The 251144-nt window shown below is 34.8% G+C and overlaps 3 protein-coding genes across 6 annotated transcripts; 1 reads left to right on the forward strand and 2 right to left on the reverse strand.

Moving 5' to 3' along the window:
• Positions 1 to 29386: 29386 nt before the first annotated feature.
• LOC136027888 (ubiquitin carboxyl-terminal hydrolase 30 homolog) lies at positions 29387 to 94884 on the reverse strand. The gene is made up of 7 exons (XM_065705314.1): positions 94701 to 94884; positions 66620 to 66787; positions 61916 to 62757; positions 52644 to 52856; positions 47687 to 47827; positions 36330 to 36460; positions 29387 to 29623 (listed from the first exon to the last, which is right to left on the reverse strand). Exons 1-7 carry the CDS (start codon positions 94843 to 94845, stop codon positions 29524 to 29526), a joined length of 1740 nt encoding a protein of 579 aa, XP_065561386.1. The 5' UTR covers positions 94846 to 94884; the 3' UTR covers positions 29387 to 29523.
• A 13162-nt stretch (positions 94885 to 108046) lies between these two features.
• LOC136027889 (queuosine 5'-phosphate N-glycosylase/hydrolase-like) lies at positions 108047 to 157302 on the reverse strand. The gene is made up of 6 exons (XM_065705315.1): positions 157121 to 157302; positions 145532 to 145759; positions 126261 to 126537; positions 122315 to 122429; positions 111886 to 111956; positions 108047 to 108306 (listed from the first exon to the last, which is right to left on the reverse strand). Exons 1-6 carry the CDS (start codon positions 157292 to 157294, stop codon positions 108098 to 108100), a joined length of 1074 nt encoding a protein of 357 aa, XP_065561387.1. The 5' UTR covers positions 157295 to 157302; the 3' UTR covers positions 108047 to 108097.
• Positions 157303 to 168657: 11355 nt separating this feature from the next.
• On the forward strand, positions 168658 to 220859 carry LOC136027890 (uncharacterized). 4 transcript variants are annotated; one of them, XM_065705316.1, is made up of 5 exons: positions 168658 to 168880; positions 186454 to 186611; positions 205028 to 205216; positions 211062 to 211226; positions 220392 to 220859. In XM_065705316.1, exons 2-5 carry the CDS (start codon positions 186544 to 186546, stop codon positions 220675 to 220677), a joined length of 708 nt encoding a protein of 235 aa, XP_065561388.1. In that variant the 5' UTR covers positions 168658 to 168880; positions 186454 to 186543; the 3' UTR covers positions 220678 to 220859. The 4 variants fall into 4 exon arrangements, with proteins under 4 accessions (XP_065561388.1, XP_065561389.1, XP_065561391.1 ...); XM_065705317.1 differs by lacking the exon at positions 205028 to 205216 and adding an exon at positions 205246 to 205426 and having other exon boundaries at positions 168668 to 168880; XM_065705319.1 differs by lacking the exons at positions 168658 to 168880; positions 186454 to 186611; positions 205028 to 205216 and adding exons at positions 189428 to 189520; positions 205246 to 205426.
• The last annotated feature ends 30285 nt before the right edge of the window (positions 220860 to 251144 follow it).

Consider the following 251144-nt stretch of genomic DNA (forward strand, 5'->3'; position numbering starts at 1 on the left):
CTCAGACGTGGTTTTATATTTTCGGTTCCCGTGGGTTAGCGTTCATTCTTTATTAGTTTGCAGCCGCAGCTTAGATACCCATATACAGTTATGAAAACTCCTATCTTGCCCATGAGAAGGTTTTGGTACAGAGCTCTGAACTTGGCGCCTCCTCCAAGCCCGCGCTCCGACGCGTATATCGTACTACAACACCATAGGCGGGACCACAATCTTGTTTTGCTGCATTCACAGCTTAGATACCAATACCTGTTTCCTGTCTCCAGCCGTTAGAGTCGCTACCGCGCACCATGTCCAAAAAATAAATCGAGTTTTCATAACTGTATTGGTATCTAAGCTGTGTTCTCATCTGAGTAAAAAGTCGTCCCAGGTTCTGAAGAATTCGAGACAAGCTTATGGACCTAGCTTATGGAATGGCTTTATGGACAAGCTTATGGAATGGCTTAGGGACCCAAAACCCAGAGCTTAGATACCCATATACAGTTATGAAAACTCCTATCTTGCCCATGAGAAGCTTTTGGTACAGAGCTATGAACTTGGTGCCTCCTCCAAGCCCGCGCTCCGACGCGTATATCATACTACAACACCATAGGAGGGAACGCAATTTTGTTTTTTTGCATACGCAGCTTAGGTACCAATATTGGTTATCTAAGCTGTGCTGTCAGTTTCCTGTCTCCAGCCGCTAGCATCGCTACCGCGCACTGTGTTCCAAAAATAAATCGAGTTTTCATAACTGTATTGGTATTTAAGCTGTGGTTGCAGCGGATCCCGCAACCATGATTTTATTAACCGAAGCACGCTTGAGAGTATTCACAAAAATACCATAATGAAAACGATAGGCTTTGAAGTTCCATAAAGGGAGAAATAATGGAACGAAAAGGAAATATGTACTTGATTACTTTATTATGAATATTATCAAGGCCAAATCACTTGTAAGAGAGGAAACTGGCGCTGAACCACCAGCGTTATCTACCATTTCGTAACACTTGGACATTTTTCAAGTTCTGTGATCATTTTTCTACCAGAAACTGAGATTAAACAATTATCACTGAACTAATTTTACCAACTACACAAATTAAATTAATTATTCTCATTATTACACTGAAAAAAAAATGTCGAGTGTCACCAAACGCTATATGCCGTTGAGGATTTTTCCTTCGCTACAATGAATGGTAGAATTGATAAAAATAATCGTTTTTATTACTTCCTTAATCAAACAGTTCGTGGTAACGAACTGTAGTAAGGAGCGACCCGGCTCAATAGTAACCAAAACTCTAAAAAATGGAATTTTGATACCAATAGCTACATCAAAAGAATTGCATTTTAATGCTGGTTTTAAATATATAAGTTTCATCAAGTTTAGTCTTACCCATCAAAAGTTACGAGCCTAAGAAAATTTGCGTTATTTTAGAAAATAGGGGGAAACACCCCCTAAAAGTCATAGAATCTTAACAAAAATCACACCATCAGATTCAGCGTATCAGAGAACCCTACTGTAGAAGTTTCGAGCTCCTATCTACAAAAATGTGGAATTGTGCATTTTTTGCCAGAAGGCAGATCACGGATGCGTGTTTATTTGTTTTTTTGTTTTTTTGGTTTTTTTTTCCCAGGGGTGATCGTATCGACCCAGTTGTCCTAGAATGTTGCAAGAGGGCTCATTCTAACGGAAATGAAAAGTTTTAGTGCCCTTTTTAAGTGACCAAAAAAACTGGAGGGCACCTAGGCCCCATCCCAAGCTAATTATTTTTCCAAAGTCAACGGATCAAAATTCTGAGATAGCCATTTTATTCAGCGTAGTCGAAAAACTTTATAACTATGTCTTTGGGGACGACTTACTCCCCCACAGTCCCCGTGGGAGGGGCAACAAGTTACAAACTTTGACCTGTGCTTACATATAGTAATGGTTATTGGGAAGTATACAAGCGTTTTCAGGAGGATTTTTTTGGTTGGGGGGAGGGGATGAGAAGAGGGGGATACGCTGGGGGAACTTTCCATCGAGAATTTGTCATGGGAGAAGAAAATTTCCATGAAGGGAGAGCAGGATTTACTAGCATTATTTAAAAAAAAACAATTTAAAAATAAATGTGAAAAAGCTTTTTCAGCTGGAAGTAATGAACAGCAATAAAACTTAAAACAAACAGAAATTATTACCCATATGAGGGGCTCACCTCCTTCTAATACCTCGCTCTTTACGCTAAAGTATTTTTAGTAATTTCAACTATTTATTCTACGGCTTTTGTGATTCAGGGGTCATTCTTAATGAATTGGGATAAAATTTAAGCTTTAGTGTAAAGAGCGAGGTACTGACGATGGGGCAAATCCCCTCATATATGTAATAAAAACATGAGAATACAAAAGTTCTTTACGTAAGCTAATTTACAAGTTACGTAAATCTTTTACCAATAAAAAGATTCGTAAAAAATTAAAAGTTCTAGTTGCCTTTTTAATTAACCAAAAAATCGGAGGGCAACTAGGCTTCGTCCCCCGCTCTTTTTTTCTCAAAATCATTCGATCAAAATTATGAGAAAGCCATTTAGCCAAAAAAAAAAAAATATGCAAATTTCGTTTTGATTATTCCTCTGCGGAGAGCCAAAATCAAAACATGCATTGATTCAAAAACGTTCAGAAATTAAATAAAAAAAAAACAAGTTTTTTTAGCTGAAAGTAAGGAGCGACATTAAAACTTAAAACGCACAGAAATTACTTCGTATATGAAAGAGGCTGCTTCCTCATCAACGCCCCGCTCTTTACGCTAAAGTTTTTTACTGTTTTAAAAAGCAGAGTTGAGAGAAAGAGTCAAACTTTAGCGTAAAGAGCGGGGCGTTGATGAGGAAGCAGCCTCTTTCATATACGAAGTAATTTCTGTGCGTTTTAAGTTTTAATGTCGCTCCTTACTTTCAGTTAAAAAAACTTGTTTTTTTTATTTAATTTGTTCAAAGACGGGGACTGTAATTTCTCTGTAGAATGTTTTTAACCATGCCTATTCCAATGGTACACTTTTCAATTTTATCTGAAACCATTTTCGAGGTGTCTGGGGCTTTTTTTTAATGTCCATAAATTTCTTTTCGCAATAAACTTTTTCTTTCAAGACGAACCGAAATAATAGCTGCCATTCCTGAATCAGTGTCAGATGGCAATTGTGGCAATACGCTCGGTTTTCTTTTTCAAAACGTGTTTTTTAGCTTTTGGTTACTATGGGCTGTGGTTCGCTCTTTACTAGATTGCAGCTACCGCTGCAACCATGATGTTGATGAAAAATGATTCAAAGACACCTTCGACGTTTCAAGACAGACCTTTTCAAGAAATTAGCCTATCAAGAAAGATAATATGGGAGATTGTTTAACACATAAAAGGGAATACCACCCATGGGCATCCTTTGTAGGATCAGTCGCTCGAATCTGTAACCCGGGATATCTAGAACCCTTTCATTTTGGGAACTTCAAATATTTAGAACCTCATTACATCCACGATTTAGAATATCAAACAAGCACATAACATTAGGTTGCCTGACAAAAATAACCTATTTCAGAGGGTCAATTGAGAAACAGAGACACTGAATATGTAGCTAAAGCTTTGAAAAATAAACATCTCGTTTGACAACCTCCCTTAAACTGGGAAGGTATTTACTCGCACCTGTGGGGGGGGGGATTCACACGGCAAAAAGAATTGTAGATAAACACTTGCAACACCTTGCAGGTTAATTTCTGAATCAAAAAGTCGTACTTCTTGGAATAAAATATCCCTAGAAGCAAGTAGACTGGGATCTATTTCACCGGTGACATATTTTATATCTTATAACAAACAATATGAATCAACGCCTGAAAAGTGTTCATTGACCTGTCTTGTTTATATTTATATACAAAAAATAATTTCAAATAAAATGATGTTACAAACGGGTTTTTTGTCATTATGGCCTCTTTTGGTGCGGCCAATGCGATAAAGGGCTGTGGAGCATACCTTCCTCCACTCCTGGCGCTATGTTGCTGAATGCTCCGCTACTGCTGAATGGCACTACGATGCTCGATCCAGTTACTAGCACTGCTGGTTTGTGTCTTTCCTTCCGGCAGTAATTTAGCCCTATTTGAATGATATATTTTAATGAGCGTATCCAAGGAGGGCTGCTGAGCTATAGCCCACTAAAGTCTGCAAAGAAAATTATCACTGAAACAATTATATATAAGGAAGGGCCATGAATTTATCCACCTCACCTAAAAATCAAGGGTCTCTACTCCTCCCTCCCTTGGATACTATCCTAGCTACCCAACATTTTTCTCGCATCACGAACATCTAAAATAGCATCTATCTAGGAGAGGTCCACCAATCTAACCAATCTAAATGTCATCAAACACCAAACATGTCTGTCAGTCGATTCACCATAATTATTTGATAGCCTCGAGCTTAGCAAAGTAAATATTTGCCCGCCTGTGGCCACTTACTTATTTGACTCTGAAAAACAATTCCCTGGACACATCATTGGACTTAGAGGGGGAAAAATTTGATTAATACGAAGGTACAAATTTTACTGCTCTGTCATTGTAGGGAACAGTCAATGACAGGTGACAAAAATAGCTTAAAGAAGAGGAAAGTACGAGGGTTCGTACTCGAATCTTTGGCATCAACCTATGAATTTTATAAAAGAACCAAAGACATCAAAATAAAAAGATCACCCCCTTCCCTCTTGAGCAGTGTTAGGTCTATTCATATCTGAAACCCACGAGTTTCGCAGATTTGTCCTTTAATTGTTTCGAAATATGAACCATTAGAGAAATTCGACAGTGTTGTCACTTGAATATAAAAAAGAACAAAAAAAATGAAACTAAATACTGATGTTTGTCCATAACAAATTAAGGGACGAATAATATTGACTCCCAAATGAAACTATGCCTTTAAAGGGAGTTCTGACGTTTTGAAGTTGTTTGGTGGCATATATTTTCGGTGTATTTTTTTCGTGATTTTTCACTTACATTTAATTTTTGAACTGTTACCAAAAACTACGCAACTGCATGCATAGATTTTCTTTCAGTAAAATTTTTCTTTAGGGAGGAGCAGGTCATTTTCTTTTGCCTTTGTAGGAATAGTTAATCGCAGGTGACGAAAAAAATTTTTAAAAACGAGAACAGAACTATATAATGTGATTTAGGAGGGGGGAAAGAAGAAGAGTCAATTTTTATTTTTTGTTATAGGGAACAGTTAATGATGGAACAAGAAATCTTAGAGGACAACACATAATAATAAAGAATAATAAAAAATAATGAAAATAATAATAATAATAAATCATAATAATAAAGAATAATAAAAAATAATGAAAATAATAACATAATAAAGCAAAACATAATAAAGAATAAAGTAATGGGACCAAAGGCTTATTCAAGAAGATTGAAAATTATTTTAATTAATAAAAGAATTGGATTAGGGTGAAGATTAGTGTAATGGATAAACAGATACACAGTGATAAATGTATAGTTAAATAGACGTGAAGAAAAGAATAAAACACTTTTTAACAATATAGAAGATGAGAGAAACAGTGTTAAGGGAAAAATAAAACGTAATATAGTATAATATAAAATAATATAATATAGTATAATATAAACTAAAAAGTGTAATATAATATAAAATAATTTATTATGCTATATAATATAAAGCAATGTATAATTGTATAACTGTTATTAAAAATAAAATATTCTTCTGCTTTGTTTATCCTAATCGAAAATAAATTTTAAATCCATCGAGCTTGCGTGTTGTAACTTATTCCTTTCAGGGGGTGGGGGATACAATAATAGTCAATTATGTAGAAAACATACATAATTGTTAGAGATATTTGGCAAATTGTTTAGACCCCAGGGACTGGAGATCTCCCATTGCGTGTACGTCTAATATTGTAGCCAAAAATATCCAAAAGTAATGTTTAGATGAAAGAATTAAAAAAAAATATTTTTTTTCAAATTTAGTTTTCTTCTTTTGTGGAGAAAGGGATTTTTTTTTTATTGTTTTTTAATTTGTACGATTCCCTGAATTGAATTAACAATTGGCTTTCTTTAACCTGCAGCCCCTTTTAGGCTGCAGACAGGACTATTACTCCTTGAAATTTTCTGCAAGACCTTGCTATACTGTTCAATACAAATTTTCTGCAACAGGTTTAAAACTTTATTTGTTGCCAATAATTACTTTTTTTTTTAAACTGCAGGCCTTGCAGGAGCTTTGTAACAGGTAGCGTTGCAAACTTGATAAAATTGTAAATAAAACTCGATTTAGTTTTTCTAATCTTTCAATTTTAAGGGTCAAGCACCCCTCGGCTATACCTATTTCTGGGTACAATCGTAATCAGCGGGCTTGATATGACTAGAAACTGCTTATAAATTGGGTGATACTGGCGTGTCATGACGACCTAAAAATAAACATCGTTTTATCTACTGGCGCCTGGACTAGAAAACAAAATATTCGTCAACATTCGCCAATATTCGTCAACGCTATTGTTCCCGGGTATAATCGTAATCAGCGGGCTTGATACGACCAGAAACTGTCTACAAATTGCGTGATACAGGTGCGTCATGACGACCTAAAAATAAACATCTTTTTATCTACTGGCGCCTGGCCTAGAAAACGAAACATTCGTCAATATTCACCAACACTGCTGTTCCCGGGTATAATCGTAATCAGCGGGTTCGGTATGAACAGAAACTGATTTCAAATTACGTGAAATAAGTGTGCCATGACGACCTGAAAATAAGCGTCTTTTTGTCTACTGGCACATGGACTATTTTGTTAATTACAAAAGGCATTAGATATTGAAACGTCCTTTTAAATAGTTTCTTAACAGGTCTTTAGTTGTTCCAGTTCCCTGCTAGACATGAAAAAAACAAGAATAAGAAAGAGAATAAGGTTAAAAACAAGAATAAGGTTTTCCTTGATATTCAAGCTCAGGGCTGTGGCTTCCCTTAATATGGTTTTCAACAATGGTAATTTCAACGGTGTAGTTTTCATTTCGATCCAACACCATTCTGGAGGGTTTTCAGGATTTTATAATTCACATAAATTCGTTTTTGCAACAAACTTACACAAATCGGATTAATTGAAACCAGAGTTACCGTTTTTGAATCGATCAACTGAATTTTGAATGAACCATTTTTGAGCATTAAACGACAATTTTTTCTCACTTCACAGTTTTTTTTTTCAAAACAAGTTTTTAAAGTTTGGTTACTGAATGAATGAATGAATGCATTTTGTAACCCATCAATAACACAAAGGCATGGCGATGGAGTATCAAAGAGAAAAAAACGGAAGACATTCAAAATGGTAAATACGTTCTGAGACCATATTGGCTATGCATAACGTATGAAAACTATGAAAAGAAATAATAAATGAAAAGAGAAAAAACAAATAGGTGAAAAACGAGGATTTTAACAGCCAGTAGCAAAATATGAAAAACAAGCAAATATTTCGACAAGGACCTCCGCCAAGTCGTCCTCAGTGCTCAAAAAAAGGAAAGAGGAAAAAAAGAAACAAAGAAGAAACAACAGCAAAATCTAACCTTTTTAAGTGAACTGCACGAGAGGAAAAAAGACACTGAATTAAACAACAAAAACCAACTTGAAATCAATGAAAGAGAAATTACCAATTAGATTGAATAAGTATCCTTTGCCTTGCAACAGATTTCGCCTGTCTACAATTTAAGTTTTCATTAGATATGCGGACAGGTTGTCTTAAATTAGACTGGGCGAAAATATTCATAGAGGCCTTTAATACTAAATTATTATAAACTGGGCTTAAGGAAAAATCTCCCGTGTCTCTATTTATAGCCAAATTTCTATTTAAATGTTTTTTTTTTATCTCAATTGCCTCTTTAAAAGATTGCGGTAGGCCATTTACGGTAGATATTAAAGTTGCCTCTTCAAAAAGAACTGAATGGTCAGGATTTTCGTATATATGCTGCGCCAGAGCTGAATCAACGTTGTAATTTTTATTCTCCATTCTCAGGGACTTATCTATTGAAATTTTGTGTTCTTGCAATCGTTCCCCTAGTTGTTGATGGATCCTTCCAATGTAAAATATTCCACACGAACAGGGGACTCTATTGTAGACACCACTACCTACTATAGGGTCCGTTTTATCCTTTCCCGAGTTTAAAAAATGTTCAACTTTTTGTTCAGTTTTTAAAGAAACAGAGAGATTATGTTTTTTTTAAATTTTTCCAAGTGTGTCGCTGAGTTTCGAGACGTATGGTAATATAGTGGAAGTTTTTTTCTCAATTGCCAGTGTAACTGAATCAAGGGGGACTGGCTCCCTGTTTTCCTGTTTTATCTCTTTTAATCGTCTATCTATTATAATTTCAATGAGGTTGATTGAGTAGCCATTGCAGAATAGAATATCTTTAACATAATCTAACTCAGATTTTATATGATTACGTGAAAATATTTTTAGAGCCCTGTCGACTAAAGAAATTACTACCCCTCTTTTTACACAAGGAGGGTGATTTGACGAGAAATGTAGATACCGATCATTGTGGGTCGGCTATCTATATATAGAAGAATAAAGGCTAGGAATATTTTTTATAATTAAAACATCCAAGAAAGGGAGCTTTCCTAAATTTTCCAGTTCTATTGTAAATTGAAGATTGGAATCAAAAGAATTCAAATGTGCCAAAAAATCTTTTAGAGAGTCCTGACCATGTTCCCAAATAGCAAGAATATCATCAACAAAACGAAACCAGAGGAGTTTTAAGGGGAAACTATTCAAAGCAGACTGTTCTATGAAATCCATGTAAAAATTTGCCAAAAAGGAGACCGGATCAAAATAAAAAAAAAATGGTCGAGAACTCCGTAATTTTGTTTCAGTACAGTGTTAAAGGACCATATCGGAACAATAAGAAGAAACTCCACATAGCCAGAAAATAGCTTTTTAATCTGCTTCTTATTACTTTCATTGAGAATAACTGTGGACGGAGCTAAGTACAATGTACTGCGTACTAAGTAATACACTGGCCGAAGTTAACCTTACTAGGATGCAGCTATCACTGCAAAAATTATGGGTATTATCGCACAATTAAAACAAACGGGTGCTAGTCAGGGTTGTGACCCGGCAAAAAAAAATATTACTAGATTCTTGATCGGAACATCACTAGAAATCACTAGATTAATAATAGTAATCTTTATCATTGTAATTAATGACTGTTTTGTTTCTCTACCATGTTCAGACACACTTACATGAAGGGGGTAAAATTACCCTCTAGATGTGAAAAAATGCCTTTAGATTGGCGTTTTGTTTTTTTCTAAGCGAAAATTACCCATGAAATTTTGAAAAATGCCTATTTGTATCTTTAGACAGAGAATAGAACAAAACTCTTGATTCCTTCCTGTATTTTCTGGAATTGTTTCCATTGGCTTATACCCCGATCGACGAAAATCGGTTTTCGGTGATGTATCAAAATATTTCCTTTAGTTTTTTAATTTTTTTTCTTTTCGATTCAACACTTCAGTTTTTTCCCAAAAAATATAGAAACTATTTTCTTTTGACTCTAGTTGAGCTGGTATAATTACTGGGGACAACACCGACAATTTTGAAAATGATCTTTTTGTATTGGAAAAAATTTGTCCCGCCCTTCACGAATTTTGACAAGTATCGTTTTTATTGCTTCCTTAATAAAAAAAAGAGGTACTAGTCAATTATACGGATTACTCCTAAGAAGAAAAGTTATGTTAATCCCGATGAAATATGTGAAAATATGATGAAAATATGATTCTTTAGTTTGTATAATAATATAATTTGGACTATATATTTGCGTATTAGGAGGGTGTGGGGATAAAGTAACCTAAAATAACCCCCACCCCTAATATGAAAATATATAGCCCAAGTTATACAAATCCAATGCATTCTATCACCCGTTATTTGTCTTTGTGGCTATGAAACTGGTTTTCATAGATCATACATTATTTTTATAATCTTTAGCAAATTATCCTTTGCATACTGTCATCCCCAGAACTGTCCTCACGGCCTGCGTGGGTCATGTTAAATCTAAAGGTATAGTTTTGGAACCTTTCAACTAAGCTAAGCAAAATGGTTTCTCAGACTTGGGATCGAAAAATTTTTGGGGAAAAAGAGAGGTGGGAAGGGGGCTAGTAACCGTCCGATCATTTAAGTCAAATAAAAGGTCCACAAGAAATTTTTATTTTCCGTTCAAATGAGCCCTCTCCCGATGTTCTTGGGCCGCTGGTTCGGTACGATCTGCCACAGAAAAAAATAAACAAATTAACACGCATCTGTGATTTTGTTCTGGCAAATAATACAAAATTCAACATTTTTGCAGATAGGGGCTTAAACTTCTACAGCAGGGTCCTCTGATATGCCGAATCTAATGGTTTGATTTTAATTAAAATTCTTTGACTGTTATTGGGTGTTGCCTCCAAAATTTCTCAGTTTCTCAGCTTTTTATGGGTAAAACTAAGCTTAGTGAATCTTATATATACAGAATCAAAATAATGATATATCGATTGATATCAAGATTCTGTTTCTAGAGTTTCGGTTACTATTGTCGCTCCATTCTTACAGTTCGTTACCACAAGCCATTTCATATATTAGCACATAAATCCAAAACTTAAAGAATGGGACGTTAACTGCGCTTGTTAGGTGTTTCAATTACAAATAAGAGAATTTGAAGAATTTTTGGAGTTTTAATTAGATATTTAATTAGATGAAAAGATTAAAACCATTAATCAATTCCCAGAGCAGATCACCCCCCCCTTAATCCCAACCGACTTCAATCATCAAACTACAATCGATTTATTCTTTTTTGTTATATTACAATTCCTATTATAGAAAGCACTATTTTCTTTTCAATGATTTCTTTTTCTATCTAGAAAATTATATTTGATCTTTACCTACCTTACTATTCTTCAATGACTCCATTTCTGTTCTAGTTGCAGATATAGAGGGTGAATTTATATCCACCATTCACTCAACTTTCAAAGGTATTAAGAGAAACAAAAATCTAATTTAGAACTGATAAAACTTGTTTTTTTTTTATTTAATTTCTGAACGTTTTTAAATAATGCATGTTTTGATTTTGGCTCTCCGCAGATGAATAATTAAAACGAAATTTGCATATTTTTTTTTTTTGGATAAATGGCTTTCTCATAGTTTTGATCGAATGATTTTGGGAAAAAAGAAGCGGTGGAGGAGACCTAGTCACACCCCCCTCCCCCCAATTCTTTGTTACTTAAAAAGGCAGCTAGAACATTTAATTTTTTAGAAACGTTTACGAATTAGATTACATAACGAACTTTTGTATTCGTATGTTTTTATTACGTATATAAGGGGGTTTACCCCCTCAGCAGTACCTCGCTCTTTACAACAAAGCTTAAGTTTTGTCCCAATTCCTTAAGAATGACACCTGAATCACAAATGCCGTAGAATAAATAGCTGAAATTACTAAAAATACTTTAGCGTAAAGAGTGAGGTATTAAGGAGGGGAGGAATCCCCTCATATGCGTAGTAATTTTTGTTCGTTTTAATGCTACTCCTTACTTTCAGATAAAAAAAACTTTTTCATATTAATTTTTTATTGTTAATTTTTTTAAATAATCCTAGAAAATCCTGCGCTCCCTTCGTGGAAATTTTCTTCCCCCATGACAAATTAGTCCATGGAAAGTTCCCCCAAAATATCCCCTCCCTTATCAACAACTCCCCCCCAACCAAAAAAACCCTCTGAAAACGTCTGTACACTTCCCAATAACCATTACTATATGTAAGCACAGGTCAAAGTTCGTAACTTGTAGCCCCTCCCACGGGGACTGTGGGGGAGTAAGCCGTCCTCAAAAACATAGTTATAAGGTTTTTCGACTATGTTGAATAAAATGGCTATCTCAGAATTTTTATCCGATGACTTTGGGAAAATGATTAGCATGGGAGGGGGCCTAGGGGCTCTCCATTTTTTGGTCACTTAAAAAGGGCACTAGAACTTTTTAATTCCCTTAGAATGAGCCCTCTTGCAACATTCTAGGACCGCTGGGTCGATACGATCACCCCTGGGAAAAAAGCAAAAAAACAAAAAACAAACAAACAAATAAACACGCATCCGTGATCTGCCTTCTGGCAAAAAATACGAAATTCCACATTTTTTGTAGATAGGAGCTTGAAACTTCTAAAGTATGGTTCTCTGATACGCTGAATCTGATGGTGTGATTTTCGTTAAGACTTTAAACGAAATAAATTAAAGTAAAAAGAATTAAAGTCATTCTATAACTTTTAGGGGGTGTTTTCCCCTATTTTCTAAAATAAGATAAACTTTCTCAGGCCTGTAACTTTTGATGGGTACGATTAAACTTGATTAAACTTATATATTTAAAATCAGCATTAAAATGCGATTCTTTAGATGTAGCTATTGCTAACAAAATTCTACTTTTTAGAGATTTGGTTATTATTGAGCCGGGTCGCTCCTCACTACAGTTCGTTACCACGAACTGTTTGAAATAGGTTCACCTATTATCTCGATGATACATTCCGAGGTCTATATTTGATATGGCCATATGGTAGGAAATCGGAAGCTTCACTTGCTGTATATTTGCATAAATGCTAATCCGGAACATATTAGGAACTGTAGTGATTTTTATTAATTAGCTTTTTGTATGACTTATTCGATTCAATCGTGAACCTACGTGCTATATTTGAAAAATAACTAGAATTAGGAAAAAATCACTAGTTTTGGAACAAAAATTATTAGAAATCACTAGCTGGAAGAAAATCACTAGGCAACATAAAAAATCACTAGCAATAATGATAAATCATTGGGGGTTGTAACTCTGGTGCCAGGTGAGTCGAAAAGGGCTTGGTCTAGCTGCAACATCAAAATGGCTCTGATGACACAAATGGCTCTGAAAACACAGGCAGTTCCAATTTAATCTTGTTCCTGTTAGATATTATATAAACATAAAGTGATTACCGTTATTTAGTGATGTAGACAAGCCGCCACACCGACAAAGACAAAATTTAAGGTACTAAGGACACTGAAAATTAAATTGGAGTGTTTGAATTAGTCAAGCAAAAAGTTTCACAGCGTGTAGATCTCAAAAATTAGGAAAAACTTAAGAATTCAGGTTCAGACAGTTTGTGGTAACGAACTGTAAATAAGGAATGTAATTAAAAGTAATTGAAAAAATATTTATTGCAAAAAGGATCGTATTTTTTACTTGTTTATTTATTATTTGAATTGTCATTATTTTTCCTGTTCAAGGCCATACCCAGGGGGGTTAGGGGTTTTGACCCCCCCCCCCAAAAAAAAAAATTGTCCGACCGGTATAAACGTGACAAAAATGAATCTATACAAATTTGATGTGTTTTTTAAATTTTTCTTGTAACTCCCCCCCCCCCAAGATATTAGATTAGGGTGAAGGAGTAACGTGCGTAGCTGTGTCTTACTCAGGTGGCTAGGATCTGTGGTGAGTTGTTAGTAGTAGTAGAAACAGATTCACCTGTCATCAAAAGCTTCGCAAGGTCTTGCTTCCCTTAGGTAGTTATCCTCGGGAATCAGCAGATTTGTAATAGATAAATTATTTCGGACGAAAATCACTGTAAAAATTTACAAAAGTATGATTAATTATTTTTTTTTCATTGTTTAAAATTATAAATGTATAGATTGACAAATCAAAATGTATATTTCTATCACTATCTTAGCTCTATGACTTATACATTTTGAATTGAAATGGAATAGTTGTGGTCATCAAGTCATGGCTAATTGTAGAAAAGCCAAGACAGATGCTCCAATTGAGTGAGAAGTATTTGTTTCCACAGTTAAATGTAGCAAAACTGAAGTTAATGTATTACTGCCCTAAAAACTTCATGATTTAGAAGCAACAAAAAATATTGTTAGAAAAAAGCAGTCTTCAGGCATGACAGGATCTAAAATTAACTGTTTTTATTCTGATGCTATTAGCACTTGAAACGTATCGAGACCTTTGAAGAACAAAAAATACTGCCCTTGTTTTAAATTGTAGGGAAACAGCAATTTAGAAGACACTGCTTTTGGTCAAACAGGCCCTAATCCCTTTATCCGTGTTCTTTGAGTAATCATGAACCTTACATTATCAGGACATTGCTTTGCATAGACAAAGGAAGGGAGTACAAATTTGTGAATTGGTCACCACTCTTCTTCTTTGATGGGAGGATCTAACCCCTTCTCACCACTAACGATAAGCAAATTGTGGCCATCAAACAAGTGGGGATTCAATAAAAAAATCAAGACGATCAGAAAGGAGAAGATTAATAAAAAAGAAAAAAAGAAAAAAGAAAAAGAATAAAAAAAATAAAAAAGAAAAAGAATAAAAAAATAAAAAATAAAAAATTGTGAAAAAATATTCGCTTGGTGATGCATCCAGTTGTCAAGGGCGGATCAAAGCACCCAAGCAAGAGGGGGTGAGATTCCCTCATTTAAACGTCTCTTAGATCACATTATACACCTCGGGAAAATGTATTATACATTAATCCATTATCATTTATACTTATCTACGGGTACAATCAAGAAGTTAAATGGAATACATCAGGTTTAAATGCGTAACTAAGAACAGCTATATCTGTATTCGCCACTTCTTCAAAATAGACCATCGCTGGACAATTATGTTTCAATGGCATCGGCGAGGTCTGGCCCTATTAAGCACTTTAAATTTGCAGAGCTTCTGATATATGAGCATTTACATATGAGCATATATATGAGCAAATATATATTAAATATATATTATATATAAATATATTATATATATTATAAATATATTATATATATTATATTATATATAAATATATATATATATATATATATATATATATATATTAAAAAAAGAAATTACCAATGCGACAGCACAAAGACAAACACACACCACAAAAAAATAAAATAAAATGAAAACAAATTTAGAAATTTGTTTATATATATACACTAGCTATTAGAACACCACCCCAACACCTAGTTGGAGGGGGGGACGCTTCGCGCCCCTCCCCCAAGCCCCCCGCGCGCGTAAGTCGTTACGCGCCATTGTAGTTGTGTCCCTGTGTCCCACATGTGAACATACACATATGTATATATATATATATATATATATATATATATATATATATATATATATATATATATATATATATATATATATATATATATATATATATATATATATATATATATATATATATATATATATATATATATATAGGAGAGGTTGTAGGTTCGAACCTTGGCTAGGTAAAAACTACAAAAAAAAACTAAAAAGAAAAAACTAAAAACTAAAAAAAAAACTACAAAACTAAAAAAATGTAAACACTACAAAAAAACTAAAAAGAAAAAAAAAACTAAAAACTAATAAAAAATAAAAAAAAAAAAGAAAAAAAAAATTTGTGTCCCGGTGTCCCAGTCTGTAATTTCTCTTTGAGTGTCCCGGTCGTCATTTATATTCCCTGTGTCCCGGTGTCCCGGTCTGTATTTACATTCGTTTTTGAATTGGTCTTTTTTTAAGTTTTTAGTTTTTTATCTTTTTTTTATTTTTTTTTAGCTATAGCCTACCTCATGATTCTAATGATTGCCCTTGAGCTTTGTTGATGGTGATTGCCAATTGAACATTCACTGTGTCCCCGTCGTCATTTATATATCCCCCTGTTCCTCCCGGCGTCCCCGTTGTAGTTGTGTCCCTGTGTCCCGGTCGTCATTTATATTCCCTGTGTCCCGGTTGTCATTTGTGTCCCGGTGTCCCGGTCTGTATATACATTCGTTTTTGAATTGGTATATGATGAAATAAATTTTTTTCAGTTTTTTTCCTTTTTTTAGTTTTTGTTTCTTTTTCAGTTTTTAGTTTTTTTTATGATTATTAGTTTTTTTTTCTTTTTTGTTTTTTGCTGTTTTTACCCTTTTTTCTTTTTTTTTTCTTTTTTAGTTTTTAGTTTTTTACCTTATTTCTGTTTTTTTTTTAGTTTTTTAGCTTTTTTTAGTTTTTTTTAGTAGTTTTTACCTGTTTTTAGTTTTTTTTCTTTTTTAGTTTTTTTTCTTCTTTTGTATTAATGCTAAAGCCAAGGTTCGAACCTGGAACCTCTCGGACCTAGAACCTGGAACATAACGCTTTACCAATTTTTTGGCTGTTTTAGTTTTTTTAGCATTTTCTTTTTAGTTTTTTTTTTGTAGTTTTTATCTTTTTTAGTTTTTTCTTCTTTTATATTAATGCTAAAGCCAAGGTTCGAACCTGGAATCTCTCGGACCTAGAACCTGGAACATAACGCTTAACCAACTGAGCTACTGTATTTGTATCGGATTAACGACGCTTCTTGACTACTAAGGTCCCTGCGTCGGCCCTGTTGTGCATTCCTGCAGCATGGTTCGATCTCTGGGTCCCGTATTACCACGCTAAGGTCAAACCTACTGCGCCAACACAGGTAGTTATATAACTGAGCTACTTCGGCTTGAATACATTCGTTTTTGAATTGGTATGAGATGAAATAATTCAGACGTCATATGCGGACAGTGACGTCACTCGACAGACATACAGACAACTTATTTATATATGTATAGACAGACGTCATATGCGGACAGTGTCGTCACTCGACAGACACACAGACACACAGACAACTTATTTTTATATATATAGAAGATATACAAACATATATAACAATATATGAGTATATATGAGATAAATCATAGACGATAAATAATTTCTTAGACCACACTGATTTTTCATTCGCAAAATGTATGAGCAAAAAAACGGGCAAAATTTCAATAAACAGTAAAAAAAATGTAAATAATAAAAATCCGAATATTTAGACTCCACTTCTAAGAGGGAGCCTTTATCAGCGGAAAAAAATTGAAACTGAATTAAATCAGAGGCAACACATAAGATAAAGATAAAAAAATAAATCAATAAAACCCACATCTTAATAAATTCCAAAATACAGTTTTTACTTTAAAATGACTGATCTAAGGTTATTAAGATGTGAGTTTTATTTATTTGCTTGATTTTTTTTTTTTATTTTGTTGCTAGTATTTTTCGTTATATGTTCCGTTTAATTTAGTTTAACTTTAAGTTTGTTTTCCATTGATAAACGCTCCCAGACGAGGAGTCGAAAAATATAGATTTTCATTCTTTAAAGTCTATTGTCATTTCATTTTTTTTGCTCCGCTGCTTTATTTCAACTATACCCTTTTTTCCTCCGTGAACTTTTGACCATAGACAATCAATTCAAAAAAACGATCAATGATAAGAAAGATCAAAAAAGGAGTAAAAATTGGTTCTGTTGATCTTATCATCAGTCTATTTGAATGAAGGGAGTTAGCCCCTTATGTCTAACAGTGATAGGTTTCATTTTGGCCTTCAAACTCGATAGTTTAAGAGAGGACTCGATAGTAGGGATTCGGTCAGCAGATCATGATAAATCACAAACGAGGGGATTCATATGATCCTTTAAAATCCTATTAGGAACCCAAAAGAAGATAAAAATACATAGTCGTGTTTAGTTCAAAATGTTGGAACTCAAATGCAATTTCTCAGCCCTCCTCAAAAATAACAAAAAAAATCAGAGTAAAACCCAGCATACAACAGCAATGAAAAAACGTTTAATACCGAGATCAGTGACTTTAATTGGTTTTTTTCTTATGCGGTTCAGTGGAAGATTACAAATCATAAGCGTCTAAAAAAAAAGAAAAAAAAATCGCAAAAATCGAGAACTCCGTTCTTAATCAGAAAGACCTCTCATGTGGACAAAAAGGATGAGAAATCAATAAAAAGCAAAAGGAAAAAAATGTAAGCAAAAGGGAAAATATAAACAAAAGAAAAAAAGAAAACATGTGGCAGCCAACAGCTTAAAAAGGTATGGCTTTTCTTTGGAGGTACTCTTTTCCTAGAAATTCTGAAAATTGTTAGTTTAAATTTTTAGTTTTGCTAAATGTAATTAATTCGTTGACTTAGGGCCTAGATTTAATTTAATTAATTATCTAATTTAAGCCTATTTGTCACCAACGGATTTACAAGATTTTTTAGATGTCGATGATATCAAAACTTATTTATAAATGTTACGTGGCTCCATTACCGACCAATTACAATTACTCTTAAGTTAGAAACAATTACTAATCATCTTTATTTAATTGATTTAAAACTTAGTGTGTCAACACTAGGAATGTGTTACTGCTCTAAAAACTCCATAGCTTTGAAGCGACCAAATTTTTAACTGAAAATCTTAGTTTACTGATATTAGCAGACTTGAGATTTGTTCGGGTTTTTTTCGTGCCCTGGGTGCTTTAAGAACCCTAAGGTTTATGAGATAAATTATTTATAATGGGTGTTCACAATGACTATGCCAAGCTTTGTCTAGCATTCGTATAAAAGAAACTACCATAAAAAAAAAATGGCAATATATTTCTATTTACACACACCCTATTTATTGCCAAAACTTAATCAAAATATGCGAAAATTCAGTTACTCACACACTAAGGACAGCTAAGGTTTCAAATAGTTGCAGAAAAGTTTGTGTTGAATAGGGTTTATGCAGGGTCGTATCCAAGTTTTTTTTTCGGGGGGGGGGGGGTGGTACAAAAAATTGAAAATGCAATAAATATTTGTTTATATTCATTTTTGATATAATTTTTCCGAGGGAAATAAAGAAAAGAGACATAGCGTTGAAGCCTATGGATTTCTATCTCCTAGTTCTCCCATTTTTATAGTTCTATATTATAATTGTTATTTCAATTACAATTATATTATAATTCGATTCAATTATATTATGATTTTCAGTTCTGAATGTTTTTTTTTTCCTTCGAAATCTTTAAAGGCCAAAATTGAACTTAACTCGATAGCCCAAAGGTAATATTTTTCCATAAATCCTAAAACCTAATTGCGATGACTTTACTCTGTTGTTAATTATGCTAATTTACTTCAAATATTTATTCCTGATAAAAATTATCTATTGTAGACATTTATTTTTGTAAATAAGTTACACTAATTAAACATGTTCAAATTAATAAAATTATTTGGCCAATCAATTAATTAATCAGAATTAGTCAATTAATTAAATAGCTCAATTAATTCAAGCATTCAAATCAAATTAACACATTGAATCTAATTGCATTTATCAAAAATCAAATAGTTCGTGGTAAAAAACTATAAGTAAGGAGCGACTTTGCCGAATAGTAACCAAAACTCTAATATATCAAAAGAATTGGCTTGTTGTGCTGATTCCAAAATATAAGAATCTTTAAGTTTAAAGTGTTGCCCATTAAAAGCTACGAGTTTGAGAAAATTTGCCTGATTTTCGATAAAGGGGGAAAGACACACCAAAAACTCAAGGAATCTTAATACAATTACACGAGCAGATTCAGCATATCAGAGAACCTTATTGTAGAGATTTCAAGTTCCTATGTAGAAAAATGTTGAATTTGTATTTTTTGCCTTAAGAAAGATCACGGATCGGTGTTTATTTTTTTTCTCCCACTGCTGATCATATCGCACCAATGATCCTAGTAGATCAGGAGAAGGCTTATTCCAAAAGTTCTAGTGCCTTTTTTACGCCACCAAATGACTAGAGCGCAATGTACCCCCTCCCATGCCCTTTTTCCTCAAAAGACATCCGGTCTAAATTTTGAGCTGGTCATTGGATTCAATTCGATGCCTTTGGGGATGACATAACCTCCATTGTCCCTGAGGGACGGGCTATAAGTTATACAATTGGCCATTTGTGTACATATAGTGTTTGATACTTGAAAATATATGGATATTTTTTTGGGAGGGAATTTTCTGCGGGGAAGCAGATTTTCCACGATAAAAATTTTTCATGAGAAGAGAAGTTTCCTAGGGGAGTTTTCTAAGGTAAATCATTACAAGGGGGGGGGGGTAAAAAAGACTGTTCAAAACAAGGATCATTAAATCAGAAGTATTCATAAAGAACTTCAAGATTTTAGCGTAAAGAGCAAGGGTTGAGGAAGGGGCAGACCCCCTTTCATATGCGGAATAGTTTCTGTTCGTTTTAAGGTTTAATGTCGCTCCTTTCTTTCAGCTGCCAAAACCTGTTTTTAAATTTCATTTTTAAGAGGGAACAATCAGAGCATACAGATCTTGGAAAATGTACTACTATACTATATACTACTATACTATGTATATAAAATATACATATGTACTACTATACTATACTACTACTATACTACTTATATATATTATACTTATATAGACCTATATATGTTATACTTATATATGTACTAATATATTATACTTATATATATACTTACTTACTTATATATATATATATATATATATACATATATATATATATATATATATATATATATATATATATATATATATATATATATATATATATATATATATATATATATATATATATATATATATAATATGTTATACTTATATATGTACTACTATACTACTATACTATGTACTACTATACTATGTATATAAAATGTACTACTACTATGTAACTATAGTTACATATCAGAAACGACCTGATCCTAGAAATGTGTCAGACCACTTTGAGTCAAGCTAAAATTGGCTTTTTGTAAATCTAAGATGCCTCAATTTCAGACTATATACGATTTAGTAAGAGGTGGGCCACAAGTACTGCTAAACCTAAAATTCGCTTAATGCGTTAAAAGGGCTGAATATGAAAACTATGCCATTTCGGAAAATATATACTACTTTTATTTATTTTGCAGTATAAAGTGGGATAAATAACCAATATTGGACATGACTAAATCTTGAACATGGGTAGAACCGCAATGAGGCTTTAACCTTGAAGACATTAACACTAAATAACACTAAAACCGGTGTTATTGCTTTTCCTTTTCCTTTTCTTTTTCCTAGCTTTTTATAAGTGCTTACTTAAAGAAAGCATTTCCCGAAAAGGGTTTACACCCAAAGACGGATTCATTTTTATTTGCTATTTTTCCGAAACGGACCTTTTCCACAGTTCTCTTCCCTAAAAAAAAAATAATTTGACTTAAAAGCCTGCAAAGTCACTACGAATAGCAAATACTGTAAACTGCTCACAGTGGAGGTTTAAAGAGTTAACGCTCAAAGTCAAGGAGACTGTGAAAAACTGTCTTTCACTAAAACTCATCTTCACTTACTATTTACTGTCATGCTGACCTATTTGCCGGGGTCATTTTAGGCCATACCAAGAAAAGGGAAACTGGGAAGGCAGCAGTGGCCTACACATCAGCTCTTCGCCCCAGTTTTCAAGAAAACAACCAGTGTAGACGTGGCCTAAGGAACGATAAGACAAAATTAGCGTTCTCATGGTAGTCAGCACTTCAATAGACAGTGACGGTGAAAATGCTAGGAACAGGTATATTTCCTAACACTTTAATTACAAAAAGGTATCTTACCAGCTACCAACTACTGTCATTTAAAAGCAAATCTTTGACTTTGACAGTTTGACAGACAATCTTTGAAAATGACAGACTAACTTGCAATTTTCTATAATTCGATAAGTATACGATCGTAAAGTTCAGTTGTGACGTTCCAGTAACAAAAATTATCGCTGTCAAGCTAAACTGAACAACCTTTGCCTCGACGCAAGCATATTTTAAACCCCTGGTTCCCACTGCTGCGATTTCGTGTAAAACCCTGCGACATGCGACAAATGACACAAAACCATCTGTTTTGCTGCAATGTCGGATGCGTTGAATAATTTCTACTCATACAACAAATCGCATGCGTTGTTCTGATTGAAAAAAAAAATTATAACCAAAGTCATGGAGCTGATTGAAAAGCTAATTTAGGATTTAGAGTTTGTCGCAGCAACGCAAAAGTCTGCGTTTCTTTGCGAACCCCCATCTGATTCTGTCGTACGTCTGTTCCACCAGAAAATATAGTGTCGGGATTGACGCAGCAGTGGGAACCAGGAAAAGTGTGCTCATAGGAATGTTAGAAAATTTACAAGTTTTATAGAACATTGTCGCCATCTATTTTTAGCTATTTTTAAGTAGATAGTTACTACTAGCCCTCAAAACTGCGGAAAAATTGGCATTTCCACATAAAAACTTTGTATTTTCAGCGCATATAGCAGAACGCCAACAAGGCAGTTGTGACTAAAAGGTAGTATACCCGCATGAACATAGATTACATTTTGTTGTTGTTAGGTTATAGGGTACAAATAATCCACACTGAACTGAAAAATGCTCAATTATAGACTATCCAACAAACTAAATGCCCAATAACTTTCTCCGAAAGAGAGCAAATCCGTATCGCGACAATTGTGTCCATAATACATTATTTGCATAGAAAAACTTTTTAAGATAAAACTTTTTTTCACATAGTTACTTACTTGACCAAAAATATAGAATGGACTGTGACTGGTCAACTGGAAGTAACCCACTTCTTAAAAATAGTTAATGTTCTTACAAAACTTGCATATATTACTTTGTTAGGTACATTAGTATACGTGAAAACAATAAAAACACTTCTTTTAACAACTAATTTGGAATTTAAATCAAGTTAATTTTTAATTAGGGTAATAAGGATATCGATAAAAAATAAATGTGTCAGGTAGATAATTTTTAAAAATTTATTTTTATTTTTTAGCTAATTTTTTCAATCAAGTCTGCAAGTCAAAACGCAAAGTGTAAATGTGATACAAATGTGATCTATCTTGAATGGACTTCTGCCATCTTTGACAGGCACTGACTGGGCTTTTTTATTTCAATGTCTGATACGTGTACCCCTTTGAATTGCTTTCCTGACGCCATTGGCTCTTTTATGAGACCATTTACATAACCTGGCTGCTCTCTAGCGGGTTCAGCTGCCTTTAATGGAGGGGTTATCAATTCTGACTCCACTTAATGGTCGAAACTGGAGTCAACGCTTGACGGAAAAAACGAAGGAGAAGATTTTTCAACACGTGGCTGAAACAGTGGTATAGAATATGTATATATGAATATGTATAAGAATAGTGGTATAAGAATATGATTGCCTATCTTGAAATGGTCAAAACAGTGTCGTATATTGAAGAGCGCCGAAGATATTTGCGATGCCGGTAGCGTATGTTGAAAGGCAAAATTATTTATTGATGACTCAACAGACCAGTTTATGTATATTAAACGATTTTAGGTCTACAACTAAGAAATAATCGCAATAATATTTATAATTATAAGTTTCATTTAGTTTTCTTGATCTTTTTGTAAAGATAGATGTTTTCAACAGCCCGAGTGAACTGTCTCTAGTAGGGCCGACCAATTTATCGGATCGAAATGAGGGCCAGTGTAATTATCGAATATCGCAGAAAATTTCAGTTTTCGGCTGATATATATATATATATATATATATATATATATATATATATATATATATGTATGTATATATATAAATATATGTATATATATATATATGTATATATATATATATATATATATATATATATATATATATATATATATATATATATATATATATATCATGAAAAGAGAAATCACCAATGCTACAGCACAAAAAAAAAAAAAAAAAAAAAAAAAAAAAAAAAAAAAAAAAAAAAAAAAAAAAAAAAAAAAAAAGAGACAGAAGGAGAAAAGGAAGACTGTTTTCCTAAATTAGTGATTAATATAGACCAGCACTTGAATGAGGCCTTAACCCTACTCATCCATACAATCACATAGGTCAAACAGCATAGCCACACACAATCAACCATAAAGAATAATCCATGGACAGGCAGTCATGTCGTCAATAAGTATAAGTCGTCATTTACCGAACAATAGAAAAAATAATATAGACAAATAATTCAGAGGCAACACCCAACATAAGGGCTCATCAGGAGAATACACTGGCCTATATAGGGTTTCGCCACTCTAAATTCTCTACCCAGCACAGTGTTGTGGCTACCACAGAATATCCATGGCATCCCCGCGTCAGGTATCACCCCCAAAATACATGCCTATGAAAAAAAAAACAGCAAATGTAAAACAACCAAGTAAAACCAAAACAAGCTTATCCTGTTAATATATCCCTCCCTTTAGCAACAATAGGTAAACTAAATATTATAAATTTTACCAAATCACAAATATTAACACATTGCAAAAAACCTGAATGAACTAAACAATTATAGAATTCATCTTTACCATGTGGCTATTTTTTAAAAAATTCCGCTCAATTAGAAACACAATTCAAAATAAATGGCGCTGTGACAACATTTCTCGAACCTCCGAAATTAGTTAAAAATTTCTTTAAGTATTTCTAGATAATTCTTTTGATATTTATTTAAAAGTTCGTTATAATGAAAACTAAATTTTTTAAAATTGCCAAGTTAATTTATTTGCAGAAAAACCTCTTGATATCAATTTTTGGCTTAAGATTTTACATCTATTTTTAAAATCAATATAATTACTACAAATCCTTGCCTAACGAAGTAACTGTGAGAAAAACGCTGAATATGTGATATTTGAGTGTATATTACTTTCAGGGAATGGGAAACTAATCACTTCAAAATCAAAATCATCCGTTTTATTATACATTTTAAAACTTAATTTATTATTATCACAAATATTAATATTTAAATCTAAGAAATGATCTTCATGACCAGCGCCATGACTAGGCTCAAGAATAAGCTCTGATGGATATATATTTTTAGAAATATCAATGAAATCCTTACAATTTAAGACCAAAATATCATCTAAATATCTTTTATTATTTGACAAAGCATGTTTTAAATTAATTGGATTATTCTTATCCATCATATATTTATATTCTAGTTGACTTAAAAACAAGTCAGCTATAAATGGGCTGGCATTCCCCCCCATGGGAATTCCCATAATTTGCTTGTACAAATCACCCCCAAATCTTATATAAGTATTGTATAAAACAAATTCCAATAACTCAAAAATCATATCCAAGCTGTAACATCTCAAGTTAACTGTAGTATTAAAGCAGTTTGTCCATATGGCTTTTTTATTATAACTGTCTAGTCTTTGGAGGGAGGGGGAGCAAAAGTTAATTCTAACCATGGGGGACAGAGCAGCAGAGGTGAGTCAAATGAAGTTAAGTATATTTGGTTTCAAAACTTGTCAATACAGACCTGGTGTAGCAATATTTGAAATATGTGGTGTCTTCAAGAACGTACATCTTTTACTAAAACAATTGAAAAGAATACAATAAACCATTCATTTCTCTTTAAGGAATGATCACTTGCGTGGGTAAAAGGTCCAAAATACCCCTGCGTGTCAATACCCTGGAAAATCTACCTATTTACCTTGGTAATTTAGCTTATGTGTCCGCATTTGTCGGCATACTTATACGACTTTGTCGACACAGTCTTTAAATCCCTCCTTCAAACTTTAAACTCTAGCTGCACCCCGTACTCAGTGTGCCCTGGATTAATTCTTTATTAAGAGACCATATCATATGATATAAAGTAAAGTTCTCACATCAATATGCGAGTGATTAAAATTCAAAGTCCCTCCTTCAAACTTAAATCCCTCTTTCAAACTTAAAGCTCTGGCTGGACCCCTGTATTCAGTGTGCCTTGCATTAATTCATTATTAAGAGACCATATCATATGACATTACACAAAAAACTAGTTTTTCTAACTGAAAGTCAAGAGCGACATTAAAACTTAAAACGAACAGAAATTACTCCGTATATGCAATGGGTTGTCCCCTCCGCAATCCCTCGCTCTTTACGCTAAAGTTGGATTCTTTGCCACAATTCTACTTTTTAAAACGATTAAAAGTTTTAGCGTGAAGCGCGAGGGATTGCGGAGGGGACAACCCATTTCATATACGGAGTAATTTCTGTTCGTTTTAAGTTTTAATGTCGCTCCTTACTTTCAGTTAGAAAAACAAGTTTTTTTATGTAATTTCTGAGTTTTTGAATTAATGCATGTTTGATTTTGGCTCTCCACACATAAATTATTAAAATGAAATTTGCATATTAATTCCTCTTTTGGCTAAATCGCTTTCTCTTAGTTCTGATCAGACGATTTTGAGAAATAAGGGATGGCGATGGAGGCCTAGTTGCCATGCAATTTTTCGGTTACTCAAAAAGGCAATTATAATTCTTTTATTAGTAAAAAATACACGTAACTTAAGAATTAACTTACGTAACAAAATTTTATATTCTTAAATTTTTATTATGTATATGAGGGGGTTTGTACCCTCGTTAATACCTCGCTCTTTACACTAACTCGTAAGTTTTGTGCCGATTCTTTAAGAATGACCCCTGAATCAGAAAGGCCGTAGAATAAATAGTTGAAATTACTAAAAAAAACTATAGCATAAAGAGCGAGGTATTTATCTCCTCCCGAATACCTCGCTCTTTATGCTAAAGTATTTTTAGAACCCCTCATATGCGTAATAATCTCTGTTCGTTTTAAGTTTCAATGCTACTCCTTGCTTTCAATGGAAAAAACTTTTCTATGTTTATTTTTTCATTGTTGTTTTTTTAAAAGTAATTTTAGAAAATCCTGCGCCCTTTTCATTGAATTTCTGTTCCCCCATGACATATTTATCCAGGGAAAGATCCTCCCACATAGCCCCCTCTCCTCAACCCCACCCCCAAAACCAAAAAAATCCCCTGAAAACGACTGTACACTTCCCAATAACCAATATTATATGTAAACACTGGTCGAAGTTTGTAAATTGCAGCCCCTCCCCCAGGGACTGTGGGGGAGTAAGTCATTCCCAAAGACATAGTTATTATGGTTTTTGTCTATGCGGAACAAAATGGCTATCTCAAAATTTTGATCTGTTGACTTTGGAGAAAAAATGAGCATGAGAGGGGGCCTAGGTGCCCTCCAATTTTTTTGATGACTTAAAAGGGCACTAGAACTTTTTATTTCCGTTAGAATGAGCCCTCTTGCAACATTCTAGGATCACTTGGTCGACACGATGACCCCTGGGGAAAAGAAAAAAAAACAAACAAACAAATAAACACACACCCGTGATTTGTCTTCTGGCAAAAAATGCAAAATTCCACATTTTTGTAGATAGGAGCTTGAAACTTTTACAGTAGAGTTCTCTGATACGCTGAATCTGATGGTGTCATTTTCGTTAAGATCCTACGACTTTTAGGGGGTGTTTCCCCCTATTTTCCTAAATAAGGCAAATTTTCTCAGGCTCGTAACTTTTGATGGGTAAGACTAAACTTGATGAAACTTATATATTTAAAATCAGCATTAAAATGCGATTCTTTTGATGTAGCTATTGATATCAAAATTCAATTTTTTAGAGTTTTGGTTACTATTGAGCCGGATCGCTCCTTACTACAGTTCGTTACCACGAACTGTTTGATAAAGTAAAGTTCTCACATTAATGTGCGAACGATTAAAATTCAAAGTCTCACTATTGAAACTTGGGTTTTGAATTATCAATTTCAATAAATATTTTACACTCATTTCAATCAGATTTTCAGGTATTTGTGTTTATGTAACTAGACTCACTTTTTTGATTTTTTTTCCCTATTTGCAACTTCCGTAAATATCCGCCATTTTTTTGTGTGTGCTCAGAAGCTGCTGATCAGAAAAGGTAAGAAAAAATCAACCAATTCTTAAAATTGGCATAATTTTCTGCATCCTCATCACTGAATTATTGATTCTGTTCTTTGATGTTTAACAGACCAGAGACAAATATATGAGTATGAATATGGGCGGAGATTGTAAACTTTAAGCTTTTTTTTATTTTCGAAGGATAATTTGTCGACAAAATATATCGGTGTCGTGTGGTACATTACCGATATTTCGGTACCGGTATCGGACCCAAAAACCCATATCGATCGGCCCCTAGTTATACCTCATTTTATGTACATTTTGAAGCGTAAACAAAGGAAATTCTGAAAATTTATAATATTCATAGAACAGTACTGCCCTCTAATTTTAATCGTTTCAAAGTAGATTTAACTACCAATCAGATCCCAAAACTGCTAAAATTCAATTTTTCACGCGCCCTATCAAATATTAAGCGGACTCTTGAGCTATTTATAATGACGGTCGTGTATTTTGGAGGAAAGTATTGTATCGTTTATTGAAAATGGCTCATTCGTGTTTATTAAACAATTCTAGGCATAAAACTGAGCTATATCGAAATTTCGATCGACAGTCTTCAGAAGGCAATGGGTACCAGTTAGAAAAGAAGGGTAAGGTAGGGTTACCCCTCGATCACTTTTGACACGTATAAAGGGCACTAAAACTTTTAATTCCTAATTGAATGACCCCCCCCCCTCCCCCTTCAAGTTTCTATAGATAAGCCTTTCATATGAAATACAGCTCTGGAAAAAAGAAATATCAAAATACAAGTATTTAACTTTATAACGCATTACATATCTTGTAAACTTTTATTTAAATATATTAAATTCTTATTTAAAATAATTCTTTTAAACCGTCCTGGCAATAAAAAAAAAGAGCAATCCAAAATTAACTTTATTTAACTTTATAAGGCAGTAAATATATCTTAATATATTTTAAATCTATTTGATATAATAAAGTCTAGTTTCGCTCGACCGATTTTTTCTGTTTCTACAGAAAATTCTTTTTGTGTTTCTGATTTTTTGGTTTCTGTTTCTACAGATACAGACAGTAATTAATTTCTATTTCAAACACATTGTTACATACTTCGCTTAACAATCAGCCATACTCCATTGCATATACCCTCCAAATATACAAATTACGCATTAGCATATTTGTCATATTCTTTTTTAGTTTCAATTCATGGGGTGTAAATGGCTAATTTCAAATCGAATTGAAAAATACTGGTGTGAATGAATAATCTTTTCTTGAATATCCTGAATTTTCCTGATTATCCTTTTCCTGAATATCCTGAATTTTCTTGAATATCCTTCCCTAAATATCCTGAACTTTTCTGATTATCCTTTTCCTGAATATCAAGAAGATTATCCTTTCCTGAATATCCTTTACAGAATCAAAACGTGTACGATATTTTTCGCCTGAGAGACATCCGACGATTTGAGCATTAAATATTGCTAAACTTAATTAAATGAATTTAATTTTAAATTAAATTTAAAAACAAACCAAATAAATAACTAAATTAAATTATTCCTTAATTAACATTAATATTACTTCTTTGTTCAACGGGGTGAGAATAACACCACCTCCATCGTAACTTTAATTAGCAAGGCAGTTTCCAAACGCTTCTTCAATTAAATTACAAGAGAAAATTAATCTTCAGGTTTTTTAGCAAAATTCGATTTGAGCAAAATGAAACAAATCTTTATTCTTGGCCGAGTGTTTCTTAATTATGTCTGACTAATGGCCACCAACAGTCAATTCTCCCTCCCCCCACCGGACGAAAACCCTGACAATCAAATTAAATTGTAATGTAAGTAATTAGCATATAAAAATGAAACAACACAAAGATTAATCTCGTGAATATAATGAGTAACGAGTAATTATGAGCAACGAGACATGTGAAAATTTAGACATGTGTATACATATATGCAATTGTTGGTCGTTTAATAAGATAGAGAAATACATACACTTTTCAAAGCATCTACAACCTGATTCGAAAAAATAGCTTAAACTAAATTTTATACGTAAGATGAGTAATAAAATAATAGCTATAAAAGGTATATTTTACGATGCTAATCGTTCATAGAATAATATATACGCAGATGTTGAATGAAGATCACTTGTTAATGCCTTTTTAACTGTAGTATCCGAAGTTAAATACCACCTAAAAGAAAAAAAAACCTCAAAAGTACAAGAAAAAGGAAAGCGAAAATCAAACAAAAGATTGGAAAAATAACAAGAATGAATAGAAAAAATGGAAAACGATCAAAAATTCTAATTGAATGTCACCCGAATGAGCCTACAATTAATGACTTACCCAGCTTCTAGTCATTACCCCGCCCATTGGCCAGCGCCCATTGGCATAGTTTGGTGAAGAAATGGTTATTATATCGGAGATATAACGAGAATTATTGTAAATATTGACAAGACGCATAGAAGCTCCGATATCTAAGGTTTTTTTTTATCGATATTTAACTTTAACGATAATTTTTGTTTCTAAAAAATTTAACATTTTTTCGTCGACATTTTAGTATTTTTAGTGTCCGACGTTAAATACCACCTAGAAGAAAAAAAAAACATAGAATTCGAAATTACGAGAAGAAAAGAAAATGAAAATGAAACAAAAGATTGGAAAAGTAAAAAGAATGAGAACATAGGAATTAATATGAAAATTTACTGAATTTTTTCTAAATATACGTCTAAGAGGTGTCAAAGTCTACATTCATTTAAAAAATGTTAGAATTTTATTCAAGCAATAACTAGATTTATAATTAATTAATTTGATTAATTAGTTTGAAGTTGGAGATACCAACTGAAGGGTTCTTGTAATTATTCTTAAATTCAGAAACATTTTATGAAAAAAATATATTAATTAATTTAATTAGTTCTTTAATCGATTTTGATAATTAATTTTCTCAGTTAATCTCTTCAACACTGCCAAAAATTATTATATTTTTGAAACAAATAAAAGAAAAGTCTTACAAAACCGCTGTTTCAGGAGGGGGGAGACATAAAATGGCTCAAGGTGGCAAATATATTTTGAAGTCTTTGGTACGATTGTACTTTAATAATTCTTTAACACAACCGTAATTCTTCAACAAAAATTTTTGGAACAAACTCACCACAAGAGCTTTGAAGGACACTAGAATTAAAAGTCAAAACGAGGATGAACCAAAAACTGAATTTAAGGCGAACATTCCAAACATAACAAAACATATTGGATATACCGATTATTCAAATTACTCATAAAGAAAGAAAGGGTTTATTAATAAAATAACAAAACCTTAAGCAACCATAGAATCTCAAACCGTATGAGAACCGTATCGTAAACAGCAAGCCGTACGAAAAATGTGGTTTAATTCCGCTTTTGAGGGTTAGTGTTAACATTAGAATTAAAAGTCAAAACGAGGATGAACCAAAAATTGAAATCAAGTTGAATTCAACTGGACATACCGAATATTCAAATTACTCATAAAGAAAGGAAGGGTTTATTCATAAAAATAACAAAACCTTAAGCAACTATAGAACCTAAAACTGCATGAGAACCGTATGTAAACAGCAAGCTGTACGAAAAATGTGGTTCAATTCCTCTATCTAAAGTTATAGTGAGAGAAAGGGTGAGGTGCTTAGGACACGTTCTACGCATGAATGATGGCAGATTGCCAAAGAGTGTCCTTGTTCGCCAACCATCTGGGGCAAAATAAAAGCCGGTCCTCCCCGAAAGGGGTGGGAGGATGTCATAAGGAGATATTTAAGAGAAACGTACGTAGCCGTGTTGGCATCAGGTGGCTCGGTGCTGCAGTGAGCTAAAAGTGCTGCAGTGAGCTACTTTTGCAGTAGCAAAAGTAGCATAGAAAATATTTCCCGGATATCACCAAAAAAACTCTCTTTGAGCTTAAATTTTTTATATATTTGAACTAGAGTAAGAGAAATTTAAAAATGATGATTGATGCAAGGAAACTATAATTGTCACAGATTCAAATACACGAACTCTGTGGTTAGCAAAGTCCTGGTATGTACCAGATATCTGAACTACCTTTAGATCTAGAGTCAGTTGGTTTCTAATCATCATAAGCGAGGATAGGTTTCCTTTTCTTTTTAATACATGAATCTTGAAAGCAAGCGAGTTTTTTTCATTACAAATGTTGCAATTAATCAATCAATTAATTTATTCAAAAGAAACAAAGAAAAAATTAAATAGCTTTAGACCCCTCACAAAGGCTCGTCGGCCTGTGACGGTGGGAGACTAAATATAGCATTGAATAGTAGCACTAAAATGAAACAGAAGGAAAAGAAGAAAAATATTAAACAACAACAACAAAAACTACTGTGCCAATCAAAATAAATGAATTAAACAAACTGAAAAGGAGAGATAGAGAGGAAAAAAGAAGGAAGAAGCGAACTAACTGTCTAGGCATAAAATGTGGTTGGTTGGCTCTTTTTCTAATTGTCCGTAAGAATGGCATAGCCGAATTTTAACTGGTAGGAAACTCCATATGGAGACACTAGATTGAAATATGAACTTATGGTTCCGGTTTTATGAATGGAAATATCTGAGGGAATTTTCTGAGGGAATAAAAAACACAAGATTTATTTTGTAGTTCAGAATTTAAAAGATGTAATTGTTTGAAGAAGTTAGGGAGGAGCCCATGAAAAGACTAAGAATGAAACAAGAGGAAAGAAAGAATAAATTCACTCTGAGCTGGTCTGTCACCTCATACACAAATTTTTTCTGCTTGGTTGTATAGTTTGAAAACAGGGAAGGTAAAAGACGAGAATATTATTAGCGATACTGTTGGGCAGTAGTACAATATAAGGTTGAATGAGCGAGTGAAAAAGGATCTTTATTATTTAACCAGGGAAACAATGATGAAGCTCCCGAAGAATTCCATGGTTACTGGAGAGCTTAAGTTTCACATGAGTACAGTGATGCTTGAAAGAAAGGCACTCTCCAATAAAATACCCAGGAATCGAACATGTCTATCAGGGGGACGAGTCATATCACCATGAGTGGTAGAAATAGTTTTAACCAAGGGACAACGAGCACCTTATCTGAAAAAAAACAAAAAACAAGTAGACTAGATTTAGCTAGACTTAAAGCAAGGCGATTTGCATCGAAGCAAGCAAAGGTTCTTTCTAGAGAAGAATGAACTTTCTTGATAAGAGAAGAATCATTAATTTCAGAAGACCCAAGAGTACTATCATCTTTAAATGCAAATAGCACTTGGTCTTGAGCTGCCTCACTAGGTGAAATAAAATTGTGATCATAAATACTACAGCAACTGTGTTTGGTTTGTTCAGATACAGCAATAAAAAGATCATTGATGAATTTGAGAAATAAAACAGGTCCTATAATAGAACCTTGAGGGACACCGAAATCAACACGGAATTGAGCTTGAAGCTTAGGGTCAATACTGATAGACTTTTCAGATAAATAAGTTTCAAACCAATGATAAATGACGAAACATATCCCTATGTGTTTCTTTCTGGAGAGTAAAATAGTATGAGATATGCTGTCAAACGCTTTTCTGACATCAGGGAAAATTGCAGCTGGAATTCTACCCTCATTAAGTGCCTTGTGAATGAACTTCAGCAAGGCCATGCAAACATGTTCTGTTGAGTGTTTAGCGCGAAAACCAAACTGATTGTAATGGAAAAATTGTTTTTTTTTTATCAAGAAACGACAAAAGTCAAGAGTACATACATTTTCCAAAAAATTTACTAAAGGCTGATAACAGAAAAATTGGTCAATAATTAGAAGGATCATCTCTAGAACCACCATTATGGAGAACAACTAATCTGGCAGATTTTAGGGCACTAAGAAAAGCTCCATTCAAAAATGAGAAGTTAATAAGAATGGTGAGAGGAGACAGAATAGAAGGTAATATAAATTATAAAGCCTTGGAAGGAATTGAGTCAGGTCCACAAGAGGAAGATCCTATTAGCCCAGAGACGATTATCTGGACTTCAAACTGCGAAACAGGATCCAAAGCCATCGATTTTTGACAAGAAAGATCAAGGTACTTTTTAAAGTCACAGGTAGAAGAAGAACTAACCAAAATATCTTCAGAAATTGATTTCCCTATAGATGCAAAATAAGAGCAAAATTTATCCATTATTAACTTATTATTAGTTAATACTACTCCCTTAGAAATTAGTTTGTTTGGCAAGTTGTTTCTTTTGGAATGGGGATATAGAACTGTGTTTATAAGTTGCCAGGTTTTTCTCATATTCTTGTCGCATTTAGAGAACATATGAGAGTAATAAATTTTCTTGGCTTTACGAAGTAAGGAATTCAATAAATTTCTATATTATTCTCAAGATATTGATTTTTTATACTAGTCTATACTAGACTATACTTTTGATAACTTTCTATACTTTTCAAGATGATGATGAGATTTAGAGGACTTGCATGCCCAGTCTTTCTTTTCGCACTCTTATGAAGAGCTGCAGTCATCCAAGGGGCACGAGGAACTGAACGCTTGGAGCTTTTAGCAGCTGAGGTTACACAACAACTATAAACAAAGGCCTCTTTGACCAGCTCATAGAAATGATTGAAAAGACTGTCAACAGACCGACTTAAATCGGTGAGAAATTCCTAGGAGGTATCGGACTGGTAAATTACAAAGAGTGGGAGGAACTGAAGATAGACCAGATATTGAATAATTTGTAATACATGGCGAGTGGTCAGAGATGTCAGATATGATAACAATGTTTGAATTAGGCATTAAAATAGAACAATACTGTCGATTAATACAGCAGATGTGTCAGTAAATCTAGAAGGAATAGTGACACAAGGAAATATGTTAAATGATAAAGCAGAGGATAAAAAGTCATAAGAAGTTGCAAATGAAGTTTTTAACAGGTCAGTATTGAAGTCTCCTAAATGAATAATTTCATAATTACTTCTGCATATTTCAGACATACCCTTGTCAAAAATTCCTAGAAAAGAAGGTATCGACCCACTTGGTGGGCGGTATATCTCTCCAATGATAATTTTCTTGTTGTCAATCAAAATTTCAATGAAAATAGACTTAAAAACTCCATCCAAATGCTTACACAGATCATTACGCAAAGTATAATCCAGGTAATCAGCAATATAAAATGCTTAGCCACCTTTTTTTTTTCTCTCCGATCTATTTACAAACTCCAAGCTATACCCGGAAATATCTAAAAGAATATCTAAAACACCATCGGGCTATGATCTATACATACAAGTTATAAATATTATTGAAGAACAAGATGGGCAAATTTCACAACTTACAGCCCTTTACCTAGGAGCTGCGGGGGTTCATGTCCCCACCAAAAACATAGTTATTGGACCTTTCGTCTATGCTGAACAAAATGCCTGTCTCAACATTGTTTATCTCAAAATTGCCTTTGTGGAGAAATGTTTAACAGAGTCCAATAATATAAAGAGAAGAATTAGCTACGAGAAACTTTAGATTATTTGGGGAATAACAGATTCCTTGAATGTTTAAATGAAGAGCTGAGAAATTAATAGCAGAATTTATATTTTTGGTTTTGTCATATCTACAGACACAGTTTGTAGTAGAATTACTAGTCAGAGATGAGATATTAGGTTGGGTTCCACATGAGTCATCAATTAAATTTGAAACATTTAAAGGAGTCTTCTCAAGCAATATAAATTGAACAGCAATAGAATTATCATAACTAGAGTGATCACCATCAACAGCTGTCATTAATAAGAAGTGGATGTAATAAAAATCTGGATATAATTAAAAAGGAATGTACAGAAAAGGGAAGAATGAACAGATAATTAATAGAAAAATGATTTGTGCAATGATCAGAGTAAAATCATGGTATAAAAGAAAAGCAAAAAATCAATAACAAATTAAAAAACAGTGAGGTAGCACATAGCTATTAACCCTAAAAATTTGGAAGAAAAACACAAATTTTGGAAAAAAACTGTAAAGATGAAAAGAAAGAGAGAGAATTTAGTAGCCTATAGTTAAACAGTTAAAACATATACCGTTAATATGTTTCATTAAAAGGTGGTGCATTTTATACCCATTTTTATTCGAAATCAATCTTAAAGTTTCATGATTTTTGTAGAGAGGGGGAGGCTGGTAAAGGGACTCAAAAGTATATGTTCTGGGTAAAGGCAAAAATATCTTTTGCGGTCCTCAGTATTCATTAATGTTTTTCTTCTTCATTTCCCTTAAGCTTGTTGTAGGACAAAATCTTTGGCTATGAGGGCTAAGAGGTAAGGTAAAGGGCTAAGTTGTAAGCATTGGTTACACAAAACAATGAACATCAAATAATTAGTCAATATTAATAGTAAATACTTTGAAATTGCAGATTTACACTTATTTACAAAGCAATAACAAACGCGTGTTAAATTGTGCTTAACATGTTAACTTAAATTATCTAGATTTGAAAACAAGGTTCTAACCAGTCTTATTCACATATGAAAATACTGGCTTAAAACCAATCAGATACAATTAATACCTTGATGTAAATAATTGCTTAGACCACACTGCTTTTCCATTTATTTGTTTCTTATTTATTTTATTGTTTATACTTATTTGTTGTGTTTTATTTGTCGTGGTATTTTATTTATAATGTCTTAAAAGAAAGTCTTATATTGTTGGTTTTTAATTTGTTTTTTTCCGCTGAGAAAGGCTCCCGGACGTGGGGCCGAAATATTTTGAGTATTTTTATTTTTGTTAGCTAAAGTGTAGTTTATACGTTTTTTTTGTTCGCTGCTTTATAGAAATTAAACCCATTTTTTCTTCAATCAATTTTTCGTAATACCTTGATTTTATAACAAATTAAATTGAACGAACAAAATGAATACAACAAAGAGAGGAGAGCCATAGTAGAGAGAAATAATAAGAAAAACACACCTCGGCTTAGCATTATTATTTGTATCAATCCTGTAAGTGAAAAAGTGACCAGAAAAGGCGTCTCCAGAATGGACAACAACAGATACTAGTCTATAAAAGTTTCTCATTAAGTGTAGACTCTGACTGGAAGCCTGCAAAATAGAAAATAATAGAAAACAAAATAAAAGGAAAGAATAAGAAAGAGAAAATAATTGACGTCTCTTAGATCGTCTAGGTCCCTGCTAAGTTACTATGTTAATGTTTTATAACATAAATGATGATTTATTTTTGCCCTCTTTTGATACATTACAAAAAATGCACTAGAGAAGAATAAACTAGGAAAAAAAATAATTAACGATGGCACAGTAAAGTGACCAACACACCTAACGAAGGAAGACAAACAAGTAAAAACTTAAGTCAATACTAAGACACAGGACCTATCAGTCAACCCAACCGTATATAATTAAGTGAAATTAAGTATAATTAAGTATAATAAAATTATAAATAAGTAATAATCAAATATATCTAAGTACATTAGATAATTAAGTATATCTAAACATTAAATATATCTATACAGATAAAGTATCCTAAAAAGCAACAGCTAAAATAATAAACCCTCTGGAGAGGTATAGTAAGATCAACAAACGAAATGGCATCATTTTAGTACAATTCTGAAAAAGGGCTTATGCCAGCTTTGCCTCTCACTCAGACTATCTGTCTTAGCTATTTCTTCAATAAGTCATTGCTTAATGGCAGCTTGATTTTAATCAATTTCACTTTATATTCCGTTTACTCTCTAGAATTACTTTGAATTCATGTATTTCACTTTGATTTGTTTTTTACTTTAAACTACCCAAAATAGTGAAAATTAAATATGATCGTTGGAATTGGTGAAGTTGAATATCCAGAACGAAATAGTAAGACAGAGGTCAAAAACAGACACGTGTTTTAAGCCTGAATTTATCCCTTTTCACTGTTGTCCCTTATCCAATATTTGTAATGCCAGACACGTGGAATGTTTACAAGAGGTAAATTTCGAGCACAAGAAATATTGAGTCTGATCCTGGCTCGGCTTTCCTATCTTTTGCCCTTTCTGTTTTAACCTTAACTTCTACCCTTTATTAGTTTTAGTTTTTAAATTTAGTGATTACCCGGCCCCCCTTTTCGGCTTTCACACATTTCGATAATTCATTGCTTCAAATTTGAAGAAATTCAAGTTTTATAACAATTTTAGAGTTCTAAGATTTTTATTTCTTAGAACCAGGTAGCTAAACCATTGGTAACATATTCTCGGAGTCCCAAGAATTTTATTTTTTAGATTTTAACAACTAAAACCTTTAAAATTTAAGGTGCAATATATATTTTAATGTCTGAGTTCTAAGTCTTATGTTTTTCAGATTTCGCTAACTAAATGCTTGATATTTCAAGAAAGTTGATTTTTTTTTTTACTTTCAGAGCTCTCCGACTATTTTTTTTTTGGATTTCAGCAGCTCAGCCCATTATATTTCAAGAAATGAAGGTGTCTTGTCAATTTCAGAATTTAAAGACTTCAAACTTTCAAATTTCAAAAAAAACCTTTGTTTTCAGTTATTCACCTTTTTTCACATTTACGGGATTCTAGGACTTATATTTTCGTAATACTTTTTTTGTTTCACATTTTGATAACTAAACCCTTTATTTTTCATATTTTTAGTCCTAAAATTTCTATTCTTAAGATTTCGAAAGGCAAACCCTTCACATTTCCAGAAACACAATATTTTTTCGCAATTTTAGAGTTCTAAAACGTAAGCTTCAGATTTCACGTTTGAACGACATACGTCCAACGTGTCAGTAGTGTGATTTTGTGAGCAACCTGTGATGTTAAATACTTGGAAATGTTACTGGTCTCAATAAAAAAATTACTTCTATTTTCTTTCTGTGGCACCCCACCTGCTCTGGCAAGGACCCTGACGTATATGTTTTGTTCCAACAAATATAAACACGGAAAAAAGGAAAGGATATTAATCAAACAGTGAATCAAACAAAAGATTCTAAGGACCTTAAGGAATCAGACCATCTAAAAATCAAGCGCAAAAAAAGAAGAAAACACTGAAAAATTGTATTTTTACAAGTTTAGGTGGATAGTCATGGTGCACAAGGGCGTCCATACTGGAAGGCGGCACTTAATATTTCAAGGAAATCGACCTTTTCACAATTTTATTGTTCTAAAACTTCTGTTTTTCAGATATCGAGACTAAGTACTAGGCACAATCCCACCCGAAAAAAATCCTCCGCACTGATAATTTGCCCTTCAAAAATATCCCTTCCAATAAAATTCTCCCCACGGGCGAAATTGAGCAGCCAAAAAAAAAGTATGACGAATAAAAATAATAGAAAAAAGAAGAAATTTTGGAATATTCTCCATATGTTCCGAAAGATAGGCAGAACATATGATGCAGAATATACTATACGGTACTATTTATTTTTACATTTTCGCTTATTTTATTATTTTTTCGTGATTCTGGGGGCTGAGCTAATATAGCAAGATAAGATAAAGGTTAAAGAAAATGATTTGAAAAAGTGAAATTAGTAGCAGCAGCAAGAACACCAGAAGTGTCACTGGCCAAAATGCCAGGGAGGGGGAAGAGGAGGGGAAAAGGAGGCATAGCCCGAAAAGACATAGACCAAAAATATTCCCAGGAATCAAGAGGTATTAGATATCAATGTTTAACTACCCTTCGCCAGGACTCATTCTAAATTTACCTGAAGGCTCAATGAGAGTTCGGGTGTTTGGGCATTAAATATACTCTTTAAGGCACCTACCCTTCCCGCCTCCTAGAAAACGACCCACAGTCTACATGACATCTGATACACAGTTCTTCATTGTTAAATACAAATTTATGAAATAGAAAGCAAATGGATTTAGTTAAACAAGTTTTAAACAATAAATGTTTAAATAAATGTCAGAAACGTTTTCAGCAATAAGAAGGGAGGTATCACCCCGCAACACCCTTATTTAGGCTTAATACAAACGAAGATATATGAGAGACGAAAGGCAACGAAAGGCATATTGACATCTTTTTTTAGGTATCAAATACCCTTCCAGGCGCCTAAAAAATATAACTTTAATTAAAAAAAAATATATATTTGGAATCAACATTAAAAGCCAATTCTTTTGATGTATTAATTATTATCAAAAATTCCCTTTTTTAAGGTTACGGTTACTATTGGTCCGAGTCGCTCCTTACTTACAGTTTGTTATCACAACCCGTTAGTTAGCTCCCGAACACTGTTTGACACCACATATTCTATATACATTGACGAATTACTGAAGTTTATGAATATGATTTTTGAAATTGGGGAATTATCTAACAAAATCAGGAAAACTTCAATTAAACCCCTTTATAAGAAAGGTGACAAATAATGAGTCCGCTAATTATAGAGGCTTTAGCTTGGTTTCCGAAAGAAGCATATTACTTAGCATTATGCTACTTTTTAGACTTATAGATACTGTATATGAATGAATGAATGACTGTATTTAAAGCCATTTTTCAGGCCGTATACATACATATATAACAACAAACAAACTAAATTATGTAACAATCGACTTTCGAATAACAAGACCCTTCCGGAAAAAATTTGCCACTGCTACTATATTTATTTTCGACGTCGACTTCAAAGTTGCAAGAAGGGGCTCACGACTATCCACTCAAAGAAAGCTCCCTCTTAGCTCATTTAGCCCCTGACACCTGAAAAGAAAATGGTCTAGCCCATCAAGATCACCGCAAATTGGACAAGTATACCGCATTTCCGGGTGACACCTATTTTTCCAAATACTGTGAAGAGGGAGACAGTTTGCTCGCACCTGCATCCAAGACCTCAGGGATTCTTTTGGAATCCCTAATTTAAAATATAACTCTTCCCCATAATTTTCTTTCACCTTATAGTAAGAACTTAAGCTTTCCGAACTTAAACTATATAAAGTTTTAAGAGAAGTACAATGTGTTCTTGTGAAACACGCTTCATTGTGTTTTGAAAAACACAAAGAGAATTTGCCGACCACATTTTCACTCTTATATTAATAATTGAGATGTGCCTGAGTAATCAAACCCTTTTAGTACTATTCTATAGATTTTGAGCTAGTGTTTGATTCAGATGTTTGATACCAGATGAAAACATTAAATTGATTAATGCTGTGTACGAGAGTAACCTCAAACCCCTTTTACAAAAGGAAGTAACATAACCATTCAAACCCCTTAATAGCAGTAATTTTGATGGACTTGGTCTTAAGAGCAGGGCCAAAAAAAGGAAGAACAAAGAATCAATTGGGGAAGTAAAACTTAGATTATGATGATGGTTTAGGTATCCTTGATGCTAATATCAGCAAAATGAATGAGATTTTGGAGGTTTTCGTAGTTCAGAGTGTAAGAATAGGCTTGAAAAATAATGTTAAGCAGACTAAATCGCTAAGACTATGGGCAAGGGAAGGCAAATAGGTAATGTTCTGTAACGGGAAGACCAAAAATTTGGAAGAAAAGGAAGATAAGTCTGCGAAACAAGATTAGAATATTAGTAGCTACAGTGATGACGGTGGTCAAGCATGGTTCTGAACGATGGACGCTCCGAAAAACGGAAGAGGAGTAGCTAGATGTTTTCCACAGAATTACATACGGATTGTTCCGGGTACCCGGCTCAGTGACCGTATCTTAAATAGCAAGTCCCGCTTTCTAGGGCTATAATGAGAGGCAGGTTGAGATAGCCAGGACACGTTCTGCAGATGGAGTATGACATGTCGCCAAAGAACGTCCTTGTTGGTCAATCATCTAGGGCCAAACAAAGAGCAGGTCATCGCCGAATGGGGTCAGAAAATGTCGTAAGGAAAGACTTAAGGGAAATAGAAACTTCCTGGGGAAGTATTTAGAGGGTGGCTTTGGATAGAATGGGATGGAGATGCGTGCGGAGCTACATTGGCCTCGGGAAGTTTGGTGCTGCAGTGTCATCTTAGTAGCATTTACGTCAATTTTTCCCAAGGGATATTTTAAAGACAATATATTTCTCTTTTGTTAATCCATATTTTCTTTATTTTGTTCCTGTTCGGGCATCAACTTTTCCTTCAATGTTTAAACCTCTTCAAATTCTACAAAATGAAGCCCTTAGATTAATTTTTAATATTAATAATAGATCCTCAGTTAGCCATCTTTATTGATCTTCTGGTTTCTTCTCTGTTCATCAACATCATTTTATTGCCTTTTCTAATATTTGTCACAATTATGTTTTTGGAGAACTTTCACTAAATTCCCCAAGATTATTCCCGACAAATTCACAATTCCACAATTACCCAGCATCTCATAGTTCTGATTTCTCTTTTGAAATTAGGCGAACGGTGCAAGCGTCATACTCGCCCCCTCCCCCAAAGTTTAGAATTTAATCCCAATGGCTGTAAGAAATTGTAATGATAGAAAAAACGAGTTTCTGAACTTATTAAGATATTATGTTCCTCATCTCCCGTAATATATTCCGTTGTGAGCGTTGAAGTTTGATTTCTGTAAGAAGTGCATATTAGTTTAAGCTGAAGTGATGACGGTTTTTTTTTTGGTGATATACCATGTGCTTAAGTATGCCATTAGGCATTTGCCCTAATTTGTTTATATGGTTTAATTCTTGTTGCAAATAAGCATGTATCTATCTATCTAAAAAAAAGTATGTTGGAATACAGGTTGAATATTCCAGAATTCTTTCTTTCCTTCATTCTTTTTCTTTACCATAATTTCCCTTTGACTGCTCAATTATGCATTTGGAGAGACTTCCAAAGGGGTGAATTGTCGGGGGATCGGGAATATTCCCGACAGAATTTTTCGCAATGGGAAGTTCTCTGAGGGAATACGCCGGACCGCAGGGACCAAAATCCTTGACATTTTAAGGAATTCAGTTTTTTTTAAATAGTTTTAGAGATATAAGACTTTTAAATTTCAGATTTTGATATTTATCAAAATCAAACCCCTTGCATTTAACTTGTTTCATTGTAGGATATATCAGAGTTTTTTGTTTTTTTTACAAAACTTGATAGCTAAATCATTTCTATTTCAAGAAATCCAATTCTCTTTCATAATTTCACATTTAAAAGACATTTAATCTTCAGATTTAGATAACTAATCGCTTCACATTTCAAAGAACATAATATTTTTTGACGATTTCAGAGCTCTAAGACTTTCATTTTTCAGATTTTGGCAACTAGATATTTCACACTTCAACAAATTTCATTTTTCATATTTTCAGTGTTATATAGACTTTGATTTTTTCAGATTTCGACATCACAACCCTTTATATTCAAAAAAATTCCAGTTATTTTTTACAGTTTCAGAATTCTAAGACTGAATCTTCAAATTTTGATAAGTAATCTCTTCAAATCTCAAAAAGTTTCACTTTTTCACAGTATAAGAATTCTAAGCCATTTACAATTTAGATTTAAAAAAAATAATAATAAAAATACAATAAAACAAAACAAAATAAAAAATAAATAAACTCTTCCCATTTCAATGCACTCATATTTTTTATTAATATTTCTAATTCGGAAAATAGAAGTCTTACAACTTTGAAATTATAAAAAAAAGTTGCTTTCTCGAAATGTGAAGGATTTGGTTACCAAAATTGGAAAAATTCAAGCCTTAGAACCCAGACCCCATTAATTCAAGTTTTTATTACAGTTTCAGAATTCAAAGACTGAATCTTCAAATTTTGATAAGTAAGCTCTTCAAATCTCAAGAAGTTTCGCTTTTTCATAGTATAAGAGTTCTAAGCCCTTTACAATTCAGATTAAAAAAAAAAATAATAATAAAAAATAAAAAAATAAATAAACTCTTCCCATTTCAATGAACTCATCTTTTTTTATTAATATTTCTAATTCTGAAAATAGAAGTCTTACAACTTTGAAATTATAAGAAAAAGTTGCTTTCTCGAAATGTGAAGGATTTGGTTACCAAAATTGGAAAAATTCAAGCCTTAGAACACAGACCCCATTAATTCCAGTTTTTTTACAGTTTCAAAATTCGAAGACCGAATCTTCAAATTTTGATAAGTAAGCTCTTCAAATCTCAAGAAGCTTCACTTTTTCATAGTATAAGAGTTCTAAGCCCTTTACAATTTAGATTTTAAAAAAACATATTCATTATCTAAATTAATAAGCCTTACTGCCACATGAACTAAACAAAAACTTTTCCAAGACAGTGAAGCACAGAAGATATTGTTTATATTGAACATACTGAATTATATTGCTCACATATTGTCGAACATATTGTTCAGAAGAAATTCCAACAAATTGTACATTCAAGTAGCAAAATGTAGTTTATGTCTTACTATCTCTTTAGCTTCACAGTCTTACGAATCGGGAGAATTTTCCTGCTTTTTTCGATAAATATATATTCACTGATCTTGAAAATGTGATTTAAAAATGAAATGCTAGGATCTAATTGTTATTTATGAAAAAATTTCGTGTAATTCTGCAAATCTGAGTAAGAAAATAGGCTTTGTTAAAAAAAAATGGTCCTTGTCAAAAGTTAAAACTATTGAAACAAAATGAAATTTGATAATTGAGAAAAAATTTTTGAAAAAAATACTTTCTTTCAATGCATCGCTGTGTTTCAAAACTGTAATATTTGTACCCGGGGGCGTACCCTGGAGTTTGATTAGAGGGGGGGGGGGCACTAGACCACGAAGAATTACGTGCAGATATTGCAAATGAGTTAATTGATTTTACTCTCATCGTAGTTTTACAGCCTGGCGCTTACAGAGAACAATGTTTGTGTGGCAGCGTCTAATTTTAACTTGCCAAATAGCTCAGAATGTTTCTTCACTTGATTTAAGCCAATAATTGGATTATTCAATTTATTTAAGTCTCGATTGGGGCAATGGTGTTATTTTCCAGTCGTCACCAACCGTCACTTATTTGGGATTACCTTAAGCTGCTTCGAAAAGAGATTTTAAACCAGTCCTGGTTCAGCAGGTACACATGAAACTACGTAGGCATTTGGTCTTTTAATTCGTTTTCGGGGTCTTTGCCGTCGGGACGTCCTTGGTCATATGTATAGCGCTGTTGCTCTGCCTCACGTACTGTTCCCGTCCCTCCTCTTCCGTAATTTTAGACCTTCTGATCTTTCGCCCATTAAAGTTTCTTATTTTAAATTTTGCAAATTTTTACATGGTTTCCCCCTTTCTTTTAGTAACACTGAGATTGCTTTAAAGCTTAAAGTGAAGGATCCCGTAGTTTGTATAAAGAAAAAATATAAAACATTTGAAGACAAGGCGAAAATTATCCTTTTAGACCACAATTTATTTCAGTTTTTTAGTAACAGTTCTGGCTCTTGATGATTTACAGGTTAAATTATTTAGCAGGTATTTTTGTATCTTTTTTTCTCTTTTTAGGTGTTTGATCAATATTTGATATTTTTTTTTTATTGTAAGCGTTATCATTTGTCTTTTCTTTATATTTATATTGTAGCGTACTCCTCATTTTTTGAGGGAAATAATGAAAATAAATAAATAATTCAGTCAAGAATACAATATAATTGTTGATAGAATGTGCCGTCATTTTGCTAATGTGGGGATGGGTTTGGTTCAAAGTATAATTATTTCTGAGCATGAAGGTAGTTTAAAAAATATTTGTTGAATGCAAGTGATGTTTCAGCATATTTGAAGCCAATTAATGTTTCTGAGCTCTCTGAAACATTGAACTTATGAAAATTGGAGCTCTGATTTTGAAACAGTTAAAACTTTAAAGTATATTTTAACCTGTTATTTTCGGTCATTTAGTGTATTTATTTAATGAATGTGTTAGGACTGGGGTGTTTCTATGTTGTTTTGAAATTGCAAAAGTTATTCCTCTATATAAAGGCGGGGATAAAAATGTACTAGGAAATTATAGGCCTATTCCTTCATTACCAGTAGTATCCAGATTGTTTGAGAAATTAATAGTTAAAAGAACGATTGAATATTTGGAGAGTTAGTCATTTTTTAATCCAAATCAATTTGGTTTTCGGAGGGGCTTATCTACTGAGCATGCAGTTTTATTTTTGACAACTTTTGTGAGTGATGCCTTCGATAATTATATGAAAGTCGCTTCTGTTTATTGTAAAAGCCTTCGACTGCGTTGACCATTTTATACTCATTGCCAAATTAGAAAACTGCGGTTTTAGAGGACCATTTCTTGAATTACTGTCCTCATTTTCAAAAGAAAGAATTCAATATGTACAACTAGGGGATAATGTTTCTTCAGTCAGTAAGGATAAATTTGGAGTACCTAAAGGATCTGTTCTTGGTCCCCTGTTATTCCTAGTTTTTATAAATGATTTATGCAGAACTTTTAATATGATTTCGTATGATCTTGAAATTGGATGTGACGGAGAAAAAGTAATTGTTCCCAGCTTTGCGGATGACACTCATATAACTGTGGCTGCACAAACAGGAATTCAGCTGTTGAGTCGTATTAGTTCTTGTCTTGAGTTTGTACAAAAGTGGATGAAGCTTAATAAGTTAAATCTGAATTATAGTAAATCTTGCTTTTTATTGTATGGTAGGAGCTCAAATTATTACCCTTGGATAGACAGACTTAATTTTGCTGATAGGAGTATTTTAAGAATAAATTGTACTAAATATCTAGGAGTTTTAATTGATAAATGTCTTAGTTTTAGAGAACATATAGATTATATTAGTCTTAAACTCGCTAGGAATCTAGGCATTTAAAAAAAGTTGAAGTCCATTTTCCCAAGAGATATTTTAAGAAAATTGTATTATTCCTTAGTTAATCCTTATCTGCTATATTGTTTTACTGTTTGGGATAGTATATTTCCTTCTCATCTACATCATATTCGAGTTTTGCAGAATAAAGCGCTTCGAGTGTTATGGGGTGTTGGTTTTAATGACTCGGTACAAAAGAGGTATAAGGATTGCAAAATTTGGCCTTTAGCAGGACTTATTACTTTTTATCGAAGCCTGTTTTTATATAAATATTTTTAAAATTGTTTACCAGTATATTTTTAAGAGTATGTTTGAATTAGGAAGTGATATTCATACGCATTTTACGAGACAGTCCAATATAATTTATTGTCTGCTTGCCATTACCCGTAGATCTCAATTTTCTATTCGGCATCTAGGACCCCATGCATGGAATTGTTCACCTACGACTTTGAGAAAAATGGATAATTTTTCGTGAATTTCGGCAGAAATTGAAGCTATTTTGCCTTAATATTTCTGGTTTTGATAGTTGAGTGGACCTCAAGTGGAGTCAAGATGTTGTTTTTTTTTTTTAGGCGATACTGGTCAAGTTGTTTTAGTTTCCTTTTGTTTTGTTATTTTTGAAGTGTAATCCCGTATCGAAATATATATATATATATATATATATATATATATATATATATATATATATATAAGTAGGTTATACTAAGTTATACTATTGGTAATCAGAATTGTTGTGTCATGTACAGTAAAGAACAAATTCTAGCCCATAGGAACCAAAATTTAAAAACATGTTTGGAAGAAAAATTGCCACTGAGAAATCATGGTCATCCAAAGCTGATCCGAGAATGGTAACTTTTATTCCCATTAATCTTAACGACAAAAGTATATGTCGTAGGAAAATTTATGGGAATTTCGAAAAATATCCTAAAAGCCCACAAAAATAGTGACTAATCGAAACGAAAATTGCACTATTATGGATAACCGCATTTAAGAGAATTACACTCCCCCAAAGAAAGAAAATAACTTTTTTCGCATAGAAGCAGTGGTGTCTTTTTTCCCCTCCACTGCTAATAGGGCACTCAAACATTACTGAGATATGCTAGATTAGAGATGTACATCGGCAGAGTCGGTCCACGGACTCTCGTCCACGGCTAAAGGATATGATAAACATATGATTCATTTATTGTTTGTTTTCGACACACTTCTATTCCTATTACACCGTTAATATCTGACCTGATTAGTAATTAGTTGTATAACGCTATGGCTTTGCCTCATGTACGGTTACTAGCATCATTTTGGGACCTTCTGATAGCCACGGATAAGAAAAAGATTAGAAAGCCGTTTTTTAAAATTTGCTAAATTCCTTCTTCAGCTGCCGGTTGGTTTCGAAATCGTTTCCTAATAAAAAATAATAACTGATTTTTGACCTGTGTTTAGTTTGATTCTTAGCGTTGACGACCTGGCCTCTAGCTTGTGCAGTGAAAATATGGATCACCTTTGGATGGGTAACCTTTTTTGATTTGCTTCTAGGCGGTGTTATGTATTTTTATATATTTACTTATATTTCTTGTTTTTCTGTCTTTTTGTACTCCATCGTTTTCACTCTTTTTGTGATGATGGGTAATAAAGTATTTCATTTATGAAAGAATACAATAGACTTATCCAAGTACCTTTTTTCCCATTTCCTTTGTGAGAGTATAGTCTCCTAGGTCAATAATTTCAGGAAATCCAATAAAATCTGTTCTCTTCGCCAGTGTTCCAAAATCTGTCCAAAAGTTTCTCTGAATATGCAGGCACAAGCATCTTGGCAGCTAAAATAGTATAAATTTTTTATTATATTTATCGAGGCAAAGAGTCCTACTTTGTAGGCTACTTGGTGTTCACGTGACATCAATGTTTCTTTACTTTTGATTGATTTTTCATTACATATGGCTTTTACCCATAGCTCCGAGATTATTTGGAAAAAAATATATTATTTTTCAACAATTATGCAAAAAATAACGTAATCTTAATCTCTAGAAATTGGCCAAAAATAAAGACTTCAATTCTTCAACTTGACCCTTCTCAAATACTTTATTTTATTACCAAGTGATAAGAAAAAGTCCTCCTTGCCAATATTATCTAGATAGGTTCTACATTACTAAGTTTTGCCTTACATATAAAATCCCTCCTCCATGCTTCCCTCCTCTTGCATACGGATGCGAGGTCACTTTTATTTCACAACGTCATTTCTGGAATTCTTGGGTCTCTAAAATGGCACTTGCTTGTTTGGCTACCACCCTTCTTTCTAGCCCTAATCTTTTCCCGTAATTTCACATCCTTTTTTTCTGCAAAGATTTTTAAAAAATATCTGACAAGGCTAGCCCAAGAACCTTTTCTCCTATCACTCAAGCAGCCTCAGCAAGCTGCCTTTAATAGCCAATCTTCTTGCTGAGATGCTAGTTTCTCCCATTACCTAATCATGCTGACTATACTATTTACTCAAATCAGTCCCAGATCGTTGCTTCAAAATAACTACTATTACAACCAATACCTCATTGAAGTTCCAGAGCGCCTTAGGCCAAGACAACTACGCACACTCCTAATCCATCTCAATCTATTCAATGTCTCTCTCTTTACACCTTGCCAAGAAATTCCCATTTCCCTTAAATCTTTCCTTACGACATCCTCCCTCCCTATTTGGGGACAACCTGTTTTTCGCTTGGCCCTAGACAGTTGGCCAAAAGGTACAATCTTTGGCCATCTGTCACCCTTAATCAGCAGAATCAGTTAGAGCCATTTCACCTTTCTCTTAATATAGCCCTAGTCGGTGGGACTGGACCATAAATTTCGTACAGCTTTCTCTACAGATACGGTCAGTCAGTCAGGTACCCAAAAAACCGCTAGGCAATTTTTCTGGAATACCTTTAGAATATCCTATTTCGTCGTTTGGAGTGCCCACGCTTCAAAACTGTGCTTAACCACTGTCATCACAGTAACTTCCAATATTCTAATCTTGATTCGCATAATTATCTTTCTATTATTCCAAACAAATTCCAACTGCGAAAAAACACACTGGGCCTTGGCTTTTAACATCTTCACCGCATCTTCACATCAATACCTCTCGTTACTCAACATCACCACTCTACCTTGATTTATACCTAGTCTTGGTGACTAGCCATTAACATTAATTAGCCATTAACTTTAGCCACCTTAACATTAATTTTCAAACCCGTTCTTTCACCCTGAACTCACAAAACCTCTAAAAATTCATTCATTTAGCTAATATAATCATCTAGGATACTTAAATCATCAGCGTTTTCTAAGTCTAGGAGAGCTTTACTTCCAAAATTGATTCTGTCCTGCCATTGCCTTTGCTGTGCTCCCTGGGGTAAAGTCAATCGAATGATCCATTTAAACGGGTATACTGCATTCATTTAATATGAAACCAGCTACTAATCGCATTTTCTACCTTAAAGACAGCAATGTTATCCTTGTATATATCACTAATCACTTTAATGTGTTTATATGGTATACCATACAAGAAAAGGACCTTCTTGCAAGTCCTTCTATCAGCTGAATCAAACGCTTGCTCATAATCTATAATACTGACGATTAAAGGGGTTTGATGAATCAGGCAAGTCTCAATCATTACTCTAAGAGTGAAAATTTGGTTGACACATCCTGTAACCTCGCTAAATCCACACTGTTTATCTCTTAAAACTTTATCTATAGCCTCTTTAAGTCTAAAAAGTATGATCATACCATGTAATTTGCTTCCTACAGAAACCAGGCTAATACCTATACAATTACCATACTCACTCTTATTACTTCCCTATGGAGGGTTAATTAGAGTTTTCCTAAAATCGTTTGGTACTTCCCTTTTTTCAAAAATCATATTAATAATCTTCAGAAATATATCTCTAACTTCACAGCCAACTTAACAGAAAATTCACTTACCACACTATTAGCAACTAGGGCCTTATCATTTTTTAACTTTTTTTATCCTGGGATCACTAATTCTTCCTTGCAAAATAAATCTTCCTTCACATCCATAGTGTCACAGACTTTTTCATTCAAATAGAAATGTTCAATGCTAAAATCAAAGTCTGAAGGATGGAGGTCCCTTCCCAAATTTTCTAGGCGCTCCTTATTCAAATTGTCAATTTTTTTTCTGTTATTGGGTCTCTGCGTCGAAGATTTCCTGCACATGTTTCTGGTTCAAAATTCCTGGTACATTTAATTGCAATTTTAGCCTCAGACCTATCATCAAAAACTTAGTCTTGAAATGGCAATTTCCGGGAAAATCCAACACGATATGTTTTAATGTTCATTTATTACTTTCTTTTTAATTTAGGACAGTACCAAAGCGATCTTTAAGATTTTGAAATTAATCTGGGTGAAAAGCAAATTTGGAGGAGTCCAGGTCCCTTCCTCATATTTTCTGGGCACTTCTTCAAATTATCAATTTTTTTATTTACTATTATTTATTATTATTTATTTATTATTTATTTATTATTTTATATTATTTATTTATTATTTATTATTTACTTTTATCAATTTTTTTTATTTTGTTACTAGGTCTCTACATCAAATATTCCTTGCCTAAATGGGAGAGGGAGGGCTATTAAATTGATGGATGGGAGAGATTAAAGAGGGAGATGTTATCGTAAACCGAGGACTAACAGGATCAATATAAAATACCAGGATGTATAGGAGTTCTACCGACGATGTTAAAAGTAAAGATCACCATCTAGTAACGTTTAGGGTTAATTTAAAGCTGAAATTCTGGAAGGGTAGCTACCTCTCCGGAACTATGATGTTAGTAGACTCCAGAATGAGAATTTTAGAGAAAATTCCCAGGAACAGTTGAAAATAAACTGGAAAGTTTAAAATTTGACAATTTGAAAGATGAATGGAATAATTTTATTAAAATAAAGTTGCTGATTTAATTTTATTAAAATAAAGTTGCTTTTGCTAAAGGATCTCTACATCAAATATTCCTTGCCTAGATGGGAGAGGGAAGGATATTAAAGGGCCATGAACCCATTTACTCAAAATCAGATTTTTTGTATGACTTAGATTCCAACAAATTCTGAATCATCACCAATTTTTAAGCAAATATGAAACTTGGCATGTTTTGACTTTGATTTCTACGATGTAAAATTAGGCTCAAATTGGATGTAACAAAGTTCAGCTACACTTCAGCGTCTTCATTGTCTAATATTCGGACTAATCTTCAGTACCAGGGGGTGGGGGGACAACGACTACCTTCTTGATCTAATTTACATATAACACACAAAGTTTATTGAATTATTTTCAGTACTTGTGTATTATTTGGAACACATTCAATAAGTGAAGTTAGGTTCTTTCGTGAAGCAAACTACAATGTCAGGTTAGGTTACGTTATAAAGTTATGTTGTGTCCATTGACGCACTGTTTTGTTGTGGGCAACAACCCCTTATCCTAGAAAAATATAATTGTTTCTTTTTCAGTCTTTGACAAATCCCAAGTCTGCATTGCAAAACCATGTTCAGACACTATCTTCTATCACTATGCGTAGCAAACTAAATTGATTTTTGTCTTTGTGGCTATGAAACCGGATTTTCTCAGAAAAATTCTTGAGTGTGTTCTGAATTGAACTGAATCAATTGAATAATGAACAAGTACCAAATATTTAATTAAAATGTACCTGCATCGTCTGTTTCACGAAAGAACCTAACTTCACTTATTGATTGCGTTCTGAATAATACAAAAGTACCTTATTTTCTATATTTATAGCCTATACAATCCTTTAAACATTTAAAATTTGGCAAAGAAGGGTGATTAGTCAAGATGGCGGCTGTCCCATCCCGAAGATATGACCACTAACTTCAAATTTTATTTTCATTAATTTAGAAAAGAGCTTCTACAAAAAAGTATTTCACAAAAAAAAGGGAGCAATAAGCAAAAAATGAATAAGAAGAAAAATAACATACTAAGTCGAACGTAAGAATAACAAAACCCGTAAAAATGACAAAATCATTTTTGTAAAAATGATAAAAGGGCCACCCCCCTCACCCTCCAAAGGCTGATACTGAAACTATTTATGATTTTCATTAGGTTCCCATCCCATTCTAGAGTTTTTCCCCTTTTTCTAAAGTTACACAAAGTTCTTATGCATATAGACTTTGGTGGATAAGTTTAAATTTATCAATTTGATATAATGTAATCAGCAATAAACATAGATATTTTTGAAATATATATCATACTTGACAGTTTGACATTTATATTTTGACAGGCTCTTTTGACATATGTATGTTATTTAATCCTCTCTTTTAGAGTTTCATTTTCTATTGCCAAGATTTAACTATTACTTGTCGTTCACTACCCGGAACGGCTTGAAACAAATGTCGATTGAGGGGATGGCAAGTAGCCATGGCATATAATTCATATAATCTAGAAATATCTGACAAAAAGTAAAATTTTGATAAATAAGAATAAAAATACTGTTCTGTTTCCAAACATAGCCAAAAAACTTGGCCTATTGCCAGGCAGCAGGAAACTACTGCTTCAGATTCAGCAAAAAAACCGCTTACTTTCTTATCAAAGGTGAAATACTCATTTGCAATATTAAATTAAAAAGACGATAAGAAAATCATCATTTACCTTTGCAATGTATTGACGTTTTATGGACTGATGACCAATCAGGTTAGTAAATGGCTTTCCTTTGCAGCCTTCACATTCTGCACCAGCGACCGACTCTGGTTCAAAATAGGATTTTATCAGGTCTTGAATGTTAAATCCCATTGCGGTGTAAAACATGCCTTGTGGAGGAAGTGGTAGTGAAAGACTTTCAAAGGCATCGTATCGAAACGGGGTCTGAAAATGATAAAACCACACTAATAGTTTCACCGTTAACCGTAAAACACCGTAACGTTTAAAATATGCTGTCATGGAAAAAGCCTTCACATTCTGCACCAGCGACCGACTCTGGTTTGAAATAGTATTTTATTAGGTCTTGAATGTTAAATCTCATTGCGGTGTAAAACATGCCTTGTGGTAAGTAAGTAAGTAAGACGGCACGGGACCCTTAAGGTCCAAACCGGCGGTGCTGATCTGTTTCGTGGCCCTTCAGCCAGGAAGTGCAATGGGGGGTTTGGGGATAACCATCCTGTGCTTTCACACACCCTTCCTGCTTTCCACACCCTCAGCAGCCCAATGCCTTGTGGAGGGAGTGGTAGTGAAAGATTTTCAAAGGTATCGTATCGAAACAGGGTCTGAAAATGATAAAACCACACTAATATTCTCACGGTTAACCGTAAAGCACCGTAAAGTTTAAGTTATGCTGTCATGGAAAAAGCCTTCACATTCTGCACCAGCGACCGACTCTGGTTTGAAATAGTATTTTATTAGGTCTTGAATGTTAAATCCCATTGCGGTGTAAAAACATGCCTTGTGGAGGGAGTGGTAGTGAAGGAATTTCTAAGGCATTGTATCGAAACGGGGTCTGAAAATGATAAAACCGCACTAATATTTTCACCGTTAACCGTAAAGCACCGTAACATTTAAATTATACTCTCATGGAAAAAAATTGCATCAAATGGTGCTTTTTTTCGAGAGAGGCGAAAGCTGGTATTTCAAATAGCTCACTGAAAGAGCTCGTTTCATTTAATATTCTAGTATCAAATCAATCCTAAATTACTATCAAAGAGCTTCATTTTAGTTCTGCCTGAGTTCATGTTTCCCTTTCAATTCTTTTGTAGAACCCTTGAAAGTGTGAACAAAAATGAAAATAATCAAAAACATGGTAATGACTGGTAATCTTTTATTTGTTTGTGAGTCACCCAACTCGACGTCAAGGATATCTACTATGTCTTCTGCTGAGGGTATCAAGGTCGCTAAGGATATCAAGGATCTCAAGGATATCATCTCTGCTAAGGATATCAAGGATGTCTTCTGGTGAGAGTGGTACTCAGCAGTCGAAGACAAAATTACATAAATGGTCTTATAATTATAAATGTAGACAAACGGCTTAACTCTTCAGTGGCCATGAAGTAGCCAGGTAGGAAAATCCCGAACGATTATTTTCCCGATTATTATCGGGAAACAATTATCGGGACAACAATATTATCGGGAAACGAACAATTATATATCCCGAATAATTTATTGCTTAAACCTTCATTTTGAGGCATTAGAAAACCAAAAGTTTGAAGCTTAGTTGGGACGGGGTGTCACGTCATACCATTTCTTAGTCCTTGGGAAAATTTTGAAGTTAAACAAAGACACGTCTATGTGTGTGTGTATCTGTCTGTGTGTGTGTGGGGTCCTTGTACAATTCGGTATATGTACACATTTTTCAGTACAAAAAAACGTTTTCGGTACGTTTTGGTGAGGCCAGTTTCTTAAAATAAATCCCCTTCTAATCAAAAGCTCTCTCTTGTTCAGCAATGAATGCATTTTTGCTGTCCAAAAAGGCAAAATTCAAAGTCAATAGTTCTCCACCACCTACTTTTATGTCTGCTTAGTTAGAAAACTGATTCAAAGGATAAGAAAAACTAGGAATTTCAAATCCTAAAAAAGTAGTTCTATTAATATACAGGTGGTCCAAATGCAAAGAATTTAAGTCAATAACAAGGGTTGGAACCTTCTTGAATATAACGTTGGATTTAACTAATTATTTGTAAAATATTTCTGCGAATTAACCCCCCCCCCCAATGACAAAAGGGTCTCAATATGTACTTTTACTTTTAGTGCCTATTCTTTATATTCGTGAAGCCACCTTAGACCCTAATAGGTGTCATATAAGATACCAAGCTCTCCAAACGTTATCCGGGTTCCATCCCAAAAAATATGGCCACCCACCCCAAGTTTCACCTTTCTCTCACTTCTAACTGGTCCCAAAAATTAAAGAAAAACTGCTCGATTTAGTTGAAAATAACAAAAAAAAAATCCCAAAAAGAAATTTTTACGAAACAAGAGCTAAGAGCTCATATGGCACTTGTGACGAGGCAAGAAGAGCTAAGAGCCAAGAGCTCATATGGTATGAGCTCTAACAAAATTCTAAGAATCAATAGATTGATTTAAAAAGAAAATCAGAGGCTTAATGCCGGTCAGGATTTAAAATAAGAGCTCTGAGTCACGATGTCCTTCTAAATATCAAAATTCATTAAGACCTGATCACCCACTCGTCAGTTATAAATACCTCATTTTTTCTAATTTTTCCTCTCCCTTTAGCCCCCCAGAAGGTCAAATCTGGGAAAACGACTTTATCAAGTCAATTTGTGCAGGTCCCTGACACGCCTATCAATTTTCATCGTCCTAAACGTCCAGAAGCACCAAACTCGCCAAATCACTGAACGCCTCCCCCCAACTCCCCCTAAGAGAACGAATCCAGTACGGTTACGTCAATCACGTATCAAGGATATTTGCTTATTCTATCCACCAAGCTTCATCCCGATTCTTCCACTCCCAGTGTTTTCCAAGATTTCCCCCTACAACTTCCCCCAAGGTCAAAAGATCTGATCGAGATTTGAAATAAGAGCTCTGAAACATGAATTCCTTCTAAATATCAAATTCCATTAAGATCCGATCACCTATTCTTAAGTTAAAAATACCTCAATTTTCACGTTTTCCAAGAATTACGGTTTCCCCCTCCAACTCCCCCAATGTCACAGGACCTGGTCGGAATTTAAAATTATAGCTTTAAAGCACAAGATCCTTCTAAATATCAAATTTCATTAAGATCTGGTCACCCTTTCGTAAGTTACAAATACCTCATTTTTTAAATTACCCCCCCCCCCCCCACTCAACTCCACCAAAGAGAGCAGATCCGGTCCGGTTATGTCAGTCACGTATCTTAGACAGGTTTTTATTCTTCCCATCCAGTTTCATCCTGATCTCTCCGCTTTAAGTATTTTATAAGATTTCCGGTCCCCCCCAACTGCCCCCCCCCCAATGACGCTGGATCCGGTTGAGTTTTAAAATAAGAGATCTGAGTTAAGAGGTCCTTCCAAATATGAATTTTCATGAAGATTTGATCACTCCTTCGTAAGTTAAAAATACGTCATTTTTCCTAATTTTTCAGAATTACAACCCCCCCCCCCCATTAGAGCGGATCCGTCCCAATTATGTAAATCACATATCCAAGACTTCTGCTCATTTTTCTCACCAATTTTCATCCCGATCCCTCCAATCTAAGCGCTTTTCATGATTTTAGCCCCCCCCCCCAACTCCCCCCAATGTCACCAGATCCGGTAGGGATTTAAAATAAGAGCTTTGAGACACAACATCCTTCTAAATATCAAATTTCATTTAGATCTAATCACCCGTTCGTAAGTTAAAAATACTTCGTTTTTTCTAATTTTCAGAATTAACCCCCCCCCAAACTACCCCTAAGAGAGCGGATCCATTCCGGTTATGTCAATCATATATCTAGGACTTGTGCTTATTTTGCTCACCATGTTTCATCCCGATCCCTCCACTCTAAGTGTTTTCCAAGATTTTAGGTTTCCCCCTCCCAAATCCCCCCCCAGAGTCATCAGATCCGGTCGAGATTTAAAATAACAGCTCTGAGACACGATATCCTTCCAAACATTAAATTTCGTTAAGATCTGATCAACCGTTCGTAAGTTAAAAATACTTCATTTTTTCAGAATTAACGGGCCCCCCACTCCCACCCAGATGGTCAAATCGGGAAAACGACTATTTTTAATTTAATCTGGCCCGGTCCCTGATACGCCTGCCAAATAATAACGTCAAACTTGAAAAAAAAACAGAAACTACTACCAACAGGAATAGGGCTAACATCATCTGAGCATTCTAAAGACCTGCAAGTTTTTGTTTGTCCTAAAAGCCACAAAAAAAGAAAGTCCCCATAATAACCGAAATTATGAAAATGTCAAATGAATTTAGACTGATAGTTTATAAATATTGACATTCATTCCACCAAAAAAAGTAAGAATTTCCCTATAATAACAAAGATTATTGAACGAATTTAGATTGATAGCTTATAAATATTGAACGAACTTGGATTGGTAGTATATATATTGATATTCATCTAGTCTAGACTTTGGCGTCAAGAAGGCAATACCATCTGGTGGGCTGTTGAGTAGGGTAGTTCAAAGAAGGTAGATGACGCTGAAACCAAGCGAAATGATTTAGCCTTATTTAATGTAGCTTTTTTTGTATTGGATCGTCATAATTGATGAACATAATGAAGCTAGGACGAACTTTTCGATTACTTGCACTATTTCACTGAAAATCAGCGGAAAGAATGCACAAAAAAATAAACTTGGGAGTGGCACAGCTTCAACAACACTGCACCGCCATCTACCAATTTCCCACTTCCTTAGAAAAGAGTGCTATTTCAGCATTGTTTGTTCATAAATGCTATTTGAATAGGACAAGTTCATCTTATCTTAGTCAATAGTTTTTACAAATCAAATTGTAATACAGAGATGTGTATAACTTGTTTATGAATTTTGTTTTGCAAACTTAGCATTATATGTTTAATTTTATATTCTGATTTAGACTTTGCATCACAGTTGATGTATTTACTGGTCTTTTTTCTTCTCTTTTTTCTTTTGTCTTAGTAGTTGATTTATTTTAGCAAAATTCTGTGTTTTTAGTTTGATTGCTAAATGATTTAATTCACTCACTAATACTTTTATTAAACACTTTAGTGATTAGATACAAATGACTGAAATGCCAATTGATCACACTTGTTTCTCTATTTTATATTTTATATTAATTCCAATCAACTTTATTAAATTTTTATATTTTATATAAATTATTATATTTATTAAATTTATTATATTAAATCAACTTTTTGATTAATTCCAATATAGGGGTAAGTTCAAGCATATGAATTTTTCGCAAACCTTACTGATGCTCAGAGATCATTTAGAAAATAATTTAACACAACTTGGCCTTGAAAATGATTCTTATTAATTTATGAATTATATATTTTTATGAAATTTATGTACATATATTTATGTCATTACTAATTTATTTTATTGCTCCTAAGGTTAGCCAATCTTCCTCCGACCTGAAACTGGCTATATTAACACAAACCGGCCATGTCTGTTGCATTTAAACTTTGACAACTTCCATCAGATTTAGCCTTCTGGGTTCATCAGACTTCAGATTTAGCCTTTGGCTTCTAAGCAAAATAAATTATCATGCTGATGACTATGACCTGAAAGGTATATCAGCGACCAACGATCAGCGATCAAGCGAGCCAAACGATCAGTTATCTGTTTTCAAACGGATATTCTATTGTATTTCTTCATATTCCTAGCCATAAAGAAATCAAATGTAATGAAATGGCAAAGAATTTTTGCAAATAAGGATGCAGATATCCCTCCCCCAAGAAATGTAAGGCCGTTGAATTTTAGAGAGGTTATTAGAACCCAAACAAAGTTTACTTACCAGCGTTTTGTGCATTCTCCTTTCAAGTCTAAGGACTTTAACAGGCTCTATTATAAGCTAAAAGCTAGAAATATTTTATTTCACCTTGATATTTTTAGGTTAGAAATCCACCATACCCCACTATGCAGAAATTGCTATCAGACTTTGGAAAATGCACAACATGTTCTCTTTGAATTCAACACGTTGGATCAAGATTCGAGGAGACTGAGAAATTATTGTTATCAACTGAAGATCCCCAAATAATTTGATGCTCTTATTAATTGCTCTATTTCACATGGTTCGGAAGCCACAATTTATAGGTTGATGAAAACAATCCTAAAAAGTCACCATTATTACCAGAAGCACGCGAATTCATGTTTCATGATTCTCGGTTGATATCTTCATTTCAACAAAATTACGACTCACTTGCAGCGGCATACAAGCAGATCGGACTTTCCTTAAATGAATCTAAAACATAACTTCTTTCATTTAGCCTCTCCGTTAAAATTGGCGACACTCTGATTAAGCCCTGTCAGTCCCTTACCTATCATGGCATCCCTATTTCATCTACATTGAAGGACACAAGCTCAGCACTGACAAACCAATTCTATTCCCGTCTACGAGCGTCTTACGGATTACTTGTTGCCAATAAGTGTCGTTTCAACCGTCCTCTCCTTGCCCGGCTATACAACGCTTTTACTACCCCCCATCTGCATGCTCTGGCTCCCTTTTGGAAAATATTCACAGCTACCGAAAAGAAAGCCATTGGTACCGCATTCTAAAGATATGCCAAGTTTCTCCTGCGTCTCCCTCTGTGGCACAGCAATGGCGACATCTCCATGAAATACAAGGTCACCAACCCCTCCATGGCCATAGAGAAAAGAACCTCCAAATTCAGTGCCAATGTTTTAAGAGCCAACCACCCCTGGACTAGTATTATTTTATAATGTTTGTAGTTGGTGTACTTAAATGTTTTTCTTTTTAATGCTCCGTCTTTCCCGTTTTTGACAGGTAAAAATTAATAATAATAATTGTAATAAACTAGCAGATATTTTTTGGAATATAACTAGAGTAATCTATTAATCAGTGAATGTTTTCCTGGAATTCCAAAGAGGTGAATGGACCTCCTACTGGATCCACAGACCTCGTAAAGTTATGAAGAACAAGATTTAGAATAATCTTAATATCTAAGAATAATCTTAAATAAACTAAATATAGCATATATATATATATATATATATATATATATATATATATATATATATATATATATATATATATATATATATATATATATGTGTATATATATATATGTATATATATATATATATATATATATATATATATATATATATATATATATATATATATAACGCCATTTATTTTGAATTGTGTTTCTAATAGAGCGGATTTTTTAAAAAAATAGCCTCATGGTAAAGATGAATTCTATAATCGTTTAGTTCATTCAGGCTTTTTGCAAAGTGTTAATATTTGTGATTTGGTAAAATTTATCACATTTAGTTTACCTATTGTTGCTAAAAAGAGGAATATATTAACAGGATAAGTTTGTTTTGGTGTTACTTGGTTGTTTTACATTTGCTGTTTTTTTTTTTATAGGCATGTATTTTGGGGGTGATACCTGACATGGGGATGCCATGGATATTCTGTGGTAGGCACAACACTTGACTGGGTAGAGAATTTAAAGTGCCGAAACCCTATAGGCAAGTGTATTCTCCTGATGAGCCCTTGTGTTGGGTTGTTGCCTCTGAATTATTTGTCTTCATTGTTTCTATTGTTTGGTAATGAATGAATGAATGAATGAACTTTATTACCCGTAAATAAGTATCAATACTTATTGACGACATGACTGCCTACCCATGGATTATTCTTTATGGTTGATTGTGTATGGCTATGCTGTTTGACCTATGTGGTTGTATGGATGAGTGGGGTTAAGGTCTCATTCAAGTGCTGGTCTATATTAACCACTAATTTAGGAAAACAGTTTTCCTTCTCCTTCTATCTCCTTTCTTTTTTCTTTTTTTTGTGCTGTTACATTGATGATTTCTCTTTTCATTATATATATATATATATATATATATATATATATATATATATATATATATATATATATATATTCGCTATTTTTATTTACTTATTTCACTCAATCATAAAATAATTTGGCACAAAGGATACAATTAATCAAGCTCCTATCCAAAAAAGCCTACCTCAGAGCCACCATATTTAAGACTCATTTATCACACTATCAGCACCTGTAGCCAGGGTAATGTTCCCAACTAATATAGAAATTACCCCAGCTAATGTAGACATGAAGGATAAATAGTAGCAACTGGAAGGCCCATAACCCCTAACAGAAGAAGAAGAATAGAGGTTTGATTTATAGTATCAGCTAGTTTTAAGTTTCAACTTCATTTGTTACTTTTGTCTGAGATAGTTTTTTTTATATATTTAATTGAACAAACAAATATCGCAAATTCTGGTTTCTAGCTTGAAAATTATATGCTAAAGACATACATTTCAAGGTTTCTAAAAGACACCTATCATCTGATGGTGAGATTTTCATTAAGATCCTTTGAATTTTAAGGGGTCTTACCCCGTTTTTTCAAAAACTTAATGAAACTTATATATTTGGAATCAGCATAATAAGTAAATTCTTTTGATATGGCTATAGATGTCAAAATTCCGTTTTTTAGTGTTTTGGTTACTACTGAGCCGGGTTACTCTTTACTTACAGTTGGTTACCACGAACAGTTTGAAAATACTTCAATAGATAGAAAAAGTCTAAATAAAAAATGCTTAAGACATATCTTTCAAGATTTCTAAAAGAAGGGTGTGCTCTTTTTTCTCTGTTATAACTTACTTTTTAATTAATTTTTTTTATTTTTAATTAAATTTCTTTTTTTTTATTATTTAATTAAATGTTTTGTTTTTATTTTTGCTAACATCTTTGTTGACATTAAAACATGTTTTTTCTCGCTTAATTTTTTGTAAATGGAAAAGCAGTGTGGTCTAAGAAAGTATTTACGTATAAGCCAAAGGATATAGGACGAGCGATGCAGTATTGGTCCTAATGGTCCTAAGCGGTTGAAAAATCCCTTTCCATTTCGGAAGTGTAGTTTATTTTGGGAAAATACATTCATTTTGAAAAACAAATATACTAAAGGAGACCTTGTTTTCGAAGCATTTTCACGCGAAAGTCAAATTTTACTACAAAACTTGGGATTGAAGGGGAAGTAGCAGGCTTCATATTTAGGGTAATCCCGGGTATGTTATTAAATAGTAATTATTGAGTTGCAATAATAATAAATTATAATTAATAATAATAAAATAGGTTAGTAAAACAGATACTAAATAGCAAAAACCAGATTTTTCAAATGAGAGTTAAGAGCGATATTTATGCTTAAAATTAATAAGTAATTATTCTTTATATGACGGGGACTTCTCCCTGCTTAACTTAGTAGATGAATTTTGTTTGAGTTTCATTGAAAAATGTTAATCAAACCAGGACTTACTTTGAATCCACATTGCAGACAAGTCCTCTGACTAACAACAGCTCCTTTAAAAGGTGATTGCAACAAGCTAACACGCTTCAGCATATTCAAATCCTTATTTTCACCTTTTTTATTCACATAGCACTGATCCGATATACACTGAGCAGGTGCTACAGATTCAACAGCTGAACTGTGACGCAAATCAAATTCTTTAGGTTGATGATGAGTCTGTGCTTCATTGTGATGAGTCTGTGGTTCAAGCTGTTCAGCTATGTCTGAAGAACATTGGGACGTTAAAGAATCGTCAATAACTCCATTATATCGAACATCATCATTTTCCATCTCGCAAGCATCTACATAGGCTTCTTCTTGCATGTCTCTTATAGGCTGATCATCACTACAGCTTTTATCTAAGGAACTGTAAAGAACTGCAGAGCCTGTAATGTCTCTATCATATTGATCATCATCATTTACCATTTCATTACCAACCCCATGAACTTTTTCTAATTTCTGACCGTCCTGTGCAAGGTTCCCATATGTAACAGCTTTATCTGAGAAACATTGAGCTTCTTTAACAGCTTCAACATGAAGATCATCATTTACAATTACATTACCATCCAGCTTATCTTTGTCTAATGAAAACTGATCAACACGATCATCTATGTTCAATTTGATTTCTTCATTTGATTTTTTTATAGAATCCATCATTTCTTCCTCAACTGAGGAAACAATGATATGAAATAACTCATGACAATCTTGTTCTTCAGAGGAGCGAATTACCCAACCATGACGACGTAAGGCATGGAGGATAGGAGACGGATCCACGAACTCTTCCAAAGAATCTGCATCTGAACAGTTAACTCCTAAAAAAAGGTGGGGTGCAGTTGGCGAGTAAAAATTGGGGTGCATGAGCTGGATATAATAGAGAGACATATAGTCCATATTTTTAGGGAGAGAATCAAGGGGTCATCGGTATAGAAGAGGAGAGGGTAAGATGCTAAAAAAGGTGGACTTTTACACACTAGAAATAGACACAATGTAAATATAAAGTCTTATTCAAAATGTTATTCAATCAGTTATCCTAAAATAAACGTCCATAGTTTAAGGAAATAAGTCCCATGTCTATTTCATAGATCCGTTCGTTCTTTTAGTAGTTTTAGTTTGTTTAAAGTTTTGATTATTTCCTGTAATTTTTTATTTTTTTATTGATAATGATTTATTTTTGTTTAAGCTTAAAATATTATTTGATTTTGTTTTTGCTTGTCTTTAGTTTGGAGTAGCTTGAAAAACTTTGAAAAACCATTTTTATGGAAAAAGATTTTCTATTAGTAAATTCTACTTGCTGTGTACTGTTTTATCATTTTACTGTTAATTTCTTTCTTTTTGGTTTTTATTTTATTTTGTTTTGTTGTTTGTCTTTTTTCTCTTTCGTTTTTGTTTGCTTAAAAATAGTTCAAAACAAAATATAGCATAATTAGTAATGATAAGACCCTTATATGAGTACGGATACGACCCTTAAAAAAGATATTTAAAAGAAAGTGTCAAGATAGAGTACCGTATTCTATGCTTGAAAATAGCACATCTTTACGCTCAAATGAGCATATTTATAACTTTTAAAAGCCAGCTCTGGAATTAGTCAAATATTCTAAAACATTTTTCAAAAATTGTTAATATATTCAAAGAAGAAATAATTCATTAATTTCCAGCAAAATAACATGTACTAGGTATATACAATAAAAAAAGAAAAAAAAGAGACACCAGATCCAGTTGTAAACTGGGGAACCTTTTAAGGATAAATAGTCTTTTCTTTTTTTGAAGTTTTTACTGCAACTCCGATTGAACTATTCTTTTTTTTATTCAAATTTTAGATGGACAAAGAAGGACTAAATTTAAACACTAAGAAAAAGACTGTCAGATAATGAAAAAAAAAAACATACTAATTTAACCTTTTGGATTAGCTAAAACGAGGTGATATTTGGTAATACTGGATATATCGATATTTGGATATATCGATATACCCCAAGAAACATCAAGGTCAACTATCGGAACGTAGGAATTGGTTCTAGAAAGCAGGCATTATTGGGAGCAACATTCGATATCCTTACAGATATATCAATTTATTAGGGGAAATTTCAATGTCGAATAACGAAATTTAGGAACTTATGCTGGATACCTCTTGCCAAAAAAAGTTAGAAATAAAATGAGGCATTCACCAATAGCGTATTGGCTGCTGTCCAGTTTCGAGATCTCAGTTTTAAAGGTGTTTTTTTTTTTTTCTCTTCTTCATACAAAAGAGATTGAACTGTTGGCTTTTCTCTAATTTCTAAGTGAAAAAAAAAAAAAAAAAACACTACCAAAACAAAAAAAACAAGCTTATTTGATTTCCAAGAATTGAGATTGAATCGATATTGATATTGACAAGAATTGATATGAAGCCGAGTGATATTCGATACAGTTTTAAATACATCAATGTAGTGATGTCAAATATTAAAATATAGAAACTGATGCTGAAAAGCTTCACCTCAGAAAAGATAGGAAGAAAATAGGCCATTCAGCTAAACCGCTGTAGTTACTGACAAATTTTTGCTACGCTCAGAAATTACCATCAATAGTAGAAAAAAGAAGCTAAAGTCTGGTGATGCCCTTCAAAAGGTGTTGTCCCTTATAACACTCATTAGTCATTAAGACCACCTAGAGCGAATAACAACGTCACTTGCACTCCTCTTTTAGGTTGATCATCTACTCTCAGACACTAAATTTCATTCAGCTTTTGGGAAGGGCAGAATCGAGTCATCTATTCTGACCAATTTTTTCCTTATTTTCTTATGATCGTCTACATCATGGACATTATAGTAGAGAACCGTTTGAGGGCTTCCATAAGGGATTATTGGAGAACAAACTCTAGTTCTAGCAGCCTGGAAGCATTTTCAAGATACCAGAAACAAGAAACTAGAAAAGGAATTGAAGATTAAAGCTGCAGCACAGAGCAACGACACATCAGCCGAATCTTCAAGTTTCGCATGTATGAACATGAAAATCATACCAAGGAGTCACAGAGAGAAGAGGCATTCCCCGATAGAGAAGAGGAAACAAACTCCAACAAAGTTCTTGTTGCCGAAATGTACAGATTTCTATTGTCCCACAATGCTTCTCATAAGGGGGCTGGGAAAATCTTTTGGATGAAAGTTCTTCATTCTTCCATCATATATCTGAACAGATATGCTTAAAATTTCCCAGAGAAGTAAGGGGATACTTTCTGAGAAGAAGAAGCAAAATCATAACAATAAGTCACACAGAGAAGAGGCATTCACCGATAGAGAAGAGGAAACAAACTCCAACAAAGCTCTTGTTGCCGAAATGTACAGATTTCTATTGTCCCGCAATGATTCTCATAAGGGGACTGGGAAAATCCTTTGGACGAAAGTTCCCCATTCTCCCATCATGCATCTGAACAGATATGCTCAAAATTTCCCGGAGAAGTAAGGGGATACTTCCTGGGGAGAAGAAGCAAAATCTTACCAATGAGTCACAGAGAGAAGAGGCATTCACCGATGGAGAAGAGGAAACAAACTCATATAAAGTTCTTTTTGACGAAATGCACAGACTTATAATGTCCCGCAAAACTCTTCATTAGGGGGCTGGGAAAATCCTTTGGACAAAAGTTCCCATCTGAACAGATATGCTCAAAATTTCCCGGAGAAGTAAGGGGATACTTCCTGGGGAGAAGAAGCAAAATCTTACCAATGAGTCACAGAGAGAAGAGGCATTCACCGATGGAGAAGAGGAAACAAACTCCTATAAAGTTCTTTTTGACGAAATGCACAGATTTATAATGTCCCGCAAAACTTCTCATTAGGGGGCTGGGAAAATCCTTTGGACAAACGTTCCCATCTGAACAGATATGCTCACAATTTCCCGGAGAAGTAAGGGGATACTTTCTGGTGAGAAAAAGCTTATTTCTGTAGTGAAAAGGTAAAAAAAAATATATCCAAGTACGACGCCTATATCAAAAGAAGACAAAATCTTTTACTCCTGGGAAATAAGTTTCGCTTCTCGTCAAAAAATTAAATGAGCTATTCAACCATAATGTTTTGCTGCTGACAAATTATACCAGGCTCACAAAACTATTACCAAAAAGACTTTATGCTTTATTTGGACGTGCTTGGTTAGTTGCTTTTATATTATCCAAATGCTTAACAAAAGATCGTACAAAGAGCCTATATAACAGCTTTGCATATTTTACTCAAATGCTTAACAATTGCTCAAATGCTTAACAAAAGATTGTACAAAAAATAGCCTATATAACAGCTTTGCATATTCTACTCAAATGCTTAACAATTGCTCAAATGCTTAACAAAAGATTGTACAAATAGCCTATATTGACAATTAAATTATTGGCAAATTCTTGGCTATATTACTATATGCTATATTGGCTATATATTCAAATTATTGGCTATATTGGCAATTAAATTACTCAGTTAATAAACTGTGGAGATAATTCGAGAAAACAAGTTTACTGCCAGGTTTGACTCCTCCTTCACCCCTTCTCCAACCTCTTCTGTAAACTTATTTGAATTTAGGCAAAATCTTAATTCCAAATATCATATTAAATTAGCCAATATGTAGTGTCATGTTTAATGCTACATGGCTTGAACTCCATTGAAGCCAGAATATTGACTGGCTAACTGAAGAATTTGAATAGCCAAACATTTTTATAAGACTTACTTGTGATTACTTTCAGAAGTTGATGTGACAAATCAATATCAGGATATTTGTTATTGACATCTTCTAGCCAAGTACAGACTTCTTTGGAGGCAGCCAGACATTGAACCAGTGAATTTAAAAAACAGGAGTTTCCAACATTTTGTAGGCCAAGGATGTGAACTTTCTTTACTGAAAAATAGTTAAATGATGAAATCATATATCATCCGCGTTTTAAGGATGAAGAAGAGTACCTTTATTGGGCATTCTTCTGTAAAGTTTAACATTTTACATTCTATGCACTTAAATAATTGCTGACAACAGTGTTTTACATCTGATTCTACTCACAACTAAACTTGCAACCATCCTCCAAAATACCAAGGGCAGTGACGATGAAACGTGATTGATGAATTGATTCAGAGGAGTATAGTACAACCATTTTTTTCTTAATTTGTAAAAATCAGAAATTCATTTTTTAATGGCAAGCGACTGCATATGCATTTATGTAGTGTCTGGCAGCAGCGGATGCAAAATCAAACAACAAATAAAACTCGGTTGAAAAATCAGCAGAAAATAAGTTAAAACATATGGTAAAAAATAACTTAATAGCATTGTTAAAAACATCAATATATTGTCTGTGTTTGAATTTTTACAACTTAATAGCATTATAAAATTTAACTAATTACTTTACTTAATGGTTTTCACTATTAAACATGGCAACACTGAACAAATGTAGTACTGTCCTAATTACTCCACAGTTAAAACCAAAAAAAAAAAAAAAAGAAAAATCTTAGTAAATCGCGTTTTTCCAGTACAAACAGACTCAAGATGGATCCAAGTTTTTTTTTTGATGTTTTATTTTATTTGAGAAATAAAAAAGCTATATCTCGAATGTAAAAAGTTCCATTGCAACTGAACCACCGTGTAGCTGAATCCCCGTGCAACTGTAAACCTCGTGTAACTCGACCCTCGTGCAACTGAACCCACTTTAACTGAACCCTCGTGCAATTCAACCCCATTTAACTTAACCCCCCTATAACTGATCCCCTGTGCAACTGAACCACCGTGTAAACCCTATTGCAACTCAACCACCATATTCAGTTTATCGGCATTCTTCAAATATGAGACAATATCATTGGGTAAAATACAAGTTAGAATCTTTACAGGTTCAACCTTATTGGACTTGTTTGTCTTTAAGAGTCATGAAAGTTGTTTTGTTGTCACAAAAAGAAAAAAAGTCAAGACGTCACGGAGCCTTAAAGCCAGATTTATTTCTCCTTTTTTATGTCTGTTAATGAGGGTTCTCTTCGCCCTGTCACTTTCTTCGGGTCTAGGCGTCCACCACCCAACCCCGCAGAAAATACCCCCCCCCTCCATGGAGCCCCCCCCCCAAAAAAAAAAAAATATCCCCTCGCGCAAAATATGGTTTTCAGAATTTGAGGATTTATTTGAGTGTAATTTTTAACTTTAGGTGATAAGTGCTAAGGAAAGCGGAAAAGAGGAATTTACACACAATAAGTATAGTGCGCAAGTCTCCCCCCCCCCCTGTGTAAATTTTTTTCCCATTGAAATCCCCCCTCACCCCTGTAGAAAACTCCCACGCAAAAATAGTCCGTATGTTCCCCAGTAACAAATACTATCTGTATTAATACTCTATCTATCTATATTTACCTAGCTAATATAAATACTTCTAATTACTTAATGTAATTACTATATTTATCTACTTAATCTAATTTACTTACTAATACTTTCATTACTATAAATACTTAATCTATCCATAATAATAATCTATTTATCACCCACTTTACAAAATAGAGGTTAAGAGGAGTAAATACAAAAGAAAAACAGCAAAAGAAAACAAGAAAAAATGGTAATCGCATACAGAAAAAGACGGATAAGCGGATGAAGACATCCTAGCCTATAAGGCGCTTCATTAGCTAGCTTGGCACATAATTTTTTGAAAACACCTGTAATATCTGTCGCAAAATACTTTTTAATCAGTTTCGTATTCCGGTAAGAACGAGGAAGATAAAAAAGAAATTTGCAGTACCGGTAATAATTTATACGAAAGCGTTTTAGATCACCGGTTAACAGGAGCGGCCGAATACCAGTACAGAAGAGTACATAATGATCACAAAATTTGAGTAAAGCCGAGTTAGCACTCTTTTCCTATAGTGTCCACGATTTGCCACAATCTTAGTGTAACCGAGGCTCAGCTTATCACTAATATCTTTGACAGCACGAGACCGGAGAGCATTCATAGAATTGCAAACTGTTATGCCAAGCCAACGAAACGATTTAACACGAGGAATACTAAAACCACCGCAGTATAGTGATTCTGAACAATTATTGCCGTTGAAATCAAGAAACTCGCACTTGTCAATATTTAGGTACAGGCCGATATCGCGGAAAGCAACTGACTTCACTCAACGGGCAAGACCAGACTCAGTTTGACAAATCAGAAGGTCATCCACACAAGCCAGATATGAGGTATCAGATGGTCCTAGTAGACACGCAGTCGATATTTTTGATAATACATCTTCAATACAAGCATTAAAAATATACGGAGAAAGAACTCCCCCTTGTCTTACTCCGCAACGAACAGGGATATGACCAAAATAAGAATTATCTAATGACTTAAGGCAAAGAATAGGAGTACCAAAAACGAAGCATGTGAATTACCGACGGATTTACTCCTCGCTGGCATAACGCTGTCCATGCTTGAGTATGAAAACACTGTCAAATGCTTTAGACAAGTCTAGGATTGCGACATGAAGTACGCGACGAGTGCGATGGGTATCTTTTAACAAAGACATTAAAGCACAGTAAGCATGCTGACAGCCTAGCCCAGATTTAAACCTAAATCGGTTATCTTCATTTAGAGCAAGCTTAAAGATATAAGGTAGTAGGAGGCTGAACGTTCAGTAATAAAAATCTGTGCTGAAAATATCTTAACTTTGAGAATTTATATTCAGTCTGATTTCAGTACCAGTGTGAATTCCTAGCTGCTGGGGCAAAGGTACCCACAAACACTTTAAAATCTTCGTGAAAATAAGAAGAGTTTTTTCAACAATAGTTGGTACAAAAGTCCCCTACGTTCAGCCCACTCACATTGAGAGTAAATTTTCAATTGAAGAAAATCAATTTTTGGTCCATTTTGGGGTGTCAAAAACCGATGCGGCCAAAATTAATTGAAAAATCTGTGCTTAATACACTACGTGCACTTTCATTTTGATAGACTAAGCCGTTCCAAAATTATTGCTGATACGCCTGCATAAGCAATCTGTCAGCATACAGTATGGTAAGATCAGAGCCGCATCGAAGATTTAATTTTTTGGGGGAGGAGGGGTACCAAAAATATTTTTTGGGGGAGGGTAGTAGTGACGGCCCTCTGCTTTTGAGTGAGGCCCTATACCTTCGATTTTGTGAAGTCAAAAGAATGTTACGAATGTTTTCTAAAAGACTTATTTTACTTGTACTTGTGACGGGAATCAGGCGTTTCCACCTCGCCCGGTTTTATAAGAGATGCAGGTGTTAATTACTTTAAAAAAAAACTACTGAGGGCCATGACTTTTTTACTTAAGGATTTCTTTGGGTGTTGTGTGATAGGGTTAGGTTGTTACAAAATAGAGGTTTTCACTTAAAAAACCGCGAGGGGTAGGAAAAACCTTCAGGGCTAAATAGTGGGGAAGACACCAGACCCCCCAACAAGCAATTTCACTAGCCGCTAGCAAGCAATTCCAATGGGGGCCTAGCATCCAATTCCGCTGGAGGGCTATAGCCCATGCATCCAATTCGATCGGGGGCCCTAACATCAAATTTCACCAGGCCCCTAACCTAACCAGCGGGGGCTCTAGCATCCAATATCAATGGGGCCATAATGTCCAATTCCATCGTGGTCCCTAGCATCCAATTCCATGGGGGAACCCCTACCAACTCATTTTACTGACAAGACGTTTTTCCAGACGATTTAAGATTTCTTTGGTTATTATGTAATAGGGAAATGTCTACTTATGATAAAGATTACGCAATCAAGCGTGATATGCTACACTTCAGAGGGGTTATCGGGGATCCTCGGTTGTAACTATGGAGGGTACACACGTGCGATTGAGGTCGTGCGATTGAGGAGCAACAGAGGTTGACGTAGCACAATGTACCATCTCCCCTGTCCCAATGACACCTTTTTGGTGCATATTATTGCACCTAAGAGTTTTTAAGGCTTTTCCCCTCAAAATGAACTCATAAACTGAAAACTTACTATTATTTTTCTTTGAACAGCAGAAACTTGCCATTTCATTGCTAGATTGCGATGTTTCGTGACACTTCAAAGCCTGTGAAACTCAATGGCTAACAAACGAAACCCTTTAGCAAGCATTATCACACATATGACATTTTAAGGGTATTTTCATGCAAAAATACTCGTCTAAACAAAAATCGATCGTTAAAATTAATGAAAAAAAATCCCCATAAGCGTTTCTTCTTATGACTCATAGTGATTGCGGTCAGCACGGAAAAATATACAACTCCCAATGACACCCTTCTGGCGCACATTATAACACCTAAGTTTTTTTTCAGGCTTTTAATCTCAAAATAAATTTACAAACTAAAAAATAACCATTGTTTTTATTTGAATAGCGGAAATTGAAATTCCGTTGCTAGATTGCAATGTTCCATGGCAATTCCATACTTGTGAAATTCAATGGCTGACAAACGACGTCCTGTGGCATGTATTACGACGCATGACATTTATTTCGAGCATTTTCATGCAAAAATATTCGTTCAAAATCGATCATTTCAACCTAATGGAAAAGAAAATCCCTCTTTTCTTCTGACAGCTCCTAGCAGTTGAGCTAAGCGTGGTAAAATGTACCAGAATGTACCAAACATATTCGTTGATACACGAATCGATCGTTTAACCTTCATGGGAAAACCTCCATTGGCGTTTCTTCTGATAATTCCTAGCAATTGAAGTCAGCCTGGCACAATGTACCACTTTCGATGACACCTTTTTGGCACATTTAATCACACCTACGGGGTTTTTCAAACTTTTACCCTCAAAATAAATTTATAAACTAAAAAACGACCATTGTTTTTATTCGAGCAGCGGAAACTTGACATTTCATTGCTTGATTCCGATGCTTCATGGAAATTCCAAGCGCGCAACACTCAATGGCTGACAAACGACACCCTCTACAATGCACCATCACACATATGACATCTTTTCGAGCATTTTCATGCAACAATATTCGTTTACACAAGAATCGATCGTTTAAATTTAATGGGAAAACCCCCATTAGAATTTCTTCTTATGAAAATAGCATTTGAGGAAAGCGTGGCACAATGTATCAGCCCCCTCTCCTCTCCATGAAACCCTTCTGGCGCACATTACCACAGCTAAGGGTCTTTTCAAGCTTTTACCCTCAAAATAAACTTATAAACTATAAAATGTCCATTGTTTTATTTGAACTTGTTATGCGCTGATTTTTGTTCAAGGAGCTTATTGACTTTTCTCTTCGTGAAACTTTCACATTGATTTTTCTCCACGTGAAACTGATTTTGTTCATGGAACTTGCTGTGTACTGGTTTTGTTCGAAAAACAGGTTGCATGTTGATTTTTGTCTGCGTGAAAGTTGTACACTGATTTTTCTCCTCCAGAAACTGAATTTGTTCATGGAAAATGGTTACGTGCTTATTTTTGTTCGTGGAACTAGTTTCATGCTAATTTTCCTCTTCGTGACACTTGTACTTTGATTTTTCTCTTCGTGAAACTAATTTTGTTCATGGAACTTGTTGCGTGCTGATATTTTGTTCGTCAAACTTGTTGTATGATGATTTTTGTTTGTAAAACTTTTTTTTCACAAACACAAGATTCACAATTCACAAGATTTTTCTCTTCGTGAAACTTGTACATTGCAATGTCTTCTCAAGAAACCGATTCTGTCCATGGAACTCGTTGCCTGGTAATTCTTGTTCGTGAAACTTGTTGCATGGTGATTTTTCTCTTCATGAAACTTGTATATTACTTTTTCTCTTCGTGAAACTGATTTTATTGATGGAACTTTTTACGGTGCTAATTTTTCTTCATCATTCAACTTGTACATCGATTTTTCTCCTCGCGAAACTGATTTTATTCATGGCACTTCCACGAACAAAAAACCGACCGGAATAAGTTCCACGAACCAAAATCAGCACGCGACGACCAAAATGAACAAAACCATCCATGAACAAAACCAGTTTCAGCGGGAGAAAACTCAAAGTGAAAGTTTCCCGAAGATATAAATCAACATGCAACAAGTTTCACGAGAAGCATCAGCACGCAACAAGTTAAACGAGCAAAAACAGTTTCAGGACAAAAAATCAAAGTAAAAGTTTCACGGAGAGAAAATCAACATGCAGCAAGTTTCACGACAAAAAACCAGCATGCAACAAGTTCCACGAACGAAAAATTAGCACTCAACAATTTTAATGACCAAAATCAGTTTCACGAGGAGAAAAATCAACGTACAAGTTTTACGAAGAGAAAAATCAACATACAGCAAGTGTCACGAGCAAAAATCAGCAAGCAAAAAGTTCCACGAAAAACAGACCGACACGCAACAAGTTCCATAAACAAAAACAGTTTCATGAACGAAAATTAGCAAGCAAAAAGTTCCACGAACAAAAATTAGCACGCAAGAAGTCCCATGAACAAAATCAGTTTCACAGGAAGAAAATTCAATGTACAAGCTTCACGAAGAGAAACATTGGCATGCAACAAGTTTCACAAACAAAAATCAGCACGCAACAAGTTACTCGAACAAACATTAGCACAAAAAAGTTCCATGAATTAAATCAGTTTCACGAGGAGCAAAACCAATGTACAACTTCCACTGAGAGAAAAATCAACATGCATTACGTTTTACGAAGAAAAGTCAGAGAAAAATCAGTTCTACGAACAAAATTCAGCAAGCAACAATTTCATGAACATACTCGGTTTCACGAGGAGAAAAATAAACGAACAAGTTTCACAAAAAGAAAATTCAACATGGAACAAGTTTCGTGAACAAAAAATCAGCACGCAATAAGTTCAACAAACAAAAACCAGCACGCAACAAGTTCCATGAAAATAAATCAACACTCAACAATTTCCACGAAAAAAAAATCGTTTCAGAGCAAGTCCATTAACAAAATCAGTTTCTCGAGAAGAAAAATCAATGCAGAGGTCTTGCAGAGAGAAAAATCAACATGTAACCAGTTTTATGAACAAAAATCAGCATGGAACAAGTACTACGAATAAAAAACCAGCACGCAACAAGTTCCAGAAACAAAATCAGTTTCAAGAGGAGAAAAATCAATCTACAAGTTTCATGAAGAGAAAAATCAACTTGTAACAAGTTCCACGAAAACAAATCAGCACCCAAACAAGTTACCCCCTGTGTATTCCACGACCAAATATCTCCACGAAACAAGTTCCGTGAACGAAAATCCGCACGCAACAAGTTCTATGAACAAAATCAGTTTCACGAGCAGAATAATCCATGTACAAATTTCACGAAGAGAGAATCAATATGCAACAAGTTTCATGAACAAAATTCAGCACGCAACAAGTTCCATGAGAGTTTTTATCCTTCCAATGTAAAATGATAGTGATCTAAAACGTATAATAAACTAGCTATTGGCAATGATCAGCCACAGATTACCACAGAAGCAGCCACATAATTTTTTTTGGAATTGACGGAACTTGGACAGAATTGGCGGAATCGGAATTGCAGAATTGGGGATGGAAGTGGGAAACCGGAACTGACGAAACCGGAGCCAGATTTAGAATCTGTTGAACTAGTGTGGAAACAAGAATAATCTTAGATGAAACCGTTGTAACCAAGGGTCAGAAACGGGGAAATAGGAAATGGATATTACTTTATTAAAAAAAAAAGTATATTTGAAAGAACTATCTTAGAAATGATGATGGGGTGCCAGAGGATCAGTCATAATGCAGCATGATGGCATGAAATAACATGGTGTATCACAGAGGTTTGGCTTACAAAAACACCAACCAATGGATTTAAGACATGATTTAAACAAGAAAACACTTGGAAAATATCTTAGGTATTATAATATGTATCATGGGGTTGCCACGAGCCAGCCAAGTATTGGCATGGTGGCGTGAAAATGCATAGCCTTGGCTCAAAGAAACATAGCATTTCCATTCAAACTCTCAGAAATAAGTTTTATTTTGGTTTAAATTTATCTCTAATCAAAAATCTCCCCTCTGGAATTGGTTGCTAGGGGACCCCGATGGGCCCCCGGTGGATTGTATGTTAGGGGGCTTTGCCGTAAAAAATCACTAGGGGTTGGGTCAGTCAAATATTATCGAGGTAGCGTGACATATGCATAGTCTTAGCTCAATGACACGTGTCATTTCCATTAAAACCTGATTGGATACATGCTAGATTGGGTGAATTGGACGCTATAAAAGGTAAAGAATACGACATTAGACTTTACAGTCCCTACCGTCGGTTCTAATCTCCGTTTCTCGGCCCTTCAGCCAGGAAGTGCAATGGGAGGTTGGGACCAACCACCCATTGGAATTGCTTACTTGGGCTCTATTGGGACTGGACGCTAGGCGCTGGTAGAATAGCTCACTCAAGGTTATTTTCCGGCCCCTCTGGGTTTTTCGGAAAAAACACTCTCTATTATTTAGCAGCCTAACCCTATAAGATATAATCCAAAGAAATTCTGAAGTAAAGAAGTCCTAGCCCTGATAGGTTTTTTAAGTAGTTAACACCAGTATCTCTTAGAAAACACTCCAACGTAAACACGAAACAAAGTAAACAACACAAAACACTATTACGTAACAGACACCTGCATCTCTTAGAAAACATTCCGTATGATATAGCAAACACCAGCGTCTTGAAGAAGTTTAAAAATGTGTGCAGATCGAGATTCGAAGGGATAGGCCCCCTCTCAAAAGCAGAGGGCCGTGACTACTGGGAGCTACACAAAAAAAAACTTCAAAAAAAGCATAAAAACTTGTTTATATTCCTTTTTGTCACGCTTTACGAGTCAAAAAACATTTCGGGGGGTGAGGTCAAACCAGTTAGCCCCTTCCCACTAGACACGGCCTTGTCTCAGACGTTTGTGTTTTGATTTAGTTCAACAGTCCTCTCAACATTCTCTTTAAAGCTTACCTTCGTCTTGCCCTTCGTCTTTTTCAAAAGGAATGGTCAAACATGCTCACCTTTTTCAATAGTATTTAGCCTATGTAAACATTGACGGGTTGTCTAACTTTCGGCCATTGCCCTGAGGGCTGGAGGTCAGGCATTTCCAAAAACGTAAATATTGGCCTTTTCAACCATGGTGAACAAATTGTCTACCTCAAAATAAATTTTGCATTCATTAGGGGAAATGATGGGGGGGGGGCTTGTTACCCTCCAATCACTTTCGACTCTTACAAAGGCATTATAACTTTCAACTTCCAATCGAAGAATAAAACACGATTAATAAACGCGATTAATGAAAAAAACAAAAAAAACACAGTCGACAGGGCAAGGATGTAGGTTATTGCAAGTTGCCAATTGCTATACAATAAATACGGTTTTTTATAGAAGGGATGGTCGTGAAAATTTCGCAAGAGGCTCATTCTACTGGAGATTGTAAGTTCAAGTTCAATTTCGAAGAATCAAAGGTAATCAGAGGACAATCAGCCTATCCCTTTTAAGCGGCATTTTTTGCCCAGATGCATCCACTAAAAAAAAAAATCATTGTGCTCAAAATAGTGTAAAGGTAAAGTAACCATGCCTTTGGGGTTAACAGCCCCGCCAGCAGCTTCCCGGGCAAGGACTGTAACTTAATCTAGTTGCTCAATGACTTTTTATAAAAAAAAAGATTTTAGTATGAACTTTGAAGGGGACTCATTCGATTGGAAATCCAAAGTTTCATAGCACTTTTAAGAGTTAAAAGTGATCGGAGGGCTTCTACCCCCAAACTCTTGTTTCTCTAAATAAATCCGATCTAAATTTGAGATAGCCAGTTTTTTTAAAAAGATTAAATATCTATGCCGCCAGGGTTCACAATTCTCTTGTGAACCCCCTTGTACAATCTTTGTGTTTGGTTCACATTTCTCTTGTGAACCCCCTTGCACAATCCCCCTTGTGCAAGGGCTGTAAGTTTTAACTTACAGCCCTTAGGCCTAAAGGGCCTAATTTTAACATTAGTTAACATTATTTGTTAACTAATGTTAACAAAAACTTGTTAACTAATTTGTTAAATAATGTTAACAAAAACAGCAATGAAAATTGAGGTCAAACTTCAAAATGTCAAGAAGGACACCAAACACAATCAAAAAAGTTTTTTCCTTTATTGGTTGTGAAAAGGAAATACCACCAATATTTTGAATGGCTGATGATATCCGACGTCACATCGTTCGAAAACTGTTTAGGATCATCTTCAACAAAATCAAAAGGTACTATATGCATCCAGTTTACAAGAAGGCTTATCTGCAATTTTCTAGGAACAGCTGAGAGTAAAAACCTGAGGGTAAGAAGTTTAAACTTTCAGGCAAAGTTGAGGGAATTTTGAAAAAAGGCTGGACTGTAACCAGCCCCCTCCTATTTACTTTTTATCTGTAATCTCCTCAAACCCATTTGATCAAAATTCGTATCTACATTCACAAATTCCAAATATTTTCACCACAGATGTATTATCCAACATTCAGAAAGGCCTGAATCATCAAAAACAAGAGAAATAAATCTGCTTTAATATGCTTTGTATCATCTGATTTTCTTTTTTTGGTGAAAACAAAACAGCTTCTTACGAATGATATAAAGGCAGGCCTTTTAAAAACCAACAATTCCAACATGATTGAACTTGAAAGATTCTAACATGTGTTTACCCAATGATACTGCCTCATATTTTTGGAATTCTGAAAAACTGAGTACGATGGTTCAGTTGCACGAGGGGCTGAGTTGCACGATGATTCAATTGCACAGGGGTTCACTTGCGCGAGGGTTCAGTTAAATGGGGTCGAGCTGCACAAGATTTCAGTTGCACAAGGTTACAGTTAAATGGGGTTCAGTTACACGGTGGTTCAGTTACACACACACCGAAAAAATTAGCATATAAAATATCAATCACAAGTGAAAAGAAATTAGCACAAGTGTGAGGCGTTTTGACCCTCCTCAAATCTCTTAAAAGGATAGTTTCATTTATTCTTCACTGGAGACAGAACGAATAGTTAAATTCAGACTTGGTTGAACCACTTGATTTTGTAGTAGCCTAATACTTGAATTGAATGGATTCAAAGGAAGAATGTGATTCTAAAAACAAATCAAATGTTACGCTACTAAAATAGAATTGGCTGTTACCATATTTTACCAATATTTACAATGTGTTATCATATTGTTACCAATATTTTTTCTCTTAAGGTTCTAACGGAATCACATAATTGTTTTCCTTTCCTACAAAAAAAAAGAGTTACTGTTTAAGATATATTTTGTGTGTACACTCATATGAAAAACCGCCATTTAAAATTAGACCCAAAAATGGAATGTGCATGTTTACACAGAGTAAATATAACAATACCTGGCAAAACAAAAGCTCATAAGTGATCTTACAGTTTCTTTATAAAAAAATGATTTTTATTAATCTAGCTTAGTGTTATTTATTGTTTGTATCTTAAAACTGAACCGACGAGACATATTTTTTTGGCCTTTTGCAAAGACGATTTTTGCTCATAGATTAAATAAAGAGAAAATTATAAAGTTCATGGTGCATAGCTGAATAATTTGGGTTAATTTTGGCAAATCAGATAAAGGTTTGCCAGATATGTTCTAAGTTAGAGGTGCATGAACATTGTTTATCCCACATCTATAAGTTCCTCTTTAACCTATACCTAAGTTTTCTAAGTTTTACTTTTACCTAAGTCCAAGTTTACCTTTATTCAACAGAACAAACAAGTTTTTCAACTGAAAACAAGTAGCAACATTAAAACTTAAAACGAACAGAAATTATTGCATATATGAAGCGGGCTCCCCCCTCCTCAAAACCTCGATCTTTAAACTAAAATTGTTTAGTACTTTTAAAAAAACCTTATTGCTCTAATTAAACGACCGTTGTGTTTCAGAAGTTATAAGTTTTAATATTGCTCCTTACTTTCAATTGAAAAAACTTGAAGTTTTCATTTAATTTCTGATTGTTAATAAATAATGCTTGAAAATCTGACCCCACCTCCACGGAGAAATCCCCCTCTCCATGGAAATATCCTCATGACAGTTCAATTTTGGTGAAAATTTGCAATTGCCTTTATTGGGCCTTTCAACTATGATGAACAAAAACGGCTATCTCAAAATTGTGATAAAAAGGGGCGGGGGAGGGGGCTTAGTTTCCCTCTAATCTTTTCGTCACTTAATAAGGGCACTAGAACTTTTAATTTCCGTTCGAATGAGCCATCTCACGAGGTTCTAGGACCAATGAGTCGATACGATCACATCTGGGAAAAAAATCAAACAAACAAATAGACACGCATCTGTGATCTTTCTCCTGGCAAAAAATACAAAATTCTGCCTGGTGTTATTTTAATTATGATTTTATGAATTTTAGGGAGTGTTTCCCCCTTTTTCCAAAAATCAGGCAAATGTCCTCAGACCTTTGATGGGTAGCCGAAGATTAAACTTATTAATAGTTATATATTTGAAATCAGCATAAAAATCCGATTTTTTGATATATCTACTGGTATCAAAATTCTTTTTTTTTTAGAGTTTCAGTTAATATTGAGCCACCACGTTCTCTACCACGAACTATTTGAAACCAGAATACGGTAATAATGCTGCCAAAGTCAAGGTCATCCAAAGTCATCCAAAAAATAATATCTTACCACCATACAAGCTTTAACTTTAACTGTGAGTTCCTTATTACATAAAAGATACAAGCTCTAACTTTAACTGTGAGTTCCTTATTACATAAAAGATACAAGCTCTAACTTTAACTGTGAGTTCCTTATTACATAAAAGATGAGAGAGAAGTCCAAGTCTAGCCTGTATCCCTTCCCTCCAAATGTCACTACTGACATTAACTGCAAAATGTGATACTAGAGCAAGCAATTAACTAAATTCAAAAATAAACTAAAGGTTGAATGTTTTTTCAACTCGGGAAAAGAACTGACCCCATGTTGGGTAGTCGTGTCTACAGAGTCCCTTGTTAATGTGGGAAGTTTTACATTAGCAGGATCTGTCGACAGCTGGGGGATCGACTGCATGAACACAAGGTTTCAATGGATAAACCCCTGAGATGTGAAAATAAAAAAGGCAATTTCAATACTGGTTTGACCATTAACATTTTTGAAGTCTGGATTATTTAGTTCTTTTTGAGGACTTAATTTAATATCTACTGTAAATGGCTAAACACAATCTTTAAGAGGCAATTGAGATTAAAAAATATACAAATAGAGATCTTGTTATAAATAGAGATAATAGAGATATTTTCACAAGCCCAATTTAAAATAACTTAATATTAACAGATTATTCAAACAAATTTTTCTCAGCTCAAAGTAAAACCACCTGTCCAAATCTTAATGAAAATCATGGTTGACAAGCTAAGCCTATTGCTAAGAATTTTTGCACAATCCAATTAGTGAAGGGTCTTTCATATATTCTGGTTTATCTGATTCAATGTATATTAGTCTCTTGTGAAGTTTACTTCAAAAGGTTAGATTTTTTTCTTAGCCAAGGACTAAGACTTGGACTTGGCAGAGGTCCTTGCCGAAATATATGCTTAATTTTGCTTCATATTGTTCCACTGGATGACACTACTCTCGTTTTCCGACTTTTTTATTTATTGTTTTTTGTTGTTTTTTTCATATGTCAATATTTGCATGATACAACAACCACTACCACCACTACTACTACTGCTAATACTACCAAAAAAAATACTGCTTCTGCAGCAAGCACTACCAAGGCAGAGGATATTAAAATAAACATCAGAGGAAACATTTAGGTGAACTAAATCAAACCATACTATGTGCATAGGCATTGCTGATATGGGCATATCAGCTGATATGGGAGCATATCAGCCTGCCATAGCAAGATGAAACTTCTAAGGGTATCATGAGTGGGATATTCAACTGGCCAAAAGGCAACACGTACCTGCTATTACTCCTATTAATACTGCTGCTAATACTGTTCCTGCAACTATAACTCCTGCTATGATTCTAGAACAATTAAGGCTATGCACATGACACTAAAAATTTGACAAAATATTGAGGGGTAATTTGAACTAAATCAAAACACACCATATGTATGTATGTATGTATGTATATATTTATTTCCCATCAAAAGAAACAGATGGAATATAAGATAAAAAAAAGCAAAAAACACACAACAAAAGAATACACAAACACAAGAAAAATAAAGAACAAATGGATATCTAACTACAAAAAACAAAACCTATTGCCTCAAAATAATTGCCCAAGGATGAGTAACAATATTAGAGTTATATCTGGCGATCTGGGCTATTATTGCTTCATTAGGGTTGATAATCCCATACCGACTTGTCACGATACGGTTACTTGTCCATGGTGGAAGCCGTAAAAGGTACTTCGTATATTTATAATATGTAGACCGCAATTCTTTCTTATCTTCCTTTTGGAATATCCTCCAAAAGGGACTTAAATACAGATAATGGGGTAGTGCCATTGCATTATACAGATGGGCCAAAATCCACCGATCAAACTGACGCTTATAAACTGCAACACGGCTATACGCTAAAGAGATCCGTTTCTGCAGATGACTCTGCAAAAGATGACGCGTTTCAAGCATAGACCGACCAATAAGGATCCCCAAATAGACTATGTGTTCGGCAAGCCGAACAGTAGCACCACCCAGCCTAACATCAACAGCAGACCCTTGCTTAGCATTAAACAACAACACATCTGATTTCTTTTCATTAAACTGAAGGCCTATTTTTGAATATTCTACTTGAAACTGGATAAAATCCTCCTCTAAACCGCGAAGGAGGCGGCTCAGATTAAGTACATCGTCTGCATAGCTTATTAACGATAGATCAATCCCTCTCAGAATGCATGTCAGATTTGACTTAGATTGCGGTTTAACGATGCTGTTATCAAATGCGGTAGGTGATGTCAATGCACTCTGCCTTACACCTTTTTTAACGGGAAGCACCGGGTTATTTGTCAGGTTTAGTGTTGTCGGTAGCTTAAGTCTAGCTTTTAAATTTTTATACATATCATACCAAGGGTTTAACATACTTGAGTCACCACCTGCTAGGCCCATATCTAAAATAATCTGCTCATGAATTAGTGAATCAAAGGCCCTTCTGACATCATGCGCAGCGAGAGCTATGCTCTCACCGCTTTTCTCAGCATCTATCAAAGCCAAAACAAGAGTTTTTTTTTTTTTTTTTTTTTTTTTTTTTTTTTTTTTTTTTTTTTTTTTTAGAGGTTAATTCATTTTATTTCTAATTTTACAATCACTATTGAATAGTAGGCAAAATTGTTTGCCTAGATGATGCACTGGTCTTTACTTCACAACTACCAATGTTTTGAACTGCTGAGGCTCAATAATTGTCAAAAATAGTTTCCAAAATTTAGTTTGATCCTTCTTTGACTATTCCTTTCTACAAATAGTTTCACTTAAGATATGCTTTTTATATTATTCAAATGGCTCAAAACCTGCAACCACTGCTGAGCCTGGAAATGTAAAGGGCTTTGCTTCTCTATTCCTGGATTAATTATACAAAACATATCCACTTTGTAGGATGTGTAGCTCTTCAGCAAAATATCTGGAACTAAATTTTCTGTCTCAGAGTCTTCCTCTTTCTATCGCTTCAGTTTCTAAACACCGGGAATTGTGCTTTGTTTATATTACGTCTCTATCTGAAATCTATCTGAAAGCTGAAACTTTTAGAGATTGCTTAAAAGCAAAGATGAATTAACAAAAAGGTAACATGTGCATGCCACTACTAACACTACTACTGCTCCTGCTTTTACTCATGCTACCACTACTAAACTACTGCAACTACTAATTAAATTACAACAACTAGTAAGACTTAGGGTATTAAGATGAAAAGAGTATCAAAAGGGCACATCAGCAATATTTTTGGGACAGCTTACCATATTAAAGTGAAACTTCCCGAAAAACATGAGGAGGATGTTCAATTGACCAAAAGGCAACATGTACTGTTCTTAATATTGCTGCTACTACTGTTACTACTACTACTGATGTAATACTAATACTGCTACTACTTCTGCAATTACCACAGCAACTGTAATATTAGTACTATTAAGGCTAAGTCTATTAGGATGCAAATTTGAGAGAATATTGAGGGCAAACTTCAACTAACTGAAAAGACATTATTTGCATTCAGGTTGTCAAAAGAGCATATTTCAAAAATTATTTGGGATTAAGTTAAAACTTTCAGAGAATGCTTAAAGGAGAGGGTCAACTAACCAAAAGGCATTATGTGCAAGCTTTTACTAGTACTATTACCACTGTTACAATTACTAGTTCAACAGCTACTTTTACTATTACTCCAATTATTACTTCTATTGCAACTACTTGTAAGGCTAAGAGCCTTAAAATGAATAATATGCTACTTCAAGAAGCAGTCTATATGAATAAGCAGTTATCAAAAGAACTTATAAGCAATGTATTAGCAATGGCTAACTGTACTAATTTGAAAACTCCAGGACCCAATAATGGGGATGTTCAACCAACCAAAAGATAATATTTTGATACTACCACTACTATACTACTAATAGTAACACTACCACTGTGACTACTATTACAACTATGTCTAAGCGTATGAAGTTGGAATTTTTAGGGCAGAAGGTGAACAGTGTCACAATTTACCATCTGTATGCACATTGTGCATACAGATAGTAACACTAATAGTAACACTAATGTGCATACAGATAGTAACACTAATAGTAACACTACCACTGTGACTACTATTACAACTATGTCTAAGCGTATGAAGTTGGAATTTTTAGGGCAGAAGGTGAACTGTGTCACAATTCACCATCTGTATGCACATTGTCAAAAGGGTATATGAGAAATATCTTAGAACAATGTTGTGTGTGAAATTGAAACTTACAATTCTTATTATGGGGGATGTTAAACTAACCAAAAGACAATGTTTGCATCCTAATGCTATGGCTTTTACTCATACTACTACAACTGCCACTACTGCTGCTATTATTACTACTGCTAGTGATATTACTGCTACTAAAGCTAAGGCTACTACTATTGATTTTACTGATACTCCTACTTCTGCTATTATTATGACTACTGGTGCTACTACAACCGCTATTAAAACTAAGGGTATTAAGGCAAAAATTTGGGCAATGTTGAAAATGAATTGAACAATGTCAGGAGGAGCATATATTACTAAATCTTTCAGGGTAAATTGTGGTGGACTTTGAACTAGCCAGCAGACACTACATGTATACTTTTATACTAATTCTAAACTTACTGTAACTAGTGATGCTAAGGGTATTAAGGTGAAACTTTTAAGAAATGTTTAGGGAGTTTCAATTTCAAGACTATGTGCATACAGGTTTTCAAAAGGGCATATAAGTGATATCATAGGCAGCACTGAGAAAAAAAAACATTAAATGAATGTGGATTGTCAGTTTAATATACATAGGCTGATATTTATTCTTTAGAGTTTCAGTAATTTTCAATGTATTAAAGTTAAAAAAAAAGTTTTAGTCTTTTAGTTTAGAGCAAAATATGTTCTGGTTTTGAAAAGATGTGGGGCTTGTCTGCACTATTCATTTTAATTTCTGGTCTTTTTGAATTTTACTTGGTTTTTTGTTGTGATTTCTGCTTGTTTTGGGTTTCATTTATTTATTGAAGGTGATTTGTGGTAATTTTATGATTGGTAGATTATTCCACTTTATTTCTGCTTATTTTTGGTTTAATGAAGTTCTTCACTTTTCTTTGAAAAACTTGTTATGTGGAAATAGTTCTTTAAAATTAATCATATAAAAGACATTTTCATATTTTATCAAAAAATATTTTTTTTAATTATACTTTTTTTATATTTTTTTAAATATGTTTTTTTTTAAATATATTTTTTTTAAAGACTTTTTTTTCAGAATGCAAAGAGTGGCAGCTTCAACATGTGAGTTATTCCCCAGAATCATTTTTAGGACAAACCCCACAATATGAGCTTGAAGATGCTATAGGGCAGGTCAAAAAATTTTCTGCATTTACACTCATTTTTGAAATATGTATGTACACAAAAATCAGAAAGCAAAAATAGGAAACATGGCCATTATTTAATTCATTATTCAACGCCCTTCCAAATGTAACAGTAACTGTAATCTTAGTTGTGTCTAGACCCCCTTTCCTTCATATTTGTAGGTACCCAAGGCTATATGCAGTTAATTATTTTGTTACGTTTTGAATTTTGTATTTACTATTTTAACAAAACAGCTATTGTGAAATAATTACTAAAAAAAAAATGGAAACCAACAAAGTCAGAAAACTTCTATGTACAACCATTGTCATTGTAATATTCTCAGTGCTAAAGTATACCACCAGGCATGTGCACTGGTTTGTCATATTTATTTATTTAATTGTTGCAAATAAAAAATTGCAACAATTGCAACTATCTATCTAACTAACCAGGAATTATTCTCGGCATCACAAGAGAGAAGGGAAGAGCTGGAACCCCTTTGCAACAGTAGTGATTGTTATATTTGGAGCCTGAGGATCCCAAACATAGGTCTAGTAATATATTTCTCCATTATTTTGCATCTTGTTATATATCATGTATTCTTTGTTAACAATTTTATGCACTCCTAACCAGGTAACAATATTTCACAAATAAATTTCAATGCAATGATTATAAAAATATTTTATTTGAAATTATTTTAACATGTGGATAACATTAGAACAAATATGATATTACTATTAATAGAAAGGTGCAGCACATTATAAAAGAAAAATTTCATTGCTTTAGTGAATTCTTTTGGATTTTATGTATCAGAGAAACTTTCAAAGCAACATTATACCACTGTCGGAAAAAGGGACTTCTTCAGCCATCGGGTTGCCAATGTATAAAACCAGCTTTTAAAAGACACAGTATCTACTGAATCAGCACACCCATTTAAAAGCAAAATTGACAAAGAGTAGCTACATTAAGAGTTCAACTGGAAGGTGGCTGAATCTTCAATAAGGAAGTAATAAGCAACTAGAAAAGAAAATCATTCCTATAGATGTCATTACAGAGCATAATAAGGATCTACAACCTTAACCTCCTCCCAGTTGTCATTTAAAGTAAGGTAGGACTATTGCTGTGACAATCACGGTGTGAGGTCCATTGCCTGAAAAAATGACCATGATATTTGGAAAGAGCACAAAAAAGGGATGTAATATCATTTTCATTGATTTAGCATGTTTCCTTTGGGCATGGTCATGCACTAAATACTTACCCAAAGTGGTAAAGTTTTAGATGAAGGGTTTCTCGCCACCATTCAAAGCAGCTGAGTTAGGCAAATGAAACTTTTGGGAATGGTTCCAGGACCTAAAATGTACTCCAGGAAGGAGCTTTCAAGTTGCAATCTCTTCCCATTTCTTATTTCTAGGGCTTAGAAGATCACATAGCCCTGATGACAGGTCTATATCAAAAATCTAAAATGTAACAGCCAATTTTTTACCTTGATTTGGGGTTTTCAATATCTTTTTCATTTGCATTAGGATTTGAAAATGCCATTTCCATTATTTCATCTTAATTTAAATCCATATCAAGATGTGTTTTTCCTAAATTTAAGAAATTGATTTCTAAATTCTTTTAAACCTTATAAATTACAATCAAGCAAGGGTATGAGGTTCAAACCACTTTGTTAGGCCCCGTTTGAGTCATATATTTATTTCTTGTCCTTTTACTTTTATAATAAAAAACTGGGAATGTCATAAAAGGTCAATGTTCTTTGGAGTGGGAATAGGCAGAGGTATGTCTGTCTAAATACCCTTGCAGGAGATTACTGGGGATTGGAATTCATTGCTGAGAATTTTATTTATTTTCCTGAACTGATTTCCAAGATGGTCAAAAGCCTCTCATCTAGAAGCCCCCAAATCCCAAAAACACACAAAATGATAGAAGAATGAATATAAACTTAGTGGTTTTCCCATTTGAAAGAAAGTACTTTTAGGTTTTAAAAACTTGCTTGTAAAGAATTTCAAAAACATAAAATTATATCATTCCTAAAAGTGCTTCACTTTCCTCAACTTTAAACCCCTAACCACACTAATGGTCAATAATATATAACCCATATTATACATTCTCCCTAGATTTTCCTGTTGCTTGATATCATTGATGTTTCTTGTTTGCTATGAAACCAATTTCAAAAAAGGAATTTTTAAAAACAACTAAAACAAAAGTATAAAACATTTTCTTATATCCTTCCTTTTAAATATTAATATGAGTTACATATTGCCCAAGTCCGTCATTCTCTCTCTCAAATTATATACAGTCATTACAGGCCATACCTATATTATGGTCACTATTAGCACGTGGGGTTCAACTGCATCTCTCTAGCTGACCTCTTTTATAGCATGTCACTGGGCCCTAACACAGAGAAAAAAAATCCCCATCCTCAACACTGAGCACACAGACCTAACATAGGCCCAAATTTTGCTCAAGTACAAATTAAGGTAATTTTTCCATTTGTTACACTTTCCTTTAAAAAGGCTCAATCGTAAAGAAGCATGCTAACAAAATCAAAACTAGAAAAATGCATAGGCTAGAGATACATAACTTGTCTATATATCTCACCATTAAGGGATGGGATTGGTAAATTTTGATATATTTCCAATATTGAGCTATGAATTGTGTGAAGATACTACTTGATGCTCTTTCTTAATATAATAACGGTTTTACTTGGAAACTCAATTTTAAGCCCTTTATACATCCTTAGAGATGATACCTTTTTTCTTATTTTTGGTTATAGAAAAGGGTTAAAAACTTATTATTTCATTATAACTCATTTTTTTTCAATTTTTATAGTCCAAAAGAATTGCTTCATCATGATCTAATATACTGTGTTTATTCTAAGCCACTAGCCTCACTCAGTATTGGAAAGGTCTTAAAATTTACTAGGATATTAGAGCAAACTGGGTACATATTGAGCAGTTTATACAAATGACCTATAAATAAAGGGAACATAGCATTTATTACCTTTTTTAATTCTCTTTCCAAATATAAAAACAGTTTTAGTGACAAATTCAATTTTAAGCCATTTATGGGCCCTCAAAGATGATATTTTTTTTCTCTTATTTTAGATATGGGTTATATACCTTCTATAAGCATCAATCTTACTAAAATTGGTTTATCCATAAATTGGATTGAAGGTGAAAAAATCAAGAATCAATAAATACATACTTTTGGAGGGATGCATAAGAGACAGAATACTCTCTCATCAAACAGTTTGTGGTAACAAACTGTAGTAAGGAGCAGCCCAGCTCAATAGTAACTAAAACTCTAAAAAATGAAATTTTGATACCAATAGTTACATCAAAAGAATCACATTTTAATGCTGATCTTAAATATATAAGTTTCATCAACTTCAATCTTACCCATCAAAAGTTACAAGCCTGAGAAAATTTGCCCTATTTTAGAAAATAGGGGGAAACACCCCCTAAAAGTCATAGAATCTTAACGAAAATCACATCATCAGATTGAGCGTATCAGACAACCCTATTGTAGAAGTTTCAACCTCCCATCTACAAAAATGTGGAATTTTGTATTTTTTGCCAGAAGGCAGATCATGGATGCGTGTTTATTTGTTTTTTTTTGTTTCTTTTCCTCAGGGGTGATCGTATCGACCCAGTGGTCCTAGAATCTTGCGAGAGGGCTCATTCTAACGTAAATGAAAAGTTCTAGTGCCTTTTTAAGGTGTCCGAAAAATTGGAGGGCACCTAGGCCCCCTCCCAAGCTAATTATTTTCCCAAAGTCAACGGATCAAAATTTTGAGATAGCCATTTTATTCAGTATAGTCGAAAAACCTTATAACCATGTCTTTGGGGACGACTTACTCCCCCAGAGTCCCCGTGGGAGGGGCTACAAGTTGCAAACTTTGACAAGTGCTTACATATAGTAATGCTTATTGGGAAGTTTACAGACGTTTTCAGGGGGATTTTTTGCTTTAGGGAAGGGGTTGACAAGAGGGGGATATGTTGGGAAACTTTCCAGTGAGGAATTTGTCATGGGTGAAGAAAATTTCCATGAAGGGAGCACAAGATTTTCTAACATTATTAAAAAAAACAATGAAAAAATAAATACGAAAAGTTTTTTTTTAAACTGGAAGCAAGGAGCAGCATTAAAACTTAAAACAAACAGAAATTATTATGCATATGAGGGGCTCACCTCCTCCTAATACCTCGCTCTTCACGCTAAAGTATTTTTAGTGATTTCAACTATTTATTCTACAGCTTTTGTGATTCAAGGATCATTCTTAATGAATTGGAACAAAATTTAATCTATAGTGTAAAGAGCGAGGTACTGAAGAGGGGGTGAACCCCTCATATATGTAATAAAAACATGAGATTGCAAAAGTTCGTTACGTAAGCTAATTTATAAGTTCTGTTTATCTTTTACTAATAAAAACATTTGTAAAAAATTAAAAGTTCTAGTTGCCTTTTTAAGTAACCAAAAATCACAGGGCAACTAGGCTTCCTCCACTGTTCCTTTTTTCTCAAAATAGTTCGATCAAAACTATGAGAAAACCATTTAGCCAAAAAAAGATAAACTTGCTAATTTCGTGTTAACTATTCCTCTGCAGAGAGCCAAAATCAAAACATGCATTGATATATATCTTTACATATATCTGTGACGTATATCTTTTACTTATAAAAAGATTCGTAAAAAATTAAAAGTTCTAGGTGCCTTTTTAATTAACCGAAAATCGGAGGGCAACTAGGCTTCCTCCCCTGCTTTTTTTCTCAAAATCATTCGATCAAAATTATGAGAAAGCCATTTAGCAAAAAAAAAATATGCAAATTTTGTTTTAATTATTCCTCTGCGGAGAGCCAAAATCAAACATGCATTGATTCAAAAATGTTCAGAAATTAAATAAAAAAAACAAGTTTTTTCAGCTGAAAGTAAGGAGCAACATTAAAACTTAAAACGAACAGAAATTACTTTGTATATGAAAGGGGTTGCTTCCTCATCAACGTCCCGCTCTTTACGCTAAAGTTTTTTACTGTTTTAAAAAGCAGAGCTGAGAGAAAGAGTCAAACTTTAGCGTTAAGGGCGGGGCGTTGATGAGGAAGCAGCCCCTTTCATGTACAAAGTAATTTCTGTTTGTTTTAAGTTTTAATGTCGCTCCTTACTTTCAGCTAAAAAAAAACTTGCTTTTTTTATTTAATACTCTACAAAAGGACCTCATAAACCTTAATCAGTACGGTTTCCTTCCCTACAGAAGCTGTATTACTCAGCTACTAGAAACTTTAAACAACTGGATAAAAGCCCTCAAAGAAGGTCACAGCATTCTAGCAGTCCTCTTCAACATTGAAAAAGCCTTTTAGAGCATCACCCAACCTTTTAGAAGCCTTTTAGAAAGCCTTTTAGAGCATCATACCAACCTTATCTGGAAGCTTCAAGTTTTCAACCTCCCCAAACATTTCAACCTCCCTCCCATGCACCCAACTGTTTCTCAGAAATAGAGTCAGAGTAGATTATACCCTCTCAAGATATTCTAATGTGACCTGTGGAGTAATTCAGGGGAGCGTCCTTGGACCACTTCCCTTCATTATTTTCATCAACAATGAGAAAAGCACTTGAGTAAAGCACTAGTATTGCAAGCACAACAAAATATATACAGACAATACCAAGGTACGCAGAAAAGTAACAGGCTATACAGACATCTCATTACTGCAGGAAGACACCAACAAGCTAACAAACAAGAGCTAAGAGCTCATATGGCACTTGTGACAAGGCAAGAAGAGCTAAGAGCTCATATGGTATGAGCTCTAACAAAATCCTAAGAATCAATAGATTGATTTAAAAGGAAAATCAGAGGCTTAATGCCGGTCAGGATTTAAAATAAGAGCTCTGAGTCATGATGTCCTTCAAAATATCAAAATTCATTAAGATCCAATCACCCACTAGTAAGTTATAACTACCTAATTTTTTCTAATTTTTCCTATCCCTTTAGCCCCCTAGATGACCGAACCTGGAAAAACAACTTTATCAGCATGTCCAGAAGCACCAAACTTGCCAAATCACTGAACCCCTTCCCCCAACTCCCCCAAAGAGAGCAAATCCAGTATGGTTACATCAATCACACATCAAGGACATTTGCTTATTCTATCCACCAAGCTTCATCCCGATTCCTCCACTCCAAGTTTTACCCAAGATTTCCCCCTCCAACTCCCTCCAATGTCAAAAGATCTGGTCGGGATTTGAAATAAGAGCTCTGAGACACGAATTCCTTCTAAATATCAAATTTCATTAAGATCCAATCAAATATCTCTAAGATAAAAATACCCCAATTTTCATGTTTTCCAAGAATTCCGGTTTCCCCTCCAACTCCCCCCGATGTCACAAGATCTGGTCGGAATTTAAAATTCCGAGCTTTAAAGTACAAGATCCTCCTCAATATCAAATTTCATTAAGAGCTGGTCACCCTTTCATAAGTTACAAATACCTCAATTTTTTAAATTACCCCCCCCCCCAACTCCATCAAAGAGAGCAGGTCTGGTCCGATTATGTCAGTCATGTATCTTAGACAGGTTTTTATTCTTCCCATCCAGTTTCATCCTGATCTCACTGCTTTAAGTATTTTCTAAGGTTTCTGCCCCCCCCCCAATAATGTTGGATCTGGTTGAGATTTAAAATAAGAGATCTGAGTTAAGAGATCCTTCTAAATATGAAGCTTGATGAAGATCCAATCACTCCTTGGTAAGTTAAAAATACATCATTTTTTTCTAATTTATCAGAATGAACCCCCCCCCACCCAATAGAGCGGATCTGTTCCAATTATTCAAATCATGTATCTAGGACTTGTGCTTATTTTTACCACCATGTTTCATCCCCATCTCTCCACTCTAAGTGTTTTCCAAGATTTTAGGTTCCCCCTCCCAACTCCCCCCCCCAATGTCACCAGATCCAGTCAGGATTTAAAATAACAGCTCTGAGACACGATATCCTTCCAAACATATTTCATTGAGGTCTGATCAACTGTTTGTAAGTTAAAAATAAACCAATTTTTCTATCTTTTCCAAATTAACAGACTCCCCCCCCCCCAGATGGTCAAGTTGGAAAAACGACTATTTCTAATTTAATCTGAGTCCCTGATACGCCTGCCAAATTTCATTGTCCTAGCTTACCTGGAAGTGCCTAAAGTAGCAAAACCAGGACCTATAGACAGACCAACAGAATTTGTGATTGCTATATGTCACTTGGTTAATACCAAGTGCCATAAAAACCTCCAACACCTTAGTTTGAATCTGAACCCTATCAAATCAAAAGTCCTTTGGATAGGAAAGAAGAAAGATTTCCCAGAACCAAAGCTTACAATGGTAAACAAAACAGGATCAATAATACTTTTAGACCTTCTAGACTTTGAACAAGATCTTGGCATCATAATTGACTCCCAGCCCAAGTTCCATGGTCAAACTGAGAAAATAGTTCCCAAAGCTACTCAATTAGTTGGTTTAATTAGAAAAAGCTTCAAACATCTTGATAAGCACACTCTACAAAGGACTTGTCAGACCAACCATTGAGTACAGAAATATCATCTGGGGCTCCAACTATAAAATAGACTCTGCTGAACTTGAGAAAGCACAAAGAAAATCAACAAAGCTTCTCCCAGGACTCAAAGATTTGAGCAATGAAGACAGATTACACCAACTACAGCTACCCTCTTTAAAATATAGGCATCAACATGGAGATCAGATACAAATTTACAAGGCAAAGAACAACCAGGAGAAACTTAGCTTTGAAAATTTCTTTCAGCCTACTAAAGTTAAAACTACAAGAGGCCATCCATAAAAGGCTTTCAAACCAGTGACTCAGAACAGAGCAAGGGCAAATTTTTGGAGCATCAGAGCAATTGACAATTGGAACTCCCTCCCTGGAACAGTTGTGAAAGCTAAGACCCTAAATTGCTTTAAAAATAGTCTTGATTGATTATGGAGAGAACATTTATATTCACATGACTGCTATCACAAGACTTTGACTTTGAACTCAAATAAAAAAAAAGAAAAAAAAGAGAAAGCTAACCTTGCATCTAGAGAGTGTCTGATAGGGAAGTTTTCCCTATAGACACTGGATCCTGTAAGTAATACAAAATATATTACATGGGCTATGCATCTGGGTAAGGCCAGAAGGGTTAGGTTAAAATTAAATTTTCAGCAAAAACAATTATTATATTTGGAAAGAGTATAAAAAAGGCATCAAATGGTGTGTTCACTTTGTTTGTTGGTCATTTATGTAAACTGCTTAATATTTAATGGGTAAAATTCTAGTTGAGCTACTTTTTCTATCTTGGAAATAGGTTAGGTTAGGAAAATCAAACTTTCATTAATGAATCCAGGGCTAAAACATACTCTGGGAAGGCATTGCCAAGCTTCTATATCAACCCTCTTCTGATTTCTAAGTCTTAGAAATTTGCCTACTTAACAGGTTGTACCTATTAAAATTCTGACACAACAACATTTTATCTTAACTTTCAGTTAACAGTTTCTGGTTTTAGCCTAGTTCTGACAAATGAAATTCCTGTTATTGGAGTAGAATTTTAAGCCATATCAATGGGTTTTACCTAAGTCGTGGAAATGTATTTTCAGATCTTTGAAACCTTGTTGATTTGGATTCAGTGAAATTGTTAAGCTAAAAAGAGTTTCAATGTACTTTATTTAAGTATAAAATCTGTTTTCAAGATTTCACTTTCATAACACAAAGATTTTTAAAGGTCATAGATACTCAAGATTGGTACAAAAGTCATAAGTATTGGGGTAGAATTCTAGTTGATTGACTTCTTACTATCTAAGAAATGGGTTTGGTTAGGAAGACAAAACTTTCAGAGATGAATCCACAGACTAAAGTATGTCCTGGGAAGGTATTTTGAAGTACCTATCTCTACTCCTTCTCTCTCTAGAGGGCCTTGACCTTTGATGACCTTTAAAAATATGCATGTTATAAAAGTGAAATCTTGCAAAATATATCTTCTGCTTGAATGAAGTACAACAAGATTGCTTTCAGCTTCACAACTTTGCTTAATCCCAATTTATAAGGTTTTAAAGACATGCAAATACATTTCTTAAATTAAAAAAAAAATTTATATGGCTCAGAATTCTACTCAAATAACAGGGATTGCATTTTCATAACTAAAGGCAGAGAAAAAGCAACTGGTAACTGAAAGTTAAGGTAAAATTTTGTTTTGTTAAAATTTTAATAGGTATAGACCTGTCATGTAGGCAAATTTCAGGGCCCTCTAGAGGGAGAAGGAGTGGAGGTTGGTACTTTAAAATACCTTCTCAGGATATACTTTAGCCTCTAGACCCTTCCCTGAAAGTTTCATTTTTCTAACCTAACCCCTTTCTGAGATAGAAAGAATTCACTCAACTAGAATTTTACCAGTATTGGAGATAGGTACTTCAAAATACCTTTCCAGGGCAAACTTTACTCTGTAGACCCCTACCCCAAAGTTTTATTTTCATAGCCTAACCCCTTTCCAAGAGAGTAAAACATAGCCTAAAAGTAATACTTTTAGGAATGATATAAGAATGTATATTACAATTTGTTAAATTTGTTCTCAGAGCTTTTCTCATGGGGAAACTACAAAAAAGAGAAAAAATAGGCCTAAGCTAGAGATAGCCTATATCTGGCATTAACAGGGAGGCAGGGGTGGGGCAATGCCATGAGTGTAAATACAATATTATCGAATCAATTGGGGAATGTTTCTAAATTCACTTAAGAAAGGGTCCCCAGAGAGCAAATGCTAATCTAAGCCAAGTTGAACAACTCTTTTTCTCATTCCTCTTAGGTGAAGTTTTAGATATCCCCACTTCTTTCAGAACACAACCACAGCCACAGTTTAACTTGAAGTGAGTTAAAATACAGTAGGGCATCAAAGCCTAGCCTATAGAAAAATTACATTGCTTACGTTTTTTCTTATGCTTTCCATGATCTTGATATTTGGAGAAACAGCTATAAGCATAATATGCACCACATCCCGCCAATATTGCTGATGCAATATACAAATCATTTCTAGAAAATGAATTTGTCCATTTTTCAAATTCTATCATCATTTTTTTGCACGTTCGACAGTTTTAAATTTTTATGGTGCTGAGTTTGAAATGTATGTCAAACATATTGATTTCAGCCGAATAAAAAAATCCTGCCAAATATTTCGCCCAATTCCGTAAGGTTAAAGAGACAAAACGAATAACCTCTTTTGTGTGTGTCTAGGCAGAGCGATCTTCCAGTTAGCAGCAGCTAAAATTTAATTGATATAAATTTAGGGTGATTTTCAATCCATAATTCGATGTAAAATGGGACATTCTTCAAATAAGTGCACCTAAGCGAAATTTTGATGATTGAAAAATATACACCAACTAATTGTAGAACAGTAATAACAATAATGTTACTCCTAATACCAGTAGTGCTAGTATCGTAATGTTGTTTTAACTAGTTATTTCCCTCCGCCACTAATGTCCATATAAAGTTGTCTAAGCTAGGTAGTTTTCCAAGATGATATTAACCTCAGGCTGTATTGATAAGAATTACAGTAAATTACAAAAGACTATACATGTTTCTTATCTGGGACTGAAAAAGTCGGGTTTCACTTGTCATCGAGTAAGAGTCCACATGCGGCATTGGAACTGAAGTAAATTCTATAGTCTACGTAAGAAAAGACTATTTCAAGTTTTTATACCAAGCTTTTATTTTTCTGAGCAATAATTATGTTTCTGAATTTAAAGCTCTACTTAAGCTAAGAAGCAAGCAGACATTTGTTAAAGTGATGTAGAAGTTAGATGCTACGCATAAGAGATATTTTAAATGTCCTCCAGCAGTTAATGTCTGGAAAACCTTAAAGCTCGCAAATGGATTGAGGTAATACCTGATATTCTAGCGATCATTTGAAATTGAAAGTTTGAGGTTTGAATTTACTATATCACTACCGTTGAAATTTAGCCGGACAATCGAATTAAATTGCGGTAGACTACAAATTAAAAATAAAAGACTGTAATATTTCGGATCTTAGTGAACCACTTAAATTTGCGGACTTATCATTGATAATAGGTTTGGCAAATACAGGCATCGTTTTTTTTTTCATGAAATCTTATGAAAGGTTAATTTGCCTAGGTGCAATAGAAGGTAGATCAATAGCGATCATATTAAAAATATTGTGGAAATAATCAATTTAAATGGAAAAGAAACCAATTACCGACAATCAATTAGTCTGTAATTAAGATAATTCTAAAATTATTTGCAATCTTTGAAATGTTTACCAATCTATCATACTCGTTAAATTTTTGACAGTCCAGGGTCTCTTGTATAAGAATAATTTTCATAACAGAGCCTTTGCAAGGATTAATGCATTGTATTTATTAAGTGATTTTTATTTTTCTCGAGGAAATAAATCATCCACCTCATATTATAACTTTTTTGATACTTTTTGATATTTTGATACATATAAGAACTCTCAGTGTTTTTCTTTTGCACTCACACAGCGAGTACCGCGAACTGGTAACAGTTAATCAACTAAAAGATTTGGTAAAAGAATATCTTCTACCAAGATCTTGGCAGAAGTATTTACCATCTAAGCCCATCTTTCCATTTGCGATCTAAAAGAAGTATCTTTAAACAATCTAAGAAGATTTTTAGAAAGTAGACTTATAAGCAGATATGTAGTTTTCTGAAATTAAAAAAATCTGAATATTAAACCATTAGTTATAAAGGGTAGACTAAGTCTTATTAAACTATGAGGTTTGCTCTCTCTATGGTTCTGAAGTTACCCAAAATCACGTTATTAATTATAGGTAATCTCAATGCTATAAGTTTCTTTTAATACTTTCAGAAAGCGGATTTACAAGCAGATATGTAATTTTCTAGGACTAAAAACATTTATGAATATTAGAAAATTAGTTATTTAGGGTAAACTAAGTCTTATTAGACTATGAGGTTAGCTCTCTCTGTGATTTAAAGTTCCCCGAAATCACATCAGTAATTGTAGGTAATACCCGTTAGCTATCTCTACCGTTAAATTCTGGGTCTCCGCAAGAACCAATTTCAGGTCATCTTCCATTCATAATTTTCATCGGTGATTTCTAATTTGTGTTAATACAGCCTCTGAGAAGTTATTGTAATTTTTTTTGAAAGGATCAAGGCCAACCATCAGTACTGGAAAAACAATTTTTTTCCAAGGGTTTATTGACATTTTTTATGCATAGCTATGAATGTAACATCACATATGGATAAAATAACAGCTATAATGAACTCGATTTATGTACGGGAGGATGCTAAAATAGTTTATGTAACAAGTAACCTTAACAACTAATCCAAACAGGAAGGCCCAAAGGCTAAAATACCTTTGCAGATTTACCCTCCACAGGAACCAATTCAGCGTTTTTCTCTTTATCCCCTACTATTTAGCATGTCATTTCTTGTGACCTCTTAACAACCAATGGTGAGACCTACTTTTTATTTGGTCCGAATGGATGACTAAAAGGACCAATCTTCGGAAACCTGCTATCTCTCATTTGTAGAATATGGTAAAGGCATCTTAAACTTTCTTTCATTTAAGATTTTTAAAGTAAGAGGGAAATATGTATTTTTTATAGTTTTACTGTTTAGTACAGGATCAGTGTAACAAGTAACAGAAGCTTTTCGTAGAGAGTTCCTCTGGAAGAATTTATGCAAATATACCTTGCTCTTTCGAAACACATATTTTTCAGCACCACATTCGATGTTCAATGTTCTTGTTAGTTTTTGCAGACATATCTTCCCATTCTTCCAAACTTTTTTTGACTGCCTAAAAACACCTAAAAAGCATCTTGGGTGTTCTACCTTTTACATCTTCACTAGATCCGCCATTTTCGTTAATAATAATACTGAAGTCGGAGAAGCTATTCACTCGACTAGTTTTTTAATAAGTAGCTCAATACGACTTGATGCGACTAAATCCTCTCAACAACCTGGTTTTGTAACTTGAACTCTCAACACCTAAAAAAAAAAAATCTTTCATTTCATTAATATTTTCATCTAGAATCCTCACATCATCTGCACGATCAAAGCTTAGGAGAGTTTCAGCTTCTCATTTGATACAATCTTCTTCACTAGTCTTTACTTTGTTTCCTAAAAAGCTTATCAAAGTAGTCCATTTAATTGGATATAGGACAAAAAATAGATTTAAACTTCTGATTCCACACCATATCAACTAATAAGCTTACATACTATCTTAAAGGTAGCAGTATTATTTTTGCATATAGTTTAGAAAATTCGAGTTTGTGGGTATGGGGTACTGTAATATGGGGGTTAAAAATAGGGTGGTGTTTCTTAGGGTCAGCCTGACTAATTGTATGGGACGTCTTATTGGTATAGGTGAGAAGCTTAAATAACGATATAGAGAGGTTTGATATAACATAGTTACTTTTGTTGAACTCGGCGCACAACGGTAAAGAAATATGGAAATATGTATACCACTGGAATTATACGTGCCACAGCAAAGAACCGATACAATATTACAGTTACAAAATATGAGACATTAAGGAACTTACAATATTCCAAAGTATTCTTAAGTAAAAAGGACCAGTTGTCAGCCAAGCAGTTCAGATAAAAAAGTTGCAAGATACCATGAAATGTATCCTTTATACTTTAAATCAACCATGTCTTTCCTGGCCACAGAAGAACATAAGCAAGGAAATGGTTATTTCTCAATTTACTTTCAAAGCCTACACATACCAGGATTTGTGGTTGATTTATGGTTAATTTCCAAACTTTTATCTTAGTACAAAGTGGTATTTCAAAACTTCGTATTTGTATTTTACGTCTTAATATATTTGTTCTACTAAAATCAATTTTGATGTAATTGGTCAGCTTACTACAATAGTGTTAGGCAGTTCAGCGTTTGACAAAACATACAAGGACATAGCCTTAAAAAAAAAAAAAAAAAAAAAAAAAAAAAAAAAAAAAAAAAAAAAAAAAAAAAAAAAAAAAAAATCACTAATGTTCTTACAGCTGAATCATATGTCTGATCACAATCTATAAAAATGAAGACTAAAAGAGCTAATGTTCTGGTAATTCTAAATTATTAACCAGAGTGAAAATTTACCGTTGAGGCTTTACCCCCACATAACCCCTTCTAGTCTAACAAGTATTGTCAAGCTGAACAATTTGGTTCTTACAAAATTTATGCTCATACCTCTGTGAAAAAATGGAATTTTGATACCAATAGCTACATCAAAAGAATCGCATTTCAATGCTGATTTTAAATATATAAGTTTCATCAAGTTTTTTTGACAAACGCTAAAGTTTTTTACTGTTTTAAAAAGCAGAGTTGAGAGAAAGAGTCAAACTTTAGCGTAAAGAGCGGGGCGTTGATGAGGAAGCAGCCCCTTTCATATACGAAGTAATTTCTGTTCGTTTTAAGTTATAATGTCGCCCTTACTTCCATCTAAAAAAACTTGTTTTTTTTTCATTTAATCTCTTACAAAAGGTCCTAGCTAGAAATTTCTAAAAATTAGTTCAAAGACTTTTCTTCAAAATAGTTTGAATAATCTTCATCAATTTATCCCTAATATTACTCAAATCTTTTGCCATCATATCAATACCTAATACTTTGTTTTTAACTCATCTTTGCCAAATATACCCTTCAGGCAGAGGAATGAAATAGATTAAATCGAGAAATAAAGCACGACAAAAATCCTTGAAACCAGCTGGTTGACACAAGAACTAAGCTGGTCAATCTCTGTCCATTCTCAGATAGAAGTCAACCAGGGTTGACATACCCTTTTTTCAGGTATAATTTTGTTACATTTCTAAAAAAGGAAGGGACTTTTTTTGTATTTGGGTTTACCAATGCTCTTATTAAATTTCATAATTTTCTACAGTTACTTCCACATGCCTGATATCGAAAAAATAACCGTTTGGTTCTTCATAAAACCGATTGTAAAACATTATTATACTTCTGATACTTATCAAATAAATCTAAAGAAGGTCTTTCAAGAAGGAGTGCCATATTTTTCTTTTTTTATAATTCACTGGATTGAAATGAAACTTATCCATAATTTCACAGGAATATGTTCTTTGATTTATACCGCCTGAGCTCGATCTAATTCAATAATTACAGTCAAACACAAAAGTAAATGCATTACTATATTATAACTAATTAAAATCCAAATAGATTAAAAATGAGAACAGGGCAACAAGCAAATGACTAATTTTTATCAAACATATGGCTGATTGATGAATGGTGCCATCTCAAACATTTTTACAAGAATTAAAAGAAAACCTATCATTTAAATCAATATAATATGTCTTTTTTGCAAAGTTGTTTTCATGCTTTAACACCTTCAGATATTTGCAAAATTTAATTCAGCATAATTACTGAAAATTTCGTGGTAGCATAGTGCTCGGCAATTTGGGGCCCAGGGATTGATCCTTGTTGCCGTTTTAATAGTCTATGCATAAAAGAATCCAAAACTGATCATTCGATGATGCGCCCCGCCGACAATTTCCCCACCGCATCCTGACAAGAGCACTAATGAAAAATTTTTCGCATGGCCTACTAAGTTGCAATAACCTGTTTTTAGAAAGATTAAGTTTAGAAACCAGTTTTACCAAAATAAAACAAAAACTTTATTCCTGAAGCCTAACTATATCATTTTTTATTCTTAGAAACATTTTGCTAGAAACTAATTCCAATATGCTTCTAAGCAATCCCTGATTCGTTTCTTCCTACTTTCAAGAAATGTATTTCAGGACATAATCAGCATTAACTCAAAGGTCATACTTCAGGTACTACTATTAATAAGATATGCAATGAAGAGCATCCCCTTTTGAATTTCTGCAATATAATTACAAAAGCTTTAACCAATCAACTTCCGGCCTTGTCTGTCGATATACAGCATAGACAAAATTCGACGATCTCTATGGAGACGTTCATAGGATACAAAAAAAAGATAATAAAGCAGTTACTGGTGCAAACCCAAAGCTACTACTGTTGATTCATTTATACACCTGATAAACACCCATTTTGAAAGAGTTGCCGTCAATTTTGAAAGGGCCACTCGCTGTCACTGCAGCTATAATGGCAACACTCCACCACTGCTTCTTTTCAGTGTTTCTACCACTATTTTGAACACTAAAGACACCGCTAATATAAGCTGTTAAATAGGACAAATTTTACTGTCCTTTCAGGATACAGATCATATGTACTATTTGTTTTGTCCCATTTTCGTGGCGTCGACAAATAAAACACTCTGTTGCATTCTTTTGCTCTTGCCAACAGCCAAGCTTGCCAACAGGCAGCTTGCCAACAGCCAAGGAACGGCTAACGAATCTTAATATCTATTTTACATATATGTTTGAGAGAAGACAAATAAGTGTTGTACGCTATATGAAGCGTACATATAGCGCTGAAGATATGTTTCACTTGTCGATACTTCACCATATACCTATATACGCCTCTGATTAGGGGCAACCCAAAAAAATCCTTTTCTTGAAGTGTTAAAGAGAAAGTACAATTAATATCTTTAAAGTAAATAGCGTGGTAATTACCAGGACAAGCTTAAAATAACTACTTGAGTCTTAAAGCCTGTACGAAAAAGAAATAAAAAAAACAGAAAGAAGAGTAGATGGAGACTGAACTATAGTAAAAACAAAAAATAGACATTCATCTGACGGTGGTATGTAGCAAATAGGAGATAGAAAGAGTTTCCAGTGAAAAGTTTAATGATGATGTTTCTGATGGAGGAACTCATGAGAGTAAAAGAGTAACATTATTCAATATTACGACAGTGTTAATCAAGATTTGTCCTGGCCAAATCATTAGCATACAAAGCTTATAAGCGAAGGTTCACTTGTTTGAATCTAGGTGGTAGCTATTTTTAAAGACAAGGGCTAGTGGGGTTTCCCTTAATAGAGCCTCGGTTTTAAGTTAGTACCTGGAAGAATCTAGGTAGAAACACTGGAAGTATCAGGTGGTTTTTCTTTAACCAAGCATAGTACTCCCAACCAGGAACGGAGCAAGGTCAGCACCTGCTCAGGCGAATCTTATTGATACGTATTAGACAGTTTGTTGACGTTACTCAGGCTTCCAAAAAGAAGAACAGAAGAAAACCAAAAAAAAAAAAAAAAAATGACGCATTATACGTTTGATAGTAATTGTCAAAACTTGACAAAATTAAGAGGTAAAAGAGAACAGAGTAAATGAAAAAAGAAAAGCCAATAGTAAAATAAACTGAGCATTATTTTTAAAACAGTAAGACTCCAAATTGTAAAAATTTGCTTCTTTATTAATAGCCTACTGTTAAAGCATACACTGCACCAGCACCAAGCACCATAGCTCCAGCACTAAACAAAACCAGTCAAACACCCGAACAATACCCATTGACCAATGAAGGGTTGGCATGGTCGTCAATAATTCTAAAACTGCAACTGTTAATACCTCACTGTAGCAACAAGCCACACGAGGCCAACAGAACTATGCAGACATATCTTCCAGCCCAATTTGTTCAAAGCTCATTCTTTATCCAATTTCAAGAAGTTCAAATTTCCTTTTTAATCTATCTTTTGACTTCTTCCCAACCCGTTTTGGGAGGGCCTGATCTCCGTTGGGCCAAAGATGGATGTCCAAAAATGACATTCTGTCGTTATTCATCTACAAAACACGTTCTAGACATCTCACTTCTCTTTCATTATAGCCCTATAAAGTTGAACTAAAACTACATTTTGAAATAGATCATTGAAATACATGCAAGAAAAATTTGCAAATAGTTGCAATGTAAAACATTTAAAAATCTTCCTCTGTCTCTGAAACAACCAAATTTTCTTTTGAAGCGGGAAGCTTCAAAAGAAGCTTCCCATTTATTTCTGAATTAAAGCGGAATAGTTTTGGGCATCAAGTCATGACTAAGTGTAGAAAAAGCCAAGACAGATAGTCTAATTGAGTGAGAAGCACACTTGGCATTAATTACCCCCTTATTACCCCCTTATAAAAAGGAGTTTAGTTCATTTATTAATATATATTCTTCCATGCCATCATTGCTGGGGCAGTTATTCATAATAACAAGCTTTTATTTTTTCAAAAAGAATAACATTGGTACGAGCTTAAAAGACGTTCGAAGTCTAAGAAGTGCCGACGTGAAGACGTACGAAGTTTAAAAAGTGCCGACGTGGATTCAAATCACGAACTGGTTGTCCTGTGGTGGCGCAGTGGATTTGACCTTAGCTTGGTAATACGGGACCCAGAGATCGAATCACGCTTCAGGAATGCACTGCAGGGCCGACGCAAGGACCTTAGTAGTCAAGAAGCGTCGTTAATGCTTAAATAATAAAAAAATCACGAACTGGTAGTAACGACACTAAAACTGAAACTGAAGTAAAATAATCAGAAACAAAAGACACAAATGCTCACAAGTTTAGACGTATGCAAGTTAGTCGACAAAAGAATCCAATCTTTCTCGACTATAATACTGGGAACCTCAAAACTACCTTTGATCCCTGTTGCATGAACAGCAAAGTGGATTCCGGCGAAAAAGAGAATTATCATTACTCTACGTACAATGCTAGAGGAATCTAATAAATGATGACAGCGCTTGTACATACTCTTTGTGGAGTTAGAGAAATTATTTTATCCAGGGTATCGTCAAACCCTGCGGATATCTTAGAGTTCTACGGCATAACCGAGAAGCAAGTCCGTCTAATAGTTCCCATGTACGAGAGATAGAATGCTGCGTTAGAACCTCTGATGGCGACACACATTTCTTCAAAATAATGACTGGCGTCAAGCAAGGCTGTGTCCTATCACCTTTTGTATTCGTTCTGATTCCAGACAACATCTTCAGACAGATAAAAGGACACATAACACGAATGAAAGCTTCTTCATGACGTCAATTTTGCCGATGATGTCGGGCTCATAGAAGCCCACAAGTACAAGCTTCAGAAATCTCTGAACGAATCCGTAAAAAATCAGAACAGCTTGAACTACACATCAACGCTCTAAAGACGAAAGCAATGTCAATTAGCAGTCCATCCATGAGAACCGAAATAGGAGATGAATAAACAGAATAGGTGACATGTTTTAAATCTATAGGCAGTACAGTGAATTCCAGTTGCGACTCTGAAAAATAACTGCGAAAAAGAAAAATAATTTTGAAAAGACCTTGGTACAAAAAGCCCATTGATAGTAAAAAGATTTCTTGATGCATAATAGTTCCTTTATGTAAAAGAGTTCTCATTTTTGGCTGATTAGTCGACTGAGCGTGCATGTACTTCGCTCCTTAGGTTTATTCAGTGGCCCTTAGATTCCGGGTTAGTTTCTGCTGGATTATTTTTTTTCATGTAAAAAAGGAGTTTTATTTCTCATTGCAAAGAATAATTTTTTCAAAACTTAGTCACATCAGACTTCATGTAAACTCTTAGTCTTAGACTACTTTTTTTGAGTAAGTAGGTCTTTATTGGCGATAACCGTTAGGACTTGAAAGTCTAAATTGGATTTTCAATTGGATCAGCCATGGGCCTGACATTTCTTTTAATTATGCTAATATTTATGTATTAAATATATTCTGTCTAAAATTGCATGGCTGTTTGTGTTTTTCCTCACGTAGTGGTGAAAAGATCCCGACATGACGCTGATTTATTGGCGAGGTACCACCACTGAAAGATGCACCGGGGGTAGAAATTTATCGAAAAATTATTTATAGAAATTTTACAGAAAACTGAAAAAGATAATGTTTCACAAAATAATATGGTATATGATCATATTAATAGAATCGAAGAGAGTGAATGGATATAAGCATCCACAATAAGATTTAAAATTTGATTCTTATAGGACTAATGAGGATTATTCTGACGATTATCAAAGATTTTACGTTTAGGGCACTAACATTAAAGCGTTGATAGTAAAACTATTGTTAACTATAATGACTTTAAAATATTATATCCATTGTTTTGATGTTTCAAAACATGTAATGTTTTGCATCTGGATCAACTGCTCATATAGAAATTAATCTTTTAAGATGATAAGCCTAATAATCCATACAACATTTACTGCGTTATATTTTCAGAAAAAAGCAAACATGGATGTCATTGATCATAAACTACAAGCTAATTTATAAGTTTATAAGTTTTATATAATCTATAATAAAGAGGTTGAGGTATAATTTATATAATTATATATATAAAGTTTAACTATAGTTAAATTAGATTACAAATATAAAGTATAATAATAATAAAAGGGTTATTATAATTTACAATAAGCGAGGTGTTGAAGAGGGGACAACACCTTTATATAATTTATAATTATATATATGATTTATAAGTTTTCCGATTTAGAAAATTTATTTAATAAAATCATCACCTAATAAATGGAGAAACTTTTAAGAGAAATTAAAAAAAAAAACAAAGTACAATTAAACCCTTAAAAAAGAATACTTGAATTTAGAAATTGAATACGAAATTAAAGCAATGAAATTTGTAAAAACTAAATATGGAAATAAACTCGTTATTGCTATTAATTTTAAAGGTGTAATAGTTGCTGTCTTTACACCAAAATGATTTGATTCTGCAGCAGCTGATTTTGAAAAGAAAAAAAAAATTAAATAAAGGTATGATTTTAATGGTTATTGAAAGAAAAGGGAAAGATAATAATAATTATCTAGATATTGATATCGAACTATCCACTAAATAATAAATCATATTAAATTCTTATATTTTACCAATAGTATAAATAAAGTATTGAATATAAGTAAAATATGCATCAAATTCTTATTACACAAGACCTGTTTTGATCTTAAAGCTCATGATGGGAATTGTAAAAATGTAGAAAATTTTTATTTAAAATGGTGTGAATTCAATTGAAAAGGGTATAAATTAGACTGATTTATTGAGTGGTCCAGCTCCTGTGTTTCTTATACTACTGTTACTACTACTAATAACAATACACTATTACTGCTGCTACTGTTCCTACTACTACCACTACTACCATGATGCTAGGACAATTAAGACTAAGCCTATGAAGGTAAAAATTTGACAAAATTTCGAGGGGGACTTTGAACTAAATGGAAACACACTATGGGCATGCAGGTTGTCAAATGGGTGTATCTCAAGAGTGGGTTTGGGTATTCAGCTAGAACTTTCAGAGAGTGCTTAAAGGGGAAGATCAATTGACAAAAAGGTAATATAAGTGTGTCACAACTAACATTGCTACCACTGTTACTTTTCCTAATATTACTACTGCTACTAAATTATTCCAACTACTGCTTCAATTGAAAAACTTTTAAGGCTTAGAGCATTAAGATGAAAAGGGCGTAAAAGGGGGTCAAAAGCACACATCAGCAATATTTTGGAACAGCTTAACGTACAAAGGTGAAACTTCCGGGGCATCATGAATGGGTTCTTCAAATTATCAAAATGCAAGATGTACATGCTAGATGCCATTACCGTTATTAATACCTCTGCTGCTACTGTTAATAATACACCTAAAACAACACTACCAGTGCAAAAACTTCTCCTATTACAACTGCAACTACTGTGATACTAGTACTGTGAAGGCTAAGTCTATGAGGGCAAAATGTTAAATTTGAATTAACAAAAGACACTAGTTGCATTTCGATTGTCAAAGGAGCGTGTCTTAAGAATTGATTTGTATATTAAGTTGGAACATCGAATGTTCAATTGAAAAAATCAAGGGTGATATGTGCATACTGATACTTCAACTATTGCTACTACACAAGCTAAGAGTATTAAGTTGAAGCTTTCAAATAACACTTAGGCAGATGCTGAAATAAATAAAAAACAACTATGATCATGTAGATTGTTAAAAGGGTGACAAGGCTATTTCACAATTTCCACTTGTATTATTAAATTAGTCCTTTCAGGGTAAGTTGTGGCAGATTTTGAACTACCCGGAAGACACTATGTGAATACTTTTAGAACTACTTCTACGGTTACTGTGACTCATGACACTAAGGGCAATAAGTTGAAACTTTTAGGGAACGTTAGGGGGATTTTGAGTTAAACGAAAAAACTATGTACATGCAAGTAATAAAAGGGCATGTAGACAATATTTTAGGCAATGATGCTCTACGATAACTGGTAATATCATTGATATTACACAGGAGCTAATTTGATTGGAAATGAAAAGTTCTAGTGGCCGTTTTAAGAGTGAAAAATATGAATGGAGGGCAATCAGCCTTCCAATCCTTTTCCTTGAAAAATGCAACGTCAACATAAAATGAACAGAAATTAACTAAAAAAAAGAAAAGTAAAGAACTTCATTAAACCTAAAATGAGCCTTAATAAAATCAAATAATCTACCAAGCGTAAACTGCCATAAAGATTCATCAATAGATAAATGAAACAAAACGAACAGAAATCCGAGTCAAACCCAAAATGAACAAAAGTCAACATGACTAGGGCTCACGACCCCTATGTCATCTCAAGGCCAGAATATAATATGCACTTTACTGAAAAAAAAAATCAATTTCAAGGTTTATCACTTTTATAACTTTGATAATTCAAAATTATGAAGATTTTAAGGAATAAATGTGAGCATATGTATATTAAAATGACAATACACATTCATTTGATTTTTTTTTTTAGTAAAGTGCAAATCATATTCTGGAATTGAGAAGGCACAGGGGTTGTTGCGAGTCCTGATTTTGTTAATTTATACCCGTTTGACTCGAGTTTGACCAATGTTAGACCGTTTATGCCGAGTTAAACTTGGTTACATATTGTAATTTCTTTTCGTTTTGGGTTTCAACTATTTACTGATGCGGATCTGTCGTAGTTTTACGGTTGGTAGATTATTTAATCATGCAGATCATGTTAATTTCTGACCGCTCTGAGTTTGACTCGGTCATTTCTTGTAATTTCTGTTCGTTTGTAGTTTCAATTATCTAATGATGCTGATTTTTGGTAGTTTTACACTTGGTAGATTATTTAATCATGCAAATCATGTTAATTTATACCCGTTTTGAGTTTGACTCGAATACTTATTGTAATTACTGTTCGTTTTGGGTTTCAATTATGTATTGATGCTGATCTGTGGTAGTTTTACGCTTGGTAAATTGTTTGATTCTATTTAGGCTCTTTTTTGGTTTGATGTAGTTCTTCATTTTTCCTTGAAAAACTCATTTTATGGAAAATTTTTATAAATTAACTAATAATAATAAGGTTGTCTTGGGAGTCAATGTGTAAAGTGTTTCTGGTAACCTACCCTGTATAGTCCTTAAGACAAAGTTGAGATTACATATATCGACTTAAGTTAAAACAGCTAAGTACTTTAATAAGTTTTGTTTTGATATATTTCAAAAAACTAATTGACTGATGAAATCAATAGTAAATACATCTTGTTCTATGGAACGGAATTTTCTTTAGTTCTTCTGCAAATTTTCTTCTATAATCCCACAGAAAGAAATCAATTGTAGCACTGTTCAATAATATACCTGATCTTCTCAGTTCTTCTTTGACCAGCTCTATGGCGTGAATAGAACAGCCTCGAATCTCGACTTCGTCTTCAGATCCATTTGGTAACTCCTGGCCTGAAATAAATTCAGATACACTTACTGCTTATAATAGTTTCAAGAAAGGATGCACCGAAAAATTACCAGAGAGGGGGGAGGGGGTCAAGCAAACAGAAACATGTTCAGAGGGGTTCAGGTTGATAGCAACTTTTTCCACCATAACAGCGTTATTTTTTCAAAATGAACAGAATTATACATCCTTTCTAATATAGTCTTCTAAAGGGATGGTCTTGGGGTTTAGGCCCCAACATTTCCTCCCCTGTGGGTAATAGTATAACTTTGTATAAGTTGCCTTGACCATTCTTTATTTCTGTGTTTTATATTTTGCTGTGTCTGAAGGTTTCCCCACTATTTTTTATTTTTGTACTTTCATACGAATCACACCGATTAAAGTGGTTTCGCTCTAACAAAGTAGTTTAGATTGCTTAGGCTCAAATTGCATAGGAATTTTGCCCTTGCAAGGGAAAGTTAGCAGGTTCAGATTGTCTAATTAAGCTTATCGTGATAGATTATATAGTTTTCAGAAAGGAAACTTGTTTCTGAATGGTGCAGTGTGTTCAGCTGACCAATCATAAACCGCTTTTTAAGCTCCTCATGTTGTTGAATAACCAAGTGGAGTCACGCATAATTTAGCTCGTAATTTTGGTTCTTAGATAGCAATATGATTGGCACATTACACTTTTCGTATATACATTTGAAAGTACTGGGGAGGCGTTAGATATAGGGGAGACGTAGGATCTGCCCCTAATCATGTATCGCACTCACAGCCGGAGGTGAAGGATTAGGAGACCGGTACCTGCGCTACAAAGACCTACAAATAGTCAGCATGATTTTTTTTTTTTTTTTTTTTTTTTTTTTTTTTTTTTTTTTTTTTTTTTAATTGCTTTAGAATCTAATTCAAAGTCGATATATTCTAAAGAAAACTGATCTGTTTCTGTGGATGATTGAATTATGCAGGCTTATCTTAGTTTAGAAAAGATTTTTGAAGAACCAAAATTTCAGCAGAGGGGCATACTGGGGTCAGGAGGGTGAACCAAGGTCTCTGAGGAGCAGTTGCCCTCCCCCCTGCCTCATAGCAAATTACGCCCCTGCTTGTGACGTATTGCAAAGGCAAGTGTAATGTAAGCTGCTTCTAACTGCAAGAGAGAAAAATATACAGAGAAAGGAGAAAAACAGAGAGAAAAACACTTTTTGTAAAACGCCGAACACTCTCAAGTTCCTGAAAAACCAAACAGAATAGAGAGCTTACCCAATTCTAATGCTCACTATTGCCAGTGTATATCTAATCATAGTAAGTGTTATTTGATACTGCAAGTTTGTAAATATTTCTTACACTTTTCAGGAGGAAAAAGTATAGCATCATTATATCATTACTAGGCCATTTGGGTTAAGATACCTATTAGCTTCAATCATGGTAGGAGCAAATCCGTTGAACTACCACATATAATCCAGAATTAGAAGAAGCTGTTGCCAATGACCAAGTTGAGGTAGCCAAATGCCCAATACATTTTTTTTTAAATTGGGGAACTAAAATATTAAAACCACCGAAGTATGTTGATTACAGAAGTATGCTGTCTGATGTCACATTTAAAAATATCCCATAAGTATTTTGAAATAAAAATTACAATTTTTTTTTAGTCTTTTTATTGGGGGTGGGTAGGAGAGGGGATGGAGGGATTTCTTTCCATGCACTGTGCCATTTAAAAGTGATTAGATTTTCAAACATAATATAATAATATTGAACCAGCAAAATACGGAAAACTTCAAACTGTAATTAGTTTCACGTGATAAAATATGTGAAAACCAATATTTGGTAACTACAATGACTGAATTACAGCAAAATACATTTACAGTTGGCAACAGTTCACAATACTATAAAACATAGCATTGAGCCGCTAATGATCCCGTACAAATGTCCTAGGGAGAATTTCTACAGAAAGAGTGAGTGAAAACTTAAAATTCGTGTATAAAAGCATTGATTTCTCAAGCCTTAAGCAGGGACTCTGTACTCAGCAGGGACTCAGGCACATGAACACGGGACTCTGTAGACACCACTAGCTAGTATAGGGTCCGTTTTATCCTTTCCCGAGTTGAAAAATGTTCAACTTTTTGTTTAGTTTTGAAAGAAACAGAGAGATTGTTTTTTTAAAACTTTTCCAAGTTTGTCGTTGAGTTCCGAGACGTATGGTAATGTAGTGAAAGTTGTTTTCTGCATTGCCAGTGTAACTGAATCAAGGGGGACGGGCTCCCAATTTTCCTGTTTTACCTTTTTTAATTGTCTATCTATTATATTTCAATGAGATTGATTGGGTAGCCATTGCAGAATAAAATATCTTTAACATAATCTAACTCGGATTTTACATGATTACGTGAACATATTTTTAGAACCTGTCGACTAAAGAAATTACTACCCTTTTTTTACACAAGGAGGGGGATTTGACGAGAAATGTAGATACCGATGATTATGGGTCGGTTTTCTACATATAGAAAATTCAAGGCTAGGAATATTTTTTATAATTAAAACATCCAAAAAAGAGAGCTTTCCTGAATCTTCCAGTTCTGTTGTAAATTTAAGATTCGAATCAAAAGAACTCGAAAGTGCCGAAAAATCTTTTTGAGAGTCCTGACCATGTTCCCAAACAGAAAGAATATCATCAACGAAACGAAACCAGAGAGAGTTTTTTATGGGGAAACTATTCAAAGCAGATTGTTCTATGAAATCCATGTAAAAATTTGCCAAAAAAGGAGACAAAACAGTACCCATGGGTAGGCCCTTGACCTGAAGGAAAAATTTTTCTCGAAACATAAAATATAAAGAGAACTTGTTGCAAAGACGTACAAGCGTCATTATTGTGTCAATTTCCAAGGTTTTATAATCTAACCCAGCAGAATTTTCCTCTAATTTTCTTTGTAAGGCCTGTTCACATTTATGGACATCGCATGAAGTGTACATGGAAACTGCATCAAAACTAGATAAGACAGTTTTTTCTGTTATACTATGATTTTTCAGCTTCTCAACAAGATCTATGGAATTTTTTATATAAGATTTCTGTGTTGTTAGAAGAGACTTGAAAATTGTAGCTAAGAATCTTCCTACACCTGTAGCTGGAGAACTATAACATGCTACAATAGGACGTAACGGAGTATCCTTCTTATGAATTTGAAAAGTGGAAAGCAAAGACGATGCTTGGAGGTCGAAAACTAGTGGAGAAAGTTTCAGGATTACTATCTAGCTTTCCTTCAATTTGGAACAGGAACTGGCCCTCGTCATTCGTACCACAAAAATTTTCTATCACAAATGTAGCCTTCCAAGTTCTTCGGTTTGAATGAAAATTACACAAAAATGTGGTTTCAAACTTCCATAACCTGTTTGGATTTATTTTCCAAAAAGGTGGAAAGCGTTTCCAAGTCACGAAAAAACCGGAATGGAAAATTATTCTTGCCAGTCCTTAATTATGGAAATACGTGGAAAGTGATTCCAGATCTGCTTTCCAGTTTCCAAAAACTGCCCTAAAAGTGGCTTCATTGTAAATTGATCGAAGCACAAATACGTAAATCATTTTTAATCAGTGTCCTGATTAAATAGAATCTACTCACCTTCTTCAAGTTTTGATCTAAGTTCCTGGGAATATTCCATGCATCCAAAATACATCAAGACTTGTGGTACCCTAAAAACAACTATCATTAAGATTACTTTTTAATTTGATCAACACAATTAAAATAGTCTGAAAATTCCAAGGACAGTGAAAACAAAGTGTGGTTGCAAGAAACCCTACTCAAACATATACATCTTAGAGAACGCTGAAAATGCTTACTTCAATTTTGAGCATAAAACACCTCCATATTCAGTTATGCTGTTCATGGTAATTGCTGGCGACTAAATTAAGAAAAAGAGAAATTACACTAAACAAATTAGTACAAACTAAGCTAAAAACATATAGCAATCAAAATGAGGTGCTGTCACCTTTTAAAAGCGTAGTTGTCTTTGCCAATCACAAGATTTTTAACGTTAATTTTTACGTATAGAAAGCGTTGTCAAATTTTGTCAGTTATTTTTGGTTATTAATCTTCAGTGCTCAACGTGGCAACACTGTCGAAAATGTGACACTACAGAAAAAAAAACATAATTTCGAAATAACCAAAACGAAAATTTTCAGGAAATCCTGAATTCAGGTATGAGTAAACCCAAGATGGATGGAGGGGATAAGATGTATTTTTATTTGATATGACTGATACTTAAAATCTCTCTAAGCGGTAACTTTGGACTCAATTTCTCATTTATTTTGTGAGACTATAATTACTCTTTTCTTCTTGTTATCTGTATTTCTCGGGTCATGGATGTCCAATTCTTTTCAATGGCATATCCATGTGTTTCATTGAATCAATGCAAGATTTCTAAAATAAAGAGAAGTCGGCAGTGTCAAAGTCATCAATCTTAGGACATTTGAAGGGAATGAAAATTGTTATTGATTAATTCAAAGATGCAGCGTCTAATGTTACTTCATATAAACTGTACATATAGGCAAGGGCGTCGTTTGGGGGGGGAGCAGTTGCCACCAGTGGCGGATCCAGATGGGGGCACTGGGAGGGATGCGCCCCCTAACATGTTGGTGGATTTTTGGATAACATCATGTTGTCATATTAAACATCATATTTTTCGTAAAGGATGAACAGCTTTTCATTTGGTATCAATATTTTTACATCATTTTAATTTCAACAGATTTATTAGAACTTAAACCCTCAGCAGATTTTAGATTAAATTTACCACCATTTCCACAACCTAACTACGGCTTATAATCGTTGATGTTACCTTTAAATTGCTGGCATTTCTTTGTTCGCAACTTTACTGGAGGAAAATATTTTGCCCCCCCTAAAAATATCCTGGATCCGCCCCTGGTTGCCACCCAATAATGTGGAATTTTTGTTTATATATTCCATGTTTCTTGAATATCCAGATATGGACCGCTCCCCCCCCCAATCAAAATGTTGGAGATACGCCCCTGCATAAAGGTACATAAGATAATTTATTCTCATTAATATAAATACTTTTTATTTTGCTTCTTTGGTGTGGGAACATAAGGTAATTAAATATTTAGTGCAACTGATATATTGATGACGTTTGCTAAGTTGAATTCTAAATTGAACAAAAATTTTTGTCTGCAGTTAGGTCCTTTAAATCTTTTTGTGAGGTTGTTTTGACCAGTTGTTTCTTTTTTGTTTCCTTTATCATTAAAACATAAATGACTTTAAAAGTAATTTTAAATAAGAACAAAGTAGCCTATATTTAAAATTTAAAGAAAATATTTTCACCATTAGATTAATCATTGAGACGGCAACTCGTTCGATACGAAGCACCCTGGTGTCTGTATTAATCAATTTATTAATCAAAAATAAAAATTAATCAAAAAATTAAAAAATTTTTATGCTATTAAAAAAAGCATAATCAGTTACTTAGTTTCGACTGAAAAGCATAGCTTGCGTGAGCCAAAAAGCAAAACAAAGAAGAAAGAAAAAATTAAAACCAAACTAACAAGAAGAGCAAGAATAGCAAGAACAGGTGAAAATGAAGACGATAATATAAAAAACGAAAGCAAACAAACACAATTAATAAATCACAGAGACGCTAAATCAAAATAAATTTGAATATTAATATTGGAGGGAAATTTCAATATATTGTAAAGATTTACATTTTAAGGGATAAGCTCTCGAAAAACTGTATTAAATTTAATTTTATTTTATTTAAAAAAATGAAAATAAAGACGGTATAGTAAAAACAAAAGAAAACAGAACCAGTGAATAAATCATACAGACCCTAAATCAAAATAAATTCGAAAATTAGCACGGGAGGACAATTTCAAAATATTGTCTAAATTTTATTTTAAGGGACAAAAAGCTCTCAAGATTTTTTAGAGTTTTGGGAAGGGAATTCCAAAGCATGATAGAAGCAAAATTTGGGTATGGGTGAGCAAAGCTAGCATTCCGGCAGGGTTGGAGAAATTGGTTTGAGGATGAGCTGAGGGGACGTCCAAGATTCACAGAGGAGAAAGGAGTGTAAAAAGGTGAGGAGTTATCGGGTAAAACCCTTCGACGGGCAGTGTATACAAGTGTTAGGTTAGCAAGCTTAATCAGATTTACAATTTCAGTCAACACAGCAGTTGTATATAGATAAGAGGTAGGCTACCTTCGAGGAAGCCTGAAAGCAGCCTTAACAGCTTCATTCTGTGCTTTTTTCAATAGTTTTAGATTAGACATGCTTGTGTTACCACAAACATTGCAACAGTAACTAATATACAATAGAAGAAAAGCATTACATATCATTAGCAGAGTTTCATAGTGAAAAAAGCTATTAGTTTTGTAGGGGATAGCTATTTGGCGAGAGAGAACAGAAGTGAGATAACTGGCGTGTTGTTTGAACGTGAAGCTAGAGTCTAGGCAAACGCCAAGGAATTTCGTCATCTCTGTCTTAATAATTTTTTTGTTATCGGTAAAAAAAAAATTAAGCTCCTGCTGGGTTATCTTGCGATTATTTTGGAAGAGAATGAACGACTTTTTATAGGCACTCACTACCATGGAATTGACGTTGCACCAGTTTTGCACACCTTTTAGCACCTCATTTGTTTTAGTTTCCAATTCAACGTTGCACCAGTGTTGCACACTTTTTAGCACCTCATTTGTTTTAGTTCCCAATGCAGAGGTGGATTCAGCAGCTATAAAAATGTTAGTTTCGTGCAAAGATTAAAAAGCGCAGATTAAATGAGAGGGTCAATATGGCGCACAAGATCATTAATGTGCAGCAAGAACAGAAGTGGATCAAGGACAGAATCTGAGGGAACACCAGATAGGACCGGCGATCGGGTTGAATGTGCATTCCCTGCAGCCACGCACTGTTTCCTTTGTAATAGATATGACACAAACTAATTATGAGGTATCCCAAAGATAATAAAATTATTTAACTTTTTTTTATTAGTATTTGGGCAAAACAATGTCAAAGGATTTTGGAAAGTCCAAGAACAGACCAACGACAAACACACCCTAATGGATGTGCGTTCTAATAAACTCTGTCAAATCAATTAAGGCATAATTAGTCCTCAAACTTCTTTGAAAACCATACTGATGCCTAGAAAAAACATTCATTCACACCGAGAAACTTATAAAGACGATTGTAGTTTAATAATCGTCGTATAAATACGATTGTAGTCAAAATAATTCTCGTTAGTAAAACGTAAAAGGCTTGTCAGTGTATTTCTATATTTACGACGTTTGACTAAATCAGTTGTATCATTAACTTAATGAAGATCTATCTTATTTAATGAATATGTAGTTTTTAGAAAAAAATCCTTTTATTTTAAACATTATGCATTTAAAAAAGGATTACATATAGAAATTTTCTTTAAAATGAGCCCAGAAACAACTCTCTATGATGTTCAATTGCCCCGCTAACAGTGAAGAAGAAAACAACAGATAAAATAGAGAAGACACATTCCCATTCAAAAGTACAGACGACAGTGCTTCCCATTCAAAAAAAGGGATTTTCTTTGATGTTCAAGCCAGGAGCGCTAGTTACTTTAATAGGGTTTTCGGTCATGGCAATTCCAATGGTGTACTATTTATTTCAATCCGATTTGGTTTCAAAATAATTAATTTTGGTTTAATATTTGTCGAAGTTCGTCCTTTACTAGATTGTAGCTACTGCTGCAAACATTTTCACAGGAAAATTTCTTTAAATGTGTACTTTTTTTGGGGTTTATGCATTACTGAATGAATATATGCATCCGTATGTGAGTACATTTGTTCATGTTTATTTATGTCTATGTGTTTCTTCTTCTTTTTCTTTTTCTTCTTTTTCTTTGTCTTTTTTTCTGTTTTATTCCGGTGTTTATACAACTGTACAGTTGTATAAACACCGTTTATACGGTGTTTACACCGTTTATACGTTTATACGGTTTTTTAGTTGTATATACAACTGTACAGGTATACATAAATTATTATTGTCCAAGCCCTTAAATCGTAAGAGCTATGCTCGGTTTTCATGATTATGACTAACCCTGTTTAGGTTCTCACTAAAAACCATTGGCACTAGTCAATCCATCCGAGCCAATACTTCTTAGTTTCTAAAATCTGCATAGTAATTCATCAATTTCGGTACTCATAGAGAAGTAAAGTCAGGAACGGCGCCATCAAATTCCAGAACTATATGACGACTCATAAATAAAATAGATGACAGAATAGTATCTCCCTATAAACAAGGCCACGTAGAACAGCCACGAATAATTTTTAGCAAAAATAAATATTTAATTCTTGCAACTTTATTTTTGCGTTCCTAAGAAGGAGGGAGGAGGTATAGTTTGCATATAAATTAATATATATCCTTGGTTTCCTTTAAATCCCCCCGAGACAGGGGGGGGGCTTTCCCTGACGTCTGATTTCCTTGGAAACAGTTCTAGCAAGTAAGAATCCACTGGCAAACGTGTATACACGAATGTACTACTATGATATCGATTTCTTGTTTTTACGACAACCGAAATCAAACAGTTCGTGGAAACGAACTTTAAGTAAGGAGCAACCCGGCTCAATAGTAACAGGAATTCTAAAAAATGGAGTTTTGATACAAATAGATATATCAAAAGAATTGGCTTATTATATTGATTTAGAATATATAAGTTTCATTAAGTTTAGTCTTACCAGTTAAAGGCTATGAGGCTGAGAATATTTGCCGGATTTTCTAAGAAAAAGGGGAAAACACACCCTAAAAGTATTTGAATCTTGATGAAAAGCACACCATCAGATTCATAGTATCAGAAAACCCTTGTGTAGTGGTGTCAAGCTCCTATCTGCCAAAATGTCGAATTTTGTATTTTGTGCAAGAAGAAAGATCACGTATGCGTGTTTTTTTCTTTTGTTGTTTATTTTTCCAGGGGTGATCGTATCGATCCAATGGTCCTAATATATCGTGAGAGGGCTCAAAAGGCTCATACGAACGGGGATGGAAGGGGAACCTGACCTCCTCCCCACCCCTTTTTTCCCAAAGTCGTCCTATCAATACTTTGAGATAGCCATTTTGCTCATCATAGCTGAGAAGACCAATAACCATGCCTTTGGATATAACAAGACTCCCCCAGAGCCCCAGGGGAAAGGTCTAAATGAAATTTGCCCATTTTTACAAATAGGATTTGTTATTGTGAAGTATGTATATATTTTCGGGTAGGGGGTCGAATATTTAGCAGGAGGATTACCACGGGGGAATTTCCTATGAAGTTTACAGGGTGGGAGCTTGTTAAGGGAAATTATACATTATACTTGCGAGAATTCCTATACAAAATTCTTTTTTAAAAGTCTTGCTTTCTCTTTTCCTTCTCAATTTTGCGCGTGGAGTAATTTTCACTGCGATTGAATTGTCTAGATGATATTTCCATGGGGAGGGGGATTTCTCCGTGGAGGAGGGGCCAGATTTCCTGGCATTACTTAAAAAAGATCAGAAATTAAATTAAAAAAAAATTTTTTCGATTGAAAGCAAGGAGCAATATTAAAATTATTACGTGTATGAAGGGGATTGCCCCCTCCTCAAGAACTTGCTCTTTACGCTAAAGTCTTAATTTTGCCCCAATTCTTTAAGAGCGACTCTTGAAACAAAAGGTTTTTTCGATTAGAACATTAAGAAGCTTTTTTGAAAGTAATAAAAAACTTTAGCATAAAGAGTGAGATGTTGAGCAGGGGGCATCCCCTCCATACACGTAATAATTTCTGTCCGTTTTAAGTTTTAATGCTGCTCCTTACTTTTAGTTGGAAAATCTTAATTTTTTTTAATTTGATTTACAATCGGCATCCACTATTTTGGTTACTTTTAAATGTCTTTGGTACCAAAATTATCAAGCTACAATCTTGGCTTTAGTCTCAAAAAGTCAAAATCCAGACAACAATGAACCAATTTTAATACCTTGGTTATACAGCCTTTTATTTGCAACGAGAGTTTCTTGGTTTTTCCTAGATGTTTTCATTAAATTAATAACAGAAAGAGGCTTTTTAAAGAATGTTGAGATAGTATTTTTTTCAATATAATTGAAAGACCTGGAAACTATGTCTTTGAGGAATGCACCCCCCCCCAGAGCCATCAGGGCAAAAGTTTTGAGTTACGTCTTGGGGGTTTATAAGGTATATATAGAAAAGGTGATCGTAAAAATTTCGCCCATTGGATTCGTAATTAGTAGTTCTAGTATCCTTTTCAAGACTCAGAGTGATCGGAGGGTGGGTACCCCCATCCCCCCCACACTCACACCGCGTGTTTTCCCGAAATGTTTCTGATAGAAATTTTGAGATGGTTATTTGTTGTCGTAGAAGGCATCTCATTCAATTGGAAGTTTTAAGGGCCAGTGCCCTTTTAATGGTTGAAAGTAGTTGGATTGCAACTAACCCCCTCCCACACTAATCATTTCCCCAGACACATCAAATAAAAATTTTGAGATAGCCATTCTGCTCAACGTAATTGAAAGGACCAGAAATTGCGTCTTTGAGGATACCCCCCCCCCAGCGCTCAAGGCAAGGTAAGTTATTCCCTGGGGGCATATACGGAATACATAGAAAGGTTGATCGTAAAAACGCTGGAGGGGGCTCGGTGCACTGGTAATCAGAAGTTTTAGTGCCCTTTTTAAGATTTAGAGCGATACCCCCCCTCCAAACCTCTTATTTTCCCGTAAATTTTCCCGTAATGTAATCTAAAGTAATGGAAATTTTGAGGTGGCCATTTATTGTAGAAACTTTGAAAAGGCTCAATCCATTGAAAATTGAAAGGGCTAGCGCCCTTTTCATTAGTAGAAAGTCATTGGAGGGCTAAAGCCGCCCCTCCCATGCCCACCAAATCCCAAAATACATTTGATAAAAATTTTGAGATAGCTATTTTGTTCAGTGTAGTTGAAAGGTCTGGAAATTATGTCTTCGAAAACCCCCTACCTTCTCAAGACAAGAACATGATTTGCACTTTAGTGAAAAAAAAAAAATGGTTGCGGATAGTCAATTTAGTACACATACTGATATATATTCTTTAAAGTTTTAATAATTTTTAATTTATTAAAGTTAAAAAAGTCAAAACAATTTAAACTTATTTTGTTTATTTAAATCATATAATAAATAAGCAAAAATTAACATGAGTAGGGCTGACAACCCCCATACCTTCTCAAGACCAGAATATAATTTGCACTTTATTGAAAACAAAATACATTTAAAATATTTTCACTTTGTCTTTACTTGCTTAAAATGTTTTTACTAGAAAAAAATCCAGTCAAAATTTTGAGACAGCCGTTTTGTTCAGCATAGTAGAATGGTCCAGCAACCATGTGTTTAGGGATATTAGGCATGTCAACCCCCCCCCCCAATCCTACAATTGGCCCATTATGCTTTAAAACTAAATGTTGGTTCAAAATAAATCAAAAGGCATTGTGTTATATGGTTGCCAATAAAACACCTCAGCAATATATCGAGAACGATTTGGGGTACTGAAATGAAATTTTGGCGATCCTACCATTAATACTTCTGCTCTGACAATTTAAATGAATTAAAAGACTAGGTTTATCCTGGTTGTCAAAGAGCATAGATTGAATCTTTTGGAAATGATAATAAGGTTTATTTTTAAGGTCAACAAAAGAAGCTATAAAATTAAATTAAAAAATATTGTTTATTTCAGAATTAAAAATTGTTGAAAAAGTTCCTTCAACATACAAATATAAACCCATACTATGGATTCTTATAGAAGAAAACTGAAAAGAGATACAATTTTTTTTTCTATGAAAAAGACTATGTCAATAAAGACCAACAGAATCCATATATATATATATATATATATATATATATATATATATATATATATATATATATATATATATATATATATATATATATATATATGTATATATATATATATGTATATATATATATATATATATATATATATATATATATATATATATATATATATATATATATATATATATATATATATATATATATATATATATTGAAACGTACACCCAATAAAAATACTTCCTAACGTGGCCCTTATTGGACATAATGTGCCTTAGGCTTGAGATCCCTTACCTAATTCGATATTTCAACGGAATATATATAAATATTGTAATAACTTTAAATAAGTTTAAAGTATAGTCTATTCACCCCAAGTTTGGAGATGGCACCCTAGGTATTAATCTCGAAGTTCATGGTTTTAAACCTGTTCCATTTTTTCCTTATACTAGTCAAACTGTTAACAGTGGTTTTGAATCGACACGACAATTCTTAGCGGATGATCAGTAGGTAACGATCTAGCTTTATCTATAGTAAAGGTTAGAAAAAAATAGCAAGCTGCCCCCCAATTAAGAGGGAACATGTCTTAAGTAAAGATTTAAAGGAAATCTGGAACTTCAAGGAAGAGGCTAAAGAGCAAAGCTTTGAACAGACTGGGGTGGAGGGAAAGTGTGCCCAGCTGTATAGACGTTGGGTGGTTGGTGCTGCAATGAGTTGTTACTAGTTGTGGTACTACTTCACTAGTTTACTAGTAGTTTATTAGGTAGGTACTTACTAGGTTTACTAGGTAGGTGCTAGTAGTTTACTAGTAGTCTACTAGTTTACTAGGTAGTTTACTAGTTTACTAGGTTACTAGTTGTGGTATAGTATGGTATGTGGTATGGTATGCAGAATGTCTTAGTTCATCTGGTAAGTTTTCTTTTACTTCTTCAGACTACGGCCACTTTCTCAACAAACTAGTTTAACAAAAGAAGGTGAAATCACACTTCAGACCTTTAGAAGAGGAAGAAAAGGCAAGGTGTGTTTCTTGTGAGGCTGTTAAAGTGTATTTCCGGGCAGAAACCAGGTTGTTTTTATAAGTATTCCGTTCTCTTAGGGGGAAATGTAGCGTAAAACAACAATTTTATTACTAATATCCCCATTTATCGAGAGACCATTAATTACTAATATCCCATTTATCGAGGTATGCTCTTTAAGTCCATAGCCTTTAGTAAGCAATCATATTTGCTCTCTCGTGAATGATTTCATGATTTTTTTCAATGCTGCACCTAGAACATAAAAAAAGGATAAAAAGAATTACGACATTGGGCTTTACAGACCCTACTGGCAGTACTAATCTCCACACTTTGACCCTTCAGCCAGTAAATGCAATGAGGTGCTGTGGGCAGAGGCACCATTTGGGGGGGGGGGGGTCAGGGGTGGGCAATTGCCCACACCAGATTTTCCAGGTGGGGCCAAGCTTCCACCACAAAGGGCACTTTGCCAGCCATAATAATTCATTATGTCCAACATAATCCATTCTGTCCAATTAATTTGAAATTACTGCATGCCTATTAACCAAAGAGCATAATTACTTGACAACCCTTGGGGTAATTATGCTATTTGCTATTAATTATTGTAAACTTTGAAAGTAGGTAAGATACATACTAAAATTCTTGAGTTCTGTCAAATGCCCATTTCCTAAATGATTACGCGACACGAAGTGAGTCAGGGGGGCCAAGATGGAGTTTATGCCCACCCCAAGGTTTGGTCCAAATGGCGCCTCTGGCTGGGAGCCAGACATCCTGTGTTTTCACACCCCTGGTTTTGCTTAATTTAACCGTCACTAATGTTATCCTGTATAGGCTTCAGGGCAAGTGTAACAGTGGTAAATGTCACTAATGACTAATGTCACATTAGTGACTAATGTCACTAATGTCACTAATGTAAGTGTAACAGTGGTAAAGTGCTGATTAGACTTAACGAATATTTGATGGTCAGGTAGTTACTTCAGTATTTGGTGGTACTTACTTAAGTACTTGGTGGTAAGGTACTGAGAAACTGGTACAGTACATGTAATATTCCAGTGAAAATCAGGGCATGCGTTTACTAGTTTTTCCTCTCATCATTTATCTAATAGCTAGGTAATTTAAATTTTCGTTGAATTTTGGAATTCTTTTATGTAAACAGTATAATATAATATTGTAAACGTTAAACGGTGGATATAATGTTGGTGTAAGGCAAAAACATGCACAATTACCTATAATCGGCAAACATGGTAATCTCATCAATATCCTTGAAATAGCCAAGTCCTTTTCCATGAAATAGGCCCCAAATATCAGCAGTTAGTATTTGAACTCTCTTCCATATACAAACTAGTAAAACACAAATAAATATTAGGAAATGGAGAAAAAACGTGTCAAAGACAAGAAATTGCACTGCTCCAGCAGTTGAAAACTCATAAGTTGAAAACTAAATAATTTCTCCAAGGGGTAATTTGTTCTAGGGAAAATCCCCTGGCAAATTTCAACTCCACTAAAAATTACCCCCGGACCATTTCCCTAAAACGTCTCCACAGGTAAAGTGGAGTCGCCAACGAGAAAGTAAGACAAATTAAACGAATTTCGTATATGAACTCTGCCTATTCCCCCGTGTAAGATTTCCCCTGAAAAACTCACCCCTGGAAACTTCCCCCCATAAGAAAAATTCTACTCCTAGAAAATCCATCTTCAAAAATCTCTCCCCCTCCAAAAAATGTCTGTATACTTCCGATTAACAACAAGAGCCAAGAGCTCATATGGCTCTTGTGACGAGGTCGGAAGAGCCAAGAGATTTTTCCCACCAAGTCTCATTGCGATCTCTCCACTCTAAGCGTTTCCCAAGACTTCCAGGTCCCCCCTCCAATTCCCCCAGTGTCACCGCATCCGGTCATGATTTGAAATAAAAGCTCTGAGACACGGGATCCTTCTAAGTGTCAAATTTCATTAAGATCCGATAATCCTTTCGTAAGTTATAAATACCACATTTTTTTCTAATTTTGCCGAATTAACCGTCCTTCCACTCCCCCTCCCAGATGGTCAAATCGCAGAAGCAACTATTTCTAATTTACTCTGGTTGGGTCCCCAATACACCTGCCAGGTTTCAACGATCGCTATATTGATCAAGTATCTGGTTTCGGATCTTCTTCATGTAAAAATTTGGGTGGTCCGAGATTTGAACCTGAGGTGTCTTGCACCCCAAGTGAGAATCAAACCATTAGACCACAAGCCATACTTAAAATGAATAATCAATTCTGTTAACGGTAAATAAAATTCTTCTCAACTATCTTGTTCGCTCACCCCCCCCCAAGATAGTCGAGTTGGGGAAGAAACTATTCTTAATTTAATCGAGTCTAGTTTCTAATACGCCTGCCAACTTTCATCGTCCTAGCTTATCTGGAAGTGCCCAAACTAGCAAGTTTCCCCCAAAGAGAGCAGATCAGGTCCGGGAATGTCAATACCGTATCTAGTACATGTGCTTATTCTTCCCACCAACTTTCATCCCGATCTCTACACTCTAAGCATTTTTCACGATGTCCAGTTTCCCCCTCCAATTCCCACCAATGTTACCAGATCCCAAACTAGGAAGTCTCTCCCGCTCCCCAAAAAGAGCAGAACCGGTCCAGGAATGTCAATAACGTATCTAGGACATGTCCTTATTCATCCCACCAAGTTTCATCCGTATCCCTACACTCTAAGAATTTTCCGAGATTTCCAGTTTCCTCCTCCATCTCTCCCCAATATCACCATATCCGATCGAAATTCGAAATGAGAGCTCTGAGGAACGAGATACTTCTAAATATCAAATTTCGTTAAGATCTGATCATCCGTTCGTAAGTTAAAAATGCCTCATATTTTCTAATTTTTCGGAAGTACCCCCCACTCCCCCAAAGAGACCCAATCCAGTCTGGTTATGCCAATCACGTATCTAGGACTTGTGCTTATTCTTCCCACCAAGTATCATCACGATCTCTCCACTATAGGCGTTTTCCGAGATTTCCGGTTTCCCCCACCAACTCCCCCAACGTCACCGGATCCGTTCGGGATTCAAAATAAAACTTCTGAGACACGATATCATTCTAACAATCAAATTTCATTAAGATCTGATCATCCATTCATGAGTTAAAAATACCTCTTTTTTCTAGTTTTTCCGAATTAACCGTAATACCAAGTGCCTATAAAAACTATATATAAGCAATGGGCAAATGTCATAGCTTGCAGCCCCCCCAGATGGGCTATGAGAGGTTATGTCATCTCGAAAGGTATAGTTATTGGACTTCTCAACTATGGCAAATAAAACGGACCTCTTAAATTTTGATCGGACGACTTTAGAGAAAAAGGGCATTGATATCTAATATGTTGATTCTGATGGTGCCATTTTCAATAAAAATCATTGAAATTTGGTGTAATGCCTATGCAGACCTTGCAGCTCTTGATGGGTAGAACTAAACTTAATGAATTTTTTGTATCAGGAATCAGCATAAAAGCCAATCTTTTAATGCATCTATTTTCATCAAAATTCTGTTTTTTGGAGTTTCGGTTACTATTGAGTCGAGTCGCTCCTTATCTACAGTACGTTACCACGAACTGTTTTATTTGTTACTATGAACAGTTTGATAGTTGGCAAATTTATCTTAGCCCCGTTTACGTACCTTTCATTCATCATGATTTTTCGTATTTATTACACCATTAAACTAAAGGCCGAAAAATGCCCATTGTTTAGCAAACTAATTAAGATGTTCATAGAAAACTTGAAAAGACATTAGGTCACAGAAAGCTTTTCTATGCATAAATCTGCAAACGAAATTTTCTTTTTGCTTACAATCGATAATTTTCGTCTAGTTACCTTTTTATTGTTAATTGAAGTTTTTACCTTTTTCTTTTTATTTCCTTTTGTAGACTTCATTTGACCTCTTTTATTCCTTGTTCTACTAAAGACTGATAACCAAAGGGAGGCTTTGGTCAATATACTTACATTTTTTCCTCGTTCATTGGCTTTCAACTTTCTCGATTTTTTAGTGAAGGAAAGGGATTAGAAAAAATCTGTTGTGCCAGAAACGCGTCAGATTTTAACTTGTTTTGCAGAATTTAGAGCAAGATTGATTTTCCATTCAAATTTATTCTGCCGTATTTATACTGCTCATTTAATTTTACTGTGCACTCTTCATTTTGTTTTGTTTCCTTTCGTGGGCTTTAAACTACTTGAATATTTTTTTTTAACTAAAGACGGCTGCGCAGAAATTTCGGCCAGAGTATATCCATTTTTGATTGTATTCACTAGCTCTAAATTTTCCCGTAGTTTTTGCCCTCTCGGAAAATACAGCAAGTTTATTATAATACCAACTTTTTTAATTCCTAGCAATATCCAGAGTTAGATTTACTGCAGCATAATGCTTCACTCCTCTTAAACTGGCTGCTTCAAAACTCCTCTTAATCTGGCTGCTTCACTCCTCTTAAACTGGCTGCTTCAAAACTCCTCTTAAGCTGGCTGCTTCACTCCTCTTAAACTGGCTGCTTCAAAACTCCTCTTAAGCTGGCTGCTTCAAACCTCCTCTTAAACTGGCTGCTTCACTTCTCTTAAACTGGCTGCTTCACTTCTCTTAAACTGGCTGCTTCAAAACTCCTCTTAATCTGGCTGCTTCACTCCTCTTAAACTGGCTGCTTCAAAATTCCTCTTAAACTAGCTGCTTCACTTCTCTTAAACTGGCTGCTTCAAAACTCCTCTTAATCTGGCTGCTTCAATCCTCTTAAACTGGCTGCTTCACTCCTCTTAAACTGGCTGCTTCAAACCTCCTCTTAAACTGGCTGCTTCACTTCTCTTAAACTGGCTGCTTCAAAACTCCTCTTAATCTGGCTGCTTCACTCCTCTTAAACTGGCTGCTTCAGTGTCACTTTTTGAACGTTGCAAGGGACACAATCAGAATTATATTTCAGATGATGAATGTTCTACTATGAGAAATGTATTTATCTACATAATACTTCCACAAATCAAATATTTACGCGGATATTTGTAAATTTTCAGATGGGGTCTTAAGTCCATACTACCTGGTCAAGACTTGACAACTATATTCTCTTCTTGATCACCACTGAACGTTGTATCGAAGGAATATTTGACCTCTTATTGGTGCGTCGATGAATGTTTGACAAAAACTACATCTTAATCCTTACCTCTTTGCTCTTTGTATAAGGCTTCGTCTTCAAAAGTGAGAAAGTGACTGATGACAAGGTCACACAACTTCAGAGCTGAATTATCTGCTTCTTTGAGGATATTACTGAACTTCCCACCAAATTTTTCCATCAGCGTTTTACCAGCTGAGACCAGACTCGAGTACCTTTCTTCAAACAAAGGAATTGGTGGACAATGGTCATCAGCTTCAAGTATTCTCATCAAGACTTTACGATCTATTTGGGAGTAATAATATGCTGAAGTAATTGGAATTCCACTCTGAAAATAAATAATTCAATTTGAGTTCTATGAAACATTAATTTTTAAAAATAGAGTTATTTTTCGCCGGAAGTGGAGTCATCACACATCTCTTGGGGAAGGAGAGTAGAGAGGAGAGGGATTATGAAACTCAGGCTTAAGATTTTCGACCATGAGGATTATGACACCGAAAAGTGCCGTTATTGGTACAATATGGCGCTTTATGACGGCATTATGAAAATAAATTTATAAAAACATGAAGACATAAAAATTAGCTTTTAAATGAGACCTTTTGAATATATTGATCAAAATAATCATGGAAGATGTGGCACCCAAAAGTGCCGCTTTAGGTGCAACATGGCACTTTATGACTGCGTTATGGAAACGAATTTATAAAAACATGAAGACATAAATATAAGCATTTAAATGAGACCTTTAAAATGTATCAACCATGAAGATTGTAGAAGACATGGTAGAATAAATTGCCATTTTTGATGCAACAGGGCACTTTATGATGGCGTTATGAAAGACAATTTCTAAAAATATTAAGAGACAAAAATTAGCTTTTAAAAGAGACCTTTAAAATATATCAACCAAGAAGATTATAGAAGATACAGCACCAAAAAGTGCCGTTTTGGGTGTAATATGGGACTTAATGACAGGGTTATCAACAAATTCATAAAAACATGAAAACATAAAAATTAGCATAAAAATTTGACGTTATGAAAACAAATTTATAAGGAATTGAAGACATAAGAATTAGTTTTTAAAAAAGACCTTTTAAATCTACCAACCATGAAGATATGGCACCGAAATGTGCCTTTTTGGTGCAAAATAGCACTTTATGATGACCTTATGAAAACAAACTTATTCAAATATCAATATATAAAATTTAGATTTTAAATGAGACCTTTTAAATATATCGACCATGAAGATTATGGAATATATGGGACCAAAAAGTGCCGTTTTTGGTGCAACATGGCACTTTATGATGGCGTTATGGAAACAAACTTATAAAAACATGAAGACATAAAAATTAGCTTTTAAATGAGATCTTTTGAATATATTGATCACAATGATTATGAAAGATGTGGCACCCAAAAGTGCCGTTTTAGGTGCAACATGGCATTTTATGACTGCGTAATGAAAACGAATTTATAAAAACATGAAGACATAAAAGTAATTGTTTAAATGATAACTTTAAAATATATCAACCATGAAGATTATAGAAGATACGGCACCAAAAAGTGCCGTTTTTGGTGCAATATGGGACTTAATGACAGGGTTATCGACAAATTTAAAAAACATGAAGACATAAAAATTAGCATAAGAATTTGGCGTTCTGAAAACAAATTTATAAGGAATTGAAGACATAAAAATTAGCTTTTAAAAGAGACCTTTTAAATGTATCAACCATGAAGATTAAGGAAGATATGGCACGGAAATGTGCCGTTTTGTTGACAAATGGCACTTTATGATGACCTTATAAAAACAAACTTATAAAAATTTGAATATATAAAAATTAGATTTTAAATGAGACCTTTTACATATATCGACCATGAAGATTATGGAATATATGGCACCAAAAGTGCCGTTTTTGGTGCAACATGGCACTTTATGACGGCATTATAAAAAGAAAACAAAAAACAAGCAGGCATAAAAATTAGCTTTTGAACGGGACATTCAATGAACCAGGAATTAAAACGAATAATCGAGTCAAAGTTAAAATGAACAGAAATTACCAAAAATAATACCGAGGCTACCAGTCCGTAAAGCGTCTTTTCTCTCCCTCAACATTCCCTGAAAGTCTGTGCTATTTTGATAACCCAAAAATATAATCTTCTTTGATCTACCTAGTTACTTACCCCTGAATGAACTCCAATTCTTACAAGGGACTTATAGTCTTATAGGGACTCCAATCCAACTTGTCTCCCCCATAACCGCAAAAAAAGAACTTCCTACAAGTTTCAACTTGATTCCCCAAACCCATCGAGGGAAATGCTATGCATACTATTTTCAAGTGTGGCAAAGTATCCTCCAAAATCAAAATTCAACATCCATTAGATATCCCAAACATACTTAAAGTTTCAACTCTACCCTCCCCCCACGCTGTTCCTGAGATATTGCAGATACATTATTTTGACAAGCTGGACACGCATAGTGTCTTTCGACTTACCTTGATACTTAACCATGAATAGATTTTAAGTTCTATCAGGCTTGCAGTGCAAAAACGCTTAGGCATGTCAGAGACAAAAAATTTTAGTAATCTAAACCTCCCCCCCCCCGAACGATACTTGGTTTATTCCCAAAAAACCTTTCCCAATTTACCCCATTAAAATTTCCCCATGGAAAATTCCTCAGATAATTTCCCACACAGAACATTCCACCCACATTCAAGATTTGGCAGCCAAAAAGAAACTACGGCAAATAAAAAATAACCAAGGAAAGAAGGAATTTGGAATGTTCTACATATATTCCAAAGTATAGAGAGAATATATGGTGTAGAATATACTCTCATATTTATTTTAGTATTTTCATTTTCATTTATTTTTGTTTTTCTGTTTTGTTTTTTTTTGGGGGGGAGGGGGATTGAGGTATCATAACATGTTAAATAGTTTGAAAATATGAAATTAGTATCAAGAAGAGTTACCTCATGCTTTAAGTGGACACAAATAACAGGCTAGAACTAAGAAGCACGAGTAATGGCCCATGGACGTGGTCTAGTGGAAACCATAGGTGTCACTAGCCAAAATGTATAAAAGGAGAAGGGTATATATTGTACCGACTGGCTGGTATATTTAACGGCTGATTTGAGTGAAATTGTTATTAAAATTACTTTTTAAGACAAAAATGAATATAGATCCGTGATCTTCTCTCTTGGAAATTTTTTTTTTAATTTAAAATTTTTTTAGATAAGGGCTTGAAAGCTCCACAATTAGATTCCCTCATATTCTCAATCTAATTGTGTGATTTTTGTTACGATCACTTGTCTTTTTGGCACCGTTTCCCCATTTTTCGAAAAAATGTGAAGCAAATTTTCACAGGCTCCTTGTGTTGGATGTGAAACATTAAACTTCATGAACTTTATATATTCAGAATCGGCATAAAAACTAGCATAAAACTTCCTTGGCTTCTTTTGAACCTTCATAGTTAAGTCCTATAATATGCCAAATCTAATTGTGTGACTGTCGTTAGGATCACTTGCCATTTTGGGGGGTGATTTCCCCATTTTTCGAAAATCAGGCAAATTTTCTAACACTTGTGGTATTTGATGTGTAGCATTAAATTTCATGAACTTCATATATTTGGAATCAGCATAAAAAACAACTCTTTTTTTTTATTAAATGTGACTAAATTTCCCTTTTTATTATTTTGGTTACTATTGGCCCGAATTGTTCCTTTCTTACAATTTGTTATCTAACATTATTTTTTTTCTCTTAATGTCTTTTTGGCGGCTCAGTTTTATGTGTGGAGAGAATTATCCGGGCCGATTTTTTTGGAGTTTGGGGGAATTTTCTAGTGGTATTTTTACAGAGCAGGCAATTCTCCGAGGGAGACGTTTTCTGAGAGAAATTTTCCATGAGGGGGGGGGGGGTTCTTGGGTAAATTTCCTGAGGAGAATACGTCGGCCCCCATTAGAAGCCACAGAACACTAGTAAAGGTTGGTTATGACACGCGGGAGCTACCAAAGGCAGAGGATTGTTTGCTTAATATTTTCCAGTGGAATTGTCCAGGAGTAGTCATAGGTCCAAGTTTGTGTGACTCCATATGAAACAACAAGTTGTGCGAAAAATACGGTTTAAACCAACTTTCAAGGGTTTTGTTATATATATATATATATATATATATATATATATATATATATATATATATATATATATGTATATATATATACATATATATATATATATATATATATATATATATATATATATATATATATATATATATATATATGTATATATATATATATATATATATATATATATATATATATATATATATATATATATATATATATATATATATATATATATATATATATTATAGATGTATGTGTGCGTGTGTTTGTGTGTGTGTGTGTGTGTGTGTGTGTGTGTGTGTGTGTGTGTGTGTGTGTGTGTGTGTGTGTGTGTGTGTGTGTGTGTGTGTGTGTGTGTGTGTGTGTGTGTGTGTGTGTGTGTGTGTGTGTGTGTGTGAGTGTGTGTGTGTGTGTGTGTGTGTGTGTGTGTGTGTGTGTGTGTGTGTGTGTGTGTGTGTGTGTGTGTGTGTGTGTGTGTGTGTGTTGTGTGTGTGTGTGTGTGTGTGTGTGTGTGTGTGTGTGTGTGTGTGTGTGTGTGTGTGTGTGTGTGTGTGTGTGTGTGTGTGTGTGTGTGTGTGTGTGTGTGTGTGTGTGTGTGTGTGTGTGTGTGTGTGTGTGTGTGTGTGTGTGTGTGTGTGTGTGTGTGTGTGTGTGTGTGTGTGTGTGTGTGTGTGTGTGTGTGTGTGTGTGTGTGTGTGTGTGTGTGTGTGTGTGTGTGTGTGTGTGTGTGTGTGTGTGTGTGTGTGTGTGTGTGTGTGTGTGTGTGTGTGTGTGTGTGTGTGTGTGTGTGTGTGTGTGTGTGTGTGTGTGTGTGTGTGTGTGTGTGTGTGTGTGTGTGTGTGTGTGTGTGTGTGTGTGTGTGTGTGTGTGTGTGTGTGTGTGTGTGTGTGTGTGTGTGTGTGTGTGTGTGTGTGTGTGTGTGTGTGTGTGTGTGTGTGTGTGTGTGTGTGTGTGTGTGTGTGTGTGTGTGTGTGTGTGTGTGTGTGTGTGTGTGTGTGTGGTGTGTTGTGTGTGTGTGTGTGTGTGTGTGTGTGTGTGTGTGTGTGTGTGTGTGTGTGTGTGTGTGTGTGTGTGTGTGTGTGTGTGTGTGTGTGTGTGTGTGTGTGTGTGTGTGTGTGTGTGTGTGTGTGTGTGTGTGTGTGTGTGTGTGTGTGTGTGTGTGTGTGTGTGTGTGTGTGTGTGTGTGTGTGTGTGTGTGTGTGTGTGTGTGTGTGTGTGTGTGTGTGTGTGTGTGTGTGTGTGTGTGTGTGTGTGTGTGTGTGTGTGTGTGTGTGTGTGTGTGTGTGTGTGTGTGTGTGTGTGTGTGTGTGTGTGTGTGTGTGTGTGTGTGTGTGTGTGTGTGTGTGTGTGTGTGTGTGTGTGTGTGTGTGTGTGTGTGTGTGTGTGTGTGTGTGTGTGTGTGTGTGTGTGTGTGTGTGTGTGTGTGTGTGTGTGTGTGTGTGTGTGTGTGTGTGTGTGTGTGTGTGTGTGTGTGTGTGTGTGTGTGTGTGTGTGTGTGTGTGTGTGTGTGTGTGTGTGTGTGTGTGTGTGTGTGTGTGTGTGTGTGTGTGTGTGTGTGTGTGTGTGTGTGTGTGTGTGTGTGTGTGTGTGTGTGTGTGTGTGTGTGTGTGTGTGTGTGTGTGTGTGTGTGTGTGTGTGTGTGTGTGTGTGTGTGTGTGTGTGTGTGTGTGTGTGTGTGTGTGTGTGTGTGTGTGTGTGTGTGTGTGTGTGTGTGTGTGTGTGTGTGTGTGTGTGTGTGTGTGTGTGTGTGTGTGTGTGTGTGTGTGTGTGTGTGTGTGTGTGTGTGTGTGTGTGTGTGTGTGTGTGTGTGTGTGTGTGTGTGTGTGTGTGTGTGTGTGTGTGTGTGTGTGTGTGTGTGTGTGTGTGTGTGTGTGTGTGTGTGTGTGTGTGTGTGTGTGTGTGTGTGTGTGTGTGTGTGTGTGTGTGTGTGTGTGTGTGTGTGTGTGTGTGTGTGTGTGTGTGTGTGTGTGTGTGTGTGTGTGTGTGTGTGTGTGTGTGTGTGTGTGTGTGTGTGTGTGTGTGTGTGTGTGTGTGTGTGTGTGTGTGTGTGTGTGTGTGTGTGTGTGTGTGTGTGTGTGTGTGTGTGTGTGTGTGTGTGTGTGTGTGTGTGTGTGTGTGTGTGTGTGTGTGTGTGTGTGTGTGTGTGTGTGTGTGTGTGTGTGTGTGTGTGTGTGTGTGTGTGTGTGTGTGTGTGTGTGTGTGTGTGTGTGTGTGTGTGTGTGTGTGTGTGTGTGTGTGTGTGTGTGTGTGTGTGTGTGTGTGTGTGTGTGTGTGTGTGTGTGTGTGTGTGTGTGTGTGTGTGTGTGTGTGTGTGTGTGTGTGTGTGTGTGTGTGTGTGTGTGTGTGTGTGTGTGTGTGTGTGTGTGTGTGTGTGTGTGTGTGTGTGTGTGTGTGTGTGTGTGTGTGTGTGTGTGTGTGTGTGTGTGTGTGTGTGTGTGTGTGTGTGTGTGTGTGTGTGTGTGTGTGTGTGTGTGTGTGTGTGTGTGTGTGTGTGTGTGTGTGTGTGTGTGTGTGTGTGTGTGTGTGTGTGTGTGTGTGTGTGTGTGTGTGTGTGTGTGTGTGTGTGTGTGTGTGTGTGTGTGTGTGTGTGTGTGTGTGTGTGTGTGTGTGTGTGTGTGTGTGTGTGTGTGTGTGTGTGTGTGTGTGTGTGTGTGTGTGTGTGTGTGTGTGTGTGTGTGTGTGTGTGTGTGTGTGTGTGTGTGTGTGTGTGTGTGTGTGTGTGTGTGTGTGTGTGTGTGTGTGTGTGTGTGTGTGTGTGTGTGTGTGTGTGTGTGTGTGTGTGTGTGTGTGTGTGTGTGTGTGTGTGTGTGTGTGTGTGTGTGTGTGTGTGTGTGTGTGTGTGTGTGTGTGTGTGTGTGTGTGTGTGTGTGTGTGTGTGTGTGTGTGTGTGTGTGTGTGTGTGTGTGTGTGTGTGTGTGTGTGTGTGTGTGTGTGTGTGTGTGTGTGTGTGTGTGTGTGTGTGTGTGTGTGTGTGTGTGTGTGTGTGTGTGTGTGTGTGTGTGTGTGTGTGTGTGTGGTGTGTGTGTGTGTGTGTGTGTGTGTGTGTGTGTGTGTGTGTGTGTGTGTGTGTGTGTGTGTGTGTGTGTGTGTGTGTGTGTGTGTGTGTGTGTGTGTGTGTGTGTGTGTGTGTGTGTGTGTGTGTGTGTGTGTGTGTGTGTGTGTGTGTGTGTGTGTGTGTGTGTGTGTGTGTGTGTGTGTGTGTGTGTGTGTGTGTGTGTGTGTGTGTGTGTGTGTGTGTGTGTGTGTGTGTGTGTGTGTGTGTGTGTGTGTGTGTGTGTGTGTGTGTGTGTGTGTGTGTGTGTGTGTGTGTGTGTGTGTGTGTGTGTGTGTGTGTGTGTGTGTGTGTGTGTGTGTGTGTGTGTGTGTGTGTGTGTGTGTGTGTGTGTGTGTGTGTGTGTGTGTGTGTGTGTGTGTGTGTGTGTGTGTGTGTGTGTGTGTGTGTGTGTGTGTGTGTGTGTGTGTGTGTGTGTGTGTGTGTGTGTGTGTGTGTGTGTGTGTGTGTGTGTGTGTGTGTGTGTGTGTGTGTGTGTGTGTGTGTGTGTGTGTGTGTGTGTGTGTGTGTGTGTGTGTGTGTGTGTGTGTGTGTGTGTGTGTGTGTGTGTGTGTGTGTGTGTGTGTGTGTGTGTGTGTGTGTGTGTGTGTGTGTGTGTGTGTGTGTGTGTGTGTGTGTGTGTGTGTGTGTGTGTGTGTGTGTGTGTGTGTGTGTGTGTGTGTGTGTGTGTGTGTGTGTGTGTGTGTGTGTGTGTGTGTGTGTGTGTGTGTGTGTGTGTGTGTGTGTGTGTGTGTGTGTGTGTGTGTGTGTGTGTGTGTGTGTGTGTGTGTGTGTGTGTGTGTGTGTGTGTGTGTGTGTGTGTGTGTGTGTGTGTGTGTGTGTGTGTGTGTGTGTGTGTGTGTGTGTGTGTGTGTGTGTGTGTGTGTGTGTGTGTGTGTGTGTGTGTGTGTGTGTGTGTGTGTGTGTGTGTGTGTGTGTGTGTGTGTGTGTGTGTGTGTGTGTGTGTGTGTGTGTGTGTGTGTGTGTGTGTGTGTGTGTGTGTGTGTGTGTGTGTGTGTGTGTGTGTGTGTGTGTGTGTGTGTGTGTGTGTGTGTGTGTGTGTGTGTGTGTGTGTGTGTGTGTGTGTGTGTGTGTGTGTGTGTGTGTGGTGTGTGTGTGTGTGTGTGTGTGTGTGTGTGTGTGTGTGTGTGTGTGTGTGTGTGTGTGTGTGTGTGTGTGTGTGTGTGTGTGTGTGTGTGTGTGTGTGTGTGTGTGTGTGTGTGTGTGTGTGTGTGTGTGTGTGTGTGTGTGTGTGTGTGTGTGTGTGTGTGTGTGTGTGTGTGTGTGTGTGTGTGTGTGTGTGTGTGTGTGTGTGTGTGTGTGTGTGTGTGTGTGTGTGTGTGTGTGTGTGTGTGTGTGTGTGTGTGTGTGTGTGTGTGTGTGTGTGTGTGTGGTGTGTGTGTGTGTGTGTTGTGTGTGTGTGTGTGTGTGTGTGTGTGTGTGTGTGTGTGTGTGTGTGTGTGTGTGTGTGTGTGTGTGTGTGTGTGGTGTGTGTGTGTGTGTGTGTGTGTGTGTGTGTGTGTGTGTGTGTGTGTGTGTGTGTGTGTGTGTGTGTGTGTGTGTGTGTGTGTGTGTGTGTGTGTGTGTGTGTGTGTGTGTGTGTGTGTGTGTGTGTGTGTGTGTGTGTGTGTGTGTGTGTGTGTGTGTGTGTGTGGGTGTGTGTGTGTGTGTGTGTGTGTGTGTGTGTGTGTGTGTGTGTGGTGTGTGTGTGTGTGTGTGTGTGTGTGTGTGTGTGTGTGTGTGTGTGTGTGTGTGTGTGTGTGTGTGTGTGTGTGTGTGTGTGTGTGTGTGTGTGTGTGTGGTGTGTGTGTGTGTGTGTGTGTGTGTGTGTGTGTGTGTGTGTGTGTGTGTGTGTGTGTGTGTGTGTGTGTGTGTGTGTGTGTGTGTGTGTGTGTGTGTGTGTGTGTGTGTGTGTTGTGTGTGTGTGTGTGTGTGTGTGTGTGTGTGTGTGTGTGTGTGTGTGTGTGTGTGTGTGTGTGTGTGGTGTGTGTGTGTGTGTGTGTGTGTGTGTGTGTGTGTGTGTGTGTGTGTGTGTGTGTGTGTGTGTGTGTGTGTGTGTGTGTGTGTGTGTGTGTGTGTGTGTGTGTGTGTGTGTGTGTGTGTGTGTGTGTGTGTGTGTGTGTGTGTGTGTGTGTGTGTGTGTGTGTGTGTGTGTGTGTGTGTGTGTGTGTGTGTGTGTGTGTGTGTGTGTGTGTGTGTGTGTGTGTGTGTGTGTGTGTGTGTGTGTGTGTGTGTGTGTGTGTGTGTGTGTGTGAGTGTGTGTGTGTGTGTGTGTGTGTGTGTGTGTGTGTGTGTGTGTGTGTGTGTGTGTGTGTGTGTGTGTGTGTGTGTGTGTGTGTGTGTGTGTGTGTGTGTGTGTGTGTGTGTGTGTGTGTGTGTGTGTGTGTGTGTGTGTGTGTGTGTGTGTGTGTGTGTGTGTGTGTGTGTGTGTGTGTGTGGTGTGTGTGTGTGTGTGTGTGTGTGTGTGTGTGTGTGTGTGTGTGTGTGTGTGTGTGTGTGTGTGTGTGTGTGTGTGTGTGTGTGTGTGTGTGTGTGTGTGTGTGTGTGTGTGTGTGTGTGTGTGTGTGTGTGTGTGTGTGTGTGTGTGTGTGTGTGTGTGTGTGTGTGTGTGTGTGTGTGTGTGTGTGTGTGTGTGTGTGTGTGTGTGTGTGTGTGTGTGTGTGTGTGTGTGTGTGTGTGTGTGTGTGTGTGTGTGTGTGTGTGTGTGTGTGTGTGTGTGTGTGTGTGTGTGTGTGTGTGTGTGTGTGTGTGTGTGTGTGTGTGTGTGTGTGTGTGTGTGTGTGTGTGTGTGTGTGTGTGTGTGTGTGTGTGTGTGTGTGTGTGTGTGTGTGTGTGTGTGTGTGTGTGTGTGTGTGTGTGTGTGTGTGTGTGTGTGTGTGTGTGTGTGTGTGTGTGTGTGTGTGTGTGTGTGTGTGTGTGTGTGTGTGTGTGTGTGTGTGTGTGTGTGTGTGTGTGTGTGTGTGTGTGTGTGTGTGTGTGTGTGTGTGTGTGTGTGTGTGTGTGTGTGTGTGTGTGTGTGTGTGTGTGTGTGTGTGTGTGTGTGTGTGTGTGTGTGTGTGTGTGTGTGTGTGTGTGTGTGTGTGTGTGTGTGTGTGTGTGTGTGTGTGTGTGTGTGTGTGTGTGTGTGTGTGTGTGTGTGTGTGTGTGTGTGTGTGTGTGTGTGTGTGTGTGTGTGTGTGTGTGTGTGTGTGTGTGTGTGTGTGTGTGTGTGTGTGTGTGTGTGTGTGTGTGTGTGTGTGTGTGTGTGTGTGTGTGTGTGTGTGTGTGTGTGTGTGTGTGTGTGTGTGTGTGTGTGTGTGTGTGTGTGTGTGTGTGTGTGTGTGTGTGTGTGTGTGTGTGTGTGTGTGTGTGTGTGTGTGTGTGTGTGTGTGTGTGGGTGTGTGTGTGGGTGTGTGTGCGTGTCTGTGTGTGTATGTTTGTGTGTGCTGTGTGTGTTTCTGTGTGCTTATACATATACCAGGGTCATATATGGCATTTTTGTTGGTGAGATGAGATGTGTGTGTGTGTGTGTGTGTGTGTGTGTGTGTGTGTGTGTGTGTGTGTGTGTGTGTGTGTGTGTGTGTGTGTGTGTGTGTGTGTGTGTGTGTGTGTGTGTGTGTGTGTGTGTGTGTGTGTGTGTGTGTGTGTGTGTGTGTGTGTGTGTGTGTGTGTGTGTGTGTGTGTGTGTGTGTGTGTGTGTGTGTGTGTGTGTGTGTGTGTGTGTGTGTGTGTGTGTGTGTGTGTGTGTGTGTGTGTGTGTGGGTGTGTGGGTGTGTGTGCGTGTCTGTGTGTGTATGTTTGTGTGTGCTGTGTGTGTTTCTGTGTGCTTATACATATACCAGGGTCATATATGGCATTTTTGTTGGTGAGATGAAGTTCAAACTGGGACCCCCCCCCCTTGACACAATACTGATATATACCTCCATATATATAGATAAGTTCGAAGACCACACTGCCTTTCCATGACGAAAGCATAACATATCAAAATAGGGATGAAACCTTTTATTCGACAATGAACAGATGTAAGATTTTTTAACTGGATAATTCGAAGGCATATACAGTGTTCATCATCAGCAGTATATGTGATCGAAATGTCCAGTTAAAAAAATTTATATCTGTTCACTGTCGATTAAAACGTTTCATCCCTATTTTGAATTGTTATACTTTTGTTATACATCCATATTTTTAATGCGTATGTTTGTATGAACATATTTCTAAGCTGTATGTATGCATGTATGTATAAAATAGCAGCTGAAGTTTTTTCCCCTCATCTAACGTATCCACTTCGAGATTTTCCAGTGAAAATAGCAAAAACATAAAATAATTTATTTTGCAGTCACATCATGCCCATGGAAATAAAATATTCAGGAATTACCCCTTGCAATGTTTGTTTACCAGGAGTTAAATGCATGGTTAGGCAGACATGGTATAAGCCAAATCAGTGTAAACTTCACAGATAATAATCTTTATATTCAGTTACGTGTGATAATAATTTTGACTATACTTATAACAATGAATATAATATAACAACAGCTATAAGAATGACAATGACAATGACATGACAATGGCAATAACATGACTATAACAATGAACATAATATAACAACAGCTATATGAACGATGGTTATTTTATCAAACAGTTCGTGGTGACGAACTGTAGTAAGAAGCGACCCGGCTCAATAGTACCCAAAACTCTTAAAAGTAGAATTTTGACACCAATAGTTACATCAAAGCAATCACATTTTAATGCTGATTTTAAATATAAAAGTTTCATCAAATTTAGTGTTACCGATCAAAAGTTAAAAGCCTGAGAAAATTTACCTTGTTTTAGAAAATAGGGGTAAATACCACTTAAAGTCATAAATTTTACGAAAATCAAGCCATCAGATTCAGCGTATCAAAGAGTCCCACTGTAAAAGTTTCAAACTCCAATCTAAAAACATGTGGAAATTTGCATTTTTTTTTGCCAGAATCCAGATCACGAGTTTTTTATCGTTTTAAAAAGTAGAGTTGTGACAGAGTCAAACTTTAGTAAAGAGCGAGGTGTTGCGGAGGGGGACAACCCCTTTCATATACGAAGTAATTTCTGTTCTTCTCAAGTTTCAATGTCGCTTCTTCTTGCAATTAAAAAAAAAACTTTTTTTCATTTAATTGCGTATAGCAACTAGTTTGGTTGCGCTGTTGCGCAGTGTTTGCTACACGAGTATACGAATGGAAAACTCCGAGTATACGATTGGAAAACTCCAATCGTTCCATTTGCCCTACCTCCTTTGCCCTCAAACTTGTTCTCTGTGCTCTCATTGTACATTTTTTCTATGTTTATAGTACTATCTTCGTTCCTCCGTACCAGTTTAACCTCCAGTTAATAATACCTCCATGACACCATGATACCTCCAGCTGATACCTCCAGTTCATCCTTTAAGCTTCTCATATACAAAAACCAGTGACAGTTTCAGGGTTTTGAAAGGGGTAGCCTAGAATTTTGGCTATTTAATTCGGCAGTTGGTATATCCCAGTCAAAAGAGGAAGGACAATCCCCCTGTTGCTCTATCGTCCGCTGACACAAAGTAGAACTTTATTTTGCCATTGCTGCTGATATGAGCATGATCAGGGTCCCGCAAAGAAGAACCTTGCCACCCATCCCCCTCCAAAAAAGTCGATTTCTTATTGAATATTAAAGCAATTCTTATTCAAATCATCAAGAAATTCTTTAATACTCCCCCCAAAACATAACTCCTCCGCAAGTGCCTGGACGTGGGCGGGACTTCCCAGGAATTAATAACAGCCAAAAATTCTATTGAGAAGGGGACTTCACACCACCTCCTTTAAACTTCATTTTGGGCTCTTTTCAAGGATTTTAATCAAAGATTAACGTAAAATATAAGCAAATATATATAAAAATATACTATAATATACTATACTTATAAATATACTTATATAATATACTTATAAAATAATTATAAGAAACTTATTATTATAAAATACTAATAAATACTTATAAAATACTCATAAATACTTATATAAAATACTTATAAATATTTATAAAATACTTACCAAGTACTTATACTTATATATTATGCTTATATAAAATATACTAATAACAGGGACACTGCTTTTTCTTTCATGAAATTTTGAAATTTTGCTTTTTTCTTAATATGGACATGATTTTTGAATTCCAAAGGATAGGTAGGTGTATATCTCCTAAATTAATAAAATTAATAATTTGTGATCTAAAAAAGTGGAAAAGCTCACTAAGTTCCTCCAAAACTAATATATAGCACTTCCAGTCTCAAATTAACTCATTGAATTTTTTTTTTTTTAATATAGACATGATTTTTTAATTCCACAGGATAGGTAGGTGTATATCTCCCAAATTAATAAAATTAATAATTTGTGATCTTAAAAAGAGGAAAAGCTCACTAAGTTCCTCCAAAACTAATATATAGCACTTTCAGTCTCAAATTAACTCATTGAAATTTTGTTTTGTTTTTTCTTAATATAGACATGATTTTTTAATTCCACAGGATAGGTAGGTGTATATCTCCCAAATTAATAAAATTAATAATTTGTGATCTTAAAAAGGGGAAAAGCTCCCTAAGTTCCTCCAAAACTAACTTTTTCAATTCCCAGAACTTACCCTAGAAATTCCACATTTTGACATCTCCTTCCCGCAATATCACCCTGGGGATGCTTTATGGGCTAGTTTTCCCCCTATAACATGACAAATCATGTAAATTCTGTGTTTGTTTGTTAAATAACGGTTATTCAAAACGGTTTTTGTATTTGACAGCCTCGCCCCTGAATCTGGAAGATGCATTTCGAGCTACAAACCAGAAACCTGGCCAAGCCCTTAGACATGACGTCCTTGGTTTATAGAGCTCCATTTTTTATCAGAGCCAGGTAGATTCAGACCACCATGTTGAGTATCAAATGATCACTAAACATATTTGAATGTAATGTTAATCGACTGTTACTGCTACTGCTGCTAATAATACTAATAGTTTGTGTGGCCATCAACAGTAACAATGTAACATAGTACCACTAAATTCACAGCATCTTTATGATGTAGGCTAATAAATGAAACTGCAGTCAACTTAGTATCTATTCTTTTGAAGGCATCATGAATAATTAATTTTTTTACTTTTTATTTTACTAACCTTTCCTAAAATTAATTTAAGAGTTGAATGTTTTGTTTTAAAATATTAATGACCCGAAACTACAACAATGGAATTTAAATTTTGCAACTTCCTCAATGTACTATTTTCACACAGGACAAAATTTTTCAAATAGTAATTAGTAATTTTAATTGCAAATAAAAGTGATAAAAAGGAAATAATAAACGGAATAGCAATACTTACTGTTACCTATTTATCTTTTATGACAACACTGACCTACTGACCCTTAACCTACCGAGCCTAAGCGACCTAACCCTTAGTTCCCGCATAACTGCGTTTTGTGGAAGACTGCGGCGATTTTGTATATTCCTGAAGACTTTTACAATCTTTGCGTAAAAAGAAAAAATCCGCATATGATGATATATTTCCTACGCATACCAAAAAACGTGCTCAAGTTAACTATTAAAAAATAAATGACGTTGAAAAACTTGATTATTTTTCCAAGCAGTAATAATTTATTAAAAAAAAAAAAAACACAAACAATCAGTAGCGCAACAAAAGTATTAATTGCGAGGGTGTGCTACTAATAAGAAAAAAAAATTGTGTGTGTTTTCGTAGCATTTCGAGGGGTTTTGTAGCAACAAAAAAGTTTCAAGATTTTAAGAAGTTTAAGCAAATAGATTGAAACTCATCTTGTATACGATAGGACAAGGGTATACGATTTTCAAAGTATTTGTGTGGGGTGTTTATTCAAATTAAATGCGTAGTTTGTTTTTCTGAGAATTCCAGCCTGTAAGAACTAAGAATAGGTTCTGGTAGAACTTAATAGCTATAGATATGATATATAGGCTACTATTGGCCCAGCTCTATCGATTGATAGCGTCTTTGAAATCGTTAACTTGTCCCTAGTTGCCAGATACTGCGCTTTGCTGTAAGCCGTAATTCGAAGAAAAATTGAATCTCTAAAAAAAAACCTCGAATGTACGTTAAAAGTTGTAGGCATGGTGTGGAAAAACACAATTACTATTATTTTTGTGTATGCTGGCTCAGTTTCGATCCATATGCAGCTGTTAAATCTTTAATGTTGCTGAAAAACAATGAACTAAATTTTACGAATTCACATAATTAATCACAAAATTAATAATTCATTATGCGAAATCACATTAATCACTGTTTTTATTATAGTCGTTTCTTACATTTAGCTATTCCCTTGATTCATGAGTAAAATTGCTCTCGTGAGTTTTTAAATTTTAATGCGTGTAGATTTGTGCTTTTTCCGCATAAATTTTGACAAAAATTCATCTGCCTTGCGGACCACCGCTGTGGCCTTCCGCATATGGGATCTAATCTTCAAAAAAGAGTGATGAGCCTCTAATGTTTTTCCATACTCTTATCATATAAAACAAGGATCATAACAAGCCGGAAAAGGGCTCATTTAATCAGGAATACTGCGTCCTTGTGTCCTTCAAAGGTGATTGTCGGTGGATTGTTGGCTAACACTCGTTGATTGTGACTAAGCCAGCGGATATGTTGATGTTTGATACGGTTGGAGACGCACTTTTTTATTGGTATCACAGTTGTCTTGTGCATAAAGATTAGGCAGAAAATTATCCGTAAATATGTGGAGAGAACCTTTAGTTTTGTATCATTCCATGTATAAGATTAGAAGAGATCCAATTAGTGACATAAATTTACAAAAATGTTGGGGAGAATATTTTCAAACTCTAGGGGGCGGAGAGCTTTGTCCTTTTTTAGTTTTCACAGAAGAATGCGAAAAAAAGAAAATGGAAATACTAAAAAAAAGGTGTTTTTCTAAATCAAGAGGTGTGAAAAAATCTAAGGGAGGGCAAATGCCCCCCACCGCAAAGTGGCGCCACAAAACCCCGTCTTTCTGTTTCTTATTAATGTAATTCGTAGATACAAAAAAATTGAAAGATCAAAACGTTCTCTAATTCACAATCATCAACCATTCGAATCTGTAAACGATTTCAGTCAGACCATTCCAGAGCGTAGGGTCAATCAAAAATTTCAAAACAGCTAGCCAATCCTTTAACAAAAATCACTGAAGGGGTTAAGCAGCAGCAATTCAAAAGCCAGTATGTTACATTTTTTCCAAGTTGACATTGAAAGTCCAACCCCCTTACGCTAACCACGCTCTATTGGTTAGTTAAAATATGCTTTTCTGTATTTTGTTTGATGCTCAACATACGTAGAAGTCAATATACATTTGAAAATTTGTCACATCTCCACATCGTACCTACAGAAATGGTTGAAAATTGAAAATTTTGATATCAAAGTTGTTCTGACATAGGCTGGATTCATATCAAGAAGTACCACTTGGATCTGACGTAACAATCAAAAAATAATTTGTTTTCTTTTTTTGTTATTATTTATGTATCTGTTTATTACTCTTTTTTTACTTATTTTTTTCTTTTTGTTATGATTTTCTTTTAATGATCCCGTGCTGTTGATGTTTCTGGGCCAAGTTGAAAAAGTATATTTGCAATGTTTATTGTTCATTACACTTTGCTCTGTCTTAGTTTTCAGAGCGTAGTCGGTGATGGGTGGTTGCCCCTCAATTTCCTATTTAGTGTGAGTCTTTATTTCTTCACTTCCTGTTTTTTTCCGCATATATTCCTTTTTTTCTTGATAATGATATGTTATGTTTTGTTGTTTAAGTTTATTTAATAAATCTATATATTTATTAATCTATTTTTAAAAAGAACTATCTTCAACAGAGTACCACTTAGTGACTAACAGCAAATCTAGAATTGTGTTTAGCGTTTTGAATTTAATCAACTTATAATAATAAAAATAATAATAATTTATTTATAACCCACATCATAACAAGTTATGGCACTTGTGGAGTAACAAAAAGAAAAAAAAAGAAATACACTGCAAGTAAAATACACTACAAATAGAAAAAACACTACGCTACAATGAGATTAACCGAACAGACGGATGATGAGGCAATAAACGATAAAAACTGATTCGACAACCTTCCATGCAGGAGGGCCAACTTTGCACTTATATCAGGGACATCAAACTTACGAATTATCTTCCCATTGCTATACCAAGGGGGGGGGGGAGATAAAGTAAAAATTTACAATATCTGAAATAAAAAGTCCGAATCTGATTAACATCTTTTTTCTTTAGAAGGGGATAAAGACCAGAAAGATAAAGGACAGAATGATCACAGAATATAGCATATAGTCTATCGAGTGAGTAGCCTCATTATGAAAAGCCTCAGTCAACGTTAAGCATTTTACCCTCCGTAGTCACACCTAATCGGACCGTTTTATCTTTGAACTCTAGATGACTTTTCGTAGCTCCTACCCCCGAGTGGAGCCAGGCCCTTGTCACTTGAGAACATTGAGAATTTCCCTATGGAGTAAAATGTTCATACAAATTAATCTCAAGATCCTGAAGCGTATTAAGTGTAATGTTCTATAAATATAATTCTGTAAACTTTTTATTCGGTCAAGACTTATTCAATGAGACTTATTCGAAATGAATTCTGTCAGAAATCATTATTTATATTATAAACACGAAACTAAAATATTCCGTGTGAGGGGGGGGGATAACGGGCGTATATAATTTCTTAAGGTTTGGTGAAGGGGAGCAGATATCAGTAAAAAGACAAATCCTACATAATTAACTATGATCACGACAGGGAAAGGATCATGAGTAGAGTCAGGACAGTCACTTAAGGATGGATGGAACTTTACTTAAGAGTTGGAATTTTCGACTTGATGCAATCTTAGGGTTTTTAAAAGGGACTTAGTTTAGGTTTTCTAACAAATTTTGGAACAAATATGAATTATAAAGCACCATCTCCTTTTTAAGATAAGAACATAATAAATATGAAAATTCATCTATAAAGTATTGATTGAATTCATTATCATATCAAGGAACATGTTAATTAAAGGGAGGTTGTAGCTTTCGCACTGCTGGAGAATAATAAATTGAAATTGTTGAATAAATAAATAAATAAATAATAAATTGAAATACACAGGTAAATGCAGCCACTTTCAAATTAGGAGTTTTATTGAACCAAGTTTCAGGGTCTTTGGGTTGTCTTCTTTTTTCAGCTATAAATTCAATTTTAAATTTAACAATTTAAATTTAAAACTTCAGTAGAATAAAATTAGATGTTTCGAATTAATGTAAAAATTTAATGCTTGAATCTTAAAATTAAAATCTTAAAATTAAATCTTAAAATTAAATGTTTCGATTACATGAAATGTAATTCAATTTTAAATTTAACAATTTAAATTTAAAACTTCAGTAGAATAAAATTAAATGTTTTGAATTAATGTAAAAATTAAATGTTTAAATCTTAAAATCAAAATCTTAAAATTAAATCTTAAAATTAAATGTTTCGATTACATGAAATGTAATCAGTGCAACAAGCACAGTTTCTACAAAATTGAAACTAAGAAGTCCCTGCCTGATTCTTCTTCAAAAAGGTAGCTTAATCTCAATGTTATTAAAGGTTAAAATCTAAAAAGATCAAAGGTCAAAAAAGGTCAAAGGCAAAAAGATACAGATATATTTTTTGTTTGTATGTTTTGTCATAGCTCGTTTTGCAGCACAATCATTATCCAATCTTCCAATCAGGGGGATGGTATGCAAATGTGTTGGCCTTGGCCAACTTAATGTAGCTGTGATTATTTTGTAGTAGAATCAGCAGTAAATGGCATAGATTCATTTAAAACTGAGTAGAAATGACCTTTTTTCAGGAGAAAACATTGCGCAAGACAATGCAGAATATTTAACGTTATAAAGAACTCTGTCTCGCGTTTTCGTTTCGCTTAGCTTCCTCCTCAAGAATGATTTAGGATAATCCAAGCCCTACTGAGCTGGTTCATAGGCTTAGAATCAGTCGGTTCGCATATCAGTCTGTAAATATAAGTCAGTAGGTCAATCCAACGATTGTAGTTGTAAACAGTATTGTCAGGATATGTTTCTGCCTGGGAACAAAAAGGGTGATATTTAAATTTAGAAATATTTAGAATCTAAAGTCTAAAGGATTAAAGTTTATATGCGCCTTCTCCAGCAAAAAAAAAAAGAAAAAAAAATCACTAACCTCCACAGCCCTAGTTAATGCAGCAGTAAGTGCTAAGTATCCAGTGTATTTAACTCCATTATGAGTGACTGTATAATGGGAGCCATCTGGCATCCAAAATGAAAAGTTTAGTAAATCTGCAACAAAGAGCCACTCTACTGCTTCCTCTGTTGGCTCTGATGGATGGGGATATTGGTGAAGATACAGTGCATCAGGCCGAAATGAGCCATCTGATAAGCTGTCTTTTATCTGAAAAAAGAGAAAAATTTCAACAAAAAGAAACAAAAAAAAAATTAATAATGCATTGGTGATTGATTTTGACAAGCTTATAAAAATATTCAGTGAAAGCAGGGGTTCTCCAGGGCAGTGTCATGGGACCTACAGTTTCCTGATCTACATGAACGACAAAAGAGACAACCTTACATACCCTTTCCATCACTTTGCTGACGATACCGCGACACACTCAGCCGTCTCATAACACGAAGACCCAACACATGCCTCCCTTTACCTACTTTTTAAAATTGAAAAAGTGGTCTGATACAAAGATGATCAACTTCAATACATCGAAAACAATGAAGCTCCTTATTAACCGATCAAAGGTGCCACGTAAACACCCCGGATTCATTTTCAAAAATGAAACTATAAAGAGAGTCGGCAAGCTTCGTCTGCTCGAGATTCATTTCTCTACCTATCTCTTTTAAATAACCACCTTGATCAGATGAGAACTTCCTGGGCAAGATTGTTCGGAGTTACTCTCTGCTGCAAAAATCTCTTATCACTCTATGAGTCCGGCATCAGACTCAAAGCTGAATAAAGATTCCTGCTATGTGATGGTGCTCTAAAAACACTGTTGGGACCACTCCAGAAAATCAACAATAGGGCAAATAGAGGTGGCTGTGCCTTTACACATGACTGTTGGGACCACTCCAGAAAATCAACACTAGGGTAAATAGAGGTGGCTGTGCCTCTACACATGACTGTTGGGACCACTCCAGAAAATCAACAATAGGGCAAATAGAGTTGGCTGTGCCTTTACACATGACTCCAGCCTCTAAATGAAAGATTTGATGTAGCGTCAATGGCAGTTTTCTACAAGTAAGTGAATTCGTCTCCCTCAGACGAGCTTTCTCGCATTGTGCCCCCCTTTGACCAGCCGTCAAGGCAGACATGAAGGCATACAACTCGGTCCAATAATCTTATAAGAAGACACTCTAAGAACCGAACTTGAGGAACATCTTCATTCGGCGTTGCAGTTCTATATGGAACGATATTACAGGGGATATAATTCCTGCAAACCCTTTATTGACTCCTTCAGAAGAAGATTTAACAGGCAATTAAAAGCTCGAGGCTTCAGAACGAGGTAAAAGATAAGTGGTACATCAGGAACCTCTCAGTACCTGGCACCGTGAATATAGAGAAAAAAAATCTAGAAACTAGGGTATGCCTATGCCTTCCTGATGGGTTGAAGAGATGTCTTCATAATTTTTTGGCGTTTTTAAAATTTTACCATAGTTTTTCATTGTTATGCCAACATCTTCTGAGGCTCAACTAGAGATTATTTGAAGCAACCATATTCGCAAAAGCTCCATGCCGCCTTGTGCCAACTTCGATAATGTGTTATTTACGAGAGCGGGCAACAGTTGGTTCAGAAAAATTTCCACTTAAGACTTAAAAGTCTTCGAAGTTTAATCGATCTTATACACAGACTCATCAAATTTTTAAATACAATTTTTTCTACGATTTATCTCATTTCTTATTTATCAACTAGATCGGTATAACAAACATTAAGTACAAGATCTCCGTGACTTCATTTATATATAGTTGAATACATGGTGCTCTTTATTGTTTTCATCTTGTTAAAAATTATCTCTTCTTTTGCTCAGACTACAGGGGTTGTCTTGCCAGCTTGAGACCCTTTAACATAAATGGAAAGACATATCTAAATTAAAGAAAAACTTCAAATATTTTATATCGCTTAGATGGTTTTTCTGGTGACTTCCAAAATCAATTTAAGACAAAGCGAAACGGAAAGGCACTCTTCCGTGTCTATGGCACCCTTTGCAATCTTGCTCCACTATTATCTGCTCCACTATTATCCACTATTATCTTCAATCTTTCTCCATTATTATCTGTTACTCTTGTAACGAGTTTCTTTTGAGATATACGCATGTAGAAATGGTTGCTAGACTGACAACGAAAACCATAGCTTTCTCCTTTATGTGCAGCCTCAAAACCGTTCGTTTGATCAAGAAAAAGACAATTAAATTTGAGATCAAAAATGAAGTCCAAGGTGAAGATAACTGAAAATTAAAACTCCAAAATATTTTATATCGCTCAGATGGTCCTCTGGTGTATTCCAAAATCAATGAGACAAGGCGTAACGGACTGTCTATGGCAACCTTTGCAATCTTGTTCTACATGGTTTCCCTATTATTATCTGCTAGTCTTGTTACGGTTTTCTTTTGAGATATACGTCTGTGGAAGGGTTGCTAAACCGACCACAAAAATCATAGCTTTCTGCTTGATTTTCAATTAAATAAAATACTTAGTGTGCAATAAAATCGTTCGCTCGATTAAGAAAGAGACGCTCAAATCTGAGATCAAAAATGAAGTCAAAGTTGAAGACAACTGAAAATCAAGAGCTTCTTGGCCCAAATTCTGGTAAATTATTTGGGGGAAATTTTAGCAGATCTGCTGGTCCAATTTCTATAGAATCTCATGCACAAGTTCCAACAAATTTCCTAAGCCACATTCTCTTAAATTCATTGAGCCAGATCTTAATAGATTCCATGAACTAAACCTCGTAAATTTCGCCACCCAGACTCCGGCAAATTTCCTGAACCAAGTTCTGATACCTTCCTCAATCAACTTCCAATTGACTTCAAGGCCGAAGTCTTAGTGAATTGCTTGAAAAATAGTTTTCTATCTTCATTAGCCTCTATTGCCCATTCTCTACCCCGAGTGCCAATAGTTTTCCTCAGCCAAATGCTTGTATATTTTCGTTACCATGTTCGGGTAGATACTTTGCACTATGCTTTTTTTAGGTAATTTGAGAAATAATCCAGTAAGTGCCCCAAAAATTATTAAATTCAGATACATACGAATTATTTTAACTGTTGGCATTTTCCCGTACCAACAAAACTACTGGAATATTTCTACAGGCTTTTTGAGTAGAGGGGGTTTTTAATAGCAAAGCAATTCTGATTCTCAATATCCAAACTAACTGATACGTCTCCGTTTGTCAAAGGTCACTACTGGCATTAGCTATTATGCATTCTTAGTGTAGGGGTTAATGATTTTATGCCTCTAGTCCCTCTACCCTCCTGCGAAAACGAGTCTAATCGTTACCAGAGTTATTGTTTGAGATATTTCATTGGAAAAGGGGGAAGACATAGGGAGTTACTCACGAGAATAGGTCAGGATAGCTGCTCTATGAAGACAGCTTAGGGAATATTCTTCTCTATATTTTACAGTCTTTTCTGAATGTAGTATTCTCCTTTCTTTAGACAATGTTCTGAATTCTAGGACTAGAAGAATTAAGATTTCATTGGTCCAAACAAATTAATACCTAATTAGAGAAGTTCATTTCTCGTCTACATTCCTATGCACTTCCACTGTATGTGTTTATGACTTCACACGTATGGCATTCCCCAAAATATTGCGAGTTTGGTAAATATTGAGCTAATCAGAGACCAATTTCCTCAAACAAAATTAATCACCATTTCTATACTAAGTGACAGAGGGTCAAAAACTGCAAATAAAATATTTTTCACTTTCTCAAGCTGAAGCAAAATGTTTACTCGCCTTTTGGGGCTGGCAAGTATTTTGATCCTTTTAACTGAAAGTATTTTGATCCTTTTAACTTCAAAGACAATAGTCTTTGAAGACTTCACACGATTCCAATAATTTCCTTTTTTGGATTCCTTAAACTACAAGCGCAATATCATAGTGACTAGTGGATTATTATAAGAAATGCTCGAGAAAAGGGAATTATTAAATAGTTATTAATTATGATCAGTTTTTAAGGATTTTTTAATTAAAATTTTCTATTATTTTTAAAATTAGAGTTGTGACAAAGAGTCAAACTTTATTCTAAAGAGCGGGACGTTGAGGAGGGGACAGCGCCTTTCATATATGGAATAATTTCTGTTCGTTTTAAGTTTTAATGTCGCTCCTTACTTTCAGTTATAAAAAATTATCTTTTTATTTAATTTTTGAACGTTTTTGAAAGTTTTTATTTCAATATTTCTGAATAATTTTGAAGATTTTTATTCAGTTTCTGAACGTTGGTAAATTCACCTCCCCCTCTGCGGAAAAAATTTTTCCCTTACATTAAGGCCCTCCATGTGAAGTTCTCCCCGCATAAAATATTCCCCATCAGGAAAATTCCCCCAGACAATTCCCTTCTAGTTGAAAATTACCCCCGAAAAATTTCTTGCAGATGATTCTGGCTAAAAAACATTTCTTTGTCCATTTTCGTTTGAAAAAGACTTTTATTTCTGACTGTTTTTAAAATTTTACCAAAAATCTCCCCTCCGTGAAAAGTTCTTCCCACAAATATCCCTCCTCCTAGTCCAAAGGTACTACCACAAAACAATTCTTTGGAGAATTTTTCCCGTGAAAAATCTTCCCCTCCACCTACGGAAAGATATTCTAGAGAATTTCAACACGATAAATAATTTTCCCGGACAATTCCCCTTAATATCTCCACATGTAAAATTCAGTCGGCAAAGAGAAAGTAAGACAAATAAAAGAATTTTGTACAGGAATCATGGCAAATTAGCACAGCGTAAAATTTCTTCCGGAAGGTTCACACCCTGGGAACTTCTCTCCTCACGGAAAATTATCCCAGTAGAGTATTCCCCTTGCAGAAAATTTTCCGCACTCCCCAAAAAAGGTCTGTCTACTTCCCAATAAGAAATACTGTAAGTAACCAATGTTTCAAATTTCATGACTTACAAACCTATACCCAGTGGCTGAGGGGGGGGGGGTATGTTATCCTCAGAGACATAGTTACTAGGCTTTTCAACTATGGTAAGGTAAAGGTAAAGGATACGGCATTAGACTTTACAGTCCCTACCGGCGGTGCTGATCTCCGTTTCTTGGCCCTTCAGCCAGGAAGTGCAATGGGGGGTTGGGGGCCAGCCATCCTGTGCTTTCACACACCCTTCCTGTTTACCTTCCCCAGATTTCTCCAGGTACCCATTTAGAGCTGGGTCGACTCTGGCTAAGCTTACAGAGTCACGCCACTGACCCTCGTCCCAACTGAAGAATTGGGTACACTGGGATTCGAACCCGCGTCCTCTCAGACAAAGGATCCCGAATCCAGCGCACCAACCAACTCGGCCAGGACGGCTCGGCTTGGTCAACTATGCTGAACAAAATCTCTGTCTGAATTTTAGTCGGATGACTTTTAGGAAAATATATGGGTTGGATGGAGTCCAGTTACTCTCCAATTTTTTTATCACTTAAAAAGGGCACTAGAACTTTTAATTTTTCGTTCCATACCATCACCCCTGGAAAAAAACAACAACGAACAAACTCGAATCTGTGATCTTTCTTCTGACAAAAAATAAAAAAACGAAATTCGACATTTTTGCATATGGGAGCTTGAAACTTCTACAATGGGGTCCTCAGATACGCTGAATTTGATGATGCGATTATCATAAATATTCCTCGATATTTAATGGGTTTTCCCCCTTTTTGGAACATCAGACAAATTTTCTCAGGCACGCAGCTTTTGATGAGTAACACTAAACTTAACGAATCTTATAAATTGGAATTGGCATAATAAGCCAATTCTTTTGACTTATTAACTAATATCAAAATTTTGGTTTTTTAGAGTTTTGGTAACTATTGAGCCGCATCGCTCCTTGCTTATAATTCGTTACCACGAACTGTTTGGTTACAAAATCGGAAAAATTTAAATAATAGATATTCTGCTTTGTCCTGTTTCGTTTCTTGTGCTATAGTCTAAAGATAATTTAATTTTAAACAGCTATTCAATAATCTCGTTGCATATATGTAATTAAATATAAAAACAAGTTTTTTTAACTGAAAGTAAGGAGCGACATTAAAACTTAAAACGACCAGAAATTACTTCGTATATGAAAGAGGCTTTTCCTTCTCAACGCCTCGCTCTTTACGCTAAAGTTTAACTCTTTCTCTCAATTCTTCGTTTTAAAACAGTAAAAAACTTTAGCGTAAAGAGCGGGGCGTTGAGAAGGAAAAGCCTCTTTCATATACGAAGCAATTTCTGGTCGTTTTAAGTTTTAATGTCGCTCCTTACTTTCAGTTAAAAAAACTTGTTTTTTTTATTTAATTTCTGAACGTTTTTGAATCAATGCATGTTTTGATTTTGGCTCTCCGCAGAGGAATAATTAAAACGAAATTTGCATTTTTTTTTTTTTGGCTAAATGGCTTTCTCATAATTTTGATCGAATGATTTTGAGAAAAAAAGAGCGGGGGAGGAAGCCTAGTTGCCCTCCGATTTTTTGGTTAATTAAAAAGGCAACTAGAACTTTTAATTTTTTACGAATATTTTTATTAGTAAAAGATTTACGTAACTTATAAATTAGCTTACGTAAAGAAATTTTGTATTCTCATATTTTTATTACATATATGAGGGGGTTCGCCCCCTTGTCAGATCCTCGCTCTTTACACTAAAGCTTAAATTTTGTCCCAATTCATTAAGAATGACCCCAGAATCACAAAAGCCGTAGAATAAATAGTTGAAATTACTAAAAATACTTTTGCGTAAAGAGCGAAGTATTAGGAGGAGGTGAGCCCCTCAAATGGGTAATAATTTCTGTTTATTTCAAGTTTTAATGCTGCTCCTTACTTCCAGCTGAAAGAACTTTTTCATATTTATTTTTTCATTGTTTTTTTTAAATAATGCTAGTAAATCCTGCGCTCCCTTCATGGAGATTTTCTTCCCCCATGACAAATTATCGATGGAAAGTTCCCCCAGCATATCCCCCTCTTCTCAACCCCTCCCCCCAACCAAAAAAATCCTCCTGAAAACGCCTGTACACTCCCAATAACCATTACTATATGTAAGCACTGGTCAAAGTTTGTAACTTGTTGCCCCTCCCACGGGGTCTGTGGGGGAGTAAGTCGTCCCCAAAGACATAGTTATAAGGTTTTTCGACTACGCTGAATAAAATGGCTATCTCAGAATTTTGATTCGTTGACTTTGGTAAAATAATTAGCGTGGGAGGGGGCCTAGGTGCCCTCCAATTTTTTTGGTCACTTAAAAAGGGCACTAGAACTTTTCATTTCCGTTACAATGAGCCCTCTTGCAATATTCTAGGACAACTGGGTCGATACGATCACCCCTGGGAAAAAAAAACAACAAAAAAACAAATAAACACGCATCCGTGATCTGCCTTCTGGCAAAAAATGCAAAATTCTACATTTTTGTAGATAGGAGCTTGAAACTTCTACAGTAGGGTTTTCTGATACGCTGAATCTGATGGTGTGATTTTCGTTAAGATTCTATGACTTCTAGGGGGCGTTTCCCCCTATTTTCTAAAATAACCCAAATTTTCTCAGGCTCGTAACTTTTGATGGGTAAGACTAAACTTGATGGAACTTATATATTTAAAATCAGCATTAAAATGCGATTCTTTTGATGCAGATATTGGTATCAAAATTCCATTTTTTAGAGTTTTTGTTACTATTGAGCCGGGTCGCTCCTTACTACATACAGTTCGTTACCACGAACTGTTTGATACTACGAGAATCGGTAATGAAATAAAAAAACCCATCAAAACAACACCAACATATTTTAAAAAAAGACTACAAATCACAAAAGGAATTAATATTACCATGAACACTAAGTTTGCCTGCTCCAATTTGGCAGCGTTGTCAGACCTGCGGCTCTATTAGTTTCAAATGTTTCAATAACTTAATTTGGATGTGGGTTTTCTTTTGTTTTGAATAGTGTTTGGATGTTTGTTTTTTTTTTCATTTTTCTCTCACTATTCCTGACATGTATTATTAAGTAAAGTATTTTTCTATGGGGTGGAGGGGCTCCTCATCGATAAAGACGAGTCCGATAAAGTCTGAATATGAAGCCGATATAGTTAGATTTTTCTTTTGTTACTGCAAAAAAGTTCTACTGTTTGTTTTTCCGCTGTATTATTAAAAAATCACCCGTCTATTTATGCTGTCATTTTAATTTACTTCTCAAGTTTTTATAGCAACGCTTATTTCTCTTGAACAGGAGACTTAAAAGAGACACCTAGGAATAAATTCAGTTTTACATCGTTAATAAATTCAAATTACCGTTGCTTTAGACTGTGCTATTTTTTCACCAGTGGGAAATTTTATTAACTTTGGCTACAGCAAAGATAATCCAAAGCGTAATTTACGAACAAGCAAAATTTAAGCATACTTAAATATACCAAAATACCAAATATAATATATGGAGTTTAAGACTATACGAAAGAGACGATGGAAATATTGCGCCTAGTTTCTAACGTCAACAATCGATACAGTTTTTCTCCGAAATTGTTTGTCTCCACTAAGGTTATCTTGGTCGTGCCGACATAGGACTTTAAAGTGGATCTGGAAACATCTATATGTGGTTTGCCAAATCTGTAGTTGGAAAATCAAAATTTTATTATCCTCTTTTGCACCCCTTTTGGCCCAACACAATTTCCTTTACGTTCGGTTCCCTTTTGCTCAAAATTTTATTGCTGGAAGTTTCAAACTGATCAAACACAAAAGGCTTCGTAGCCCCTTTCTAGGCCCTTTAACACCTTTCCCATCCAAAAAAAAGTGTCCCAGGCAACAATACTTGAAAGTTGGAACACAGTCAGTAAAACAAATATATTGTCCTTTTTGGGCCCCAATTTCAGACTCCACATTCAGGCCGACTTGGGGGGTCTATATTTGAAGTAGAATAAACTCTAGATTCAGAGCGTATTTTAGGCCTTAGAAACGTTCCCGAAGGATTCATTTACTTAACTCAGCTACTTTCAAATATAGCGGAAAGTCCTTTTGCAACAGTTTCAAGAATTTTCCGTCAGTTTCAAACTAATCAGTGACACACATTTTGCAGGCCCATTTATTGTTCTCCTAACCCCTTCCCCTCCCACGAAAGTATGTATTGCTCTTGATCAAGGAAACGTTTTCTGAAAGTTCGGAGCTAATCGAACAACCAAGATCAAACATGCCTTTCTTTTTACACTATAAAACTATTTGTAAACCAATTGACAATTTGTATTTTACATTGCCCTTGCTCAAGGGTCTTGGGGTGGTGGTCATTTTATCAGTGGATCCGTGTTTTTTTGGAACTGTCGGCAATTTTAAAAGAACTACTATCTCAAAAGTATAATCCGATGGGGAATGAGGGGACCAAGTAAAAAAGGGCATAGGGAACTGGTCCATCAAATGAGTCCCCTTTGAAGGTTTTAATATTATCCCTTACATGTAATTAAATAAAAAACTAGTTTTTTTTAACTGAAAGTAAGGAGCGACATTAAAACTTAAAACGAACAGAAATTACTCCGTATATGAAATGGGTTGTCCCCTCCGCAATTCTTCGCTCTTTACGTTAAAGTTTTTAATTGTTTTAAAAAGTAGAATTGTGGCAAAGAGTCAAACTTTAGCGTAAAGAGCGAGGGATTGCGGAGGGGACAACCCATTTCATATACGGAGTAATTTCTGTTCGTTTTAAGTTTTAATGTTGCTCCTTACTTTCAGTTTAAAAAAAACTAGTTTTTTTATTTAATTTCTGAACGTTTTTGAATTAATGCATGTTTGATTTTGGCTCTCCGCACATAAATTATTAAAATGAAATTTGCATATTAATTCTTTTTTTGGCTAAATGGCTTTCTCTTAGTTTTGATCAGACGATTTTGAGAAATAAGGGGTGGGGAAGGAGGCCTAGTTGCCCTCCAATTTTTCGGCTACTTAAAAAGGCAACTAGAACCTTTAATTTTTAATGAACTTTTTTATTAGTACAAAATATACGTAACTTAAGAATTAACTTACGTAACAAACTTTTAAATTCTTATATTTTTAATTATATATATGAGGGGGTTTGTCCCCTCGTTAATACCTCGCTCTTCACACTAAATCTTAAGTTTTGTCCCAATTCTTTAAGAATGACCCCCGAATCAGAAGGCCGTAGAATAAATAGTTGAAATTACAAAAAATACTTTAGCATAAAGAGCGAAGTATTTATCTCCTCCTAAATACCTCACTTTTTATGCTAAAGTATTTTTAGAACCCCTCATATGCGTAATAATCTCTCTTCGTTTTAAGTTTTAATGCTACTCTTTACTTTCAATTGTAAAAACTTTTTCATGTTTATATTTTCATTTTTTTTTTTTTTTTTTTTTTAACAGTAATGCTAGAAAATCCTGCGCCCTTTTCATTGAATTTCTCTTCCCCCGTGAAATATTCCTCCAAGGAAATATCCTCCCAAATAGCCCCCTCCCCTCAACCCCACACCCAAACCAAAAAAAATCCCCCCTGAAAACGTCGGTACACTTCCCAATAACCATTACTGTAGGTAAACATTGGTCAAAGTTTGTAACTTGCAGCCCCTCCCCCAGGGACTGTGGGGGAGTAAGTCATCTCCAAAGACATACTTATTATTGTTTTTGATTATGCGGAACAAAATGGCTATCTCAAAATTTTGATCAGTTGACTTAGGGAAAAAATGAACGTGGGAGGGGGCCTAGGTGCCCTCCAATTTTTTTGGTTACTTAAAAGGGAACTAGAACTTTTCATTTCCGCTAGAATGAGCCCTCTTGCAATACTCTAGGACGACTTGGTCGATACGAAGACCCCTGGGGAAAAAAAAACAAAAAACAAACAAACAAATAAACAAGCACCCGTGATCTGTCTTCTGGCAAAAAATACGAAATTCCACATTTTTGTAGATTGGACCTTGAATTTTTTACTATAGGGTTCTCTGATACGCTGAATGCGATGGTGTGATTTTTGTTAAGATCCTATGACTTTTATAGGGCGTTTCCCCTATTTTCCAAAGTAAGGCAAATTTTCTCAGGCTCGTAACTTTTGATGACAAAGATTAAATTAGATGAAACTTATATATTTAAAATCAACATAAAAATCCGATTCTTTTGATATATCTTTTAGCATCGAAGTACCTTTTTTTTAGAGTTTCGTTTACTATTGAGCCGGGTCGCTCCTTACTACAGTTCGTTACCACGAACTGTTTGAAAGGCCAGGAAAACAAATGAAAATACATGAGAGGCACTTGGCTCTTTACTTAGGCAATTTTGAGCCTTGAGCCTTGCCTCTGAACAAAAAAATGTTTTCAAAGACACTTATACTAGTATTAGCAAAACTACAAATTGTACAAATTATTATAAATATAAAAAAAGAAAGAAATTAAATTTTAACTTCGGCACTGTTGAACAGAAATTAAAAATTAATTTTTCTAATTATGTACACGTTCTGTAATTTGGCTCATTTATTTTATAGGCTGCATTGAGGATAACTTCTATAGTATTAAACTTTCAATGGAAGAAGTGAATTAAAAGGACAATATTAAGGATTTCAAAATTATCGACATGGCGGGAAAACTTCGCCACGTGTTTAAAGCGAAAGAATGAAATTGCAACTAACCTTATTGCAAATGTTAATAATTCCAGGTGTCAGCACTTTCACATTTTTGGCATTCTTTGCCACAAATTCTCCCGCTTGTTTTGGAAGAAGCTTCATTAGTCTTTTAAATCTTCTTAAAATATTTTCCTTGCCAGAGCCTAAACAGATGGCCAATAATTTTGAACAGCGTTTCATTAAAGAGAAATTGAAGAACTTCAAAATTAAGCTAAATTCAAAATTTTGCTCTTCAATTCAGCTCTTTGGCTTAAAAACTAATTGGACCAAAATCTAAATACAAGCAGGTGTAACTCATATTTTTGGAAAAAATGTTATACTGTTGTGAAATTCCTGAGAGAGTAAGTGAGAATTCCCTCTTAATTGTGTTGCAAATTGTTACATAAGAAACTACGCTACAGAGCAGTGGCCATCTAAAAATAATAGCGTCAAGCTTGCAAAGCTTTGCTGTAAACAATGTGATACACGTAAATAGACATTAGGAAATTACTGTAAGATCGGGTCTTTACATTGCTCAACTAAATTGGGTCTTTACATTGAATAAAAAACTTAATTTAAATTAAAATAAAAAACTTAATAAATAAATAAAATAAATAATAAAAAATAAAATAAATAAATACTAAAACTTAATAATAAATAAATAAATAAATAAAATACCGAAATAAATCAAAAACAAAAAATTGATTAAACTTAATCAAAAAAATTCAAAAATTGATCAAAAAATCAAAATTGATCAAAAATTAATCAAAAAATCAAAAAAAATTGATAAAACTCAGTTTTAAATTTGCCCAGCTGGCTGTTTAACTTCCATGTCTCAATGCTTGGTGTTGTTTCTACCTCCTCTACCATGATGACCCCTCAGGGGTAATCGTCGATGTAGTACAGATGGCCTTAGAAATGGAATCATTCTATGGCAAATGCTGAGTTAGAGTTAGTTATGTACCATGTTTTAGGGTCTAAAACTAGTCAGAGATGTGGTTCAAATTCTTTAGACTCTCTGTATGCCCCTTAAGCCCCATATAGATTTGTATCGTACTTTCAAGCGAAATATTTAAGTCAAAGGGCCAAAAAGTGTGCCTCAGGGGGTGATACGATTGGTAAAGCCCCAGGAGGACAGAGGCCTATAATTAGGCAAATAACTGATATAAGCAAAGGTTTCATAGATCTTTAATTGATAAAAATGAACACTTAAACCTTAAAATTGAAAGTTACATAAGGACCTTCATTCTGTTTGATTGTAAGAACGCAATTGAGGCCCTTCAAGTAAAATGATCCACTCACGCCTCTCTATTTCACCTTGAATTCTCAAGAAAAACCTTTCACTAATATGACTCGAAAAAATCAATTGATACGCACAGGGACGTGCACAGGGGAGGGAACCTCAAGCAGTAGCCCTCCCCCAATCTATTTTTTGTATCTGGGCACTTCATTTTCAAATTATGAAATAGATTTGCTCCCTAAAAAAGAATTTCCAATGGGCTCCCTCGAGACAAAAATTCCTGCTTACATGCTTTAATACTACTACTACTACTACTAATAACTCACTGCAGCACCAAGCCGCCTGTGGCCAACATAGCCACGCACGCTCCTCCTCCAAACTAATATATTTAAAGCCTCCCTCTTTACACCCTCCCAGAAAGTTCCCATTTCCTTTAAATCTTTATTTATGACATCCTCCTAACACAGACAAGGACGACCTGCTTTCCGTGTAGCCCCAGACGGTTGGCCAAAAAGGACAATCTTCGGTAATCTGTCATCCTTCATCCGTAGAACGTGGCCTAGCCATATCAACCTTTCTTTCATTATAGCCCCAGAAAACGGGATTGAACCACCCTTTTCGTACAACCTACTGTTTAAATACGGTCAGTCAGCCGGGTACCCGGAACAATCCGTAGGCAATTTCTCTGGAAATCATCTCGTAAATTTTCATCTGCTTTTCGGAGTGCCCATGCTTCAGAGCCATATTTAACCACTGTCATCACTGTAGCTTCCAATATTCTAATCTTGGTTTGTAGACTTATCTTTCTATTCTTCCAAACTTTTTTTAACTGTGAAAAAACACCCTGAGCTTTAGCTATTCTACTTTTAACATCTTCACTGCTCCCACCATCTTTACTAATAATACTACCAAGGTAACTGAAGCTCCCAACCTGATCAATCTTTTCGTTACCTAATGTCACCTGTTCATTTTCACTTATTCCTAGCCTTAGTGACTTAGTCTTCTTAACATTAATTTTCAAGCCTATTTTAGCACCCTGAACTCGCAAAACCTCTAAAAATTCATTCATTTTGCTCACACTTTCATCTAATATGCTTAAATCATCAGCATAATCTAAGTCCCGGAGCGTTCTTCCTCCCCATTTGATTCCATGGTCTCCAATTGCCTTTCCTGTACTCCTTAAGACGAAGTCCATCAAAATGATCCATATAAAGGGGGATAGAACAAAACCCTGCTTAACTCCTGATTTAATACAAAACCAGTTGCTAACCTCATTTTCTACCTTAACCGCAACAGTATTATTCTCGTACATAGCGCAAATCACTTTAATGTATTTTTCTGGTATACCATATAACGATAAAACCTTTGTTAACGCTGTTCTATCAATAGAATCGAAAGCTTGCTCATAATCGATAAAACTAAGGACCAAAGGTGTTTGACAATGAAGGGACTTCTCAATTATTAACCTAAGAGCGAAAACATGGTCGATACATCCTCTACCTTTTCTAAAATCGCATTGTTCTTCCCTTAAAACTTTGTCTACAGCATGTCTCAGTCTAAAAAGTATCATATTACTCAGTAATTTGCTACATACAGAGACCAGACTAATGCCTCGAAAATTACGACACTCACTCTTGTCACCTTTCTTATACAGTGGTTTAATTAAGGTTTTCCTAAAATCATTGGGTACTTAGTTGACATGTAATATGAAAAATCTCAGTATACCTTGGTTCATTCGATCCTGGGCAGCTAATCAAGTTAAAAAAAAATATTTAAGAGTTATTAATCAATTCAAATATGTAGTTGAAAAAAATGTGTTCCATCAAAAGAAAATCCATTTTCCCGGAACACAAATGACATCGCAATTTGCACAATTTGTGCCTTTTACAGAATATGATAGTGTATATTACACAAGATTCACTTGACGCAAGGACTTGAAGGTTTAAATTTTACTTGACGCAAGGACTTAGAGGTTTAAATTTAAACCCATTTGGAAAAATCAAGTATTTAAATTGGCAATCTTAAAAAAAATATTTGTAAAAATTACAGTTTGATACATAATTTGGCTCATTAAAAGGTTGAACCCTCCATAAAAACAATTATAAAATTAGTGCTAATGAATTATCAAAGGGTCAAGATTGGAAAAATTAAGTAAACATCAGCTTGTTTAGGTTATTAGCTTACCCGGCCAGTGAACTTTGCAGTTCATGCATGTTTGCAATATATTATAGGTTATTTATTAGTGGAGATTATTATCGTCATGGGTGGACTCACAAAATTAGGTGAAGGTTCAGACATCAATGACTCGTAGTGCCCAAAATGAAAAAAATAATAACGAATAAGCAAAAAACATAGCTCAAATAGATGCTAGGCTATTTTTCTCCCTTAGTAGAAGTACCTCCCCTGGTAGGGTCAAGATGCACACCCCTCACCCTGGAAACAGCACCCACTGACTTCGGCAGCAATCAGTGGCCGGTGATATTTGATCTTCAGAACCGGAACCAGCAAAAGAGCTTCTTTGTCTCAACTCTGAGCGTTTTTCAAGAAAAATTTCTTGTACTACGATCGGCACTAGATTAAGAAAAGCGGTAGTGATTCTTGGTGTGTTCGGAAAGGTTAAGCGTATTTTACTGACACTTCAGGGAATTTTAAGGGACATGCTAAACTAAATTAAAAGATACTACGTGCATCCTGTTTTTCAAAAATTGGTATCTGCAATATTTCAGGAAACGCTGATGGTATTAGGTTTGAACTTACAGGGTATGTTAAAAAGTGATTAGGGGGCAACCAGCTCCCATCCCATTCCCTTTTTGACTACCCTCCCCCCAACAATATCTGATCAAAGTTTTGGAATAGCCAGCTTGTGAAAAAATAGTTGAAAAGTCAACTACTATGGCTACAGGGATGACAAACCCATGGGGCAAGTGCTGTACGTCATATAAGCTTCCTGTTGTTTATACTTAAGGTTAGTTTTTGGAAAAAGGGGGCATATTTGAGCCTTACTCTCTAAAAAGGCTAAAGGTATCAAGGTAAAACTTTTAGAAAATGTTAAAGGGAACTTCAACCAAAATCAAAACATACAAAATGCAGGAGGTTTGTCAAAAGGAAACAAGAGCAATATCTTAGGAATGGCTTAGGGATTTAAGTTGAAACTTCAAAGGCATGTTGAAAAAGTAACAGAGGGCAACCAGTCCCCCTCTTCTGACTTCTTAGACGCTCCTCTTAGCTCTGATAGATACCTTTGAAATCTATTTTGTTGAAAATAGTCCCAAGGTCTAACAGCTATCCCTGTGGGGATGCCATAACCCATAGCCCCCAGGGCAAGGATTATAAATTATCTGATTTGTCCACTTTTAATATGTTTTTAATATGATATATTTAATATATCATTATTTATTAATATTATTACTAAATAATATTATTTAGTAATAATAATAGTAATTTTTATTATTAGTAATAATATTATTATTTTTATTAATATTATTACTAAATAATATTATTTAGTTATAATAATAGTAACTTTTTATTATTAGTAATAATATTATTATTTTTATTAATATTATTACCAAACAATATTTAAAATATTAATATTTTTAATATGATTTAGATTTGGAAAGGAAGTTATGTTTGATCCTGGGTGTGTCTGCAAAGACTAAGGGTAATGATGTAAAACTTTTTGGAATGTTGAGGGGTATTTGGGCAAAAGCCAGAAGATACTATCTTTATCCGAGTTATGAAAATGTCGTATCTGGAACATATTTGGAACAAGTAAAGGTTTTAACTTAAAACTTTTTGGGCCACTTCTACTCCTGCTATTACTGCAGCTGCAAATGCGACTGGTAACTACTTCTGACTGCGATAAATTACTAATATGACTGTGACTCTTTGGAACTGGTACTAGATATACTTGTGACTACTTTCCGTGAATGTTGAATGAAATCAACAATACATTATATATCTCAGGAAATTTGCTGTATGTTGATTTTTTTTCTTCTCGTTTTTTGTTTCTCGTTGTTTTTTAAATTTTTCTTCGTGAAATATGTTGCTTGGGGATTTTTCCTTTGCAGAACTTGTTATATTTCAATTATTTTCATGAAACTTCTTGTCTCTTGCTTTTTCTCTTTGCGAAACTTGTTTTATTTTTCCTTTTCTTTATGAAACGTTTTATATGTTTATTTTTTTTCTTCTTGAAATTTGTTAGATTTGGCTTTTTGTTCGTGAAACTTACGGTATATAGATTTTTTTTTTCGTGAAACTTATGATATGATGATTTTGAAGCTTAGTTTATGCTAATATATTTTTTTTCTTGAAACTTATTATATGTTGATTTTTATTTAATCGTGAAACTTGTTTTAAGTTGTTTTTTTTTCGTGAAACATTTTACATGTTTTTTTTATAGGTAAAACTTCTCGTATGTTGGTTTTCTTCGTAAAACTTGTTGTATGATAATCTTTCTTCTTCGCGAAACTCATTGTATGTTGATTCTTTTTTTCCTGAAAATTTCTTGTGATGTTTTTTCTTCCTGATATTTGTTGCACATTATTTTTTTGTACGTCAAAACTTGTTCAATTTTTATCTTTCCTTCATGAAGCTTATTCTATGTTGATTTTTTTCTTCGTGAAACTTGTTGTATGTGGATTTCTTCTTTCACGACTCAACTTATCTTGATAGATTAAGTAAAAAAAAAAGTTTTTTTTTTAACTGCCTGTAAGGAGCGACATTAAAACTTAAGACAAACAGAAATTTTTTCGTATATGGAAGAGGTTGTCCCCTCCGCAATCCCTCGCTCTTTACACTAAAGTTTGAATCTGTCACAACTCTACTTTTTATAAAATAAAAAAATTTAGCGTAAAGAGTGAGGGGTTGCAGAGAAAAAAACCACTTTTATATGCGGAATAATTTCTGTTCGTTTTAAGTTTTAATGTCGCTCCTTACAGGCAGTTAAAAAAAAACTTTTTTTTCATTTAATTTCTGAACGTTTTTGAATTAATGCATGTTTTGATTTTTGCTCACCGCACTTGCATAATTAAAGCGAAATTTGTATATTAGTCTTTTTTTTGGTAAATGGCTTTCTCATAGTTTTGATCGGATAATTTTGATAAAAAGAAGGGATGGGAGAGGAGGCCAAACTACCCTCCAATTTTTGCTTACTTGAAAATACAACTAGATTTTTTTCTGTACTAACGTTTTTGTTAGCAATAAACATACGTATCCTACGAATTAACTTACGTAACGAACTTCTGTATTTGCATGTTTTATTACGTATATGAGGGGGTTTGCCCCCTCTTCAATACCTTGCTCTTTACACTAAGACTTGAATTTTATCCCTAATCTTTCAGAATGACCCCTGAATCACAAAGACCGTAGAATAAATAGTTTAAAGTACTAAAAATACTTTAGCATAAAGAGCATGGTATTGGGGAGAAGACGAACCCCCTTATATACGTAATATTTTGTGTTCGTTTTAAGTTTTAATGCTACTTATTACTGCCAGGCGAAACATTTTTTATTTATTTAGATTATCTTCCCTCATGATAAGTTCCTCCATGGAAAGATTCTCCCACGTAATCCCCTCTTCTGGCCCATTCCAACCCTAAAGCGAAAAAGTCTCCCTGAAAACATCTGTACACTTCATAATAACCATTCCTATATGTAAACAATGGTCAAAGTTTGTAACTTGCAGCACCTCCCCGGGGTACTCTGGGGGATTAAACCGTCCCCAAAGACATATTTATAGGTTTTCGACTAAGTTGGACAGAATGGCTACCTCAAAATTTCGATCCGGTGACTTTTGGAAAAAATATGCGTGGGAGGGGGCCTAGGTGCACTTTAATTTTTTTTGGTTACTTAAAAAGGTTACTAGAACTTTTAATTTCCGCTAGAAGGAGCCCTCTTGCAATATTCTAGGACCACTGGGTCGATACGATCACCCCTGAAAAAAAAAAAAAAACGCATCCTTGATCTGTCTTCTGGCAAAAAATACAATATTCTACGTTTTTGGGTATTTTAGGGGGGGTAGGTTAAGTGCCCGAGAAGGCAAATTTTCTCAGGCACTTAACTTTTGATGAGCAAGTCTAATCTTGATGAAACTTATATATTTAAAATCAGCATTAAAATGTGATTCATTTGATGTAACTATTGGTGTCAAAATTTTTTTTTAGACTTCTGGGTTACTATTGAGCCGGGTCGCTCCTTACTACAGTTTGTTACCACGAACTGTTTGATTTTGTTCGTGAAACTTGTTGCATGCTGATTTTTTGTTCGTGAAACTTGTTGCACGTGGATTAATTCTTCAAGAAACTTAATGTTTCTTGATTCATGTCTTCGAGAAACGTGTTATATTTCTATTTCTTCTTCATGAAACTTCGTGAAACTTGTACGCCTTTTAGGTTACTTTTACTTTTTAGGTTATTACTTTCAGGCTACGGTTTTAGGTTAGGTTAACCTAACTGACCTAACCTACACACGGTAAGTTAGATGTGTGTTAAATTCGCACAGAACGTTAGGTGTGTGTTAAATTCACACGATACGTTAGGTGTATGTTAAATTCAAATAAAGCCTTCTCGAATTCTTTGTAGACCCTGTAACACCCTCCCCATCCAAACATGGGGTCCTCTTGTCCCAGGCAGCAACGTTTGAAAGTTGCAATCCAATTAGTAAAAAGGATATTGTCCTATTTTGGCCCCATTTTCAGACCATCTCACCAAAAAATTGTGTCTTACACTAAAATCCACTTAACACAAGGACTTGGATGTTTTAAATTTCAATCTATTTTGAAAAACAAAGATTTTACGGCCTTTTTTGGCACTTTATTTGGGCCACTTTTTATTTTACCGGAGTCCCCTTATCCAAATGGCTTAAGGACGTAAATTGTGAGCTGATCAGAAAAATCGCTGTTATCTTTTTCAGGAAATTAAATAAAATAAAAAAACAAGTTTTTTTAACTGAAAGTAAGGAGCGACATTAAAACTTAAAACGAACAGAAATCACTTCGTATACGAAAGGGGCTGCTTCCTCATCAACGCCCCACTCTTTACGCTACAGTTTCATTCTTTCTCTCAACTCTTATTTTTAAAACAGTAAAAAACTTTAGCGTAAAGAGCGGGGCGTTGATGAGGAAGCAGCCCCTTTTGTATACGAAGTAATTTCTGTTCGTTTTAAGTTTTAATGTCGCTCCTTACTTTCAGTTAAAAAACTTGTTTTTTTTATATTTAATTTCTGAACGTTTTTGAATCAATGCATGTTTTGATTTTGGCTCTCTGCAGAGGAATAATTAAAACGAAATTTGCATATTTTTTTTTTTGGCTAAATGGCTTTCTCATAATTTTGATCGAATGATTTTGAGAAAAAAAGAGCGGGGGAGGAAGCCTAGTTGCCCTCCGATTTTCGGTTAATTAAAAAGGCAACTAGAACTTTTAATTTTTTACGAATCTTTTTATTAGTAAAAGATATACGTAACGTATAAATTAGCTTACGTAAAGAACTTTTGCATTCTCATGTTTATATTACAAATATGAGGGGGTTTGCCCCCTCGTCAGTACCTCACTCTTTACATTAAAGCTTAAATTTTGTCCTAATTCATTAAGAATGACCCCTGAATCACAAAAGCCGAAGAGTAAATAGTTGAAATTACTAAAAAATACTTTAGCGTAAAGAGCGAGGTATTAGGAGGAGGTGAGCCCCTCATATGGGTAATAATTTCTGTTCGTTTTAAGTTTTAATGCTGCTCCTTACTTAAAGCTGAAAAAACTTTTTCATATTTATTTTTTCATTTTTTTTTTAAGTAATGCTAGTAAATCCTGCGCGCCCTTCATGGAAATTTTATTCCCCCATGACAAATTCCTCGATGGAAAGTTACCCCAGCATATCCCCCTCTTCTCAACCCCTCCCCCAACCAAAAAATCCTCCTGAAAACGCCTGTACACTTCCCAATAACCATTGCTATATGTAAGCACTGGTCAAAGTTTGTAACTTGTAGCCCCTCCCACGGGGACTGTGAGGGAGTAAGTCGTCCCCAAAGACATAGCTATGAGGTTTTTAGACTACGTTGAATAAACTGGCTATCTCAGAATTTTGATTCGTTGAATTTGGGAAAATAATTAGCGTGGGAGGGGGCCTAGGTGCCCTCCAATTTTCTCGGTCACTCAAAAAGGGCATCAGAACTTTTCATTTCCGTTAGAATGAGCCCTCTTACAGCATTATAGGACGACTGGGTCGATACGATCAACCCAGGAAAAAAAAACAAATAAACACGCATCCGTGATCTGGCAAAAAATACAATATTCCACATTTTTGTAGATAGGAGCTTGAAACTTCTACAGTAGGGTTTTCTGATACGCTGAATCTGATGGTGTGATTTACGTTAAGACTCCATGACTTTTAGGGGGTGTTTCCCCCTATTTTCTAAAATAGCGCAAATTTTCTCAGGCTCTTAACTTTTGATGGGTAAGACTAAACTTGATGAAACTTATATATTTAAAATCAGCATTAAAATGCAATTCTTTTGACGTAGCTATTGGTATCAAAATTCCATTTTTTGAGACTTTTGGTTACTATTGAGCCGGGTCGCTCCTTACTACAGTTCGTTACCACGAACTGTTTGATAGTTATCGGGGAGACCAAGCCCCGAACTAAACTATTTTTACAGTAGGCTACTCTTTGTTCGGGGACTTCAAACTAATGAGGTTTCAAACTGACGATGGATAAGGCTTCCGGCCTATCCTGAAACCCCAAAGACCTCTCCCCCAAAGAAAATGGAGTAGTTGTGACAGTCTCTCTTGATAATTTCAATCTTTGCCCTAGAACAAAAATATTTGTTGCAAAATATGTCAAATTGGCCAAGGAATTTGGCCAAACTCGCAAAACTTTGCCCCCTCGTTAATACCCCGCTCTTTAGACTAAAGTTCAAATCATGTAAAATAATTCAAAGTAACAGTTAGTAATAATAATAAAATCAATAAATAAGCAATATAAGCAATATTAATATAAGCAATAATTTATATAAGTAATATAAGCAATAATTTGTTTGTATTATTTTCCGGCCAATCTTAGCATTTAATTTTATCTTAAGGAGCTTCATAACTATGATTTTTATGTGACAATAAACCAAAGATATTGTAAGTGTACCGGTTGTGGTTGTTATGAAATTAAAAAAAAACAAGTTTCTTCCAACTGAACGTGAGCAATAACAAAAAACAAAACAAACATAAATTATTACATTTATTTTCTAAAGATCTTTTCTTTCATTCATTTCAGTGATTTGAGAATTGCTCAACTTGTGACTCTCATTTTCATAAAAATAGTTTCGATCTCTTTGACCGTTTTGTTACTATACCTTACAAAATTAATTCCGCAAATAATTTAAGTTACGTGGGAGAATCTTTCCATGAAGAAATTTCTCGTGGGGGAAGTGAATTTTCCATGGAGGGAGAGCTGGATTTCCCGATATTAGTTAAAACGATCAGAAATTTTAAAAAAAGTTTTTCAGCTAAAAGTAAGAAGCAACATTAAAACTTAAAACGAAAAGAAAATATCACGTATATGAGATGGGTTGCCTCTCCTCAGTAGCTCGCTCTTACGCTAAAATTTCTTTTTCAATTTTTAAAAAGAGGATATTATTCTAATTAAATAGCCTTTGTGATTCAGGAGTCACTCTTAAACAACTGAAATAAAAATCAAACTTAGGTTACTATGCGGTTCTTATTACTTTAAAAAAAGTAAAATTAATATGCAAATTGCGTTTTAATTATTCATATACGGTGAGCCAAATTCAAAACCTTCATTAATTCAAGAACGTTCAGTAATTAAGTAAAAAAAAACAATTGTTTTAATTGAAAGTTAGTAGCAACATTAAAACTTAAAACCAGGAGAAATTATTCTGTATATGAAAGGGACTGTTCCCTCCTCAACGCCCCGCTCTTTACGCTGAAGTTTTGATTGTTTCAAAAAGTAGAGTTGTGACAAAGAGTTAAACTTTAGCGTAAAGAGCGGGACGTTGAGGAGGCAACAGCCTCTTTAATAAACTGAATAATTTCTGTTCGTTTTAATTTTAAATATCGCTGCCTACTTTCAGTTAAAAAAAATAGTTTTTTTTAATATTTAATATATTTAAGCAAAATCCAGGCTAGTTTTTGGGTCGTAGGAACATCCACTATCTGCCAATGAAAAAGAAAATGGTGTTAGCCGATAAAGTTTCGTTTTGATCTTTGATGTTTACATTTCTTTTACTTATCTTATTATTATATACACCCTACTCATTACGCATCACTTTTTGGAATTTCAACAAGGATAGTAAATCTGTTTAAAATGCCAGTATCAATAATTTCCTATGATAAAATACCACAGTCAATAGTTATTGTGTACACATTGGTGACTAAAATTACAAGCGATGTTCTAAAATGAGCTAAGGTGTGATTTTTACCAAGTTGATTACAATTGAGAAAATTAAATGAGTGAGCAGGTTGGCAATTGGATCTTCAAACAAACATATTTAAATTAGTGACAAATTTTAGCCGCGAAAGTCGATAGATAGATCATCAATGAACGTAGTAAGTGTAAGCGAAATAGAAACAAGCAAAATCACAAAGTCTGAAGACTCGTATTAATGAATTTGGTGTTTAACGCCACCGTGATTTTCCACCACCGTATGTTTTCCGCCACCCACGAAATCTTGCATCATCAAGAGAATTAGTTGGATTAGAATAGACAGGTTAGGTTAGTCTATATCCAGGTCTATGTATATATTTTTGTCTATATCTATGTCTATGTCTTTGTTTATGTCAATATATATGTCTATTTCTATGTCTATGTCTATGTCTGTTCTTATATCTATGTCTATGTCTATATCTGTGTCTATTCTGACCTACCTGAATTAAAAGGTGGTGGAAAACATGTTGTGGCGGAAAACCGCGGTGGCATTAAAACACTGCTACCGTATTAATAGGTGGTAGCAGCCATGCTAAAAGTCACCTTTTTATAGTTGTAAATTCTCCTTATTGAAATTCTAAGATAATATTATAATGATGAGACTAAGAAAATATCACACATCTTTATCTCTTTTAGGTTTAAGTCTAACTTCAATTTAAAACTGGTGCCTCCAAATTTTCTTGCTTAAACGGAGCTTTCTGCTCGAATGAAAACGCAACCTGAAGAAGGGGAAACAAAAGGAGTATCTAAATACAGACATACTTGATATTGGGTGTTATGGGTATTATTGGGTATTATATTGGGATATTCAGTATTAAAATCCTTCTCAATATGTAGGCTGTTGCTGAAGGACAAGCAAAATCCATCCTTTTTGGGTCCAGGTAAGAATTATGCAAAGCTTCCCACAATGTATTATCGAATTCGGCTAGACGTCGACAATATCCTTACAAAATCTGGAGGTTAGATCCTTACTCTTTTATTATAGTAAGCTGAAATCAATAGCATAAGACAAAAAACAAAACAAAAAATTAATAAAACAAACCATAAACAAAACAAAACAATATATAAAATAAAAAAAAACAAGACAAAGCCGAAATGTTGTTTACACAACACAGTAAACACAGCACAAGTTAAGGGGAAAACAGAAGACCATGTTAAGGGAAAGATTTAGAGGGATCATCTCAACGAAAATCTTCAACATTTCCCCATATTTTTGCCCACAGTCTTATTAACCTTCACAAAATACTCTTCAAATTCTTCGATACCCTTGATATTTTTCGCTATGCAAAGGATAGTGTAATTGCTGGGCAAAACAAGTCCTTTTTTTAATATTCAAGATTGTAAGCTTTGGCTATATTTTTGATTATCACGGGTGAGCAGTTCCCGTCGTGCAGTCTCTCGCATGGGTGCTCGTATCCAAACCATTCAAATATTATCATTTAAATTTCTATTTGTAAGTAAAATCTATGTTAACGAAAATAGCGTATTCTAAATTACTTTTTCATTGTTCATTCTTCACCTTCTCGACTTCTAACTTTTTTAATATAAATAAATAAATATATAATATTGGTATAATAATAAATATATAACATTAATTTTCAGTTTAGGGTCTTAATTGTTTTCAATAGTAGTTTTATATTTTTAAGGCCTGCTCTTTCTACAGCATCTTGTACTTTTTTTTTGGTTTTGGCCCCACTGTTAGGAGATTTTATGGAAATATATTTATAGTTTTTTTTTTAAATTCATTATCCTATCTTTCACCTTTTTTGATCTTGAATGATTTTTTAGCGCATTGTGAAAATTTTGGGTGCCTCAAAATTTGAGCAATTTTAAGATGTTTCCAAAAACAAGGAATGTCTGGGCAGCCTTAAACGATTGCTAATCCACATCAATATGACATTTTCGTAAAAGTAACTTGCCTTTTTCAGTTTTTTATTCCCCCTTCCCCAGTAGATGGAGCAGATTTTCAAAGGCTAGTAGCATTTAACGTGTAGCTTTCAACTTAATTAAATAAAAAAACTAGTTTTTTAACTGAAAGTAAGGAGCGACACTAAAATTTAAAACGAACAGAAATTACTCCATATTTGAAAGGGGCCGTTCCCTTCTCAAGGCCCCGCTCTTTACGCTTAAGTTTGACTCTTTCTCTCTACTTTAATTCTACTTTAATAAACGGTAAATATATATATATATATATATATATATATATATATATATATATATATGTGTGTGTGTGTAAAAATATATGTATAAAATATATTTTTATATTGTTTTGCCAGGCAAGATGCGCTCGTTACACATTTAAATTATCGAGTTTTTTTTCAGTTTATCAAGGGTTTTTCAAGGGACCGTAAAAAAGTTCTAATTATCGAGAGAATCAAATTATCTTATTGACTGTAGTTGGAATCACAAGAATTCAATTGTATTAATTGTATTCATATATTGCTGTGAAAACTCCCTGTTTTACAGCTATGGTAACAATTAGCACGAGTCACTCCTTACTTATAGTTCGTTGCCATGAACTATTTAATGTTTAAAAATTAGAGTAAAACCAATTTCGATTTAAACATTGATAACAACAAAGTTTCAGGTGATACGTGCCTCCCCTGTTCCTGAGAAATCCCCTAACCTCATTATCCCCCCCGTCTCCCCACGCTCTTGACCTTTTTTTCTACTTTGTAGAGCAAAAGTGTCCTACTGCTAGAAAACTTGTTCCAGCAAAAATTCAATTAAATATTTCGAAAAACACAAAATTATATAAACATTCCTGAAAATCAAAAAAGGAATACAATTCCTTGCATTCCTTGTATTCTTTTTGAATTTTCCTTTTTGAACTTTTTGGAATTTTTGGAAAATTCCTTTTTGAACGCTCCGCTGTCAATTTAATAAAACTTTGTCATCTCATTTTTTTTTTCTTCGACCCTTAATCACAGTAAAAGCAAAAGCGAATAAGAAGGACAGAATATCTTTCAAACAGTTCGTGGAAGGGAGTAGGGAGTAGGGAGCGTAGTAGTAGGGAGTAGTAGTAGGGAGTAGTAGTAGAGCGTAGGAGCGTGTAGTAGGGAGCGACCCGGCTCAATAGTAAACGAAACTGAAAAACAGATAGTAAACGTATCTAGTAAGAATAGTAATAGTAGAATAGTAAACGGAACTAAAAAACAGAATTTTGATACGATTAGATACATCAAAAGAATAAAATTTTTATGATAAATTTTAATATATAAGTTTAATCAAATTTAGTCTTACCCATCAAAAGTTAAGAGCCTGAGAAAATTTGCATTATTTTGGAAGGTAAGGGGAAACACCCACTAAAAGTCATAAAATCTTAACGAAAATCACACCATCAGATTCAGCGTATCAGAGAACCTTTTTGTAGAAGTTTCAAGCTCCTATCTACAGAAATGTAGAAATTTGTATTTTTTGCCAGAAGGCTGATCACGGATGCGTATTTATTTGTTTGTTTTTTTTTTTTAACTGAAAAAACGTAATATAAATATGCAAATTTCGTTTTAATTATTCATCTGTGGAGAGCCAAAATCAAAACATGCATTAATTCAAAAACGTTCAGAAATTAAATAAGAAAAACAAGTTTTTTTTAACTGAAAGTAAGGAGCGACATTAAAACTTAAAACGAACAGAAATTACTTCGTATATGAAAGGGGCTGCTCCCTCCTCAGCACCCCACTCTTTACGCTAAATTTTGACTCTTTCTCTCAACTCTACTTTTTAAAACAGTAAAAAAAACTTTAGAGTAAAGAGCGGGGCGTTGACGAGGGAGCAGCCCCTTTCATATACGAAGGAATTTCTGTTCGTTTTAAGTTTTAATGTTGCTCCTTACTTTCAGTTAAAAAAAACTTGTTTTTTTATTTAATTAATTCAAAAACGGTCAGAAATTAAAAAAAACAAGTTTTTTAACTGAAAGTAAGGAGCGACATTAAAACTTATAAAGTTGAGAGAAAGAGTCAAACTTTAGCGTAAAGAGCGGGGCGTTGAGGACGAAAAAGCCCCTTTAATATACGGAGTAATTTCTGCTCGTTTTCAGTTTTGATGTCGCTCCTTACTTTCAGTTAAAGAACTTGTTTTTTTTTCATTTAATACTTACAGGATTGGAACAAATGTGTTTTAAACATTTTCTTTTACAACTCTAACATTGAAAAATAAAAATACCAATTAAATAAATCTTAAATTGCTGAGATTTCCAGAGATCAATGTAATTATATATTGAACATTATTATTATCAATGTTTTTCGTCAGTATTATCATTATTATATTCAGTTGTTATTCATTATAGTCATTATATCAGTCATTTTATTATCAATCATTATGTATTATATCAATCAAAATATATTATCAGTCATTACTTATTATAATCGTTGCCATATCGGTCACTATATTGTCAAACATTACTATTATCGGTGTTATTATCAGTATTATTAGTAATTAGTTTATTTTTACTAGTGCTTTCCAGTAATCTTAATTGCTATGGGGATCTTTTTTGTTCATCATCATAGGCAGCGCAATTGCGGTGCCTAAGTAAAGAGTGATATGGGCACAATTTTTTTTTTGTCTCAGACCAGGGCGCTTCGTATCGAAGGTCTTATCATATAAACTTCCAAAATTGCTTATTCAGTTAGAAATTGAAACAGTTAGTGCCCTTTCTAATAGTCAAAATTGATTGGAGGGCAACTAGCCCTCCTCCCACGCCCACCATTCCCCAGGCACATCCAATCAAAATGTTCAGATACCCATTTTGTTTAACCTAGTTGAAAGGCCCGTAAACGATGTCTTTGAGGGTGACAACCCCCTCACAGCCCTCAATGCAAATATTGTAATTTATGCCCTGGGGGCATATAAAGTTTCGATTGTATAAACTTCAGAGGGGGCTCATTTAATCGGTAAATAGAAGTTTTGGTGCCTCTAAAGATATGAGTGATCGGAGGTTGGATATCCCCCCCCACACCTTGTATTTTCCTGAAATTCATCTGATGGAAAATTTGATATGGCCATTTACTACAGTAGAAACTTCTAAAAGGGCTCATTCGATTGGAAGTTAAAGGGTTTTGTGGCCTTTTTAATAGTGGAAAGTGACCCACCATTTCCCCAAAAATATCCAATCAAAATTTGAGATAGCCACAGCCCTCAGAACAAGGGTTGTTGGTTATGCCCTCATTGGATTGTTAATCAGATGTCTCTAATACTCTTTTTAAAATTCAAAGTGACCGGAGGAAGCGTACCCCCCCTCACACACACATTGCATATTTACCGAAAACGATCTTATAAAAATTTTGATAAGGCCATTTGTTGTCAAAGAAACTTCAAAAAATGTTTATTCAAAAATTTTTGAATTTAAAGAACCTTTTTTTAATAGTCAAAAGTGATCGGAGGTGAACAAGTTCACCTCCCTCTCACACAACGATCGATTCCCAAAATATATCTCATCAAAATTTGAAGATAGAAATTTTGTTCAGCGAGGTTGAAAGGTCTGAAAATTATGTCCTTGAGAATGACACCCCCCCCCCCACAACCCTCAGCACAGGGGTTATAGGTTTTGCCCCAAGGGCATATATGAAAAGCTCCCAAAAGGTTGTATAAACTCCACAGAGGGCTCATTGGATTGGAAATAAGATGTTCTAGTTCCTTTTTTAAGAGTCAAAGTGATCGGGGGTAGCCCCCCTCCTAGATCATATTTTCTATAAATTTATCCAAAAAAATTTTTGAGATAACCATTTGTAATAGGGCCTATGGGAGGGACAGAATCCTCCAGGGTCTGGGGGCAAGGATTGTAAGTTACGTCCTAGAGGCATATCAGGTTTTTGTAGAAAGGGTGGTCGTGTGAACTTTTGAAGAAGCTCATTTGATTTGAAATGTATAGTTCTAGTTTGCTTTTAAGAGTACTGAGTATATTAATTTGGAAAATTTAGGAAATGATAAGGGAGATGATCAAAATGGCAATAATAGCATGCTAGCAATGAAACTACTACCTCTACTACTACTAGACTAATCTATTTAGATTATTGAGCGAAAATTTGAGCTAAATCAAAAGACGCTATGTGCATGCAAATTGTCATCATCTCACCAAAAGGCAATGTGTGCACACTATTGCTAATACTACTCTTACTGCTGTATTTACTACTAGTATTATTTCTATGGATACTACTTGTAAGGCTAAGAGCAACATATTGTAAGTCTAAGAGCAACATATATACGAAAACATATAGGTTAATAATAGGACGTACCAGCAATGTATAGCAACGGCTAATTGTATTAGGTTGAAACTTCTAAGACTTGATAAGAGGAATGATCTGCTGATCAAAAGACAATATGTTAATATTATTACTAGTAACATCAATATTACTACTGTGACTACTATTACAACTATACCTAGGGGTATGGAGGTGAAATTCTCAATGAATTTTGAGGGGGACTGAATCACAATATACCGTCTGTATGCAGGTTGTCAAATGGGTGAAACTGCAATATCTTAGGAAGAGTTTGGCGAGTGAAGTTAAAACTAACAAAGCCTGTTGTGAGGGATGTTGAACTGACCAAAAGAAAATATTTTCATCCTAATACTATCGCTTCTACACAGACTACTACTATTGCTGTTACTATTATTACTACTTCTATTACTACTACTGTCAGTAAAGCTTAGGCTACTATAATTAATTTTACTGCTAATACTACTTCTACTTCTATTAAATCTAAAGATACAAAGGTGAAAAAATTGGGATGGATAGTAACTAATGGAACTAAATCGAAACACACTATGCCCGCAAAAGTTGTCAAGCGGACGCATCAGAAGTACTTTAAGAACGTTTGATAATATTAAGCTGAAACTTTTAGCGTGTGTTGAAGGCACGGTCTTAGCTCCAGTATTTATTGGGGGAGGGGGCAAAAGGGGGTCCACATCTGGATATTCAATGGGCATGAGCTATCCTTCAGGGGAAGGTAAGGGAAATTCAGCGTTTCTGGCCTCTTCAGTTAGCTTATATTTACAGTAAGTGTTAAGTATTATCATATAATTATTACAGTAAGTAAGTAACTTAATGCCAGCTACGACCTCTACTTTATTTTAATAAAGATAAAATTCTATAAATTACAAAATGATTATAAATATTAGATACTTATTTCAGATTTGCGCTCCTAAAATCTCTGCACCTGGGGAGAGTGCCCCCTCAACCCTCTCCTCTAAAACCACTTGTGGGGAAAAGGGTATTGGAAAACATATAAAGAACACAAGCCTAAATGTGTTTTGAAAATTCAAATTACTGAGCTTTGAATTTTAAGGATTGAATGTCATCATTAAACTGACAATCCACGGCCATTCGTTTTTTCTTTCCTGAAAACACAATTATGTTCTGGTCTTGAGAAGGAGTGGATTTTATCAGTCGTACTAATGTTAATTTTTGCTCGTTTTTACTTTGACTCGGTTATTAATTGTAATTTCTTTTCGTTTTGAGTTTCATTTATTTATTCATAGTGATTTTTGATAGTTTGACGCTTGGACGATTATTTGACTTTATTTTCTCTCATTTTTGGCTTAATGGAGCTCTTTACTTTCCTTTGAAAAACTTATTTTGTGCAAAAAGTTTTTAAAATTAATTGCTTAAAACATCAAAACACATTCAGTTTTGAATAGAAAGCAAATGACAGAATAACCTTTAGAAACTTTAAGGGAATTGGGGGGGGTGGCGTTAGCCTTACTTCTGTTTTTATTTATTTCTGTTCGCTTTAAGTTTGACTTGATTATTCGTTTTAATATGTACTTGTTTCCAGGTGGCTTTATTCGTTAATGTCAGTTTCTGTTATATTTATGCCTGACGTGGTTATTTTCTTGATTTCTGTTGTTTTGTGGTTCATTTATTCGTTGATAATGATTTCTTGTTGTTTTAAGTTTGAATTATTACAGTGATTTATTTCTGGCCATCTTAAGTTTCAATATGGCTCTTTACTTTTCATTGAAAAAGCTATTTTTCGGAACAAGTATTTTTAATTGATAAGTAATAAAAAAAATAATTAAAAATCAATAAAAACTGAAATGGGACCAGATTAATAAATTTGAGTATTATTTGCTTTTACCTTTTTACCATGGGAGCCAATTCGGGGTATTTCCCACCTCTTCGCAGTTTCTATTTCTCCAAAATTTTGAAAAGTGCATTTTCTGCTTATTCTTATTGAAAAATGCCTATTGTTTGGTATTTTCATTGAAATGAAACAAAAAAGCCTCCCCTCCTTCAAATCAATAAATTAATTTTGTTTCTCTACTTTTTCCTGAATAGGCACCACTGTCTTTTATGTCACGTCACTCACGTCACTACGTCAGTACGTCAGTCAGTACGTCAGTACGTCAGTTTACGTCAGTCACGTCACTTTGTTTAAGCAAAGTTTAAAAAAAAAAAGTTTTTGGCTTTTGCCACTTCTAAACTATGTGGTGGCATTTATGAATAAACAGGAGTTAGTCTGATATAAATCAAACTAGAAAACATCTGAAGAGAATAATTAACTCTTGTAAAAAAAATAATAATACGTAGTTTTCATGAAAAAATGCTTTATCAACACCGGGCCTTTAAATCCGGGCCGGAAAGCATTAGTAAATTTGCACAAGCATTTAGTTAGTTGGCACTGAAAGATAGGCTTCTCAAATTCTTCACATCATGTTTGGGTAGTAAGAACAGTTAAGTTTATGTTTTTCTTTTATTTATCCTTGGCTATTAAGCAACAGCTGCTAAATGATCAGACTAGGCGGAAGATATTTCATGAATTGATCTTCTGAAATCACAAAAAAATATAAGGAGTTGAATTCTACACTTTTGACTAATTCATCCTTTCACCAAGGCATAGCCCTAAAAACTTGAAAAAGTCCCAGTCAAGTTGCAGTTCCAATGAAGTTCAAGTCAAAATCTAGGAGAATCAAAGTTTACCACATCACCTTGGTATAACTGTAGACAAGCACAATTTTTTTTTTTTGGGGGGGGGGGGTGATATCGTCAGCTTCTCTTAAAAGCATCTAAACATATATCATAAATTGGCAACTTTAAAAAGAAATTCAAGGTAAAATATACAATGAAGAAAGGTAAAACACACAAAAAAATTCGCGAAACTCTAAAAAAGGAAGATGATGCTCCGATACCGTCTCAACTGTACAGTTACACATAGGCTTAATTAGTGTTTCTTAGCCAAAAACTTTCTTCGGTTAAGTGTTCTTAACTGAGTTTTCCTCAGTTAAACCGTTTAATTCCCACAGGGTTTTCAATATTACGTTGTGTTTTTAATATATGTTATTTTTTGTAAAAAAAAAAACATAATATATATTTATTGGCAAGTGGGCACAGCGTGCTCTTTTCGTGCTCATATAAAGAGTTGAATTCTACACTTCTGAATAATTCCTCCTTTCACTTAGGCACAGCCCTGACACGTTGAAAAAGTCCCAGTCAAGTTCCAGCTACAATGAAGTTCAAGTCAAAATCGAGGAGAATCCAAAGTTTACCAAATCACCTTGGTATACTTGTAGAGCAAGCATGATTTTCTTAGGGAGAGGGGAGCTGATCATCAGTTTCTCGTTAAAGCATCTAGACATATATTGGGATTGGCAAGTGGGCACTGCGTGTTCTTTTGAGAGGGATTGGAGTTTGACGGGTGATTTCATTACACGTTAAAAGTTAATTAGAATAATCAGAAAAATGATGGAAGTTTTCCTAATTTTTCTGACAACTGAGTATAATAACACAAAAGAAACTAAGTGGAGTAAAAAGAGTTGAAGTAAGAAGTAAGAAGAGCATCAGAAAAGAAGAAATACCAAAAAGCTAATTTACAAAACTGTGGTTACTATCTTTGAATCCTCCTTCACAGTCTCTAAACGCGCCTTCAAATTTGAATGATTTTTTGTTTCTTCTATCTCCCCACCAGTTCAATCTAGTTTATGATAAATAATTTTATTTTCTGAATAATTTAGTTTTAGTGCGATTTTATTTTATTTTCTGAGTATTTTTTGGTACAGCTACTACTGTGTTTCTTTTCGTTACGGGTCATGGATGTTTTTTTTGTGGGGGGGGGGGGGGGGCTGAAATAATTTCATTGTTCACTTATGTTTCTTAGTAAAGAAATATCAAATTCATACCTTTTTTTTACTTTTTCTTATTTCTGGCCAGTTTAATAAGGTTTTTGACAAATAAATTAGTATCTGATAAATTATCGATTTTTTATGTGGACGTTATTTTTGTTACTGGTTGTTTTTTTTTATTATTTTGATCGCCTACATTAAAAACGATAGATACATTTGTGGGGTCGCAAAAAGAGTTGTGTTTTTGTTTATATTCTCAAATAAAGAAACATTTAATTCGAAGTTTTTTTTTCTTACGTCAAGAGAATTGTTTATTTGCAATTGTTGAAGTGTAGCTATCGTGGAGGCTGGTACATTGACGTACAGAACAGAATCAGCAACCCCAAACCATCTTCTCTATACTCCGGCACTATTTGTGGGATCGACGGGAGATCGGTATGAAGACCAGAATTTTTGTCTATTAATCGGCTCTTAGATCTGTTTTCTTCTATGCAGTTGAGACTTGGCCACTGAATGTAGTTCATTTCCATGAGATGGAGGTCCTTGAACACCGTTGTTTAAACAGCGACAAAGACCACACTGCCTTTTCATCATAAACATCAACAACAAGAAGAACAATACGAAAATCTTTTCGCAAGATAATGGAATTCTATATTTGAATGAGCATTTTGACCCTATTTCCAACATAATATAAAAAAAGACTTATAATATAAAATGACCATTAAAGCTAAAATGAAAATTTTTAGATCAGCCCAACGTCCTTACTTCAGCGAAGTTCAACCATTTACGAAACCCCCTGAAGATTCGACACTCCGACAAATTTCAAATGCTGATGTGCGTCACCGCAGCTGTAACATCGAGCGAACACGATTTTCCAACAGAGAAGACTGCGCTGGCCTGGTCATCAAACAGTTCGTGGTAACAAACTGTCGTAAGGAGCGACCCGGCTCAATAGTAACCGAAACTCTAAAAACAGAATTTTGACTCCAAAAGTTACATCAAAAATCATATTTTTATGCTGATTTTAAATATATAAGTTTCATCAAGTATAGTCTTACCCATCAAAAGTTACGAGCCTGAGAAAATTTGCCTTCTTTTAGAAAATAGGGGTAACACCGCATCAGAGAACTCCTTTTCCCTCCTAAACGCCTCGCTCTTTACGCTAAAGTTTGACTCTTTCTCACAACAATACTTTTTTTAAACGATAAAAAACTTTAGCGTAAAGAGCGGTGCCTTGAGGAGGGAACTGCCCCTTTCATATACGGAGTAATTTCTGTTCCTTTTAAGTTTCAATGTTGCTCCTTACTTTCAATTGAAAAACCTGTTTTTGTTTATTTAATGTCATAAGAAGACCAACATGCAACAGGTACAAATATGAATCAATGAATAAATCTTAAAGTGAGTAGAACTTCAATGCAATATGCAAATCAAGCTGAAAAGGAACAAAAACCCTTCCAAACAAGAATTTGGCTACTACCTCCTTTCCTAACTGTAAAAGAACAAAGCTTTCTCAGTCACCGGTGCTGTATTGAAAGCTATATCTCTTAAACGGTCTTGGAAAGAACTAATAAAATCAAACTGAATAATAGATATATAATTATATTAATTGCTGAAAGTGCATCAGTCCAAGACTTTGTTTATCTGTAATTTTTATTTTAATTCTTAATGCTGTTATTACCGGAAAAATGTCTATAATCTAATTTGTTTTCAGTGAAGCGCCAATGATGCAGTAGACCTTAGGCTTTTACAGTTAGGGAAAGGGGCAGCATCCAAACTCTTGTTTGTAGTGAAACTATATTTTTCTTTGACAATCCTGGAAAGAACTAATAAAATTAAACTGAATGTATGACATACAATGACATTTACCGCTGAATGCTCTACAGTTCATAATTTAATTTTACTGTAATTTTTACGTTCATTCTCGATGTTGATATAAGTACAAAAAAAAGTAATTGTAATACAACTCGTTTTCAGTAAAACGCTAATGACACATTATGTTTATACCTTTACAATTAGGGAAGAAGGCATTACCCAAATTCTTGTTAGTTGTGATTTTTGTTCATTTTTAGCTTGATTTGCATGTTCGAATGAAGTTTTACTGGATTTAAGATCTATTTATTCATTTGTGTCAGTATCTATTGTGTGTTTGGTTGCTATAATTGTTTGTTTACTTTATGTTCGTTTTGGGCCATGAAGGGAGGGTCAAGGGTGAGCTCCCATGATTTTTGGAATATAATTACATTAATAATTTGGGGGTGTCGGGTCATGGAGAGACTTCCAAGGGTCAGCTCCCGTGACTTCAGAATAGAATATCGTTAATAATTTTCTTTTGGAGGGCGGTCAGGTCACGGAGTGGGGGCAAGGGGCCAGATCCCATGATTTTGAAGTAAAAATTCGTTAATAGGTTTGTTTGGAGTGGGAATAACGCAATGGAGGGAGGGCCAGGAGTCAACTCCATTGGCGCCTATAAGCTGAAGTTTAAAGGGGCATATCTGGTATAATAGGCACTTCCAATTCTGTATAATAGAAATCTAAAACAAAATTTAAAAAAATATGAGAAAGCATCATTTAGCCATGGAGACTGGAACCTCCTGACCCCACTCTTTATGGGCAACAATGGTCAGCTCCCATGATTCTTGAAATAAAGAATCGTAAAAGTATTTTTTAGAGGGGGTCGAACCATGGAAGAAGAGCCAGGGGTTAGCTTTCATGATTTAATATTGAAAGCTTTCTTCCGGGGGAAGGGGGATCCAGCCTTGAAGGTCCAGGGGTCAGTTCTCGCATTTTTTTGAATACAGTATCCGTAATAATTTTTGTGGGGATGGGGTCAGGCCAAGGAGGGAGGGTCAGGGGTCAGCTCTCTTAAGTTTGGAATAAAATATCGTTAATAAATTTTTCTCTAGGGTGGGGGTAGCCTTATCTGATCTTTGAAATACTTTGAAAAAAACTTGCATAAAAGCAATATATGCCCCTGGGCCATAACTTACGACAAATGCCCTTCGGGATCTCGGGGGGTTGCTTTGACCACGGAGTTTTTGGTAATTTATTTTTGGACTATTTCTAACGAAATGACCATCTTAAATTTTTTCATCAGGTGTATTTGGGGGGAAAAGAGTCGGAGAGGGTGGCTAGTTGTCCTCTGATCACTTTTGACTCTTACAAATGTCACTAGAACTTCCAGTTTCTAATCGAATGACCCTGTCCGATGTCAATACCACCATCTCTCATATGAAGTGGCTCTGGCAAAAAATAAATGAAGAACAAATTAACTAATAATAAGATATTGAAGCCTTTTAGACTTTGCTATAGGCAACGCTATAGAGTTAACTCTGATTAACCTACAATGGAACGTGATCATAGCTGAAATCCTCTGTAAATGGAAATAAAACTAGAATTCTTTGATTTTCAAGAATTATTTAAGTCAGAATTCAGTGTTCACAAAGAAGGCATAAAATAGCTTGGGAAAAGCTTGCAGTTTCTGTGGGCTGTTTGTTTTTAAGCTTGTAGGCCTACTGCAGAAGCAGCACAAAAACCAAACAACAGGTTAAACAATAAGGAAATTTCCTGTTGCTTTACCTGTTATTTTTTTGTGCATAGAAACTTAGCATGGTAGAAATGGTTTCGTCACCAGGGCCCTATTCCACGCTTACAAGGTTCTTACACTCTTTGGGAGAAAATAACGGGTGTAGGTTCGAACATACTGCAGTGGAGGAAGAGCCCACGCAGCTATGTTGGCCTCAGACGCCTTGGTGCTGTGGTAAGTAGTAGCAGCACGAGTAGCAATAAGATTTTAGTAAACTGCAAGCTAAACGTTTTATAAGGGGTGTCCCTTTAATATGTATGGAGCTAAAAGACCATCTCTTGTAAAGCAGATGTGTCCCAATATTTTCAAAATGTATCCAGCCATCCTAGCCAGGTGGGCTGGTCCGCTGGTTTTACGATCCTTTGTCTAAGAGGGGGGGGCTTGAATCCTAGCATACCCAATTATTTAGTTCGGGACGGGGGTCAGTGGCTTGACTCTGTAAGCTTAGCCAGAGTCGACCCAGCTTGAAATGGGCAGAAACCTGGGGAAGGTAAACAAGAAGGGTGTGCGAAAGCACAGGATGGTTGGCCTCCAGCCCCCCATTGCATTTCTTGGCTGAAGGGTCAAGAAATTGAAATAAGCACCGTCCGTAGGGACTGTAAAGTCCAATGCTGTATTCTTTACATTACCTTTTCATTCAATTGTATCTTCATTGCTTACAGTGTTAAAATTTAGCACAAAGATGAGATGGGGGTAGACTCTCTATAACTATGACATTTTATGTTCTTTTAAATAATAATTTCCCTGTTTACTTGGATGTTTCGTCTTGTTTCTATTTGTTTACAATAAGAAAACTCTGGAACTCACAATAATTCGCATTTCGACGTGTAAACGTGCCCTTCAAAAGTGGCATATTCTTATAAGCCTTTACGGTACTTCGAATTAAGCATTTATCTCATTATTTTTGAGGTCCTTGACATTTTGACTGAATTTTGACTAGCATTATAGTTTTGTGGGAAAAGTTGCATAAAACAACAGTTCGTAGGGGCATAGCCACTATTTTTACAGAAGATGTCATTTTCAAATCGAAAGCACTGCCACATCCCTGACTGTCCTTATCAGAGCAAATGCAAATTCCATGTTTTTATAGATAAAAAAAAAAAATGATGTTCTGATCGGTTGAATACGACAGTTTAATCTTCGTCGACATCAATCCCATTTATATTGAACGCGGTTTTTTTTTATCAACAAGTTCAAAACAAAAAACCACAAGGAAGTACAAAACTTTATCCTCAAGAGGTGCAGAGCGTGCTGCACCTCTTGAGGACCATTTGCCATTTACACACTCTTTCCAAAAATCATACCCAGCTTTGATAAAATAATAAAAAAAAAAGGATTATTACCTTCATCGTCTGTTTTTTTGTCGTAATTCTTGAAAATCTTTATTCTCTTTTTAAAGTAATTTCTTTTTTAAACCGCCTTTCCTACGCTTTTTTTAAGACTCTTCTCAAGGTTACTCACACTGTTCATGGTAGTTATCGATAAGCAGAGTTTTTTTTTTTCTGTGACACCTTTGGTGTAAATACGCAATACCCTGAGACGTTACGGCATTCAGTGGAAGTTATTGTGCTAAGATTGGGTCAAGGTCATGTTTGGGTTGTTTAAGCGGGTTAAACCTTTAAGAAATTTCTTGGAAGGAATCTAATTTAAAACGAAAAACGATTTTCACATGCTTAACATACCGTACATAACATACCGTACATAAAGACTTAATAATTCGAAATACAGAAAAAAGTCATATTGAAAACAAGTTGAAACGAGCTGTTAAAACGAGAAAATTTGAATATAGATTCTTTGCACTTTGCGATAACCATCAACAACAATGGCTGGTTAAATTTTAGCTAGCATTCACGTCCTTTCACCTCCAAATGCATTACTTTTTTCGTTTTTTGTTATGAATCAGTAATTTTACTGGGATACTCGGTTTTGCATCACGCATTTACCCTCCTCAAAACACTTGCTAAACCGAGATTTAGCCATATTCAAGTTTCCAGTTACTCCCTTTTCATCGCCCTTTTTACTGGCTATGCAGCTGACACATGCCATCCAGGTCATTTCCAGTTATACCCGTTTCAAATTGATTAGAGACAAATAGTTATGGTCCGTTTCCCAGCCCCCTAGGGGTGAACCCAGCGATTAATTTCTTAGGAGATGGATGTTTTGTCTGAGGGATGGTAGTACCGGTTAAAAGAAAAAATAGAGCCTTTAAAATATAGGCCTAAGGTACATTCCTTATTAAGGCAATACTGTAAACATGTAATTATAAAATAAATCCAGCCGCCTTTTTGTTGTAGGCTAGTTTCTCCAAAATGTATTTTGCATTGACTGGAGCATCCCTCTGCATGGATAATAAGGCCAATCTATTCAGCAGTTCTTGATCTGAGGCACTCCTAATATAAAATTTCAGTCTTCGTAGGGTTGAAGAAGGATGGACGCACGTAGACGTAGTGACGGAAACTGTTGCATCAATCTTCAAAATCGATGGGGAAGATGCACTTACTACATTCTTTTAAGCACGTTATGAAATATTTTTGTGCCATGTTTACAGACTGTTTTCAGATTCTCCTCCACAGAGTTAACTTAGCTTGCAATCTTCCTCTACAGCTGTGTACATCACCTGTAGTGCTTTGGGCTTGTGCTATTTACTTTTGTTTGGGCTATGTACTGTGTACCTAGGTGTGTTGTGTGCTAGAAGCTGTGTGCTACCTCTATAGCTGTGTGCAGCAATATTTAACAAAAATTAGTCAGAGTATCAGATATATCCTTTGTTTGTTCTCTTTCGGAAAATACACTGCTGAGAAAGTAGGTATTGCAGTGACTCCAGCAACTGTCTGTGACTAGGAAATCACTGATGCAGCTGCCGCAGAAAGTAGCCCATAAACGGGATAAACACCAAAAGTCGATACTACGTTTCAAGATCATCTGACGCTGATGCGTAATTATTCTATACGTTTATTTTGGGGTCCATCTGGGCATTCTCATTCTGAATTCATAATCTTGCCGCCGTTCAATCTCTTCAACAGGAAGTGGATGAAACACGTCTTCACTCCTCTTTCTCATGTTTTTAACCTTGCTCTTAAGTTCGTCAGTGTCATTAAGAAAATATACGAGATCTATTGTTCCTGATTGCAAAGATGTCGACAAATCGTAAGACAGACTAAAAACGTTACTGACAGCGACCATAGCTGCAACGAAACGATTCTATAAAAGATAACAAAAGACAAGGAACTGAATTTACTCTAGAATTCCTTAGTTTAATTGAAACAGTGGATTTACCACTGCATTACTTAAAACTTATTTTCCCATTCTTCTAAACTTTTTTTTTAACTGTGAAAAGAAATCCTGAGCCTGGGCTATTCTACTTTTTACGTCTTGACTGCTCCCACAGTTTTTACTAATAGACACTTACTGATATAGATAATTTACTGATAGCATTTTATGCTATCAAGGTGGGTGAAGCTGCCCACCTGATCGATTTTTTCATTAACCAATGCCAACATTTCATCGTCACTTATTCCTAGCCTTAGTGATTGATTTTTTTAACATTAATTTTCAAACATATTCTAGCACCCTAAAGTCGCACAACCTCTAAAAGCCCATTAATTTTGCTCACACTTTCATCCAGGATGCTCAAAATCATCACATAATCTAAGCAGAGGGGAATTTTTCAACCAATTTGATTCCGTGGTCTCCCATTGCCTTTCCTGTGCTCTTTAAGACAAAGTCAATCAAAATGATTCATGTAAAGGGGGATAGACCACAACCCTGCTTAGCTCCTGATTTAATACAAAACCAGCTACTAGCCTCATTTCCTACCTTAACCGCTGCAGTGTTATTCTCGTAGATGGCACTAACCACTTTAATGTATTTGTCTGGTATACCATGCAAGGATAAGACCTTTGCTAAAGCTCTTCTATCAACAGAATCGAACGCTTGCTCATAACCTATAAAACTGAGGACCAAAGGGGTTTGACAACTAAGGCACTTTCCAATTATTAGCCTAAGAGTGAAAATATCAGGTCGGCATTTTAAGGAAGACTTCATATTTTTTCCAGGATGGTCGTAACGAACCGGTGTTACTGTCATGACATAAAGAAGAGGCTCATGTCTGCAATTAGAAGACAAGTGCCAATGAGATTCCACATATGAAAGCCTGCCACCTACCGAGTGCCTACTCTCGGTATCGTTCATCGAGGGATGTTTATCGAGGGAGGTAACAGAAACAAGTTTTATTTGAGTATTTAAATAAAAAAAAATGGACCAGAAATTAAGAGAAATTTTGGATTTTAGTGAAGTCTATGTCATGAGCCCCCTCTCCCCTACGTAAGTCAGAACATCCTACAAATTTATCTGATTTACAGCATCTTACAGAACAAATTGACACGTTACAACATAAAAGATTGAAAAAATATATTACAATATGTGTTAGTAAATAGAATGCGAAAGTAAAAATTATCCTGTTATAAATGAGCATTAGAAAGTTGGCCCCTCTCCCCTAGATTTGAAGATGAAATACCCGGAATTGGAAAAAAATTATCATGCATTAAGTTGACATTCTAAGTGCACAATTGTACCGTTATTATATCTTTTAATTGACTACCGCAATATATGATGCCTTCGTGTTTTCATCATGGTATGAAGCAAATTCCGACATTGAAAAATAAGCCATATTTTATACATGATTAAGCGCTTGAGCAGTAAATGGTGCAATGAACTACATGCTTAAAATAAAATTGTAATTTTTGTTCATTCTGTCAGAAATGTGGTTATAATTCGTAAACAGCGAGGTATTGAGACGGGCAAAACCCCTTATATACGGAATCATATCTGTTCCCTTTAAGTTTTAATGTTGCTCCTTACTTTCACTTGAAAAAACTTGTTTTTTTATTTTATTTCTGATCGTTTTGTAAGTTATGCTGGGGAAAAAGGCTTCATGGAAAATTATCTTTCCCCGTGAAAGATTCCTCCAGGAAAATATCCTCCCACATAACCCCTCTCCTTGAACCCCCACCCCAATCCTCACCAGAAACATTCCCCGTGAAAATGTCTGTAAATTTCCTAATAACCAATTCTATATGTAAACAATAGGCAAAGTTCATAACTTGCAGCCCTTCCCCCGGGGACTCTTGGGGATTAAGTCGTCCTCAGAGACATACTTGTTAGATGTTTCGACTATGCTGAACAAAATGACTATCACAAAAAATGGCGGCAGTTGGCCGCCTTTCTAGATTTATAAACTGAAATTTTCTTTTTTTACATTTAAAAATGGAAAATTAATGTACCTGCTAAATTCAATTTCTTTTACCTTTACTGAAAAATCAACACAAATTTTTATTCCCATTGCATTTGTTTGTGAATTAGAGTCAGAGAAATTTTTTCCCGTCATGGAAAATTATCTTCCCCCGTGAAAAATTCCTCCAGGGAAAGATCCTCCCACATAACCCTCTCCCCTTAAACCACCACCCCACCCCTCACCAGAAAAAAAATCCACCCGGAAACGTCTGTAAACTTCCTAATAACCAACACTATATGTAAGCAATAGGCAAAGTCATAACTTGCTGCTTTTTCCCCGGGGACTGTTGGGGATTAAGTCGTCTCAGAGACATAGTTATTAGATTTTTCGACTATTGTGACAAAATGGCTATTACAAAAAAATGGCCGCAGTTGGCCGCCTATCTAGATTTAGAAAGTGATATTTTCTTTGTTTTTATTTAAAAATGGAAAATTAATGTGGCTGCTAAATTCAATTTTTCTTTAACTTCACTGAAAAATCAACAAAAATCTTTATTCTCACGGCAATTTTTTTTGTGAATTATCGCTACTGTGCGTTCCGACTCAAATGTGTGCAAAATGAGCTGGTTAAATAAAAAATCTTACATCTCAATTATTTTGTTTCAGGATTGCTTAAAATAAAAATCCTACATTCTTAATTTGATACACTCTGACTTGGACCGTACCCAGGATATTTGCTCACGAAGAGGGGGGAGGTGTTACCAAAAATTTTTCTATATGATGAGGGTTTAACAAAATAATTTTTTTAAAGGGAGAGGGGGAATTAAGGTGGTTTTTAAATACATTTTTAAGACAAATTTCTAACTGGGACAATATTTTTTCTTTACTTTCTGGGACATAAGTCTTTTTACCTGCATTTCAAGATCGACTTACGAGTCAAAGAAATTTGAGGCAATTTTCTTTTTACCTTCATTAAAAAATTGACAAAATATTTTTCCCGTCTGAATGTTTTTGTTAATTAGCGCCACTGTGTGTTTCTGCTGAAGTACCGTATATGCAGAATGAGACCCCTTGCTTAATTGACGACCACCCCCATGTAAATTATTGACTCCAGCACTGCTATAAAGATGGTATATGTTTTCCCAAATTACAAAAAAAACAAATATCCTTACCTTGATTAGCCCTGGCTTGGACCGTATCCAAAATTTTTGTCCGAAAGGGGGTTGGGGAAGGTCTCGCCAAAAGTTTTCGCTTGATTATTTGGGTTTAACAAAAAAGTATTTGTTTTTTGGGGTTAGATTTAAATGGTTTTTGATTGTATTTCTAAGAAAAATTATAACAAAGATAAATATTTCTAATTATCTAGGATAAATATTTTTGGAGTCAGAGCTGGAGAAATATTTTGGGGTGAAATTCAATCCTGGTAATATATCCCTAGACATGCCCCTGATCACGTTTGTTGTCCACTATCTATCACAATAGTAACTTATTTGTCCAACCCTGCTTTGCTCCACGTTCTTATTTGTGCCCTTAGCTTTGGAACACGTGAAGTAACAGAGCACCTAACCCCTTGTCTCAGTGATCTATTCCAATTTTTGAAAATTTGGTAAATAAAGCACCAGTTCACGAAACAGATAAAATTTCTGCGGTATCTCACACAAGAAGTTTACTATCAAGGTAGCAACGTGTCCTGATTTCCGTTTGAAAGCAGTATGTGTTTTGAATAATTAAAATTTTAAGTTGAAAAACACACCTAGGAGTTGATTCAAACCGAAACATTAATTATAATGGTCTAATTGTATTATAACCGCCCTTCCGTCTCTCAGCCTCTTCAGTGCTCATTCAGTGTCGCGTTGTTTTACAGTATATTCACGGAATAATTATCTGAAAGTAAGTAATCAGATTTGCTTAGAGGAGTGTCTTCTAATTAGACAAGGGGCTATTAATAAGGTGGGCTGTTGTCCCCAATTTATCTGAATCTTAGAAAATGGTTTTATGGTGCTTCCGTGAATGTAAAAGGTTTTGCTTCGAATGGACCTCCGCAGGCAATATTTTTTACGCTTAGGTTTATGGGGATTATCTATTTACAAGTAGTACTTTGATTAAGTAAAGAGAAGGCCTACAATGTAGACACTGTGGCAAAATTTTCGGGAAGGGGCCTTGTTCCAGAGGCAGCCTACGTATTTAATGTTGTATACTACTTCGTATACATATATTTGACAGAGGATGGCATTATCATGTTATATGTCACTAGATATTTCTGTCTTGACTGGTCATTAACTATACTTGTTTCTTATGTTAGGTCTAACAATTAAGATATCTAAGTGGGGAAGCGGGCAATTTTTTTGCCTCACTGATTTAAGAGATTGCAAAGAAGGCTTTTTTCTTTGGTGAAAATTCAAAAAGAGGTGCATTTCAAAATCTATGGGGCAACTATTCTTCCTATACATGCCAACTGATGTGAAGGAGTGCTGTGGAACAACCCTACAGATTTTTTTTTTCTGATCAGCAATCTGTTGCTCGGTACAGTAAGAAATGGAAAAATAAAACTTTCCCGGTAAGGGGATACAATGGCACTAATTGTGGAGCAAGGAGGTACTTGCCACCAAGTTTTAGAAAAGCCTTTTTTTAGTGTTCTAACTGACAAACAAGAAAAAAAAATCCTCCATCCCCTCTCTCTTGAGATTTTCAAAAATATTTTCTTCATTTCTTCGTCTAAAGAAGTGAAGACAAGCCCTTGACCCCTCTGCCCAACATTTCCAACAATAGGTGCTTTAAAGGGATCATGAAATAGAAAGCCAATGTTTTCCTAAAGTTTGCCAAATTTCCACGAAAGTTTCAGAAATGTATTGATGTTGCTTCCCGGTCTATGAAGTAGCAGAAGCAAGGCAAGACTGTTGCAGTTCAAAGGGTAATATTCATAGGGATTCTCTGGTGTCGGATAGATTTATTAAATGAAATTAAATTAACCAGAGATGCAGACTACATCTCAAAAATCCCAGATTCCCAAAATTCTCAGAAAAAAAAACAGAGATGCAGACTGCATCTCAAAAATCCCAGAGATTCCCAAAATTCCCAGAGAAAAAAAAACAGATGCAAACTGTATCTTCTCAAAATTCCTGGGAAGTAATTCTAGAAAGGCCAATACTAGATTTCCTCAGAGTTCCTAGAGTTCCTCAATTCTTAATTTATGGTTTTTCTTTTGAGACATTTTATGTTGATCAAACTTTCTGAAATTGTATGTGTATACAAATATTGAGCCCAGGACAGACTGAAATACCTTCAGTTAAGATCAGACCAACAGATGGGGGAAGGGAGAGGGCTAGGATCTTGTCATCTACAAATCTACGAGGAGGGGTTACCAGAAAACAAACAAACTTGATTTAACGATTAAACGTGATTAAACTTGATTTTTCGAGTAGGAACTAGTTTCCTACTCGGACTTTTTATGTGTGCAAATACAATCCTACCTGTTTGGGAGAAGAAGAAAGGAAGGGGTCCCTAAATCCTAGCATGCAGTGTGTTTACAAGTAAGAGTTGTTGGATCTCAACCACATTTGGTGGGTACTAAAAGCTTATATTTGACTGATCTTAATTCTAATGAAAATCAGTGACACCATTTTGGGGGCAAAGGGGGTAGATTCCGCATAGTATTTGGGAAAGCACCTTTTTTAGTATTTTCATTGATAAAATTAAAAAATAACTGCGTTATTGTAAATCCTGGCCCTATCTCTGGACACTATCTCTTACTGAAACCCTATCCTTTCTAGTCTCCAAAAGAGATAATTCTTAGCTCTTTGGGGAATAGAAGACGTGAAGCATCGAAAAATTCATGTCATGTGGACATCGGATGGGGTTAATTCTTGTCGGATTGGTTTTCAAATCTCCTAGTTTTAATATTTGGGTCCATACCTATTACGTAAACGGATAGGGGGATGTCTGTGTTACTTCTTCAGAACGTCTACTAAAAACGTTGGTCTATCTAAATTTATGGGAAGTAATACCATAGTAAGTCTTGATTGTCTTTTTGAGGCTCAATCCCTAATTCAGTCTCGCAAGTGGGGGAAAGGAAGTATTAGCGTTTTAAATATTTATTAAATAAAAATTTTTTTTTTAATGCAAGTAAGGAGCAACACTAAAACTTAAAACTAACAGAAATCACTCCGTATATGAAGGGGGTTGTCCCTCTGCAAGGCCTTGCTCTTTACGCTAAAGTTTGACTCTGTCAAAACTGCACTTTTTAGAACAATAAAAAAAACTTCAGCATGAAGAGCAAAGTTTTTTTGTCACTTAAAAAGGGCACTAGAACTTTTAATTTCTGTTAGAATGAGCCCTATCACAACATCCTAGGACCACTGGATCCATACGATCACCCCTGGAAAAAAAAATAAACACGCATCTGTGATCTGGCTTCTGGCAAAAAATACAAAATTCCACATTTTTGATGATAGGAGCTTGAAACTTTATCAGTAAGGTTTTCTGATACGCTGAATCTAGTGGTGTGATTTTGATTAAGATTCTATGACTTTTAGGGGGTGTTTCCTATTTTCTAAAAGAAGACAAATTTTCTTAGGCCCGTAACTTTTGATGGGTAGAACTAAACTTGTGCTGATATATTGAAAATCAGCATTAAAATTTGATTCGTTTGATGTAACTATTGGTATCAAATTCTGTTTTTTAGAGTTTCGGTTACTATTGAGCCGGGTCGCTCCTTACTACAGTTCGTTACCACGAACTGCTTGATAAGAACATTTGCCAAATAGTGCTATCAAGTTAAACTTCGTGGGAAATAAGACAAAGTGTCTTTTTTGTGCTTGCTTAATGTTTGCACATAATTTGTCCTGTGTTAATGTAAGAAGATTCCTAAATTTATTCCCCTATTCTGAGGTATTCTGTAATCAGGATCTAATGTAACTTCTGATGGGAAGGACAACTAGGTCCTTGTTATCAGGACATTAACTTGGTCAACTGTTCAAGCTATAGTTTGTAGGACTTCGTACCATGTGAGACGTCCACTGGAGTAGGGGCTCCATAAACTTTTTTGACCATAGTATTTATCAATATTGGTTGTAAATACTAGGAGCCTTAATCAAATCTGCTGCGAAGTAAGAGTTACTTTTCTAATTCTGAGAGTTGGGAGATCCTACCTGATCTAGCCCATGATTGGGAGAGGGTGTGTGCATTTTTGTAATCGGGATACTTACCGGCAGGAGCCGTTAGACCTTGATCAAACAGTTCGTGGTAACGAACTGTAGCAAGGAGCGACCTGGCTCAATAGTAACCGAAACTCTCAAAAATTGAATTTTGATACCAATAGTTACATCAAAAGAATCCATTTTAATGCTGATTTTAAATATATAAGTTTCATCAAGATTAGTCTTACCCATCAAAAGCTACGAGCCAGAGATAATTTGCCTTATTTATAAAATAGGAGAAAACACCACATAAAATTAATACAATCTTAACGAAAATCATACCATCAGATTCAGTGTATCAAAGAACCTTATTGTAGAAGTTTCAAGCCCCTATCTACAAAAATGTGGAATCTCTCGTTTTTTGCCAGAAGACAAATAGGGCACCTAGGCCCCCTCCCACGCTCATTTTCCCCCAAAGTCACCGGATCAAAATTCTGAGATAGCCATTTTATTCACCATAGTCTTAAAACCTAATAACTATGTCTTTGGGGACGACTTACTCCCCTGCAGTCCCCGTGGGAGGGGCTGGAAGCTACAAACTTTGACCTGTGTTTACATATAGTAATGGTTACTGGGAAGTGTACAGATGTTTTCAATTTTTTTTTTGGTTAGGGGAGGGGTTACGTGGGAGGACCTTTCCATGAAGGATCTTCTCATGGGGGAAGAGACTTTCAATGGAGGGGGCGCTAGATTTTCTGGTATTATTTTTGAAAACAATGAAAAAATAAATATGAAAAGTTTTTTCTACTGAAAGTGAGGAGCAGGATTAAAACTGAAAACGAACAGACATTATAACGCATATCAGGGGTTTAGCTCCTCGTAATACCTCGCTCTTTACGCTGAAGTATTTTTAGTAATCACAACTACTTATCCTATAGCATCTGTGATTCAGGGGTCATTCTTAAGGAATTGGGGCAAAATTTAAGCTTTAGCGTAAAGAGCAAGTTATCGACGAGGGGCGAGCCCCCTCATATACGCAATAAAAACGTACGAATACAGAAGTTCGCTACGTATGTTAATTCGTAAGTTACGTATATTTTTTACTTATGATAAGTTCGTAAAAATTGTAAAGTTAAGGCCTTTTAAAATAATCAAAAAATTGGAGGGCAACTAGGCCTCCTCCCTCGCTCCTTTTTGCTCAAAATATTTCGATTAAAACTATGAAAAAGCCATTTAGCTTTTGAAAAAGCCAAAAAAAAATTAATATGCAATTTTTGTTTTAATTATTTAAGTGCGGAGAGCCAAGATCAAAGCATGCATTAATTCAAAAACGTCCACAAACTGAATAAAAAAAAAAAACAAGCTTTTTTAAATGAAAATAACGAGCGACATTAAAACTTAAAACGAACAGAAATTACTCCGAATATGAAAGGGACTTTTCCTCCTTAACGCCCCGCTCTTTACACTAAAGTTTTTTACTGTTTTAAAAAGTAGAGTTAAGAGAAAGAGTCAAACTTTAGCATAAAAAGCATAATGAAAAGCCCCTTTCATATACGGTATAATTTCTGTTCGTTTTAAGTTTTAATGTCGCTCCTTACTTTCATTTTTAAAAAAAAGTTGCTTTTCTTTATTTATAGGAAATAAGAACTAACGTCTTAATTGTGTCGCTTGGGAGTCAGGATCAAATCCAAACTCTGTGGGGGGGATAGATTGGGTCCACCATGTTATCTCATCAAAACAATAATTCAAGGGGTTTGTCAAATCTCAACCCAAAGTGACATTTATATACTATATTTGCCTTTTAAGTCTGAGATTAATTCAAATTCTGGGTTGGTAAAGGAAGAGCGACCTTAATCACTTGTTTTCTACACATTTTTAGACATGTTTTTTGGATAATTAGCTTCTCTCAGTTGTGAGTTAGAGCTAGGCTATAATTTCACCCCTTGGAGTTTGAATTCATTCCGACATAAATGGAGGGTAGGGGGCAAAGTATCGGGATTCCTGGGTTTCTGTAATCGGCGCGTTAACCAGAAGAGGTTGTTGCATTCTAGTAAAAGTTTGTGGGGCGTAAAAAATTGTGTCGTATGTGTGCTTGATGGTATATAAACGCAATCTAGTGGAGAGTAAGGGGTCCCTAAATTCTTTTCAGCACAACAACTAATAGCAGAGGTTTTTGAATCTCAACTAAAACTCGTGGATAACAGAAACAGATCAATAGTCTTATTTATGTCTTTGAAGATTTCAAAGTTTGTGGGGAGAGGCATTTCCCTAAATAGTATTATCATAAACTCTACCAGAATGAGGTGCCGTATATAATGCAGAAATTGATGGGAACTAAGATCTAGTGTCTTACTTGTTCGTGTTTGGTTTATTGCGAATCCCAGCTCTTTCAGCGAGAATTAGGAGGGGAAAGGGGCTAGATTCTTGTAGTTAGAAAATATAGAGGACCTAGAAAACATTTGGTGTAAAGTGGAATCTTTGAGGTGATTTCTATATTTAAACTCTGTTGGCTTTGAGCACGATTTGACCTCAGTAGGAAATGGGAGGGGTTAATTTTATTCGTGACATCCATAAGATAGGCTGTTCAGTCCCAAATAAACTTATTATGAAGTAATGGCTCATGTCCTAATTTGGCTGTTCACAGGCTAATGACCTATATTGACTCTTTTTGGGGGAGGGGGGGTCAAGGGGTACCGAAATTCTGGCCATCAGGGTGTATCTACCAAAAAGTGTACAGCCAAAGCCCTGTTTATTGATTTTTTGAGTTTTAGGCCGATTTAAGCTCTGTGGTAGAAAAGGAAGGGTGCACCAGATTCTTGGCCCAAGTGCTTCTATCAGATTTGGACGCCGGGTTAAAACCCAACGAATTTGAGAAGTAAAAGAAGGCGCACAGTTGTTTTGGGGCTATAGCACTTTTTGAGGGTTCGAGTCCAATTCTACAGACATGGTCGCTTGGTTTTCTCCACCAATATGACACGTAGATTTTCATTGCTGAAACACTTGCTACGTAGAGCATTGGCATCATAGGTTTATTCATTCGCTCCTAATAAGGACTGTCTACCGTAAATATTTGTTTCTCGTGTTTCATTCTTTATTATTGCCTGTTGACTTTGATTCAAGAGAAATCGTAACCCTTTTTGGGTGGCTTGGTTAGAATATAAAGTAGGGGGTTTAAATGGATACCTCTCTCGATCTCCACACATTGAATACAATGCTGGCTTCCTACTCATCTTATTTTGGTAGAAGTAGAGAAGGGAAGAAGTAGGGGTGGAAGTAGGAAAGTGGTTATGCTAGAAGAATAAGATTCTAGAAATCAATTCAAAGATAAAATAAAGATTAAGAAGGCTATTGCAAGTATCGACTTTTATTCCATTCCCTTCAGGACAGAGAGTTCTCTTAGAATTAAAGTGTGTTTGTGCAAGGTGAATAAAGCTTCATCAATGGATTTAAAACTCAAACTAGGACCTACTGGGACGATTTTAGGATCCTACTTCTATTCTTTTTCTACTTCCAAACTATAAAAGCTTCTTGACGAAAGTAAAACAGTTCAAAATAGGGATGATACCTTTTTATTGACAGTGAAATATAAATTATTTTATATTTAAACTGCTGATGATGAACACTGTATATGTGTTCGAAATATCCAGTTAAATAATTTTATATTTCACTGTCAATAAAAAGGTATCATCCCTATTTTGAACTGTTTTACTTTCGTCATGGAAAGGCAGTGTGGTCTTCGAAGTTATCTAAAAGCTTCTTGAAAATATTTCCTAGCTTAAAACAGGTTTGATCCACCTCAATTCCAGGGAGCCACCTTACCAAGACACACAGTCCTAAGGAAGGAGAATCTAAACCAAACATAAAAACATTCTCTTAATTCATTTATGACAATGGAAAATGAGTAAAGGCCAAAAGTTGCCCTTTTTCTCATTGCCCAAAAGGACAATGAGTAAAGAGAATGGACAATAAGTAAAGGGCAAAAGTTGGCCTTTTTCTCACTGTCCAAAAGGACAATGAGTAAAGACAATGGACAATGAGTAAAGGCCAAAAGTTGGCCTTTTTCTCACTGTCCAAAAGGACAATGAGTAAAGACAATGAACAACAAGTAAAGGGCAAAAGTTGGCCTTTTTCTCACTGTCCAAAAGGATAATGAGTAAAGACAATGGACAAGGAGTAAACGCCAAAAGTTGGCCTTTTTCTCACTGTCCAAAATGACAATGAGTAAAGACAATGGACAATGAGTAAAGGCCAAAAGTTGGCCTTTTTCTTATTGTCCAAAAGGACAATGAGTAAAGACAATGGACAATGAGTAAAGGCCAAAAGTTATTCGCAAAACTCTAAGATCGGGTGTTTGAAAACAATATACATATAAAAAAATTAATTTTTGTCTTTAGAGCTTCTCCAGTTTTCCTTCTAGAATTATGTGTTGACCTTCTTTATAATTTTTCAGAAATAACCTCCCTCAAAAGGATTCATTTCTATTGAGCTTATTTGGAAGTTCAAAGTTAATTGTAAAATTTTTTGGCATAACAAAATCCGTTTAATTTAAGAAGGGAGAAACACACAGAAAAAGAGATTGGAACCATGATCAACTACACCGTTAAGTTGACCATGCCTTAAAATATCATATTAAGCGTTTCTTCTGCCCGTCTTCTGAAATACTAATTTTTAATATATTCCCTAATGTAAAATTGCAAGTCGCTTTGAGAAAATCTTCAACCCTTACACCTCCCCACACCCAAAATGTCGAGACGGCTATGCTTATGCCAAATGCATTCTGTTTTTCAATATAATTCACTTATTTTGGTACTTTTTCCAGTGTCTCCCCACCTGAGACATTAGTCTCCTTGGAGTAAACTTTTGGTATCAATCTGTAGTGCTCACTTTAAACTAAAAAATTGATTTTAAGAAATATAATTACCATTTTCAACGATTATGGGCCGCAAAACAGCAATTATTTTGTGGTTAATAATTTATTAATAATTTATACTGTAAATAAAAAGCCTATACCTTATCATAAGAAATGAAAAGTGGACACTATTATGTTAAAACATGAGGAATGGGAACGTTTGAAAATTACAAAAAAAAACAAAAAACAAATGTAAGGGGACTACTGGCCCCTTTATCGAACAGTATTGTGCTAAACTTATATATATATATATATATATATATATATATATATATATATATATATATATATATATATATATATATACATATATATATATATATATAATTTTAGGGCGGGCAAATGCATGGGGAGTGAGCCTGAAGCTCTTCCCTACAGTGTGGTTTCTTGTTATTTTTCTCTTATTTGAAGATAATTTGTTTTTATTTGCTATTTTGAAGCCTTTGGCATCCTTGAATGTGTCTCAAGTAAATTTCGCTGTACGTACCTGAACTGGTGGTCTGATTCAATTGGCCCAATGCTTCCATTAAAAATCAGGAGCTAAGTACTTTGAATCTTTCTTTACTGGTACCAGAAATGCAGAAGAAAGACTGGAGGCATAAATGGAATATTGCGCCTCCAATGGAGGCTCGCACGAACATAGGAATTTGCTTTTGGGGAGTATTCGACCACCAAATTAAAAATGAAACGAACGCAAAAAAAGAGAAATTAAACTAAAAACTGGGAGATTATAGAGAAAATTAACAAGATTTTGAAACTAGGAGGGGGCGTAAAATTTAATCCCTGCTTCAATATCTGCTTTGAGCTTCAAGTGATAAGGGTGGGTAGTACAAGGATAAGGACGTGGAACGGGCTATTTACAGTTAGCAGAAAGACTTGTTGAGCGGAAAACAATTGTAAATTATGCTCTAAGTGACATATCGAGAAACACAAACTCGTCATTTTGTGTTATCTCAGCGTGTTATCCCTAATCCCTACCACGTGATCAAATCCCTCTTATTCTGCTCAATCTAACAATGCCAAGTTAGTTCGGAAAAATATCAAAGTCAGGAGTGCCTGTTCCAGGCAATATAATAATGGAAAATGTATATCTCAAAATCTTAATGTTTTCGCGATAATTTTCAATGAAAAAAAAACTATCAAAATCTACTGGGGTGAAGAAATTTAGAGGTTGCTTCCTCCTACCCCCTCAATTTGGCACCCGTGATTCTATAATTTGAAAACTAGAGCTGTTGAAAATTGATACACCTATTTTTAGATTCTGTAATCAATTTGATTTATGGCACGGTTCTCAGAGAAAGAAAATAAATTGTATTCGTAATCATTGAAACTCGTCTGACAACCCAAGAAAAACAAGGTCAAATCTAAAAGGGACTGACGTAGCAGCATCAAAATAGAACCACAATTGTGCCTTATTTCGATTCATTTGATTTAGTTGTTCATCTAAGCTAAGCCGCATCAACAATCGTGGTCTTCCGGGAACACTGGAACGGAAAAATGGTAATATGGACAATGTGGACTTCTATTGCCGCTCCCAGTGTTCCCGGTCTTCCAGGAACACTGGGACGGAAAAATGGTAATATGGACAATGTGGACTTCTATTGCCGCTCCATAAAATGACCTCTCTGATTCTAGCATGACGGTAGCTAAAATTTATGAGCTATAGGCAAACTTTGGGGGGGGGGAGAAGAGATTACCTTTTAAGGGTTAAGTAGAACTTTGTTATATTCTGTGCATAAATATGAAGACTAGTCGACAGAAAGAAAAGGTGTTGTCAAGTTTATCAAGAAATTTTTTTTTGTAAAACAGAATCTTTTTCCTTTCATTCTGAATTTTGGATTTTTTTTTTCAGATTTCAAAACGACTTATTAATCATGTAAGAGTATTTTTACAACGGATTTCTCCTTCTACACTAGCTAAAATAGTGACGAAATACATGAAAGTGCTTTTAGTTCTGACTTTGTTTAATTAGTTAAAATTAGTTCTAGAATAAAATATGTTCATTTTTGAAATAGCTTTCGCAAAAAACTTTTCGTTGTAAAAAAAAAAAAAAAAAAAAAAAAAAAAAAAAAAAGACCGAACACATGAGAAAAATGGAATTGGCCAAATTAAAATTTTAATGTATTTGGCCAAAAAGCCAATGATAGTTGGAAAATGTCAAAGGTGGCTAGAAAAATTACTTAATGAACTTTTACTGGCAGAATAGTCAGACATTTTCTTTTGCCTTTAGAAAGATTAGAGTGGCTCTTACATAATCAATTTCCAATAGTAGTTAAAGCGTTCAGCGGCCATTAAACCAATAAGTATTCTAATAGTAATCAATGTATAGCTTTTAACCCGAGGTAGTAACAGTTAAGAAATTATAAGTTAACTACAATTTGCAAAGCGATAATAGAAGTGAGGCATAGTTTAAAGCCTCCACATAGTTAGGAGCGATTATGTTAAAACCTTTACATGCGCAATAAACTTTTATTATGCAAATTTAGGAGACTAATGGGGAAAACCCTAAAAATTTCAAGTGTATTTTTTCATTAGACTGAAGGCCCCCCCCCCATTTAGTTATCTGAAAAATAACTTGTTTTGCCCTCATTTGAACATGCCTTTCCTTAGTTTTTTCTTCTGAAAGGGAGGGGATCTTTAGTGGGTTTATAAATATATATATATATATATATATATATATATATATATATATATATATATATATATATATATATATATATATATATTTATATGTATTTTATATATTTTTATAAGATATTTATTTTTGTTTAAGAAAAAGTTTGCAGCTTCTCAAGTTTCACGGCCTACCTTCGCAGATACATAGTTAGGGTGCGGAGGAATTTGATCCACCTCTCTGATATCTTGATTTCTCCTCTTATTTCGTTTAGCTCTTCGTATGATTAAATATAAAAAAAAACAACAGTTTTTTTAACTGAAAGTAAGGAGTGACATTAAAACTTAAAACGAACAGAAATTACTCCGTATATGAAATGGGTTGTCCCCTCCTCAACGCCCCGCTCTTTACGCTAAAGCTTTTAATTGTTTTAAAAAGTAGAATTGTGGCAAAGAGTCAAACTTTAGCGTAAAGAGCGAGGCGTTGAGGAGAGGACAACCCATTTCATATACGGAGTAATTTCTGTTCGTTTTAAGTTTTAATGTCGCTCCTTACTTTCAGTTAAAAAAACTAGTTTTTTTTATTTAATTTCTGAACGTTTTTGAATTAATGCATGTTTGATTTTGGCTCTCCGCACATAAATAATTAAAATGAAATTTGTATATTAATTCTTTTTTTTGGCTAAATGGCTTTCTTTTAAGTTTTGATCAGACGATTTTGAGAAATAAGGGGTGGGGAAGGAGGTCTTGTTGCCCTCCAGTTTTTCGGCTACATAAAAAGGCAACTAGAACTTTTAATTTTTAACGAAAGTTTTTATTAGTAAAAAAATATACCTAACTTAAGATTTAACTTACGTAACAAACTTTTATATTCTTATATTTTTATTATGTATACGAGGGGGTTTGTACTCTAGTTAATACCTTGCTCTTTACACTAAATCGTAAGTTTTGTCCCAATTCTTTAAGAAAGACCCCTGAATCAGAAAGGCCGTAGAATAAATAGTTGAAATTACTAAAAATACTTTAGCATAAAGAGCGAGGTATTTATCTCCTCTTAAATACCTCACTCTTTATGCTAAAGTATTTTTAGAGCTCCTCATATGCGTAATAATCTCTACATATCTACAATCTAAAACATGAAAAGTTTTCATGTTTATTTTTTCATTGTTTACTTTAAAGTAATGCTAGAAAATCCTGCGCCCTTTCCATTTAATTTTCTTCCCCCATGACATATTCCTCCAAGGAAAGATGCTCCCACATAGCCCTCTCCCCTCAACCCCTCCCAACCATCATAAAAATCTCCCTGAAAACGTTCGTACACTTCCCAATAACCATTACTATATGTAAGCACTGGTCAAAGTTTTTAATTTGCAGCCCCTCCCCCAGGGATTGTGGGGGAGTAAGTTATTCCTAAAGACATATTTATTATGGTTTTCGACTATGTGCAACAAAATGGCTATCTCAGAATTTTGATCCGTTGACTTTGAGGAAAAAATGAGCGTGGGAGGGGGCCTAGGTGCCCCCACTTGGTCGATGCGATAACCCCTGGGAAAAAAAACAAAAAACAAATAAACACGCACCCGTGATTTGTCTTCTGGCAAAAAATACGAAATTCCACATTTTTTTTAGATAAGAGCTTGAAATTTTTGCTACAAGGTTTCCTGATACGCCGAATGCAATGGTGTGATTATTCTATGACTTTTAGGGGGAGTTTTCCCTATTTTCCAAAATAAGGCAAATTTTCTCAGGCTCGTGACTTTTTACGACAAAGACTAAATTTGATAAATCTTATTTATTTAGAATCAACATCAAAATTTGATTCTTTTGATGTATCTTTTAGCATCAAAATTCCTGTTTTTAGAGCTTCGTTTACTATTGAGCCGGGTTGCTCCTTACTACAGTTCGTTACCACGAACTGTTTGATTTGGATCTTACTTTGTGTTTTAATCTTATTTTCCTCCCCTCCTGTCACGTAACAATTTTTTCATCTATGCTGGCACATGTGCTTACAATAAAAAAAGTAAACTAATTAAATCTATTGTGCTCTTCTTTGAACTTATGCTAGTTCAACCAGGGGGTAATATCTATGGTAGTTTGGAATACGGTAGAGAAATACGGAGTATGAGTGAAAGAAGATTCAGTGTCACAAATCCCGCGTTTGGCTGAGCCTATTGCAATTAGTTTCAATTAATTGCAGAAATTTATTGAATAAGTATAATTATATTGCCCTATTGAACGCAATTTCAATATCAAAGTGAATATCTTGTAAAAAATCAAAAAAAAATCTTGCAAATCCATATAGCCTTTGTGTCTTATCGAAAATATAGTTAGTTATACTAATAGATAAATATTCAAAAATTTTCTATCTGTAAAAGGATGTATTGCCGCTTATCAAAGTTTGAAACTATTAAAATTTTGGGCAAAAATTTCCACTCCATGGATATTGCCACTTAAAAATAACCCCCTATTCAGTGTAATATGATAATATGAAAACATCGGAATTTGTACATCTTTGACTCATATACAGTTTCAAATGACAAAATATAGCCTTAAGGCCTGATCAACAAATTCCATGTATGAATCTTAGTTTTTTGTATAGATTTTTTCTCCAATAATTCCACTAAGTACAATAAAAGCTCAATAGGACAAATCCTTTTTTTAGACAATAAACGGCCTATGCGACTAAAATATCCAGAAATTTTGTTTTCAGAGATTGAACTCTTATTTGTACGTCATGAAAAGGCAGTTTGGTCATCAAAAATACCTAATAATTCTACTAGATGCAAATACATATAAAAACATACAGCCTATGCATGGGGCTAGTACACGTCAAGTGCTAGTAACTAAACGAACTAATTGTGATAGAAACCTCATTGGAATTATTGAGAAAAACTTCAACAATATTTAAAAAATTCTACCGTCTATAACTTCCAATTTAATAGTGACATGAAATCCCATCATTTACCCTTTATGACGTCACATCTGCAGAGAGGAGGGGGATTTAAAGGTTTTAAAAGTTAACGGATTTAAGGATCTTAAGGGAGGCTCTTTACTTTACAGCAGGATGTGGGTACAATCAACCAAACGATTCAATTTTCAAAATTTTCAATTTTCAAAATTTCAATTTTCGATTCAATTTTCAAAATTCAACGATTCAATTTTCGCAAACGATTCACTTTAATTTTTTGTACTTCAAATCAAGGTGGTTAAGACAATAGCTTATTTGTGTTTCTTATCTACCTCCGGATGAAAATCTTTTTCAAAAATTAAGTTTAAATATATTTGAAGAAAAAAAATTCCAAAGAAAAGCAAAAGCTGCATTAAACAAAATACGAGTTGACTCAAAGTCAAATAATAGTTGAAATTTAGAACGAACGGAAATCACTATCATGAATCACTATCAGAAATCACTATCATGAATCACTATCAGAAATCACTATCATGAATCACTATCAGAAATCGCTATCATGAATCACTATCAGAAATCACTATCAATGAATAAATGTGACCCAAAACAACCACAATGAATTATAAAATTAAACTTAAAACGAAAAGATATTACAGCTAAAAGAATAGGGCTAAAGGCCCATAAGCCGTGTAAAGATCTGATCTTCATTACACTTTTCTGAAAATTATTTTTATTTCGAGCAGTGTTTATATGTAATAACGTCATTTAAATAAAGGAAACACTATAATAACCAACATTAAGGAAAAGAACTATTTTAATTTGATATTTAATAATATTGATTCTATATTAATATTCACTCTTATTATTGTAACTAATTTGTAATAATATTCATGACTATTTAATATAAAATGATATTCACACTTGAAAGGCTCAACCATTTTGGCTTTACTAACTTTTTAAAAGGTAAAACGTTTATAATATCTCATGTTTTCAGTAAATACATAATATCTTTGATTTAACTCAATGTCTCCGTCAACATTCCCTGGGGTTTTACCTCAATGCCCTTAGCCTTTAGGACCCAGCATCCTCTTTCATAGCCTTTAGGACATATATTTCCCTTTCTTTGTATTAAAATTATAGGTAAACAATAGGCGATTTAAGTAATTCACAGTCCTTATCCCGGGCGCTACAGGGGTTTTTTCCACCCCGTGGGCATGGCTACAGAACCTTTCAATTATTTGAAATAGAATGGATATCTCACAATTTTGATCAGTTTTGAGGGGGGAGGGTTCAGCTCATAAAGTCGAGGGAGGGGGTGTTTTTCCTTCAATCTGTTTTTGCCTCGTAAGATCGGCACTAGAATCTTAAATTTTTAAACAAATGAGTCCCCTCCGACGTTTCCAAGAAAACCCTTATTATACAAAGTTTCCTGGCAAAATAAAAGAATAAATAATACTATTACAGATAATTTAATTTCGTTTTATTTGTCATTCTCTGTCTTTCTTTTTCCTTCTTTTTCTTTCTTATAATCCGTTTACTTTTGCGTTTAAAACGGGTCATAAACAAATTCAATTCAATACAGTGAGGCGATATCGCTTTATACCTAGACACCGCTATTGCGCTGTATGTGATAAAGTAACAATGCAAAGGCCATTTCGGGCGACATAAAATAAAATTTCTAGTTTCAATGAAATTTATTAAGATGAGGGGCTGGAAAGGATGAAGGCAAATTCAAGCGAATTTATAAGATAAATTCATATTTTTCTAACATTTAACTTAAGAATCAAAGGGGTAAAAGACAGTAGCTAAGATGCTTCTTTTCTCTACTTCAGGATGGCGCTCTTTTTCAATAACAAAGTAACAATACAAAGGCCATCTTGGGCAATAGAGAATGAGATTCGAGCTCCAATTGATAGCACAGTGAACCCTATGTTTATCTACTTAGCCAACTTTAGCTTCCTATTTCGTATTACAATCTTATTGGATCAATTATTTGCCACCCAGGATACAAAATCCGCAAGGTAAAGACATATTCTTTTTTCTTTTTCAGTGGCCAATCGTAACGCCATCTTATTGCGACCCCAATGGGTTGTTAACAACTATTTGACTCTTCCATTGGTTACTCAGGGAACAGGAAAGAATTCAATTCGAGGGCTATTTCAGGTTATTATCCCAGTAACACTTTTTCTTGATTCGCTGTTTGATGAGTCCGCTGGGACTTTCAAAAAAAGGTAAATCTAGTTTATTTTACTTGGCATGAAAGGGTGGTTCCCAGCTTAAGCTGAGAACGCCTCACAGAGACAAGACTTCATTTTATGAAATTTGAACATTGCTTATGCCTATTAAATAGTAATTCTGTTTTCTCCATGCGAATTCGACTTTAACTTTTAAATAATAAAATCTGTATGTCCTGTTAAGGATCTGGGGGCAGGGCATTTTTCGATTATCTTGTACCAAGTTGTCACTGACTGAAAAAAAAAGTATTTTGACATATCATTTAAAACTGGCTATCACAATGAAGCAAAAAGATTCATGAATCACAGTAACAAAAAACAAGCCCCCTGGACCCACTTTAGTGTGGTCTGAATAGTATGTATACTTATTAATCCCTAAATACCACAATTCTTAAATTTCTTATTAGTTGTTACAAAATAAGGAAGTTTTTTTTTAGAGCCACATATTCAGCGGTGTTGCCACGTTGAACTGTGAAAACAAATGAGTTAAACTAGTTAGTTGAACTTGACAACACTTTTCGTCTGTAACAATCAAAAACTTAAAGCTATCTTGAATTCAAAGACAACTTTACCTTCAAAAGGAAGCTTCGCATTTTCTTATTTGGTGTCATTTGTCTTTGGCTATTTTAGCTGATTTTTCAACCTTGCAATTTTAAACCTGGCACCTGCGGAAAAATAAAAACAAATGTAGCTTCATATGAAAGTCTTTTTTCGCTAAAAGTTGAATTTCCAAGTGTTGTTAAATTCACTTTTAACTAATAAAGACTTACTTTCAGGTGTTTAGTTGTACCTGAAAAAAAAAGACTGGTTATCGGTCTCTGGGTGATTTATGTTGCAAGAGCAATACAAATGAAATCAAGTTCTTTGAACTAAGTAAGTGGAAACTGACACAATCATATATATACTTTAAAAATTAGAAAAACTTGGAAATTCAACTTTCCAAATCAAAATTCTTCACTGTATATTAGTTCTGAAACTAATGAACAAACAAAACAAGAAACACCAATCTATAATATATAATAATATTTATTTCTAACCCACTTACATCAAAAAGATAAATAGTGGAGTAAGAACTTGAAGAAAAACGGAAAAAAAAAAAAAAAAAAAAATGTGATACAAAAAAAAAAACAAAAAAAACCGAGAGTCATCAATAGACATTAATCATAGAAACGGATCAGACCGTGGTGAGGCGACAAACGCCGATACGCCGTTTCAGAGAGCTTTTTGTGTAGATCAGTCAGCTTCTCAGTAATGTTCGGAAGATGGAACTTTTTGATTATCTTTCGATTCCTATACCACAGAGGAAGATAGAGAAGAAATTTGCAGAAACGGAAATAAGAGGATGGAATATCGCTAATATCTTTTTTCTTAAATATAGGGTAAAGCCCAGAAAGGTAAAGAACAGAATGATCGGAAAAAGTAGAATAAAGCTTACCAAGGGCAATACGATTGTATTTCCCTCGATTGGCAACAATTTTAGAGTAACCAATCTGGATTTTCACTCTAGCATCCCAGACAGCACGCTCCCGAAGAGTTTTAAGATTATTTGTAAGTGTAATACCCAACCACCGGATCGAATCTACATGAGGGATAGAAAAATTTTGAAAAATTAGAGGCCTAGGAGAAGAGGGAACATTGAAAGAAAGATACTCACATTTATCAACATTAAGCGAAAGACCGATTTTAGTAAAAGAAGAAGAAACTTTATGAACCATCTGCGATAGACTGAGTTTAGACCGGCTAATTAGAAGAATGTCATCAGCATAAGCAAGGTAAGAAATATCACTCAAACCAACAAAACACATAGAAGAAATATTCTCAAGAATACCAGAGATACAAAATTTGAAAATACTAGGAGATAACACTCCACCCTGCCGTACGCCCCGACGAACAAGAACATTAGAAGATGAAAGGGAACCATTAGTTTTAATTCGAAGATAAGAATTACTATACCAAAACTTTAGAAGAAAAATAACTGAAAGGTTAATACCGTGACTATAAAGAGAGTAAAGAGCCTGACTATGTACAACTCTATCGAATGCCTTAGAAAGATCAAGAGCACAAATATGAAGACCATACCCTTTAGCCGAAGCATCTTTAAGAAGGAAAGCAAGAGCACGGTGAGCGTGCGGGCACCCGATGCCAGACCGAAAACCAAACTGATTCTCCCCGAAATTAGCATTCATACTTATGAAAGAAGTAGGATGTGTTCAAGGATTTTACTAAAATTACAAGCAACCGTGATAGGCCTGTAAGAAGAACAATCCAAAGGAGTCTTGCCTCGTTTAAGTACAGAAGTGACAGTTCCACACAAAAAGCTGTCAGGAACGAGGGAACAACAAAGGCACATTTGGAAAAACAACTGTAAATGGAAAAACAAAGACGGGCAATTTATTTTTAGATGACAAGCACTGATACCGTCAATATCAAGAGGACTTGATTTCAATTTCTTAACAGATGCAATTACAGCGTCAACTGAAACGGGAATAACTTGTGCCTGAGTCAGGGAAGGCGGGAGAACCGAATCAAGCAGTTTCGAATAAAAATTGTGTAGCTTCACTGAAAACTAGGCTAAGTAAAGAAATTAGGTCACTAGTTGTTACTAATTTTCTTTCTACTTAAATGTACTATATCTAAGAATTTAGATCTTATCTAAATCAAACAGTTCGTGGTAACGAACTGTGGTAAGGAGCGACCCGGCTCAATAGTAACCAAAACTCTAAAAAATTGAATTTTGATATCAATAGCTCCATCAAAAGAATTGCATTTTAATACTGATTTTAAATATATAAGTTTAATCAAGTTTAGTCTTACCCATCAAAAGTTACGAGCCTGGGAAAATTTACCTTATTTAAGAAAAGAGAGGGAAACACCCCCTAAAAGACGTAAAATCTTAACGAAAATGACACCATCAGATTCAGCGTATCAGAGAACCCTACTGTAGAAGTTTCAAGCTCCTATCTACAAAAATGTGGAATTTCGTATTTTTTGCCAGAAGACAAATCACGGGTTCGTGCTTATTTGTTTGTTTTTGTTTTTTTTTCTTTTTCCCAGGGGCATCGTTTCGACCAAGTGGTCCTAGAATGTCGCAAGAGGGCTCATTCTAACGGAAATGAAAAGTTCTAGTGCCCTTTTTCAGTGAACAAAAAAATTGGAGGGCATCTAGGCCCCCTCATTTTTTTCCCAAAGTCAACGAATCAAAATTTTGAGATAGCCATTTTGTTCAACATAGTCGAAAACCATAATAACTATGGCTTTGGAGATGACTTACTCCCCCACAATCCCTGGAGGAGGGGCTGCAAGTTACAAACTTTGACCAGTGTTTACATATAGTAATGGTTATTGGGAAGTGTACAGACGTTTTCAGGGGGATTTAATTTTGTTTGGGGGTATGGATGAGGGGAGGGGGCTATGCTGGAGGATCTTTCCTTGGAGGAATCTGTCATGGGGGAAGAAAAATTCAATGAAAAGGGCGCAGGATTTTCTAGCATTACTATAAGAAAACAATGGAAAATAAATATGAAAACGTTTTTTCAAATGAAAGGAGGGGGTAGCATTGAAACTTAAAACGAACAGAAATTATTACGCAAATGAGGGGTTCTAAAAATACTTTAGCATAAAGAGCGAGGTATTTAGGAGGAGATAAATACCTCGCTCTTTATTCTAAAGTATTTTTAGTAATTCAAACTATTTATTCTACGGCCTTTCTGATTCAGGGGTCATTTTTAAAGAATTGGGACAAAACTTACGATTTATTGTAAAGAGCGAGGTATTAACGAGGGTACAAACCCCCTCCTAGACATAATAAAAATATAAGATTATGAAATTTTGTTACGTAAAATAATTCTTAAATTACGTATATTTTTTACTAATTAAAAACATTCGTTAAAAATTAAAAGTTCTAGTTGCATTCTTAAGTAACCGAAGAATTGGAGGGCAACTAGACCTCCTTCTCCACCCTTTATTTCTCAAAATCGTCTGATCGAAACTAAGAGAAAGCCATTTAGCCAAAAAAAGAATTAATGTACAATTTTCATTTTAATAATTTTTGTGAGGAGAGCTAAAACCAAACATGCATTAATTCAAAAACGTTCAGAAATTAAATAAAAAAAACTAATTTTTTTAGCTGAAAGTAAGGAGCGACATTAAAACTTGAAACGAACAGAAATTACTCCGTATATGAAATGGGTTGTCCCCTCCGCAATCCCTCGCTCTTTACGCTAAAGTTTGACTCTTTGCCACAATCCTACTTTTTAAAACAATTAAAAGCTTTAGCGTAAAGAGCGAGGGATTGCGGAGGGGACAACCCATTTCATATACGGAGTAATTTCTGTTCGTTTTAAGTTTTAATGTCGCTCCTTACTTTCAGCTAAGAAAATTAGTTTTTATTTATTTAATTTATTCAATGAACGAAATGTAATAATATAAGGAACAAAATATCAATCAGTAAAATAGAACTTTAATGAAAAAAGAAATCACCAATGCAATAGCATAAATACAGAAATAAACACACACCAGAAAAAAAAAACATTGTTATTAGCTTTTTAATTCGCTGCGTCATTTAGAGTAAGTTGCAGATGAATATAAAATAAATTCAGAAACCTCAACTTCTGTACGCTGCAATGTATAATGTATATACGTATATATGTTATACGTATGCAACATATAACGTTGTAAGTTTGGTTCCAGATACCCCCCTATTGACTGCTTAACTATTGCACTAGGACACTTCTGTTGGGGCCCTGAGCGGCTCACTGTCGTGTTCTCTAGACTATTTGTATCTATTTACTTGGACATAAATCATTGGAATAAACTATTAAATTGAAAAACCTTTTCAAAGCTTAAAATAATAATATGAATCGTTATTAAGTTTTTACTACTTTATCAAGAAACTGCTTATGAATCGGAATCATTCATATTCTGACTGCTTTGATGTTATAGTATTATATTGGAGAAAGGGGTTGCTTCTAAAATGTCACAGCCTTTTGAATGTTTTTACTCATGAGCTTTACTGCCTACTTTCGACGAATATTTTGGATATTAAAATCTGTTTATCTCCCTTTTTCCCGAGCTTTCAGGAATATATTTAGTTTTAACGTCTATTACTGGGTGTAAAGACATGACATCCATCTTTCTACGGGGGATAACCTCAGAGTGTAACAGTTGTTTATTAGTTTCTTGTTGTTTTTTTTTTCGTATTTCAATACAATATGCTCTGAATTTCATTTCTAAGCATTCAATGCCAATATTTAAAAAAACAAGTAATATTTTTCCAAAGGGCACTAGGACAGAAAATTTACGAGTTAATTGTGAAAGGGGGGGATTTATGGGCAGTTATCCTCCAATGAATAGGAGTGATGGAATTCAATTAAATACAAAAGATATTAATATGTTCATTAAAATAAAAGTGACTTAGTTTCAAATATATCTTAGGAATAAGGGGAGAGGAAAGGAGATCGGGAAAATCCCCATTGGACTTGGTCTAACAGGATCCTTTTTAATATTCCCTTTCTTTCTTATGGAGATAAGGAGTTGTACCATCACTCCCTGGTATTGCTCATTTCATAAACACTCCTAGGTAATTATCTATAATTGGTGCTTGCATTAGTCACATTTTTTTTATATCTTGAAGGAGCCTTGAAGATGATCAGCTCCAAATATTCAGAGCTGTGGAGACAGCGTTAGCGACGATGGGGGTGGATGGGAGGTCATGTCTCTTACGAACCATTTGTGAAATACAGAAAAATCCTATTGGAGAGATGACTATAATAGGCGAAGTCCTTACAGTACTGTTAACGTAAGTCTGATCCTTTTTTCTTATCTTCACTAAAAGAAATTGAGTATACCCTCCCCTAATGGACGCTTTTCCACAATAATTTTACAATACGGGTGGGGGTGGATTCTCTAAAATCATCTGGCAATAGTAGTCTGGAACAATCCCATTTTTCAATTTAAAAGTCACTATTCACAAGAGTATTTTAGCTATTTTTATAAGAAACTAGCTGTTGGGGTGGCGCTTCGCGCCACCCCAACATCTATTTGGTGGGGGCGCTTCGCACCCCCAATCCCCCCCCGCGCGTAAGTCGTTACGCGCCATTGTTATTGTGTCCCTGTGTCCCACCTTTGAATATATATATATATATACATATATATATATATACTTATATATATATATATATATATATATATATATACTTATATATACTTATATATATATATATATATTAGTATATATATATATATATATATATATATATATATATATATATATATATGTTTTTAACTACGTGAAACTTGCGAATATACAACATTCTTCGCTGTCCCATTGTCTTTACATATAAATAGATTGTCAGGTTTACCGACACTTGAACATGCAACATATAATTGTCCATGGGAAAAACAACCCGTATTCAGATCTATACCTCATTATTCTAATGATTGCCCTTGAGCTTTGTTGATGGTGATTGCTAATCAAACATTCCCTGTATCCCCATCGTCATCTATATATTCCCCCTGTCCCCCCCCGGCGTCCCCGTTGTAGTTGTGTCCCTGTGTCCCAGTCGTCATTTATATTCCCTGTGTCCCGGTCGTTATTTGTGTCCCGGTGTCCCAGTCTGTAATATCTCTTTGAGTGTTCCGGTCGTCATTTATATTCCCTGTGTCCTGGTCGTCATATGTATCCCAGTCTGTAATTTCGTCAGTCGACAAACAACTTCATGACGACATACAGCTCAATCCTTATAATGACGTCAGTCGACAAACATGACGTTAGTCGACACACAAACATCACGTCAGTCGACACACACGTCCCAGTCGTCATTTGTGTCCCGGTCTGTAATTTCTCTTTGAGTGTCCCGGTCGTCATTTATATTCCCTGTGTCCCGGTCTGTATAAACATTCGTTTTTGAATTGGTATATGATGAAATAAATTTTTGTTTTTTCCTTTTTTTCTTTTTAGCTTTTTTTTTGGTTTTTACCTTTTTTTTAGCTTTTTTAGTTTTTTTTCTTTTTCTTTTTAGTTTTTTTTTTGCAGTTTTTACCTTTTTTTTTAGTTTTCTTTTTCTCCTTTATTTATCAGTTTTTTTTCTTCTTTTGTATTAATGCTAAAGCCAAGGCTCGAACCTGGAACCTCTTTTTTCCTTATTTTATTTTTTTTTCTTTTTCAGTTTTAGTTTTTTAGTTTTTTTATTAGTTTTTAATTTTTTCTTTGTAGTTTTTTCGTAGTTTTTTTCTTTTTTAGTTTTTTTAGTTTTTTTTCTTTTTTAGTTTTTGTTTTTTACCCTTTTTTAGTTTTTTTTTTAGTTTTTCAGCTTTTTTAGTTTTTTAGTATTTTCTTTTTAGTTTTTTTTTGGTAGTTTTTAGTTTTTTTTTCTTTTAAGTTTTTTTTGTACTTTTTATCTTTTTTAGTTTTTTTTTCTTTTTTAGTTTTTAGTTTTTTACGTTTTTTAGTTTTTTTAGTTTTTTAGCTTTTTTAGTTTTTTTTTGTATTTTGTTTTTAGTTTTTTTTGTAGTTTTTACCTTTTTTAGTTTTTTTTCTTCTTTTGTATTAATGCTAAAGCCAAGGTTCGAACCTGGAACCTCTTTTTTCCTTTTTTTAAGTTTTTTTTTCTTTTTCAGTTTTAGTTTTTTAGTTTTTTAGTTTTTTTTATTAGTTTTTAATCTTTTTTTCTTTTTAGTTTTTTTGTAGTTTTTACCTTTTTTAGCTTTTTTTTAGTTTTTTTTCTTTTTTAGTGTTTTGTTTTTTACCTTTTTTTTAGTTTTTTAGCTTTTTTAGTTTTTTTTAGTGTTTTCTTTTTAGTTTTTTTGGTAGTTTTTACCTTTTTTAGTTTTTTTCTTCTTTTGTATTAATGCTAAGGCCAAGGTTCGAACCTGGAACATAACGCTTTACCAACTCAGCTAATTCGGCCTGAATACATTCGTTTTTGAATTGGTATATGATGAAATAATTCAGAGTCATATGCTGACAGACAGACAGACACACAAACAAACAACTTTTTTTTTTTTTATAAGAAATGGGTGCTGACGAAAGAAAAAGTTAATCCACCATTTTCAAAGAGGGCCTCTATATTGAGATGTCAAGTTCTTTGTGGTTATATGATTATCAGTTTCCATGGACCTGCAAAGATCAGTTTGATAGTTCGATGTTTCTTCCCAGATTGTTAATATTAGTTTTCATTAGTACATAGCGCTGGTCAATGATCTGTTTCTGTGTGCAATCTATATAACGTTAATTTTTGACCTTGTCACTACTTCCTAATGTCTTTTTAGTTTGAAAAAATGACGTAGATTTTTTTTACCACCCACCCCAGATATTGAAAATATTTGATTTTTTTTCAGTAAAAATGTCTGTTTTTTGGTTTTTGGACCCGTGTTCTTGGATAACAGGTTTGGGTCTTTCTACCAAAGGCTGTGGCGCGAGATTGCTAATTTTGTTAACAGAGAGACTACAGTATCTAAGGCCAAAGAACCCAATTACTAATTTCTGTGCTAAGGCAAGTCAATCCGGCATTAAATTTTTGATTATAGTTTTAATTTTTAGACATTTTATTACAAGTCTTATTTCATATTTTGCTCAGCCAAGGATTGCCCTTGGATAAAAACCCCAAATATTCATTAATAAACCAAGGATTGCCCATGGCTTGGATAATGTGCTTAGCCAAGGATTACCCATAGATACAGAGCCCAAATATTCAAAAAAAATTTCACTGTCTTAGAGTAATTCCCCCTTTGTTTTACCTGTATTTGTTTTTAAATAGAAAGACAGTGTGATCTTCCCCTTTTTTATGTTATTCAATCGATCCTGTAGACTAGAAAGCATTGTAGCATATCCATTTAGAAATTCACAAAAGAAACTATTTCCTCATAAAGCCATTATGCTAAAAAATATAAATCATTGATATAAATGGAATAAAACTGGGAACAAATCTTAGTCGATTTACCACCTCTGTCCCTTTACAGTTTTACAAACTATAACCAAAAGGAAAAAGACGTGCAAATATCTTCCAGAAAACAAACAGCTACGACTCAAAATATAAACTAGTTTAAAATTACCGAAGTAATTAGCTTAAGGCTAATGCATTTTAAAAATCTACAGTTTATCTGCACCTCAAAATATAAACTAGTTTAAAATTACCTAAGTAATTAGCTTAAGCCTAATGCATTTTAAAAATCTACAGTTTATCTGCTCCTTAAAACTATAAACTAGCTTAACCTCAAAATATAAACTAGTTTAAAATTACCTAAGTAATTAGCTTAAAGCTGGTGCATTTAAAGAATCTGCCATTCATCTGCGCCTCAAAATATAAACTAGTTTAAAATTACCCAAGCTATAAGCTTAAAGCTAATGCATTTATCGAATCTGCGGTTCATCTTCGCCTCAAAATATAAACTAGTTTAAAATTACCCAAGCTATTAGCTTAAAGCTAATGCATTTAAAGAATCTGCGGTTCATATGCGCCTCAAAATATAAACAAGTTTCAATTGTCAAAATTTTTAGCTTAAGGCTAATGCATTTTAAAAATCTACAGTTTATCTGCTCCTTAAATATATAAACTAGCTTAACCTCAAAATATAAACTAGTTTAAAATTACCTAAGTAATTAGCTTAATGCTAATGCATTTAAAGAATCTACGGTTCATCTGCGCCTCAAAATATGAACTATTTTAAAACTACCTAAGCTATTACCGTAAAGATAATGCATTTAAAGAAAACAAACAAGTATCTACAAATATCTTGAAAATCAAAGTAGAATATGAAACGCAGATTAAATTAGTCAATCAACTGTATTCATTTTAAGGCATTGAAGTAAATTTCAATTCAAGATAATGTCATCATCTAACACATTTTCAATTAATAGAGTTGAGTTTAACAACAATTTTAACGAACAGAATTATCGCGTAGGAGAAATCGGTGGCATTGCATTCTTAGCGCCATCTAAAATAGCTAAAACAAGAGATGCTTATGTCTGGAAGGAAATAACCCTTTCCTATACAATCAATTTAATGTGCATCGTCATTGTACGGCTTAAAAAGCCGGACACTGGCTCAGTGGGCAAACGATAGCAGTACAAAAAAAAGGCCGTTTGTGTGAGATGCTTAAAACCGAACATCATGGATACCAACAGTCAACTACAGTTTGACTGCAGTATAGTTAGAACAGAAATCTGCTCTAGCCCCCTTTCATTCCGAGTAATATTTTTAGATTAAGGTTGTAATGTGTTCACCATGGGATAACAGCCCTCTTCTGATGATAGAACTGTAAGAATTTATCTCGATCCCTAAATCTGTCTTCAAGCTATCCCTCAATCAAACAGCTCGTGGTAACGAACTTTAAGTAAGGAGCAACCTGGGCTGATAGTAAATATCCAACCTCAAAGTCGAATCAGATTTTTTTTTAACGTTTCATCTGTGAGAAAAGTTTGAATGAAATCCTTTTGCGTTTTTTTCTTTTTCCTGACGTGTGAATGAACCATAAATAATGAAGAGAAAAAAAATATCCGAACATCCTCAAAACATTCACAAAAACCTAGAATTAATCATATCATACCTTAAAACTTTTTATATTTTTCATAACTTTCATAATTTCCACTAAAAGTTAAAGATGAAATAATTATTATTTTTTTACCCAAAAATGGAAATCGACATTTCAAACTCACAATAGTGTCGTTAATTAAACCTCCCGAGTAATACTAATAAATTCAATTCAGCAATTAAAAATTAATAGATAAAATACCGAAAAATTAAACATATAGTCGGACAGTTACACAGGAATTTCTTTTCAAGGGACCCAAAAATAAAATATCCGATTTGATTCAATAAGTCGGATAAAAGTAAAATTAAAGAAATTTGGAAGGTGGTCCAGGCGAACATTTTCCAGGGGCGTAATTTGCTATAAGGGAGGGGCATAAATGCTCTTTCAGAGTTTATCCCCCCCCCCAACCTAAGATGGCACCCCTTTAGGCTTTATTATAACGATAAATTAAACCTTCAAAGGAAAACTATACCTTCTTAAGGTATTTGGGCCATCTTTATGGCTATATTATATATTATATGGTTCATTTTTCAGTTTTCATTGTCATTTTCACTTTATTTGAGAAAATCGACTTGAACTCTTACCTCCCCCCGTAATTTACGCCAAATGTTCCTCAGAGTCTGAATGAGCAACTGCTCACAAAGTTTTATTTTGGCTTCTAGCTGGCTGGCAGTTTCTAGTACGGTATGGACTTTTAAGCCCCATTTTCTTTAGCGTGTTAAAGACAACGTAAAGTTGAAACCCCATTTTCTTATAATTTTGGCAAAAAAGAGTTCCCATAACTTTGTTGGTCTAATTGTTTTCCAGTTTACTAGTATAACGTAAAATTAGAACAAGGGTTTATGCTATAATAAATTTTCTTTTATTTTTGTGCTTATTTTCAAATACAGTACCCAAAACTTAAATGGTACAATTATGATGAATATTTTTATATCAGGATCTTTTTCCCTACAAAAACTTGGAGTTCCATTTGCAAAAATCTTCCAATCTTGGAAAATGGTTTTATGCTAGACCAGTGAATGGAATTCGACTAGCTTTATCTTAATTTTATGCATGGATATCTTAAATGACTCGTGTGAACATCTGCACTACATAGATGCCAATATAAGAAGAGTAAAAAAAAAAAAATAAAACGTAAACAAAACACAATCTGGTAAATACTGAGCAGTTCATATTATTGACACACAAATGAAATGAATATACGACTAGATGTCATTTTGAATGTTCTTTCTGAATAAAATAATCGCTTTTCTCCCAAAGTCAATTTTAAGTCCTTTGAGGAACCTTGGAAATTATAATTTCACTCGATGTTTTTCGGAATAAAAAGGGTCAAAACATTGGTTTCAAACTTAGTCTTTCATAATTAAATCTATTTTGTTAAAGTTATATAATTCGCAAGCATTGATTTTTCATATTTAAGTTGGATCAAAAATTCAAAACAAATTCTCCGTTTTTCTATCCGCCATGTTTCTTCTGTTGGCTTTGATATTTTTCGACGTATAGGTGAAATAGCAATTTTAAATAGATGCGGCCTGTAGCATGAGATAGGAGTATTTTGAGCCATTTTTACCTTAAAAAAGAACACCTACAATAAAGAAAATCAACTCGGTTCCTTGACTTGCTTCTAGTAAGAACAAACTTAGTTACGATTTCAAGGATAATGGTAATTTTAAACAGTTTAATTCTGGTTTACATGTGAAGTTGCTCGGTAGGTATGCTTTCGAAACAGATTAACTATATTTTCAGTGGGTTATTCTCCGCATTTTTTAATGTGTTGTTTTGGGGTTTTATATTATAGTGTTTCGTTGTTAATTTTTATGTTGGTTTAATGGCCTCATGCTCAATACTTTTTTTCTTTTTTTTTTGTTTTTGCACATCCTCGAAAGCTCCACTTTTGCTGTGCTATTATATAAAAAAAGATTATTTTTTCAGTAAAATTATTCCACTACTATTACTTCTACAATCGTATGCATAACAAATCCTATAGAAGAATTTATTTCCTCTTTTCTAATACAAAATGATTTCCACAGTTGACAGCATTAAGTGTTGTTATAATTTTTTCTACATATCACCAAACATCGTTTCATCTAAGGAATTAAATAAAAAAAAAGTTTTTTTAATGAAAGTAAAGAGCGACATTAAGACTTAAAACGAACAAAAATTACTCCGTATATGAAAGGGGCTTTGCCTCCTCAATGCCTCGCTCTTTACGCTAAAGTTTGAATCTTTGTCTTAACTTTACTTCTTAAAACATTAAAAAACTTTAAATTAAAGAGCGGGGCGTTGAGGAGGAAAAACCCCTTTCATATACGTAGTAATTTCTGTTCATTTTAAGTTTTAATGTCACTCCTTACTTTCATTTTAAAAAACTTGTTTTTTTTTATTTAATTTCTGGACGTTTTTTAATTAATGTATCTTTTGATCTTGGCTCTCCGCACATGAATAATTAAAACGAAATTTGCATATTATTTTTTTTTGGCTAAATGACTTTCTCAGAGTTTTAATAGGAAGATTTTGAGAAAAAAGGAGAGAGGGAGGAAGCCTAGTTGCCCTCCAATTTTTTTATTACTTAAAAAGGCAACTAGAACTTTTAATTTTTTTACGAACATTTTCATTAGTAAAAAAATATACGTAATTTACGAATTAACTTACGTAACGAACTTCTATATTCGCATGTTTTATTACGTATATGAGGGAGTTCACCCCTCGTCGATACCTCGCTCTTTACACTAAGGCTGAAATTCTGTCCCAATTCCTTAAGAATGACCCTTGAATTACCAAGGTCGTAGAATAAATAATTGAAATTACTAAAAATACTTTAGCGTAAAGGGCGAGGTATTTCGAGGAGGTAAACCCCTCATATGCGCAATAATTTCTACTCGTTTTAAGTTTTAATGCTGTTCCTCACTTTCAGCAGAAAAAAAAAACTTTTCATATTTATTTTTTCGTTGTTTTTTAAATAATGCTAAAAAATCCTCCCACGTAACCCCCCCCCCCCCCCGACCTCGAATCTCCCTCTCAAACCCAATAAATCCTCCTGAAAACGTCCGTACACTTCCCAGTTACCATTACTGTATGTAAACACAGGTCAAAGTTTGTAACTTGCAACTCCTCCCACGGGGACTGTGGGGGAGTAAGTCGTCCCCAAAGACATAGTTATTAGGTTTTTCAACTATGGTGAATAAAATGGCTATCTCATAATCTTGATCCAGTGACTTTGGGGAAAAAATGAGCGTGGGAGGGGGCCTAGGTGCCCTCAATTATTTTGGTCACTTAAAAGGGCACTAGAAATCTTAATTTCCGTTAGAATGAGCCCTCTCGTGACATTCTAGGACCACTGGGTCCTTACGATCACTCCTGGGAAAAAAAAACAAAAAAAAAAACAAATAAACACGCATCCGTGATTTGTCTTCTGGCAAAAAAATGCGAAATTCCATATTTTTGAAGATAGGAGCTTGAAACTTCTACAGACTTCTACAATAAGGTTTTGTGATACGCTGAATCTGATGGTGCGATTTTCGTTAAGATTGTATGACTTTTAGAGGGTGTTTCTCCCTATTTTCTAAAATGAGGGAAATTTTCTCAAGCTCGTAACTTTTGATAGGTAAGTTTAATCTTGATGAAAGTTGTATATTCAAAATCAGCATTAAAATGCGACTTTTTATGTAACTATTGGTATCAAAATTCCATTTTTAGAGTTTTGGTTACTATTGAGCCGGGTCGCTCCTTACTATATTTCGTTACCACGAACTGTTTGATCAAGATATTGAAACCTTATATCCTCTGACGTAAAAAAGCAAGCATTGCCCATCTATATGAATATAATAAATGTATTGTTGATTTTATATTTCGTTGAGGAGGGAGTCTATAACAGTTGAAGAAATCTACAAATTATTTTAATATGTGCTGAAATTATGGAAAACTCGTAACTTTGAGTAACTAACGTTAGTGGGGTAACTTGTGTGCGGTTATTTTTATATCAACTTTTATATCTGTATATATATATATATATATATATATATATATATATATATATATATATATATATATATATATATATATATATATATATATATATATATATATATATATATATATATATATATATATATATATATATATATATATATATATTTAGCAGCTATTTTTACATCAATTAATTTTTAGCTGTAACATTTAAAATTATAAATTTGCCTAGATTAATTTGTAGATTGATATATTTTAATTACTTTATTTAGGTTGATACGCAAACGGTCAATTGATTTAATATATCTGTGCTTTTACGAGACAAATTAGATTTCCATCTGCTTTCCACTGAACAACTTAATGGAGCTAGAAGCCTCTTTAAGATATTAATTCTATCTTACCCCATCAGGTGTTAGGAATGATCTAAGGATAAAGCAATCCAAGTAATATGAATTTTATCTTATAGGCCGAAAAGGGGTATAAACGATTTCCTTCATGACTATTTAGAAGCAGAGCGGTTAGGACAAACTGAAGAAGCATCGCAAGAGACTTGCGGCAGCTACTATCCCAAATGCCCAATGTCCTTATTTAATTTATTTAAGTCCTGGAGTACACCTGAAGATAAGCCTGCAGAACCTGTTTATAATAACGGGGTGGAATTACAGTATATGGATGGACAACCTCTGGACGGTGAAACAGGGAGGAGTGATAAAGTGCCTATTGAAAATCATTACTTGATGCATGTGAATTAGTGATTCCATTGAGGTTGCTTAAAAATGAGGTTGCTGAAACAAGCTCAAGGCTCACTTGATTTCTCGCCAAAGAGAAGTTCTGCGATATTAGAAACAAATTTGGAGATTTACCTCCCGGATGAAATGTAAATCTATTTTGTTAATACGATAAATTTTATACTGTTATATATTAAAAGTTAAATACCAAAGATGAGGTTGCTTATTTAAGATTGAGGATCATACGATCTCTCACTAAAGAGGAAGTTCACAATACAACCAGTTATGTAACAAAAAAAACACACGACCAGTATATAAATTTTATACTGTTATATATTAAAAGTTAAATACCAAAGATGAGGTTGCTTATTTAAGATTGAGGATCATACGATCTCTCACTAAAGAGGAAGTTCACAATATCAAAACAAACTTGGAGCTGAAACTCCGAGATGAAATGAAAATCTATTTTTTTAATAAAAATAAATTTTATATTGTTGTATGTTCAAAGTTGAATATCGAAGATGAGGTTGGCTGAATAGGCCTGAGGCTCAAACGACATCTCACTATATTGGAGGTTTACGATATTCAAAAAAAATTTGGAGCTGAAATCCCGGATGGAGTTTAAACCTATTTTGTTAACAAGAATAATTTTTGTAATGTTATATATTAAAATTTGAAAATCAGGAATGAGGTTCCCTAAATAAGCTTGAGACTCACATGATCTCTCACTAAAGAGGAGATATGCCGCATTAAAATCAACTTTGGACCTGAAACTTCTGGATGAAATGTAATTCTATTTTGTTAATAATTTTGTTAATTTGTTAACTTTGGTAACAGATTTTGGGCTCAAAGTCTCGGATCAAATGTAAATCTGTTATGTCAATAAGAATAAGTTTTATACTGTTATGTGTCAAAAGTTGAATATCAAAGATGAGGGTTTCCAAATAAGCTTGTATCGCAAGATTTTTCACTAAAGAGAAGGTTTGTGATATAAAAAATAAATTTTGAGTTTCAAACTTCCGAATGATATGTAAATGGTTTTTGATTACAAAAATGAATTTTATACCATTATCAAAAATAGATTTGCCAAAATAAACTTGAGGTTCCCATGATCTGTCACTAAAAAAGAGGTTTGCGATATTAAAAATAAATTTTAAACTGAAACTTTCGGATGAAATGTAAATCTATTAATCTTCTAAAAACAAGTTTTTTGCTGTTATATCTCCGTAAAAATGAATGTCAGACTTGAAGCAAAATGATCAATCATATAAAGTTTTTCAAGGGTTGATAAAAAATTGAAGGGGCTTACTGAGACATATTGATTAGTTTATTATGAGCGGTCATTCTTAATTAGCAAATTTGAAATTATTATGTAACGCACAAAACAACATTTTCTAATGGTTTTGTAAGGCCATAACGTGCCGTGCACACGTGCTGAATATGCTTTTCTATGACAGTGGACTTTCTTGAAGCATTGGTAAAACTTATAAAAGGACTTTCTATGTAAGAGGAGGGACGTGAATGTGAATTTATATTTGGGTGGAGGGATTGGGCTATCGAAAAAATAAAAAAATAGAAAAACCCATGATAGATAGAGGCATTTGCTGGGAGAAATCACAAAATTATCAAATCTCAGTGGAGGCGCGTGTGTCTAAAGCCCTGCACCATACCCATATGCCAGTATAAAGGCCTTGAATTCCAAAAGAAAATAGTTTTTACTAGTGTCTATTATTTCTTACTAATTATAGCTCAATTGAGATAAGATAAGATATTTAATTTCAAAAAATGACTATCACAAGCCCCGAAGGACTGAATTTACATTTTGAAGTCATAAAACCATAAAATAATGATGAATCATCGGTGAAAAGATTTAAAAGACAACATATAAACAATGGGGAGGGAAAAAGAATCACACGAATATAAAACTTGGGTATCACCAGCACCAAACGAAAAAAAAGGAAACTAGTGGTTTATTTTATCAATAATGAAGGGGAAAACTGTTTTTTATTCCTGGAAATTAAGCAACGGATGGGAAACAAGAGAGGAACGGGTTCAGAAACAGTACGTGGCTGGCGGTGTCTGGATGGGGAGTGTCTTTTGGGGAAAATATTTTCGATACGAAGTTATATCATTGTTTTTTTGAAAAACGGAGGCACAACTTTCCTCTCCTGTGCTCAAGAGTTTCCAGCTTCGCCTTTTTATAAGGAGCGAGTATGGTACCTTAGCTTCTTTAAAAATTATTCTCAGGGCTCTTTTTTGAATGGATTCAATTTTTCTGATTCATTACGGGAGATGCTAGGATGTCAAACTGGACATGCATATTCATGATGTGGGTGGACAAAGGAAGTATAGATCCGTAAAGACAGGAATGTGGGGACGTTAAATACATTCAAGAGCTTTAGGAGAGACACGGATCCATTAGCTTTATGGACAATATCTTTAACGTGGATATCGCACTTTCAATTAGAGAGAATTGTAACCCGAAGTAATTCAGAGGAAGACAGATAAATATTGGGGGGGGGATAGGGTCAAGGAAAACGGGTGAGGTTTTAAGAAAACATATTTGGATTATCATAGATTTAGAGGGGCTTACTCTAATGTCCAGGACTGCAGCGTCATCTGCAATTTCATTGACTAAACTCATAGGGCTGCTTATTAAGTTTTGTTAGCAGTTTTCAACAACTATAAGGTCATCCACAAATTTCCATCTGTCGGGAATTTCCTTAGCGAGATTACTTGTCATAATAGAAAAAAAGAAGGGGACCTAGGAGATTACCTTGGGGTATTCCATTGTGAACAGGGAGGGGATTGGAATAATGATTCCGATATTTGAATACCTGTGATCTATTTGATAAAAAGGAGGCAACCAATTTAACCAGGAAAGGACCAATATTGAAATCATTTAAAAGTTTCTCAACCAAAATTTTTTAGATAGCATGGTCAAATACTTTTTGAAGGTCAATGAAAATTAAATTTAGCCACCAATTAGGTTTTTCGGGAATTTTTCCAACTGAGTCAATGAGAAAAACCAGCTAATGGGAAGCTGAAGAGAAATTGATGTTCCCGAATTGTCTCAGGTCAGTAAAAGGTAGGATTTTGTCCTTTAACCGATCCTTAAGGAATCCTTCATATAGTTTAGAGAAAATAGGAGTGGGTGAAATACGACGAACACCTTCAAAACTAGGTTTTCCGTCTTTCTTTTTCAGGGGATTTATGAAACCCTGTTTCCAAATTTGTGGATATTGGCCAGACTCAGTAATCTCAATGAAAATAACAGACAAGGGCTTTGAAAGAAATTCACTGAAAGCATTAATAAGAAGAAATGGGATATCTAAAGGACAGACACTTGTTTTTTTGCAGTTTTCAATTTTTGGGAGTATGTCGGTAGGTAATTGATAAGACAATACCGGAAGGCTCTGGACGATAGAAGCAGGGAACTTGTTAAGATTATTAGCAGTAACCTCTGGTGATGTCCTACGACACAACTTTTTTACCTCAGAATACCAATTTTTTGGTTTATTGGTAAATAATTCTTTGACCTTGTTCTTCTAGTAGGATTGGGCAGATTTACGCATAATTCTTTTAATTACTTTTCTTAGTTTATTAGCTTCATTCAGTTTATCATTTCAGAAAATATTGAATTATTTTATAATTATCGGATTTATGGGTTGATTAAAGATTGGTTTGTCACTGTAGCACTTTTTAAATCTTTTTTCTGGGAAAGAAATCAAATATTTATTGTTTAGCTTTTTGTAAAAAGGCAGTAATTTTTTCATTAAGATCATGCAAATTATAAATGTCAGACCAATCCTCAGTGCTCAGCCACGTTCCAAAAGACAAGGCCAGCATTTTGAAGGAGATGGAACGAGCCATGAGCTATAACAATTTCAATTGGAGATAGGGTGAGTGATTGTAAGTGGTTTTTAATCCCTAACTGGTCGGGTTTTATTTTTTGTTACATAAATGGTTGGCAATACGATGAGAAATTCAGGGTCAAGTGAGCAGGAAGCGCAGTTGAGGATAGAGCAAGCCAGTGGAGCTTTTAACCGACTAAAACCAGTATGGCGACCGATATAGTATTCTACAAAATCAAAAATAAGGCTATTTAATAGTTATGTGCTTTCTGCTACCCTCTTCAGCAGTGAGTTCTGGAATTTAAGCTAACAACAAGAGAGATGGATACTTGCTTTTGAAAAAAAAAATTGGGTTTGGAGGATTCTGAATATAGACTAGAGAGATCACGTCACAAATAAGAAAGTCTGATCCATCTCAGGCCAACCCTTGGCTACGGACATCCTTCGGTTACAAGGGTGGTGATACCTTGGACACGTGATCTCCATGAAGGACGATAGGACCCGAGGACAGATCTTGGAATGGCAACCTTAGGGAACCCACTGGAAAGGTCGAATAAAAAACACCTTGCGGTGCAGATATAGACGGGACCTGTCCAGCATTCACACGACAATACAGCCCAAATGAAAGATTTTTCGGCGGTGGCACAAATGCGGGATGACTGGGGGCTCTTCATGAATGCCCTAGGTGCCTCTGGCGCCACAGGAAGGTCTAAGGTAACTGGTCGGGCGGGGTAAATATTTACATAATAACTAAAAACACCCGTAAATGAAAAGTATTTCAGATAGGAACTGGTAATTTAGCTTTTGAGCAAAAACAATCAAATACAATATGTTTAACATATAAACGAATCATCTAGATATATTCTGGGCAAGTTTGATTCATATGGTCCTTGCAACAGCCCTTTTTGCAGATGCTGCAGACCCTAGTCGTCTTCTGGTCAGCTGACCGAGGACCGAGACTGCAGCACTGATTTTTGTGCCCAGAATGCGAAAGTTCTGCGTTTAAAGTACCTGTGGACTTAGTACTAACAATATTGGACACTAACTTTCAAAGTTCTCGAGGAAGGAAGTTGATGGATACTTAAATATTTAATTTAAAGTTAAATACTTAACAATTAAATGAGGCTTTGCAAGGGATAGTCCCAACTGTGTGAGGAATTGTCAGTGCTAGATCATCTTTTCTTGACTTCTTGTTGCGTTGACAAGAGCACCTGTGTTTACGCCTGTAATAATAAACACTGGAAAGAAGATTGAAAGTGGCCAGCGCTGACAGCGACGACTGGTAGTGTAGTTGGCACATTTTGGTCTAAACTATCAACGCTAGATTTATTTGTGCAATAAGATTTGACTATATCCGGCTTGTCTGAGTTTGCATCTATCATGTTTGTGGTTTCCATTGGATAGACCAAAGCTACTACTTTGCTCTTCTTTGGCACATACGATATAATCGGCTTCTTCTGAAGAAAGCCCAACACTGAGGAGCCAGGCTCATGGTCCCTCTGTGGAAGAAACCCTGCTAGGAGCTCGGACCTGTTCTTCCTGAGAGTTCCAATGTAGGTAGTATTATGTCTGTCGAGCTTGTCAGCCAACTCAATTGAGCAGTACCAGCTGTCTGCGGTTATGCTTCTGTTTGTGTTCAAGACCGGCACAGCTAGAGTCAAAGCGCTGCTAGTAGGAAAAAAATCGACTGTGTCTATACCATCTCAGTGATTTTACCACAATATATGAAGGCATTGGATAAGTAGTAGGTACGGGCATCATTTATACACTGTAACTTCATTCCGTAGTTGGTTGGCTCCAAAGAGATGTTGATTCTGAACACACATCAACCCCTGAAGGGAACAATTGTTTTGAAGATTTTCAGATGCTCAGACGGGGTGAATTTCTTACTGCACTCTGTAATCAAAGCACTAAACATGACGTTGACGTTGTCAATTCTGAAATCATTGAAGTGCAAGCTACCCTCAATAAACAGAAACCTTTTGACACTCATAGCTGATCTAAATATATCTCTGCCGGTCTCGTAAGCTGCAAAGAGTCTTTCGGTATCTTTTCCTGTGGGTTTGAAGATTGCGGCCAGGTATAGCAGACCGAAAAAGGCTCTCATTTTGATGTAATCTACAGACTTTGTAAAAGAACTTTTTTTTTAGTTGACGGAGCTTGTATTTGGCAACAACAGAAGTCAATCTTTTCGTTGGTATGCTTCACAATTTCCTCGAGCATTTCCTTAGTGAACAGGTTGTTCCAGGCTTCTTCCGGGGACAGCTGCCATCCTACCCTGGATGACCCTCGAACGCCAGGTATTTTTGACACTTTATTGAAAGAGCGAGTACGTTAAGTTGGCAGTGGCTGCTTAAACCATTTCGTTTTACCGTCTCTACTGATAAATACAACCACGGGCTTCTTCTGCCACCTTACAAGAGGAACGTCTTCTTCGTTTAACGTACTCGAGGTCTGGGGTTCCTATACATCCAGAGAACTAGTTTGACGGGATACTACGTCTTCCTCTTCGCAAGTTTCACCTTCTATGACATCTTCTTTGACGTCCTCTTCAAACTGAAAATCAGGTTCCCTAGCATGACCCTCATCTTCATCTGTTAAATATGGTATATCTTCTTTTCTTTCAAGAAGCTCCATGACATTTTCCTTAATTATTTTCCTGTGACTACTCATCTTGACTTCCAAGAAAAGCAAGGAGTAAAAGGGAAATGCAAAGGAAGGTAAAAATATTCAACTTCTTGGCAAGAAATACTTTGAAAATAGCAGAAATGATAAACTTACTACTAAAAGGTTGCAAGACCTTCAGCATTGGTATAGATAAATTATGGAAGCAGTGCAATTATAGTCTCCCTATCCAATTATAGCCATTCAGACTCTCTAACAACCTTCTTTCAAAATATTTGACCCTGACAGTCTTCAGTTTTTTTTTTTTTGTTTCGTAAGTGGTCGAGTGGGGTAGAAAGACTAACCCCAGACCTCCTAACCTCCTTTCTGGATGGATGCAGTTGGTCGAATGACTCATAAAAGATTCCCCGTGGGGTGTTTGAAGATTATAGTGAACCATGATGGCATAGCCCCAGGGGTTATTGAGAAATCTCAAAACCAAAAGTACGTATTTTGGGTACCAATAACCCAGGGTTTTTTTTTGTTTCGTAAGTGGTCGAGTAGGGTAGAAAGATTAACCCCAGACCTCCTAACCTCCCTTCTAGATGGACGCAGTGTCGAATGACTCATAAAAGATTCTCCGTGGGGTGTTTGAAGATTATAGTGAACCATGACGGCACAGCCCCAGGGGTTATTGAGAAATCTCAAAACCAAAAGTACGTATAACCGAGGAAACCCAGAGGGTTATCTGGGTTATTTTGGGTACCAAATAACCCAGGGGCTATTGAGAAATCTCAAAACCAAAAGTACGTGGGGTAACTTTTTACCCAAGCCAACCAGTTAAGGGTTAAGATATTATTACGACTATTTTAGAGCATACAGTATCACTTACCATATTTTTGAATATATAGGTGAGTTGATGCAAACTTTTAGATTTGTTCCTCGTTATTTTATGATTCTCTTGAAGAGATAACTTAAACGGCACTGGAAGAGCCCTTGAATAGGTAAATCTTTGATTTAAATAGTCATTCCTAGTGTCACCATTCTATTGGCTCTATAAGCCCCCAACAGCGCAACCGCTTTCCGAGATTTATATTCTTTGGGATTTAACATTGAAACGAGCAGCGTTGACTTAGTAGAGAGAAGTCTGTCTCCCATGTATTTTTTCCCCCAGCTGATTTTGTATAGAAGGGTGATCCTAAAAACTTTTTAGGAGGCTAATTCGGCCGGAAATATTAATTTATAATGCACTATTAAAAGATTCAAAGGGATTGGAGGGCAGCCAGACCACCTCCTAAGCCCTTTGTTGCCCCCAGAAATTCCCAAAACCCACCATGGCATCGGATCAAAAATTTCAGGTTGTCATTTTTCTAAAACAGTCAAAAGACCAAGGGAATCTGTTGGGGTGACGCAGCCCCAGCCCCCAGGTTTGAGGAGCTTACATCATGCAGATTGTCATAGTAGACAAAGAGAAGCATATTTGATTTTAACTCTGTGATATGTTTTGAACTACCAGGAATCACTCTCTTGGTCAAAAAATCATCATACTTGTCAGGTGGAGTGGGTGGTTTTTGGAGTCTAAAAAATTGCATTCTTTTAGACAGGGGAAACACGAAGCACGAACGAAGGGGACTTAAAAAAGGCAATTAAAATTTTTGAACGAATTAGCAATTACTTCTATAGAAGTTCAGGGAGACGACCAGCTTAAAGCATGTTTCTAAAAAAAAATTGGGTCGAATACACCCCAATGCACAAAAAACTAGTTTTTTTTCTAAAACGGCTTGAAACCCACATCCGTCTGTCCCTGGGCCGTGGAACTCTAAAAGGAAAAAATTTCTGCTTTGATTATACACCCTCCAAAACGTGGAAAATAAGTTAAAAAACTTCTGTTCATTGGCCAGACTATTTCTGATAAGCTCAGAGCAAAAGGAGTTACCAAACTTAATCGCATCTCCCTGCTTTTGATCATCTCAAAACAGGAGACTACCCTATTTCTGGCTCTAAAGCAATGGGAACAAAAAACTTTTCTTTGACCGACTTGAAAATTCCATCCGTTAGACCTTGTATTAAATGGTGCTCAAAGGGGAAAAATATAAAAAAGTCACTTTGACAATACAGTTTTGTGATGCCCAAAAAGTGAGAGCAAAACATTTTACTCTCTAATTATCCAGACAGATGCACTGCATGTAGACCGGCCTAGATAGACCTCACTGAAGGCAAACAATTTTGAAAAAAAAAAATCGGTCAGGACAAAAAAAAATATGGTTTTTTCAATAGGCTACAGAACACTGAAAATTTAGGCAGCAAAAAGGGATAGTCAATTAATTAAAAAAAGATATCAATTGCATAAATTCAAGACGAAGGAAAAAAAGGACAGAAAAGTATGGAAGAAAAATTAAAGAAGTAGTAGAAAAAGTAAAAGTATGTTTTACTTCAACTGTTCAGAAAATTACAGGTTATATGGGCAAAGTAAAAAGAATATCAATGAAGAAAAATGTACTAAAAAACTAATTCTGGTCGGATGGATTCGTGATGCCTAAAATAGGCCTAGCATCAAAGGGTCCAAAAAGTTTTTTTTCTCTGATAAACTTGAAACTTACACGGTATACAGACTTGGGAAACGCCAACTCAACGAGAACTTAAAGCTCCAAATTTAAAATTGAGCTTCCAAACAGTTTGAATTCATATATGTAAGTCCAAGGGTCAATGGGAACCTGGTGTAACCTCTAGTTCTCATTTTGGGGGGACGGGCACCCCGGGCACGAAGTTACAAAATGTGGAAAAAAATTGCCTGTCGATAGGCTTGACATTTTCAGAGGTGTTAAACAGGAAAAATGACTTCTTAAATTTATTCGGGAGAGGGAAGTGTTAGGGAGTAAACCCCGCCCCAAAACTATTCATCACTTATATTGATGACTCCGCTTACTTGACTCCGTCGAAACGGAGTCAAGATGGCTTCAGACTCATAGAACACCGGAAATATACAGATTTTACAGTTAAATTTTACAGCGGCCAAAGAGTTGGGGGAGGTAGCAGCCAAAATTGAGACCCGCCAATAGCACCAGATCTCCAAAGAGCTCTGTACAAAAAGCAGCAGCACCGGGGAAAACGTAAAAAAAAGACGAAACTAGCATATCAAACCGTCAAAACAAATTGGATCGGTGGAAGGACCAATTCAAACACCTGCTAAATAGAACAGGACGGAATAAACCCTAAGAGGTGACCCAAATCCCTCATCCAATGCCACTGCCACCTGCAGAGTAGTACCCCTGTCATCCATCACCGCAGTTGACAGAAGAAGTCAGAAATGCCAGGAAATCCTTAAAAAAACACACAAGTCCACAGGCGAGTACTCCCTGCCTGTAGAAGTTTATAAAGCAAGCCCAGCATTCGTGGAAGCCCTGACAGACCTACTTTGCAAAGTCTGTAAGGTGGATTATGTCCCCCAGGACTGGCGCAATACCATTGTAATTCCTATGCTTAAAACAGGAGATAAAAGCGATTGCAATAATTACCGAGGAATTTCACTTATTGACATAGACGGGGAGATTTTTGCAATACTTGTCAAAAACCGTTTCAGAAATGAGTGAGAGACAAGAATGAACCTGGCTGGGTTCCTCCGTGGGATGGGGTGTGTTTATTATATTTTCACTTTGTTTATCCTCCTCTAACATGTATTCCTTCACGGACCAGACACCATTACAATCTTTCTTGATTTCACTGATACATTTGAATCTATACTCCATCCTGGTAGATAATGCTTTAAGATGGTATCCCTACTAAATTGGTGAGCCTGCTCAAAGCTTATTATGAAGATACGAAGAGTAACATTCAAGTATATGGTGAAATGACAGGGCACTTTGGAATAGAGAATGGTGTTCACCAAGGTTCTCCAGCGTCCTCAATTCTTTTTTTTAGTAAGTTGGGTTATGAAGACAGCTATAAACAAAGAAGAAGGTGTGGCATTTTCAGCCAAAGAAGACATGCTAACCTTGAAGGTGTGGCATTTTCAACCAAAGAAGACATGCTAACCTTGAATTAGCTGATGATGGTACTCTCCTATTTGACGCAGGTCACGCAACCAGCATCCCAAGAACTAAATATTTAACAACTGAGAATGATAACAACTCTTTTACACATTTTAATAGAGATCCTATTGATAAAGTCAAAGAATTCAAATATCTGGGAGTACTTATGGATGCTAGGGGTGTAGGATGGAATGTGGTCCAAGCTTGGATCAGTAAAGTCTTTTGTGCTTTTCGGCAACTATGCAAACCCCTCTGGTCGAAACGAGAAATTGAGCACAAAAAACTCAAAATATACTCGGCATGCACCACTAAAGACCACTAATGGCAGAGGAAGAACGACAACTAGACGTAAATAATTTCTTAAACCACATTGGCTTGTCTTAATATTGAGAGAAAATGATCAAAAATAGTTTTTTCTAAGACCAAACCAAAATACTGAAAACAAAGTGAATATACTCACCGAATACTCACCAAAATACTCACTGAACCATTATCGAAGGATAATAGTAAATGATTTGTTTTCATGAAATATTCGCTTTGTTTTCAGTATTTTCGTTCGGTCTTAGAAAAAACCATTTTGATCATTTTCCCTCAATATTAAGACAAGCCAGTGTGGTTTAAGAAGTTATTTACGTCTAGTTGCCGTTCTTCCTATGAGCTTAGTAGCCTTTAGTGGTGCATGGCTGATTCCAAATGATGCTAATACTCCTGAATAATGGTTACAGCACTGCAGGAATGGGACACAGCCACTCGTGCTCCACCTCTACCTAAATTAGCTCAGGGGCTCAGTCTTCACTCTCCTATAGAATTCCTCTCTTCATTATATCCTCATTATGAATCTTCCTACCCTGTTCGAGGACGTCCTGCTTTTTATTTTTCCTTGTGGTATCAAAATTCAGTGCTAAGTTTAGCCATCTACTAGGCTTGAAGTTGTCCTCAACTATTCGTGGTCACGATTCTGTTGAGGCTACCTCGTGAAAATTCTGCCCTTATCAGACTACAGAGGTAAAATTTTGACTTCCAGATAGGTTTGTCACCGCTAGTGACATATGGCTATTTCTAATAATGTTTTATATTGTATAACAAATCACTAAATCAAGACATAAATCACTAGATTTTTTAAAAAAATCACTTAAATCTAGTGATTTTTTTTCCGGGTGGCAATCCTGATTTCGCGAACAATCAGACAAAGCATGTCCACTAAACCTATATACTCCAAAGATGCTTTATTTGAAAAATAAAGAAATAAAGAAAATTTTAAAAATAAAAAATTCTGTTATTGAAGAAGGGTTGGAAGAATCGAAAGATATGACTGCAAGCAAAGATTAGAATATTGGAAGCCATAGTCATGACAGTGGTCAAGTGTGGCGCTGATTCTTGGGCTGTTTGAAATGACGAAAAAGATTTATAAAATAAATAAATTTATTTAATATACATTAAAATAAATACATCTAAAACAAATTGTTATATAAAGCATATTTTAGGTGCTCCTTTCACAATATGCTGTCCGCTTTCTAGGGCTACTAAATATAAAAAAAGGTTTTTTTCAACTGAAAGTAAGGAGCAACATTAAAACTTGAAACGAGCAAAATTTATGACGTATATGATAGCAGGGGGATCACACTCTCCTCAATGCCTCGCTCTTTGCGCTAAAGTTGGATTTTTTGTTCCTATTATTTAAGAATGATTCCTGAATCACAAAGGCCGTTTAATTAGAATAAATAGCTCTTTTGAAAGTACTAAAAAAAAACTTTAGCATAAAGAGCGTGGTATTGAGGAGGGTCACCCCCCTTCTATACGTAATTTCGTTTTAATTTTTAATGTTGCTCTTTACTTTCAGTTGAGCAAACTTGTTTTTTAATTTATTTTCTGGTCGTTTTTTGAACCGTGCTGGGAAACTTGTCTCCCGCTTCACGGAAAATTCCCTTCCCCCAGGCAAAATTTCTCCAAGGAAAGATCCTCCAACATACCCCCCTCCCTCCGCCAGAAAAATTTTTCTTGAAAAATTCTGTATACTTTCCAATAAACAATAGTATATGTAAACAATGGGCAAAGTTCATGGCTTGCAGCCGTTCCCCCGGGTACTGTGGGGGTCAAGTCATCCTCAAAGACATAGTTATTACATATTTCGACAATGATGAAAATTGCTATCTCGAAAATTTGATCAGGTGATTTCGAGGAAAAATGACCGTGGGAGGGGGACTGGCTGTTCTCCAATATATTGTTTACTTAAAGAGTGCACTAGAAATTTTGATTTCCAATGAACCCTATCCCGATCTTGTGCAATCACTGGTTCGATATGATCACCCCTGTAAAAAAAAAAAAAAAAAAAAATAATGAACACGCATCCGCGATTTTCTTCCGGCAAAAAATGCATTATTCCACATTTTATACATAGGAGCTTGAAACCTCTGCAGTAAGGTTCTCTGGCATCCCGAATCTGATTTTGTTATTTTCATTAACATCATTTGACGTTTTAGGGGGGTTTCCTGCCTTTTCCAAAAAATGGATAAATTTTCTCAGGCTCTTAACTTTTGATGGGAAAAATTCAATTTGACGAAATTCACATATTTTGAATAAGTATCAAAAATTGATTCTTTTGATGTATCTATTGTTATTAAGTCTGTTTCTTAGAGTTTCAGTTACTATTGAGCCGCATCACTCCTTACTTACTGTTCGTTACCACAACCTGTTTGACAATGAAACATACTAGGTTAAAATGGCTAGTCCCCATTTTACAAAATGACTGATTGCCAAAGATTATGTTTTTCGGCTATCCATTCGGGGTAAAAAAAAACACAAAGGTCATCTCCGAATGGGGTGAGAAGAAGTCAAAAGAAACGATTTAAAGGAAATTGTAACTATATTGGGAGGTGTAAAAAGAGGAGCTTTGAATAGAGCTTTGGATAGATCTTAGGACCAATATTGTACGAGATGTTAAAGAAAAACTAGAAGTGGGCTATGGTAAAATAGTGGCTAATCGTGGTCATTATTCTCAAAAAGCGCTTGCATAGCTATATAGTAGCATTTGTGACCATTCAATACTTTTCCTCTCTGGTATTTCATCTATCCTGAAAAACATAGATCTGGCTGAATTGGGTATATTATACTTCCGCTATTATAAGTTAAGAAACAAATACAAATACATGACACAGGGCCGAAATATTCACAGAATTGATTTCACAGTCTTGCAAAGATTTTCCCTATTGTTTCAACTTTGTATTTTTTTTTTGTTATGGAAAGGCAATGTGGTCTTCCTCGCTATTTTCTATTATAAGTTTCTGCTTTATTTACCCCTGTCTTATAGGAACAAGAAAATAATTCGGTATTTCCGTGCTTCTGACATTGTTGCTTCTTTGTGGAAGTTGGCTCAAAATTGGGAAAGGATTATGTTTTTTCTCTGGGCCCCTTCCACCCCTTATTTCGTTTATTTATCCGTTAGTTTTCACCTGTTTTCGTTTTATAGTTGTGTTGCATATATTTTATGTTTCGTATAGTTGTGTTATTTTTCTTTCATTATCTTTTATGTACTCCACTTGTCTTGTAATGGGTTAAAAATAAATTATTATTATTATTAGGATGGAAGAAGAGCATTTGCAGATGTTGGCCACAGGTGGCATAGTGTTGCAGTGAGTTGTTAGTAGTAGATCAAACAGTTCGTGGTAACGAACTGTAGTAAGGAGCGACCCGGCTCAATAGCAACCGAAACTATAAAAAATAGAACTTTGATACCAATAGTTACATCAAAAGAATTGTATTTTAATGCTGATTTTAAATATATAAATTTCATCAAGATTAGTTATACTCATCAAAAGTTACGAGCCTGAGAAAATTTGCCTCATTTTAGTAAATAGGGGAAACATCCCCTAAAAGTCATACAATCTTAACGAAAATCACACCATCAGATTCAGCGTATCAGAGAACCATTTTGTAGAAGTTTCAAGCTCCTATCTACAAAAATGTGGAATTTCGCATTTTTTGCCAGAAGACTGATCACGGATGGGTGTTTATTTGTTTTTTGTTTTTGTTTTTTTTTCCCAGGGGTGATCGGATCGACTGAGTGGTCCTGGAATGTCGCGAGAGGGCTCATTCTAACGGAAATTAAAAGTTCTAGTGCCCTTTTTGATGTGACCAAAAAATTGGAGGGCACCTAGGCCCCCTCCCAAGCCCATTTTTTCCCAAAAGTCACCAGATCAAAATTCTGAGATAGCCATTTTATTCACCATAGTGAACCTAAAACCTAATAACTATGTCTTTAAGGACGACTTACTCCCCCGCAGTCCTCGTGAGAGGGGCTACAAGTTACAAACTTTGACCTGTGTTTACATAGTTATGTTTACTGGGAAGTGTACAAATGTTTTCAGGGGATTTTTTTTTGGTTTATCGGAGAGATTTTTTGGGGGGGGGGGGGTTACGTGGGAGGATATTTCAATGGAGACACTTCTCATGGGGGAAGAAAATTTTAATTAAGGGGGCACAGGATTTTCTAGCATTATTTGAAAAAACAATCCAAAAATAAATATGAAAAGTTTTTGTTCTACTGAAATTAAGGAGCAGCATTGAAACTTAAAACGAACAAAAATTATTACACATATGAGGGATTTACCTCCTCGCTATACCTCACTCTTTACGCTAAAGTATTTTTAGTAATTTCAACTATTTATTCTACGGCCTTTGTGATTCAGAGGTCATTCTTAAGGAATTGGTACTAAATCTAAGCTTTAGCGTAAAGAGCGAGGTATCAACGAGGTTTGAACCCCCTCATACAGGCAATAAAAACATACAAATCTAGAAGTTCGTTACGTAAGTTAATTCGTAAGTTACGTATATTTGTTACCAATGAAAACGTTTGTAAAAAATTAAAAGTTCTAGTTGCTTTTTTAAGTAATCAAAAACTTGGAGGGCAACTAGGCCTCCTCCCACGCTCCTTTTTTCTCAAAATCTTCCGATTAATTGCAATTAATTAATATGTAAATTTCGTTTTAATTATCTACGTGCGGAGAGCCAAGATCAAAACATGCATTAATTCAAAAACGTCCAGAAATTAAATAAAAAAAACAATTTTCTTTTAAATGAAAGTAAGGAGCAACATTAAAACTTAAAACGAACAGAAATTACTCCGTATATGAAAATGGCTTTTCCTCCTCAACGCCCCGCTCTTTACGCTAAAGTTTCTTACTGTTTTAAAAATAGAGTTAACAGAAAGAGTCAAACTTTAGTGTAAAGAGCGAGGAGTTGAGGAGGAAAAGCCCCTTTCATATACAGAGTAATTTCTTTTCGTTTTAAGTTTTAATGTTGCTCCTTCCTTTCATTTAAAAAAACTTGTTTTTTTTATTTAATTAAAGAAAGAAAACGATCAAAAGTGGGGTTCTTAAAGGCCAAATAAAAACATTGAAGAAAACAGAAAGCGAATATTTTGAGAGAACAACCGCCTCTCTTCTTCAGCGCTGATCAAGGAAAAAACAAACACCAAAAACAAGCTCGGAAAGTACAACAAAACCAATGAAAGAAAACTGCCTAGAAATTAAATAAAATTCAATAAAGACCTAAAATTAAAAGAATTAAAATCAAATACCCAACAAACAATAAAGTGAGTTATTGGCCAATATTCGCGATTTGCACATAATCCAAACAAATCTGAACTGCCAACGACAGATACTAACGTAAAACTGAGAAATAAAAGAAAAAAAATGCATTCATTCAAACAAACGAAGAAGCTATTGAATCAAACAGTTCGTGGTAACATAGAAAATAGAAGGAAACACCCGTAAAAGTCGTAGAATCTTAACAAAAATAGAAACTTGACGAAAATCACACCATCAGATTCAGCGTATCGGAGAACCTTTTTGTAGAAGTTTCAAGCTCCTATCTACAAAAATGTGGAATTTTGCATTTTTTGCCAGGAGACTGATCACGGATGCGTGTTTCTTTGTTTCGTTTTTTTTCCCAGGGGTGATCGTATCGACTTAATGGTCCTAGAATTTCGCGAGGGGGCTCATTCTAAGGGAAACCAAAAGTTCTAGTGCCCTTTTTAAGTGACCAAAAAAATTTGTCACTTATTCATTAATCGCTCATTTTTTCCTAATGTCACCAGATAAAAATTCTGAGATTGCCATTTTATTCACCTTAGTCGAAAAACCTATTAACTGTGTCTTTGGGGCTGACTTTCTCCCCCGCAGTCCCCGTAGGAGGGGCTGCAAGTTACAAACTTTGGCCAGTGTTAACTTATAGTAATAGTTATTGGGAAGTTTACAGACGTTTTCAGGGGGATCTTTTAATGGAGGAATTTGTCATTGGGGAAAAGAATTTCCATGAAGGGGCTGCAGGATTTTCTAGCATTTAAAAAAATAATGAAAAATAAATATGAAAAGTTTTTTCAACTGAAAGTAAGGAGCAGCATTAAAACTTAAAACGAACGGAAATTATTACGCACATGAGGGGTTCACCTGCTCGTAATACCTCGCTCTTTACGGTTAAGGATTTTTATTAATTTCGACTATTTGTTCTACGGCCTTTGTGATTCCGGGAGGAACCAGGACAAAATTTAAGCTTTAGTGTAAAGAGCGAGGTATTGACGAAGGGGTGAACCCCCTCAAATACGTAATAAAAACATACGAATATAGAAGTACGCTACGTAAGTCACTTTGTAAGTTACGTATATATTTTTTACTAATAAAAACGTTCGTAAAAAAAATAAAAGTTCTAGTTGCCTTTTTAAGTAATCAAAAAATTGGAGGGCAGCTAGGCCTCCTCCCCCGCTACTTTTTCTCAAAATCTTCCGATTAAAACTATAAGAAAGCCATTTAGCCAACAAAAAAATAAGCAAATTTAGTTTTAATTATTTATGTGCGGAGAGTTGAAATCAAAACATGCATTAATTCAAAAAAGTTCAGAAATTAAATGAAAAAAACAAACTTCTTTTAACTGAAAGTAAGGAGCTACATTAAGGAGCGAAGTTTCTTTAATGGTTTTAAAAGTAGAGTTGTGACAAAGAGTCAAACTTTAGCGTAAAGAGTGAGATTTTGAGGAGGGGATAACCCCCTTTACCATACGGAATAATTTCTGTCCGGTTTAAGTTTTAATGTCGCTCCTTACTTTCAGTTAAAAAAAAGTTTTTTTTTTCATTTAATAAATAGTAGAACTGTTAGTAGTAGAACTGAAGAAAACAAAAAAGACCAGAGACTGAAATTGTTTTTATAAGTAATTAAATAAAAACACAGGTTTTTTGAAATGAAAGTAGGGAGTGACATTAAAACTTAAAACGAACAGAAATTACTCCGTCTATGAAAGGGGCTTTTCCTCCTCGACACCCCGCTCTTTACGCTAAAGTTTTTTTTATTGTTTTAAAGAGTAGAGTTGCGAGAAAGAAACAAACTTTAGCGCAAGGAGCGGGGTTTCGAGGAGGAAAAGCCCCTTTCATAGACGGAATAATTTCTTTTCGTTTTAAGTTTTAATGTCGCTTCTTACTTTCATTTCAAAAAACTTGTTTTTTTATTTAATTTCTGAAAGTTTTTGAATTAATGCATGTCTGATTTTGGCTCTCCGTACATAAATTATTAAATGAAATTTGCATATTAATTCTTTTTCTGGCTAAATGGCTTTCTCTTAGTTATGATCAGACAATTTTGAGAAATAAGGGGTGGGGAAGGAGGCCTAGTTGCCCTCTAATTTTTCGATTACTTAAAAAGGCAACTAGATCTTTTAATTTTTAACAAACGTTTTTATTAGTAAAAAATATACGTAGCTTAAGAATTAACTTACGTAACAAACTTTTATTTTCTTATATTTTGATTATATATATGAGGGGGTTGGTCCCTTCGTTAATGCCTCGCTCTTCACACTAAATCTTGTTTTGTCCCAATTCTTTAAGAATGACCCCTGAATCAGAAAGGCCGTCGAATAAATAGTTGAAATTACTTAAAAAAATTTTAGCATAAAGAGCGAAGTATTTATCTCCTCCTAAATACCTCGCTCTTTATGCTAAAGTATTTTTAGAACCCTTCATATGCGTAATAATCTTTGTTCGTTTTAAGTTTTAATGCTTCTCCTTACTTTCAATTGAAAAAAACTTTTACATGTTTATATTTTCATTGGTTTTTTTTTTAATAGTAATGCTAGAAAATCCTGCGCCCTTTTCATTGAATTTCTCTTCCCCCATGAAATATTCCTCCAAGGAAAGATCCTCCCATATAGCCCCCTCCACAGAACCCCACACCCAAACCAAAAAAATCCCCCTGATAACGTCGGTACACTTCCCAGTAACCATTACTGTATGTAAACATTGGTCAAAGTTTGTAACTTGCAGCCCCTCCCCCAGGGACTGTGGGGGGTAAGTCATCCGAAAAGACATAGTTATTATGGTTTTCGACTATGCGGAACAAAATGGCTATCTGAAAACTTTGATCCGTTGACTTTGGGAAAAAAATTAGTGGGAGGGGGCCTAGATCCCAAATAGAAGACATTTTTTGGTCCCAAATAGAAGAAATAGACGAAATTTTTTGGTCCCAAATAGAAGAAATAGAGGGAATTTTTTGTCGCGAATAGAAGAAATTTTTTGGTCCCAAGTAGAAGAAATAGAAGAAATTTTTTGGTCCCAAGCGAAATTTGAATTCTACAAATAAACCCGGAAAGCCTTTTTTTCTTGACTGATTTAAAAATTCAGATTTTTCAAGATTTAATTAACGAGAGAGTTACAGGATACATAAATTATATTGAGCATGGAGTTCACAAACTTAACGAATTAAATTGAAGCATATTATCAATTAAGGTAATTTCCCAAAACCCCTTTATTAGTGGACGTTTTATGTGACTGGTAATTCATAATTTTATAAAGTTTTTAAGTTTGTAATTAGTTTCAGAAAAGAATCTGTTCCTTAATTTAGAAGAAAATAATGGTTTTCTAACAAAACTGTTTTAACTTTTAAGACCCTATACTTGTGTCACCAGAGAGTGGTTAGTGTTGATATAGCTCCTGGCCAAAGTGAATACAATAAAACTTCAACTGGAATTATAGGCTCCCGTGTATTTGTCCCCTGCCCCTTTCCCGCTTTATCCCTAGACCTATTTAAAAGTAATTCAGTATCATTTTATTGAAGAAACCACGTCATTTTAGTAATGATGATATTACGTTTAAAGTTCTATAATTTATTACCACCATACCAATGTATAGACAAATGGACCCTGACCACCTGAAAAAAATTTCACAATTTTTTTTTTTGCTTACAGGCACGTCTCTAAAATAAAGTATTAGACACTCTTTTTTTTAACTTAAATGGGAAAAAACAATGGGACTATATAGCTTTTCAAAAAAAAAAAAAAAAAAAACAAACGAAACGCTAAGTATATACATCCTATATTTAAACTATCAATTGATCTGAAGGGTTGTACACTTTTAACCGTATACGCCAGGTAGTAAGCGCACCTCGGTCGATGAAAGTGTATTATATGCGGTGCAAAGTAGCATGGCGGAAGGTTGCTAAAATTGCCAGGACTGTTCGTGCTCTAAGGTATACACTAGGTTGTAGTAAATGACTGACCCCTTGCTGTGGTGGGGAAAGCCTCAATGATTCATCGGATGCGGCATTCATCGATACACACCAGGTAGTATGCGCGCCTCGCTCGATGGAAGTGTATTATGTGAGGTACAAAGTAGCATGGCGGAAGGTTGCTGAAATTGCCCGGACTGTTCGTGCTCTAAGGTATACACTAGGTTGTAGTAAATGACTGACCCCTTGCTGTGGTGGGGAAAGCCTCAATGATTCATCGGATGCGAGGGCGTAGGATGCTCCTTATATTTGGCTGATTGTTTTTAGGTAAGTAAAATTTCATAATCATGTCAGAATAGTACAACAAATTGCACAACAATATTATTTATATATTTCGGAAGCACGCATGGGTAAATACAATTTTCAATTTCATCAGAGCCTAAAATGTTTTTTTTATGATTATGAAATCTGATAATTACATACAGCATCTTTTGTCTATTTCAGTACTTATGAAACTTGGACATTTAAAACATTAATCTATATATATTTTTGGTAAATATTGGCTTAACTAGAGGTATTTACAATCAGTTTTTCTTAGAATTTATGTACTAACCGGTATAAACATATTTTTTTCTGTTTGTATTCACCAATCAGGAAACCCAAAATCTGGAACTTAATGTACGTTAAGTGAGTTAAATACGTACGTTAAATGTTTATACCATCTCAATGGATTACTGTTTGTACCAGATGTTTCAACTTTGGTCATCCTTTTGATACCAAACGAATTGCAGGCCGTACCCGATTGTGGTGCGATGAGGTCACAAGGAAAGTTTTAAAGTGAATCAGAACTTCATGGGAGGGGGATAAAGAGTAAAGCTTTGAATGTTAGAAAGATGATCGTCTGAAGCTGTATTTGCCCTAAGTGGCTTGATGATGCAGTGAATTAGCAGTAATGTTTTTATAGTCTCATTTATTCTTTGGACATTTGCAAACTTCAGCGATGATAACTGACAGTCTAAGATTGTGGCAACTATTATCTCGATTAGCAACTTTTATTCAAAAAGTCCCGAATGGTTTAAATTTTATGTTGACTACTGCAATTGAATCTGCCAAGACAAATATAAACTAGGGGAAAAAAAGGACAGAACCAATGCCAAACATGCAATACAATTTTCCGTAATATAAAAAAATTTAATTTAAATTATTTACATTACGGTAGTTTGATTTAATGGCGGTTCGGATATGATCGATAAATTATACTCTGGTTAAATAATGGGTGGTTAAGTTATGCAAGATTGGATTTTGCGGTCACCTTTTGTATTAAGGAATAGTTTCAGCTTCAATTGAGTTTGTGTTTTTTAATGTTTGGGGTATTTTACCTCTGTATAAGGTATTTAACTAATTGGCAAGGTGGTATTTTTGCACCAGGGACATGCACAGAGGGGGAAGTCTTGGGAAACACCACCTCTCATTTGAAATCCCATTACAAAAACTATTATAAAAATATTACAAAAACTATTTTGAATTTCTGGGCACTGCTCATTCAAATTATAAACTGATTTCTTTATTACTACCCTCCCCCCCCAAAAAAAGTTTTATTATTACCCACTCTAAAAAAATATGCGTATGTGCGTGTTCTACTCCATCAGTTGCAATAGCAGTATTTGAAACCCAGGCTAACACCTTGACTTTATTTCTGTCAAAACCATATTTTTCAAATAAATAATTTGTTTTCGGAAAATTTAGATTTAGTTTCCTGTGAACTCATGTGCTCAATATTCGAGGTAATTCACCTCTATATAAATTACTAAACGAACTAGTAAGTTGGTATGTGTACTCCGTAGATGTAAATGGCACTAGTTGAGAATGACCTTGATACTATTTCTATTAAAAGGACATATTTAGGCAATTCGAATTTTGTTTTAAGAAATATTTAGATTTAGTTTCAGTTGGGCTATTTTAATATTCGAGGTGTTATACCTCTATATAAAACGCTTGACTGATTGGCAATGAGGCAGTTCTACCAGTAATGCTAATGACATCATTTGTGACCAGAGCTACCTGCTTGACGTTATTCCTGTTAAAGTGATATATTATGACAATTCTAGTTTTGGTTTAAGAAACATTTAGACTGATAGTATTTCCTTTTTCGGACAGATCAGGTTTTGGCAAAATAGAATTTAATAAATTTCGCTTAGGATAAAAAAAAATCTTCTATTTCTAATGTTTGGGACCAAAAAATTTCTTCTATTTGGGACCAATCGGCTATTTCTTCTATTTGGGATCAAAAAAATTTTCTATTTGGGACCAAAAAATTTTTCTTGGGAGCAATTTGATCTTTTATCCACAAAGAATAACAGTTTTAGGGATTATTAAACTCGATGCATAGCACGTTTGCCAAAAAAAATATAAAAAATATAAAAAAAGAGAGAAAACGATTCGTCTGCCATGTAATAAATCCAGTTTCAATATCTCCAAAGCCTTATTACTTATAAAAACAATTTCAGTCCCTGGTCTTTTTTGTTTCTTCAGTTCTACAACTAACAAGTCACTGCAACACTAAGCCACCCGTGGCCAACATCTACGGATTCTCTTCATCCATCTTAATAATAATAATTTATTTTTAACCCACTAAAATACAAGACAAGTGGAGTACATAAAAGACAATGAAAGAAAAATAACACAACTATACCGGAGATAAACATATACAACACAACCATAACTCAACTAACGAAAGAACCTCTAAAAGATAACACAACTAAAACGAACACAGGTGAAAACTAACGGATAAATAAACAAACTAAGGCGTGGAAGGAGCCCAGAGAAAAAAAAAACATAACCCTTAACCAATTTCGAGCCTAACTTCCACAAAGAAGCAACTATCCAGTCTCTGACCTGTTAAGACCAATTCGTTCTTTTAAAAGGATTAAATCAAAAAATTGTTTTTTTAACTGAAAGTAAGGAGCGACATTAAAACTTAAAACAAACAAAAATTACTCCGTATATGAAATGGGTTGTCCCCTCCTCAACGCCTCGCTCTTTACGCTAAAGCTTTTAATTGTTTTAAAAAGTAGAATTGTGGCAAAGAGTCAAACTTTGGCGTAAAGAGCGAGGGATTGCGGACAGGACAACTCATTTCATATACGGAGTAATTTCTGTTCGTTTTAAGTTTTAATGTCGCTCCTTACTTTCAGTTAAAAAAACTATTTTTTTATTTAATTTCTGAACGTTTTTGAATTAATGCATGTTTAATTGGCTCTCCGCACACAAATTATTGAAATGAAATTTGTATATTAATTTTGTTTTGGCTAAATGGCTTTCTCTTAGTTGTGTTCAGACGATTTTGAGAAATAAGGGGTGGGGAAGGAGGCATAGCTGCCCTCCAATTTTTCGTTTACTTAAAAAGGCTACTAGAACTTTTAATTTTTAACGAACGTTTTTATTAGTAAAAAATATACGTAACTTAAGAATTAGCTTACGTAACAAACTTTTATATTCTTGTATTTTTATTATGTACTAAATCGTAAGTTTTGTCCCAATTCTTTAAGAATGACCCCTGAATCAAAAAGGACGTGGAGTAAATAGTTGAAATTACTAAAAATACTTTAGCATAAAGAGCGAGGTATTTATCTCCTCCTAAATACCTCACTCTTTATGGTAAAGTATTTTTAGAACACCTCATATGCGTAACAATTTTTGTTCGTTTTAAATTTCAATGCTATTCCTTACTTTCAATTGAAAAAACGTTTTCATGTTTATTTTTCCATTGTTGTTTATAGTAATGCTAGAAAATCCTGCGCCCTTTTTATTGAATTTTTCTTCCCCCATGACATATTCCTCTAAGGAAAGATCCTCCCATATAGCCCCCTCCCATCAACCCCACCCACCAAACCAAAAAAAATCCCCGTTTTCGACTATGCGGACCAAAATGGCTATCTCAAAATTTTAATCTGTTGATTTTTGGAAAAAAATGAGCGTGGGAGGGGGCCTAAGTTCCCTCCAATTTTTTTGATCACTTAAAAAGGGCACTAGAACTTTTCATTTCCGTAAGAATGAGCCCTCTCGCGACACTCTAGGACCACTTGATCGATACGATGACCCCTGGGGAAAAGAAAAAACAAAACAAAAAACAAACAAACAAATAAACACGCACCCGTGATTTGTCTTCTGGCAAAAAAATACGAAATTCCACATTTTTTTTGATAAGAGCTTGAAATTTTTGCTATAGGGCTCTCTGATACGCCAAATGCGATGGTGTGATTTTCGACTTTTAAGATTCTATGACTTTTAGGGGATGTTTCCCCCTATTTTCCAAAATAAGGCAAATTATGGCGATTACATCGGCATCGGATAATTCAATGTTGAATGACTTCAGCTCGCCCGATTCAAGAGGAGTAGAAAATATTTCAGGTTAGGTAGTTAGCTGACAATATTAGCACAATTTTGGCCACAATTCAATCAAATACTGAAATTCTGAATGATTTATCTGGATCAATTAGGTCCATTGAATCCCGATTATCACACCTTGAGAATTCTGCTGCTACCTCCCAAAAGGAAGTCCTCGAAATAAAACCTAAAATAGCTACTGTTGAAAGTGAGTCAAAAACGATAAAAAGTAATTTATCTCTATTAGCGGAAAAAAATGTTCGTTTAACAGGAGTTATTTCCTTTCTCTAAACCTTAAAATTTTATACCATTCTCTAATTGAATCATATTTTAATTATTGCCCCATAGTTCATCTAAACACATTTATGGTCCATCTGCAACCTCTTCAGATAATTCAAAATAAGGCAATTAGAATTCTGGATGCTTTTGTTCATCGCCCTGCGAGACTTAAAAATCTGTAAGAACCCAAACTTTATATATTTTTCTCAATATACTTAATCTCAAACAATTGAAGGACGTACATACAGCAATGTGGTATTATGATATCCAATCCTCGGCAAATTATTTCCATGATTTGGGTATAATTGGGACTCCCACTTCTCCTGCCCACTGCATCCGTTCCAAGAAGAATTAACTTCCACCAATCAAATCAGAAAGAGCTAGATTCTCAATCAGATACCAGATTCCTCATATTGTAAATAAACTTAACTTAGTAGAAATGTCCCGAAGTTTCAAAAGTCGATTTTTCTTTGAAAAAACATATTTCAAAAATAATTCTTTTCCTAGATGTCACGATTAATTAATAATAGATTTTAGTATGTACTTTCCTATGGTGTTCTTACGCTGGGGTGGCCTCCTCTATGATCTCCTACCTTGTATGTTTTTTTTTCTTTTTGGAATTATTAGTATGACGAGACGTTGTGTTTTTTTTTCTATGCATTTGCACTGCCCCAGCCTTACAAGTTCTACTCTCTGTTGGGGCATAATATTGTTTTTGTATATTTTTAATTTGAATTAATAAATATTGATTGATTCCGTAAAGAAGTAATAATGTCAGAAGCCTTAAATACCGAATTATTTTCTTGTTCCTATAAGATAGGGGTCAATAAAACAGAAACTTACAATAGCGGAAATATAATGTACGCCATTCAGCCAGATCCGTTTTTTTTCAGGATAGGTGAAATACCAGACAGAAAATGTATTGAATGGTCACGAAATCTACTATATAGCAATGAAAACCCTTTTCGAGATCAATAACAACGATTAGCCACTATTTTACCAGAATTCGCTTTAAGTTTTTCTCTAACATCCCGTACAATATTGGTCCTAAAATCTATTCAAAGTTCTATTTAAATCTATTGAAAGCTCCCCTGTTTAAACCTCCCAATATAGTTTCAGTTTCCTTTAAATCATTTCTTTTAACTTCCTCTCACCCCATTCGGAGACGGCCTTTGAGTTTTTTTCTACCCCAGATGGATAGCCAAAAAATATAATCTTCGGCAATCAGTCATCCATCATTTGTAAAATGGGGACTAGCCATTTTAATCTATCTTTCATAATCAAACAGTTCGTGGTAACGAACTGCAAGTAGGAAGCGATGCAGCTCAATAGTAACCGAAACTCTAAGAAACATGAGTATTGATAACAATAGATAAAACAAAATAATCGAATTTTGATAGTCATTCAAAATATGTAAATTTCGTCAAATTTAATTTTACCCATCAAAAGTTACGAACCTGAGAAAATTTATCTGATTTTTGATAAAGGGGGAAACACCCCCAAAACATCGAATGATATTAATGAAAATAACAGTACCAATTCAGGATACCAGAGAATCCTGCTGTAGAGGTTTCAAGATCCTATGTGGATCCTACGTATGAAAATATGGATTTTTACATTTTTTGCAGAGAGAAAAATCACGGATGCGTATTTACTATAACCTTTTTTTCTCCAGGGGTGATCATATTGAACCAATGATCGCAGAAGATCGGGAGATGGCTCACTGGAAACCAAAAGTTCTAGTACACTCTTTAAGTAACGAAAAATATTGGAGAGCAGCTAGCCCCCCTCTCACGGTCATTTTTACCCAAAGATGCCTGATCCAAATTTTGAGAAAGCCATTTTTATCAACATTGACGAAAAATGTAATAGCTATGTCTTTGAGGATCACTTGAGCCCCATAGTACCCGGGGGAACGGCTGCGAGCTATGAAATTTGCTCATTGTTTACATATAGTATTGATTATTGGAAGTATAAAGAATTTTTCAAAAAAAAATTATATTAAGGGGTACGTGGGAGGATCTTTCAGTGGAGAAATTTTGCATGGGGGAAGGGAACTTTTCGTAGAGGGGGAGCCAAGTATCCTATCATTGTTCAAAAAACAACCAGAAATTAAATATAGAAAATGAGTTTTTTCAACTGAAAGTATAGAGCAACATTAAAAATTAAAACGACCAAAAATAATTACGTATATGAGGGGGTCATCCTCCCCTCAATACCTCGCTCTTTATGCTAAAGTTTCTTTTTAGTACTTTCAAAAGAGCTATGTATTCTAATTAAACGGCCTTAGTGATTCAGGAGTCATTCTTAAATAGCAGGAACAAAAAATTAAACTTTAGCGTAAAGAGAGAGGCATTGAGGAGAGGGTGATCCCCCTCCTATCATATGCGTCATAATTTTTTTCGTTTTAAGTTTTAATGTTGTTCTTTACTTTCAGTTGTAAAAAACTTTTTTTTTTATTTAAGAGCCCTAAAAAGCGGACAAATTATTGTAAAAGGACCACCTAAACTATTCTCTACATAACAATTTGTTATATATTTGCCCAGTCACATCTTTGATTCTTCCAACTTTTCTTCAATAACAGAATTTCTTTATTTTTAAAATTTTCTTTATCACAGTTCGTGGTAACGAACTCTAGTAAGGAGCGACCGGCTCAATAGTAAAAGAAAATTTAAAAAACGAAATTTTGATACTAAAAGATACATCAAAAGAATCGGATTTTTATGCTGATGTTAAATATATAAGTTTTATCAAATATATAAGTTTTATTTTAGTCTTTGCCATCAAAAGTTACGACCTGAGAAAATTTGCCTTATTTTGAAAAAGAGGGGGAAAATCCTCTAAAAGCCATAGATTCTTAATGAAAATTACACCATCGTATTCAGCGTATCAGAGAACCCTATTGTGAAAGGTTCAAGCTCCTATCAACGAAAATGTGGAACTTCGTATTTTTTGCCAGAAGACCAATCACGAGTGCGTGTTTATTTTTATTTTTTTCCCAGGGGTCATCGTATCAACCGAGTGGTCCTAGAATGTCGCAAGAGGGCTCATTTTAACGGAAATGAAAAGGTCTAGTGCCCTTTTTAAGTGACAAAAAATTGGTGGGCAGCTAGGTCCCCTCCCACGCTCATTTTTTCCCCGAAGTCAACGGATAAAAATTTTCTTCAGGTAAAAATTGGGGTGATCCGGGATTCGAACCTGAAACCTCTCCCACCCTACGCAAGAATCATACCTCTATACCGCAAACCATACTTCAGAAGAACAATCATTTGTTTGTCAGCAAATAAAATTCTTCTCAACTATTTTGTTAACTCACCCTCCCCCCCAGATGGTCGAATCGGAAAAAAGACTAGTCTAGTCCCTGATACGCCTGCCAACTTTCATCGTCCTAGCTTATCTGGAAGGGCCCAAACTAGCAAAACTGGTTTCGACAGACCGACAGAAATTGCGATCGCTATATGTCACTTGGTAAATACCAAGTGCCATAAAAAATAGAGGCAAACGTTATGAAAATACAAAATTCCATACGATAAATCTTGTGAGTTTGGAAGCAAAGAAGCCCAAAAGCTACCACCCTAGCGCACATACTTTCGCAGCCGTCGTGAAAAGACCACACAAACTGCAGAAATTTACATTTAACACTTAATATTTCAGAATTTAAAAAAGATATCAATCAGACTAGCAATGTTAGCAAAATTGGTGGATTGGTGGCCAATGGCGAAACACGACACAGAACTATTTAGAGGTTCTGTGAATTAGAGGCTTCCATCTCTTCAATTGGCTGAGACAGAGATTGACTATACCATGTCAAGGTTGTTGCACAAAACTGTACCACGTGAAAAATGGCTGCTGGTGATATTATGGATATCGGGGGAGGCAGAGCAGTGTCTAGTTCCCGTAAGAGTAAATTAAGGCGTTCTGGGAGTTCAATCCCCTATCTCAACTACTTTCCAACATCAGCAAAAATCCTTATTCTTGAGTTTTACTGCAAATAGTGTAAATTCTTCAACTATGATGTGATTCATGTAAAATCAAATGAAATTACATTATCATGAAAGAATTTCAAAACAAGATTGAAATGAAAAGAGAGGTAAACTTAAATTCTGAAGGGGCTACTCTATTTGTTCTAAAGCATTTCCTTCAGAAGAAGCCTGTCTTATGGTGTTACCTCATAGGTAGTAGGTTTCTAATCTTAGATATGATGTAGATAGTAGGAATTGGCTGCTGCCACCAAAACTATTTTAAGCTGCATTTCATATTCCAAGCTGCTAAGCAGCCGATCTATATGCCCAGATTTTCTCTATTTAAACTCCTTTATTAACAAAAAAAACTTAAGTTTTAATAAAAAATTATGTTTGAAATTTCATATTTCTGTTATCGTGATCATCCTCTTTTTCGGCAGGGGACACCATAGGCCAGGGCAGGTTCGAGAGGTGGTTTTAAGGGCACTCACCCCTTTCCCCAGAGTATCAAAAATTACATAATTACAGGGTTAGAAGGGCAACAAATGCTTATTGAGGAAAAATATTCTATCGATGTCCCCCCTTATACACTTATTCTGCATCCACCCTTGACTTTAGACCATGAATTAGTCTATGGTCATTTAGGTGTAAGCAAAATAAAAATTTAGGGCATAAACTTCTTGTTATATATTCTTTTTAAAAATGTCATACAAAACGCTAAGTTATGATATTTGGGCCTTAAATACACACTTTGAAGTATGCAACATAATCTAATCCCATGATTAAAGCCAATAGAAGACTCAAATGACAGAAGGTCAGTTTAACCCCCCAAGAAAAATACCCATGCCCATTTATTTCCATCTATATATTAATATATTAATAATATATATTGTAATTATCATACTATATTGTAAAATATACTATAATATAATTTTAATAAAATATATTTACTATATATTAATAATATATATTATTGATTGTTTCTTTTTCTGACTGTTTCCCATAATATAAGTAAATTTTTTTCAGGTGTCAAGTAAATTTTGTTATGTGATCCAAAACGATGTAACTTTTTATGCCATCTCCCTCAGACACTCCAAATCTATAGCACCCGATTCACGTCTCCCTTGCCACCCCCCCTTTAGACATTTTTTCTATAAGGAACTGCTATAGGGAGAATAATGCTATTATCTACCTTTTGCTTAAACGTGCAGTTTTAACTTTGTAACTTTTTATGCCATCTCCCTCAGACACTCCAAATCTATAGCAGCCGATTCACGTCTCCCTTGCCCCCCTCTCCAGACACCTTTTCTATAAGGAACTGCTATAGGGGGGATAATGCTATTATCTACCTTTTTCTTAAACGTACAGTTTTAAGCTTTTTCATATACCAATTACAAGTTTCTGTTGTTTTACCGACAGCGTTGATAAGATTTTATTTTCAAACGGAAAACCCCCCAAATGTCAAGTCAGATATGTCAGTACAAAATCAAAGATAATTCTCTACGATTGCCATTCTGTTTAATGGGTGTTTATGCTATTATATATGGTGTTTATATTTGTGCACACATTCAATTTCTGGGGTTGAGTTTCATAGTATTTTGGATGCAATTCAGACAACTGCTTTTGACCGAAAACTGGTTTCTTAAGCACATTCCTCAAACGCCTGCAGGTCCATTCTTTTTCAATCTCACGCAAAATATGCCCTAGAACTTTTAGATTTTCATTATTTTCCAATATTAATTTAATACAAAATCTTTTCCAGCAATTTTCCAGGGAAACTTTTTGTAAAATAGGTATAGAAGAAAAGTGACCCAGGCTTCTCTCTAGAAAAGGCATTCTACCCCCCCCCCGCCCAAAAAAAGAAGAAAATATCACAGCCTTATTGAAGACAGG

This window comes from Artemia franciscana, chromosome 6 (genome assembly GCF_032884065.1).
Source record: "Artemia franciscana chromosome 6, ASM3288406v1, whole genome shotgun sequence".
In the NCBI taxonomy this organism is placed as follows: Eukaryota; Metazoa; Arthropoda; class Branchiopoda; order Anostraca; family Artemiidae; genus Artemia; species Artemia franciscana.

What these genes read in the sequence shown, in the direction of transcription:
- LOC136027888 (XM_065705314.1), bottom strand. Translation starts at nt 94,845, where the DNA reads ATGATGATAGAATTTGAAAAATGGACAAATTCATTTTCTAGAAATGAT. An exon ending in GTCTGCAATGTGGATTCAAA is followed by an intron (nt 52,857 to 61,915) that starts GTAAGTCCTGGT and finishes TATCATTTTCAG; the next exon opens with ACCCCGTTTCGATACGATGC. An exon ending in AACGTCAATACATTGCAAAG is followed by an intron (nt 47,828 to 52,643) that starts GTAAATGATGAT and finishes ATACTATTTTAG; the next exon opens with CTGCCAAGATGCTTGTGCCT.
- LOC136027889 (XM_065705315.1), bottom strand. Translation starts at nt 157,294, where the DNA reads ATGAAACGCTGTTCAAAATTATTGGCCATCTGTTTAGGCTCTGGCAAG. An exon ending in TTATTAACATTTGCAATAAG is followed by an intron (nt 145,760 to 157,120) that starts GTTAGTTGCAAT and finishes CTCTTTTTTCAG; the next exon opens with ATAAAAGACAGCTTATCAGA. An exon ending in TAGATCAAAACTTGAAGAAG is followed by an intron (nt 108,307 to 111,885) that starts GTGAGTAGATTC and finishes AATTTATTTCAG; the next exon opens with GCCAGGAGTTACCAAATGGA.
- LOC136027890 (XM_065705316.1), top strand. Translation starts at nt 186,544, where the DNA reads ATGAAAGCCTGCCACCTACCGAGTGCCTACTCTCGGTATCGTTCATCG. An exon ending in AGGGATGTTTATCGAGGGAG is followed by an intron (nt 186,612 to 205,027) that starts GTAACAGAAACA and finishes TCTCTACTTCAG; the next exon opens with GATGGCGCTCTTTTTCAATA. An exon ending in CAGGATACAAAATCCGCAAG is followed by an intron (nt 205,217 to 211,061) that starts GTAAAGACATAT and finishes TATATCTTGAAG; the next exon opens with GAGCCTTGAAGATGATCAGC.